The 288,358-nt window shown below is 43.3% G+C and overlaps 5 protein-coding genes and 2 long non-coding RNA genes across 9 annotated transcripts in view; 3 read left to right on the top strand and 4 right to left on the bottom strand.

The window, feature by feature from the left end:
• The first annotated feature begins 2,375 nt into the window (after window positions 1-2,375).
• Window positions 2,376-119,077, top strand: LOC138964091 (leukotriene A-4 hydrolase-like). Its single transcript, XM_070335979.1, has 15 exons — window positions 2,376-2,624; window positions 13,842-13,987; window positions 32,364-32,475; window positions 50,751-50,819; window positions 52,426-52,583; window positions 70,272-70,344; window positions 71,126-71,266; window positions 75,208-75,302; window positions 78,707-78,821; window positions 79,279-79,429; window positions 97,348-97,451; window positions 104,476-104,552; window positions 113,578-113,814; window positions 114,125-114,229; window positions 115,814-119,077. Exons 1-15 carry the CDS (start codon window positions 2,466-2,468, stop codon window positions 115,935-115,937), a joined length of 1,866 nt encoding a protein of 621 aa, XP_070192080.1. The 5' UTR covers window positions 2,376-2,465; the 3' UTR covers window positions 115,938-119,077.
• Window positions 42,401-44,413, bottom strand: LOC138964076 (uncharacterized). The gene is made up of 3 exons (XR_011455001.1): window positions 44,236-44,413; window positions 42,904-43,040; window positions 42,401-42,516 (listed from the first exon to the last, which is right to left on the bottom strand). It is a non-coding gene; the product is annotated as an uncharacterized lncRNA (long non-coding RNA).
• Window positions 119,078-124,201: 5,124 nt separating the features above from the next.
• On the top strand, window positions 124,202-144,580 carry LOC138964102 (uncharacterized). Its single transcript, XR_011455015.1, has 2 exons — window positions 124,202-125,407; window positions 141,939-144,580. It is a non-coding gene; the product is annotated as an uncharacterized lncRNA (long non-coding RNA).
• Window positions 129,106-156,902, bottom strand: LOC138964095 (uncharacterized protein C3orf18-like). 2 transcript variants are annotated; one of them, XM_070335985.1, is made up of 5 exons: window positions 156,305-156,902; window positions 155,166-155,191; window positions 144,749-144,875; window positions 134,266-134,326; window positions 129,106-133,689 (listed from the first exon to the last, which is right to left on the bottom strand). In XM_070335985.1, the coding sequence occupies exons 1-4, from the start codon at window positions 156,449-156,451 to the stop codon at window positions 134,294-134,296; spliced, it is 333 nt and encodes a 110-aa protein (XP_070192086.1). In that variant the 5' UTR covers window positions 156,452-156,902; the 3' UTR covers window positions 129,106-133,689; window positions 134,266-134,293. The 2 variants fall into 2 exon arrangements, with proteins under 2 accessions (XP_070192086.1, XP_070192085.1); XM_070335984.1 differs by lacking the exon at window positions 134,266-134,326.
• Window positions 156,748-233,987, top strand: LOC138964092 (protection of telomeres protein 1-like). Its single transcript, XM_070335980.1, has 13 exons — window positions 156,748-156,763; window positions 161,971-162,107; window positions 173,200-173,331; window positions 174,946-175,130; window positions 188,786-188,909; window positions 208,548-208,749; window positions 209,190-209,609; window positions 210,958-211,120; window positions 214,768-214,866; window positions 215,366-215,451; window positions 224,766-224,866; window positions 225,542-225,616; window positions 229,579-233,987. Exons 3-13 carry the CDS (start codon window positions 173,221-173,223, stop codon window positions 229,777-229,779), a joined length of 1,767 nt encoding a protein of 588 aa, XP_070192081.1. The 5' UTR covers window positions 156,748-156,763; window positions 161,971-162,107; window positions 173,200-173,220; the 3' UTR covers window positions 229,780-233,987.
• A 2,608-nt stretch (window positions 233,988-236,595) lies between these two features.
• On the bottom strand, window positions 236,596-257,787 carry LOC138964098 (universal stress protein Slr1101-like). The gene is made up of 4 exons (XM_070335987.1): window positions 257,487-257,787; window positions 250,585-250,680; window positions 245,196-245,302; window positions 236,596-244,117 (listed from the first exon to the last, which is right to left on the bottom strand). The coding sequence occupies exons 1-4, from the start codon at window positions 257,554-257,556 to the stop codon at window positions 243,887-243,889; spliced, it is 504 nt and encodes a 167-aa protein (XP_070192088.1). The 5' UTR covers window positions 257,557-257,787; the 3' UTR covers window positions 236,596-243,886.
• A 24,793-nt stretch (window positions 257,788-282,580) lies between these two features.
• Window positions 282,581-288,358, bottom strand: part of LOC138964074 (uncharacterized) — a 30,401-nt gene continuing 24,623 nt past the window's right edge. For both annotated transcript variants that reach the window (XM_070335963.1, XM_070335964.1), the window contains exon 5: window positions 282,581-285,089. In XM_070335963.1, coding sequence (XP_070192064.1) covers window positions 284,835-285,089 — 255 coding nt within the window. In that variant the 3' untranslated portion in view covers window positions 282,581-284,834. The remainder of the gene's footprint in view (window positions 285,090-288,358) is intronic.

Raw genomic sequence — 288,358 nt, 5'->3', positions numbered from 1 at the left:
GCCGGTTTTTGCTGAAAAATAACTCCGAGACAATTAGATTCAATGAATACAATGATACAAGTAACCGGCAAGTCATAAATCCAAGAAGGTGTGGGGACCGACACAAAATAGGCTGGTTGTGGGGTCCGTCACAGAGAAATTAGGTCGAAAGTGGGGTCCGACACAGAAAGTGGGGACCGACACAATGAATTATGGGAACCGTCACGCCTACGTCACAAAAGTGTGTGGGGACCGAACACAGCCAATTTCACTGACTACTTTTGTTGTTTTTATTATTACGGCTGTTTGGATGGCCCTACAATCTTGAAACTTGGGCTGTCTGCTACAGACATGTTGAACTTTTTGCTGGACCAACGACAGTTCCAAGCAGGCATTTTTTGGTAGGATATTTCTTGCCGATGCTACGAATTATGCAGTTTTGCAGTAAAGTGGAAGGCATTCTACCTAATAACGGCTAAAATATCAAAAACCTTCAATCCAACAGCACCTAGGCATGTAGTGTAAACACTCACAGATCTAACAAGACCATTCTCAGAGAGCAACATTGCGTAATACTACCATAAATGGATGTTTTGTCCGCGAATTTTGGCGTGTGGGAACCGAGTGGGAACCGAACACAAAGGGTCAGGGCACCGAACACAAAGCGTAGGGGAACCGTCACAGTGTCACCGGTGTGAAAATGAAATCTGGTCAGCGTCGCATCAAAGATGGTAAAATCTTGTACTAGCCAATGCATTGGAAACCGAAGCACGAAACTCTTCGACTCAGATAAAAAAAAATAGTCCGCTGGTCGAACACCGTTTAACACAAATTACACATGTAACCTGCTTGAAGCATTCCCCAAAAGGCATAACTATTTATGCTATTTTTAATGTTGTACTGCAAAACAAAAATCCCAACGCCGATTCCAAGGCAGGAACATATACCTCGACCAATCAGCACGAATATATATTCCCCCCTCTGCTTCTTTCTCTCTGTAAACGTGTTGGGCTAGTTATTTTTCGGTAACTTACCCAACAACCAAAATCACTTACCCAACAACGGGCCTGAATCCTCGATAGCTCACAGGTTGATGAGCTAGACTCGGAAGGAACTAGGCTACCGTTTAGCGATTGAAAAGTTCCGAACGCTCTAATGTACGAAATATACATCTCTAGACCAAACAATACACACATACTGCATTTAAACTAGCAACTAAAGGCTTGAACACATTAATCTCCATATAAAATCCATGAGTTTGGTTGTTTTCTAAATCCAAATCTAACGATCAGTGCAGAGAAACTCGATTTAGATCTCTTATGACATTCTGATAATCATCGCTCCACGGCTATCGCTAGTTGTCTCTCTGACCGGACACTAATTTCCTACGCGAATCTATCAAAACAAGAATACAGAGTTATCTCCCATATGTTGTTCGCGAGCAGTGTTCGCGAGACGAAAATGATTGCAGATTGGCCGACTTCGACAGTGATCTCCGTTCTGTTTTTCACAGTTATGATAAAGACATCGTTCTAAGGTCAAAACAAGTCGAAATTTTGGGACTGCTGCCGGAAGGAGACCGTAATATATGGTTGCATCACTGTCAACTGGTTACAGAAAAAATCGTCTGCTCCAGCGAGCGCCGAAACCAAACGGTTGATTATCACGTGACACTTTTGCCATAATACAGCCGCGAAAAATAGCTCGCTTGAAACTGTCTTACATATATCAATTCCTTTGTAATTTAAAAATTACACAACACCATGAAAAATCATTAGCGACGATCGCGAATCTGCTTATATCCATAACACATTACGAAAAGATCTAAATATGTAAAAAAAAAATCGATTTCCTCTCCAGACAAGGAAAACCAAGGCATCCTGCCAGGGATAGAATGAGACCTCGGAAGGGAAGTAACTCATTTTTGACCTGGGTTCAGGATGCTCTTATGAGTTCAAGCAAACTAGTCCCATTCGAAGAAAGAACATTTACCAAAACATGAACAGAACACACACTATCTGCCTTTACCGCCACAGCAGAATAACAACATAACTGTGTACTTGATTTTAGTCCAAAATAGGGAAACTGACAAGAAGTGGAATTTTTGGGTGAAATCTAAATTTCACCACCAGCTTTTCATCACATGCAAGAAACTGACATGCCGAGTGTTTTCGTCCTTAAATAATTTCACTTCTTTAATTTTTACCAGGAAACAACATTTCAGTCTTGAGTATTTATCGAGGGGGTAATGTGACACAGGGGCCAATCTCACATCGTTACACCGGGCCAAGGAGACAATGCTGTATCGTAGAATACTTTGACTTTATGACATTACAGTATCGTTCCTTTTTATCTCCAGTTTGTCCATATCTTAAAATGGTATAAATTATAATGCTGAAGAATTTCTGTGTTAGATTCAGTTCAACAAAGCTGGGAAGGACGGTGCGAGCGGTCGAGTACTTTCCTACTGCCTGCCTGGGTCAAACATGGCACTCAGCACCTGCGACCCGTGTTCATTTTCAAGACCGGATCTTTGCATTGTAACAAATATTGACCTCGATCTTGCAGTGGATTTTGAAAAGAACGTGATTGCAGGAACGGCACATCTGCATGTGGAAAAAAAGCGCGATGCCATCGAAGCTTTGGTAAATACGTTTGGGTGTCCCGAAATTGACATTTATTATTTTTTTTTTTCCAAATGTTCTTCACCCTGTGAAAATTTCGAGTCAAGCGGACTATTTTAGGTAATCTTGAACTTTAGCGTGTTAAATTCATAGCTCAGAATCCAGTGACATTCTTGACTTATTTTTCAATCAATCAATCAATAGGCCTATGTGACAGTCCATCACAAAATCAGTCTTAAAGTCGGAATTTGGATGATTTGAGTTAGTTATTATTTTGAAATTGTGAGTCTTTCCTGGATGTTTAAAAAATAAAAAATAAAGCTCTAGGTCAATAAATAACGATATTACGGCCATTTTTATGAAAGAAGTTGACCGGCGGCCATTTTGAGAAATCGGGCTTGAAAGTTTTGGAAAGCACCAGCTTTACATTTTCCTTAGCAACGGGGGTTGAAAATTAATCTAACCCTTCCACATTTTGCACAAGTGTACTTTGATCTTTCATGCATCCTTTAAATCCAAAACGAGGGGTTAAAAGAACAAGTATCACCATTTTTGAAGGCTTTGTTTACATCATACATGCGGAAGTCAATACGTCAGATTGATTTTTCATTGACTACGTCCTAACGACTTGTTAGGGGGCATTTCGTTGGCTACAGATTTGTAACAGAGCTTTTCATTGTCGGAGTGTATACGACTCATCGATCCTGTATACACTTGGAGTGCGTATAGCTTTTGCCTATATAATATATATATCTATCTATATATCTATCTATATATACGGCTTGTGTGTGTCTGTCTGTCTGTCTGTGTGTTCACGATTCACGACCAAAGTTCTCGATGGATCTGCTTCAAATTTGGTGGGCATATTCAGGTAGACGAAAATTTTGAACACGTGCGTGCTCTCAGCGCGCAGCGCTGAACCGATTTTGGTTTTTCTGTACATCCATTCCCAGTAACTCTTCCTTATCTTCTCCAGTGTTTTGCACGTTTATCTCCCTTCCTTCGTACGGTGCGCCGGCAAAGCCGTCGTACACCCTTTGCCGGGTCCCTGGCGAAGCCGGGTATTCGGCTCTACTTCTTCCCGGCGAAGCCGTACCCGGCGAAGCGGGTATTCATGTAGTATATATATATAGTTCGTGGGGATTATGTGATAGGAGCTGACTTCGGTGGTACGTGATGTGAACATCACCATTTAGATCAAGAGAGATAAATTTAAGGTTTACGCCCTCACGGCAAAGGCATTAGGGGCATGTTCCCGGGTTTAACCTCGACTTTAGAGACATTTGTATAAGTTGTTAGTGTTTTTGTTCATAACTTTACACTGTGACAAAGTTACATTTTGCAACCCAGCAGCCAAACAGTGCAGATCTTAGGTGGGTCGCCAACGAAGCGTTGCATCAGCAGCTCTGCACAGTGCATCTGCGCATCAGATTATGACATTGACGAGCTTCTTGGCCTGATTTTTTTCAGGCGTCATAATGCTTGAGAATAGAATCCATCCTATTTAATGCTTGATGCGATAAATCAACCAATCAGAACAGACGGGCGCAGTGGCCTAGTGGATAATACATCGGTCTCCTAATTGGAAGGTCGTCAGTTCATATCCCGGCCGCGGCCGCCTGATGGGTTAAGGCTGTGCAGTCCTGCTAGTGCCTTATCCCCCTTCGTGTGTACACGCAAGCACAAGACCAAGTGCGCACAGAAAAGATCCTGTAATCCGTTTCAGAGTTCGGAAGGTTACAGAAACACGAAAATACTCAGCATGCTTTCCCCGAAAGCGGCGTATGGCTGCCTGAATGGCGGGGTAAAAAGGGTCATACACGTAAAAACCCACTTGTGCAAAACGCATGAGTGAACGTGGGAGTTTCAACCCATGAACGAAGAAGAAGAAGAGAACCAATGAAAGCAATTGATTGGAAGGGACACAACCCGCTCTTTTGTCAAAGGAGGAAGGTGTGTGTCTTCGTGTCAACGCTGTTCAGACGGCCATTTCCAAATTAAATCCTTGCATTCATGATTCATGTGTTGTATGTGTGTGTTCATTCCACTCATAGCGCAATTGAGACAAAGGACAAATGACACATAGTGATAGTGATACACCCCCACTAATAACTGCTCTTATTAGCCTATGTATTAAATTGGGTTGACTTACAGCCTGAAAAGTATGTGTATAGAGAGACATTCACCTTTTACACGGGACTAGTGAATTTTAAAAGTAACTAGCTCCTTAAGCTAATGGACATTTTTAAACTTAAGCATCCCTGCTTACAGTTACACAGTTATTTGTCCACTACAAAGACCATTAGGTTGACTTGTGATTGTTTTGTCTGTGAGTATGATTATGCTTTCCATAAATTAACCTTTCTTGTTTTTACATTTAGTCAAGTAAAAAAAAAAGTAAATTTTAAGGGGCTTATTGTCCGTCAGGTCTTAATTGCCTATATTGGACATGAATTGGTTTATACGATTCGAGTTTTACGCCCTCACGGCTTTTTGATGTTTGCGTGTTTAGGTGGTATCAGCCATCTGCATTTATGGTAGAATGACCAAGATCTTTAACGTGCCATTGTGGTGACACGGGGGTGGGAGATGGATACCGTCTCTGGGTCTGCACATAAAGTTGACCCGTGTCCGTCCCGGCCCGGATTCGAACCAGCGACCTCTCGATCACAAGTCCAGTGCTCTACCACCTGAGCTACCTGGGCCCCCAAGTTTTGACTAAATGTTTTAACATAGAGGGGGAATTGAGATGAGGGTAGTGGTGTATGTGTGTGTGTGTGTGTGTGTGTGTGTAAAAAGTGATTCCGAGAAAACTACTGGACCGATCTTCATGAAACTTCACATGAGAGTTCCCGAGTATAATATCCACAGACGTTTTTTTTCTCATTTTTTTGATAAATGTCTTTGATGACGTCATATCCGGCTTTTTGTGAAAGTTGAGGCAGCACTGTCACGCTCTCATTTTTCAACCAAATCGGTTGAAATTTTGGTCAAGTAAACTTCCACAAAGCCCGGACTTTGGTATTGCATTTCAGCTTTGATGCTTAAATATTAATTGATGAGTTTGCTCATTAAAGTTGTCATTAAAATTGATTTTTAGCAAAACAGATTTAAAGGCGAAGTTCGGGAGGAATTTTTCTGCGAGTACGAAGATTTGATTAATGACCTCCAGACGCGCAACTGACACTCACACCCTCTATCCAACAAGTGTCTGGAACTGTTTAGATAAGCAGTACAGTAGTCCCTTCCATTTCCGGCCCTTTCGTGGGCGTGAACCTACCCTGAGCGGCCAGCTTTCCCATGACTAATGAGTTTTCCTTCTATAATTGACTCTTAATGGCCGTTAACCTGTCTGACGCGGTCAACGGTCACTGATTTTTGCCCTAAGGTGCCCCTCTTACTCGACAGGAGCGGCCACTTAACGGCCACTTGTCACTTTCGCGGGTGAGCGCCTGTGGTGTGTGTGTGTGTGTGTGTGTGTGTGTTGTGTGCACAGACGGCACAGCACGAGCAGACGACATGAATACTTACGCATGCGCAAACTGTAAATACAGACATGCGCATGCATGTACATTTACGGCAGTCACTTCCGGATCGATCACAGCTGATGTGAGTTTGAAACACTTGTTTATCTGACACTCAAATACATATATAATAATCCAAACAACACACATAGAAACATACGAAACAATAGCTTAGCCAGGACGATCGAGTTAAACACGCAAATAATTAAGATGTATAAACGAAAGCAAAACTAACAGAGACAATGAATCGGCGGCTCGTGGATGATCGCTTTCTTTTCTTCATGAAAACTTGATCGTGTTTTGGGGTTTTTTTTGGAGGAGGAGGGGGCCTGTAATGAACGGCCACCTGATATTTGCGGTCACCTTTGCAATGACTAATGGGTGACCGGATATGGCAGGTACTACTGTAGTATGGTGGTATCTCTGATTACTGGACCGAGAAAAAAGGGGAAGTCACTGTTTCCTTCACTTTTGTGTCTTCATGTGAAGGCCTGTAAATTAGCCTGTGGGCATAGGGAAGCTGGGTGTTGATAACTAATGATAACAGACTTGGAGGAATGAGTGGCTGTAGCACATAGCAGACATTCTTTCAAAACTGCCGCTTTAAGATTGCAGGGCTGGGATTTCTTCAGTCCTAGACTAGTCCCAGAGATAGGGAGGCCCATTGTCTCAAGGGTAAAAAGTGCATATCGAGGCATTTTTACAGTGCTGGAATTACCTTTAAAATTGAACAGCTGTCCTGTAAGTTATGTTGTGTTGTACAAAATATGAAGTTTGTACGATTGATACATTGTGAGTTATTAAACTTTAAAAGCGGGCAAGAATCCCATTTTTGACTCACATGTGAAGCAAAAGTGAGTCTATGTACTCACCCGAGTCGTCCGTCCGTCCGTCCGTCCGTCCGTCCGGAAAACTTTAACGTTGGATTTTCTTGGACACTATTAAGTCTATCAACACCTGATGTGGCCTGATGGTGTATGGTTACAAGATCTCAAAAAACATGTGCGGCAACTTGACCTCACTTCAAGTTCAAAGTCACAGGGGCCGTAATTGTTGTCTTAAAAACGACCATTTTTCACATTTTCGCATTTTCTCTGAAGTTTTTGAGATTTAATACCTCACCTATATATGATATATAGGCCAAAGTAAGCCCCATCTTTTGATACCAGTTTGGTTTACCTTGCTTCAAGGTCAAGGTCACAGGAGCTCTTCAAAGTTGGATTGTATACATATTTTGAAGTGACCTTGACCCTGAACTATGGAAGATAACTGTTTCAAACTTAAAAATGATGTGGGGCACATGTTATGCTTTCATCATGAGACACATTTGGTCACATATGGTCAAGGTCACTTTGACCCTTATGAAATGTGACCAAAATAAGGACCTTTCATTTTTGTCAAAGATCATTGAGAAAGTAGTTTTAAAGCAGCTGTTAGTGTATTTGAACACTCATGATCTGATCTCGCATTCTCAGTCAGCATACCGTCCTTCTCACTGTACTGAGACTGCCCTGCTCAAGGTGACCAACGACATTCTGTCTGCTCTGGATGGTGGTGATGTGTCTGTGCTCACCCTACTGGACCTCTCGGCAGCGTTTGACACAATAGATCATGTCACGCTGCTGAGCAGGCTCCAGACCCTGTATGGCATCTCTGGTCCAGCGCTGGCATGGTTTGAGTCCTACCTTACGGATAGAACTCAGGCTGTGCTTGTCGATGGCCAGAGATCAGCCCCAGCCCCCCTTGTTTTCGGTGTCCCTCAAGGCTCTGTACTTGGCCCCGTCCTCTTCATTATGTATACCAAACCCTTGTCTGCCCTCATTCAAAATCATTCCGTTTCAAACCAGTCTTTTGCTGATGATACCCAGTTGTATAAGCCTAGTTCCCCCGCTGAGACACATGCCGCCATCCAGACCATTCAGACCTGTATCTTAGATGTTAAGTCATGGATGGTAGAAAATAAGTTAAAACTAAATGATGATAAGACAGAGGCACTTCTGTGCATGAAAAAGTCCACTAAGTTCCCAAATTCTCAACCTTCGTCTGTCCAAGTAGGCAATACCGACATCTCTTTCTCTTCTTCAGCTAGAAACCTCGGCTTCACCATCTCCTCAGACATGACACTCAACAAGCACATCTCCAACATCTGTAGGTCCGCATACTTTGAACTCCGCAAGATCGCAACCATCCGCCATACTCTGTCCGTTCAAACTACAAACACTCTAGTCTGCTCTCTTGTTCTTTCTAAACTTGACTACTGTAACTCTCTTCTCTCTGGCTGTCCACTCTACCTCCTGCACAAACTACAGAAAGTTCAAAATTCTGCAGCACGCCTGATCCTCAAAGCACGAAAATATGATCATGTCACACCACTTCGCCGCACACTCCACTGGTTACCCATCCAAGCCCGCATTGAATACAAACTGTCCACTCTCTGCTTTCACTTCTTCTCTGCCTCTTCTCCTGCTTATTTCTCTGAACTTCTCACTGTATACACTCCTGCTAGACAACTCCGCTCCTCTTCTGATAGCCGCACCCTAGTCATCCCACACACAAAATCAAAAGCATATGGACAACGCACTTTTGCATTTTGCGCATCTACTCAATGGAACTCTCTCCCCTCTCACATTCGCCACTCTCAGTCAGTACAGTCATTCAAGCGAGCACTCAAAACTCACCTCTTCCAGAAACACAACTCCTAAAGTCGCAACATTTTGCCATCCTGTTCTGTAACGGTTCCATCTCTATTCAGCTTGTTATTTTTGTCTTTTGTTTTAAATTATTATAAATATAATTTTTCACTGCAGTAGTCCTTTAACTTTAACCCTTAGCTGTAAGCTAGATATGCACAGGTCATGTCGGTGCCACATAATGCTGACACACATGTTCCTGTGCATAGTTTATGGATAACGTGTAGTTGGGAAGTTAAGAGTAGAAATAATTAGTATTTAGTGTAGGAGGAGGGTTGGGGGTGGGTAGGGAGGGGGTGGGTATGGTTTACTTTGAGCAGGTCGGTTTCAGTTTTAATAAACAATTCTAGAGAATTGTGTATCTTATATTTGAGTCTTTCGTGTTTTAGACATTGATGCATTTAATAGTTTTAACGAGTTGCCTTTTGTTTTATCATTCTGGTGTTTATCTAGATGTGCTGTGTATCTTATAAGAAGTTCTTAAAAGTTCGAAGTTATTTTAGCATATAGGTTTTTTATGGTCTTAACAGTTAAACATGTATTACGTTATCATTAAGATTCATGCTTTGTTAGCACTAAGCAGTTGTTTTAATCAGTCTGGTTTTCTCTTGTTTTCATCTTATGAACATTCTAAATGTTAGACTAACTTATTGTCTTGTACAGAATAACAACTGTGTGAATGGTGCTATACTGAATGAAAGAGTGTGACATGAAGTTCTTGTACATCATTGTAAAGAGTGTGAATGACGTTTTAGTTTAGATGTCAAGCGCTTAGAGCAAGCCTTTTTAACGAAAGTTTTTGATTTAGCGCTATATAAATGTTCTTATTATTATTATTATTATAGTGAACCACTAAAAGTGACCATATCTCATGGTAGAAAGAGCCAATAAGCACCATATTGTACTTCCTATGTCTTGAATTAACAACTTTGTGTTGCATGACCTTGGATGACCTTGACCTTGGGTCAAGGTCACATGTATTTTGGTAGGAAAAATGTGTAAAGCAGTTCTTAGTGTATGATGTCATTGCTAGGTTTAGTTATTTGACCCTGAAGGTCAAGGTCATGTAAAGGTCAAGGTCAAGCATGTGAGTCGTATGGGCTTTGCCCTTCTTGTTTTTTAAACTAGGGAGTCTGTACAGACTGACAAATTGAAAAAAGTTAGAACAATTTGATTTTTTCTTATCATTTTATTAGGAGAAATGTTGTTATGAAAAAAATATCAAATTTGACCTGAAAAGTGCATTTAAGAAGTTTTTTCAGCTAACTGAAATATAACGCCATCCAGATGTATAACGCTAAATTCTCAAAAAGCGTACACACGAAATATCGTTGCTTTTCAAGTTAAAAATATGATGTGATATACTAAATTGAAGGTCTTTTTCGTACAAAGTCAACTATTTAATAGTTGAAGCAGTATTCTGAAACACAGATACACTCAATGTAAAATTGTATGTTTAAATTTTTTTTTTGAGAAAGTGATAAAATCAGAACTTTTACCACTTTAAGGGCTTGGTTTTTTTCCATTACCAAAGTTCAGGTTTGCAACAAGTGAATATTCTGCATCGGTCCAAAAGCAAAGTAGGAGGTATAAGTAAGAGGTGGGGTAGGGTACGGGGATATTGTAGTATGGAGAATGCAGAATGCTTTTTTCTACCCATGCAAGCAAAGTCGGAAAGCAAGCACACAAAATAACGAAGAATTTGAATCTACAAGAAGAATAGTTGAAATGACTGATGCAAAGCAGATTTATTCAGACATAGCTGTGCGACTATTGGAACTAAGTGTCACTGAATACAGACGAGATCACAAAGACGTCACGGTGGCACCGCGTATTCAGTTCGGCAGTTTTTGTGTCACACATAGGAAAGCAGCACCTCTTTTGCTTTTAGCGCGCTCTAAAAATCATTCATGACACGGATAATCTCACATTATTAGAGTTCTGAAGCGATTTTGCCTCACCTGTTTCCCTGTATGATGTAATCGGTGAGTATTCGTTCTGAACAGTATCTCTCTGTATGCATGGGTCCGTCTGTGAACAAAAACAACCTCAAGACCCACCTCGCCTCGTGTAAACAGTTCATCTCACCGTCTCAGACCTTGTCATGCTTTACCTGGGATAAAACCACCCCTCCACTTGGTCACATACCCAAAATAAACAGCATCGGTGCTGTCTGTGCACAGTGGTCATTTTTAAAGAATTATTTTCGTGTAAGGCACTGGTGCCTTATTCCAACATTAATTCATCAACATATTCAAACTCACCCCAGCAAGCAGTCAGGGTTTTGAATTTTGGTATGTGAGTTAGTGGATCAGGGATAGTCGTTTCCCGTGTAAACTGAAGAAACAGCACATAAGGAGCCAATTTGGGAACGTTTTCTGACGATCTGGACCTTAAAATGTTCAAGGGACATTCACTGTACTGTAATTAAGAAACACCTGCAATGAATTGCTAGAAAGTGTTCCGTAACTTTGCTAAATAATTATATAAACATTAAAGGCACAGTCAGCCTCCCGTAAACCATCACATGTGCAGACACTGTCACTGTCAGGCTTTTACACACAGTACAAACACCCCGGTTTCGTTTAAACACTCACCGCTTGAGAACATCCTAGAGCGAGCCATTTTCAAAGAATTCATTTTTGTGTGGCCAGTCGGATTGTCTGATCAGACAATCGGACGGCGCGATCTGGCGCTAGACCTAACTTTTAAAATCTAAATAATAAATTGACAGCTTGTTACACAAACATTCTTAAATCATAAAATAATTCTTTTTTCATCAAGACAAGATTAGTACAACTCGAAGTTTTGAAAGTTTAAAAAAAAAAGCCTGGAAGTGTGTCCCGCAAAACGTGTTTCTCGTAGCAGACGAATGTTCTGCATGTCGCCAGTTTCTTCGAACAGTCAACCGCCACTGCTCAGTTCGTGTGACTCACAGCCGTTTGTTGCGATTTAGATTCAGAGGTAGACAATAACGTGCTATTGCAGATACAGCCAGTCGCATTGAAATCACAAACTGACCACTAAATTGTGAGGAGAAAAAAAAGGAAAGTTAAGTGGATCACACGGGTTCACGATGGCTCAGGGGTTAGATAAACCACGAAAACAGGTGTGTGGTTTACGCGAGCTAAATCAGCCATTCAAACGAACTGTGTCATTTAATGCTATTAAATGTTATTGCAAGTGAACGTGTTCGATAAGGTTAGTACTGCTTTTTTCATGAGAAGATTTAAATAGTTCTGTAAACCATTTGAGACGGACTGGGGCTTTAATAAGCAAGCGGTTTTCATCTTCTACTATCCTGTGTCACGAGTCCAACATTAATTTACATTTTAGTCCTAATAGTACACATTCCCCAAAGCAGATTAAAGTAAACACTGTAATCTAGCTAAAGCACGCACATTCTGTGCCGTACCTTACTAAAGCGCATGTAAACAAACACCCTTTCCACTGGAGAGTTTACACGGTCTCAAATAACTACCACTCTATTTAGATCTAAAACAATAGATCCCCTAAGAAAACTAAAATGTGGTTGAGCGTCGTCAAATTTCAAGGTCAAAACAGGGTTATGATCATACACATTTAGCGTTAGAGTCGTATAAGGGGTCCAAAAGAAATGTGTGTGTGCTGTTTTTAGTTTTAAAGCCAGGAGAGGCTCAAATAGCACCTTGAATTGCAAAAATTCATGTTCAGCTGGTTAGTTACAAATACCTTCAAGTTTACAAGATTTTTTAATTGTGTGCAGCTCCAATTTTAAGTTTTTGTTTAAGCGAGGAGAGGCTTCTAAAACCCTTCTTGACATTTGTTTACCACTTGTTTTTGTAGACCCCCTAGCAAGAGTGATACAACCAAACATCTTCCAAGTATAGAGGTTTTTGATTTTGACAAACACCTTCAAGTATAGAGGTTTTTGATTTTGTGCATCCCCCCCCCCCCCCCCCCCTCAAAAAAAAAGAATTAAAAAAAATGTGTGTGTGCTGTTTTTAGTTTTAAAGCCAGGAGAGCCTCAAATAGCACCTCTTGAATTGCTAAAATTCATTTTCAGCTGGTTAGTTACAAATACCTTCAAGTTTACAAGATCTTTTAATTTTGTGCAGCTCCAATTTTAAGTTTTTGTTTAAGCGATGAGAGGCTTCTAAAACCCTTCTTGAAATTTGTTTACCACTTGTTTTTGTAGACCCCCTACAAGAGTGATACAACCAAACATCTTCAGGTATAGAGGTTTTGATCTTGGACATTCATCTCCCCCTCCCAATTTTTTTGTTTTGTTTGTTTGCTGTTTTCAGTTTTAAAGCCGGGAGAGGCTCATATAGCCCCTCTTTAATTGCTAAAATTCATTTTCAGCTGGTCAGTTACAAATACCTTCAAGTTTACAAGATTTATATATTATGCATCTCTAAAAAGCTTGTTTGTTTTAAGATTTAGAGTCAGGAGAGGCCACCTAAACCCTCCCTATAATGCTAAAATTCATTTTCGGCTGGGGGACACTGCCCCCCTAGACCCCCCAGCAAGGGCGCTGCCCCTGCACCCCGCCGGAGCCTTAGCAGCCCCTGGACCCCGGACTTCCAAAATGTTCAGTCCTGGCAACATTTTGGGCTCCCGTTCATGAGATTGATTGCATTGTATTCCTTGTCTTCTCCTGAATTCAAAAATATATAAATATGTCATGTTTACTCTAAAAATGGGATCAGAATGAAAGAAAATCGTTAAAAAAAAGTACTACGGACGCGTGCTTCGCAGCGGCGAGCATGATCCGTCTCGGTCTTCGGTATGGTTAGCCAAGACTATCTGAATGTAGTCTCGGCGATGATTGGTTTGTGGTGTTTATCTTGACTAAATGTTTTTATATCGCCTCATGCGACTTGTTTTATTCTTGATTTTGGATTGCTAGCACTAGCCGTCTCTCTGTTTCATATTTCATTTTTTATCTATTTGATACATTGCTTTTTACAAATTAAATTAATTAGCAGTACACTTAAAATTGTATCATGTATAACTGATGGCCCATGTCACACTTGTCCCAGGTTTTGGACACCAAAGATCTGAATATTGAAGCAGTCAGCGAGCAGGGCAGTGGACGAGTCCTGGAATTTAAACATCATGATGAGGGAAATATAAAGGCATTTGGATCAAAGCTGGAAATAACATTGCCGTCTGATGCAGGAAAAAGGTAATACATTGATTTGTGGTAGAAATCACCAACAGTTGTATCTGAAAACACCAATCCACTCCAGAGAAACTATATTTTTGTAACAAAAACAGTATTTAAAAATAAAATGAAAGATTTTCCCCTTAGAATGCGTATTGTTATATGAATACAGTGGTAATGGTGAAATGTACACTTTTACCTCTAAAGCTGTGGGCTCTCTTTGACTATAATCTGGGGCTTGCATGGTGTTCGAAAAGATAGGGTTGGGGATCCTGTACAGAATTGTGTACAGTGAAGGCGGCCATGCGCCAGTGAAAATTTTGCAGGGCTAGTAGAAACCATCCGGCTGACCAGTGAAAGTTCTGAAGTTTCAAAGCTGCTGCAGGTGCAGGAACTTCTGTTGCCTGCAAAGATGCCACCATTTTCTAATGAAAGGAGTTTGAGGCTCCTATCTCAGAAGCACTTCCGACTTTTTGTATTAGCACTGTGGCCTGGTTGTCTATAGTATCACTGCTATTTTATGTATGTCTGAAAGTCATTATTTTAGTGTGTGGTATGTACCGGGCTAGATAAATTTGTGGTGGGCTAGTGACTTACTTGCAGTTACTCGCCCGGCTGGCTAGTTATTTTTTTTAAAGATTTGTTCATCCCTTTGTAGAAAAGTAATAAGCCTATAGTGGATGAGTTAGTGAATTTCAGTTTTATTGCACATACTATACCATACCTTAAAATTGTCTAGCCCTGGGGGGTTAGGACGGTCGCACCCGAGTAATCGAAAAAAAAAAAAAAGTCTGTATTGCGCACGCAATCCGGAAATATTCAGGTTGTGCGCGCACATAAGATTAACTTTTTCCTTGGGTGCTGTGCACTGAGTTATAATATACACATAGGCTGATAGAGCAAAGAAGCTGCCGGTGTATTGACCGAAGGCACTTAATAATAATAATAACAAATAACTTTTCTATAGCGCAAGTCCCATCAGTTGGCTCCAGGCACTTTACAAAAAGTGCAGTTTTTGGGCCGAGCATAACGATCAATGCGCTTGGTCAGCTTTTCTTCACTGAGCCCTTTGGTGAACCCTTAATTTATGAGATACGCCATGGATTAGGATACAGCCTTTTCTCCCTCATCCAGGTCGCCTTTGATTTCCTTCAATAAATCTTCATCGCAATCAATTGACAGTGCATCATTGTAGAGTTCTTCGTCTGACGAGTTCGTCTCAGCGGTCAGTTCATTTGAGCGACTGCTCTGTGGTCCATTGGGGGATGTGTCTTTACGAACAATTGCAAGTTTGGCCTTTTTCAGAAGTTGCTTTCCTTTACCTGCATGATTTGTCTGCTCATCATGAGCCTGGACCTCTGGACTGGGTTGCACCCTGTCTTCTTTAGGTCCAACTTTTGCTGACTCAGCAGCGACTTTATTTCGGCAAACTGCCTTTCCCATTTTGCATCCAGTTGTTCGATTAGTGACTTTGACTTGTCATCATCGTTATCTCTCTGTTCTTCAGACACAATACTCCCCAACTCAGGGGGAGGGGGTAACGCCAGGTTTCCCCTAGATCACTCATGATCCTGCAGGCAATGCGGAAACTCGGCCCAACCCGTATCAGTGTGCAGCAGCAAGGACAATTATCTACAAATTTGTTATTGAACAAAAAAAGAGGATAAAACCGTTTGTACTCACCTGTGGATGCGGTACCGTCCAAGCACACACACAGATATATATATATATATATATCTTTGGCACAAGCACAATGACAATAATCACAAATGGAAAACGCATGAACACTCCGAGAACGATTTTGATGGTTACATGCGTCCATTAGCATCTGGTTCTTTTTTTTTTTTTTTTCAACTTTTTTTTATTCAACAACACTCATCAAACAATCATGGCAAACTGGCAGTGCACATATATGAAACAAGTACATGTAATACAAATGATTGCATTTCATGGCGGACAAAACATTACAGTTTTTAGAAACATCAGTACTCAAAAAGTTAATTTTAATTGCAAGGTTGCAGTAACAATTGCCCATACAAAACATGTTATTATGATTCATTACACAATTCCTAAGTATGATGCCCATTTTTGAATATACTGATCCTGTCTCATTGTTATTCGATGTACATTTTATCCACCTGATGTGCATATGCTAATTCTTGTAAATAAACAGGAAGTCTTGGTCTTGTGTTTGCAATCCTGCATTTATACACATAGAATTTTGCGATTAATAAAATATGGTCAAAGCCTGCATCTGTTTTAATATTATCATCATAGCCAAAAAGTACAATTGTAGAGTTAAGTTTAAGCCTTGAACAATTATGGCATTTGTCGCGCAAATAGTTCTCAAAGTCTACCCAAAAGGCCTGTGCGTGCTCGCAGTGCCATACATAATGATAAATTGTGTCTCTTTCGACTTTGCAAAAATTGCAAAGATTGCTCGCGAGCACGCCCATGTCCCTGAGGATTGAATTTGTCACAAGCACTCTGTAGTTAATCTTCATTTGAAACCACTTCAGCTTAACCTCTTGTATTTTCCTTGTTACAGAAAAAACTTTGGGCCATACAATATCTTTGTCTATTAAACGTTCCCAGCTTTTACATGCATTGGGCAAGACAGGATTCCCAATTAGTGTTTTATAAAACGTTTTTGCACCTTTTTGAGCCATAAGTATGGCTGTGTAAGCTTTGGATAGTGTAGCGCAAGCACAATCTTCCAGAATAATGTTTGTCTTGCGTAGAACAGATTTTACTGAACTAATACAGCCATAAAAATCTAGCATGGAAACATGAGCATCCACTTTTTCATTTATCTCTTGAAGAGACAAAAATTCCCCATTCTCATGTACAATATCTTTTACAAAATAGATACCATTATATGACCAGTCCTTAAAGTGGAAAGGTGATTGACCAACCTTGAATTTGTTATTATAAAATAATGGTTCCATCAAAAACTCTGCTGGAGTATCAATATCAGTCTTGTCATAAAATTCTGTTGTTGCTTTGAACACATCTTTCCAGAATGGATTAACATGTTGATTATTTTTTAACAACAATGTTGGACCATATTTTTCCAGTAAACATATTTCAGGGCAAGTAACTTGCAAAATTTGCTTCCATTTTGGGTTTTGACAGTCTGATAGTACTTTTTTCATCCAGATGAGTTTCAATGATTTGATGTATGTTTCTATATGAGGAACATTAATGCCTCCATTTTGAATTGTTTGAACTGCCACCGTTCTTTTGACCTTGTCGTTTTTATTATCCCAAACAAACTGGAAGCATTTTTTTTGTAATTGTTGTATAGAGCATGTATTGTTAGGTGGATTTGGTAGTAAAATCCATAAATATACAAGTTTTGATAGTATTAACGATTTGAGCACTGCAATCCGTCCTAGCGGGGTACTTGATCGTTTGGACCAGATACTAAACAGTTTTTTCACTTCGTTAAATTTCTCAGTAAAGTTTAACTCCGCCATCCCTCCCAAGTCATTCGTAAACCAGAGTCCGAGGATTTTAAATTGTGCTGGATTCCACGTCATCTTGTGATTTTGCAAATATTGTTTATCACTGTTCCTTGTTCGGCCTAACCAGACGTTACAGGTTTTTTCATAGTTAAGTTTCAATCCAGATAACTTTTCAAAGAAGTTAAGTTCATAAAATAAAGTTTCATATGACATTTCATCACCGTTGAAAAAAAGTGAGGTGTCATCGGCGAACTGACTAACTTTCTGTTCAGTTTCTGCAATCTGAATGCCTTCAATAGCTTTATTTTCTCTAATTCGACATGCAAGAAGTTCTGCACATAAAATAAACAGATAAGGTGAAATTGGATCCCCTTGTCGACATCCGCGTTCTATTGTAAAAAAGCCAGATGCCTTACCATTGACCACTACCGAAGACCTTATATTAGTATAAAATGCTTGTATCCATCGTTGTATATTTTCCCCAAAGTTAAAGCATTTCAATACGTTGTGCATGTAATCCCAATTAACTCAGTCGAAGGCCTTCTCAAAATCAATTGAGACTAACAATCCTGGTAAATTGTTTTCTTTCAAGTAGTCAATGATATCGTATAAAAGTCTTATATTGTCACCTATATATCTAACCGGCACGGTTGGCCTAGTGGTAAGGCGTCCGCCCCGTGATCGGGAGGTTGTGGGTTCGAACCCCGGCCGGGTCATACCTAAGACTTTAAAATTGGCAATCTAGTGGCTGCTCCGCCTGGCGTCTGGCATTATGGGGTTAGTGCCAGGACTGGTTGGTCCGGTGTCAGAATAATGTGACTGGGTGAGACATGAAGCCTGTGCTGCGACTTCTGTCTTGTGTGTGGCGCACGTTATATGTCAAAGCAGCACCGCCCTGATATGGCCCTTCGTGGTCGGCTGGGCGTTAAGCAAACAAACAAACAAACAAACAAACCTATATATCTCCCAGCCATAAAACCCGTTTGATCTTCATTAATTAGATTTGGTAGTACTTTTTTTAATACGGTTCGCTATGCAAGATGATCCAATCTTGTAAGAAACGTTAAGTAAGGAAATAGGACGCCAATTTTTCAAATACTCTCTAGGTTTGTCACCTTTTGGAAGACATACAATTACACCCTCTCGTTGAGAAATAGACATCTCTGTTTTGGAAAAGCCTTCGTTTAAAGATCTGACAACAAAGCTACCAATTTGTCTCCAAAAAAACTTATAAAATTCAACCATCATCCCATCCATACCCGGGCTTTTACCATTATTCATGCTTTTAAGAGAATGAGTTGCTTCTGCAAGTGTTATTTCTCCTTCTAAGACTACTGCTTCTTCTTCAGAAAGCTTAGGTAAAAACGGTGTATACGTGTCTAGGTCGACTGTTTCTATCTCCCTTTCTGAATACAAATTTTGGTAAAATTCTCTTGTTTCGTCTAGCATGTCATCAGTGTTTGACAACGTCTGACCATTTTTTGATATTATTTTGAACATTTGCTTACTAATATAATGTCTTTTTTCTAGGTTGCAAAAGTATTTCGTTACTTTTTCTCCTTCAGCCGCCCATCTTGCTTTGCTACGTAGTAATATTCCTTGTATTTTAGTTTTCCGTAAGTTTGTTAATGCATCCTTTTTTTCTTGCATTTTCCCGCAGTGGGGCACTGCGGTTATGAAATTAAAGGCTCCTCCTGTTTTTGGAACCGCAGGAGCTTTCTAGTTTGCTGTTAGGTAGATTTTTGGTTCCTCTTTCCTGTCATGCTCTCTTTTTCTTCATGAATTCTTTTCTTTTTTCTGCCTTCTTGCTCATTCACCTGTATTTTTTCCAAAAATCTCTTCTCTTGCCGCTTGTCTCGCGATTCATGTATAGTTTAATCTGTTAGTGTTCTGATGTAAGTCCAGCAGTAGATAGGTTAAGCCTATTTTAACATACTGGAAACTGGTAATCTTCCAGCAGGTATTAATTTAGTTTTACTAAAGCCTGCTGGGACACAAGTAATGGGTTAGTGCATTTGTAAACAGGAATCGCTTGACAAGTGGCCCCCTTCATCCCCCCCTTCCTCGTCCTGATATGGCTCTGCGTAGTCGGCTGGACGTTAAGCAACAAATAAACAAACAAACAAAATTTCTTGCATTTTCAATAAGTCGTCTTCAGATTTATTAACAATTTTTTCAAGAAACTGAATTTCATCTTCAAGTGTTTTTTTCTAAAAGTGCATCAGCCTTTTTTTTCTTGGCACTAAAATCTATTGTGGCTTTTCTAATTTCCATTAAAAGAGTATCTAAAAATAGCTGATCAGATATCGTTAAATGCAGATCATCAGTATCTATACTTTCAATGTTGTTCCTATCATAGACCAAGACAGAATATTGATCTTTGACTGCTTTGATGGTCTTATGAACTTCTTCCACATATTTTTTATCTTTTAAGAGAGATGAATTAAATTTCCAATAATTTTTATGGCTCGTTTCCTTTTTAAACTCTAATTGTAAAACTATTATTGAGTGATCACTTCTGTATCCTGGCAGGATGTCAGCATCTTTTATTGCAGAAAGCATGTTCTCAGATACCAAGAAAAAATCTAATCTACTCTGCTGAATTGGGTTACTACGTCTCCATGTAAATCTCAGCGTTTCCGGGTTAATTTCTCGCCAGACATCAACTAGTTCCAGTTCACCAGCCATTTCAATAACCGTTTCTTGCGCTTTTACATTATTATTTCTCTTGTAATTTTGGTAATCCAGCGCTGGATTCAAAACTAAATTCCAGTCTCCCCCTATAATTATGTTTGATATATGCAAGTCCTCAATTGTTTTTTGTAAATAAACATAAAAATCCGGATCATCGTTATTAGGTCCATAAATATTAGCTAACAAAATGTCTTTGTCCATAGTTTGAATGAAGACCAATAAAAAGTTTCCTTGGGTGTCTTTAATGACTTTCTTGACTTTAAAGTCAAAATTATTGTTAAATGAGATACAGACTCCACGAGACTGCGAGCTATGTGATGCAAAGTAGCACTCATAACCCCACTCTGCACGAATTTGCTTTTCAAGTTTAGTGTGGAAGTGGGTATCTTGTAAAAAATATATAGAAAACTGTTTCTGTCTAAGATACTGAAATACATCTCGCCTCTTCTGAAAGTTTCCCAGACCCTGGACATTTGCTGAGGCTATCTTAATATCAGACATGGCATTGAAGAATTACATTTGATAATGTGCAAAGCCGGTTAGCATCTGGTTCTTAGCGGCAATTGACGGCATTGGTCTGTGGTTCGCGCTCGCGATACTTGCGTGACTTCGTTGCGACTCAGTCATTGGGTGAATGATAATCAGACATTTGAGCCTTTTAATCCGTATAAATGTCAGATGTCTGACACCTAACGACATCCCTAACTAACCTGTGAGTCTGATATTCGTCGATTTGACCCAAGTTAAAGTGAATACCATGTGCACGCATAATAAAATTGAGAGATTTCCCACCATTTCTGGAGTGTGCAAACAATACGGGGTGTCATTAAATTACATATTCTTACTCCGAATCACATTAGCATTGAACCCACTTGAGATGCTTAGCACTGAAAACGCTGACCTGTCTAAGGGAAGCAACCCCATCACCAAAACGAAAGCGAAAGTAGCTTTGGTAATGAGCAGTCACACTGGGAGTTACCTCCCGTATTGGTGTGTACCACGTCACCTCCTATAACTCCACGTGTCTACCCTCATGCGATTTTTTCACCTCTGAGTGAATGGTCACTGAATTTTTCGCTCCTATGGTCTGCTCTTGTGTTTCTTGACACCTGCCGGCCATGTTACCTGTCTGTCTGCTCGTCACTACTACTGTTTGGTGAGCTCGTTCCTGTATTGTGTTCTCTTTCTCGCTTTTTGTTGCTGAACTTTCGTCCGTGTTCGGACTTGTTTGTCAGTGACTTGTTGCGTTGTCGCCATTGTTAGTGTTTTGAGTTAGCTTGCTAACTTCCATAAGAATGGTACTTAGCCGTGCGGGCCTCCTTTGGGTTCGGCAAGCATGGTTATTTTGTTGTTTCTCTAGAGAATTATTCTGTTTTACTGACGTTGCAGTCCTTTGACGTCTTGCGTGTTTCAGTAATTTTAGCCGTGTGTGTTTCGCCATTTGCATTGTTGTTTTTGGTAGGTAGCCGTTGCTTGTTTACTTTTGTAGTTTACAAGCTGGGTTAGTGGTTGTTCTTTGAACTTTGTAGTTACTGAAGTTTCTGTCCGTTGGACTTACGTTTTTTCAGTAAGTTGTGCGAATTTATCCGTATTTTTAGCTACCGATAGTTCGTCTGTTTGGATTCGTTTATCAGTTGCTATGTTTGGTTATAGCTTTTTGTTGCTAGGCGGACGTTTAAGGCTAGCTTATGCTTTAGTCCGCCGTCGCCTTTATTAGCTTGGGATGGTTGCGGTTTAGGCTGCAACTCTCTCCTTGTCCGTGCAGGTTTCTGCTTCTCGCACTTGTGCTTTTTGCAGTCTTTCACGTCCGTTGTTTTTTTGTGCTCCCTTCTTGTGGAAGGGGGCTTTGGTGTCCTCTCTCTTGTTATCTTTAGTTCCAGAGTTTGGAATTGGATGGGAGAGGAGATGCAGCGTTCCACGGCGGTCGGCAGTGTCATGCTTCCTTCCGTGGTGGGTGTTCGGTTGCTGGCTTCCTTGTTGGAGTCTCCAGCAGTTTGGCGTTTCCGGCCGCTGGCAGTGATGTCCGGGCTTTGGCTTCAGTGTCTTTGCCTTCCACTACCGCCTTGGATCAGCGTCCTTCCTCTTCGGCTTCTGCCTCCGCGGGGGGGCTTGGCTGGTAAGCAGAACTGGTCCGATAGCCCTCGTGAGGCGCCTGGACGTTCTCCCTCGGGAGACAGTTCTTTCGCACTGGGTCACGCCCGGTACCAGGCTGATCTTTCATTTCCGGCGTACCCTTTCGAGGACCTGGACTTGCTAGAACAGCAGCGGCAGTCGGTTTCGGCTGCTGCATTTCCGGCTTTCGCCGGAAGTGATGGTCCGTCCGCGCAGGCACGCTACGGCGGCTGCGGCAGGATGGAACATTCACTGACTTCCGGTCCTTCCGGATCGCGAAGTCAACCCTCGCAGCCTTCGCTTCCGCATTGCGCGGTTTCGTCGGCTGCGTTTCCGGCTTCGGCCGGAAGCAGAGGGTGCATCCACATTTCCGGCTTTCGCTGGAAGTGATGGTCCTCCTTCGCAGGCACGCTACGGCGGCTGCGTTCGGATGGAGCATTCACTGACTTCCGGTCCTTCCGGATCGCGAAGTCAGCCCTCGCAGCCTTCGCTTCCGCATTGCGCGGTTTCGTCGGCTGCGTTTCCGGCTTCGGCCGGAAGCATACTCCTGTTCTGCCACTTCCGATGACCCCACGAGGGCTCGGACTGCGGCGGAACAGTAGCGGTGGCCGTTTTCGGCCACTGCGTTTCCGGTTTCGACCGGAAGCATAGGTCCTCCCTCATGCGTTTGCTCTAGCAACGGCGACGGGATGGACCGGAAGCGGAGGCCGTTTACGGCCACTGCGTTTCCGGTTTTACCGGAAGCATAGGTCCTCCCGCATGCGTTCGCTCTGACTACGGTGACGGGATGGACCGGATGCGGCGGCCGGTTACGGCCACTGCGTTTCCGGTTTCGACCGAAACATAGGTCCTCCCTCATGCGTTCGCTCTGACAACGGTGACGGGATGGACCGGAAGCGGCGGCCGTTTTTCGACCACTGCGTTTCCGGTTTCGACCGGAAGCATAGGTCCTACCTCACGCGTTCGCGCTGTCAACGGTGATGGTATGGACCTGACGCGGCGGCTGTTTTCGGCCGCTGCGTTTCTGGTTTTGGTCGGAAGCATAGGTCCTCCCTCATGCGTTCTCTCTGCCAACGGTGATGGGATGGACTGCAGACTGGCCTCTGGGCTTTATGGCTTCCGGCCTCAGTCTATGCAGCCTTCGTTCCCGCTTTTTGTGGTTACGGCGGCTGCGTTTTTTTCGGTCCTCGCCGGAATAGGAGGTCCCCTTGCACACGTACGCGAAGGCGACGGTGACGGGATGGACCGCCGACTGGCCTCCTGGCTTTATGGCTTTCGGCCTCAGTCTATTCAGTCCTCGTTTCCGCATTCTGTGGTTTCAGTGGCTGCTTTTCTGGCTTTGGCTGGATACGCTGTCTCTTTTCATGGCTCTTTCAGCCAGAGAGAGAGCAACAGCGGTCGGCCTTGTTGCACTCTGTGCTTCAACCTGGGCAGTTTTTGCTTCACCCAGAGGGTGTTGTGACTTCCGCTCTTCCAGGCATGGTGGATGGATGATCGCTCAACTTACCCTTTTCCTCTATAGTCAAGGGATGAGTCAGGTGATTTCCAGAGACACGGTTTCCGGTTTCCGGTTATTGCATGTATCCTTCCGCCTCTGGGTTGTTGACTTCGGCCAGGTCCTTCACTAGCCCATTCTGAAGTTCAGTCTGGGTCAGAGAAGAGATATAGTCGGGATTTCCGCTTATGCTAAAGTTTTTACTTGAGCTTAGGTGGAGGTTTAATCCTGTTATTTTTTCTGAGGGTGCATCGGTTTCGGCGGCCTCCGTTTTTGGTTGCCCCGTCGACGATGGCTTATTTCCGTTCCGTGAAGGGTGATGACTTCTCCTTCCGGTTCGCACATTCTCCCTCAGGGGTTTTCCATCTCTATAGGTGCTGGCTAAGCTGGCGCATCTTCGAGGTGGCATTCCTTCTGTCCCTGCTCCACTTTTGGTTCCGTTGGGCCATTTTTGGGGCAGACACAACCTTGGGGGCGGCTGGGCGCTTGTCTTACCCTTTTCTTTTTGTCAAGGGAGGTGTCAAGACGATGTCCGAGTACACGGGTTTCCGGTTTTCCGGTTTTTTACCTGCATACTTTCGCCTCTGGGTTGGTTGACTTCAGAGGCACTGAACGGCCTTCGGGCTTTCTTCACTTGGCTTTTCCTTACTCTCACACCAGTCAGAGTATTAGTCAAAGTGATACTCTGGTACACGAGTTTCCGGTTTTTGGTTACCCCGTGCATCGTTTTTTATGCCACTGGACTGTGACTTTGGTCTTTGTCGTCTGCTTGTCCACTCCGACTGTGGGTCTGTGGCTGCCGAGCAGACTTATTTGGGATTTCCGTCAAAGCTCAGGTTACCCTGGAGGCTGTGGCGAAAGTTTCCCTTGTATTTCCGGAAGGGCATCAGCTGTTTTGGCACCCTCTTTGGGGGCCTTTACGGCCATGACAACTTCCGTTTTTTCGTGAAGAGGGAGTTTTCCTACTCTGGTTCGAAGATTCCTCTTCTGTGGCATACCACCTTTTACAGGTTTTGGGCTAATTCATCCCATGCATGAAGTGGTATTTCTTCCGTTTCTGTTCTTTTTCTTGTCCCTCAAGGCAAGTTACGGAACAGTCTCAGCTTTAGCTTGCTTGGGCTACACGGGCTTCTTCTGACACTCGTCCTTTGCTTCTCCGCGGTCGCCTTTACTGGTGACCCGGATTTTGCTTCCTCTACTGGTTTTTGACTCACATGCGAAGCAAAAGTGAGTCTATGTACTCACCCGAGTCGTCCGTCCGTCCGTCCGTCCGGACGTCCGTCCGTCCGGAAAACTTTAACGTTGGATATTTCTTGGACACTATTCAGTCTATCAGTACCAAATTTGGCAAGATGGTGTATGATGACAAGGCCCCAAAAAACATACATAGCATCTTGACTTTGCTTCAAGGTCAAGGTCGCAGGGGCCATAAATGTTGTCTAAAAAACAGCTATTTTTCACATTTTTCCCATTTTCTCTGAAGTTTTTGAGATTGAATACCTCACCTATATATGATATATAGGGCAAAGTAAGCCCCATCTTTTGATACCGGTTTGGTTTACCTTGCTTCAAGGTCAAGGTCACAGGAGCTCTTCAAAGTTGGATTGTATACATATTTTGAAGTGACCTTGACCCTGAACTATGGAAGATAACTGTTTCAAACTTAAAAATTATGTGGGGCACATGTTATGCTTTCATCATGAGACACATTTGGTCACATATGATCAAGGTCAAGGTCACTTTGACCCTTATGAAATGTGACCAAAATAAGGTAGTGAACCACTAAAAGTGACCATATCTCATGGTAGAAAGAGCCAATAAGCACCATTGTACTTCCTATGTCTTGAATTAACAGCTTTGTGTTGCATGACCTTGGATGACCTTGACCTTGGGTCAAGGTCACATGTATTTTGGTAGGGAAAATGTGTAAAGCAGTTCTTAGTGTATGATGTCATTGCTAGGTTTAGTTATTTGACCTTGACCCTGAAGGTCAAGGTCATGTAAAGGTGTAGGTCAAGCATGTGAGTCGTATGGGCTTTGCCCTTCTTGTTCAGTTATGAGAGACTCGGTTGTGTCTGTTTCAAGACGCATCCTTCTCTCTTAGGAGGAGATGGGACGTCAGTGTTAGATCTGGGTCTTTCGCTGAGTCGGGCTCTGTCTTTCTCTAGCAACAAGACTAGTTCTGATGTTTCGTCCAAACTTAAGTTTCGCTTGGGTTGGCCTCGGAGGTAACATACAGATTTTCTGAGGGGGCATTGTCTTCGGCAATATCAGTTTGAAGGATCATCCTTTGTGGCTGACCATCTCTCTGTTTTTGATTAGTCCTCTCCTCTTGGCAGAGGGCTAGCTAATGTTCCGAAACTTTTGGGTCGTTCCTTTACCGGTGTTCAGCGGGTAATTTGGAACAGCCACTGTGTTACGGGCGTCGTGGCTCTCAGCCTTAGTCTGTGCGTCGATCTTCAGCTTTTAGCTGCTTGACTTCGCTTTTCCGGTACCTGTGACTGCGGATCTTATGCTTTCTTCATCCTCATTCTAAAATGAGGAGAGTCAGATCGACTTCCGTTAGGTTGGGTTTCCTTTTAAGGTCACCTTTCTACCACAGGCAACATTGACTAAGGTGTTTTGCTTTTTGTCTGGCCTTCTGTCTCTCAGAGACGGACAGACATTTTCTGGTTGTTTCGTCCAAATTTCAGGTTTCTCTTGATTTGGCTACGAAGGTATCTTCCAGTTTTTTTCCGGAGAACTCTTTTTCTCGGGAATTTTCTTGACTGCTTGGCTTCACGGTTTTTCGTGTATGCTTACCAGTCTTGCTTTCAGTCTGAGGTTGGATTCTCTTTCAAATTTTCCTACGAGCAGACTGTATTGCGTACGCTATTGTTCTTGGAACTTCTGGTACGCTTACGCTCTTTGTGAGTTTTTGTCATCGAGTTGGACTCTGGTACCTTGTGCCCGGATGTCTCTCTCTTTCTCTTACGTAGTGATTGGTCGCTCTTCCTTTGAGCTGACTCTCTTTTTTCCACGCTTTTTGTTGACTTTTCCTTCCAAGAAGAAAAAGGGGGGGGGGGGGGGGGGGCAGATTGTCTTTCCCCTCTACTCGGCTCGGGTTCATTTAATCCAGAGTGCCTTTTTGCTTTTTCGTCCGTGGGATTGAACGAGGGTTTGGGCACAGATTACTAGCCTTCTGAGGTTTTTTCTTTGGCTAGTTTTGATTTAGAGACTCCTTGGCTGTCATTCAGCACGTTTCTCCGATCCCTTCCTGATTTGTTGGCAGCGGGCCAGTTCCTGGCTAAGGATTAGTGTGAGTTGGAATTTTTTCTTTCCACGGGGCCCTTCCTGCCTTGTTGGCATGGGGCCACTTCCTGGCAAGGTTTTTTAGAGTGAGTTAGATTTTTCTTTCCCACCGCCTTGTTGATGTTATCTGCTAATGTGATTCGGAGTAAGAATATGTAATTTAATGGAAAATTTCCTAAGTAAATTTTCATTTGATTAATATACTTACCCGAATCACATATTTTATGCCCTCCCGCCTGCCCCGCATATGGTTTTGATGTTTGTTTAAAAGCCGTATGAGGGTAGACACGTGGAGTTATAGGAGGTGACGTGTAACACACCAATACGGGAGGTAACTCCCAGTGTGACTGCTCATTACCAAAGCTACTTTCGCTTTCGTTTTGGTGATGGGGTTGCTTCCCTTAGACAGGTCAGCGTTTTCAGTGCTAAGCATCTCAAGTGGGTTCAATGCTAATGTGATTCGGGTAAGTATATTAATCAAATGAAAATTTACTTAGGAAATTTTCCATTTATGATTTTAGATTCTTCTTCTTCTTCTTCTTGCGTTCGCCGTCACACCATCAGTTTAGTCTGCGAGACGAATGACGTCGTGGCTTCCAGGTCTTGTCTGCTCCCATAGAGTTTGGTGCGGAGAGGGACTGATGCTGGCCACACTTTGTCTCTGATTGGTTTGAGTTGGGGGCATGTCATTAAGACATGTTCTGGAGTCTGGTCTTCCAGACCACAGGGACAGGTTGGTGATGGGGTCAGCTTCAGCTTCCTGAACATGTGGGCGTTGAGGCGACAGTGACCAGTTCGTAGTCGCATGATCACTACTTGCTGCCATCGTTCTAGGAGATGATATGCGTCTCTCGTGGATTGTGGTCGCATTGCTGCCTTCACGAGGGTTTTCTTTTCAGCGAAGCTGACTGGGTTGTCTGGTTGTTCCTCCCTGGCTCCGAGTTTGGCGAGCTCATCAGCTGTTTCATTGCCTGGAATTCCGCAGTGTGCTGGAACCCATTGCAGGACTACTCGTCGAGTCTTGGCAAGTTCCTGGAGTTTTTCCATCAGACGAGGAAGTTTGTTTCCTGCAAGGGCTTCCAAGGCAGACAGTGCATCAGAGAGGAAAACTTTAGTCAAGCAGTATGTCAGTCCTTTGTACTGGAAACTTGCATTCTCCCAGTAAGGTAATATATTGTACTACGTTGCAAGCCCCTGGAGCAAATTTTTTATTAGTGCTTTTGTGAACAAGAAACAATTGACAAGTGGCTCTATCCCATCTCCCCCCTTTCCCCGTCGCGATGTAACCTTCGTGGTTGAAAACGACGTTAAACACCAAATAAAGAAAGAAAGAGAGGAAAACAACTTGGGGGCATTCGCTTTCCGAGTCATGAATCATGGAGGCTGCTTGCATGATGGCCTGAACTTCTGCTGCATAGTTTGAGCAGTACTTTCCTGTTGGTATCCCTGCTGTAGAAGTGTGCCCCTCAGGAGATCTGACAAGTACACCTGCTCCTCCATTGGCCACGGCGTTTGTTGCTGAACCGTCTGTATACACGTGAATCCAGGCTTCTTCAGGGTACCGTTCAGCAATCACGGCGAGTGTTAGGGTGCGCCTGGCAGTGTCGTTCTGGGAATCTTATGAGGTAACGTAGGGGACTGTGGTGGAGATCTGAAGATTCTTGTAGTCTTCATTCCATGGCTGCGGCAGATCTGAGAAACTGATTGGTAGTGCTGATGGAGGTACAGAGGCTTGGTGCTCTCTGGCAAGTCTCTTGCTTTCATGTAAGAAGCTGCTGCGCTTGAGGCGGTTCTTTGTCAGGTTATCCATCCTCTTCTTCATCGGATGCGCAGGCAGGCACTTGAATTTCTCTGTCTGAACCATGACCTTGGCGTCTCTCCTTTGACTGAGGGGTTGAATGGCAGCAACTTCTTCCATGGTCTTTATTGGTGTGGATCTCATCGATCCAGTAATGATCCTGAGGGCTTGGTTTTGGACCCTGTCCAGTGTCTTTCTTTCTTTCTTTTGGTGTTTAACGTCGTTTTCAACCGTTCAAGGTTATATCGCGACGGAAGCGTCTGCTGGTGGGTCTTCGCTGCTGTAGACCAAGCTGTGGAGCCATACTCAAGATGGGGCCTGACTGCTCCCTGGTAGACTCGCTTGAGTATCTCTTCGTTTGCTCCCCAGCTGGTTCCGGCTATAGCTTCCGCATGATGGCAAGCTTGCGCCTGGCCTTTGCTTCAGCATTGTGGATGTGGGGTTTCCAGGTCTGTTTCTTGTCAAAAGTGACACCAAGATATGTTGCCGCGTCATCACTTCTCAAGGGTGTGTCACCAAGCTTGATGGTTCCAGTCTTTTATTTTGAGGATAGGGTGAAGAGTGTTGTGGAGGACTTTTCCTTGTTGATGGCAACACACCATTCATCTGCCCATGCCGCCAGCCGGTCAGCAGCCAGTTGCATCCTGTAAGTGGCAGTTGTGGCGTATTCCTCCTTGCACCACATCACCAAATCATCAGCATATAATGCAGCGTGGATACCTTTGGGAAGAATTTGTACAAGGTCGTTGATGAAGACCAAGAAGAGTGTAGGAGAGAGGACTCCTCCTTGTGGGACACCATGTCGCAGTAGTATTTTCTTGCCGACTCGACCGTTGACTGAGATTCTTGCTCTGCGGTTGTGAAGATAGGATCTGATCCATCGCAGCATGTTGCTTGCGATTCCACATCTCTGCAGTTTCACAAGGAGGCCATCAGTCCAGACCTTGTCAAAGGCTTTCTGTAGATCAATCCAGGTGGCGAAGAGGACCTTCTGTTCCTGGAATGCATCTTCTATTTCTTGGGAGAGATAGGTTGCCTGGTCTTCTGTGCTGTGAAACTGTCTGAAGCCGGCCTGTTCAGGAGCCAGGATGTTCTCAGTCTCTAGATACCAAAGCAGGCGCTGGTTGACCATCCTCTCTAGGGTCTTCACAGTGCAGCTGGTCAAGCTGATTGGTCTGTAACTAGCAGGCTTCTTCTTGTCCTTTCCTTTCTTAGGATAGGAATCATGATGGCCTCTCGCCAAACTTGTGCCAATTTGCCTGTGTCCCAGCTGAGATTGAAGACCTCCAGTAGTTTCAGGACAGCTGTGTTGCCTAGATGCTTCAGCATCTCGTTCGTGATCCCATCTGGCCGTGGGGATTTCCTGGTTTTTAGTTTCCTCAAGGCAATTTGTAGCTCATGAAGAGTGAAGGGTTGCTTCATGGGTTCCACATCTGTGAGGTGTTGTGGCCGCTCTCTCTGTTTTCTTCTTGCTTCTCTTTGTTGGACAGGACTGACAGGTACTTTGCTCTCGTCTGCATAGTTGTCAGCAAGACGGTTAGCTGCTCGTCTCCCTGTCAGCATCTCTCCGTTCTCTTCCAGTGTCACATTCTGGCTTCTGTTTTCCTCATCATTGAGCTGTCCTACGACTCTCCACAGCTTCGTTCCGTCTCTCTCAAGATTCAGCGCAGCGGTTTTTTCTCTCCAGCTTTTGCGTCTGGCCTGGATCTTTGCCTTGAGAAATTCAGCCTTTGTCTGCTGGAGCCGTAGGTGGTTCTCATCTGATGGGCTACTTTTTGCTGCCTGTCTGGCAGATTCCATCTCATCCTGCAGTTCTTGTAGCTGGTTGGTCCAGTATGGCTTGTACTCTTTGCGAGCACCTCGTGGGATAGACTCGTGGGCTGCTTGCAGGATGCAGGCGTTCAGGTCTCTGACAACGTTATTGATGTCTCTACCTTGGACATGGAGGTCCTTGGTAAGAGTGTTTGTTTGGTGTCTGAAAAGACTCCATTTAGCCTTCTTGTAGTTCCAGCGAGGGTGCACAGGGTAGTTCATGGTGTTCCTGTTGATGGAGAGGAACACTGGCCTGTGGTCACTTCCTCCTAACTGCTCTCCCACCTCCCTGGTGACGTCTCGGTGGACATCTTCGGTGCAGAGAGCAAGATCTGGAGTGGAGGTATTGCGCCATCGTCAGGAGTAGAAGGTTGGAGTATCATCTGGGGAGTTTATGAGGATGAGATAGTGTTCATCTTGCCAGTCTTCCACTTCTTCACCCCGGCGATCCATCTGACTGTAACCCCAACTCTGGGAGTGAGAGTTGAAATCACCTACTGCGAGAAAGCTCGAGTCTGGGACTTCGATGGTGGCAAGGGATAGTGGACGGTCGTTGGGGCAGTAAAAGTTCAGGATCTGCAACTCTGTGTCATTCAGTTTGGCCCAAATCATCTGGTACTCTGCTCCCTCCATGTGGACGGCTGTTTCGCAGGCTTGGATGTTGTTCCTAACTAGTGTCAGGACTCCGCCTTTGCGTCTGTCAGCTCTGTCCTGTCTGAAGCACTGGTAGCCTCTGACCTTGAAGGTTTTTCCCATCTGCAGGTGGGTTTCTTGAATGCAGCAGACGTTGATGCTCCTTTCATGCAAGATATGTTCTAGCTCTGTCTTCTTGTTCATGACTCCTTCTGCATTCCAATGCATCACCAGAAAAGGTTGACGCTTCTTGGATGTTGAAGTGGTTGTTGTGCTACCAGTCGCATTCCTCCTCCGTCCCCTGGCGCAGCAAGACGGACGAGAGGGACCTCCAGTAGCTGAGGTTGGACTCCTTTGAGGCTTGGAGCCCGGCGCTGCCTCACCCTGGAGGGACCTCAGTGGGCGAGTGCCATGAGTGTCGCTTCTATCTGATGGTGTCATGGTTGGCGTTGATGCGTGGTACCAGGGTTTATTAGAGTGCGCCGTGCAGCCCAGTACCTCCGTCTTCAGCACTCGAGGTCTCTGTCGGGGTTGCCTCACCCTTAGCTCATGGCCCGTACGTCTTACCCTGAGAGCACAGGGGGGAGGATTTGCCGGGAACCCGGAGCTAGGGTTTTAATGCGCCCATAATCGCATTAGATGAGTCCCGTCGAGGGGCGATGGAGCATTTCAAAGAGAGTAGCAGTGCCGCCTGCTACCCCACTCCACCCTGGTAGGAAACACCGCCAGTTTGGTCCGCGGCCGCAAGCGGCTGGTCTTCATATCTGAAGTCCGTTCCCCTATCCGCCACCCGGGGACGCGCTGGGTTGGGGGTGGTCGCCCCACTGAAAATCCCACACTGGGTTAAAGAAGTTCAGCCTGTCCCAGATGATTTTAGATCATTCAGGTGCAACCGTCCTTACCCCCTAGGGATAGGCAGTTGTAAGGTTTGGTAAGTGAGCTGATTAAAACTAGATTTCGGAAAAAATCGCACTTTTGCTTTGCTGGGCAATATTTCTGACTGTGATGTGGTACTGACAGGGTAGAATTGTTAAATAGACTACTGACAGTAATAACTTCATTTTTGTAATCATTTTGTGCACATGTTTATTACAGGCTGATAGTAAGCATCCAGTACATCACGAGTCCTACTTGTTCTGCCCTGCAATGGCTGTGCCCAGAGCAGACAGCAGGCAAACGTCAACCTTATCTTTTCAGTCAGTGCCAGGTAAGCTTGTGTTCTAATTCTCTGGAGTCCACTTTGCTTCATAATGCATGCATGACAATAATATTATGTTTACATCATTGTAATTCTGAGAGTGTGTCAGAAAAAAAGGCTGAGATGTTAAGTAACATTAAAATTAGGGCAGAATTTATTTTTAGCCACAATTTAGTTTTAGGTATAACAGGGAAAAAAGTTCTTGAACTGAATATTCAAAAAAAAAGAAGGAATTGTGCATTGGAAACAGGCAAAAACAAAATACATCTTTTTCCTCACTGCTGCAAATAAATGGACAGGAGGTAGAACAAGTTGAACATTTTAAATATTTTGGAACAGCATCTTACTTTCACGGAAAATGTTGATTATATTTGCAAGAAGGTAGATCAGTGCCTATATCTTTTGCGCAAGCTCAGAAGTTTTAATGTTAGCAAAGACATTTTAGAAAATGTGTACACATCTCTTGTGGAAAGTGTTTTAACCTTTAACCTGGTTTCTTACTGTGGCAATTTAACCGTTAAAAACAAAAGCAGATTAGCATGAGTCGTTGGCCTGGCAGGCAAAATCATCGGAAGGAATCAGGTACCTCTGTCAGGGATGTACACCAGCGCTCTGAAAAGGAAAGTTAAACAAATTCTGAGCGACGAATCCCATCCTCTTCAATCTAAGTTTGAAGCGCTGCCGTCAGCCCAGCGACTCAGGGTCGGAAGAATACTTTTAAAAACTCCTTTATTCCTACAGCAATATAACCATTTTAAATGCTGATAACAAATGTTAATCTTCCAATTCTACACTTGAGCTGTTCAGACTATGTGTGTGTTTGCGTTCGCTGTGTTTAAGAGCGTCAGTTACTGTGATATATATACATGTTGCTCATAACTTAAATGATTATGCAATAAGTTGATCTTAGTAATGTATTTCATAGCTGCCCACCTTCCCGAATTTTTAGGGAATCTCCCGATGTTTGAAATCCGTTACAAAATCCCGAAATTTGTTCGATTTTCTACAATAATTTGTGAAAGCAGCCTCTTTTTTGTGGACGAAACCGGTGAAAAGACGCTCTGGTTAACCGAGACCAGACAAGTCAATGTGCGCATGTACGAAAAATAAGTTGTGCTTCTTTCCAGTTTTGGCCTTCTAAAAATGCCGCCGAAAAAAAAAAATCAATAACCAAAGGCTAAAGTGAGGTTTTTACCGCAGTACAAGGCGAACTATGACTTTATCAACAAGTCAGACAAGGGGGGACACCACGCATTTTGTAAAGATTGTTGATGTGACTAGACCCCCACAGGAATTTCATAGTAATAAGGTTGGCAGCCATGGTATTTATGTTCGATTAAGCTTTTTTATTATCGTGTCTTTGTGTTATTAGATATGCGATGTGGTGCCAAACGAAAAATGTCCATGTTTGTGTAAAATGAAAATGGACATTAAAGTTTTCTCATCTTACACTGAGCCCAAAAAGTTAAGGATATTAAATTACACAAGTAATACCCGTGCTCCGCACGGGATTTTTTCTTCTTCATTATGTGGGCCGCATAGGTTGCAGCTCACATGAAGGGGGGGTTGGGAATCATCACGCAAACACCAGTTGTCCTTTCACAACTTTATTTCACCACCTAGAACCTAAATGATATAATATATACTATATAAGTACACACGTCATAAAACAATAACATACACAAATTATCAATTGCATTAGAGCATAATTATAAACATTAAAATGACAAGCAATGCTTGAAACAATGTTAACCGGAACAAAAGAAATATGAAGGTAGTAAGGTATCCTACATGTGTCAAAAAAGGAAAATATTAAGAAGTCAGCATTTCAGGGAAAAGTTTATGAACCGAGTCATAGTTATGAGTCCCTTGCTGCCATGGTTTAGGTTTAAGCACGCTCGACCAAAATTCACGTCCAAAATTACCAGGGGACAGAAATAGTTTGCGGTCGCATAAAGCATGTGACTGTGTACTTCCCTACCATCGCCGGACTTTATACCTAGCATGTTATGTGATGGGGACAAGGGTACAAGTCAAACCAACAATGCATTAGAATGATATTACAATTTCAGGGTCACCATGAGTACTTCATTTGGGGAAATTATGAGACTCATGAGCGGGTAATAAAAAACAATAACTGCATGAAAGGACGCAGCGAGTGCACAATAGTACAAGGCATAACCAATAACAGGAAAAAGAATAAAGCTCTCATTACATTGTTTCGTAAGAAACAGACAAAAAAGGTTAGAGTCCATTGGAGCTACCAAGGGCATATAACCATTGCATGGAAAGGGGAATAACTCATGGACGAATAACCAGAACGCAATAACTGCATGAACGGATGCAGTGATTACATAATATTACAGGACATAATCAATACAAGGTAGTAGAACAATTAAGCTCTCATTACATTATTACGTAGAAAACAGAAGAAAAATGTTAGAGTCCATTGGAGCTATCAAGGACATATAACCATTGCATGGAAAGGGGAATAACATGGACGAATAACCAAAACGCAATAACTGCATGAACGGATGCAGTGATTACATGGTAGTACAAGGCATACTTAATAAAAGAAAACAGGAACAAAAAACCTCATTACATTAGTACATAACCAAACAACAGCCAACAAAAATAGAGTCCATCAAATACAGAGTGTGCTAAACCTATCAAGGGCATATGTCATGTAACTATTTCATAAAAAGGGGAATAACTCATGGGCGACTAAGAAGAAAGCAATAAATGCCTGAATGGGGTTAGCGATCACACCATAGCCTGAAGCCTAATGGGGTTAGCGATCACACCATAGCCTGAAGCCTAATCAATAAAGGGGATAAAAAACAAAACTATCATCATCTATTGTCACTGTGCACTATTAAAATATTACACACAAAGCATACAAAAGCATTTGTCCATCAGGGCTACCCCGAGCATGGAACCAATAGAAGGGACAGGAGCCAAGCTGTCTTCATCAATTGTCAATGTGCAGTATTGAAATGTTACAGACAAAACCTAGTCCCTCAGAAATGTCAACAACATAGGAAGGGGAATAACTCAGTAAACACACACTGATGATAAAAAAATAACAATAACAACTGCAAAGCATGTACGCGCAAGGGTGGATAATTACTCCTAAATTACACCAATAACTGGATTCACAGTTGCACTGAACTAACATAATAAAACCATAATGGGTTAAAAGGGAAAATAATAATAATACACCCACAAAAAACCAACGCGCAACCTCTCACAGAAGGTGCATACCAACTAGGTACTCGAGCCTTACCACAATGAACGTGATCAACAATCAATAAGTTGGTCGCAGGGGAATTGAACTTATTCCCACGAAGGTGAACACTATCCACAGATAAAGGGGAGCAACTTATGCCTGTCTGGCCATCGGTGTTATCTCTTCACCTAACAAAAGGCTCAAGGTATGTTACTGAACGGGGCATGAAAGGTCATGTCTCAACACAGACAGGGGTCGGCTTGTGCTGAGGAAACAATTAGCGCTCAAACCCTGGGCTTCCCATTCAGTGTACAATCGGCACCACATGTGTGGAAGGCGGGACATAGCATATAAACAAAGCTGGCAATGTGGCACCGAGTGGGCAAAGAAAATACCACATTAACAGTTGCCTGGGCATTGAAAGGGGACTTTATACTCAATATTGCAACGCTCAAGTATATACCATATTCAAAACAACATAATTATAGTCACTAACTAATAAAATACATGTACACAAAAAATACAACGAACCTCGGAGAAAAGGGGATTTGGCCTTTGCTCATGTCATCACTGGCCGCTGTTACTCCCACGTATCCACCATCTGTGGTATAATTATAAGTTCTCATGAAAATCGGGTTCTAACCACCAAACGCCTATTCTTCATGGCCTACCACATTCTCCAACCGAAATTCAGCTTTCCAACCCAACATTATGAATGTACTGCTGGATCTCTTTTCTTTAATCATAATACCCTTCACTTTCATGGCATTCCTAGTCTAAACTCTTCTGCCTTCAATATCCTGTCTTCTCCACAACTTCAATCATTATCCGAACTGGCGCTGGTACATGTATGTAATGTACAGATCTCTCGCACATACCTTGTGCTCTGAAGTCAGCAAAATTCACTTAGTTTGGCTCCACTATTACCCCAACCAAAACAACGATTTCTTCGGCAAACTGACGAGGATTAGTACGTTCACATATGATTATATTTACAGTAATCCCGCCGACTGACGTACACAGTGTTGGGTCCTGGCTTCATCAGCCTTTATCCCATTATGACAACAAACAAAAAGAAGGTTTTTCGTCAGCAAACTGGTAATTCTTAGCACGTCCCATAATATACATTAGTAACGAAAATCAAAGCATCCAGTGTTCTAAATTTAACTTCATGGGCCTTTGTCCCGTTATGCCAACAGCCAAATGAAATAATAGCTTATTTATGTAACACGTGGTCTCTGCCAACCACGCGGTCCCTTTGCGTTAATTCCAACACAATTTACCTCACAGTCTCGACCTTAACTCCATTATTGTATCCTCACAAATCTTAACATCGTTATACGGCCCTTGTAAAAATACCCACCACATAGAAATATAAACTTGTCTTTCTTCCAGTAAAATCGCCGATCATTGCCTACACAAAAGTCTGGAAACAACATTATAAGATATGTAATTTATTGAAATGCATTATTGTTGGTAGAAAAATGCGTGTAGGAAATTACGTGTACACTGGATGCTTGCTAACTAAATTGCACACCCTGCCTTTTCAAATAAAGTACGAAACCGGTTTGTGCCTACCATGTGGTTCCTGGAGCTCAGCTGCACACACACGTCTTTCCTCTCCAAAGTCGTGGAACTAAAAGAACGCACGCTACCGAGTTTGGCGGGACTGCGCGGGCACTGACCACTAGTGGCCAATGGGCAGGCAGTGATTTCAAAGCTCGCTGCGTGTGTGGCAAACGGACCAACCGTGAACCAGGTCACTAACTGGGATGGGCGATCGGGGCGCAGCCCGAATTAACTATGGTACCAGCGTGGATGCTCTTTTAAAGGGGCACTCCTGGGGAAATATTTATAATTTTAAAAACAATAGTAACATAGATAAATTGCATTCCTTACAATGGCCGGCGGCCACAATTAATTACAGAGTTAATTATGAATAAGCAACAACAAAAACGTGTTCAATGTGCAATGGCACGCGTGTACAGAACAAAATGCCATACATTTATTGGGAGAGATAAAAAAGGGCACAGTGGTGGATTGGCCATGACTTGTGCAGTGACAACAGTAACATATTAAATTTAGAAGTAATTGCGACAAAGTTACCCCAAAAAAGCGCTAGCACACACAGAACAACAAAATGTGATAAAACATCAAACCTAAGAAAAGCAGCGTTCAATGTGCAATGAACTGCAAACCATTTACACAGCAGCAAACATGTGACGCTTTCTGAAATTTCGGTCAATGTAGCGATATTTTCTTTTTACCAGGCTCGGCGCTTGAATACACTTTCTTTGTTTTCTTGCGTAGCTGCTCGCCATTAGTAATGCAAGAATCTACAGCTTGGTGAAGGCAGACAGTTACGAAGGAAAGGCTAAATGCAGCAAAACAAAAAAAGTGGCTACATTGACCGAAATCTCAGAAAATATGACACATGGGAGTGAAACAAACACATAAACACAGCATTAAATGAGCAAATAGTGTGCACAGTACAAAAAAAAAGTTTTACACATCAGCAAATAGGAATGAAAAAGTAACCCAGTGGTAAATATACAGTGGGTTCTGTGAACAATAACAAATCATATAATTGGGAAAGAATAAAACAGCGTTAAATTGTGCCCTTTTCTGAGATTTCAGTCTATGTGGACAGTCTGAGAATTCAATCAATGTGACAAAATCATTTTGTCACGCTTCAACCAAGATGATGAATGCTAGTTAAAATGTGTAAAAGAATATATAACACCAATCATATAATTGGGAAAGAAATCTCGTCGCAGTACCCCGACAGCTCGAGTCACCCACAATGAAACATTTGTACGATTGACTGGACTTAAACAAATTAGCGGCTACATTGACATAAGTGAGGAACATAAATGTGCCAAAAAATGTGCCCAGAGAACAATAGTTGTACACATCACCATATATATGTCTTGAGACGGGGGGAAAAATAAGCACTAAATGGAACAAAACATGTGAGTGAAAAATAAAATGTTAACCCTTACACTGGTGCAATTCTGTAACACATGTTACATAGCCACTGGTGAATTAACAGAGAGAAAAATAACAAAAAACGGTCATATAGGTTTTCGCATCCATGGAAGGTAATCGGAACCGACCAAACAGACTGAGCCAGTAGCGCGACATATGTCGTGACAACCAGGTGACAGTATACGTAAAGTAGCGCGACATATGTCGCGACAACCAGCCTAAGGGTTAAAATGTGAAATTGGTTCTGCGTTCTGCGAACAACAAAATGTTTACACATGCATTGTGCACAGAGAACAAAAGTTTACAGATCACCATGCATATATGGCATTATGATGGTTAGGCCTGAAGAAATAAATTTGCTTTTGTTTAATATTTCTCTTGGGCTGCAAGCCAGCACAACATAATTAAAACATTTCATTTGCCAAATCAGCGCCACCAAAACTGATAAATAGGACTAAGCATAGACCTATATTAGATAGATAGGAAACTCCTTCACTGCGCCTGCGAGGATGGTCGCCTACCGCAGGAAAAGGTAACTGCGTATGCCACGAACTGTCCGCGGCGGTCCGCGGTAGTGTAATACCGTCCCTTGCAGAGCTCTTCTCTGCCGGAGATACAACTTAACCGATTCTGTTCGGCTTCCTGTTTACATTTTAGCGCTTGTTGTGGGATAAAGGATGTCGACAAAAGAGGATTTTCTGAAGTGGGACGACTTGCCACTGGAGTACATTTTTGGAGAATTTACGGAGGATGATGTGAAAGCGGTTCTGAACCTGAAAGTGACGAAATCGCAAGCGAAACGGTTCTTCCGTCTCCTGCAAGTGCAAAGCGTCAACGTTCGTCTGCTAAGAATTTGAAGTGTCCCGATTGCACCAACAGTTAATATAGTTATGCCTCTATCAGCGGTTTCAGAAGACATGTCACCAAGAAGCACAACAAGCCACATTTGAAAGGTAAGATTCCATATATATATATATATATCTGCGCGTGTGCGTGTGTGTTTCATAATTATTATCATAATAATATAGTCTAACTGAAACACCTACCCTAATAAAATAAAAATGTAATTTATTATAGTATTACATGGAATACCAACATACCAATCACAGTAAAACCGTGTTATCAGTGGACCTTGAAGCCCAACATATTAATGCATCTCCTGAAAGCAGTGAAGTAGGAATTTGTGAATGGGGATTTCTGTTATAGTAGACATCTGTTTGGGAACCTGCATACTTACAAAACATGTTCATTTTAGTTTTTACATGATGAGCAGTAAACATGAATTGTGCTGTGTATCCTGATGTTGAAATTTACCTGACTGCATTCATTAAGTTGTACGTTATCATTCTCTGTTTCAGCCAGTGAGCATTGAATTGACAACGGTGACGCCCAGTCTGAGTGATGCAGTTGCAGTTTTAGACGGACTGGTTGAGGGAGACTGCTGTGACACTGAGAGGAACACCCGCCTAAGCAATGCAACCTTCAGAGACCTGCTCATCAACGCTATTAAAAGGATTGAAGAGGATGCCTATATTAATATCTTCAGAGAAATCATCTCTTACTGCCATAGCGCCAAGTATCGTCTCAAGAGATGGCAATGTGGATGAGATGATGAAACATTTAAGACTTTATAAGCTTCACTCATGCGTCAATAATAAAGATGCAGGGTGCACAGATGTAAACAAGGTACCATGAACTTTTGAGTGATATTCCTTAGGTTCAGGACTGAAGGTATTCATGTTCAGTCACTTTATGCAGCATGTGCATCTGGTAGACATAGCTTGAATCAGTATTCAGATAGCTAGCATGTTTTGGACATATTTGGCAGTCCATACTGATCTCTTTCCTCAGTACTTTCAGTGTATGGGTACAGGTGAACTGATGTGTGGAGTGCAAGCATTTATATTTGGGAACTGAACTGGTTATGTTGTCCTGTCAAACTCTGTGAAAAGTCCAGAAGCAGAATAATGGTTTTCTTTTCCATTGTCATGTGCATTTTGTGGTACTGCAAATATTCTGATGCTTGTGTGAATTTTAAACTGTGCTCATATGCATAGTGACGTATACTTCATTCATTGTGACTGCATTCATCTGCCTGCTCTTTGGTTTTCTGCCCGTACGAAATGAACATATATGAACATATAAGAGACATATAAGAAACCTATAAGTTTCTTATAAGAAACATATAAGTTTCATATATGACAAGTAAAAAGCTATGTATGTCAGTTGTAGGAATAGGTTTCTTATAAGTCTCTTATATGAAAAAGACCCCAATTCATATAAGAATCATATATGAATCATATATGAGAACCTGCACTTCCAGAAACCTATAGTTCTCTTATATGTTTCTTATATGTTTCTTATATGAATCTTATATGACTCTTATATGAATCAGCACTTAGTTTCTGCATAGGAGATTTCAGGACTTAGAAAAAATTTTGGACAATGCTGAATTACTGGCAATACTGGCTTTCATATATGAACAGGAAGTGGATGGTTTGCCTTGAGCATTATCTCCCCCTGACTGAATGGCCATCTTTGTGACAGCAGCTCTGTGAATGTTTAGCAGAAAATCAGTGAAAGAGGAGGACTAAAATGCAAAGTTCTTACAGAAATAATTGGACTTGATGTATGAATATGTGAAGAGAATGTTTATATCATGCTGATGTTTGTGGGTGGCTGGCAGCCCAACCAACCCAACAACTTGACACTGACAGGTTTGTGTTTTTATTCAAAATCCAGAATTTCCCTCCATTATTTGTTACAGTTCTGGTTCTGCATCAGGTGATCAAATCATGTTTACCAGTACTACTTTGGTTCAAGCAACAAGAAACTGTGACAGCTGTGCATATTCAAGAAAATTATTTGTGGCTGTGTAACTTGTTTGTTGTTTCTTGTTCATAATTTCAAGTTTCAAAGTTATTGGATTTGAAGAGGACAATGCATGTCTTTTAATAACTCCTCTTCTTGTGACCAGTGATTTAGAGATCTGTTTGTTTTTGCCCTCAAAATAAACACAACTTCAGTAAAGATATGTATATATACTGAACCAAAAGGTAATTTGCAGTTGGATTCATTATAATTCAAAGTCAAGACAGTTAAATTGGGTTAAGCAGGTGTTATTTCCCTTGTAAACACAAATGTAGGTCAAGGTCGTGTGTCTAGTAAGAGACATATAAATATCATATTATGAGACATATAAGAATCCTATAAGGGAGATGTAGGTTTCATATAAGATTCTTATAAGTCTCATATATGAACATTTCATATAAGAGACCTATAGCTTTCTTATAAGAGAATATAAGATTCATATAAGAGACCTATATGAGCTCAGGTTATAGGTTCATATATGATTCATATAAGTTTCTTATAAGAATTTACCTCATTTGCATTTAAAATACCTATAAGCCACATATATGAAATTGTCATACAAGACTCTTATAAGAATCTTATATGAAATTGGGTCCAATTTCTTATAAGAACGTTTCGTACGGGTGTGTGTGAATAAATTAGTTTCCTGTCATACAGTGTTATCAAGTTTTGGTATGAAGGTGATGATGTGTGCTTTCTTTTCTATCACCTCTCCCTATTTTAGTGGGTTTTTTGTTTTGTTGCATACACAATAAATAAGAACAAAGCAAAGAATCAAAAATTTTCTGAGTAATTTTTATTAAACACAACACCTGTCATCAGTTAAACTAAGTTAATCTTTAAAATCTTCGGTTTCTGGTGAATCGCGATTAACAGTTAGCTCCGCACATATCGGCCCAGGGCAGTCCTCAATCAGAAAATCACCCCACTCCCAAGGTTCTGCTGGAGCACCCTCGTCAAGCCTGACAAATAAAAAGAAAATATAGTCATTTAATCTAACTTGATATTTCCAACAACAAGTACATAAGTAGCCTTGGAAATGTGTTTATAGAAAGACTAGTAGGTCCTTTCAAGGCAAAAACTGAAAAAGGCTCTGCCTTGTGAACATTTATTTGGCCCTGTTGTCATTGTGTTATGTTATTATACATGTATGGCTTTGCTTTTAACTCTGTCTCACAGTTGGGAACAGGAGAAATATGTAGTTAGTCCCTCCTTTTTGCATTTCCCTTCACAAATCATAAATCCAGGCTAGAGTACTTGACATACCTAAATTCGGTCATCCCTTCTACATTCAAAACTGCTGACAATATAGTGTATTATTTTAAATTAAAATTATGAAAAATACTTACTGGATCTGAGTACAAAACTGCAACAACTTGTCTTCCTCAGTCTTCATATTCTTTTCTTCAGCATTCTTTCTGCATGCTGCACCCTGTTTGGATCTCGATCCTTTCCGAGGCATTCCAACACGTTTCCTCCGCCCCATCTGGAAGATCATTAAAATAATGACAACATAAACATATTACAAATGCCCCTACATAAATAACCAATTAAATGTGTTTCTGATTCCTTGTTGCAACACTCTTTGCAAACAATAATTATTATTATAAGTATAAAATTAACAGCTCACCACTAACAAAATTTAAAAAAAATGTATATGCTTTGACTTTAAGGTAACTGTAAATCTGTTAAATTATCATTATTATATGAAATTAAAGTCAGATAAGCAGCAGTACAGATATGACACATGTGCAGATGAATTGTACAGGAAAAACCCTTTCTTTTCATATATGACATGACATATTTTATTATTTATTTGACTCTTTGATTGTCGGTAGAGTCATGCAGCAATAGCTCTTAGACTAGGACTGAAATTCTGTTATCATCTGCAAATATGTCCAAATATCCCAACTTTAATGCAATGATTTAATTAAAGTAAGAAAAAGAAAGGAATAATGGATGCACCTTGCTTTCAAAAACATAATCATTAACACCATTACATTTTTGACTCACATGCGAAGCAAAAGTGAGTCTATGTACTCACCCGAGTCGTCCGTCCGTCCGTCCGGACGTCCGGACGTCCGGACGTTTGAAGATATTGATTGCAAAAGTTTTGGAAATTAGCAAAAAAAGACGCATTTTCGAGGCTTCCCTGCTGAAAACATTTTAATTCTGAGACTTGAGCAGACTTTTTAGTATACATCGTGGACTTCATGTTTACAAAGCTCGCCGCCATGCATTACTATCATAAACAAATTACAACACACACAGGGCAGCTTTAAAATCAAATGCTTCTTTTTATGTATTTTTCCTGACACAAAATGCAACTTTTGCACATCGGACTTTGAAACTTTTCGGCCCTGTTGAATAATTTCACGGGACACCGTTTTCAGTTTTACTTTCAACAATAACAACTAGCGTAAATCAGTTAAAATTTCAAAATTAGTTTTATTACTTACAAAGTTAGTGAATGCTTGCCCCTCTGCCGATCTTTAAAAAATCCACAATGAATGATTTCATCATGAAAATGGAACCATCGCGTGAAAACGCCATTTTTTCTCAAAGCCGTGACCGGCGGCGTAACAGACTGCCAACTTTGATGCTAACTTACGTGGGTTTTCATGAGTTGAATGACAAAAAGAAAACAAAAACTTGGACTCCTGATAAATATAAACACTCACCTTGAACAAGAGATGTCGAATTCCAAGTGAAAACGCAGTAAACAGAAATAAACTGGACGGTAAATTCCCATGCGCAAAGTCTGTGACCTCTGGCACTAGTCAGCTGACGCGTCTCGCGCATCGCGGTAAGCACGCATTTCGCGTGAGGCGGGGGAGTTTCCTATCCCTCTAATATAGGTCCCTGGACTAAGCATGGAGTATTCACTGCAGGGGCTCTTTTTTGTTTGTCATGCTGTGTGCCACACGCGTTGCAATTGTCACCGTGTGTAGAGTTTAAGATGATGTGATTCCTATTCTTATAAAGACAAAGTCAATCTCCGTTACACCCCCGCAAAAATTTACATGATTGCCCATATGGTCTTTGTTGATGTTCTTTGTCTCGTGACTTTATCGATATGTCGCAAAATGATTCCACAAAATTCAAAACAGGGATCAGATTTTACCCGCAACTACTGACTCTGAAAAGGTTGTGAAAAAATGGGTTGAATGTGAATGTTTATTCCTGAGACAATGCTTGGAGAGCTTCTCCCGATGTGACTGCGTCATCTGAAGTGGACTGGGTTGCGTTTTGTGTTGCGTTTTGTGTTGCATCAAACATGTCTGTGGATTGTGTTGAATTTTGTGTTGCGTCAATCATGTCGTCATCCATGATTTGACTGAGCGTTAGGACGTCGACATTGTCGAGGTGGTTTGATGTGTTTGTAGGAGTGCTTGTTGCTGCAGGGTTGGTGCAGCGGTGGGTGTAGGTGAACGTAGTGCAGATGAAGATTAGCTGGCTATTGCTGCAGGGTTGTTTGGTGCAGCAGTGGGTGTAGATGAACGTAGTGCAGATGAAGATTAGCTGGCTATTGCTGCAGGGTTGTTTGGTGCAGCGGTGGGTGTAGATGAACGTAGTGCAGATGAAGATGAGCTGGCTATTGCTGCAGGGTTGTTTGGTGCAGCGGTGGGTGTAGATGAACGTAGTGCAGATGAAGATGAGCTGGTTATTGCTGCAGGGTTGTTTGGTGCAGCGGTGGGTGTAGATGAACGTAGTGCAGATGAAGATTAACTGGCTATTGCTGCAGGGTTGTTTGGTGCAGCAGTGGGTGTAGATGAACGTAGTGCAGATGAAGATTAGCTGGCTGTTGCTGCTGGGTTGTTTGGTGCAGCAGTGGGTGTAGATGAACGTAGTGCAGATGAAGATGAGCTGGCTATTGCCGCAGGGTTGTTTGGTGCAGCGGTGGGTGTAGATGAACGTAGTGCAGCTGAAGATGAGCTGGCCGACTGGAGGCGTTGATTTTCACGCCTAAGATTGGTTAGTTGTGTGAAGTCTTTGCTCGCTTTGGTTTTTGCATCTGACAATTGGTTGATGATGGTCTGGAAAGATTGCTTTTGTTTTTGTCAAAGTCGGGGTACTGCTTCACAGACCAAGTTGTGGTCACCGTCTTGAAGTGAGGTCGCAGTGAGTTGGTCGTTGGGACGCCATATCTGAAGAAAATGGAAAAAAAAATTACACCTTATACACAGGAGTATGCAACACTGAAAAATGATTTGTTTTGGCAGGAATGACGTTTGCATGATTACGTTTATATGAACAAAATTTTCTCTTTATACGTTTGCTCATTGGTGTAAAATTCCAGCCCCCCCCCCCCCCCCCCCCCCCCAAATGATCACACACACAGAGTGATGAAAGTGCGCATCTCTTCCCAGCCTTGCAGCGGTTTGAAAGTTGGAAGCATTAAAGGTATACGAACAAAAAGTATGACGTCTAAAATATATAATGATTCAAACGCATAGTATAACATAAGTAAATGACAACAGAAAATATATACATGGTTCAAACACACACACACACACACAATCGAGTGCACGCATCCATGCATATACACTCATGACAGTACACACACACACACAGACAAACACACACACACACAATAAATGTACGTCCAATGGAACGTGTGCGCGTGTGTGTGGATGCTGTTTTCAGGTAATAGAACTCCCCCACATGTATGGCCTATGCCATGGGTTAGAGAAGTAGAAAAAGCAAGATTCGTTCACCCCCCCCCCCCCACATGTAATGCATGGGTTAGAGAAGTAGAAAAAGCAAGATTCGTTCACCCCCTCCATGTATGGACTGGGAGAAAAAAAAATTTATATTTTGTTTTATTAGCAAAATCATAAAATACGTCTACATAACACAATTTTCCCTATGCTGTTTTCAGGTAATAGACCCTCCCCCCATGTATGGCCTAAGCAAGATTCTTTTAACCCCCCCCCCCCCCCCCCAGGGTTTGTACAGGTCATGGAAAACCTGGAAAGTCATGGAATTTGATTTTTAATTTTCCAGGCCTGGAAAGTCATGGAATTTCAATTCAAGCCATGGAAAGTTATGGAATTTAACAAAAATAAGAAAGAAAAAAAAAATTAACCTTTAGCACGCCAGCGGCGATTTTCGTCGCCCAGCCATTCACCCCCCTTTGCCAGCCAGCGGCGATTTGCGTCGCCAGCACAAGGCTTGTTCGTATGACCAACTTCTCGTTCGTATTTGCATACGAGAATAACGGTATTTTTAACGGCACTTGAGCCAAAACGAGGCTCACTTCCTTCCGTTATCTCGTCGTGTAGTCTGCGCTGCATTTGAGTCGGTTTCGTCGAAGTTTTCTGCTTTTGTTTTTGCATCGATAAAGTACTTTAGCGCTTCGACAACCAAGATGGAGGATGATGAGTTTGAAACTTTCTTTCGAGTTGTTTCTTGACAACAAAAAGTATGCGGAATTGGAACGAATTACCGAGGAAGATCTTCGCAATGAACTGTGTATCGCAGTGAAAAAAATGACAGTTCATCAAGTCACAGCACAGGCGGTGGTCACAGTGACGGTTACGAAACGGAATTTACGAAAGTGCAGATGGATACAAACAGTGGCTGGTCCAGTTTAGTGAAATGACAGGACCAGCAAACATTACCGATAATCTGACTGCGTAGCAAATGCTTGACTTGCTTGTCGAAGAGACACTGCGTAGAAACTGACTCAAATTCAGTGCAAAGCAAGCCAGTGTCAAAACTGGCAGTGACAAGACATAAAAAGTTTGCGTGTTCGGAAATGGCGACCTGTGGATCTAGTCATGGAAAATGTTATTGAGGCTCATGGAAAGTCATGGAAAAGTCATGGAATTTTGTTTCTAAAAACCAGTGGGGACCCTACCCCCCCCCCCCCCCAATCCCCAATGTATGGCCTCTAGGTTAGAAAAAATACCCGAAAGAAGGCAGACACATGCAATAGATTTCAGCAAGATTCCTTGAAATCCCCCCCTCATGTATGGCCTATGCCTGGGTTAGAAAATTAGAAAAGAAAAACAACGAAAGAATGCAGCGATGCATTAGCAAAAATCCTGCAGTTGAGCCGTGGCGTGGCAAGGCAAAATCAAATTGGCGGGGGAGAGAAACGTGGTGAATGGTGAAATAATGTTGCAAATTCTCTTTAGTATAAACCCTGTGGCAGAATCCAGTAAGGTTTTGGAACACTTTAAGAAAGTGGATTTACCTGTCGAGTGTATAGAGCTAGTTGTATATCCAGATATCCAGAGGACAAACTCTAAACATCTCTCTTTCTCCCTGTCTGTCTTCCAGTGATCTGGTTGTTGTCACCTACAACAACAACAACAAATGCTGTACATGCAAACGATGTTCCAAGACAAAAGTGTGTGTGAACTTAATCAAAATAACAAATTTCAGTTTGTTGAGCACCGCATCTCTTCCCAGTCTTGCAGCGTTTTGAAAGTTGGAAGCATTAAAGGTAAAAGCCATCGTAAAGATACGAAATGGAAATCTAAAACATCTAAAATATATAATGATTCAAACGCATATTGTAACTAAATGACAATAGAAAATATACATGGTCCAAACACCACACACACACACACAATCGAGTGCACACATCCATGCATATAAAGTCATGTACACACACACAAAAACACACACCCAATAAAGGTACGTCCAATGGCACGTGTGTGTGCTGTTTTCAGGTAATAGCACCGCCCTCCCTCCCCCTTCATGTATGGCCTATACCATGGGTCATAGATTTTTACGAAATGGAAATCTAAACCGTCTAAAATATATAATGATTCAAATGACAACCTATGCCTGGGTTAGAAAAGTAGAAAAATAACTATTTGCTCCATGCTGTTTTCAGGTAATACAACCCCCCCCCCACCCCCCCCCCCCCCCATTTGTATTGTATGGCCTAAGCAAGATTCTTCCTGCATCTGCATGGGTAACGCCGGCAGAATCCAAAACTTTGGCTACCAGTACCGCCCCCCCCCCCCCCCCCCCCCATGTATGGCAAGATTCCTTGAAATCCCCCCCCTCATGTATGGCCTATGCCTGGGTTAGTAAACAACAAAATAATGCAGCGTTTCTTTCTGCATCTGCATGGGTAACGCCGGCAGAATCCCAAACTTTGGCTTAGTACCGCACCCCCCCCCCCCCCATAATGTATGGCAAGATTCCTTGAAATCCCCCCCTCCCCCCCCTCCCCCCCCCCCCCCCCATGTATGGCCTATGCCTGGGTTAGAAAACAACCAAAGAATGCAGCGTTGAAAGAGCAAAAATCCTGCAGTTCAGCCGTGGCGTGTCAAAATGGCGGGGGAGACTGAGAAACGTGGCGAATAATGTTGCAAATTCTCTATCTCTATAGTATAACCCCTGTGGCAGAATACAGCAAGGTTAGGAACACTTTAAGAAATTTAAGGGATTTACCTGTAGAGCCAGTTGTAGGATCCACCAGTCGATCATAGATATCGAGTCGATGCAACACGCGGCAGATTTGACAGCTGCCCCGAGTGATGTCCCCGCTTTGGGTCTGACTAAAGACTGCGCGACCGCACGCGACCTTGCACTACCTTGCGGGGCCTCAAACTAAAGCACGTACGTGTAATATTTTTTATATATCCAGTATCTTCACAACATTATCATACTTTGTACCGAGTTTTAAGTCAGAGAAATAAAACACACGGCTAGGTTCGTCTGGGGTGCGGTCGCGTAGTGTTTAGTCAGACCGTTCGCTTTCGGCCAATGGGATAGCTGGGATATTTGGTCTGCTACGAAAATTTTCGCCGAAAAGCCTCCAAAAGCCATTTTGCTTTCGAACTCGTTAATCTAACCCGGCGCATCGTGTTCAGCGCGATCCGTTCCTACGGGAAAACCGAGGGACAGGGGCCAAATCGGCGGGGTTTGGTAGGAGATACGTCCACACGGCGAAAAAGCCCACGCGTATTATAATATAGATTCCTGAAAGGCATTTTTGAGCAGAAGAAAGACAGATCTTAAAATACACGTTAATTTCTGACCCAAAAACTGCTGTTTAACATCTGGGGTATACCACTGAAAAAATATCCTTAACCTTTTGGGCTCAGTGTATCTTATCTTAAAGGCTGACATAGTCCTATTTAATAATTTTAATTACTTCCAGGGCTTTTCCCATCGTTGCGGGGATGTATAAATTAAGCTTCCTGCAAAGTTTTAGGTTTGAAGTCCTTACCAATGACGAGAAATACTTAATTCTTTATAAAGTTTATTGCTATGTTTAGCAACAGTTCTCCAGGACTTGGGCTATTTTTAGACCGTCAACACAGACAGTACAGCTTCGTCACTCCCCGCGTGAAGGAAATCGCTCACCTTCCACGTGCAAAACGTAGTGATATCGACACGCCAGATTAGCGCGGTAGCGTATTGTGCTAAGCAGAAAAGCAATTTCCGGAAAACATCCACTTTCACTTTGAGACTGTTCTGTTTACATTCGACACTATCAACACCACTTTGCAATACTGAAATAATTTGTTCCGTGTTCAAAAGCTACAGCCAATCGTTATCATATCCCCTTAGGTACATTATTGGCACATGTAAACAATAGGAATTAGTTAATGAACGCTACGAAAAGGGCAGCCTTTAAACATGCACACATATATGTGCACACATACACACACATACCTGTAAACATGTATGTATGTCATAGATTATATTGACGGGTGCAGTGGCGTGGTGGTAAGACGTCGCCCTCCTAATCGGGAGGTCGTGAGTTCGAATCCCGGTCGACGCAAGCACAAGATCAAGTGCGCACGGAAAAAAACTGAATGCGCACGGAAAAGAACCTGTAATCCATGTCAGAGTTCGGTGGGTTACAAAAACACGAAAATACCCAGCATATTGCCTCCCCCGAAATCGGCGTATGCTGCCTGAATGGCGGGGTAAAAACGGTCATACACGTTAAAAATCCACTCGTGCTAAAAACATGAGTGAACGTGGGAGTCGAAGCCCATGAACGAAGAAGAAGATAGATTATATTTTAATATGACTAGATTCCAAATTTAGCTGGATGATATCAGAATTCTGATATTAATCATCTCAAATCAGAATTCCAATCTCAACTAGATGAAATGATAACTTTTGGTCATAATCACCGGTTCTGATTGTAATTTCAGTTTTATCCAAAGGTCACTCTATAGAATCAGAATTCAAATGTTATTTTATGTGATTTCAGGCAATTCATGCTCGCAGCTTATTCCCTTGCCAAGATACCCCCACTGTCAAGTTCACCTACACGGCAAAGGTATGTTATCCCCGAATACGCTAGTACTAGGGTCCAGCAGACTTTAATTGTCTGTCTGTGTGTGTGTGTGTCTCGACTTAACAGCTTATTGCTTGGAAACTACTGGGCGCAGTTCGTTCAAAAGTTGACACACTAACTTGATAATAGGTCCGATTGATCGTATTAAAACTTCATAATGTTACCTGGGACCTAAATGCGAAATAAACCACAAAAAAACGACTTGGCGGTGGGAGGAATTTGCGGAGCCACATCCAGCCAGGCAGTCTGATAAAACAGCCGAACGAGTCACACAGTGACGAGAAATATAGCGTCATAAAAAGATTACGTCACGGTCGAAAGTCTTTGACGTCAATTAATGCATCATCCCTGTAGTCTTTTTCTCTCGCGCGGTGTGTGTGTGTGTGTTCATTTTGTGCACATGTGTTAGTGTTACTGTTTGTGTGTGTGTGTGTGTGTGTGTGTGTGTGTGTGTGTGTGCGTGCGCGTGCATGAGTGTGTGTGTGTGTGTGTGTGTGTGTGTGTGTGTAAGAGAGAGAGAGAGAGAGAGAGAGCCGCCGAATGGTACCGTAAACCAAGAATAGTGACGTAATTACGTCACGGTCGAAAGTCTTTGACGTCAATGCCTCCCTGTAGTCTTTTTCTCTCGCGCGGTGTGTGTGTGTGTGTGTTCATTTTGTGCACATGTGTTAGTGTTACTGTTTGTGTGTGTGTGTGTGTGTGTGTGTGTGTGTGTGTGTGTGTTTGTGTGTGTGTGTGTGTGTGCGTGCATGAGTCTGTACTTGTGTGTGTGTGTGTGTGTGTGTGTGTGTGTGTGTGTGTAAGAGATAGAGAGTGAGGGAGAGAGAGTGTGTGTGTGTGTGTGTGTGTGTGTGTGTGTGTGTGTGTGTGTGTGTGTGTGAATGTCTGAAGAGTACTCGGGTCCAGCGCGAGCGTTTTTTATTGACCAGAGATGTTTATTTTAATGGCACAACAAGTTTGTGTAGGTTCTATTTGTTATGAAGGCATTTTATACAATAGATGGCTTGATGCAAAAAAGATATGCTCAACTAGCGACGGGAATGTCGGAAACATGCTCCCGTTCACGTGTGTTTGACACACACCCCTCGCTAGTGATTGGCCGTTCATCATTCAGACAAAAGGAACTAACTTTGCACATGAATTCAGTGACATGACTTTTGTCTGTAGAAGCTTTTGGCAATCATAAAACAGGCACAGGCAGTTTTGAGTTGAAAAAGTTTTAGTTTTTTTTTAATGAAAATGTCGGGGAAAAAAAGGATAAAAAGGTTACACACCTCCCCAGAGGCTCTGGAATACCTGAAAATCGACCCGCAGGAAAATATGCTATCTATCCAGGACTGCGAGGTGTGTAACCTATTTATTACAATTTTTGTGTTGTTATTTTCTCTTTTTTCCCCTCAATATTGAGTATGTGATTAGTAATGGTGGTGGGAAGGGCAGTGGGGTTGTAATTTAGTGAGTGTGGGAGTCGTACAAAGCATTTGCTTTTCTTGTTACATGTTCATTTCTACAGTAGCTTCTAAAGCAAAGGGGGGAATAAGAGTGCCTGATTAAGTTTTAATTATTTGACTGTTTTTTGTGTGCATAGGTGAAAGCTCCTCGCGAGATCACCATTCTTATGAGTGCTGTGCGACTTGGTGCAGTGGCGTGTGAAGGGGACTCTTCCAGCCGGGTGCATCAGTTTGAACAGAAGGTGCCCATTCCTAGCTACCTTCTAGCCATTGTTGGTGGCGACATTGAGAGCAGGTATACTCTCAACACTCTTTTTTCATTTAGTCAAGTTTTGACTAAATGTTTTAACATAGACGGGGAATCGAGACGAGGGTGGTAGTGTGTGTGTCTGTGTGTGTGTATAAGTGTAGAGTGCTTCAGAGAAAACTGCTGGACCGATCTTCATCAAACTTTACATGAGAATTCCTGAGAATGATATCCCCAGATGTTGTTCATTTCTTTTTTTATAAATGTCTTTGATGACGTCATATCCGGCTTTTTGTGAAAGTTGGGGCGGCACTGTCATTAAGGTCTTTTTTTTTTTTTTTTTAGATCAAATTGATTGAAATTTTGCTCAAGCAATCTTTGACAAAGCAGATTTTAGTAATCGATTAAAAAATGATTTTATCTTATTCTTTATCATTTTCTGATTCCAAAAACATCTGGATATGTTATGTTTGGATTAAAAACAAGCTCAGAAAGTTGACAAGAACATAGAAAAGTGCGCTTTCCTGTGAGCGCTTTGCGCTACTGCGCTATATTGGCTCGTCACTTTCTGCATGCTTTATTCGTGAAAGTGTTTTCTTGGCGCATAACCGCGGGGGACAAAGCTAACAAATTTTGGTGAAAAAAAAGGCAGTCTGCTAATTTCATTTTGTGAGTAACGTAGTAATTTTTTTCATGCGACTTGTTTTTACATTTAGTCAAGTTTTGACTTAATGTTTTAACATAGAAGGGGAATCAAGATGAGGGTGGTGGTGTATGTGTATATGTGTATTTGTATGTATAGAGCGATTCTGAGAAAACTACTGGACCGATCTTCATAAAACTTTACATGAGAGTTCCTGGGTATGATATTCCCAGACCTTTTTTTTAAAACTTTTTTTTTGATAAATGTCTTTGATGACGTCATATCCAGCTTTTAGTGAAAGTTGAGGCGCCCTCATTTTTCAACCAAATTGATTGAAATTTTGGTCAAGCAATCTTCGACAAAGTCCGGACTTATGGGATTGCATTTCAGCGCAAAAGCTTAAAAATTAGTAGATTAGTTTGCTCATTAAAGTTGTCATTAAAATCGAATTTTCAGTAACAGATTAAAAAATGATTACATTTTATTCCTCATCTGCTCCTGAATTCAAAAATATATAGATTTGTCATCATTTTCACGAGTTTTCATTCACAAACACCTGGTAAATAAATCTCATGTTCCCCATGCAATAACTCGAGGTGGTGAATGGGTTTGAGCTTTCATGTGAAACGTGGATTGTCAAAGTAAAAGCCAATCAGGCTGATTGTTTGATGTGTGCACCATCGTGGCTTTGGATTTGTGTTTCCGAGGACAACGATTGTAAGCATTCACTCTCAAAGACCCAATCAATGTTGATAATTACCGCAGCGACTCATGGTCAATTTGCAACTTATCTCTGTAATCGCAAAATCCACAACGAAAAGTCATAAACACTTAAAAGAAAAGAAATATGCTCAACACTTACTGAATTCACAGGTATGATCGCAGCTCTGTACATTTTCAGACTGGAAGAAAAGCGTCAACAAGCTACGTTTGACGTCACATACAAGTTTGACGTGTTATCTCGTGCTACTATGACGATGCTTTGTGGCCCGGAGTTGGATTCTAAAAATTCGTCTCCCTGTGGGTTATTGTGCATTTTGTTGCACAACCAAAATGATGACAAAAACGATGTTTGGTAGCTTGTTGTCAGACCAGCACTTTGTTGTTGGTCCTCGGGGAGCATATCGCCTTTTGTCTCATATTTATCAACCGCGGCCTTCGGCCTTGGTCGATAAAGATGAAACAAAAGACAATATGGTCCGCTTGGACCAACAAAAAAGCTGGTCTGTCAACAAGCCACCAAACATCTTATAATGTCATGTTTACTCTACAAATGTGCTCAGAATTAAAGAAAATAGGTTCAGTAAGGACTACGGTCGCATGCTTCGCGGAGACGAGCTTGACCCGTCTCGGTCTTTGGGTATGGTTAGCCGAGACTATCTAAATGTTATCTCGGTGATGACTATTTTGTTGGTGTTGATCTTTTAGTTTGATGCCGACTGACTAAATGTTTTTATATCGCTTCACGCGACTTGTTTTTATTACAATCAGTTATCAGTCTGGTTTTTTAAAAAAATCTTTTTTATTTGTTTCATAGTTGGGAAATGTTGTCCGGTTACTGTATTTTATGTAAATGTCCAATAGGCGACTTGCCCTATCGGCCAGCCACGCGATGTCACGCGAAAAATCTGCGTTAAATTACATATTCTTACTCCGAATCACATAAAAGCATTGACGCAGTCTTACATGCTTAAGGTCTGAAAAGGCTACCCGTCTTAAACAATTTTAAAGGGGAGCAACCCAACACAAAAAGTGTAAATACAGGTATGGTAATGACCATCTACCCGGGGAGTTACCTCCCGTCCGGGTTACGTGATGTCACTTCCCCTGTAAACACCACGTGTAACTCATACGACTATTCAGCCTACAGCAGAGAAGGTCGTCGAATTTTTGGCTCCGTGTGTGGCTGCGTGCTGGTGTTTGTAAGGACACCCACCGGCCGCCTAACCCGTCTTTACGGCTTGCCTTTACGTGTTTGGTGAGCTCTTTCCATTTTGGTCATTATTTTGACAAGAATGTTGTTGTAGTTGCTGACTTTTCGTCCGTTTTGCGGACTTGTAAATTTTTTCAGTAACGCATTTTGTGGCCCCCATGTTTGTTTATCAGCTTAGCTGACGGCGAACGTGGCACGGCCTATGTTTTGGTTAGGTAAACCTTATTTTACCTCTTTACTTGCCTTCTGCTTTGTTAGTTGGTAAGCGCTTCCTTTTTGACTCACATGCGTAGCAAAAGTGAGTCTATGTACTCACCCGAGTCGTCCGTCCGTCCGTCCGTCCGGACGTCCGTCCGTCCGTCCGTCCGGACGTCCGTCCGGAAAACTTTAACGTTGGATATTTCTTGGACACTATTCAGTCTATCAGTACCAAATTTGGCAAGATGGTGTATGATGACAAGGCCCCAAAAAACATACATAGCATCTTGACCTTGCTTCAAGGTCAAGGTCGCAGGGGCCATAAATGTTGCCTAAAAAACAGCTATTTTTCACATTTTTCCCATTTTCTCTGAAGTTTTTGAGATTGAATACCTCACCTATATATGATTTATAGGGCAAAGTAAGCCCCATCTTTTGATACCAGTTTGGTTTACCTTGCTTCAAGGTCAAGGTCACAGGAGCTCTTCAAAGTTGGATTGTATACATATTTTGAAGTGACCTTGACCCTGAACTATGGAAGATAACTGTTTCAAACTTAAAAATTATGTGGGGCACATGTTATGCTTTCATCATGAGACACATTTAGTCACATATGATCAAGGTCAAGGTCACTTTGACCCTTATGAAATGTGACCAAAATAAGGTAGTGAACCACTAAAAGTGACCATATCTCATGGTAGAAAGAGCCAATAAGCACCATTGTACTTCCTATGTCTTGAATTAACAGCTGTGTTGCATGACCTTGGATGACCTTGACCTTGGGTCAAGGTCACATGTATTTTGGTAGGTAAAATGTGTAAAGCATGTGAGTCGTATGGGCTTTGCCCTTCTTGTTTAGGCATTAGTTTGACAGGAAGTTCGTTGTAGTTGCTGAATTTTTCGTCCGTTTTGGACTTGTTAATTTCCAGTAACTCTTTGTTTCGCCGCCTGTTTTTTGTGTCAGCGCGACTGACTGTGATATAACATGGCTAGGTTTGTGTCATTGGTCTACCAGACCATTGGTATTTGTTGTTGTTTCGTACTAAGCATGTATAACCGCTTTGTCCGTTACTTATTCTGCCCCAAATGAATTTGGGGGGCAGTTTAGCACGTCTGTGACGTTTCTTTCTTCTTGCTTTCCCTCTCTTGGGCATCGGAGCGCGGCGCTCTGGTGTCTATACTGCTTAGCTCTCTTTTTCCAGAGTTTCGCAGTTTGGGAGGGAAGATTGCAGCTTCCCACGCCGTCTCCAGCGTTGTACTTCCGCCGGCTGCGGGTGACGGCCGCTCATTGGCTTCTTGGTTTGCCGTCGGCCACGGCTTTCCGGTCGCGGGCCTTCAGCTGCGTCTACTGCCTCCTTGGGGGGCATGGACGGTAAGTCGAACTGCTCCACTGGCTCTCGTGAAGCCACCGGACGCTCTCTTTTGAGCAACAGTTCTTGGTCGCAGGCTCACTACCTGCAAACTTCCTGCCCATCAGGATATGCTGCTCTTTCTAAGCCTGATCGTATAGCGAGTACGGCTATGACTGAGCAAGGGCGGCTTCCACTTGCGGGAGTCGCGTTTCCGGGTTTACCCGGAAGCGAAGGTCAATCTGGCACACCCACGAAGGTCCCTGCTGGTGTCGACTGTGGACTGGCCTTCGGGCCACCGGGCTTCCGGCCCCAGTCCTCGCAGCAGACGCTTCCGCTTTATGCGGCTTCGTCCGTTGCCTAATCTTCTGCTCTTTCAAAGCCTGTTTGCATTGCATGCACGGCTGTGAATAAGCAAGGGCGGCTTCCGTTTTCGGGAGTCGCGCTTCCGGGTTTTCCCGGAAACGAAGGTCCTCCATCCCGTGCACTCACAGAGGTCATGGCTGGGGTTGACCGTTGACTGGCCTTCGGGCGTTCTGGCCTCCGGCCTTAGTCATCGCAACAGGCGTTTCCGTTTATGCGGCTTCGTCCGTTGCCTTTCCGGCTCCGCCCGGAGTTGCCGTTCCTCCTCCTGCTGCTCCTATACGGATGTCAGTGAGTGAGGAACAGGATACGTCCTACGGACATCCGGACAGTCGTCCTTCCGGTTTACCGGGAGCATAGGTCCTCCTTTGCGATTACACTGTGTGTCTCTACTGGAGTTGACCGCGGACTAGCCTACGGGCGTTCGGTCTTCTGTCCTCAGTCCACGCAACCTTTGCTTCCGCATTGTGCGGTTTTGTCTGTTGCGTTTCCGGCTTTGTCCGGATGCATTGTTCTTCTTCCTAACACTGTTAGCGAAGTGAGGAACATCGGCTGGCCTATGGGCATGCAGGCTTTCAGCCTCGGCCGGGACGGTAGTCACTTCACTGGTTGGGTGTTGCGTCTACTGTCTATTCAATTCTGGTGGCTTTGGATGTTACCTCCTCTTTGTCTTACCCTCTTACGGGAGGGGTGAGACAGGACGGTTTCCGGTTGAACGGGTTTCCGGTTTTCCGGTTATCCTGTTCAGTAGTTTTCCACTGGCAACTGTGACTTAGGTCAGTGTCAGTTCTCTTGGCTATTCTGTTATACAGTCTTTAGCCAGCGACCAGACACGTTCTGTCGAATCTCTCGGCTTCTCTCGAGGCCTCGATGGAGGTTACTTCCAGATTTTTTATGGAGGGACATTGGCTTCCTCTTTGGTTGCATTCGGCGATGTCGGACTTCCGTTCCGCGAAGGAGGAGTTTTTCCTACTTCCGGTTTGATAGTCACCTTCAATGTGGGTACCACCTTTCGCAGGTTTTGGCTGGCCATCCCCTCCCGGAAGTGGTGTCCACGGGTTCCGGTTCTGCTACTCGGTCTTCACGGGTCAGTTCCGGAACACGCGCAGCCTCGGCTGGCTTCGGCTACACAGGCTTCGACTTTTGTTTCTTCCTGTCATAGGAAGTTCTCTTGGCTGAAGCTGGGTCGGATCTTGCTGGCGTCTTTGCTCTTCCGCGTACACCTTTAATGGGAACGCAGGAACTTAGAGGAATTTGGACGTCAGTTTTTGGAATTTGCCTCTTTTTCGGAGATGATCGTCAGAGCGCTCTCGCGCTCTTTCTTGGAGTCACTGAACCTTTCACGCTTAGTGTGTATCAGGACTCTGATGGCATCTCCACTCGTTCAGCCCGGCTAGGGCGAACGAAGAACAAAGAGGCTGTCCTCCCTTCACCTCTCTTTATAGTCGGGTGTAGGAAGGACTTGTTTCTCTCGCATGCTCAGGTCTCTGAGCAGGCTAGCAGAGACACTTGGGCTTTGCTCGGAGTAGAGGGATCTGCTTTTTGAACTTTGGTGTTTTTTACCAGAAAAGAAAAGTAGATCCAGTGGGATAGAGATCAGCGGATCTCTGACTTCTCTCTACAAGGGTTAAAGCAGAGCTAGCCTCCTCATGGGAAGCATGCTCAGGCCTCGGGACGTTTTCAGCCGGCGGCCAATAGGCAGTCTCTGTCTGATTCTCGATTTTCGAGAAATATACTGTTCAAAAAAAGAAACGCATAGCTTGTAATATTTGGTTAATTTAGTTATATGGCTACAAGGATATCCACCAAACTGCAGAAAATGTTTATCTGGTCGTCGACCTTTCGTCCATTGCCACAAGTGAGCTCTGCACGTGACGCATGCGTTATCAGTGGCTACAATGTCAAAATTGCTCATTTGGCATGACCACTCGTCATGCTTCAGTGTAATCTCGTGAAACTCGGGGAATATTGAGCTCTCACCATGTCTTCCAAAACCCATAAAAGCGGATTGTTCGCCACAAAGAAATCAGACGACAATTCAGCGACGAAAGATGGCCCGATTGAGCAGAGAAGACCGCCAAATTGCATTGGGTCGTTTACAAGCAGGCCAAAGTCAAAGTGCAATCGCCAGGCACTTCCACGTGTCCCAGAGCACCATCAGTAGACTGTGGGTCAGGTTTCAAGCCACTGGCTCCGTTGCTGACTTGCCACGAGCGGGAAGACCAAGGGCGACAACTGCTGCTCACGACCGCTTCATACGGCTCCGCCACCTCCGGAATCGTTTCCTGTCGGCCTCATCTTCTGTCCAGGCTCTCCCCGGGCCACACCGATTATCGGACCAGACCGTGCGGAACCGCCTGCATGAAGCTGGTTTGAGAGCTCGCAGACCTCACAGAGGAGCTGTCCTCACCCGCCGCCATCGCCAGAACCGAGTGCAGTGGGGCAACCAGCACCTTCGCTGGACCGTCCGGAATCACTGGAGACACGTGTGGTTCAGCGACGAGTCCTACTTCCTGCTCCAGCGACATGATGGTCGGAGGAGGGTCTACCGGAGAGTAAACGAACGTTACGCGCCCAACTGTGTGGATGAGGCACCCGTTCATGGTGGTGGAGGCGTCATGGTGTGGGGGGCGATCAATACCGCTGGAAGGAGCACCCTGGTGCACGTCCAAGGGCGCATAACTGCCCAGCGATACGTGGAGGAAATTCTGCGCCCACACGCCCTTCCTCTTCTGGCTGACCAGGATGCCATATTCCAGCAGGACAACGCTCGCCCGCACACAGCACGACTCACCACCCAGTTCCTCACCGACCACCATGTCCAGGTGCTTCCCTGGCCATCCATGTCGCCAGACATGAACCCGATAGAACACCTCTGGGATGAATTAGACAGACGTGTGCGCAGGCGAGAAGAAGCGCCGGCAAATCACCGCGATCTATTGCAGGCACTTCAGGAGGAGTGGGACACCATCCCACAGCAAGATATCCGGCATCTGATCCAGTCCATGCCCAGAATGTGCCGGGCAGTTGTTGCTGCTCAAGGCAGTCACACCCCCTACTGACTTGACAGCCTCGGCACCCAATCGTATTGATTGACTGATTGATTTGAAGATGCAAATGAACTGTGTGTGCATTCAACTGTGTCCATACCAAATTTCAAACAAATAATCTAAATATTGGATTTTCTGTTAATTTTTTCGAAAAATAAAACAAATTTGGCAAGTAGCAACTATGCGTTTCTTTTTTTGAACAGTATAGATCACTTTTGGGCAGGGAGAAGGGCAGCCCTAGCAGCAAGCCTCTCTCCCCAAGGAAGTGCCCCCGATCACACCCCCCCCCCCTCCGCCATCCACTTTGGTGATGGCGGGGCGGGTCTCCTCCTTGCAAATTTTCATTGGATGGTCTCTGTACACAGCCAATAGTTTGTGGGAGTGGTGAGGTCGGGGGACTCCCATTGATCTAATCAGTGCATAATTTGATTATGCGTCAGTCCGATCTTTTCACAGTGATCTAGGCCCATCAGCTCGAGCACTCGCTGAGGTCTCTTCTGGTCGGATCTAGCGCTGTCCTTCGGTTATACTGCTTCAGTCCTCAGTTAGTGTAACAGCAGTTCAGCCACGGGCTGCTGCAGTGGCACTTCCGGTTTTACCGGAGAGGTTGTTTCTTTCACAGACGCTTCATAGTACGTCTGAGTTTTGGAACAACGGCTGACCTTAGGGCATCCAGGTTTTTTAGCCTCGGCTGATGCAACAGCCATTCCACCTGTTGGCGGTGATGGTTGTTGTTTTCCCTGTTCTTGTGGCTTCGGACTTCGACTTTCTTTCCTTTATTCTCATCTTAGGCAGGAGATGAGATTGGGCGATCTCCGTTTGAGTGGGGTCTTCTGTTTTCAGGCTTCCCCGTTTTTCTCAGTTTGCCACAAGCTTCTGGACTTGGTCCTGGTTTGTCTTTCGCCGAGTCTGACTCTGTCTTTCTCTAGCGATCAGACGTGTTCTGGTGTTTCGTCCAAACTTAAGGTACGCTTGAGTTGGCCTCGGAAGTAACATTCAGATTTCCTGAGGGGGCATTGTCTTTGGCAATGCATGTTTGAGGAGTCATTCTTTGTGGCTTATCACCTCTCTCAGCTTTTTTGGCTACCCCTCTCCTTTTGGCAGAGCGTTAGCTAATTTTCCAGTTTTCTTTGCTGTGGGCTTATAGCCCAGCATGTTATGTGGCAGCCGAAACTCATGTTTCGTATATTTACCTGTGTACTCTGGGTACTTTGGTACATGGCTGTTCCACGGGTTTTATGGCTCTCGGCCTTAGCCTGTGCTATAGTCTTCTACCCTGTGTGGTTCGACTATGGCGTTTTCGGTTCCTGTTGCTTCGGATTTACTCTTCCTCTTTTCCCTCATCTTAGCATGAGGTGAATCAGGGCGTCTTCCGGGGGGTTGGGTTTCCTTTACAGTCACCCTTCTACCGCAGGCAACTATGGCTACGGCATTTGCCGTTGATCGCCGCGTCTGACTCTCAGTCTGTCAGAGGTAGACAGACACGGCTAGTTTCGGCCGGACTCAGGAGTTTCTCCTGATTTGGCTACGAAGTTTACTTGGGGTTTTTGGATTTTCCTTCATTTATACCTTCAAGCAGACTGATCTGTACACTCTGGCTTTTAGTCATTTTGTTTAGGGTCACCGGTCACTTCAGTTTTTGACCACAGTGATTTCTTCTCTTCTGAGGCTTACGCAATTCTGTAAGCCTCTGCTTCCTCGTATTGCCTCTCTCTCTGCTTTCGCATTGACTGTTAGGGGATTACGGGCGACCGTCTCTTTTTGAGATCTTCCTGTCGAGGTGGGCTCTGGTACCTGGTACTCAGGTGTCTCTCTCTCCCTCTTTTTTGGGTATTGGTCATTCTGCTTTGGAGCTGACCTTTATCTCTCAGTCCTTTTGGGCTTCACGCCATTCCTAAGTTTGATTACTTTGGCGTGATCGTCTCACGGTCGCCGCGAGGTTTGTCCTTCACCTCACTGATCGGACTACCTTACACTTAGATCGTTTTTCAGTGCATGGGTATTTCCTTCCATTCGAAAAGGGGGGGGGGGGGGGGCAGCTTGTCTTTCCCTCTACTTGGCTCGGCTTAATCCAAGGCTGGGTTCTCTTTCTGGGTCGTTTGGTCCAGGAGATTGGAAGAAGTGCTGGGCACACATTTTCTGGCTCTCTGAGGTTGTCTTTCGCAACTTTTGCCTGAGAGACATCACGACTGTCAATCAAGATGGTTCTCAGGTCCTTTTCTGCCTTTTGGCAGTGGGCCAGTTCCTGGCAAGGGTTAGAGTGAGTTAGTTTTTCTTTCTCACTGGGCCCTTTTCCTGACCTTTTGGCAGCAGGCCAGTGTTTTGGCAAGGTTTTTTAGAGTGAGTTGGATTTTTCTTTCCCACCGCCTTGTTGAAGCTATCTGCTTTTATGTGATTCGGAGTAAGAATATGTAATTTAATCGAAAATTTTTAAGTAAATTTTCATTTGATTAATATACTTACCCGAATCACATAGTGTATTCCCTCCCGCCAACCCCGCATATGATTTTTTAGTCTATTAAGTCGTATGAGTTACACGTGGTGTTTACAGGGGAAGTGACGTCACGTAACCCGGACGGGAGGTAACTCCCCGGGTAGATGGTCATTACCATACCTGTATTTACACTTTTTGTGTTGGGTTGCTCCCCTTTAAAATTGTTTAAGACGGGTAGCCTTTTCAGACCTTAAGCATGTAAGACTGCGTCAATGCTTTTATGTGATTCGGGTAAGTATATTAATCAAATGAAAATTTACTTAAAAATTTTCGATTATCTTGCGTGGCCTTGCGAGATCTGCTGTAATATGCGGGCATGTTTTAATAGCTCTGTGAGAGATTGCGTTTCAGTGCAGACACTTTGCCTTGAAAATGGTGAATTTGCACTGTGCAGCAGTGGGCTGTGGCAATAATAGCCACAAGAATAATCCTAAAGTTCGTTCAAAGTACCTAAGCATGGTCTGTACACATAGGAAAGGCGATCGATTTAAAAAAAAATTTTTTTACACAAGCCAGAGAACACCAGCGCTTGTGAAGCGATGGCTGTGGAATTCTCTTCGACGTCAAAATTACGTGCCATCCCGGTACTCCGTTGTCTGTTCAATAACTTTATCAGCTTCGGTTTCTTGTATCCTGAATTAAATTACATATCTTACCCAACTCACATATAGCAATTAACCCTGGTTCAGTGCTGGTAACGCTGTACGCGTCCCCTTGGTAACAACAGACCTGTTTACCCTTACGATTTTGGCGTAATTTATTACGATTTTCTGCAAAAAATACGCCATTCCGCTATCCCTGTCAAGACTACGATTTTCATTAAAAAAAAAAAAAAATTATTTTTTTTATTAATTCAAATGTTTGGCATTGTTTTTTTCAATGGTAAAATGGGGTGAAAAAGCACATGACTGACCAGAGATCATGTCTGTCTGATGAGACGGCTGGAGAGCCTTCTAGTGGTGAAGTCTCGCCCTCGCTCATGCGGCAAGCGCAAGTACAGTAGAGAAGCTCTTGACACACTGAAAAAGGCCTACAGCGAGCAAAAGAAAAATAATCAGTGATGCATGTGCTTTTGATGTGATCTTCTTTGAAATTATGATGACTACAAAAACTGACTGATGTGTTTTGTTTGTGAATGATGGATATAGGTGCATGATTGCGTTTCGCAGACACAGTTGTCATGTGCGTTGTAATTGGCGACAAATGCTGGATGATTACTATTTTTGTGCCAGGGTTACTATTTTTGGGGCTGAGCATTACTCCAAAACACTTATGGGGGTAAACAGGTCTGTAACAAGGAAGACGCCTCTAAAAAAGAGTGACCCGAGACCCATAAGGGTGTCTAGGCCAGCCTGGAAACGAGGCTGCCTTCCGTATGCGCGCGCATACGCCGCCATATGCAATCATTCTAAAACTCAGCGTCAGTGAGACTGGTCGCATTTGATGTACGCTCCGGCTGTTCAGCCGTTGTTACTTAGTCATTTTGACTTTGTTTCGCTCCTCTTGGTATCTTCTTGTCATCTGGACTTCACAACTATGTTGAGGTGAGGTCGTTTCTTGTATTTTTGTTGATTTTGGCAGCGTTTTCGGCCGCATTTTGGACTTACAAATTTTTTCATAAATTTTTCGTCAGTCGTTTTTTGTCATGGCCGACAATGCTAAGAAGAGGTCAGCTCCTTTACAGGTTCTGCTGTGCCCTCTTCGCCTATGAAAGATCCTAGAAATTCTAAACAATCCGGTCAAGCGTCCGTTTCTGTTGAAGATACTCTTGCTTAAAAATGTTTTGATGTGTTGGGGTTTTACCCGCAAAGCCGGTAGACAAGACGGCGTCCATTTTGTCTACTAAGCCGGTTGACAAGACCGCTCATGTTGATTAACCTGCTAAAGGGGAGTCTTCCCCTGTGGTGCCTGTTTTGGCATCCGCGGACGTTGCTGCGTTGTTGTTATCTCTTAGTTTGCAGGTTTCTACTTAAGCGGCCGAATTTTCATCGACGAGAGCGGAGCTTCGTTCTCTCCCTTCCGGGTGGCTGACGTCTCTTCCCTTGCCAAGGTTCGACCGTCTCCTTCCGCTACAGTCACGCGGGTGGATGTGCATGCCTCTCAGGATGAGGATGTCTTTCCGTTTTCCGCTTTTGAGGGTTCGCCTTCCGGCGTTCCGTCACGAACACAAGGTATGTCTGCTGAGTTAGTAACCGGGTTCTTCGGCCAAAGCTCGGCGCGCCTTCAGGAGCGAGTAGCCTAAGGCGCATTGCGGCCCGGCGAAAGTTCTTATCTCTCGGCTGACTCAACCCGCTTTGGCGGCCTTTCAGTGGGGAATAAGAGCCCTGTTGAGCGTATGGAAGTTCCGCTGCACTCTGCTCAGTCCGTTGACGGGGGCGAGTGTGTGCGGCTTCCGCTTCTGCCCTCTGGGCAAGAAGTAAACAGTAAAGTTGGTTCTCTGCTGGACTATGGTAGTCAGTACGGGAGTCAGCTTCCGGATTGCACAGAAGTGCAAGACGACTGTTTTGATGAAGGTGCTTCCGGTCAGATGGGAAGTACTGGATTCAGATTTCCGTTTCAAGTTGGCAAGTGCAGTGACGCTCGCAGCTGAAATGGTTTCAAGATACAACAGGATCTTCCGGTGCATTTCTATACATCCGGTTGGTTCTGTTGTTTACCAATCCACGGTCGGTTCCGCTTTTGCGGCTGTGTCTTCCGATTACAGGATGGTATAGCCTTCTGCCGTTAACACTGTGGTGTTGGCAGTCGGCGCTCATCAGCCTTCGGCTTCCGGTTTCGCTTTTGCGTTTCCTCTGCTGTTTCACAGGCTGCATCCATTTCCTCTTCCAGTTTTTAGCTGGCATGAGGCAGGTGGATGGAGGATCCGTTCACGGAGTTCCGGTTTTTGGGCATTTTTCCAATCCTTTCCCGGTTTTTGGCAAGTGTGGCCTTATCGGGATTGGTTTCTGGTCTCATCCTTTCAATGGTCGTTAGGATGCTACTGAACAGGATGATGAGGATTTGGAGAACGAAGCTTCTGAGGCAGATGGGGATGCCTCTTTTCGACTTTCAGCGAAGCTGGCATCTTTGTTTTTACTGACAGCAGAGGTTACTACACGCTTTTTCCCTGTAGGGTTAGCAGTAGCTTCGTCATCTGCCGTTTCTCCTCCATCTTTTTTGGGTGTTTATCCCAAACGATGTTTTTGCCCCACTTCTGCCTTTGTTGGCATCTCATGGGGAAGCTCCTACTTCAGCTTTGCCGTTGTTTGCGTCATTTTTTTAGCTGATTTGAGCCTTCTAAGGAAAATCTTTGAATGTTATGTTCTTAGATCCTCCGTAGGGGTCGTGAACTTGCGGAGGGTTTCACAGTTGAATCTCTTTTGTCACCACTCTTTGTGGGCAACGCTCAGCTAAGCACCTGAGGCGGTGTTGTCTTAGCTTGCGTAATCTGTGCAAGTAGCGTGTCACTCGTTGAGCGCTATCCGTAGGCTTCGGTTAACTCCAAGCCTAAGAACTTAGTTTTTCTTTTGTTCTTTATACGGAACCGCCCCCGGGTACCCCGGATTTGGCGAACATCCATCTGGATGTTAATAGCAAGGAGAAACTGTCTGTCTGTAAGAACAAGGATCTCCTGGCTGTGGTAGATTGTGTCCGCACTTCTTTACGAATATCGCCTTTGATCAAGACTTGCATTTGTTCTCTCTCTTGTGCGGTTACGTCCTATCTGGATATCTTTGTGTTCCGACAGGACGCAGATACAAAGGATGTAGTTTTGCTGTTCGCCTGTCTCTTCCTTAAAGTATTGTTCTTTTGTTGAGACTTTTATTTTTTTCTTTGCTTGAAGGTTCTCTTTGTGAGTCCGCTTCTATGCACGAGGATTCTTCTCTTACAAAGAAAAGCTCTCTGCAAAAGGAAAGCGCTCGGCAGGCCTTGACTTGTTTTTCAAAGAAAAAGCTTCAGGCTCGCCTTTCTTGACTTTAGCTTTTGTCTCCATACTATCGCTTTCGCGGCATGGCTCTGTGCCAAAGACCCACCGCTCTTCCCCTGGGGCAGGTTGCGGTGGGTGTTACTGGGCACACAAAAGCACGCTTTCTCTCACTCTTCCGGTAGTTATGTCAACTGGAAGGTAGTGCTTGGCATCACGTTTCTTTTCGCCTTGTGTTCGCCACAATGGCTAGTGGGGATTAGGCCTTTCTTGTTTTGGAGGGAGTCTCTGGTGCCTCCCTTTTGGGTCTCTTACAGGGATCGTTTGGTTGTTACTCCCGCATTTTGATTCACAAAATAGATCGGAAGTGGCTACTGTTTGTTGATTTCAGAGCTTCAGGGTTCTGTTTTATTTTCTAAGTCAAACGATTGTTTGGCCGTTTTTGATCTCTTTGAGGAGATTGTGTAAGTGGCCCTTTATAGAAGTCCTTTACTTCAGGTGATGCTAGGAGTGCAGGGCTGGAACACATTGGATGTTCAAGGCAGCTCAGCTTTGATATGGCCCTTTGTGGTCGGCTGGGTGTTAAGCAATCGAACAAAGGGCTGGAACATGTGTTGTTTCAAGCAGACAACACCACAGTGGTTCTTTTCTCAACAAGAAAAGGGGGTCTCTCACTACCTATCGCTTCTGCATGGAGCATGAGAGTTTCTTTTGTGGTTTTCCATCACTGGATCTTTTTAGCAGTGAAGTACCTTCATGGGAGGCTCAAGGACTTAGCGGATTCTCTAAGTCTGTTGGTCAAGAATGTCCACTCGGAGTGGACTCTATCTCACCACGCGCTTCTGCTTATTCGGGTGAATGGGAGAAGCCGCTGATAGAAGTTTTTGCCTTTTGGTACTATCGCCTTTTGCTTATGTTCGGCTCCTTGTTTCCGGATCCCAAAGCATGGAAGGTCAATACACTTGACTTTACTTTGAGCGGCCTGCCGGTCTCTCAGTATGGGCCCGTTCTTCTTCTTCGTTCGTGGGCTGAAACTCCCACGTATTTACGTGTATGACCGTTTTTACCCCGCCATTTAGGCAGCCATACGCCGCTTTCGGAGGAAGCATGCTGGGTATTTTCGTGTTTCTATAACCCACCGAACTCTGACATGGATTACAGGATCTTTTCCGTGCGCACTTGGTCTTGTGCTTGCGTGTACACACGAAGGGGGATAAGCCACTAGCAGGTCTGCACATAAGTTGACCTGGGAGATCGGAAAAATCTCCACACTTAACCCACCAGGCGGCCGCGGCCGGGATTCGAACCCTCGACCTTCCGATTAAGAGGCCGACGTCTTACCACCACGCCACAGCGCCCGTCGTGGGCCCGTTCAATCTTGGTTGCCAGACCTCGTAAGGCTGGCAAGAGGGCACCGTTTTTTCTCACACTTGAATCACGTGGGTGTCTACTGTAAGGGTATTTTTGAGATGCTCAGGGGCTTCTGCCTCAACTCTGGACTTAGCTCAGAGTTCTTATAGGGGTTTAGTGTCTTCGTTTACTTGTCACGTTGACTGGCTTGGAACAAATGGCGTATTTGTTAACGGAAAGAACTCCTCTTCTCTTTGTTCAATGCAGGTGGCGAACCACCTATTCTGGCTTTCTGAATTTTCTCCCACGTTTTTGTGTTTAGACGTTATGTGGTATCAGTTACACTGAAACAGCTCAGTGCAAATTTTCTCGTGGTGGCTTTATAACCAGCACGTTTAAGAGGGCCTACATTAGGCTGACTGATAGCTAATCTCCAGTCTTTTCTTGGGCTTTGCTCCTAGTTTTGGAGCTATTGAGATTGGATTCTTTGTCTCTTTACAAAACTAGCCTTGCTGATCATTATGGAAAGCGGCCATGCTTACTCTAGTAGCTTCTATGAGAAGTTGGAGTAAGTGTATTTTCTGGCTAGGTTTGCTATAGACAGCTTTTTGGAGAAAGACTGATCTTTGGCATTTAGGTTTCTTTGACAAATTCTGGCGTATAAGCAGGAACTGGAGAAACCAGTTTCGATTCACAGTTCTAACCTTTTAGCAATATTCTGGCTCCTCTAGAGCCATTATTTAGCCAATTGAACATTTCGAGTTTCGAAGTTTTTTCTGACTCGCACGGATCTTTTTAGATTATTGAATCTAAGGGCTCTTGTTTTTATCTTTCAACTCCGTCGCGTTTTAACCTTGAACGGTTAGAAACGACGTTAAACACCGGTTAAAGAAAGAAGAATATCTATCAACTTTGGTAGAGGTAATGACTTGTTGAAGTCAACCTTAGCTAGATGGACTGCCACATTGTTTAGGCATGCCTTCAAGTGGTGGCAGGAAAAAAAAGGGGGGGGGGCAGTTAGTCCTCTCCCTTCGGGCAGCACGGACTCAACTTTCCTCTCTTGAGCAAGTTTATTGCTTTTGGATATCCTGATGTTCATTTTTGTCTTGTTAGAGCCCTCAGCAGTTTTCTGTTTCGGACTCTGCATACTTGATCGGAAACTCAGAAACTTCTTTTTATCTCATTCAACATGGTGCGGTTTAAAGATATATCGAAAGTCGCGTTAGCCGAGTGGGTCTCCGCCATAGTTAGACAAGCTTATGTCTGGTGGCAGAGTCAGGCAGGGGATGTCAGGGCAGTCTTGCCCTTTACTACAGCCAGGCCTCATGAGGCAAGAGATTGGGCTTCCACTCTAGCTGTTCTTCTATTTGGTCTCCTGGCACATGTTTTTGAGTCGGCTTACTGGCTTTCTTAAAATGTTTTTCATTGATGTCTATCTCAGAGATGTCTATGCATTGAGACAGGATGCGTTTCTGCGTTATCTGCTCTGGTAGAGGCAGGACAGATTCTCAATTCCTAATTGGGTTAAGTGCTCACCAACCTTTAGTAGCAATCTGCTTTATGTGAGTTGGGTAAGATATGTAATTTAATCAAAAATTTTAGTAATAAATTTTCATTTGATTAATATACTTACCCAACTCACATCGTTTAATCCCTCCCGCCTCCCCGCTGTGGGGTTGTATATGTCTAAAAAAGAAGTGAGTTGGGCTTCGTTTTAGAATGATTGCATATGGCGGCGTATGCGCGCGCATACGGAAGGCAGCCTCGTTTCCAGGCTGGCCTAGACACCCTTACGGGTCTCGGGTCACTCTTTTTTAGAGGCGTCTTCCTTGTTACCAAGGGGACGCGTACAGCGTTACCAGCACTGAACCAGGGTTAATTGCTATGTATTAATCAAATGAAAATTTATTACTAAAATTTTTGATTTTGTATTTTTCATTCTTTGATGTAATATTGCAACTTTGGTACTTGCAATCGCACGAAAATTTGGCTGTTCGGTAGCCATTGTTTAGATCAGTGACTCGCCGTATTGAAGGAACGATAACTCTTGAGAGCAAAACATTAAGACCGCACGGAAGTTAACCTTCCTTATCTTTCGCACAGAAGAGCTATTCAAGCGGGGTATTGTGCAAGTTGGCTATTGGAGAACAACAAAATACCTAGTAAACCCAAGAGGCACTGTGACATTCTCACCATATTGACCAGTTGATGGAGAATTCTTTGTGTGGCTAGGGTGCTATACCTCCACGAAGCAAGCGGAGACTGTGGCATTGCCCTCTTTTTACATTCATTTTGATCAACTATGGAACCAGATTACATGCTGTCGTTGGAATAATTTACCATTTTATTGAAACGTGCAGTTTCATTGTGATGTACATGTCAGAAAAATCTACTCTAAAGTTTTGCTACAAAGACAAAATCACTCAAAGCTTGTTTTTTCTTGTATTTACAGAGACATTGGTCCTCGATCCAAAGTCTGGTCAGAGAAAGAGCTGGTTGAGCAAGCAGCTTTCGAATTTGCTGAGGTAGGTAATTTAACAGAAATATTGTGTGCACCAGTAAATAAAGGCCAGGGTCTGGCTGTACCCCTGGGGTGTTAAATCAATGAGAGAATCAGCCTGCTAACAGTTAGAAGCAGGTAAATAGACAACAGCTTTTAGGCAGATTAATTGCTGTGTGTGTTGCTGGTGCTCATGTTAAGTTGAAGGTACCAACCTTGAAGGTAGAATGGCGAGTAGTAAGTTTGATAAGCAATGTCTTTGGGCTATAGATATAGATGTAGGCTGTTAACTCCGTCCCCAGAACATGACAAGTGATGCACATAGTCTGAATAATCGAGAAATGGTGTCAGAGAAAATGTTTCATATGCAGAATATGACGTGATTTGGCGTTAGGAGTCGGAAAAAATGCTGAAACTTCTTTCCAATTGCCAAAAATGTAACCATAATTTCAGCATACGTGCCAAAAAAAAATTTCAGTGGAGAAAAGGTGACGTCAAGGACTGCCTTAAAACTGAAACAATTGCTGAAACTTTCGTGACCATTTCAGTACAAATTTGCAGAATAAGATAAATCCTAGTAATATCACTGATATGGTTTTAGAATAAGTTAACAAATATGAAATAGATATGAATAAAGTTGTAAATAAGAACTGCATGGTCTGTTTAAACTTTTTCCCCTAAAACCTTAGGTGCAAATTGGATTTTTGATGTGAAAGGCTCAGTGACGCATTTGTAGTCCCTAACCTAAAGCTGATTTGACTTGCTAAAATTGCTAAAAGTTAGATGATGCTTTTTTTTTTTGACAGACAGAAAAGATGCTGCGGACAGCTGAGAATTTGCTGGGACCCTATGTGTGGGGGCAGTATGACCTGCTGATCCTGCCACCTTCATTTCCTTATGGAGGAATGGAAAACCCTTGTCTCACCTTTGTCACACCTACAATACTGGTAGAATACATTATTCCTTGCACACATGCACAGGCTTACCCACTAAAGGTTAATTCCACTATATCGCGTTCCACTACATCGCGAATTTGGCTATATCGCAATGACATGCTAGGACCCCGGGACCCTCCTTTTCCAATTTTTTTTTTAACTCGTTGGGCTGTCGGGGTTACTACAAGAACAAGAACGTTTATTGTCTTGGAATTTTGCAGCACGGCTCAAACGTGCTGAAATCCTTTCTGTGTACAACATCAATTCGGTACATAAATGGCTGAAGTACAACCACAGTTTTTCATTTCTATTTCAGGTCATTACTTTATTTTGCTTTGCACGAACTCCAACTTTATACGCACACAAAGTTACAGAAATGTCATGAAAGCAATCCGCCCATCGACCCAAAACGGAAAGTTGTGGTGACGTCATGACATTTTGCGATGTTCGTCAGCAAAGCTCGTGCAAACGTTTTCTGTCTAGCTAAAATGGCCGACAAACATGGTTTCAAATTCTGGAACTTTAATTTGTTTTCCCCCCACCCGTGACCGCGGTATGCGATATGTAACCACGCATTCGTTTGAATCAAATTCTCCTCAGAATCTCATCAGTGAAGTTTGAAGGTGAGTAGTGTAATGTCCTAAAATACTCAACTCTGTTGACAGTCTGCAGTACAGTTATGACCCTTAAAGTTGAAGGAATGAGTCAAGTTTCATCTCGAAAATTGGTTTCGACACACTGCTGCATTTTTTTTACGTCTGCGAAGGGTTATAAGGTCGGTACCTTGTGTTTGGGTCACTGTTCTTTGTTTTTAACCCAATCTTTACTGGGTATCGAATGACTATGAGTAGTAACTAGTATCGACATCGATGTGTATGCTTTCGTTCGACCTCTGTGTGTTTATTTTACAATCTTAACATACGAGTCGTTTCGGGTCTGGATTAAACAAGCAAACAAAACCTATATGTGTGTAATTAATTTAATAGAAATAGGATCACTTCGCGGGCAGCATCAAGCCAAACACCAATGTCATTCTGGATCATTAACGGACCTGGACATGGACGTAACAAACCATAACTCTATATTACGACCCCTTCATATAATGACAGAATTTTGGTTACATTTTTAAAGTCGTTAGACATAGGTACCACTGTATTATAAATAATTTACTATTCATTTGCAAATTCTTTCTGTTGATCATCAGTTAGTGTGTGCATGCGTGGGTGTGTCAATGTACGCATGCTTGTGTTTTGTGGCTTCAGTAGATCTAGAAAACTCGGTCATTGACCTGTGTTCAAAAGATAGAACACCTGGTCTGCGAAGAAAACATCCATGTTTTACCTTTGTCACAAGGCTGGGTTGGATTTAATCTCACCGCTTATTGAGGACAACATACTTTTCCTCTTTGTACATGTACTTAGTGCGTGCGTAAGTAAAACTGACTTCTTTAGTACAGAGAACAAAATGGAAGCATTATTACAGTCTTGGTCCTACTCCTAGGCACACACACACACACACACACACACACACACACACACACACACACACACACACACACACACACGCTCACACACTCACACACTCACTCACACACACATCTTGCATCATAGTTCATGTTGACAAGGTTGTTACAAACAGAAACGACACATCTGTACACTTTGGAGTCACACAGTATCACACACACACACACACACACACACACACACACACACACACACACACACACACACACACCTCACACACCTCTCAAAGAGAGTAATTTCTTGTTCAGGGGGTAAATCCAGGACATACAGTATTCAAATGAAAAAAAAGAAGAAAAAAGCGAAATGCGTCGCTCAACGCCGAAAACCAGAATTTTACGGTTACTCTGCTCTAGTCCAAAGTCTTGCTCCTATCCTCTATAATCCGCTACCAGGTCCATGTTTTTCAATGCAAAAGCAGTCACTCTAGCTTGCCGAATTCCGGCATGTGTGTCGACCAAATTTGAGCATTTTTTTTAGATTGAAGTGTGGAAATGTCTCATCTTCGGCGACTTGACAGTACAGGATGTCCTCCGCCACCTTGACTGTGACAAGCCTGAAGATGACGAAGAATCGGATTACATTGTGCCGAATTAGCCAGAAAGTGACAATGGTGATGATAGTCAACAACTAAGCACTGGAAAAATAAACACCACAAAAACAAACAAACAACAAAACAACCAAGCACTGGCACTGGTCGCGGTCATGTTCGCGATCATGGTGGGGCACACTGTGGTGGTGTTGTTTGTTTACGATATAACCCTTTTCAAGATGCACGCTAAGTTGTTAGCACAGCAACCACTGATTAATTTGAAGGTTTATAAAGAACTATTTCTGTGGCCTACTTTTGCAACATTTTAAATGCATTGCTTGAAAAAAAAGAAAGTAATGGCATTTTCAAATTGACTATTTGTGTTTTCATTGCATGGCTGAGGCAACTGTTGGCCAGAGAAAACAGCTGTTCTGAGGCAATGTAGTCCAAATAGGGTTAAAGGGTCTGTGATATTATTACACCCCCGGTATAGGGGTGTGTATAGGATTCGGTCGATGTGTTTGTTTGTTTGTTTGTGTTCGCATATAGATCTCAAGAATGAACGGACCGATCGTCACCAAACTTGGTGAACAGGTTCTATACATTCCTGAGACGGTCCTTACAAAAATTGGGACCAGTCAAACACACGGTTAGGGAGTTATTGGTGGATTAAGATTCTACAAGGACTTATAGAGGGACATATTAATGGTCAAAGGGAAATAACCTTCTCAGTTGGTGGCAGTGAGAATGGTAAGGACGGGGGTGTTTTTCCTACCTCGGAGGAATTTCTTGTTTAGACAAAATTTTAAAGGTACTGAACTTGTCAAATCCACGGGGCTTTTAGTCATACCTCAGGCAGCTGTCAGTTAGAAGAACTACCAAGTTTCATTGACTTGCACCCAAAGAGTCAAGAACTGCGATTTTTTTACGAATTAATTTCGTACTCGGACCCGGCTGGTCTTGGCCTATTTTTGGATCTAAATTTAGATCAGGTAGATCACCACATCATGCACAAAAAGACACGTCACTGGCAAACTATGTCAGACGTCATCATGAGTTTGTGTAAAACAAAATGGAGGCCGGAATCACTCAGTTGAATCAAACTCCGACCAAACACCACGTAATAACTAGGTTAATTTATGCACTCGCGTGAACAAGAAACTGTCGAGCTTCACAGATGAGATGTCGTCGTTGGGTAGTTTTGGGTTTGTTTTACTACCAGGCATGGGAATTGTCCGCCGAAAGGCAAATTTCCGCCGAATTTATTTTTTGTTCCGCCGAAAAAGCAAAAGTGTCCGCCGAAAAAATAAATGGGGGAGGCAAAAATGGTTCCAAAAACTGAATTTAATGGCAAACTTGAAGTTTACATGACACCAAATTGCACCAACTGGGTTCTTTGGAGAGAAAAAAATCCGGGGGGACATGCCCCCGAACTCCCCTAGCAGGGCTAGGCGCTTCGCGCCGTCGACTTTGCCATTACTTACAAATTTTCAGCCTTTTTTACTTTTTTCAATTCCCATGCCTGTTACTACCATAGGAGGATTTTTGAACTGTAAATGCACTCAGCTGCAACAAAAACGAAAAAACGAAGGCTGTGAGCTGCACTGTGCCTTTAAGATTGTACTGGTCAAAAATAAACTTTTTTAAAATTTCTGTGTGAAGATGCAAGTCGCATGGAATTTCTAGGTATAAGAGTTTTGTTTTATTTTAATTTTATTTTTAAAGTGGGTGTTTATTTGTAATAGACAATGTTTAGAAATAACTAATTCATCTATTGCCATAAAATATTGAGAAGCTGATAGATGTCTGGTGAAGTGGTATCAATTAAAAATAAAAAACCAGACTTTTTAAAATGGAAACCAGGTATGTATTGTACATCTGATTTTGTTTTCTGTGTCAAGGCAGGGGATCGATCTCTTGCTGATGTTGTGGCCCATGAGATTTCCCACAGCTGGACTGGAAACCTTGTCACGAATTCTACATTTCAGGACTTCTGGTATGTTTACAGAGTTTTCTGTATTTCTGTTATGTTGTGATCACAGAGTTGATGTTAACTCTTCACGTCCTGTACACATTTCTCTATTGCTAAGCCTCAGTCCCGTAAGGATTTGATAAAAATGACCAGAAACTGGGTATCTTTGTGTTTTAACCTCTTCTGAACTATTTTATGAATAGATTGCATTCACATTTCACAGTTCAATTGGGAAAAGCTTACTCTATGTGCCTGTACCAGTTTATTCCGTTTTTGTTGTTAATTATGCTGCATAATTTTGCATCGCGTCCGTCTCGTCCGTGTCACTTGACGAAAATTTTACCGGCGGGAAAAGTCCGACAAGTTACCAGTATTATTACTGAAGAAACACTCGAAGCTTACATTTCAATGTCACGTGATTGTCTGCTCCAAGTCCCAGCACTTGTTCTGCCACTAATTCGTTGATAATATCCCGAAAATTGGTCTTTACTGAGTGAATCGGCATCACCAGAGATGGTCGCAAAATCTCCGTGAAAAAAACCTCGATAAAAATCTGTTGCAAACTACCAAAACGTTCACCAAACGAACCAACCGCAGAGCAGCCATGTGCTTGTTTACAAAGGAAGTGACCTAAATGTGGTTTTCAAGCACAGAAGAGCGCTTCCGTCCTGTGAGGTCATTCCTAAGTATAGAAACAAAGTCGTGCGGTATCATGTGGTACAGGACTACGGCGGATGTGCGAAATCGTGTGGTACAGGATATGAAGAGTTAAGCACATTTACAAAATAAGCGAATGAGTTAACAAGAGATTTGATTGTACATTTTATTATTGGCTTTAAGGGTAGTGCATTAACACATTGAACAAAATACAGTCGAACCCACCTAAAACGAACACGCTAGTTACGAATTTTGACTTATAACGTATTAGTTTTAAGTTCCCAACTGAATACCTCTTTCTTCATGCTTAAAAAAAATGCTTGAAACGAATTCTTTGTAACGAATTTATGCTTATTACGAGCACTTTTTGGATTCCCAAGCATGCATAATGTCTGTAATTTACTCACGCTTATGACGAAATCTTTAAACTCGTCTCGAGATCGACATATCATGGGAATTTGAGAAGTTTGAATGTGTCAAAGTCTTCCCTTACGTCGACTGCTTGAACCATCGCTCAACCGATCACTGAATAAAGTTAAACTGATTACACTGTTCGATTAGCGATTACCGGTACTTTATTAGCTCTCTACTCAAGACTCGGCGCTTTTCTCTCTCTTTCGCGAATCTTTGTTTGTCAACAAGTCGTCGTGACAAGATAGCGTACAGAAAAACACCAGATGTATTAGGATCTTGCGCGTCTCGCGATAGTTGGAGGAGCGAGAGCCGCCATGTTGTGTTTTCGTCTGCTCGAAATGTGCGCAAAAGTCGTAAATCATCCCAAAAAAGCTTATTCCGGGCGGGACTACATGTGTGTGTTGGTTACAAATTGTGTGTGTGATATTTTTCTTCAAACTTTTTCACTTTTCTTCTTTGTTTCACTTGTTTATTCTCGGAGCCGATTTCGCCAAATACCGTACTTTCGTTTGCCTGGTTGTTTTGATTGATTGACACGATCTGATTATATTAAAAAAAAAAAATCAATCAATTCTCTTAATGCGAATTTCGGTTAAGACGAACTTATTTCCCGATCCCCAGTGATTCGTCTTAAGCGAGTTCGACTGTACACAATGATTCTGGCCTTGTTTATGGACATCGGGCTTGTTATCCTGGGTAAAAGATCAAGATTTGACATCTTTGATATCTGAGACGGATGGTGCCAGGAGACTGCCAAGGTCATTGTAGCAGAAGCATGTATACCACTATAGAGGGGATGTTATCAGGGTTCGTACAGGTCATGGAAAACCTGGAAAGTCATGGAATTTGATTTTTAATTTTCCAGGCCTGGAAAGTCATGGAATTTCAATTCAAGCCATGGAAAGTCATGGAATTTAACAAAACATATCGCTAGGTTTCATTTGTTTTTGATGAATGTATGACCTTTCATGAAGTAGTTTTGTTTTTATATTTAGTCAAGTTTTGACTAAATATTTTAACATCGAGGGGGAATCGAAACGAGGGTCGTGGTGTATGTGCGTGTGTCTGTGTGTCTGTGTGTCTGTGTGTGTGTGTGTGTGTGTGTGTAGAGCGATTCAGACTAAACTACTGGACCGATCTTTATGAAATTTGACATGAGAGTTCCTGGGTATGAAATCCCCATACGTTTTTTTCATTTTTTTGATAAATGTCTTTGATGACGTCATATCCGGCTTTTCGTGAAAGTTGAGGCGGCACTGTCACGCCCTCATTTTTCAACCAAATTGGTTGAAATTTTGGTCAAGTAATCTTCGACGAAGCCCGGGGTTCGGTATTGCATTTCAGCTTGGTGGCTTAAAAATTAATTAATGACTTTGGTCATTAAAAATCTGAAAATTGTAAAAAAAAATAAAAATTTATAAAACGATCCAAATTTACGTTTATCTTATTTTCCATCATTTGCTGATTCCAAAAACATATAAATATGTTATATTTGGATTAAAAACAAGCTCTGAAAATTAAATATATAAAAATTATTATCAAAATTAAATTGTCCAAATCAATTTAAAAACACTTTCATCTTATTCCTTGTCGGTTCCTGATTCCAAAAACATATAGATATGATATGTTTGGATTAAAAACACGCTCAGAAAGTTAAAACAAAGAGAGGTACAGAAAAGCGTGCTATCCTTCTTAGCGCAACTACTACCCCGCTCTTCTTGTCAATTTCACTGCCTTTGCCATGAGCGGTGGACTGACGATGCTACGAGTATACGCTCTTGCTGAAAAATGGCAGCTACTTGACTAAATATTGTATTTTCGCCTTACGCGACTTGTTGTTTACTTTTGCCAGTTCGTTTTTGGAACTTTGCAAAGCAGTGTCGTGTCGTCTGTTTAGGTCTGGAGAAACACCAATGAAAAGAGCCGAAGAATTCCCGAGCGTTTCTATTGGGTTTGCTTTTGATTATCCATGTATAACCTGCTTCCTGCAACTATGGTAACCGGGGATTTATTGCCTGGGAAACATGAGATTTATTTCCCAGGTGCTTGTGAATGAAAACTCGTGAAAATGATGACAATGGTTTTTGTTACCCAGCTGGTTATGAATGAAAACTAATGAAAATGATGACATTATTCTTTAGTCATACACAAGGTGCAACCAGTCAATAGGGTTCAGGGATCAAAGTTGAGGGGAAAAAGTCACGGCTCACAAGATCGAGAGAGGAGAAGGATGGTCATGTAATATGTGTGTGTGTGCTGCTTCATACCCTAGATCATAATGTGGGTGGTTTGATATGGCTGAGTTTCTAATGAGTTTCAGAAGCTTCAAAATAAAAAGTGATGCAATTTTGTTTCAGGCTTAATGAAGGCCATACAGTGTTTGCTGAGCGCAAGATCACGTCTCGAATGCATGGAGGAGAGCCTCTAAGACAGTTCCTCGCAAATGAAGGGTGGAAAACACTGCAAGAGACTGTGAGTGGCACACAGTGTCATCTGCATGGCGCTTACAATATCAGCATAGATGTATGGGGCTTAAATGCCTGAGACTGGAATTCTGTCAGTTTGATGAAGGTTGATGCTGGAAGAAATTGAAGGAAGAGAAAGTTTGAACTTCAACAAAACAAGCGTAATGTATTAACACTGGGTGAAGGGGGGGGGGGGGGGGGACTTGTACTGTTGGCCTGAGAAAGGTGTGAGAGAGATGATGGGATATGACACTTGATTTCAATGTAGCATAATTGCTTTGGTATGTTTGTATCAGAGTTGAGCCAGTTGAACTGACGCAGGAACAGAACAGGATTTTTTTGCATGTTGCTTAAGCAGGACGGTTCTGTTCTTATGTTAATGTTTTTTTGGTTATGCTTGTTGCTTTTGATGCTATGGTGAATGGATATGTGGAGGTATGTAGGGCTTTCTGTGGTGTGTGCAGGTTGCCACATTGACCAAGGCCAAGGAGAGCGCTTACACCAAGCTGATCCCTGACCTCACAGGAGTGGATCCAGACGATGCCTTCTCCTCTGTGCCGTATGAAAAGGGATTTGCTCTCCTTTGCTACCTGGAGCAAATTCTTGGTGGTTCAGGTTAGCTTTTTACATTTAGTCAAGTTTTGACTAAATGTTTTAACATAGAGGGGGAATCGAGACGAGGGTTGTGGTGTATGTGTGCGGGTGTGTGTGTGTGTGTGTGTCTGTCTGTCTGTCTGTGCGTGTGTGTGTGTAGAGCGATTCATACTAAACTACTGGACCGATCTTTATGAAATTTGACATGAGAGTTCCTGGGAATGATATTCCCGGACATTTTTTTTCATTTTTTCGATAAATACCTTTGATGACGTCATATCCGGCTTTTTGTAAAAGTTGAGGCGGCACTGTCACACCCTCATTTTTCAATCAAATTGATTGAAATTTTGGCAAAGCAATCTTCGACGAAGGCCGGGGTTTGGTATTGCATTTCAGCTTGGTGGCTTAAAAACTAATGAGTGAGTTTGGTCATTAAAAATCGGAAACTTGTAATTAAAATTATTTTTTTTATTAAACGATCCAAAAACAATTTCATCTTATTCTTCGTCATTTTCTGATTCCAAAAACATATAAATATGTTATATTTGGATTAAAAACAAGCTCTGAAAATTAAAAATATAAAAATTATGATCAAAATTAAATTTCCGAAATCGATTTAAAAACAATTTCGTCTTATTCCTTGTCGGTTCCTGATTCCAAAAACATATAGATATGATATGTTTATATTAAAAACACGCTCAGAAAGTTAAAACGAAGAGAGGTACAGAAAAGCGTGCTATGCAGCACAGCGAAACCCCAACAGCGCTGAACAGGCTCGTCAGTTTCACTCCGTGCTCAGTTTCATTGAGGTTTCGCCCAGATTTTCTGGCAAAAAATCAGGCTCCAGAACAAGCATCTCCGCTGGTTCATATCAAACCTCTAACCAAGATCCTGGCTCCCGGAGATCCAGATTTGGTCAATTGTCCGGTCCGAGCCCTTGACATCTACCTTGCCCGTTCGCAGCCGCGTAGATCAGAATCTCAAAAGCTTTTATTCATCTCCCTTAACACGGTGAGACAAAAAGACATTTCTAAGACGACTCTGGCTCGGTGGGTGTCGACTCTCATTAGACAAGCTTACGAGTGGAGCCGTTTGGACAAGGGGGGGACGCAGCCTGTCTTTTCCCTTGACTCTGCCCGAGTCCACGAAACCAGGGCTTGGGCCTCCTCCTTGGCCGTTTTAAGGTCGAGGAGGCTGGATGAGGTGTTGTGCACAGCTTACTGGGGCTCCAACGATGTCTTCATCAATTATTACCTCAGAGACATCGCGGCTGTCCATCAGGACGGTTCTAGAGCCCTTCCTGCCTTAGTTTAAGAGTGAGTTAGATTTTTCTTTCCCACCGCCTTGTTGAAGCTATCTGCTTTATGTGATTCGGAGTAAGAATATGTAATTTAATCGAAAATTTCAATAGTAAATTTCCATTTGATTAATATACTTACCCGAATCACATAGTTTATGCCCTCCCACCAACCCCGCTTATGGTTTTTTAGTTTTCTTTAAAGCCGTATGATCTTGACCACGTGTGGAGGAGCGGTAGTGACGTTGTACACACCAATGGGAGGTAACTCCCCTGGTCTGTGGTCATTACCAAGGCTCCCTTTACACTTTTTGTGGTGGGGTTGCTTCCCTTTTAAATTGTTTAAGACGGGTAGCCTTTTCAGACCTAAGCATCTCAGACTATGTCAATGCTTTATGTGATTCGGGTAAGTATATTAATCAAATGAAAATTTACTATTGAAATTTTCGATGTTTTTGGCAAGGTACTGACCTGTCCTTTCCCATTTTGTCCTGCTTTGAAGTACAGTGGAACCCCTCTCTAGCGACCTTGAAAATGTTGACAAAAATCGGTCCTTATGGAGGGGGGTCCTTACAGAGGGAGGGGGCGGGGTCAGGGGGCCACAAAGAAAGTCACCTCAGATTTTCTTAAAAAAGGAAAACAGAGAAGTTTGAGTTGCTGACGACCGTTTCCTTAAGCAAACTGCTTCGATTTCATGTTTGACATTGTCGATGGTGTCCACCAGTTCTTGTGCATGTTTCAATGCAAAAGGAGTTAGTTTCTGAGCAAGCATTCTTTACAGCAGTCCCTGCAATGTATGGCCCCCGGCGTGAGCGGCCACCTGACATGTACGGACACATTTGCTCGGCACAGAGTGTTTTCCTTCTATATATGCCCCCTGCCCCCCTTAAACGGACACCTGCAAAACGTGGACACGGACACTAATTTTTGGTCCCAACAGCAGGTCACGGACAGACATCGTCAAATTTTCACCACACCAAAATCGATAACAGAGCAGTCCGGCTCTTGGTACAAAGGTCAAAGCAGCAAAGACGTGATGACAGTCTCTGTTAACTTGGGTGCACGTGTACCCATCAGGAGGGGGTTAATTTGGGTCAGGAGTGGAGTACACGCACTTTCTTGCTTTCAAATGCGAAGATGCCAACATGAAACTGCACTATGCTCTTTATTCTTGTCTGTTGGACGTAAGCAACAGAAGCCACAGTCGATGAAGGCCCTCCGAGAAAGAGAGTGAAAAGTCGGCCACCGTTCTCAGCATCGTGTATCTGTGTGTAACCTCTTTCATTGACAAGATACTCTTGTTTCCCCGCAGCCTTGACCAGTGAGTCGGTTACCTAATCTGTGAACCCTTCAGTTGTGTTGCTTTGTCAAAAGTTAGACAGTCAACTAGTTTTGCTCTGAGTGAACAGTGCAGCTGGCCTCAATTAGCCGGTGACACCTCTCTGGCCACAGCACCAAACAGTACATGGCTGGGGGGAGGGAGAGAGAGGGGAGGGGGGGGGTGGGGGTAGCTGGCTAAACTCGGTGGGGTGTCCGGTGTCACTGCATGTCAGCAGGAAGAGCATTGGAGAGAAATAGAGAGGTGTACTCTTCCAAACAATTTCCAAGGATCAGTTGTCAAGGCTTAGGGTAGTCAGTGAGGGAGAGTGAGAGCGGTGTTGTGTACAGTGTATTAAATTACATATCTTTACCCAACTCACAAATAGCAATTAACTCTAGTTCAGTGCTGGTAACGCTGTACGCGTCCCCTTGGTAACAAGGGAGACCACTCTAAAAAAGAAAGTGATCAATCCCATAATGCCAGACTATTGCTAGTCCGACTTCCGTATGCGTGCGCATACGCCGCCATATTATCATTCTAAAACTCAGCGTCAACAAGACTGGTCGCTTATCAAGTACGCTCCGGCTGTTTTCAGCCTTGTTTCTTAGTCTACTGACTTTGGCTTCGCCCCTTGGTCTGCCGCTGAGCTTTATCTACACCTTTGCTGTTTGGGTGAGACCTTTCCTGTTTTATGAAAACTTTGGCGACATTTTTTGTCGCGCTTTTGCGAATTTGTATGAAATTTTCTTGTAGAAATTTTTCGTAAGTTCGTTATGTCAGGGCGGAGAACGTCAAGATTAAACCTAGTTTGAGACAGACTACTGCTGCAGCGTCTCCTACTAAGAAAGCTTTCTCGGTTAGAAAGAGTAAGAGTGTCGGATAAACCGCCATTTCACTTTCAGAACCGGGAACAGACATATGTTTGGATGTTTTGGCCGACAAGCCGTCGGCCGCCATTTTGTCCGCTAAAAGGGACAAGGTCACGCGCGGGACAAAGATGTTTGTGTTGATTAAGATGTTGTTGTGTCGGGGGCATCTGGTGGTTCAGGTGTTTTGCCCTCCGACATTGCTTTGTTGTTACGGACGATTAGTTCGCAGGTTTCGACTTTGGCTGCGGATTTGACGGCAACTTAAGCAGAACTTCGTTCACTTCCGTCTGGCGTCTTCAATGTTACGTCTTTGGGGAGAATCCGGTCTTTGCCTTTGGCTTCCATTTCCGGTTCCACCTCTGCTTCTGCAACCGTTTCCGCTTTGGGTTCAACTTCCGTTGTTCAAGCGGAAGTGCACGCTTCGCAGCATGGCGACGGTCGTCTTGTGTCCCTTCTGCATGAGCGGGGGCTCACTAAAGGTATGTCTTCTCCACAAGTTGCCAGGTTCTCTGGTGACAGTGGGGTGCGATCACAGGAGCGAGTAAGCCACGTGTGTGGTGAAAGCTCTCCTGTCATCTCTGGCCATTTGCATTGTGCTCGGTCAGCGGTGGCAGGGAGCCCTGTGAATCGTAAGAATTCTGCATATACCTCTGATTCAGTGTCGGGTATGCCGGTTCTACTTCCGCCCTGGGGGCAGGAAGTTGGGTGTGTCTCAGAGGACCGCTGCAAGCCTGCAAGTCTCTCAGGTGCGCATCTACCTGACTATGGTGGAAGTTGGTGATTCTGGGATTGACCGCGAACGGCGGCTTTCCGGGGGTCACCTTCCACGGTGGACGACACCCAGCTTACTTGCCGTTCAAGTTGTCCAGCGCAGTGACGTGGGCAGCGGAAAACGGCATTTAGGTATTGTGGAAGTTGGTGATTCTAGGATCGACCGCGAACGGCTTGGCCGGGAACGTCTTTCCTGATTGCGATTGCGAGCATGAAGGAAAGGATAACGAGGGTACTTCCATATGAGGGTGCGTTCATGGGGATGGACGACACCCAGCTTAACTTGCCGTTCAAGTGGTGCAGCGCAGTGACGTGGGCGGCGGAAAACGGCATTTAAGTTTTGACCGGAAGGGGTGGTTGAGAGCTAGGTGTTACTTACTCCACCTCTATCTGGTTCCGACTTCCGGAAGTTCGGAGGAACAGGATGTTCGCTTCAGCTTCCGGGAATCGTTGTCCATTGCCCTGGAGTTGGCAAATGGCCGCGTGTAGCCGGGTTCTCCGGTGAAAGTGGTGTACGTTCGCAGGAGGAATGTAGCACGCATTTTCGTGGCTGGGCAACGTAAGCTTCCGCCCTGGGGGCAGGAAGTTGTTGGGCTGGATGATTCTTGGGTTGACCATACGAGTCTCTCTGGGGGTCACCTTTCTAACTTGGATATTGACAGGAAGGGGTGGCTGAGAAAATTTTTCTTTACTTCGTCCACCTCTTTCTTCGTTCGACGACTTCCGGAGTTCGGAGGAACGGAAAGTTCACTTCCGCTGCCGGGAATCGTCGTTCTTTGCCCTGAAGATGGCAAATGTCTTGAAGTTTGACTTCCTCTTCCTCCCGGGGGGCAGGAAGTGAGCAGTAGGGCTGGTTCTTTGTTGGACAATTAAGTCAAACAGGGAGTCAGCTTCCGGATAGCACGGTTGTGCTTGACGGCTGTTCAGATGAAGGTGCTTCCGCTTGACTGAAAAGCACTGAATTCAGGTTCCGTTTCATGTTAGCAAGTGCAGTGGCGCTCGCAGCTGAAATGGTTCGAGGTATAACGGGATCGTCCGGTGTGTTTATATGCAACCGGTTGGTTCTGAGGTTTACTAATCCACGGCCGGTTTCGCTTCCGCTTTTGCGGCTGTGTCTTCCGGTACAGGATGGGATAGCCTTCTACCGTTAACACTGTGGTGTTGGTAGTCGGCACTTTTTAGCCTTTGGCTTCCGGTTCCGTTACTGCGGTTCCTTAGCTGTTTTACAGGCTGTATCCACTTCCTCTTCCAGTTTTCCGGCTGGAAGGAGACAGGTGGATGGAGTATCTGGTCATGGAGTTCCGGTGTTTGAACATTTTCAAAACTTTTCCGATTTTTGGCAAGTATTGCCTTATCGGGATTGGTGACTGGTTCTCATCATTTCGATGATTGTTATGATGCTATTGATCAAGGGGAGGCTCATACTTCAGCTGTGTCGCTGTTCGCGGCATTTTGTAGTTGATTTGAGCCTTCTGAGGAGAATCTTTGAGTGTTAAGTTGTTAGATCCTCTGGCCCGTCGTGATATAACCTTGAGTGGTTGAAAACGACGTTAAACACCAAATAAAGAAAGAAAGAAAGAAAGATCCTCTGGCGGGGTCTTTTTGTACTTGTGGAAGTTTTCACAAGCGAGTTTTCTTTGTCTCCACTACCTTTGTGGACAACGTTCGACTTATACCTGCGGCGGTGTTGCTTTAGTTTGTGTCTTACGCTCAAGTAGCGTGTCACTCGCGGAGCGCTTTCTGTAGGCTTCGGTTAACTCCAAGCTTAAGAACTTAGGTTCTACGGAACCGCCCTTGGGTTTGGCAAACATCCATCTGGATTTTGATAGCTAGGAGAAACTGTCTGTAAGATCAAGATCTCCTAGCTCGGGTAGATTGTGGTTTCGGTTCTTTGTGATCGGCACTTTCGAACAAAACTTGCTTTTATTCTCTCGCCTGGGCGGTTATGTTCTAACTGGATATCTTTGTGGTCCGACAGGACGCAGATACAAAGGATGTAACTTTGCCGGTTTTTTACCTGAGAGTAAGCCTCTGCCTTTAAAGTATTGTTCTTTTGGCTAGACTTTAATCTCTCTCTTGTTTGAAAGGTCTCTTTTTGAGGCCGCTTCTAGGCACGCGGGCTTTTATCTATCGAAGAGACGCTCACGGTAAAAGGAAAGCGCAAGGCAGGCCTTGGCTGTTGTTTGTTTCCAAACGAAAAGCTTCAGGCTAGCTGTTATCTACTTTAGCTTTTGGCTCTATACCCTCGTTTTCACAGGGTCTTCTTCATAGATCGTTTTGGCGATCGGTTGGTCACACAGTACGGGTCGTTGCAATCTTGGTTCCAGACCTCTTAAGGCTGGCAAGAAGGCGTTTTTGCTTTCTCACATTCGAATTATACGGATGTCTACTGTAAGGGTATCCTTGAGATACTTAGGGGCTTCCCCCTCAACTCTGGATTTGATTCAGGGTCTTTATAGGGGTTTTGGCGTTTTTGTTCACTTGTCACTTAGACTGGCTTGGTACAAAGCGCTTACTTCTTACGGAAAGAACTCCTCTTCTTTCCGTTTAATGCAGGTGGCGTTCCACCTATTCTGGGTTTCCGTTTTTTCTTCCATGTCTTACTTTTGAGACTTTCTGTAATTTCTGTCACATTGTTACGGCTTGGTGCAGTGTTGCTTTAGCCCGTTTCAAGACAAGCCTGGCGGATCTACATGGAAAACGGCCAAGCTTACTCTTGTAGCTTCTGTGAGAAGTGGGAATAAGTGTACTTTCTGGCTATTTTGAATATAGACAGCTTTTTCAAGAAAGACTGATCTATGACTTTTGGGTTTCTTCGTAATTTTTCAGGCAGTTTATGCGGAAAACGGGGAAAACTAGCTTCCAATTGCATTTTCAATTTATGAAGCAATATTTTGGCTCCTTTAGAGTCAGGTTTAGTCATTTGAATATTGCGAGTTTCGAATATTTTTCTGACTTTCACTGATCTTATTAGATCATTGAATTAAAGGGCAGATATTTTGAGATTCCGGCTTAGCTAAAGATATTTCAACCGAAAAAGATGGTTCTATATCTCTCAAATTCAGGCCAGAATTTTTAGCTAAAAATCAGAAACCGGGCCAAATTTCACCTGTCATTAACATTCCTGCCTTGAGCAACATTCTTGCTCCTGGAGACCCCGACATCGTTAACTGTCCAGTTAGAACTCTCAGCAGTTACTTGTCTCGAACGCAGTTCATTCGTTCAGAAAGTCAAAAATTGCTTTTCATTTCGCTCAATACAGCAAGGTGCAAAACATGGCGAAAGTGACTTTAACCAAGTGGGTCTCCACATTGATCAGACAAGCGTATGCCTGGTGGCATACTCAGTCCGGAGAGGTTAGGGCGGTTCTTCCCCTGACTTCGGCAAGAACTCATGAGGCAAGGGCATGGGCCTCCTCTGTGGCAGTGCTCCGATCAGGCCGTATGGCTGTTGTATTGGAGGCGGCCTATTGGTAATTAGAGGATGTCTTCCTGAGTTATTATCTCAGAGACATCTCCTCCTTGAGACGGGACGGCAGTTTTGCGCTACCTGCTATGGTAGCCGCAGGACAAGTCCTTCTTCTTTGATTTTCGGTCTGTACCCGCCACCTATAGTAGCAATCTGCTATTTGTGAGTTGGGTAAAGATATGTAATTTAATCCAAAATTTTATAAATAAATTTTCATATACCGTACTTTTCGGACTATAAGGCGCTGCCGTGTATAGGGCGCACCCCCTACTTTTTAAAAAAAAATGAAAAAAGCCTAGAATAAGGCGATGCCATGGATAAGGCGATGGTGTCGTGCATAAGGCGATGGGATGAAAGAAAAAAATGAAGAAAAACATCGTACATAGAAAAAAAAACCAACAACATCAATGATCAAACATGGCGACCGCTCAAAATCGGCAGGAAGCATCAGTCACCTCTGGCCAGCGTGCACCTTTTCCGCGGAAAGACTTGCGTGACTTTTTACATCCCAACAGCTGACCTCTCTGTTTACGCCATTTGCGAACCATGGATTCATTCAGGCCTAGTTCGAACGCTGCCTTTCGGTTGCTCTCCAGTCGTATCGCAAGATCGATGGCTTTAATCTTGAAGGCAGCATCGTATGAAGCTCTCTTCGTTTTCGGCATCTTGACAGTGACAAAGTCGAAGTGCAAGTTGAAGCGGTACCCAGTTGAAGTGTCAAGAGACCGACTGTCGACTGTCGTGTTTCAACGCAACTAGTGTTCAGGTAATTTTTTCGGCGATCAACATTGCTTGAATTGTGTTCACTTAAATGGTTGTTAGTTGCTCATTGATTTCAAGTTCACAGTGCTCGTGAAACCTATTTTATCCGAGAATAAGGCGACGTCGTGTATAAGGCGACCCCACGATTTTAAGTAAAAAAAAAAAAAAAAAGTATCGCCTTATAGTCCGAAAAGTACGGTAATTAATATACTTACCCAACTCACAACGTTTATTCCCTCCCGCCTCCCCGCTGTGGTTGGTACTGGGGTCTAAAAAAGAGTGAGTTGGGCTTCGTTTTGGAATGATAATATGGCGGCGTATGCGCACGCATACGGAAGTCGGACTAGCAATAGTCTGGCATTATGGGATTGATCACTTTCTTTTTTAGAGTGGTCTCCCTTGTTACCAAGGGGACGCGTACAGCGTTACCAGCACTGAACTAGAGTTAATTGCTATTTGTGAGTTGGGTAAGTATATTAATTAAATGAAAATTTATTTATAAAATTTTAGATTTCCGACTGAAGAGTGAAAAGTCACTGCCACAAGATCGGCATGCAGTCAATAAAGCCAGACAAGAAGAATGATTATGACATGCGGCTCTATCTGCTGGTTTTTTATTCAAACTGGTTTTTTAACGCTTATTCTCACAAAGCATCTGCACACCTGCCTCTGTGTTGTGTTTGTGTGGCTGCTTTTGTATGATTTCAGTGCATGGTGAGTGCGTTCACTGCCTTGTCACCACTTTCCCACCTTTTCAAAATGTTTTCTTTGTCTTGGATAATTCTTTGAATTTGCGATTTTCCAACATCAAGACTTTTTGCAATCGCGATGGCAGTTTCTTCCTTTTTGTGTCTGTTCACAACATTCACTCGATTTTCGAGAGTTAAATATTTTATTTTCTTTGTCGACGCCATGTCGATCTCCACTGCTCTTCTGTCCAAAGACTGTCTATTCTGACTAAATTGAACGGTGTATGTTGGTCACGTGAGTTTGTTTTCTCGATGATTGGTTTGTGATGTTTACTCAGCCCACCCAACCAATCACACCTCTCAGCGGTTTAGTGCCTTTGCTTATGCGAGACGGTTATAACTGGTTATAACCGGTTTGTCAGTGATGCGTTACGCTGACTGAGAGTCTTGGCTTTGTCTCACAAAGTCGTTACACAAGCTGTTAGGTCGGTCCTTAGACGTTAGAGCGGGGTGGTCGCTACACTGGTTTGTTTGTTTGTTTGTTTGCTTAACGCCCAGCCGACCACGAAGGGCCATATCAGGGCGGTGCTGCTTTGACATATAACGTGCGCCACACACAAGACAGAAGTCGCAGCACAGGCTTCATGTCTCACCCAGTCACATTATTCTGACACCGGACCAACCAGTCCTAGCACTAACCCCATAATGCCAGATGCCAGGCGGAGCAGCCACTAGATTGCCAATTTTAAAGTCTTAGGTATGACCCGGCCGGGGTTCGAACCCACGACCTCCCGATCACGGGGCGGACGCCTTACCACTAGGCCAACCGTGCCGGTCGCTACACTGGTGACAACTATATAAGGAAACACATCGGTAAAAAAAAAAAAATAATAAAAAGGGTCGTTGTGGCGGGGTAGTCGTTAGAGAGGGGGGTCTTTGTGAGGGGTTCCACTGTAGCTTATTTTCAACCAGTCTGTGGCAAATTGCCCTTGCATAATGGATGATTGTTTGAAATAACTCCTTTGGGTTTGTTGGTGTTGTGAAAGAGTTACCTTTTCTTGCAAAAGCTCTGACAAACAAAGGATTGACCAATCACTAGCGAGTGGTCTGTCAAAAACACGTGGACCGGAGCACGTGTTTCCAACAGACCTCTCGCTAGTTGGTCCATCCTTTGTTTGTTAGAGCTTTTGTAAGAAAAGGTCCCTCTCCCACAACCCATACAAACCCGACTGAGTCGCAGTCAATGTAGAAATTGAATCCATTGGTAGTGATGACAACAAAATAGGTTGATTAAAATCAACATGGCCGAAGCAGTGTTTTCATAAAAGAAGCGGTATTGTACGGACACATGTTGTATTTGGGTTACATGTGTTGCAGAGTATTTGAAAATATGTAGGTATAAAAACATGCGAAGAACCGTGATAAGTCCGTGTTGTGAATACAGTGGAGTCCTGAGCTATAACGAACCTGGGTATAACGAAATCCCTCTTTTAACAAACTGCCATTGATTTCCCGGTAGACAGCCTTCTATTTCTTACTTGTTACTTTCCGGCTACATCGAACCTTTTGAACTCATTTGCATAACGAACCCCTCTTTTAACAAACACGTTTTCATCGCCCCAGAGCCGTTTTGTCTCAAAAAGTCACAAGGCTACAACGAACTGATGTCAATAATTGTCTCCAAAGACAAAAATACACAAAAATACACAAACACAAGTGCACATCGCGTGATGAGCGAACTCTGAACAAACTAACAGCGGGAGGTGCACGGAACAGATCGAACCAAAACCGAAAGTTGTGGTGACGTCATGACATTTTGCGATGTACGTCAGCGAAGCTCGTGCACATGTGGTCTGTCTTGCTAAAAACAATGGCTGACGAACATGGTTTCGAAATCTGGAACTGTTTTCTCCGATCCGTGACCGAGTGACGCGATATAGAACCACGCGTTCGTTTGAATCAATACTCTCCTCAGGCAGTGAAGTCTCCTAAATTGCTCAACACTGTGGACAGTCCGGAGTGCAGTTATGTCCCGTGAATGAGCGAGTCAAAGTTTTATCGTGAAATCTGACGCTTTTCATGCACCACCCGCTGTTAGTTTGCCTCTCTCTATGGATTATATTATGAAGCTGTTGAAAACATGCAGAGATTGTACTCTCCAAGGAAAGATCGATGGGACGATCATTTGAAGGTGATTGGGAAAACTTGTCTTGAGGCCATTTAGGGTTGAAAACTCTACAGCGAATTACTGATATAACGAACTAAAATGTATCTCCCTTGAGATTCGTTGTACCCGGACTCAACTGTATAGTCAAGTGGATAAATTGACTAAGTATCACACTAGTTTTGCTGCTATTGTGTTGGGTTTGTTTTGGCGGGAATTTTGTTAATTCTTTTATTATCTGTATTGTCATTATATGTTAACTTCATACAAAATAGAACCCACATGCAAAATACATTACCCCCCGCGGGTTAGGGGGAAGAATTTACCCGATGCTCCCCAGCATGTCGTAAGAGGCGACTAACGGATTCTGTTTTTCTTTTTACCCTTGTTAAGTGTTTCTTGTATAGAATATAGTCAATGTTTGTAAAGATTTTAGTCAAGCAGTATGTAAGAAATGTTAAGTCCTTTGTACTGGAAACTTGCATTCTCCCAGTAAGGTAATATATTGTACTACGTTGCAAGCCCCTGGAGCAATTTTTTGATTTGTGCTTTTGTGAACAAGAAACAATTAACAAGTGGCTCTATCCCATCTCCCCCCCTTTCCCCGTCGCGATATAACCTTCGTGGTTGAAAACGACGTTAAACACCAAATAAAGAAAAGAAAAGAAAGAAAGCAAAATACATTAGTTCCAAGGCAGTGGCAGACTGCTAGCGAGTCAGGTTTTAGCAGCGTAAAAATCCACTGATTGCTAGCGAGTCAGGTTTTAGCAGCGTAAAAATCCACTGAAATTTGTCTTCTGTCCCTTCTGTTAAGATGGCTTTTTCCGCCATGAGCCAACACGGATATTAGCCAGGAAGGGAAAAACTACATATTTTGTATTTCGGCAACAGCGCGATCACTGATGAATGACTGACTTTTTAGCAAGAGGTGTCAAAGGTTCTGTCGAAGCAGAAACATGCATGATACGGGTTGAACTCGATGCGAAGCAGAATTTTTTTTCTTCTTTTTTTTCTTCTTTTTTTTCTTCTCTTTTTTTTTTTCTTTTTTTTTCGACCTCAGTTGCATGCAGGCTGCTTCAACCCTTCCTTGTTTTCTTCTCTCTTTTTTCTTTCCTTTTTGAGTCACTTGAGAAAAAGTGACTCTATGTAATCGGTCAGTGTTAGTCTGTCCGGCCGGCCGTCCGGCCGGCCGTCCGTAGACACCACCTTAACGTTGGACTTTTCTCGGAAACTATCAAAGCGATCAGGCTCATATTTTGTTTAGTCGTGACCTCCAATGACCTCTACACTTTAACGATGGTTTCGTTGACCTTTGACCTTTTTCAAGGTCACAGGTCAGCGTCAAAGGAAAAATTAGACATTTTATATCTTTGACAAAGTTCATCGGATGTGATTGAAACTTTGTAGGATTATTCTTTACATCAAAGTATTTACATCTGTAGCCTTTTACGAACGTTATCAGAAAAACAAGGGAGATAACTAGCCTTTTCTGTTCGGCAACACACAACTTAATGTTGGGCTTTTCTCGGAAACTATAAAAGTGACCGGGCTCAAATTTTATGTGAACGTGACTCATTGTGTTGTGAATAGCAATTTCTTCCTGTCCATCTGATGCCTCATATAATATTCAGAACTGCGAAAGTGACTCGATCGAGCGTTTGCTCTTCTTGTTTTTTGTTTTTGTTTGTTTTGTTTTTGTTTTATTTTTATTTTTTTCTTGTAAATAGGCGGTGAGCATCCTTCTTCATTGGTCTTTTTTCTTCTTTTTAACTCCAACATAGAGGTATATTACACTCATGAGACATGGACATTTTCTCTTTACAATGGAAATATTCCTTCTATTTACAAATCAAATTTTCTAATTAATATTTGAAACTCAAAAATTACAAACACTGATCCCCAACAAGTTGTCTTTCTAAAAATACTAACACACATTTTCCCAATTAATATTACGTGATTTACAAAATTTCTCATCTTTTTACAACAACTTGTGTCTTGATAACCAAATATTATATCCTGCATCTTAAACTTAACCCTTAATCCAGCCTTTTCCTCTATCCAGTTTTCTATCTTCGTCCAAAACAACTTTACCGGTATGCACTCATAAAAAAAAATGTTCAACAAAATCAAATTCTCCCTGACTTGCATTTTACATAATAAAATATTTGTTGGATATATGTTATGTAAAATTTTCCATTGCAATTCTCTTAACCTCACTTCTTTGGAAACAGGCAAGGGTCCAAATTTCCTTATCTACTTGTACACCAAACTTCCTCAACCAAAAATTATATACACAAGGTTTTTCTACAGCAGTATCTACACTTTTCTTTTCTATCACTTTTCGTATTTGGCTTATTTTTATCATATACAGGCTACCATCAAACAATTGCTTATCCATCTGGAAGCCAATGCATAGCCCCTCCATAGGAGCCTAAATTGATGACGTCACTGCAATAAAGTCTGTGGACTCCATAAAGTCTCTTATTTCTAATGCATGGACCGCGCATAGAGCCTTATGTCGGCCATAAAGTTATAGCAGGCCCCTCCTTCCAATAAGAGTTATGGAACCCGCTATTGGAGCGTTTAAAATGGCGGCTCCTTTCATGCCGATTCAGGATAAGAAGAAATTTGAGAAGCAACCGGATCTTTCTTGACCGCCTACATACACTGAATCGTTACGACGATGTGGAACTGTACAGAAAATTCCGCTTTCGTCGGCAGGACATTCTTGCAATCACGGATGAACTGTAAGAGCAACTCGAACTGCCGAATCGAAAGGGTGCATTGCCGCCGGTTCTGCGGGTTATCTTGACTTTGGGTCAGTTTTTACGCGTGCGGATCTTTTCAAGATGTGTGTGGCGAACTGATCGCGGTACATAAGTAATAATGATAATAATAATAATAATACGGGAATGTATAACATCAAACACAGCATGCAGAACCAGCAAGAGAGTGACTTATACCTTTATGGCGAGGGTACCGGAATGGATATAGTTTCCAGCAAGTTTTATCAGGAGACGGGCTTTCCAAACTGTCTGCGGCAAATGGTGTACAACTGACCCGCCGCGAAGCATCACAAAGCTTGACGCATGCGCAGAGACACAGGATGACGGGGAATCCCTTCCACTATCTACGTGTTAAAAATAGAGCCGCTCTTAGCTATGGCAGGCACTATTTCAACTCATGCATGCGGACCGCTGAGTTCCATAGTGCATTTCATAGCTATGCGCTCTACAGCGCTATGAAATCCTAAAAGTATGGAGGGGCTATACATTCGGCCCCTGGACAATAATATGTTTATTTTCAATCCAATTAATCCATACTTTGGGTAATGCGTTTATTAATGCCCAATAATCCAATAAAATATTTGCATTATTCTTTCCAATTTGTATATATACCTCTGCTGCTGACTTCAATCTCTTTTCTTCCACTATAAACAAATCACTTACTCTTTCAATCCCAGCATTTTTCCAATAAAAATAAAACAACATTTTCCCTTTATACCGAATCAAATCATTACTCCACAAAATCTGTTTATAAAAATTGTTTACATCAATCTTATCATGTTCCATCCTAAGCTTGTAACTCAAATGTGTCCACACTACCCTCTGCCAAAATGGGCTTCCAATCATTGTCAAATTCAATTCCTTACTCGGTTTAACATTCAAATCAAAACAACCATACCCTGAAACAACATGTCCCAGAAACCATAGTGGTAGAAACGTCCAGTTTTCTCCCTTCTTTTCATACAAACGTCCAACCCATTGTAAATAAAAAGACTCTTGCATACTGTGCACATTTAACATTTTCAACCCACCTTCACTTATTTCTTTCTCCATTACTTTTCTTTTCACTTTTTCAAATGCTTTTTTATTCGAACACTTTCTCTGCCAAATAAACTTATAAAACAATCTATTTAACTCTGTCAAAACCCGATCTGGCAATCCAATCGTCTGCATCACAAATACTAACTGTGAAATAAAAAACCATTTGATTATTACAATTTTACCGTGAATCCTTAAATCTCGTCGACTCCATATCTTAATCAACTTCTTAATCTTCTGAACTCTTAATACCCAATTCTGTTCAACATTTATTGCTCTATCATTATTTACGAAATATATACCTAAAATCTTAATCTTCTCTGCATGTGCACTCAAAGGGCAACTTTTGCTGACCACAATGCTGTCCAATTTTCATTATTTTGGTTTTATTAACATTCAGGGTCAGTCCTGAAAACTTTGCAAACTTTATTATTATATCTTTAACTTTAAAAACATCACCACTGTTCTGTAAAAATATTGTTGTATCATCTGCTAACTGTTTAATTTTTAGGGCACTCTCCTCGCCCACCTTTGATGGTAATTCAACACCCGTTATATCACTTATTCCTAATTTTAATGGCAAGTATTTCCACTGCCTATATAAAGGCCAGGGGTGAAAATGGACAACCTTGTCTTATACCACACTTCAAGGGAAACGGTTCTCAAATCCACCCTCCGTGATTAATACTACTAAAAGTGTCTGTCATTAAAAGCTTAACCCATTTTTGAAAATCTTCACCAAAACCATATGATCTAAATGCTTCTATCATAAATTCCTTATAAATGGAATCAAACGCTTTACGATAGTCAAGGGCCAATATAAACCCAGACTTATTCGTTCGATTTCGATGCGAAGCAGACTTATGTTTTGCCTTAACTATAACAAATTGTTGTGTTTCTGTTCTTGTTTTTTTTCCATGTTCATTTCAGTGTGTACTGAATTTTGTCAACTAATGTTGGTCACGCCTTGGTTCGCGGACGCGGAACTGCAGTGACCCGTGACTCACTAGCTTTTTTGTTGCAATCTCAGTTCGATCATCAAAATGCATTTAAATAAAGTAGAATTCTAAATAGAGCAAAAATAAACGAGAGGCGAGTTCAGAAGAAAAAGAAAGAAGTTAAACTGATTATAAAAAAAAAAGAAATCATTGGCCGGGCTCGAACCGACGTCCTCATGATCTGCAGGGCTCTAATCGTCCGACTCACGATCTGCAGCGCTAATCGCTATCATCTGAGCTAACACACACAGATGCAAGCAAATGGATATTTCTTGGGTGATATCGGTGACTGCCGGTTCCCGAGCCTGACCAAACCTGTAACGGACAGAAATACGGCTGTCTGTTATCTGCCATTTCACTATATATATATATATATATATATATATATTAGCGAAAGAAAGAGCTCAAGACCTCGCGAGAGGAAAAAATAAAGCCACACTGATAGTGTTCTTTTTATGACAAAATGTATCAATGTCGAATAACTTTATTCTGCATATTGTTTGATTACACATTCTAACACAAACGCAAAATAGTTATATATTAGTAGAGTCCAGAAACAGTCAAACTATATGGTGGTGAGTCATAATAAATCCATCCATAAGTGTCAACATTCTAACACAAACGCAAAATAGTTATATATTAGTAGAGTCCAGAAACAGTCAAACTATATGGTGGTGAGTCATAATAAATCCATCCATAAGTGTCGTCTGCTGGCATTCTGAATCCACAGACACCAAATACATGCTCAGGAAAATTCTGGTTTTCAATCTACAGCTCATTTAACTTTTTAACACTTTACGTCCACTGTTCTCCAGTATGAACAAGGACGTGTACATATTTCAAAACAGCACTGTGAAAAAACTATTAGAGTTAGATCAATTCTTTTTTTTGTCAAAGTCTGAAGTTTCATATCATTTCAAAAAGTAAAAAACCGGCACGGTTGGCCTAGTGGTAAGGCGTCCGCCCCGTGATCGGGAGGTCGTGGGTTCGAACCCCGGCCGGGTCATACCTAAGACTTTAACATTGGCAATCTAGTGGCTGCTCCGCCTGGCATCTGGCATTATGGGGTTAGTGCTAGGACTGGTTGGTCCGGTGTCAGAATAATGTGACTGGGTGAGACATGAAGCCTGTGGTGCGACCTCTGTCTTGTGTGTGGCGCACGTTAAATGTCAAAGCAGCACCGCCCTGATATGGCTCTTCGTGGTCGGCTGGGCGTTAAGCAAAACAAACAAACAAACAAAAAGTAAAAAAGTAAAAATTTTCCCATTTAGCCTGGTTTTCCCATGCAGGCTCACAAATATCTCTGATGACATCATGTCCGGCTTGAAATTTTGGTCAAGCAATCTTCGACGAAGTCCGAACTATGGGATTGATATTCAGCTCGGCAGCGTAAAAATTATTTAATAAGTTAGGTAATGAGGTAATAAGTTAGCTCATTAAAGTTGTCATTAAAATCGAATTTGTACTAACAGATTTAAAAATGATTGCATTGAATTCCTCAATTTCTCCTGAATCCAAACATATACACATATGATATGTTTACTCTAAAAATATGCTCAGAATTACAAAAAATAGGTTACGTATAAGTACTGCGTTCGCATGCTACGCAGAGACGAGCGTGACCCGTCTGGGTCTTTTGGTGTGGTTAGTCGAGACTATCTTAATATAGTCTCGTAGTCTCGGCGATGACTGATTTTTGGTGTAATCTGTTACTTTGATGCTAACAGCTTGACTAAATGTTTTTAAATCGCTTCACGCGACTTGTTTTTGTTACAGCGGTGTATGAGCCATTCCTGAGAGCCTACATTGAGCACTTCAAGTACCAGTCCATAACTTCGCAGCAGTGGAAAGACTTCCTTTTCTCCTATTTTTGTAGTGAGGTAAAGTAAGAGATAAAATTAGATGAATTATGAGAGATCCTTTTTCTGAAAAAAAGAGAAAGGATTTTGTGCACTGTAAAGTCTCTGTGACCGGCACTGAGCGTGATCTATGTGAGATCTTTGATGCATGTGAGATGGTTTGATACATTTGATCAGAAGTGGCCCTAGATATAAAGTTTATTGCATTGCAGGCAGTGCATGCTGTGTTGAAGTCTATCACCTAGTAATACATTTTTCTGGCAATACAATGTCTGCTATGTTGTAGCAACTGTGGAGCTAGTTGTGCACAGGAAGTTAAACATGTTGTCAGACACTGCTTCTGAACTGATGTGAACATCTGTTGGCCATCACCTACCACAAGATTTGTCCACTTGATGGCTTTCATCAATAGTGCAAGTCGCCTGTAATTATCTCACTTTATTTCTTCCAAAGGCTGCACTGTAACCATTCAAGCAGTTTCCTCTCAAATCGGTTCAATTCTTCTCGGACAGCCATAGAGAGTGTGACTGGTCTGTTTGGCACTGGTTGTCGCACACGGAAGGTCCTCTGAGTCACAGTATACTTGATAACAGTCAGAAGATTATGAGAGATCCTGTTTCTCTTGTTGAGTACATATCTCATGAGTGAGATAAATGAGATGAGAACCTATCTCGTAAGTGAGGCAAGTTGAATACCTATCTCATGAGTGAGACCCTTGCACATTTTTGGCATGGCAGATATCTGGATGGGATATGCTGTGTTACACAACATATGTAGTTTGAAGGCATCTTCTTGCCAGAGATCATGCCGAAAACACATTCAGATAAATTCCTGCCAATTTTCTCATAATTATTTGTCTGTTCACCATTTTTTTTGTCTGATGTACTTGTGAATGTCTGTTTTTGTCAAAAGTTAAATGTTCTAAATACATGCCTTGTCTTTTGTCTGAGGGTATATTTTCTTTATTAACTCTTACCAGTTCGGGGGTTTTAGGGCATATTTTACTGTGCTGTTGGTGCCTACTTGCCGAGTGGCTATCTGGGGTCATATTCTAAATGAAATATAGAAAGTTATATATCAAATGAAAGGAAAATGAATAAGCTTCTCATATTTGCAAAGAGAATTGTGCTATCTTTAAAGGTAAAAAAGGTTATGGGGGTGACAACATGATTTTTGTTGAAATTTGTACGCCCATTTTTTGGAACACGTGACAAACACAAAGAAGAAATTTTTTTTGTGTTCAGTTTATTTTAGATATGGTTAACTTAGTCTGTTTTGGCATTCATTTTACATAACATAGCAAAGTTTTATTGAGTTTTGCGGATAAACAAAAAAGTTATTGTCACCTGAATACCCCCACCCAAATTTCAAAGTTGGACGTTTCATGACATACGCATGCCTAAGGCCAACAAAAAAACTTGTTCTGTTTACGGTATCCTGACCGACCCTATTTTTTCGTGCGACCCTAGACTTTTTTTTGGCATTTGGGGAAAAGAAAAAAAAAAGAAAAAATCTGTTTTTTTGGCAAAATAACTTAAAAATATGGTTTTTGGGGAAAAAAAAAAAAAAAAAAGTCTTCGTTTTTTGGCAAAATAACTTAAAAATATGTTTTTTGGGGGAAAAAAAAGAAAGAAAAAAAGTCCCGACCTACCGACCCTATTTTTTGGGCCTATGTTACCGTTAACAGACTTTTTTTTTGTGTGCGTAATAATGCATTCCTATAACTAACTTATAACAAAAACCCAGCTTGTTTCTGTCATAAAGTATGTCTAACATATATAGGTTACACACTCCGAGTTCTGATTATCTTGCATATTTTCCCCGAGGGTCGATTTTCAGGTATTACCGAGCCTTTGGCGAGGTAATACCTGAAAATCGACCTGAGGGAAAATATGCAAGATATTCAAGACGAGGTGTGTAAGCTATTTATCCCATTACTCCGGCGTTTTCATTAAAAACACTTACTTTTTCCACTAAAACCTGCCCGTGCCTGTTTTCAGCTTGCCAAAAGCCTCCGCAGTCGAAATTTATGTCAATGAATTCATGCGCAAAGCTAGTTCCCATTTGTCAGCATAATGGACGGCGTCATTCGACTTGTATGTGGACATTCAGTTATTCATATTGCTTATAAAAAGGTCTGCTATCTGCTTTTACATTTTGAAAGTCATTTTAAAATATCCCTGTGTATATTTGACATCGGCTTTCGTTATACTCAATTCGGCATACCGGGTTTATATTTTTACCAGAAGTGCGCACGATAATGGCAGCGCAACAAATTCAGTTCGGGCCGTGCTGGTTTGATCGTTGACCCAAGTCAGTTCGCATGCAGTGTTACTGTTTGTCAGTCGGGGATAGAAATGTTGGCTGTCATCGCGCTGTTCTGTTTCGGTTTTCACACGTGGATCACTTACATATTCAGTCGCCGGGTTTAGGTGAGCTAAAGCTTCAATACTTCGCCTGTTGTAGACGTTAAGCAATAAAGCTTGGAAGTTGTATGTCGGCACTGAGAGTCGGTCGCGGTACACTCGCTTTCTACTTTGTCCTGGTCTTGAGTTTGAACACTTAAGGTTGGCAACATCTAACACCTCACATCCTCTTCTCTTCCCCATACAGTGGAGTCCGGGTACAACGAATCTCAAGGGAGATACATTTTAGTTCGTTATATCAGTAATTCGCTGGAGAGTTTTCAACCCTAAATGGCCTTAACCTTTTAACTACCAAGTTTATTGTTGTGTAGACTCCCTCAGCTCCCAAGTTATTTTGAGCAGAGACGGTCAAAAACGGGTATGCGTGTTTAAATTATTATTACTCAGTTTCTCTTTGTCAGATTGATAAAAAAAATTGGTATGTTATTGGATAGGGATCAAACTTCAAAGAGTATGTGTTCTTCTTCTTGGTGGTATGTATGTCGCAGTGTTATCATGATTTATCTACCTGTTGACCTGTCAATAAAGTTGAAAAATTACGCTTACTTGTTGCTCCGGTATATCATCCGTTTCGCTGTCACTTGTTGATATTCATTGAACAATCAAAGTAGGTCAGATCAGCAGTGTTCACAGAAATGCTGATGTCGAAGCCAGAATCTTCTAATTGATGTCTATTTTCGTGGAGATAATCCAGCATAGTCATGAAATCAGGATCACTGTCATGTCGGCACCAAGCGCCCAACAAATTTGGTGAAAAAAGATCGATTGTAACTCTCACAGAGATCGAAAGCACATGGGGAAAAAACAAGGCGGAAGTGAGACAATCCCACAATGCATTTGCAACCGTCTTATTACTACTGCTCGCGCACAACAACCGCAAACAACCGAAACAGACGCTACACCGGCGAGGGGCGGTATCGGGCGGTATGGGAATGGCGGCAATGGCGGAAGACGGGCGGTATCGGGCGGTATGGTAGTTAAAAGGTTAAGACAAGTTTTCCCACTCACCTTCAAATGATCGTCCCATCGATCTTTCCTTGGAGAGTACAATCTCTGCATGTTTTCAACAGCTTCATAATATAATCCATGGAGGCATAGTTCAAATGTTCACTTTACTGTCACAATTTTAGAAGTAAAATTTAAAAAGTCGTGTAAAAGCATGTACATATGTACATTCTGATCAATCTCCGATTTCATGGTGTCCACCAGTTCTGGTGCATGTACTACCCTGGCCAAGTTTCCTCTCAAGACATCAAAGAGACCGCCCCATAGGTTTAACTCCCCATAGGTTAAACTCGGTCACTGACCCGGGAGTGACCCGGGTGCAGGAAGTGTTTCCTCTCTCATAAAGGGGAACCACCTCAGCTAAAACTGGGTCAATGACCCCTGGGAAGAAGGTCACAGTGTCTATAAACAAGGCCACCCAGCTATCACAATGGACCTGCCTTTGATCTCGCCTCACACCCACATCGCAGATCGTTGTAGCCTTGTGACTTTTTAGAGCACAGTCATAGCTTAGCAGCTGATTGGAATAGTGAAAACACAGCGGCGGTGGCTGTTCCGTTCACCTCTTGCTGTTTGTTCAGAGTTCGCTCATCACGCGATGTGCACTTGTGTTTGTGTATTTTTGTCTTTGGAGACAGTTATTGACATCAGTTCGTTGTAGCCTTGTGACTTTTAGAGACAAAACGACTCTGGGGCGATGAAAACGTGTTTGTTATAAGAGGGGTTCGTTATGCAAATGAGTTCAAAAGGTTCGTTGTAGCCGGAAAGTAACAAGTAAGAAATAGAAGGCTGTCTGCCGGGAAATCAATGGCAGTTCGTTAAAAGCGGGATTTCGTTATACCCAGGTTCGTTATAGCTGGACTCCCCTGTATATCTTAACTGTATCTCCAACTTCTTTTCGTCTTCTTCTTCTTTTCATTTTGATGCCACTCCCTCATTTGTCGCTGAACCCCGCAGTTTACTCGACTCTGATTCACACAAGCCCGTCTAGCAGACGACAGTTCGAACAGTCTTGAACAGCACGGTTGCAAGCAGATTCAGCTATCAATCGAAGCAATACACTTAAATCCAAAGCAAATAACCAAATGAGAAAACCTAACGTTTGATTTGACTTCATGGTGACTCTTCTGATAATGTTTTTGGCGTTGGAATGGATCTGAACGGGTTCCCAGCTACGACAACTTTTCCAGAGTTATGCACCGCAGGCATGCCTTTGACAATCGATGTCAGTTTCAGATTGAGTTTTCGAACTACCAGGTGACTGGGGTGTTTTGATTGCTCTCTCTCTCTCTCTCTCTCTCTCTCTCTCTCTCTCTCTCTCTCTCTCTCTCTCTCTCTCTCTCTCTCTCTCTCTCTCTCTCTCTCTCTCTCTCTCTCTCTCTCTCTCACGGTTCTGTGTAGATGGGTGTCTGTGTAAAAATTAGGGAGTATCGTCCCTTGATCCCACTCACGATACTCGTTGAACATGCCTTTGACCATGCAGTCGCTTCAGCCAGCGAAATATCTCGACTCCGCTCTTTAAATCCATGCAGAATGTGCGTATCGTATGAAGTATTCTTTATCCCCGAGTACGCTAGTACAAGGGTCCAGCAGACTTTAATTGTGTGTCTGTCTGTCTGTCTATGTGTCTCGACTTAACAGCTTATTGCTGGGAAACTACTGGGCGCAGTTCATTCAAAAGTTGATACACTAACTTGATAATAGGTCCGATTGATCGTATTAAAACTTCATAATGTTACCTGGGACCTAAATGCGAAATAAATCACAAAAACGACTCTTAACGGCGGGCAGAATTCGCGGTGGGATAGAACTGCGGTTCGGCTCATAGAACGGTGCAAGGTCTCGGCCAACCAAGACTATGGCATACTCGTAGCAATGCCGCCGAATGGTACCGTAAACCAAGAATAGTGACGTAATTACGTCACGGTCGAAAGTCTTTGACGTCAATGCCTCCCTGTAGTCTTTTTCTCTCGCGCGGTGTGTGTGTGTGTGTGTTCATTTTGTGCACATGTGTTAGTGTTACTGTTTGTGTGTGTGTGTGTTTGTGTGTGTGTGTGTGTGTGTGTGTGTGTGTGTGTGTGTGTGTGTGTGTGTGTGTGTGTGTGTGTGTGCGTGCATGAGTCTGTACTCGTGTGTGTGTGTGTGTGTGTGTGTGTGTGTGTGTGTGTAAGAAAGAGAGAGGGAGGGAGTGAGGGAGAGAGAGTGTGTGTGTGTGTGTGTGTGTGTGTGTGTGTGTGTGTGTGTGTGTGAATGTCTGAAGAGTACTCGGGTCCAGCGCGAGCGTTTTTTATTTTCTCAATATTGACACATGTAGGCCTGTACCTATACGTGATATTGACTTTGACACCATAAAGTATTTCAGTCGTATATTGAAAAAAGTAGTCCATCTGTAAACTCTGAATATGCAGATGACCTCTATAAATTATTCAATTGTACTCTGAAATCAAAGACAATGACCAATGACAGTTGAGATCGAAACTCGGTTGTGATGGGTAATCCATATGGTTGCGATGGATAATTCAGAATAATCACCTCCTCAGCTAACAGAGACAAAGAGGCAGGTCATGGGATAAATGAGTTTATTCACTGTCCGACCCATCCAATGTAAAATAACCAATTTTTTTCTCGATAATTAGATAATTGGTCAGTGGAAAACTACAGGGGGCGGGGCATCGTAAGCTTGCTTACGATGGGTAAGGGAGCGAACTGGTAAGAGTTAAAGACAGGACATTTATGGTGGTGACTTCAGCGGGAAAGAAAGAGGTATTCCCTTGCACATTTTCATTCCGAAACATGTTACACCTGCCCATATCAGGCAGTTGGCAGCGTTTTGCCTTTGATTCAAGTTGAGTACCTAGCTCCTGAGTGAGACATTTGCACATTTTAGGCATCGTAGATTTCTAGATGGTATACGCTGTGTTATAATGATGTCACACAATCGGACGCCTCGTTTTGGCGCTAGAACTAACTTTTAAAATCTAAATAAGAAATTGACAACTAATGTTACACAAACATTCTTAAATCATAAAAGAATTCTTTTTTCATCAAGACAAGATCAGTACAATTCGAAATTTTGAAAGTTTGAAAAAAGGGAGCCCGGAAGCTGGTCACGCAAGGTCGTGTTTCCGAAGCAGACAAATTTTCTGCATAGCGCTTAATGTCTTTGAAGCCAATCGCCGCCGATAAGTTCGTGTGACTCGCAGTCGTTTGTTGCATTTTAGATTCAGAGGTACACAATAACGTGCTATTGCAGATACAGCGAGTCGCATTAAAATCACGAACTGACGACTGAATTGTAAAAAAAAGAAAAGTGGATCACACAGGTTCATGTTGGCTCAGGGGTAAAACCACGAAATCTGGTGTGTGGTTTACGCAAGCTAAATAGCTATTCAAATGAACTGATGCTATTAAATGCTGTTGTAAGTGTGTTCCATAAGGTTAGAACTGCTTTTTTCGTGAGAAGATTTAAATCGTTGTGTAAACCATTTGAGGCAGACTGGGCCTTTAAGCGCCATAGATCTGTGCAGACCCTTCCACTTGAACACACAGCAAATGTATCCCATGTAGAGCCTGGACAGATCTGTGGTGCTTTACAGTGTGCATTGTCTTTCCAGGAGGACCAGCGCAAGTTGCAAGCAGTGGATTGGAACACTTGGTTTTTTGCTGAAGGAATGCCTAACGTTCAGCCACAGTTAGTAAAACTCTTAATTTTTGTCCCATCTTTTTGCTCGCCTATTTTGTTTTTGTGGGGTAGGGGAAAAATCATGACAGAAATGCAAGGTATTCAATTTGCACTGTCCTGGTTTCCCTTCACAGGAATGTGCTTATCTCCTTAGATTGTGCAGTTCGGCTTATCATCTTTAACAATAAAACCTTTGTAAAATGAAATTAAATAATATATTCTTACGTCAACTCACATATAATTATAGCAATTAACTTCAGCTTGGTGCTCAGACATTGAAGTACTGACCCTGGTAACAGGGGGAGATAACTCTCAAACAAAAACAAAGTCTTGTTGTCAAGGTAATGGTAGTTACCTCCCCTTACCGGAAGCCCGCACATGCGCGGGATAGACTACCGGTATATTCATTTCCCCTTCTTCAACACGTGTGAACAAGACGTGCTGAGTACTACTGTTAGGCTTTTTCAGCCTATATGGTCTCCTGTAGAGGAAGGCCATTGACCCTACGGTTCTCTTGTGGCTTTCTTGCTACCTGTTGGTGAGATTGTTCCCGTTTCTATCTATTTTTCATTTTATTTTAGCTGTGCCAGTTGTGAAATTTTTCTCTCCGTTATTCACGGGGTTTGTTTACATTTCATAATGGCGGATAAGAGCAGAAGCGCTGCCAAGCAGGTATCTGTTGTTAGTTCTCTGCCGGGCAGTTCAGCTAAGTTCAGGCCAAGTCTAAGGCTAAATCTCATGCAAAGGTTAAGGTTTCTTCACCTTGCGCGGCTTTGCCGTGGGGATACTTCGTTTTTCAAACTTTTTCTCTGACTTGGAAAATACCGTACACGGATGTGTACAGAATCCCCTGGCGCTATCTGATTCCCTCCGATGTTTCATTACCATCGGTGGTGAACGTTTTTAATCCAGAAAATAGCAGGCCGTGCGAGTCGAGATTGACTCCACGCATGTTTTGTCTCCCGTACTTTCTCCTGTCCCTGAGTTGCAGGAGAACCAGAACGTATCTCGGTAGAGATTTTGTTTTCTCTGTTTTCTTCCTTCAAGGAACTGATGAGGGACATGCTTGCTTTCGAGCGGGTTGTGGCTTGCTACCACGGCCTCCTTGCCTCCCGGCATTGGTGACGCTTCGTCGCTCTCCAGACTTAGGCCGTCTTCTACCATCACGCCCGCCGACGTTGGTACTTTTCAGTCAGGTACGTCGACTTGCTCTCCCGGTTTTTCGGGAAGGTACGGTCAACTAGCACCGCCTACGCTTGACGCCTCGGCGTTTGTGGGCGGTGTTCACGGGATCTCTCTGCTTTGCGGTGTTACAGCACTCGCTCAGTATGGGTTTTCTCGAAATCCTGTTGGCACTGGTTCCGCTCCAGCGGTTCCGGACCGTCAGCAGGTGGCTTCTTCTCCTAGCCTTGCGTTCTACGCGAATCCTGGCAGGGGAAGAGGTGATGGTTGTCAGCTTGCCCCCGGTTCTGCTTCGGCGGTTCCGTCCTTCGGGGGACAGGCAGCAATGGATACTTCGCGCGACTCTGTCGTGGCTGTTGAAGTTGTTGACAAGCTTCGTTCTTCCAATTCCGGTTCCACTTCGGCGGGGCAGGATGTGCGAAGAATGCCTACAGCAACTTCCGGACTCAACCTTACGGGGTTCATGGCGGTTGCTGTAGAGGGTACCCTGTCCTTCACTTCCGGCTCCGCTACGTGTGTTCCGGCTGGTGAAGGGCTGTACGCCGCAGCTTCCGCTCATAGCGCTTCGGCGTTTCGGTCGCTGTTGTACGGGGGTATCTGTTGGCTACCACTGGTTCCGCTTCGGCGGTTCCGGGCTACGGTAGCATAGCACCGCCTACGCTTGACGCTTTGGCGTTTGTGGGCGGTGTTCACGGCATCTTTTGTCTTTGCGGTGTTACAGCACTCGCTCAGGATGGGTTTTCTCGTAATCCTGTTGCCGGGATGGTACGGCAACTATAGTCCTGTACTTGTTTAAAAGTCCTGTGTACATTTCGGAGTTGAGAGAATTTCTCACTTGATTTGAGTCAAGGGGTACCCAGACATGAAAAATCACGGAGTTGATCGGGCACCACCCTGGTACATTTTGCGTAATGGCCGAATCCAAGATGGCCGCCATCGGCCGCATTGAAAATCCTAACTTTTGTGTTTTTGACAATATTTTCACTTGCAATACCTCTAATCCAAATGATTTTGATGTGTTGAGTTCATTTCTGGTATTATTTTGTTCATTTGGGGTCATCTTGGCCGAATCCAATATGGCCGCCACCGTCCGCAGTGAAAATCCTAACTTTTGTGTTTTTGACAATATATACACTTGTGACATATCTAATCCATCTGATTTTGGTGTGCTGAGTTCATTTCTGGTATTATTGTGTGAATTTGGGGTCATCTTGACCTTCCAATGTCAAGGTAATTTTCTTATACCGACAGTCTTGAACGTAACCAGGCGATATTCTGGCAGTAACAACTGGGCTCCTATACACAATGTTATTAGTTCTGACATGCATTTTCACAGTATGATTCACTGTTAAAGGTATAAGTCATTCTGATCTTGAATTCACAAGTAAACACCCTTTTTACCTATTCAACTAAAACTGTCTTTGCTGCTTTTTCACTTTGTTTCTGTTTTGTGTGGTCAATGACACATTCCAACACGAACAGAAAAGTTATCCAGTATGCAACATACATTCTCAATGTAACTGCAAGTGTCTCTTTCCCTCACTGATTGGAACATGGAGAATTATCTGCTTTTCCATGGCAGAATGTGACGCAGGAAACTCCAGCAGAACAGCACCCACACCGTTGTGTGTCACACTTGCCTGCACATTTGCATATTGTGAGCAAAGTGGGTGGCAGGGGCTTCATGCATTTAGATGGCAACAGGGTGCCAAAATGTTGCTCCCACCCATGTTCTAGTGGTTCTAGGTTGTCCTCACGTTGTTGACTGGTCGCCCCAAGCAGATGGCATGCTTTGTACACCAGAAAGGCTGCTCTGCGGATGTGGCCTCTGATGACATTGCTTGTGGGTGGGAGAGAGAGTCGATTCCAGCTTTGGCACTGCTGTAGTACTCCACTCTGAGCTGGTGGAACGTTTCCGCTGTTGTTTTTGATCTTACACCCACCCAGACACGTACAAGGTACTTTTCTGCCAGAGCTTCATCTTGCTCTGACAAGCTGTCTGTCTCTCCAAAGTTCATCAGATACCGTACAGGGTCAGTGGCTATAGCAGCGTGCTTCGTTCCAACCTTACTCATACAGTCATCTCCAGTCAGTATGTGTGCTTTGATCACACACTTGGCCAGCGGTGCTCCAAGCTTAGAAACTGCTTGTAGGTGCAGTGGAAGCATACGCCGCTTCTCACCTGTACTGTACTGCTGCCAGATTTCCTTCAACCCCAGCGCTTGGAACTGAGGGGTGTAGTGAAGCAGTAGAGCGAACGTGTCCGTGTCGTTGGAACATACTACAACTCTCTTGCACTGTTTGACACAAACGGCTCACTCCACATGTACCACCAGTCTGGCGTCTGCCTCTTCAATCCAGCTGTGCAGGTCCGAGATTTCTTCACCGCCAGTTGCTTTGGCTGGAAGCACCTCATCAGAGACGACAGAGCTGGCGAGGATGACAGGATTTCCTTCAGCTCGATTGCTCACCATATCTCGAACCAGCAGCTGAAGATTCCGTTTGTTCTTCTCGGATGCCCAAAACTTATCAAGCTGCCGAGGGATGGGTGTGTTTGCGTTCATGCCAATAATGTCAATAGGCGTCACATTAGTTCGCCTCATGCGCTCTCCTTCTTTCAGGGAAAATTCAATGTATGAATCTAGCACCAGGTGAATGTAGTCCGACTCATGGCAGAGGCTTGTGGCTGATGTGATGACTGCAGTGACTACATCCCCGAGGGTAGAAAATTCTGCTAGCGGCATCTGTCGCATCTTTGACATGAAGTCCACCACAACATGAGTGGGAAGAAGAGACGTCAGATTCCATTGAGTGAGGTCCAGTTGAGATTCAATTTCAACAACAAGTGTTGACTTGTTGGCGTGAGCGGGAAGATCACCATCAAACAGTGGAGTCACTGGCAGCAGATCGTGATCAAGTATCTGCTTGATGTCCATGCCACGCTCCTTTGCAATGTCCATGCTTCTCTGTGCCTCCGCAACGTCCTTGGATGAGAGATCCTTCTTTTCTTTGAGAATGGTTGCTGTTGTTTTCTGTGGCTGTTCGTTGAACTGGGGCAGCTTCCTCTTTGATATGGTTGCACTCATTTTCTTGGTCTTCTCGACCAGCACCTCCTGCCTGTATGACTGATAGACCCGCTCGCCATTCTCGAGACACTTGAGAAGACGCTCAGCCACTTGTCGGTCAACAGCCAGCTTGGTCAACAGGTGATGCAGTGGCACGGGTTCTTGAACCACCACCGAGTAAGGATTCTGTCGCTCAATCACAAAGTCTAGCAGCTTCTCAACATTCTGATTGAATTTGACACGGCGAGTAGAGCTTAGAGCATGCCGAAGATGGCATTCTGTGTGAGCTGGTTGAGGAGATTGGTTATACACCCAATCTCGTGGAACAAGAGTTCAAATTCTGCCACAGAACCGGCATTTCGTGTAGCTCCCACTACATAGTGACCTCCAGGTCCCTTGGACACTCGCTGGATGGTCTGCTCAACCTTCATGTCGCCTCCTACAGCACAGAACCTGGACGATCCTGAACAACCCACTGGCCCATAGAGAATCGCCGATAGAGCTCAGGATGGGTGAACTCTAGCACCTTGATTTGCTCAAGATACCACGAGCCGTAACGCCGATAATTGATTCAGTCCAATTCTGCAAAGATCGGCATAGAGTCCTCAACACTAGCTGCATGTAGATCCCAATTTCCTTCTCTGTCGGAGGCAACAGTGTTTTTGATGACGGCGACCATCCGCAGCCAAACACCAAAGAATTGGCAGAGCTCAGACTTGGCCTCACACTCCTTCTCAAACTCCACAAAGTCCCGATACAACTTCTCAACTTGTCCACTCAGGGTCTCGAACTCCTCAGGACAACGCATGTTTGCAGCAAGTGAAGTTTGCAGAGCCTTCACCTGCTCTAGCTCTGGATATGCAGTTTCTTCTTTGTGTTGCCAGAACATCTGCCACTGGAGCGACCGAATCAGGTCCTCCACAATCAGCATTCCAGTGAGAGCTCGGACATAATGGCTGCCATTCAAGGCCGACTCGATCACTCCACGTCCAAACACGCCACATTCAACCAGCGCGTCAAATTACCTTGACATTGGAAGGTCAAGATGACCCCAAATTCACACAATAATACCAGAAATGAACTCAGCACACCAAAATCAGATGGATTAGATATGTCACAAGTGTATATATTGTCAAAAACACAAAAGTTAGGATTTTCACTGCGGACGGTGGCGGCCATATTGGATTCGGCCAAGATGACCCCAAATGAACAAAATAATACCAGAAATGAACTCAACACATCAAAATCATTTGGATTAGAGGTATTGCAAGTGAAAATATTGTCAAAAACACAAAAGTTAGGATTTTCAATGCGGCCGATGGCGGCCATCTTGGATTCGGCCATTACGCAAAATGTACCAGGGTGGTGCCCGATCAACTCCGTGATTTTTCATGTCTGGGTACCCCTTGACTCAAATCAAGTGAGAAATTCTCTCAACTCCGAAATGTACACTGGACTTATAGCAAAGTACTGGACTACTAGCACTGCCTACGCTTGACGCCTCGGCGTTTGTGGGCGGTGTTCACGAGATCTTTCGAATCTGCGGTGTACGGCACTCGCTGGGGACGATTTTTCTTGAAATCCTATTGGCACTGGTTCCGCTCCGGCGGTTCTGGACGGTCAGTGGGTGGCTCCTTCTCCTAGTCTTGCGTTCTATGTGAATCCTGACAGGAGAAGCGGTCGACGCGTGTCAGCTTGCCCCCGGTTCTGCTTTGGCAGTTCCGTCCTTCGGGGGACAGGCAGCAATGGATACTTTGCGCGACTCTGTCGTGGCTGTTGAAGTTGTAGGCAGTCTTCGATCTTCTGATTCCTGTTCAGCTTCGGTGGTGCAGGATGTACGAAGAATTACTACAGCAACTTCCGGCTTCAACCTTATGAGGTTCCGGGGATTGCTGTAAACGGTACCCCGTCCTTCACTTCCGGTTCCGCTACGGTTGTTCCGGCTGGTGAAGGGCAGTACGCCGCAGCTTCCGCTCACAGCGCTTCGGCGTTTTTGGTCGTTGTTGCACGGGGGTATCCGTTGGCTACCACTGGTTCCGCTTCGGTGGTTCCGGTCTACTACAGCAACTTCCGGCTTCAACCTTACGGGGTTTCTGGGGGTTGCTGTAAACCGTACCCCGTCCTTCACTTCAGGTTCCGCTACGGTTGTTCCGGCTGGTGAAGGGCAGTACGCCGCAGCTTCCGCTCACAGCGCTTCGGCGTTTTTGGTCGCTGTTGCACGGGGGTATCCGTTGGCTACCACTGGTTCCGCTTCGGTGGTTCCGGTCTACTACAGCAACTTCCGGCTTCAACCTTACGGGGTTTCTGGGGGTTGCTGTAAACCGTACCCCGTCCTTCACTTCAGGTTCCGCTACGGTTGTTCCGGCTGGTGAAGGGCAGTACGCCGCAGCTTCCGCTCACAGCGCTTCGGCGTTTTCGGTCGCTGTTGCAAGGGGGTATCCATTGCCTACCACTGGTTCCGCTTCAGCGGTTCCGGGCTACGGTAGCACCTCTTCCTTGCTGGCTCCGCACAGTGCTTCGGCACGCGGCGTCGGTACTAGGGGACCGTCATTTCCGGCTTCGGCCGATGACCATTCCGGGATTTGGACTTCCGGCTCTATGCCGGATAACTATACCTTCGACGCTAACGAAGGTGTAGAAGATGATGAGGAAGTGGACGACTCTTCGGAGATTGATTCACAACTTCGCATCCCGAGCAAACTTTACGCTACGCTAGACTTAGCCGCTGAGGTGACCTCGAGGTATTTTGCGGAAGGTGTGACGGCTAGTTCCAAATCTACGGCGCCACCTCCTTCCGAAGCTGCCTGCATGCAACTGAGATCCCAAAAAAAGAAGAAAAAAAAGTTCAACATAATCATTTATTCTTCTCCTAACATTCAGGCCAACAAAGTCATTTGTCATTGGCACTCATTCGATTCCAAGACAATCATCACAGGTTTGAACCGACCCTTTCGTTTAACCATTCAAAAAACAACAGCAATAACGCTGTTAGTACTTCAGCGCGCTCAACGTTCACCTTTTTGAACTCTCGATGAGATTTGTTTCTCTGGTGGCAAGCTTACCGTTCACAAACGCATGCGTACTAGTTAGGATTCCCCCAATTTTCGCGACCTTGACCGAATACTCTCGAAGTCACCACTCCGGCGTTTCTGAGGCCAGAAATGGATTCTATAAATGCTCATTACTGAATGAAAATCGAAAATTTCAAAAATAAATTTTCATTTAATTAATATACTTACTCAACTATTAATTAAATGAAAATTTATTTTTGAAATTTTCGATTAAATAACATATTCTTACGTCAACTCACATATAGCAGATTGCTACTTAAGGTGGCGGGAAACTCACGTTAATTTCTAGTAAGTCTCTGGCCTGCGGCAGCCATTGCTGGTAAGCAACTGCTACCAACCTGGCGGGTACTGGAGATGACCCGCAGGTAGTAGTTCAAGAATACGTCGTCAGACGTCCAGTAAGCGGCTCTGAGAACGTCAGAAATCCTGCCGGATCGAAGAACCGCCAAAGAAGCGGAACCCTTTATAACGCTAGCGATGACGCCTCCTAAAGAAATGGAGCACCAAGATGTTTGAGTGTTACTGAAATCGCAGAACGTCGGACTCTCAGAGTCGACGCGTAACGGCCCTGGGAGGATAACCACGCAAGGTGATTAGCCACTTCCATAGAACAGGGAGAGACGGGATTTACCCCGTTAACCCCACACCACTGGGTCCAAGATGACCAGTGAGAAGAATACACAGAAGCTAGCTGTAGAGCTCCTGTGCGCCTTCTGGACAAGATCGAGCGTGAGATCTGAAGCTCCAGAGAAATCGTCCATTCCGAGTGGAGGACCTGTGATGACCGGCTGAGAGAGTCGGCTAGAACATTCAAACGACCGGGCAGATATTTTGCGGAGATCGCAATCTTGTGGTGAAAACTCCAAGAAAGAATCTCGCAAGCCCTGGTGGACAGCCAGGACAGGGTTAGAGATCGCGACCTCCCTGCTTTTTCAGATACGCTGCAGCCGTAGTGTTGTCCGTGTGAACTAACACATGTTTGCCCTGAAGAGAGGAGACGAAGTTGAGAAAACCCAGAAAAACCGATTCTAGCTCGAGAAGGTTGATGTAAGACAACTTTTGAGTCGGAGTCCAAAGACCCGAAGTCGTGCGTCCGTCAAGATGGGCGCCCCAACCCAATTGAGACGCGTCCGAAAAAAGATGCATCTCCGGAGGAGGGAGAGAAATGGGGAAGCCCTGAGTCAACCAGTGCGTGTCCAACCATTGTCGAGTGGTCTCCCAAAACCAGCCGAGAAGTGGGACTGAAACATTCCACCCCTGAGAGGCCGTATCCCATGCTGAGTTCAGAGAAGCCTGGAAAGGGCGCTTGTGAACTCTGCCCAGAGGGATTAGAGTGGACGTGGATTCCATCTGGGTCCGTATGCATGAGGAGGAAGTCAGCAACACTGGAAGGTCAGGCCTCTTTCGGAAGTGGGAGTTCAACTTTCCAACTGTTCACTATGCAAAGTTTTAGGCCATGTTATTTGAAGTGGTAGGACATGTGTAAAGCAACACAACCAATATTTGTTTAAGTAAAATCGGGTATGGCGCATGTAGTCAATATTTTCATACTTACAGAACTCCGTAAAATCAAACCACTGCATCAATCAACTTAATATTTTTGGAAAAGTTAATTCATCAGACAAAACTTGCTGTATTTGCATGTTTGTCAATCTAAGTAAAGGGGTCGTTAGGGGAGGTTCCTCTTATTTTTGTTTTTGGCTTGTGTTTGTGCAGGTTTGATAGTAGCCTGGCCAAGCCCTGCCAGGATCTGGCTTCACAGTGGTTGACGGCAGCTGACACAGACCTGTCCTCCTTCACAGCCACTGATCTTCAACAGTTCTCTGCCCTTCAGAAGCGAGAGTTTATTGCTCTTTTGCTGCAGGCAGAGACTGTGGTAACAGTTGCCAAGCTGCAGACTATGGACACGCTTTATCAGCTCAGTGCAATCAGGAACTCAGAGATTTGCTTCAGGTTTGTCAATAAAAAGGTAGAGGTTTTCAAGTGTACATTGTAGTGTTTGTTTGAATCAATTATAGCCATTTGTCATCTGGCCTCAAATAGACCAGTCATTAACCATTTCACAAAACAGTTGAGTTAGACCATCTCTGTAACTGGTCTTTTACTGTAAATGTACTTGGGAAATATTATGACATGAATAATCTCTGAAATAAGATCCTTTTGAAATCATTAACTTTACTGTGTAAGTTCAATTACAATTAAGTTATGAGGAAAATTATTACTACCTTGATTTATGGAAAGAGTCTTGCCTGTGATTTTGCAGATGGTTGCGCTTAGGTGTGAAAAGTAGATGGAAAGACATCATTCCCAGGGCTCTGGAGTTTGTCACAGAACAAGGACGGATGAAGTTTGTTCGTCCTATCTACAGGTCAGGATGCACTTGAAGACATACTATATATTTGACACCTTTTTTGGAAAATGTTATGGCAAATTTGACCTTAGAAGTCCAAGGGACAACTGGACGGTCTCTAAGCAAAGAGTTACTTAAAAATGCTCCCATAATTATGTGCTAATTAATTGAATGAACGTGAATAGGGAAACAACTTCTGTCGGCAAATTCTTCGGCACTAAAGTCCCAATTGTGTCCGTCATATTTGTCCAGGGCTGTCAGTTACTCTTGCGTCTAGCCGTCAAAACCCACAGAAAGTTAGGTTATTAAATCCGCAATCTAGCAAATGCAAGAAAGTTTCACTGCTGTCAGGGGCAAAAATGTATGACGATGCAAAACCAAGCAGAGACTGCATGGAGAATTTACAGTCTGCTAAGATAACCCAAATACAGTGGTTGGCACATCGGGCTGGGGGCCGGGAGGTTGTGGGTTCCAATCCCATCAGAGTCATGTGGGTTTTTCGAGCTACGGCTGGCTCCTACCCAGAGTGGAAGTGCATTGGTTCCTATGGGAAGGCTGGGATCACTCAGCCAAGTGTCATTCACTTCAGGTTCTGTGTACCTGACCAACACTGCAGGTGCAGCAGTTCTAGGGCCTGGTTGATGCCAGGATATATTATGAAAGTAAGTGTAGAGTGCTGCCCTGTCACGTAGTCTCAAACCAAATTCGAAATCCATAGCATCATCATTATAATCATCCTCATTTCATTAATCATCCAAAATTATAAATTGTCCTAGCTCTTGTGGCCCTTCATGCCCGGAGCTCTCATAGTGACCTTGGTCTCTGTGTTCCTGTTCCTTCCTTCCCTGAAAAGTAGTTCTGCTGTCAGTCTTCAACGTGTGACGTCCATTCTGGGGGGTCGACGGAGGGACGTAGTTGCGGTCTGCTCTCTGGAGGGGACGCTCACTCAGACTTTACAGTCAATGTCATTAGTAGGGGGCATAGTAGCTAGTGGACTGTGTCCGTTGGCTCGGGACAGAACCACTACTGAACACCGTCGAAGTGACTCGGCAGCAGTGCAGTGTCATCTTCAAAGGGTAGCCCACCGCAGCGACCCGACATCCCTCCCAGGAGCGTCTGTAAAATTGGTAAGTCTGGCAGCGGAACGAAATTCAGATGTGGATGGAGCAGTGGATACTGGGACGGGGCGGTGAAGAAGAAGAAAAAAGAGGGAAAAAAGATAACCCAAAAACTGTGTTTAAACTTTGATGAAGTAAAGGCCCTTATATTTAATTTAAGGTCTTCCTTGCATGTGTGTGATGACATCATGCCAAACACCAAACCGATCTGTGCAGCTCTTGGATCGATTTGAGACAGTTTTGTTGTTGTTGCGGGTATGCCTTTAAGAATGTGATTAATCTAAAGCCTAGTGTGACATCTGGCTTAGCTATAGGTTGACATGCTATTAAAAATGTGTCTGGTGGAAACCTTTTGTAACCTGGGCAGAGCTTGAACAAGTCATATTGTTTTCACCTCAACCCCAACCTAAGAAGAGGAAGAATTCCTCATAAATCTCTAATGGACCCCTCAGATCTGTTGATGTTGGTAAGATTGTTGTTGCAGGGACCTGTACCAGTGGGAAGAAGCACGTGAGGCAGCCATTGAAAACTTCAAGAAACACTGTGTGGAGATGCACAGCACCACAGCTAAAGAGGTGGCCAAGGACCTTCACCTTGCAGCACATTGACACACACAGCCCACAAGCAGTGCAGCCAGCCAGTCACAGCTCAAACAAGTTTGACCTCACAGTATAGCCACACCACTTACAAAAACCACAATATCGTTTCTGTAACTTACTGTGTTTCTTTTTTTGTCATTTTAAAATCTGGTAAATAGTTCCATAAGCCTTGGGAAACCATTCTTCAAGAGACGGATTACCCAGATATCTAGATTAGCCAGATAGTTGATAAGGACAGTTACTATCTTCTAAAGCTTTATATGATATATTTATATTCAGAACTTGTAGACTTAATTTTGATAGTGTTGTTTTCCTCAGAACCTGAGCTTTTGATACTGTGCTTATTCAATATTGTGCGAAATGCATTGAATCACTTGAAAAAGGCCTCTCTGCATAATCTAATTAGCTATCTGATTATACTTTCTGTTATCTCTGATAAGGAAGGAGAATCTAAAGATTTGATTACCAGAAAGCTTTTGTAATGAAAAATTATTAGGTGGCAGCAGTTAGTAACTTGGGACCTAACTGAATAAAACTAATGAAGTAATTGTCATGTACATGGCAAAATTATTCCAAGCAAGTTTGGTACATGTATAAGCCATGAGCTAGCTGATGTCTTCCTTCACACACATACGGATACAAATAGGATGGGGGAGGTTGGTATGGAAATACACTTGATAAAATAGGTACAGTTACGTAGAGGTTACATGCCGAGTCTCAGTGATTATAAAAAATAATGGTCGAAGTTTGCGGATCATGAAAAATGCGAGCTTCAGCGAGCTTTTTCATGACCGCGAACTGAGACCATTATTTTTGATAATCACTGAGACGAGGTATGTAACCTCTTTATTCCTCCTTTCTTCAGTTATTCAAAGAAAAGAGGAGTTTTTGTACGAAAGTTTGATCGAATCATATTCACCCAACCAGTCGACCTGCGCAGGCGATCGATTAATGCGCGGTTGTATAGTTCCGTGCAAATGATTCAATTCTGTTAACACTTCTTGTCAGTTTCCATGTTTTGAACTAAAATCAAGTACACAGTTATGTTGTCATTCTGCTGTGGCGGTAAAGGCTGATAGTGTGTGTTCTGTTCATGTTTTGGTATCGCTCAGGAAATGTTCTTTCCTCGAATGTGACTAGCAGACGAAGTTTTACACCCGTGTTCCAACGTTAAAAACTGTATGAAGTTCAGTTTTCTGGGGCAAAATAGTGTATGAAACCGCTGCATGTTCTTTAGGTTGATTAAATGTTTGCAATTGATTGCGTGTGATCTGTTTATAAAATGAAATATTGTTGAAAACTGACCGTCGGATTGCAGTCTTGTCGATGCAGCCGAAATCTGGAAGGGGAACTACTCGTGTCGCTAGACTGTGACGTATGAGAGTTACTTTTCCTTGGAATCTTGCTAGTGATAAACGATTGTGCACGGCCGCAGATCTGAATTCACAAAACAACCAAACTCATGGATTTTATATTCAGATTCATGTGTTCAAGCCTGTAGTTGCTGGTTTAAATGCGGTATGGTCGTATTGTTTGCTCCAGAAATGTATATTTTGTACATTAGAGTGTTCTGAACTTTTGAGTTGCAAAAAGTAGATCCACAATGTGTACAGTCTCTACCCATGAGCTATCGAGGATTCAGGCCCGTTGTAGGGTAAGTGATTTTGGTTGTTGGGTAAGTTACCAAAAAATAACTAGCCCTACAAGTTTACAGAGAGAAAGAAGCAGAGGGGGGAATAATTCCTGTGCAACCCCTCACAGTTTACTGCAGGTTTACTTGAGTCTGTCCCTTACAGTATATGTCAAGCATTACATAATTATTTTCCCTCTCATGTTTCTGTTTTGCTTTTCCTTTTTGTTTTGTGTTGCTTTTTCTATGTTTGTCCTGAAAAAGCCTTCAAAGGCACACATTCTTGAGGGGTGAGTAAGGATCGCTTATGTTTTTCAATCAATCAATAGGACGCTTATATCGCGCATATTCCGTGGGTACAGTTCTAGGCGCTCTGCAATGATGCCGTGTGAGATGAAATTTTATATGGCCAGTAGATTGCAGCCATTTCGGCGCATATTTACCTTTCACGGCCTATTATTCCAAGTCACACGGGTATAGGTAGACAATTATTAACTGTGCCTAAGCAATTTTGCCAGGAAAGACCCTTTTGTCAATCGTGGGATCTTTAACGTGCACACCCCAATGTAGTGTACACGGGGGGTGTTCGGACACCGAAGAGAGTCTGCACACAAAGTTGACTCAGAGAAATAAATTTCCGCCGAACGTGGGTTTGAACTCACGCTGACAGCGGCCAACTGAATACAAATCCAGCGCGCTACCAACTGAGCTATGTCCCCGCCCCCGTTTTTAACATATAAAGAGGGTTTTTTTCATCAAGGAAATTCTGTAAACTTAGCTACCAGAAATAAACATAATGAGCGCAGGTGCCAATCATTCTGGAGTATTATTATTCAGCCAGTCTAATTGCGCTTGCTGCGCTTGCTCTGTTGGCTTCGGTGGCTACTTATAGTTTCAGCGGTGTCATCAAGTGCATAATTACTGCGTTAAAGCAAGCAGGCAGAAATGCAAACAAACAATCTGTGTATCCGTTGTGTAATGTGTGTACTTTCTCTCTTTTTCTCATTGTTTCAGTCTCTAAGGTTTAAATTGATTGACAGTATGCTCAATTACAATTTAAGGCGTCTCGTTTTGATTCACAGGCAGCAAAAATAATGTGATCATATGGCAAAATGTTGATGTTTTTAAAAATAACTTGTTATGAATTATGTGTGTGTGTGTGTAAGCTGATCATGGCCTAGCAGTTTGCTTCAATTGATATAATCACTCTGTGGTACTAGCCAGTGTACTGCAGTAGTCAAGTTGGAAAATCACTAATGATCTGTTTGCAGGCCTGAAATTAAAATCACAGAAAATAAGGTTGAGAAAAAGATAGAGAGAGTTGATTTGGAAATATAAAACAAATAGAGCTGCAGAAAACAGAAAAAGGGCAAGAATTTATATACAATTTTGCATGAACTGATTTGGTTTCAATGAATAGGATGGATTGTATATGTATTGAGGCATCATCCTGTGAAAATTCTTTTCTTGTCTAGGAAAAATATGTGTGCTAGTTTAATAAATGGATTACATAAAATAACATCAATCTTGTCTTTGGGAGTGTGTGTAGTTTGCTTGCATATATTTGTTATGCTTGTGTGATTTGTCCCTTTACGTCCCTGGGCCAATTAAGGGCAGGGCACTTCCTGGTTTTCTTTGCTACCCCCTCAGTCTGTCCATCTATCTGGTTCTTTGTTGACAACTAGGAGGAGCTTTTAGAATCACATTGGCATGGACGACTGGCAAATCTCACAATTAAATCGATGGGAGGTTCGTCGTCACATTGAATAAATCTTAACATGTTCACTTAGAATGTGACACCACTTCCACAGGGCTATTTTGGGCTACTTGAACAGAAAAGATCACACGTGCAAAAATGAAGAAAACATGCGCAGACACGAAAAGAGCGTTCAGAATATACAGACAACACACACACAAAATCACATACCCTAACTTCTTCATTATAATTTATTTGTGCTTTCTTCCTTTGCTTTCCACTAAAATGCATTATATTGATATCAAAAACAAAGATATGGAAACACAAAGCACTGGTGTTTATGCAGTTGACTGCCAACTGAAAGTAGACATAGTCAAGCTAAGGAAAGGTCACTCTCGCGGAAAATCGGTACAGACTAACGGGGAGACAAAATAACATGCTTTCACCTTGTGCAGTCAGGCAGTTCGAACGTGTCTTTTGTGTTGTTTTTGGTGTTAACAACTAACCTACGATTAAAGAACATCGGCCTCGAGGTGCACCGCAATTTTGAAGAATTCGTAGCCTTTTTTTGTTGAATATCTTTTCTTAAAAAAATACTCATGATCATCAAGACTAGAAAAATGGTGTGCCCCCTGCTGAAAATATGATTTCTTGGTGGTTCTATCATTAATCTCACCGTTCTGATCACTTACATTAGCACCAGAGTGTGCGAAAGACTCCAAAATGCAGATGAAACACATCAACCTCGCTACTTCGCAGCCATTTTGAACGATCTCAGTCACCAACTATTTTTCTATCAAATGCCTACGTAAACTCATGCCGTCAAAGATGTTCGAGGTTTTTTTTGCAACAATGTTCATCAAGTGGATTTAAAAACAATTAAACCACTGTAATCCAGAAAATGTCTTTATTCGCTGAATAAAAATAGGTTCTTTCATACGTTAGATCGGGAAAGCCATATCTAGCATCATACAGAATTTTCGTGGTGCACTACCTGTGTTTAAAAAATAAAATACACAGCAGCCGTAATTTCTCTTTATTTGAATGAATTTCAACTTCACAAAGATTGTTTTAGAGTGCCGATTTAAAAAAATCAATGCATGAAGAATTTGAAAAAACAGTTGGTTATACCTACATAGACGGGGAATCGAGACGAGGGTGGTGGTGGTGGTGTGTGTGTGTGTGATCCAGGCAAGGTGGACTTTGTGCAGTTGTTGGCATTTGTGTTTTTTGTCCAAGTCAGTTGCCCTTGTTACGCTTGCACTACTGTGATTTTCATAACTAAAACAACCTGAACAACTACAAATTCAGAACAAGGTTAAGAAGGTAATAACCTCTGAATGGCGACACCCTCCTTTTTCCGACGACCTTCTTCCAAGCAAGGATCAACAATTACTTTTAACCTTGTTACCAGTGAGTGTCAAAGTACTTTATTATCCAACACACGCACGCCCCCCCCAATGGAATTGCAAAAAGTTTTGGAGGGGGTAAAACCCAGATTCAGTCAATAATTAAAGACTAAGAGTCTATCCGCAACAGGAGAGAAAGCTGTGACAGAAACCATTCAAAAAGAAGTTGCCTTCTCTGTGACGAAGTTCTATCCTCAAATTCCCATTAAATCAAACGCAACACAGAAGAACATGGCAATTAAATTTATTCCACGACTAGAATAAATTTACATACATAAGAATATGAAACTCTCTCATTCTGTCCGCATTCACTCGACAACACAAGACGTTCACTCACACAGTCGAACATAATCACATGTAAATAACAACATAAAATGACATTTCTAAAGTTAAATATAAATTGTTCACGCCCGCAGGCACTGTCCAACCCGTAAGCTCACTCGGAAGTGGAAGCAGTGCGTGCGCGCGACTACATCCGGTTAGGCTTGTAGTATTATCAACTGTGCCACCACCCAGCCTCTCCTGACTGTTATCTCTCAGACCTCTTCCCACGGTCTGGTATCATCAATTAGAATAAGAGTACATTGTGCACCCTAAGCTTCTTCCAGCACAGTATCCTTATGCTAATGAGTTTCACTCTGTGCTCAGCTCTGTTACTGTATGCTGCTTATATCTTATGCTCTATACTTTTATGAATAAACTTAGTGATAGACATTCGTCTGATGTTATACTGATGTGGCTGAGAGTGTGACCCTACAATAGCCTCCGAATATAAACACATAACACCATACTATTACAAGGCTGTCATCTGCTATGCTATGTGGCACGAACCTCTGCATTACGAAAGATTTAAAAGCTGAGTCATAAAAACCCATCCTTTTAACGACCAATTTCTCTGGACATTTTCAAGGTCGTTAGTGGCAGGTTTTACTGTATCTTTTTATTAAAATTGACATCTGTGCACGTGTCCATTTGCAAAATGCAATTTAAAAGTCCATGATTAATGTTTACAAGTAAGAACGTTTTTATAATAATACATTCCTCCCTGTGTAAACAATCATGTACACCTCAGATATGCTCAGGGTGAAACATCTACTATAATCTATTATCCAGTTGGAAACATACCAAAAATCAACAGTGTAACTGCTTCCAGTGCAGATTAGGAATGTTTGACTAAATAATTTTGAAAATTGAGATATGTGTCACTAACAAAATTAATTCAGCATAGCCCACTCTGCAGTGAAAAACGTGAGTTTTTGGTATGTGTCGTATGCTCTTATTACATGTAAAACCAGTATGAGTTATTTCTAATATGCTGACTGTTAGCAAATTCTTCTTCTTCTGCGTTCGTGGGCTGAAACTCCCATGTACACTCGTGTTTTTTGCACGAGTGGAATTTTACGTGTATGACCGTTTTTTTACCCCGCCATTTAGGCAGCCATACGCCGTTTTCGGAGGAAGCATGCTGGGTATTTTCGTGTTTCTATAACCCACCGAACTCTGACATGGATTACAGGATCTTTTCCGTGCGCACTTGGTCTTGTGCTTGCGTGTACACACGGAGGTGTTCGGACACCGAGGAGAGTCTGCACACAAAGTTGACTCTGAGAAATAAATCTCTCGCCGAACGTGGGGACGAACTCACGCTGACAGCGGCCAACTGGATACAAATCCAGCGCGCTACCGACTGAGCTACATCCCCGCCCCACTGTTAGCAAATGATAAGACATGTTGAGAAAATGGATTATCAGCCATGAGCCGGAGGCAAATGCTGATATCATTTGTGAGATATGTCTGTTATCATTTGCTAACAGTCTGCATAAATGATTAAAAATAACAGTTTTATTACCATCTATTTTGACAAAAAATAAATTCAAAGCGACCCCGCGAATTAGACGGAACAGCGGCAATGGGAACTGGATCGGTGGGTCAGCCAATCAGTCACTCACCTGACATGATGAATATTCACAGGTCAAATGTGTTCACACAACAATCTCACAAAATAAACCATGTTAAACATGCGTTTCAGTTGCTTTGATATCTCTTGTCCATCTGAGAGTGACAGATTTCGAAAACAACGCAAGAGAGAAAGGAAATGACGTAAATTAAGTGACGCAATTTCACTTGAATCGTCAGAACTTGGAAAAGGACATTTGGAAGTAAGTGGATCTGCATTGCAAACTTTATCTAACAAGTGTTGACCTTAACGGGGTCAAGAAGCCGCCCTTGGTAATATGGGGGTGGGACACGGAGACAGACAGACAGAGGGAGGGAGATTTATTTTTTTAAATGAATAAATTATTTTAAAACATTTCTTTTAGAGTAAAGAAATAAATTTTAGAAAGAATTAATTTAAAAAAAATTAAATGAATAAATTAATAAATAATTTTAAAAAAATTTGACCGAGCTCTTTACATGTGGTGACATGGTAGACAAACAAACACCTGAAACCCGGACAAACAGGCAGAGCAAATCCAGTAAGCACCCTTTACAAGGCGGCTTAATAATCCAACGCATGTTCGCATGCTGTCAGTGATAGAGCGAGACCCAAAGGGAAGTAACTCATTACCGCCTCTTTCCAAAGTAAATGACGTACACACTTTTGCGTCACTTAACCTTCACAGTACCAATGATATTACTCATGAACGGCCCATACTTTCTAAAGAAATATTCAACATAAAAAGTATCCTTCTACACAACCCACGCCATCCAAATAGAAATAAACAAAGTAAAATGCCTTCTTTAATTCAAAAGTGGGTCGTCCACAACTCACCACATATAGACTGTGTAGTTCAAATGACGTCACTATTAATTTGTTTATTTACGGAATAATTCTTCAAAAATCGGTCGTTATGAAGGATCTATGGTGTTTGAGATTTACATGAAGTCTCGATCAAAAATCCATGTCCCACCCCATATTACCAAGGGCGGGCTTCTTGACCCCGTTAGGGTCAACACTTGTTTTTGTCCGGAGTTCTAATCCAACGCATGCTGACTCGAAGGGAAGTAACTCGGTTCTGGGTGCGGGAATTCCCGCAAACCTGTGGGTCTGTCAGTGGGTTTCGTCCCCTGGCTCAGTTTGTTAAAGCCTTAAAAGCCAATATCTTTCGTTTGACTACCGTTAGGAATGTAATTTTTTGCTACACCCTGTCTAACCCTATTCCTAACAATTTCACGAAATTTGAGCTTAATTGACCCAGAGATACAAGTCTTACCCGACAAACACCGACCGACCGCCCGCCTCAAACAAACAAACAAACAAACAAACAAACAAACAGACAGAGCAAATCCAGTAAGCCCCATTATACTAATGGCGGCTTAAAAATACAGGTGGGTGCCTTGCCGTTCTGTAAAGCGCCCACCAACAAAACTGGCTTTTCTGTATTTTTAGATAAAGAGTGTAGTGTCTGACAGCATTTGAAGTGTCATTCTGTAGAATAAGTCACGCTGATATTGTTAGTTCCAATGCTCATTTATTATATTATTATTATTATTTACTTTGTCTTGTTAATGTTTAGCGTGATAAACAAAAAGGGTCCCTGCCTGAACGTTATAACATTTAGAGGGTCACCTACATTAATCGTCATAAAAAACTTTACACATGCGTTTGAGGGCAGATCTTTCTGATGAGGCCGTTTATCGTAAAACCAATTATACGACTGGAAAGGCCATTTATTGCCCTCACTTATTCAGAAAACAGATTGAGTTTACATGACGTAGTGTCGATACAGTGGAACCTACAACACACACACCCCCCAAAATCAAATTCGCAAAATCAAGGTTCCCGCGATAAAATCGACAACAAATCAGAACAACTATATCGAACCATGTTTAGCATGTCATTAGACAGAACAATCACATCTGCACCCAAAACAGTCAGTTTTGTTCATATATCTTGTCTACCATGGACGCTATGGCATGCTGAGCGGTGTAGGTGTCAATCCTCTCAGAAGGTATAAAAGGCAGTTTTGGAAGCCGTTTTAGCGGGTAATGAGACAAAAAATGGTACGTTTGAGTAACTCGCCAACGCATTGTGTGCCTGCCGGCATAGCAACCCGCTTTACCCCCCTCTCTCTCTCATCCCCAACCTCCACTCTCTCTCTCCTTGGATCGTAGGCCTTTGCAAAAGTAGGCCTATAGAATCGAAACCTAGAACTTGCTGCTCGACGACACTGCATGTGGTGGCCACACGTGCTTTGCGTGGATCTTGAGATTCTTATGTTGGTTCGCTGCACCGAGATTTATAATGGAGAGACTCGAAGGGAGGTATGGAAATAGTAAAAACCTAAAATTTAGATCAGCGCATATTATGACCATTAATTAATTGTTTATTTTTAGTAGAAACGGCACCCTTTTTATAACTTCTGGTAGAGAAGTTGTGACCTCTAGATTTTGTTTTTTGACATTACGCAAACTTACGTTTTACTAAAAATAGCCGCTTCCCTTCAAGGCCGCTCTCGGTGTCACGCTCTTTCCAAATCGTCTATTTTTTGTGAGTGAACTCTGTCACGTGAAGAATTCTGAGTCTCTGCATCTAACGAACTTAGAATTCAGTTGGTGTGTCGAGCTGGTAGGCGAAGGGTCGTCCCTTGAAGTTGAATTGTCTGAAGAAGAACCCACTGAAGAATTCGCCGAGAGTAGCAAGAACTTAGAACACACCGAAGATGAAGAAGAAGAATCTCCAGAAGTTATGAAGACTCAGAAGTTATCTCTGTAAACCCGAAGTCTCACAGGCCAGGAATAGGTAAACTTTTACTTTTTATGTTTAGTTTAGCCTTGCAGCCTAGAAATAAAATCCAGTTTTATTAGGCTAGTCTCGAATTGACAGAAAATAGGCTAGAATTTAGTGGTAGAACAGTGTCAAATTGTGGTCAGCATCTTTAGGAATGATGAAAACAAAGGTGTTGAATTTTCTATTGTTTTTGTGCCTTGTAGCGCATAAGTTATGATTTGACTTGTTTTTCAACTAAGTTTGGCACAAGAATGCTTGGCTTCTCTCAAAGTATAAAACCTTGGAATTGGCATAAGAAAAGTTCTGAATTCTCAATTGACCTTTTGAACTTAAAACCCTTTTGAGTCAAGTTTCTTTATAGAAACATTTTTTTTGTTTGTTTTCTTTGTGATAAATTGTTATTCCTTTTTTGTGCTTGTTTTTCTGCCTTTTTATGAACTAATTTTAATTGCCAGTTTTAAAGTTTTATAAAAAGGATAAAGACAATCTTGCTGACCGCAATGAGAACCCTTTTTTTTGGTATCCTTTTGTGATTTGATATGAAATGTGACTGAACAGCCTGAATTTATTGCGCTTTTATCGCGCTTTTTGAAATGAATTCTTGAAATATCATCCTGTCGGCAAATGCGATCATTGGGGTAAAATATAATTTGATTTATTTATTGTTCTTGATATTGATATTGGAACGGATGACTGCTATGTCATTGTAATTTCAGACCATGATTTATTTTTGAATTAAATTGAACACACAGTGAAAATTATACAGTTTGGTAGCATTTTGTTGTGTTTGCTTTGTGGAGTGATCAACTGAACATGTCGACGGTTTGGTGGATTACTTCACCCTTTATTGTAGAACAATTACATGATTTTCACTTGAAACTGGACATTGAATATTTTTTCACCCAAATTGGTTGATTTATCTGAACTTTGAAACGCAATTTTGTTTTCTGAAATTTACCCTTTGATTGCTGCTGCTGACAGTGTTGATTGTTTTTTGTGTCAATGACTTTGTATGAATGATGTTTTTTGCCATGATAATAAATTTGGTCGAAACAGTTTTCGACAGGTTCAACAACCAATTAAAACCTCGTTTGCGGAACCAAACCTGTTGGACAAGCCTTCATTTGTGTGACATCGGGCTGAATGGGTGTGAATCCACTGCAACACTGCATTCCCCACACCCTAATAAATGCTTCAGCACCCCAAGCATCTACGCATTGCCTTCAAACTTTCGGAGATTTGTGCTAACACATGTCGTAAACTACACACGAAATCTTAAGTCATTTGAGATATTAGTTCTGTTGTTATGCGACATACCAGAAAGAGTTTTAAAAATAAAGATGTACCCTGTCCGATTGAAAAAAAAAAATGAAAAAAATTAGCATGCATTTAGAAAAATGAAAGCTTCAATTTACCCTTAAATCTAATACAGTTTTAACAATGGCTGTTCTCAGTGCACTTGTTTAAACGCACACAAAAATTCTTGGAAAATGAATTTTCAAGACCCATTGGTCAGTTAAGCGTGTCGGCAGTGAGCTTTGCTAGGCCTAGGCCGACATATGCGCTCAGCGCTCTGAATGAGTCAACTTCTTAAAAACTACTTTCGCGTTGAAATCCTCATACCACCCATGTCTGATAAGATATGTACGTGAAATTTGAGTATGTGGCGCATCTGTCATTGTTCTTGAAGATTTCAACAAATTAAATTCTTTCGATGAGTCAGCAAAAACCTACCGTCAATTTAAGAACTTTTTCTGACATGACAAATAACAGCAGACCTAATGTCTCAAATGACTTGAAATTCCGTATTTACTTTACGACACGTGTTAGCACAAATCTCCGAAAGTTTGAAGGCAATGCGTTGGCGAGTTACTCAAATGTATCATTTTTTGTCTCATTACCCACTAAAACGGCTTCCAAAACTGCCCTTTATGCCTTCTGAGAGGATTGACACCTACACCGCTCAGCATGCCGTAGCGTCCTTGGTAGACAAGATATGTGAACAAAACTGACTGATTTGGATGCAGATTTGATTGTTCTGTCTAAGGACATGCTAATGTTTCGTTTTAGCAGTTCTGATTTGTTGTCAATTTTAACGCGGGAACCTTGATTTTGCGAATTTGATTTTGGGGGTGTCTGTGTTGTAGGTTCCACTGTATCGACACTGCGTCATGTAAACTCAATCTGTTTTCTGAATAAGTTAGGGGAATAAACGGCCTTTCCAGTCATATAATAATTTATTGGTGTTACGATAAACGGCCTCATCGGAAAGATCTGCCCTCAAACGCATGTGTAAAGTTTTTTATGACGATTAGTATATAAGTCCTGATTGGTCCAAAAGCCATATGATGCCCTGGAATGGTAATAAAAGCAGATATCGGATGGTATTAATGATTGTTTGCATGAGAAGGAAGATACCTTGAAGTATTTCAAATGTTTTATACATTTTGCAGATATCAGGTCGTGAGCACAAGTGAACAGCCTTATAACCGAGAATATCAAAGTTAAAGAATAGATCAACAACTGAGTGTTTCAAATTAATATTTTAGGCAAAGAGAATTTGGATGATTTAATCATAAACGGCTTTCAAGACATTAAACGACAGGTCTGCAGAATGTTTTTGAAACAGTTTCTTCCAAGAATAAAAACACAAGAAAGGTATATTATTGGAACGTTATATTTAAAACAAAAACACAAACGTTTGTGATCTTAACATTTTGTTTTGTTATAAATATAACTTTTACATAACATGCCTTTCTTGGTTTTTTTTATTCTGAATTTTGGAATGTTGGCAGTCTATTTGTGTTTTGATTTCATTTTTTTTCAAGAACTTTACAAATCATATACATCTGTAAATTCAAAAGCTAGTACATGTATGCTCTTCCTTTATTTTATACCTTTCACTCTTTTAATGTTTGGACTGTGTGTCTAAATTTGTGAAGAAAAGTGTTTTTGTTTTAGCTGGGTGGAGTATATCAAGCGGTGCATTTTGATTGAGTGGGACCACAGTAATATTCAAACATTCTCTTTTGAAAATATTATACTGGAAGAGAAAACAAGTCGCGTAAGGCGAAAATACAACATTTAGTCAAGTAGCTGTCGAACTCACAGAATGAAACTGAACGCAATGCAACGCAGCAAGACCGTATACTCGTAGCATCGTCAGTCCACCGCGCACGGCAAAGGCAGTGAAATTGACAAGAAGAGCGGGGTAGTACTTGCGCTGAGAAGGATAGCACGCTTTTCTATACCTCTCTTCGTTTTAACTTTCTGAGCGTGTTTTTAATCGAAACATATCATATCTATATGTTTTTGGAATCAGGAACCGACAAGGAATAAGATGAAGGTGTTTTTAAATTGATTTGGACAACTTAATTTTGATAATAATTTTTATATTTTTAATTTTCAGAGCTTGTTTTTAATCCAAATATAACATATTTATATGTTTTTGGAATCAGAAAATGATAAAGAATAAGATGTACGTAAATTTGGATCGTTTTATAAAAAAATTTTTTTTTTACAATTTTCAGATTTTTAATGACCAAACTCACTCATTAGTTTTTAAGCCATCAAGCTGAAATGCAATACCAAACCCCGGCCTTCGTCGAAGATTACTTGACCAAAATTTCAACCAATTTGGTTGAAAAATGAGAGCGTGGCAGTGCCGCCTCAACTTTCACGAAAAGCCGGATATGACGTCATCAAAGACATTTATTTGTTTGTTTGTTTATTTGTTGCTTAACGTCCAGCCGACTACGCAGAGCCATATCAGGACGAGGAAGGGGGGGATGAAGGGGGCCACTTGTCAAGCGATTCCTGTTTACAAATGCACTAACCCATTACTTGTGTCCCAGCAGGCTTTAGTAAAACTAAATTAATACCTACTGGAAGATTACCAGTTTCCAGTATGTTAAAATAGGCTTAACCTATCTACTGCTGGACTTACATCAGAACACTAACAGATTAAACTATACATGAATCGCGAGACAAGCGGCAAGAGAAGAGATTTTTGGAAAAAAATACAGGTGAATGAGCAAGAAGGCAGAAAAAAGAAAAGAATTCATGAAGAAAAAGAGAGCATGACAGGAAAGAGGAACCAAAAATCTACCTAACAGCAAACTAGAAAGCTCCTGCGGTTCCAAAAACAGGAGGGGCTTTTAATTTCATAACCGCAGTGCCCCACTGCGGGAAAGACATTTATTGAAAAAATGAAAAAAACGTATGGGGATTTCATACCCAGGAACTCTCATGTCAAATTTCATAAAGATCGGTCCAGTAGTTTAGTCTGAATCGCTCTACACACACACACAGACAGACACACACACACACACACACACACACACACACACGCACATACACCACGACCCTCGTCTCGATTCCCCCCTCTACGTTACCTCTGACAAAAACTTGACTAAATGTAAAAACAGTTCAAACCAACTGGTATAATATATAGCGAATCAGAATATAATTGAGACATTTTATTTTGATATAGTACGTATTGCACGAAAATGAATCAACATGACAAAATGTGGCGAACAAATCCAGTCTGAACTGACAAAAGTAAACGGGAACATTTGAGGATGTAAATCTGCCAATAGACAGTAAAACAAAACTGTTATAAATTGTTAAGCCGTAAATGCTTGAACATAAAATTCAACCCAAAAGTTAAAACAAATGCACAAACTCACATCAAATATCCGTTGCACATGACTGGACACAAGAAAAGGAATTCTTTCTTTACTTGGTGTTTAACGTCGTTTTCAACCGTTCAAGGTTATATCGCGACGGGGAAAGGGGGGGAGGGGGCGGATGGGATAGAGCCACTTGTTAATTGTTTCTTGTTCACAAAAGCACCAATCAAAAAATTGCTCCAGGGGCTTGCAACGTAGTACAATATATGACCTTACTGGGAGAATGCAAGTTTCCAGTACAAAGGACCCAACATTTCCTACACACTGCTTGACTAAAATCTTTACAAACATTGACTATATTCTATACAAGAAACACTTAACAAAGGTAAAAGGAGAAACAGAATCCGTTAGTCGCCTCTTACGACATCTGGGGAGCATCGGGTAAATTCTTCCCCCTAACCCGCGGGGGGTAAAAAAAGGAATGCCATGGGGAGGAATATAACTAGATCAAGTCCAGGTGAAATTCTCACAGTTGTTACATTAATACACTTCCTTGTAGGCTCAAATACTAAAGAGTAAAGTACAGTAAACCTCAGAAATCTGAGAAAAGTGATGTCACAAGGTGGACAATCTCTCAAAGTGTGAAGAGACTTAAATTGTACCAAAATGTTCACTTTGACAGTTGTTGAAGGTGACATTGCATTAATGCCAGCAAGTGAAGGGAAGCAGTCCCCCATGCTTTCATCATGTGCCCTATCCAGGGAGTTTGCCCTATCCAGGGAGTTTACCCCGTCAAGGACTTCACAGTAGTGGACAATGACATGATGAATAATCATGCAAAAATCGTTTCATCTAACAACTATAATGGGCTAACAATCTCACCACAGGTGAGTAATAAAGCTGAAGTTCAAATATAAACACTATTAAGCACACCTGAGCTATTGTTTCCCAGACTGACAAAGAGCCAGTTTGGCTGACCTTTCCATGGCGGCCCAAGAAGAAAGGACCTATAGTCAAACCTGTCTACAACGACCACCAAAGGAAACGACTAAAAGTGCTTCTTTTACTTACATAGATAGGTTGTTATGAAAAGTTGACTTGTATCTGAAAAAAAGTCATGTCGGGACCCTTTTGGATGCCTGTAGTCGTAATGGGCAGGCAGTTGTTATGAGGGGTGCATGGTCACCAAGGCAGGTTCGACTGTAGTTTAAGAGAACTGTTGGAGCACAACTTTGTGAACAGTACCATGATGTAAATCACAGCCACTGCTGACAACAAGCACAGCATAGATGCTATAGGTGATAATCTGTACAACAAAGTCAAGACAGATGACACTTCCTAATGCTTGATTGACAACTTTTTATGAGTTAATTTTAGCCTTGCTGTTCGTGTTCTGTATCCTGTTCTTTAAAACAAATTTTTTGTCAAGCTGATTCAGCGCATTTTGGACACTACGTATCTCTAAAGTGCAATTAAATACTCCAGCTGTTATGAGATTCCATCTTCAACATATGTTCAGTAATTAAAGCCCCACTCCACCTCACAGGAGGTTTACAGAATGATGACATCATTCACCAAAACAGTTATAGTAACCTTGCGAAATACAATCGCAATAACATTGAATGACAGATCACTTGAATGGCTCTTTTGCACGCGTAAAACCACACACCAGTTGTATTGTTTTCGGTACCCTATTTTCCCCGTCATCAAATGAAAGCTGCATCTTACACGCACCAGTCAACTCAGTCACCCACCTCGCTTGACATACATCAGGGCTCCCTACTTTCAAAACTTTAAACTGTACTGACTTTGTCTTGATGATAAAATAATTCTTTCGTGTTACATGTATAACCATGTTTGTCTCACAATCAGTCAATTTTTTATTTAAGTTTCAAAAGTTAAGTCAAGCACCATAACCAAGTGTCCGGTCAGCACCTAAATGTCTACTCGAAATTAATTCTTTGAAAAATACCCACTCTCAATGGAGTGTTCTCTAGCGGTAAGTGTTTATAACCTTCACCGAGCTTCCTGGGTTGTGGACAACACAAAGCCTCACAAAAGTGTCTGTATCTCTAAAACTTTTGGGAGGTTTTGATTGACACTTTATGTAATCCTTGAACACCATAAAACCTTCCCATCGACCAATTTTTGAGTCACTTGAGAAAAAGTGACTATGTAATCGGTCAGTGTTAGTCTGTCCGGCCGGCCGTCCGGCCGGCCGTCCGTAGACACCACCTTAACGTTGGACTTTTCTCGGAAACTATCAAAGCGATCGGGCTCATATTTTGTTTAGTCGTGACCTCCAATGACCTCTACACTTTAACGATGGTTTCGTTGACCTTTGACCTTTTTCAAGGTCACAGGTCAGCGTCAAAGGAAAAATTAGACATTTTATATCTTTGACAAAGTTCATCGGATGTGATTGAAACTTTGTAGGATTATTCTTTACATCAAAGTATTTACATCTGTAGCCTTTTACGAACGTTATCAGAAAAACAAGGGAGATAACTAGCCTTTTCTGTTCGGCAACACACAACTTAACGTTGGGCTTTTCTCGGAAACTATAAAAGTGACCGGGCTCAAATTTTATGTGAACGTGACTCATTGTGTTGTGAATAGCAATTTCTTCCTGTCCATCTGATGCCTCATATAATATTCAGAACTGCGAAAGTGACTCGATCGAGCGTTTGCTCTTCTTGTTAAAGGATTATCTTTGTAAACAAACAAATAAACAATGACACTGTTTGAACTACACAGTCCAGATGGCATTTTACGGTGTTTATCCCTATTCGGATAGCGTGGGTCGTGTACAACCATTACTCTGCAAAGAGTTCATCTCTATTCGAATGGCGTGGGTCATGTACGACCCATACTTTTTACGTTGAATCCTTCTTTAGAAAGCATGGGTTGTACACAACCAACATCATCCAGACTGTGTAGTCCAAAGCGTGATACGGTGAAGGTTAAACAAAAGGATGTTTGTACAGTATGTAAAAGCCTGGCAGTGTCTGTGGCCAGAAACTGATGGTTTACGGGATGCAGACATTCCTGCTGACATTCACCTCAAAGAGTTATTCCACCTGTTCAATTTTTTTTTTTATCAATACTGTACATGTAATTGAACATTGACAATCAGATTTTACAACAAGGTTTTATAAGCAAACCAAGACGATGCTCAGCCTTGACCAGAAGAATGCAGACATACATCAATATTAACATACATATAGTTTTCATTCTTTTTACAGTGTGAGAAAAAAAGCAGATGAGAGTATGCTCAGATGGTGTAAAGCTATATTTGTTCCTGCTTGGATTGTTTACTTTTGGTCATTGTTATCACATGTTTCTTCACATTGTTGTTTTTTCCCCACATGAAACAGGCTGTTGTGACCTTGTAACTCCATGCAACGCTTTTTACCAAATGATCCAAGAAGGGCTGTCGTAACCTTGTTACTCCGTGGAATGCTTTGTATCACATGAAAAGTTCTGTTGTGACCTGGTAACTCCATGGAATGTCTTTTTTTCCACATGAAAAATGCTGTCATGACCTTGTTACCCCATGGAATTGTTTGTATCACATGAAAAGTGCTGTGATGACTTTAATTGTTACTCCATTGAATGGTAACCTGTCGACTTCAGCAATGGTGAATCTGGTGGGCTAGAATCCTGCACACAAAAAGAAAGCATGTTTGAGAGATGATTTTTTTTTACAAGGCATTCAACATGATTTCCACATCTAGTCTGCAGAGCTATAGGTGACAAGTCAGGTTATAGAAATGTGAAGGCTAGCTTTCTATACTTTGTGAAATTAACTGGCAGGCAATTTATCAGTATACCTCCCGACGGACGCAGTGGCGTGGTGGTAAGACGTCGGCCTCCTAATCGGGAGGTCGTAAGTTCGAATCCCGGTCACTGCCGCCTGGTGGGTTAAGAGTGGAGTTTACTTTATTTGGTGTTTAGATTTTTCTGATCTCCCAGGTCAACTTATGTAAAGACCTGCTAGTGACTTAACCCCCTTCGTGTGTACACGCTAGCACAAGGCCAAGTGCGCACGGCAAATATCCTGTAATCCATGTCGGAGTTCGGTGGGTTATGGAAACACGAAAATACCCAGCATGCCTATTCAACGAAAGCGGAGTGAAGCTGACTATGCTCTCAGAGTATGGTTTGGGGAACCCAAATGGGGAAACGAGCTCACACGTAACCAGAAAATTCTGGAACGCTGAAGAAGAAGAAGTATACCTCCCATATGCGGCCATGGCTTTCCAGATTATCCCGTCAACACTGTCATGGCTAACAAGACCTAGACAAACAAAGCACAGAGATGACCATTTTCTCAGGTGAAGTTGTACGTTATTTTTCAAGGATATGCTGTTGAGAATGTGACAGTGTGACGCAGTATTCCCCCTTGTCACAGGCAGTTGGTCTGCATTGACGAAGTTGTCTCCCTGCCAAAGCATGAGCTATTTATAGTAGCTCAACGTTTTTGGTACGTCGGAAGACAGCACACCCATGAGATGTAGAGTAGCAGCTTAGTTTGTGATGGGGTGTGGCTGCTGTTGTCACCTTGTATGCTCTTGTGAACCCTTGTGTACCCATAGCAGTTTTTATAGAGCTATTGATTCAGATCTAAAATCTCAATCCTGTTTGATTGACTTTGCCTCCGATTCTTGTGCTTCGGGCACTCTGATACATTTGGCACTAGTGAGCAGGGATGGAACTCAACATGGTATGATCAGGAATGGCATCATGGCCACTGGTACATTTCTGTGCTGTTCCCACCCAAATGAACCTGGGAGGGACTTAAACATCGCTGGGCGGGTCCATGGTTCCGAACTTTGAGGACAAAGTTCATTCAAATGGGCCGGGGGAGAGTTTGACAGGGTGACGCAGTAGTCCCCCTTATCACAGACAGTTGCTATGCATTGACGGAGTTGTCTCCCTGCGGAAGTGTGAGCTATTTATAGCAGCTCGCTTGTTTTTGGTATGTCGGAAGACAACACAGAAGTGGAGTAGCTATTTGTGTTAGGGTTTGGCTGCTGTTGTCACCTTGTATGCTCTTGTGAACCCTTGTGTACCCATAGCAGTTTTTATAGAGCTATTGATTTAGATCTAAAATCTCAATCCTGTTGCACAATTCTTCAGTCGGCTTTGCTTCCAAAGGTGATTCTTGTGCTTCAGGCACTCGGTTACAAGAACATGTTTATATTTTTTTCTCCAAAGGAAAAGTCACATCAAATTTGCACTCGGTGTACTTCTGTGCCTTTGCCAGACTGCGCCTTTGACTACACACGGGCGTGGGTCTGTGAAGACCCATGATTCTCAAAGAAGCAAAAACGTGAATACCCCTTCACCGATGGTGTGTGTCCACTTGGACCCATCACTCTTAAAGAAGGAAAACTTATGTGTACCCCTTCGCAGACGCTTGGACCCACATCTTTTGTACAGTGACAAGTACCTGAAATGACCTGCCGCCTTTCTTTTTTTGTACCCAGTTTAACAGCATTTTTGGTGCCTAAAGCATTTTGAAAATTGTTAATGAGATATTGGCATTTAAAGATCCTTTTTATGGTGCGCCAAATTTATATTACTATTGTTAACTGTTATATAGGGTTTTGAAACTATCGTTAACTGTTATAATGTGATATAGAGTTTCAAAACTATCGTTATTTGTTATATATATCGGGTAAATTCTTCCCCCTAACCCCTGCGGGGTTAGGGGGAAGAATTTACCCGATGCTCCCCAGCATGTCGTAAGAGGCGACTAACGGATTCTGTTTCTCCTTTCACCCTTGTTAAGTGTTTCTTGTATAGAATATAGTCAATTTTTGTAAAGATTTTAGTCAAGCAGTATGTAAGAAATGTTAAGTCCTTTGTACTGGAAACTTGCATTCTCCCAGTAAGGCCTCTGCATTGTACTACGTTGCGAGCCCCTGGAGCAAATTTTTGATTAGTGCTTTTGTGAACAAGAAACAATTGACAAGTGGCTCTATCCCATCTCCCCCTTGCCCCGTCGCGATATAACCTTCTGGTTGAAAACGACGTTAAACACCGAATAAAGAAAAGAAACTATCGTGCGCATTATTGCTAAAACTATGTATAACAGATAACGAGGGTTTTGCAAAACGGTGGCATGGTGCGCGCAAGTGATATTACTATCATTAACTGTTATATAGAGTTTGTAAAAATAGCGTAGGCGTAGTCAGCTGTTTTGATGACGTTTTCCGGCAAAATGGCTGCTGAACGTTTCGTTCGAGCGAATATGCCCGGTGTGTCGACAGTAATCGATGCCGCAAAGCAATTACTGAGGGCAACAAATGCCAGACATGTAACTAAAATACTACAACATTTAGTAGATCATATTCAACTCACCGTCGTCTGATAAGTCCATCATTTCGCTGCTTCGTTTACCGCTTCGTTTACCGCTTAGTTTAGAATCAAGTAATCAAATCTTTGTTTACCGCGAAGATTCTGTAGGCCTACCGTCTACAAACCGCACACGTGGAAAACGGTACTGCCGAAAGTACAAATGATATGATAAAAAACGCTCGCGCTGGACCCGAGTACTCTTCAGACTGGCTCGCTCCCCCAGTATGAAAGTTTTTGTCTTGTGCACGTTTAAGACCAAGTGATTGCTCTGTGTGAATTACAGGCATTCCCTTTGCTATATAACTACATTGCATGCGAGCCGAGGATGTGCGTGGTGACTGGCCTTTCTCTTTTATTTGATCACAGTGAAAAATATACTGCCGACCCTCTTCATAACTGCAGGTGAACTGGTGGCCCACAAAGTTCTTTTACTGTCCTGGCTCGCGGATTCTTGCATTTATCACGCCCCAGGTAGTTTTACCAAATTCTTTAATGTAAAGTGAAGGTAAAAGACTGAAACATATGTAAACAAAGGAAACCATAAGAAAAAATACAAATTAATATGAAAAGAATCAAAACACAAAATCGCGACCTCTAAACCACCGCAGTCGTGACCGAGCAACCAACGCTTGGTAGAAAATGGGGTACACAAAAAATCAAATTATTCAAACACACAACGCGCAAATCATCTCGCATGCGATACGCATGCTTTTTACGACGCTATATTTCTCGTCACTGTGTGACGCGTTCGGCTGTTCTATCAGCTCAATGGCTGGCTGTTGCTCCGTCTGAATTCGTCCCACCGCCAAGTTGTTTTTGTGGTTTATTTCGCATTTAGGTCCCAGGTAACATTATGAAGTTTTAATACGATCAATCGGACCTATTATCAAGTTAGTGTATCAACTTTTGAACGAACTGCGCCCAGTAGTTTCCCAGCAATAAGCTGTTAAGTCGAGACAGACACACACACACACACACACACACACACGATTAAAGTCTGTTGAGCCCAAGTACTAGCGTACTCGGGGATAAAGTTAATGTTAAACAAACTCAACAATAATTTGAGAAGATGACAACAGAAGAACGGTCAAACATTTCCTCATGTTCTAGTTACATTTGGTCAAGTTTTGACTAAATGTTTTAACATAGAGGGAGGAATCGAGACGAGGGTCGTGGTGTATGTATGTGTGTGTGTGTGTGTGTGTGTGTGTGTGTGTGTGTGTGTGTGTGTGTGTAGAGCGATTCAGAGTAAACTACTGGACCGATCTGTATCAAATTTTTCATGAGAGTTCCTGGGTATAATATCCCCAGCCTTTTTTTTCATTTTTTTCGATAAATGTCTTTGATGACGTCATATACGGCATTTTGTAAAAGTTGAGGCGGCACTGTCACACCCTCATTTTTCAATAAAATTGATTGAAATTTTGGCAAAGCAATCTTCGACGAAGGCCGGACTTTGGTATTGCATTTTAGCTTGGAGGCTTAAAAATTAATTAATGACTTTGGTCAGTAAAAATCTGAAAATTGTAATTAAAATTATTTTTTTATAAAACGATCCAAAATTACGTTTATCGTATTCTTCATCATTTTCTGATTCCAAAAACATATAATTATGTTATATTCAGATTAAAAACAAGCTCTAAAAATTAAAAATATAAAAATTATGATTAAATTAAACTTCCGAAATCGATTTAAAAACACTTTCATCTTATTCCTTGTCGGTTCCTGATTCCAAAAACATATACAGTCGAGACCGGATGTAAGAAAGTCGTCGGGACCCACTTTTTGTCTTTCATACATCCGGTCTTTACTAAATCCGGTTAACCGGATGTATGAAAATATTGTGGATTGACTTTCATACATCCGGCCACGCGTCTGTTACTTGATAAAAGTAGGGTTTTTTTCATATCATTTTTGTATTTATTTGTTTTTTTTATGTTTAAATGTTTTGATGCATATCCTTGTTAGAAGAAAAGGTTTGTGAATAACAAGTGGAAAAGTACATGTACTTACGTACACTGACACAGTCAGGACAACCGATAGAAAGAGCAACTGTTTGTGTAAGGAACTGTTCTGCTTTGCATAAGACCGTGCACTCTCCGCCCCCCCCCCCCCCCCCCCCCCCCCGTCCCTCTGTGTGTGTGTGTGTGTGCGCGTACGTGCGTGCGCTCGCGGCGCGCACGTGTGTGTGTTTGTGTGTGGCTCAACTGTATTGTGTGTGTTCCCTCCACAACCCTTTTGCGCTTTTGACAATGTTTTTGGTCGTGGAAGCTTTGTAATGACCGTTGGCGTAGCAAATAACATTTTCTGAGTTCTCTCTCTCTCTCTCTCTCTCTCTCTCTCTCTCTCTCTCTCTCTCTTTCTCTCTTTCTCTCTCTCTCTCTCTCTCTCTCTCTCTCACGCGCGCGCACTGAATACAAACAAGTCGCGTAAGGCGAAAATACAATATTTAGTCAAGTAGCTGTCGAACTCACAGAACACGTGGAATTGACAAGAAGAGCGGGGTATTCGTTGCGGTGAGAAGGATAGCACGCTTTTCTGTACCTCTCTTTGTTTTAACTTTCTGAGCGTGTTTTTAATCCAAACATATCATATGTATATATTTTTGGAATCAGGAACCGACAAGGAATAAGATGAAAGTGTTTTTAAATTGATTTCGAAAAAAAAAATTTGATAATAATTTTTATATATTTAATTTTCAGAGCTTGTTTTTAATCCGAATATAACATATTTATATGTTTTTGGAATCAGCAAATGATGGAGAATAAGATAAACGTAAATTTGGATCGTTTTATAAATTTTTATTTTTTTTTACAATTTTCCGATTTTTAATGACCAAAGTCATTAATTAATTTTTAAGCCACCAAGCTGAAATGCAATACCGAACCCCGGGCTTCGTTGAAGAGTACTTGACCAAAATTTCAACCAATTTGGGTGAAAAATGAGGGCGTGACAGTGCCGCCTCAACTTTCACGAAAAGCCGGATATGACGTCATCAAAGACATTTATCAAAAAAATGAAAAAAACGTTCGGGGATTTCATACCCAGGAACTCTCATGTCAAATTTCATAAAGATCGGTCCAGTAGTTTAGTCTGAATCGCTCTACACACACACACACACACACGCACGCACACACATACGCACATACACCACGACCCTCGTTTCGATTCCCCCTCGATGTTAAAATATTTAGTCAAAACTTGACTAAATATAAAAAGTGAGTTAAACTTAAAACCAGTTTAACGGATTAAAACAACAACAACAACATAGAAAACAAGTCGTGTAATGCGAAATTACTACATTTAGTCAAGCTGTGGAACTCACAGAATGAAACTGAACGTAGTCCGCCGCTAGTGCAAAAGGCAGTGAAAGTGACGAACCTGGTTGGCGCGGCAGCGGTTGCGCTGTGCTTCATAGCACGCTTTACTGTACCTCTCTTCGTTTTAACTTTCTGAGCGTGTTTTTGATCCAAACATATCATATCTATATGTTTTTGGAATCAGGAACCAACAAGGAATAAGATGAAATAGTTTTTAAATCGATTTCGGAAATTTAATTTTGATCATAATTTTTATATTTTTAATTTTCAGAGATTGTTTTTAATCCAAATATAACATATGTATATGTTTTTGGAATCAGAAAATGACGAAGAATAAGATGAAATTGTTTTTGGATCGTTTGATAAAAAAATAATTTTAATTACAAGTTTCCGATTTTTAATGACCAAACTCACTCATTAGTTTTTAAGCCACCAAGCTGAAATGCAATACCAAACCCCGGCCTTCGTCGAAGATTGCTTTGCCAAAATTTCAATCAATTTAATTGAAAAATGAGGGTGTGACAGTGCCGTCTCAACTTTTACAAAAAGCCGGATATGACGTCATCAAAGGTATTTATCGAAAAAAAGAAAAAAACGTCCGGGGATATCATACCCAGGAACTCTCATGTCAAATTTCATAAAGATCGGCCTAGTAGTTTAGTCTGAATCGCTCTACACACACACACAGACACACAGACACACATACACCACGACCCTCGTCTCGATTCCCCCCCTCTATGTTAAAACATTTAGTCAAAACTTGACTAAATGTAAAAACTGAGTCACACCCACGACCAATGCCTCTGGTTCTAATTGTACAAAAAAATGCCTTCCTGGGCTATTATGGCTCTTCAGTCATGACAAATTTATAACAGGCTAAAATGACTGAATAGACAAACAAAACAGATTATTAATGGAGTTAAACATAAAATCAGTTTAATGGATAAAATCAACAACAACAACAAGAACATAAAAACAACAACAAGAACATAAAAACAACATAAAATACAACAAAATAAAATACAACAACATAAAATACAACAACATAAACAGGTAACAACTGATTCGCATCCATGACCAATGTCTCTGGTTATAAATGTAACACAAATGCCTTCTGGGATTTTATGGGTCTTGGTGACGAATTTGTAACAGGTTAAAAAAAAATGATTGAATGGAGAAACAAATTAAACAGAACAACTCGTTGACAGCAATAGAATCTGGATAAAAATCAGTTGGTGGGGAAGTTTTCAGGGCATCCTCATTTGGTAACCTGGGTCTACTTTCGTTTTCTTACAACCGGTCTTGCAACAACGCATTTGTGCTGCTCGGGACCAGAGATTTGCTTTTATACAACCGGACTTTTATACATCCGATTTTCATACAACCGGAAAATTCTAAGTAATAACAAAGAGTAGCTTCTGCCGGGACCCTGCCTACCCCTTTCATACATCCAGACTTTCATACATCCGGTGTTTTATACATCCGGTCTATACTGTAGATATGATATGTTTGGATTAAAAACACGCTCAGAAAGTTAAAAAGAATAGAGATATAGAAAAGCGGGCTATCCTCCTCAGCGCAACCGCTACCGCGCTTTTCTGGATTGTTAATTTCACTGCCTTTGCCACGAGCAGTGGACAGACGATGCTACGAGTGTACGGTCTTGCGGAAAAAATCCAATGCGTTCAGTTTCATTCTGTGAGTTCGACTGAGCTTGACTAAATGTTGTATTTTCGCCTTACGCGACTTGTTTTTTAAATTGTGTTTCTAGTTGAAATGTACATTTCGTAGCAAAACAACAGTTTCGCAATGGCATTTCAGGGTTGGGAACGATACCGACGCGCTTTTGATAAAACTTTTGATAAAACTATCGTTAGCTGTTATATAGTCAGTTTCAAAAACTCTATTTAACAGCTAACGACAGTTTCAAAACTCTATATATATAACAGTTAACAATAGTTTCAAAACTCAATATAACAGTTAACAATAGTTTCAAAACCCTATATAATAGTTAACGATTGTAATATTAATTTGGTGCACCATATCCTTTTGGGTCCATATGAACCCACGACATCCGGCGCAGGTTAATTGCTAATGAATTGGATTGCCTTGTATAAAAAAGGTTTGGGGAAGATGTTATTGTTCAGAGACACATATCAGCCGGTGCACGTTGATAGTGTAGCCGTGTGGAGATTTCACGGCCAATGTCTTGTTACTCTGTTTCAGTCCCCATCCCAGTTAAGTCCCTTGACCCATGTATGCAACATGGTGGTCGATGTGGCTCCAAGACCTCAGTGGCAGGTGTTTCCCCCTCACAGGCTTCCTATCTTCACTAGCCGCATCACTGCTCACTTCAACCTGGGGGCACTTGGAGGCAAGGGAGCAGAGTGGCTGATCCAGTCCCTCGCTGGGGCTGCCAGTAAAGAGATCAACCTGCATCCCCCTTAGGCGACCGCCACTGCTGACCTGGTCCTGGCCATCTTGCAGGACACTTTTGGTGACAAGACCAGCATTTCCGCTCTACTGTCATCTTTCTACAATATCTGCCAGAGCCAAGAGGAGGGTATTCTTTCACATGCCCACAATTTGCATTAGGGTGATGGCTGAGGGCGTTTTTGTTTGTTGTTAACTAGTACCCTTTTTGGCATATTTGACGGCTGACTACTATAATGTGACAGGGGGAACTCATGTCACCAATTATAGAGTAAAGTTATTGTTATTGTTCAGTTAGTCTTCGTTGTCGATCAGTTTGTGTTTGGTGTCTATTCATTATCTGTAAACTAAAAGTACTGGTGTGCACAAGCCGTGTTCGGTGATCATCACCAGAGTGAATTCTGGAATTGGAATCGTGATGAACGGTACATGAAAGCCTTGAAAAGATTCCTGGATTTGCATTTACTCACTCACAGTGACCGGACTTTTATTCAAGGAACTTTCAGGATTGGCCGACCTCGTTGTGATTTAATATTAGTCCATCAAACATTCAAGTGAGCAGTGTATTCCCGGATTTGACGTTGTGTAGTGCTATTCCTGTGTAATTCATCATGTTCTGCTGAGGTGTGCATTATCGGACAGTGAGTCGAGTGACGTAAGTAACGGTTGTAACGGCATCGTTTTGTTTGTTATTTATGTATTTTCATGTTTTATTTATGTTGAAATGCGTTCATTTTGACATTGTTATACATGTTGATTTTTAACCACGATTGATATTTTGTTCATAGCTTGCAGTGTATGTTTTATGATGCTTTGATACGTGGTATGAGTTGTTTACATTTGTGGTTGAGGATTTGGCATAGGCAGACAGTATTAAGACTAGTCTGATGGGAATGCCAATGTAGGTGGATGCAGCGAGTCAGTACTAGTTAAACCTTCCCATAAGGTCTGGTATAATGATTTTTCGCAAGGTGCATCGTGGGTTGTATTTTTTTTTTTTTTCATTCCTGCAAATGTAACGGTGGTTGATTTAGCCTTGTAACCTATCAGTAGGGCTTGGTTTTTGATCGGTTGTAATGTAAGGTTTCAAAGTATTGTGCCATGTACATTGTAGAATATGGAAGAGAGAATTATGTCAGGTGGATATTAGCTGTCTGTTATCAGTGTATTGTGTTGTGGTTTACACCCAACAAATCATGTGTATCTAACTTTGTTCAGCTTCCTTTTGGTGACAATGTGTTTGAGAGTGAATACTTGAGTGATGTATGATGACTTTGAGGATTTTAGGATGTTGTAAGAGTGGCTGGGTATACTTGATTCACTGTGTTATACTTTGATGCTTATGTTTTGTCAAGAGCGCTAAGTACATATCTTAGTTGACATCATATGTCAGCATAGTGTCTGCTTGTTTTTCATGAAGAGTACCGGGAAGGTGTTGCTATGGCAATTTGTAGGTATCTTGTTGCATAGTATTGGGTACCAGTTCTCTCATGTCGGTTTCTGTTTTGTTTATGCCATTTCTTTAGCATCTTGATTTTGTGGAATGATTCTAAGCATTGAGAGAGTTCATGTATTTGCACATTGTTACTGAATTGTGAGTGAAATGAGTGAGTTGTTCTTTGTTCTGATTTTAGCTTGCCGTGTTTTGGTAGCATTGATATGCATTTCCCTTATCTCTGTTCGTGGTCGTGACACGAGGACGTGTCACATACAAAAGTAGGGGGAACGTGTGACAGGGTGAACTCATGTCACCAATTATAGAGTAAAGTTATTGTCATTGTCCAGTTAGTCTTTGTTGTTGATCAGTTTGTGTTTGGTGTCTATGCATTATCTGTAAACTAAAAGTACTGGTGTGCACAAGCCTTGTCCAGCTGCAAGCTGAGGGAAGCAATTTTCTAAATCCCTTAGAACTTGAAGTGGACAGGCCACCTGTGTCTGAGGCAGGCAACCCTGTCTGCATGGGTAGTATTATGCAATCTGACACCGGACTGCCTCTGCACCCCTGAGGTTTGGGGAAATGTAAAGTGGGTGTGATTTCCTTTGATAGTGAGAGATCAAAGAAGCGTGTCAGCTGTGGTTGGAAGGTTTTACTCCCTAACCCCCCTCCCCCCCCCTTCTTCTTGTCTTTAACCAATGGAATGGCTTATCATCTTAGAATCTTGTGTTACTGTTGGTTACTACGTCCTACGAGTTGATTGGATGTCTGTTACCCAAGCTAAAGTTGAATTATATGTGTACATGTTAGAGTGTGGAAGAGAACTTTGAGAGACACAGAAGAGAGAGGACGTGTGTTGTTGAGAGATCCACTAACTGACAAGATGTAGTCAACTTTGTATTGTGGCTTGTATATAGCCACCGGCTTCGGTCAGGTTGGCGAAGAGGAGGAGGGTCAAGATCGAGAGACACAGAAATAAAGTTTGCCATGCCAGTACGTATTCTGCTGTTGTCACAATGTCATCTGTTGTGTCCGTGAGTGAGAGTCCAGATAGAGTCCATAACACATCAAGAAACAAAACATCAGGTTTTCCGAACCTTACACAACAATATACTATGATACCAGGTAATATCAATAAAAGATTGGAAAAAAAAGAAAAGGAACTGACATTAACTCGCAGCCTGACTTGCTGCTGTCGTCGCTCTTCTTCCAAGAGGTCAGCCTCCCAGTCACCCCCGCTATCTGTGGCGTCAAAGTTGTACAATGGCATCAAGTGGTGTCGTAGCCGCTCCAGTCTGCATAAGAACATGCACAGTAAATTCAACACACGCACACTAAACTCAACACACACACACACACTAAACTCAACACACACACACTAAACTCAACACACACTAAACTCAACACACACACACACACACTAAACTCAACACACACTAAACTCAACACACACTAAACTCAACACACACACTAAACACACACGCACTAAACACACACACACTAAACACACACACACTAAATACACACATACTATACTTAACACACACACACACTATACAGTGGAACCCCCCTTTTAAGACCTCAAAAAATCTGAAAAAATCAGGTCTTAAAAAGGAGGGAGTCTTAAAATGGGGGTAATTTTACAGAGGATATGAACAGAAGGTCTGAGAAAACAGGGTCTTAAAAGATAGGAAGTCTGAAATTGAGGGGTCTTAAAAGGGGGGTCCACTGTACTCAGCAACACACTGCTGGCCTGTAGCACACCAAACAAAAGTTTGTGCAGTGATACCACCACAGGTGAGTCGGGTGCTGTAAGGGTGATACTTAGTATGCAAATCTGGTCAATTTACAGTGAGACTGATCGAGAGATCCTATAAATACCATAAGGTAAACAGTATAAAATTAGGGTGGTATGCATGTGTTCCTGTGCAAACTGATGTGATTATACACTTACAACCAGGATGGACATAGGCCACTTTACAAGACTTCCCCCCTTTTATGACCCTGCTTTCACAAATGTTCTGTTCATATATAGCCTGTATAAATTTACCTCCATTTTATTGACTCACTCGGACTCCCTTTTATAACTATTTAAGACCTGATTTGTGAAGGTCTCAAAAGGGAAGTTCCCCTGTAAATGTAGCAGTTTCCAACAGTACAGATGTTCCTTTCATATGGATTGAACCAGCCAACCATCATTTACTTCACAAAGTGTTTGAGCTTGGACAGAAAAGTCTATATGGTGGCAAATACAACATGTGACTGACCTATGTGTGACAGGTTGAACCGTCACATACCCTTCGTGTCAAAGTCCGTGTTGCTGAGTATTCCCATCCTACCAAATCAATTCCAGACTGTTCTTTTTTTATATATGTCTTTAGGAATCGAAAATTTTAAGAATAAATTTTGATTTGATTAATATACTTACCCAACTCACATAGCAATTTACCTCAAATCTAATTAGTGCTAAGACGCTGAACTACGCTTCACCCCAGTGGGGGGGAAGAAACCCTGGCACGGGTCAAGGTTACCTTCCCTTACGCGCACTGTGCATGACCGGTACCGCGGCCATATTAAATCATTCCCAAACGAAGCGTGTTTTTTTTTTTTAGGGAATTTAAATAGTGGGGCAGGTGGGCGGGAATTTATGATGTGAGTTGGGTAAGTATATTAATCAAATCAAAATTTATTCTTAAAATTTTCGATTAAATTAAATATCTTATCCCAACTCACATATAGCAGATTGCTAATAAAGGTGGTGGGATACTCACTCTATGATCTGGGCAAGATTTGCCCTGCTGCTACCACTGCTGGTGGAGCTCTGGTACCGTCCTGTCGCGTACTTGAGACGTCGCGCGCCAGGTAGTAATTGATGAACACGTCATCAGATCTCCAGTATGCCGATTCTAGGACTTCTGCCAATCTTCCTTATTTCAGAACAGCCAAAGATGAGGGCCCCAAAGGGGGGGTATCATCACGATCACGGGAAGGGAAATTTTAGCTTTCACGATCACAGTTACCTTGATTTTTGTTTTCACGATCACGAACACCAGTGGCAAATCACGGTCACGGTAAAAGTTGCATGTACAGAAAGCACGTGTCAAAGTAAACACAACCACACAGTAATTCGCTCCTCTGGATCTATTGTTTATTCAACACAAAGTGAGAACTGTTGCACTTTTTTATTATTATTTTTTGAATTCTCTTTCATACACACATAGAAATACATATCATGATTTGTAATCAGTAACAAGAATGTTGTTTTCATTGTTTTCTCTCTCTCTCTCTCTCTCTCTCTCTCTCTCTCTCTCTCTCTCTCTCTCTCTCTCTCTCTCTCTCTCTCTCTCTCTCTCTCCACTCATACACATTCAACTCCCACACCCTCACTCATGAATATTATACTTGCACAATTTCACATTTCCAGAGCTAAATCTTGTAAACCCATTTTCTCAAAAACTATTGGGTGGATTGAAATTAAAATACATGTATGTGTGATGGGTTCTTTATTTTCAACTTTGCCATACAATTTGAGGTACACCATCGCCTGGTTTCATGGCCTTGAAAAACAAACAGGAATGCTACAGGCCAAAAATGGTTTTACCTGAAAGAAGCGCGCAGTGCCAGTGGCGAAGCCACAAGCCTGAGCCTGCAAAGCAGGCGAGCCAACTAGGGGGGTCCGGGGGCATGCCCCCCCGGATTTTTGTTCAAAAAACGATCAAAATCTGTGCAATCTGGTGCATTCTGGTCATCATTTTCAGGGCTGTAATAGTGTTGTGATCTTGTTAAAAATCCCATTTTAGCCTCCCCCCACCACCATTCAACACACCTCCAAACTGGTGAAAACAACACTACTGTGCGCTGGCTTCATTGAGACCGGTCGCGTTGCGCGATATTCACACGGATCGTTTTTGCGGAAATTTTTCAATTTCACCGGAATAAATTTGACTTTACCGGATTTTGAAAACGGCTTTATCGGATTTCCGGCAATTACCGGAAAAGTAGCATGCCTGACAAAATCCCCAACGAACATGACTTTGATCGTCTTTGACATGAGGATCAAGTGACCCAAACTGGCACGTCTCCCCGCCATTGTTTCTGAATTTAACCCATTGTTGATATTAAAGTTTACAGGCGCTAAAATAAATCCAAGCTTAATGCAAAGAAGCGACAATTAGAATCTATGCCAAGCGTGTCCACGTTGCTGAGATGAAAAACACATTTCTAGTTTCGGTTTTGGCTACACGCAGACTCGATCTCGAGCCAGTCGAGGTCACACTGAGCGAGTGACAGCCGGACGTGGCAATGTCGACAATGTCAATGATCTCACTCAAACTCAAAGATCTTGAACAAATTTCAAGATCTTTGCCTACATTGAGAACAGTCATAGAGCAACATAGATCAACATACCTTGATATTTCGTCTTCGGAAAGACCGACCCGTAGCCTGACCTTTCCACCAAGGAAGGCATTCTCGCCGCCTGCTTTGGTCTGGCTTGAATCCACAAAATATATTAGAAGTTCGATGACAGTACCGCGGCACGCCATTTTTGATCTTCGAATTCGAATTTGACTGAATGCACTCAAAACTTTTGCACGAAGCCCTTCCATTGGATGAAGTTTGGCAGATTTTGCAATTTGCCTTCTGATTGGATCTCTTTTTTTTTGTGATTGGTTCTCTTAACTGTCAAAATCATATTTCTGAATGTGTTGTTGCTTCCCTTCAATCGGGATTGGCTCCTTGACGAATAGAGGATCATAGAGTGATACAGCTGTGAAAAATGTACGTTGAAAATAAAATGCTTTGCAATAATGCCCATCACGATCACAAAAACAAATGACGATCACGATCACGAGACTTGATTTTTTTGTCATCACGGATCACGGGCAAAGTCCCATCACGATCACAGAAATGGAAATTTCGGCAATCACGGTCACAGAAAGGTCAAAAAAACGCCAATCACGATCACGATTTTAAACCCTTTGGGGCCCTCAAAGATGAGGCCCAGGTTCTTGCGTCGTACTGTGTTCTTGCCGACGTGAGAGGGAGAACTGAATGTTCCACTCCCCCCACCCCCTTTCTTTTTGCCACCACTCATACGCTTGTTTAATCAGCGTTGATATCCATGTAGCCAGGATGACCCTTGTTAAGTCTTTGCTCCGGGCTGTGTTTAACGAGATGAAGAGTAATTATTGTTCTTCTGATCTGATTGGAGCTGTGCGTGACAGATAGCTTCTGAGCGCCCTAACAGTTTGTGATATCCGGGTCTCCTGGGGCTAAGATTTTAGTGAGCGGCGGAATTTTGATCACGGGAGAGGTTTGCTCTGGCTTTTGATTTTTTTGTTGCTAGGAAATCCGGCCTAAAACGCAAAGTAATGGAACCGTCGTTCTCGAACAAGGTGTCTTTTGGTAGGCCTGAGAGTGCATGAATTTTGCTGCTTCTCGATCTTGCGGTGGCTAGAAGCAGTAGCAGGAGAGTCTTACGGGTCAGATTGTGCAAGCTTGCCAGGTGCAATGGCTCGAACGTTTGTGATCTCAGAAACTCTAAGATAAGGAAAAGATCCCATGCTGGGACTGGGGTTCTATTTCTGGCAAAACCTATTGTGGCGCCTCTTAAGACGCTTGCTATAACCCCACTAAGGTTAATTGTGTGGCCCAGTTGCCTTAGTGTTGATGAAATCGCTGATCTCCTGATTTTGAGAGATGAGGGAGAGCGGCCCTGCGAGGTTAGCCATGCTAGATGATTGGCTACTTGCATCGAGCGTGGTGCAGTTGCGTTTACTCTATTCTCCTTACACCACTTCGGCACTTGACCCAGGCTGTCCAGTGTGAGGAGTACACGGAGCTAGTAGACTCCCTGTGTGCCTTCTGAACTAAGTCTAGTGTCATGTTCGACGCGCCTGAGCGGCGTAGAGATCTCCTCACAGTCTCCACCCGTGAAGGTGCAGGGACTGCGGGTACTGGTGGTGGACGCCTGTGCGTGGCTGAAGAAGCTCTCCCTCCTCTAGGTTTAGAGGTATGGGAGGTCCTACTGCCAGGCGTAGCAAGTCAGGAAACCAATGCTGTCTCGTCCACATGGGGGCTACTAGGATGAGGGATGGGCGTTCCATCTCTGCCTTCCTAGATCTCAGGACCTTGCTGAGAAGCTGGAAAGGTGGGAAGGCATAGGCTGTGAGAGGCCTGACCAGTCCACCTCCAGAGGATTCATTGCCCATGCTTTCGGATCCGGAAATGGGGAAACGAACACTGGAAGTCTCAGTGAGAATCTTGTTGCGAACAGGTCGACCAGAGGCTTGTCGACCTGTTCCCATTGGCGTTGAAGCGCCTGGTGAGTGATTGTCCACTCCGTGTGGAGGACGCTCCATGATCTGCTGAGTGCGTCTGCCAGGACGTTGAACTTTCCTGGCAGGAACTTTGCTGATAGAGTTATGCGGTGCAGATGACACCAGGTCAGAATTTGGCACGCTCTGGCTGACAAAGTGGGAGAGCGTGAACCGCCCTGCCTGTTTATGTTGTCTGTGTGCAGACAAACATGTTTGCCTGATACTACAGTCAGGAAGCTCTGAAGACCGTGAGCTACTGCCTCTAGCTCGAGCATGTTTATGTGAGACTGGGCTTGTGCTAAAGTCCACTTGCTCGAGGCTGTGTGCTGATCCATATGAGCGCCCCAGCCTGACAGGGAAGCATCTGTGAACAGCTGCTCCTCCGGAGGTGGAGGAGCGATGGGGACACCCTGGTAGATCCAGGGATGTAGCCACTGCTCTGTGGTCAGTTGTATCCAGTTTTGTATGTGAACTGAGACCTGCCAGCCTTAGGAGGCTGAGTCCCATGCCGATCTGAGTGCTGCTTGAAAGGGCCTTTTGTGCACCCTCCCCAGGGAGACAAGTGTGGCCATAGACTCCATCTGTCCTAGGGCCCTGACTAGTGCCTGTTGTTGAGATCTCAGAGATTTTGAAGCTTGTCCACTCTCCTTTGCGAGGGGCGGACTGACCATGTTACTGTATTGAAAGTCATACCCAGATATATGTGAAAGTCTGGGAATTAGGGACCGACTCTGACTTGGCTTGGTTTATGCAAAAACCTAACTCTTTTGTTTCGCGGAGTGCGATCTGGGTGTGTGTAGCGCAAAGCGCTTGATCCTGATGGAGGATAAGCCAGTCGTCTAGATAGGCCCTGAGTCGAATCCCTTGCTTCCTGACTTAATGAGTACATTTGGTGTGTGACCATTGTGAACACCCATGGGGCTAGAGAGAGACCGAAGGGAAGAGCCCTGAACTGAAAAATGTTCTCTCCCATCTGAATCTCAGCCACTTCCGGTCTGATGGGTGGATGAGTATGTGGAAGTAGGTGTCTGTCAGGTCGATAGACGTGACCCAGTCGCCTGGCCTGAGAGCCTCCCTGACAGATGCCGGCGTTTCCATCCTGAACTTTATTACTCGCAGGTAATTGTTCAGTGGGGAAAGGTCTAGAACTGTGCGCCAGCCCCCGGAAGCTTTCGTGACTACAAAAATCCTCCCGTAGAAGCCCGGGAAGCTGTGGTCTAGGACCTCTTCGACCGCTTCTTTCTGTAAAAGGGCGATGACCTCCTGGTTTGATTGGGTATCTGAACGCGGGTGGAGTCCTGGAGAGAGGAGCTTTTTCCTCTTCCCAGGGCAGCCTGAACCCCGAACGAACTACCCCACAATCCACTGACTGTCTACGTTCTGTATCCAGTAGGTAAGGGCCCGAGAAGGGTAGAGGCTGTGGGGACTAGCTGTTCGGGGGTGTATCATTGGGGGTTGGGCTTGCGCCCAGACCCCCTAGCGTTGCCAAAAGACGGCTTCCTCTTGGGGTACAGGGCACCTCTGCCCCGACCTCTCGAAGAAGAACTCGTCTGCTGAGTGGTCCGACCTCTGTTACCCGAAGGTGTAGAGTGTTTAGGAGGGCCGTAGCTCTTGTTCTGTGGCTTCGCGAAGTTGTGTTGGGCTAGCCTAGCAATAGCCATGTCCTTAGCCTCTTGTGTCTGCTTATAAAGCGCGTCAAGAGCAGCTTGCCCTAGAATGCGAGAACCTGAGTGCGCATAGAGGCGTGATGCTACAGACATCTGTTCGGCTGAGACCTTAGCCAAAGTAGCCAAAAGAGTGGGGACGTCTGTCTCGCTAGCGTCGTCTCTGAACTTGAACGGATCGAGGGAAACGGCGATGGAGCGGGAAAGAGCTCTGAGCAGGTATCTGAGAAAGAAGCCAACTCTAGAGAGAATCTACCCGTTTCCTCTAAGGCTAAGAGGGAGCCCTCTGTGTAAGCAGCCGGCTTGTCCTTGTGGTAACCGTCCTCTCTGAGGGATGCTAGTTCTGGTGTGACCGGAAGCGTAGACCGTGGCAGAGCATAAGTCTCAAGCAGGTTTTGCGGTTGAGAATTCAGAATAAACCTCTTAAAGGCTGGCTATGCTCTATGAGAAGAGAGCTGGTCTGTGGCAAGCCAAGGCTTGGCAGCGTCTGGTGCCTGACCGTGGGCTGTAGAACCTGGGTGCGTCGAACTTTCACTCCCGAGCCGCCTCAGCGGGGAAGGTACTCGTTCCCGTCTATGTGATTGCACAGTATCTTGTATCTGGCTACTAGAGCCTGGAAGGAAGTTGACTTGTGGCAGTTGACTTCCATCATGAGAGGAAGCCCAATCTTCCGAGTGAAAATCGGGGGAAATGACCGTTGCTGAAGGCTGCGTCCTAATCCGCGAAAAGGAGTGAACATCTTCCACACCGGAAGGAAGTGCACGTAATTCTGCACGTGTAGCCGGTAGATCCGCTGTCAAAACCTGCTGTTGAGCGAACATATTATGCATCTGAGAGCTAAGCGAAGCAAACAACGAAGAAAGTCTTCCTTATCACTATGATTGCTAACCTTGTCATCCTTAATGGGTGTAGGTTTAGTCTTCATGTCTTTCAGAACGGGCATGTCCGGGCTGGTAGGGTTTGTGATTTCTACCGAAAACGAAGTCTGAGAAGGTGGATCAAACACCTTACCCAGCAAACATTGCACCCTCGTTATAACGACTGTGCCAGAATGTGGCTGCACCTTGTTTAGATTTACGTGCATTCTGAAGAGCTTTCCTGACTGGCGACTCAGAAGCTATCTGCTTTGCGCTAGGCTTTTTCTTGTCGCTGTGAGCCATTGCTGAGCTAAGTCTGAACGTTAACACGTGTAACGAGACAAAACTGAGCGTTTTCAAGTGAAAAATCCAGTAAAAAAGATTAGAAATGATCTCACCCCTCAGCATAAGAAGCAGAGACCGTCCGTAGGTACACCGGGGTGATGGTTGCCTAAAAGGCAGAAGGCTAAGAAAGCCTTAGCGTAGCTGGTAGAAAAAACACGTCTGCGTGACTCGACGCTGAGTTGTGAAATGATTCAATATGGTCACGGTACCGGTCATGTGCAGTGCGCGTAAGGGAAAGTAACCTTGACCCGTGCCTGACCTCTCACCCGGTCAAGGCCGTTGTTTTTTTCAGGGTTTCTTTCCCCCACTGGGGTGAAGCGTAGTTCATCGTCTTAGCACTTAGACTGAGGTAAATTGCTATATATATGTGAGTTGGGATAAGATATGTAATTTAATTGGATTTTGTTTGGGTGTATACGTGATCATATACAGGGGAAGAAAGTTACCTTTGGACTAGAAAGTGTCACTATGTTTACAGAGAGACTGCTTTTCCGTGAAGGTAACCTCACAAAATTACCTTTACCATATCGCATGCAGGTCACATATATATATACTAGATGATTACCCGCTTCGCCGGGTACCAGCTTCGCCGGGAAGAAGTAGAGCCGAATACCAGGCTGCGCAAAGCCGGGTGTACGCCGGCTTTGCCGGCGCACGAAGGAAAGGAGATAAACGCGCAAAACACTGGAGACCTTCTAAAAATAGTAATGTGCAGTGACCTTCTAAAAATAGTAACATAGTAACGGGAATATGGATTGACGCCACACGGAGGAAGGGAGATAATCGCGGCTGAAAACACTGGAGAAGATAAGGAAGAGTTACTGGTAGTGGATCCCGACAAAAAAAACCAAAATCGGTTCAGCGCGCACAGCGCTGCGCGTTGAGAGCACGTGTTGAAATATCTCATCGATGAGGTTGTGTCCGGGGTGTAGGTGAATACGGTGTCCAAATTTGAAAAAGATCCACCGAGAACTTTGGCCGTGCATCGCGAACAGACAGACAGACACTAGTCGTATAGACTAGAGGAATACCCGGCTTTGCCGGGGTGAATCGCGAGACAGAGACAGACAGCGTGGCGGTTCACCACAATCACCTTTGAAGGCGAAGTCCTGTCAAACGGGATTGAGAATTTTAGAGCTTATTTCTTAGCCCTATATTATCTGTTGTGGCTTCTCAAATGCCAGAACATACAGAGAGACAAAAGCCGCTAGACCCCATCACAAACAGAACTCTTAAATCCACAGAGGTTGCCCACACACACACACAAACACACACACACACAGAGAAGCCGTATATATGTATATCTATATCTATAAATATATAGAGATAGGTGACAGTGTATTTTTCGCGTGGCTATAAATTGATTCGACCTTTTCACTTTGACAGTAAGAACAACTTACGGGTGCAAGGGAAGCGTTCTGGACAGCGCAGTGACATTCTAAAAATAGTAACGTAGAAACGGGAATATGGATTGAAGCCACACGAAGGAAGGGAGATAAACGCAAAACACTGGAGAAGATAAGGAAGAGTTACACAATCACCTTTGAAGGCGAAGTCCTGTCAAACGGGATTGAGAATTTTAGAGCTTATTTCTTAGCCCTATATTATCTGTTGTGGCTTCTCAAATGCCAGAACATACAGACAGACAAAAGCCGCTAGACCCCATCACAAACAGAACTCTATAATCCACAGGTGTTGCTTACACACACACACAAACACACACAGAGAAGCCGTATATATATCTATATCTATAAATATATAGAGATAGGTGACAGTGTATTTTTCGCGTGGCTATAAATTGATTCGACCTTTTCACTTTGACAGTAAGAACAACTTACGGGTGCAAGGGAAGCGTTCTGGACAGCGCAGTGACATTCTAAAAATAGTAACGTAGAAACGGGAATATGGATTGAAGCCACACGAAGGATGGGAGATAAACGCAAAACACTGGAGAAGATAAGGAAGAGTTACTGGGAATGGTGAAATGAACAGAAAAACCAAAATCGGTTCAGCGCTGCGCGCTGAGAGCACGTGTTGAAATATCTCATCGATGATATTGTGTCCGGGGTGTAGCTGAATACGGTGTCCAAATTTGAAAAAGATCCACCGAGAACTTTGGCGTTGTGATGTGGTCTAGCGGCTTTGGTGTGTCGGTATGGGGGCCCGGGTAGCTGAGGTGGAACCAAAATCGGTTCAGCGCTGCGCGCTGAAAGCACGTGTTGAAATATCGACCAGGTTGTGTCCTGTCCCGGGTGTACCTGAATATGCCCACCAAATTTGAAGCAGATCCATTGAGAACTTTGGCCGTGCATCGCGCACACACACACACACACACACAGACAGACAGACAGACAGACACAAGTCGTATGTATATAGATATATAAAAAAAAATGACATACCTGCTTCGCTTCAGCATGAAGACAATCTGAAATTTTAGTAAAAAAACGAATGTTGTGTCAATCTTGGCATGTTAATAGCTGGAGAGACGATGAGTCGTTTACAACTTACAGAGCCCCAAGACTCGAGAACCGGCGAGTCAGTTACAGAGCCCCCAGGCTCCAGAACACGCACTCTTGACAATTAAGCTCTCAAATTAAGTTCCTTTTTTTCGAAAACCAACCCGTCATTCATAGATATTTAAAAAAAAAAGTTAAATGCAAAGAAATGTGGTCTTCCTTTTTTACTGAAAGACTTGCATCTCAGCAATAGCATATTATCATGAGCGACTGACCCAAATGACTCTGTGAGAGATGCGATTCGCTGGATCAGGTGTCAGCTCAGTTAAAACAAGTTATGTTTTGTCACAACCGGAAAAAAGACTTTTTTTCCTCACGCCAATGATTTATGTACTGCAGTTTGATTATAAATGCTGCTTCATGCCATAATTGGGACTCCACGCTGCTTGGTTTCAGGACGCATTCAGTGATGACTGACATACTTGGAATGGAATCAGTGAATCGTGAGCTGGTGATCTTTTATCTTTCATGAACCACTCAAACGCTTTTTGAATGAAGAAGAAGAATTACAAAATTTACATAAATCATTGGCGTGGGGACAAAACGTTTCTCTGCTGTAAATAAAAGGAAAAAAGGTTTAGTAGGAGAAAAAGAATGATGAAAGATTTGAAGAAAAAGAAAGAAAAAAATCGCGATAGCATGAGAACTATTTCAAGAGCAACTGGCAAATTAACTGCGGGTTCATGAGCCTGGGCTCTCCATAATCGACTTGTTAGTTCCCGAGCGGCCACTCCGTGGTGGGTTTTTTCAGTTGAAGCACACACACTGACAAATGACATAAAAAATAATATAAATGTCTCATTTTTTCTGTTTAAGCACCTATTGTATTAGTATTACTGATACAGACAGAAACAAACACACACACACCACACAGTCTAAAAAGTATAGGCCCTAATGAATATCTTCCATTAGTCTATAAGATATCCATGAGATTTAACTTGGATAAACGTACTCTTTGTGTTTTAACTTCAAGACAAGCTTAAGTGTGCCTGCTATGTTCAACAGCCAGCTAGGATACTCACCGCTGCAATCACCAAGCCCACAAATAGAATTGAACCCAACGGTACCAAAATGTAAACAAGCACATTGCTGCCTCCTCTCTCAATGGCAATTCTTTTTTCTGTTTCATTGGCAGGAGACAATGTATACGGTACATTATGTCCTGCCATTGCATAGTGTTCATAAGAATTGTTGAATATAGTATGCTAGAAGTGTTTTGTGGCAGCGATCATTTCACTAATTACTATTACAGCCATTCCAGTCTTTGAGCAGCAGACAGCTTTTATCCTCAAACCGATCAATCTGCATGCAGTATAAGCTTATATAGAGCGAGTTTTAGCGTCAACTAAGGTGACTCGAGTCGAACCGGAGGTCGCAAAAACTCGGTCCGGTACGACTGGAGTGACGTCACCGGTTAACCAACTTTCAACCTTGCTTCCTGCGTAGGGTCTCTCCAGTTCCAAGATGGCTGCCAAGGCGAGGTGAGAAACTTCTGCAAATATTTTTTGACAAAGTTACGGATTGTGAGAAGACATTTGTTGTAAATCACTTAGCCTTTCAAAAATTAAGGATACTGGGTTGGATACTGTCTTGGTTTTAATGCATTTTATTTTAGCAGTGATGTTTATTTTGGGAAGAAATGAGGTCAACAGGAGTTTGGGTGCGATTTCGGCTCAAATGTACTTTAGCGCCCTGAACTTTTACCCGGCTGTTTTGCGCTCGATTTTCACGCTCACTTCTTCATTGACGTTCGAATCGATAGTTCGATGTTTTGGCATTACATTCACATCAACAATAAAACAGTACTGCTTGTTCATCATCGTCGTCCATCAACTCTCCACAACAGTAAATCCGTAACGCGCTTGTCGCCATCTTGTTGCAAGGGACGCGACTGGACACAACCCAACAGCGTTTCCGCGAAGAAAAAACCCAGACATGCGCAGTGACCCTACCATAGCTCAACCCTGTTCCTCGCGAAAACTCGCTCAACAATATTCGTTCCTAAACGCGCCGCGCGTCAACAATCTGGATGATCCGAGACGCGCCTCCGATCCACCTTCTATGTCTAAATACTCGGTACTCCAGACACAAAGAACATTGAGTGATGCGATGCTCCGTTCATTTTTCTTATTTCTAGATGACACTGTAAAACAAAAATCGATAAAGGGAGAACGAAAAAAGTATGTGTCCTCTAGCTCTCTAGTCCTTGCATTGTCCAGTCCTCAAGTTGCACACAAGGGAAGCTACTGTTTGCAATTTCCAAGTTGCGAATTGTTTGCCTGTGCAGGAAATATCTCTGCGCGTATTGAAATATGAATACTAAATATAGAAAGTATTATAAATATTCTCGTATTGCGGTTGTAAAAAGCGGAGAACCAGGGATTCACAATGTTTTCGGAGTTGTCAAGTTTACAAAAGTGCCATCTAAAACGCAAGGAACAGGTATTAATATCTTCTAATTTAAAAAGCTGGTTTCTGTCTGTCTGTCTGTGTGTTTCTATGATGACGATAGGCTCCGAAATGGCTGCACCGACTGAGACGGGAATTGCAGAGTATTATGTTCTTCGCCAATCGAGTCGGGTCTCGAGTCGTGTCATGACTCATAGCTAGGGTACTTTTGGAAAAGCAAATTTGTTGAAAGGATTCTTTAAAAACGGCAGAAAACAGTAGATATTATATCCTATGAGCCATCGCCGACCCTGCCAATCTTGGCTGTCGAAACTTTGTTTCATCGCTTCAACATTTCTTCCACATGTTTTTCATGTTCATCTTCTCTCTCTCTCTCTCTCTCTCTCTCTCTCTCTCTCTCTCTCTCTCTCTCTCTTGATTTGATTTGATTTGATTTGATCTCTCTGAGTCTCTCTATCTCTGCGGGCTAAGTTGTGATATTTGAATGCGCGCAGTGCGTGTGAACATATATATATATGGGTGTGTATGTGCGTGTGTGCGCCCGCGGGAGAGAAAGATTGTGTGTATGTGCTTAAGTGCCTGTATACGTGTGTGTGCACATGTGTGTGTGTGCTCTCTCTCTCTCTCTCTCTCTCTCTCTCTCTCTCTCTCTCTCTCTCTCCCTCTCTCTCCCTCTCTCTCTCCGACTTTCTTCTTCTGTGTGTTTGTAGGTGCGGGCATATAAGTCGCGTACAGACATAAAAAACGGGTACAGCTTTATATCTTGGGTGGGGACATAAATTGATAATCTTACTTTTGTATTGATTTTACCTAGATGTACATGTCTTTGTGGTATACCATGGTAAACGATGTGAATGACAGTATACTTACAGTTACACAAGTATTGGAAAGAAGTGATTGTGTCTATTAAGGGGGTTAATTGGTCCAGTTACGGTAACCCAGATATCTTTTCAAATTAACAAAAAATTTCGCATTTGACCGAATGACCTGACGGGAACTGACGAGTTGGTTACACTTACAGAGCCCCTAGGCTCGGTAACTGGCATGCCAGTTGCCAGTGGGTCTTGAAGCAGAATCTCCTCTTTTTACATTTAGTCAAGTTTTGACTGAATGTTTTAAACAAAGTGATGATGTCTATATATAATATATATATATGTAAGTCTTACATTAAACAAGAAAACTGTCTCTCATCACCACAAGAGGTTAAGGTTGAGGGTTGTATTTATGTGACCACACACCAGGAATACCTTAAAAATAAACGTCTGAGCGCTGAGTTACTCAAAATGAAAATGCCTGTGTTTTGAGTGGGAATCCCAGACTGTAATTCTCATTGTGACGCCTTCTTGCGCTAGTCCTCATCATCCGCAACCGACACTGAAAGCGCTGACATTCACGCACAAAACGTAGCGGCCAGCATTTGCTTGAAACCAGTAGGACTATGGTATTGCATTTCAGTGTGGAAGCTTTGGTCATTAGAAATCTAAAAATGTTAATTTTCCCGCAGTGGGGCACTGCAGTTATGAAATTAAAGGCCCCTCCTGTTTTTGGAACCGCAGGAGCTTTCTAGTTTGCTGTTAGGTAGATTTTTGGTTCCTCTTTCCTGTCATGCTCTCTTTTTCTTCATGAATTCTTTTCTTTTTTCTGCCTTCTTGCTCATTCACCTGTATTTTTTCCAAAAATCTCTTCTCTTGCCGCTTGTCTCGCGATTCATGTATAGTTTAATCTGTTAGTGTTCTGATGTAAGTCCAGCAGTAGATAGGTTAAGCCTATTTTAACATACTGGAAACTGGTAATCTTCCAGTAGGTATTAATTTAGTTTTACTAAAGCCTGCTGGGACACAAGTAATGGGTTAGTGCATTTGTAAACAGGAATCGCTTGACAAGTGGCCCCCTTCATCCCCCCTTCCTCGTCCTGATATGGCTCTGCGTAGTCGGCTGGACGTTAAGCAACAAATAAACAAACAAACAAATGTTAATTTAACAATCCCTCCAAAAATGACTTCATATAATTCTGTATTATTTTAAGATTCCCAAAACATAGATATGTTATGTTTGGATTAAAAACAACCTCAAAAAGTCCAAAAGAATACAGAAAAGCGCGCTTTCCTATTAAGTGTTGAATTCTACTGCGCTATACTGGCTTCAACAAGTTCAAGCAAATGCTGGCCGCTACGTTTTGCGTGTGAATGTCAGCGCTTTCAGTGTTGGTCACGGATGATCTTTTTGTGTGTGTGTGTGAAATGCAGTGCGTTCAGTATCATTCCGGGAATTTCACAGCTTGACTAAATGTATTAATTTTGCTTCACGCGACTTGTTTTTTTTGGCCTTCTTTGGAAGACAGTAGTATTAAGTGGGTTGAACTTGCAGTCTGGACTATGGGGGTTCGAGCTGAGCTGACAATGACAGTATTTATTGTGTTTGTTTGTTTTTTAATCTTTCAGAGCTCTGTCTTTTTGTCCTACTTAAAGAAGTTAAACCCTTTTTAGAAAAAAAAAATCTTCTTCTTCATCCCAAAGCTATTGTGTGGTTTATGACAGATTCAAGATCGCCATAAGAAAGCAAACAAGTTACTGATTAACCCCCCCCACCCCCAATTTATTTTTATTTTTAAAAACCTGCTTTTTCTGATTCTCTGTCCCCTTTTCCCTCCCAACTCTAGAACTTTGTTTTGACCCTTTAAAAAATCTTTTTATTAAAAGTACCAAATTTGATTTTGCAGACTTTGCTGAAAAGTTACTCTTCTCCGTCATCCAAGGGACACAGTTTGCGTAATTTCTGGCAAATAAAAGGCCTCATACGCCTGTGTAAATGAAAACAAACTTCAATCAATAAAAAAAAATGAATCGACCATCCGACCCTGAGTTTTTGACTTTGTCATCGGAAAGAAACGTTTTACTTTACTTTTTGAGGGGGGGGGGCTAAAGTGATTTTATTCCAAGTCAGTCATCACTGTCCGCAAAACAAGCAGCGTGGAATCACCAGTCCTGAAGCATGATGCAGCATTTATCCAGAAACTGCAGTTCCAAAACAATCATTAATGTGGGAACAACAGGGTTTAACCTGGAAGAAAAAGACAATGGGACATTTGTCCCCCTCAATCAAATTCTGATGGGACATTACATTGTCGAAGGCAAAAAGCGCAGGTTAGGCGTTCTGAAAATGCTTTTGTCGAAAGATGCAAAATAGTTCTATTTGGTGCCATATGATGATATGCGAATGTACCAGTATATCAGGTTAGTGTGTGTGTGTGCGTGCGTGAGAGAGAGAGAGAAAATAGAAGCAAGTTGTTCGACACTTTCGACGCTTTTGACGCCATCTCCTGTTGTTTCAATGCGAACATCACCTGAGGTTGATGGACGAGGTAGTAGAAAGAATATCTTTCCTTGACCGGGAAGTAACTTGACTTTTTTCTTTGGAGGCATTGCTTTTTTACGTGGGTCTGTGTTTCGAGCGATATCGCTTGTGTTGACAGTTTCCTCAACGCGCAAGCACAGATTGGTCCCGCACAGATAGTTCGTAGAATTGGTTGAATACTAATGAGTTACATTTTAAAAGCCAATCACAGCGCGTTTCACAAACTTGCAAGTTGCTCGGCTTGGCGCGCGTTTTTGCTTAGGTCTTTCCGAACACTGTACTCCTGTGAAAAGTGTGCATGGGGTGGCGCAGTGGTATGTAATCTCAGTGCGCCCTTTGACGCACTGAAGGGAATTCCAATGGGACGTTTTGAGATGTTATGTGCCAATGGCGCAAGGCGCACTAGTAAATGAAACCCTGGAACAAAGAAATGTTTTTTTGGTTACATAACTGCTTTTTGCATCAAACTGACACCTTGCCCAGCATACCACATTCTTGTTGAAATCCTGACAGTAGATTTTTACAGGGCTTCCCACCTGTAGGGTCCCGGGACCCCCAATTGTAATTTTCTGAGCGGAACTTTAGAGGGTTCCTTTGCCAGGAGAACTTTGGCAATTTTTGAAACCTTCACAAAAGCATCATGGATATATCGGTTAGATGCGCTCCTTGAATTTGCATCGATTTAGAATTGTCAGAAAATTCTCTCATCTTCAAAATACATCCAAGTGTAGGTTCTTGTCGATTCTGTATGGAAACAAGTAGACGATTACATCAGTACCGACGGTACGCATGATTACGCAAATTCCAGACTTTCTAGTACATGTTTTCGGCTTCTAGTGCTTGTATATGACGCAGTGACAGACAGTTTGGGGAGCCTTGTGGTTACTGCAGGGTATATCAATTATCATGGTACACTATTTTACAGACTTCAGCCAGGTGATCAGCATCACTGATGAGTCCCTGGCAGAGACTGACAGGCTAGTCATCAATCTGTTCTACAAGACCACTGACCAGTTCCCCCCTGTTGCCGTAGGGGATGTTATTCGCTTCCACAGGCTTCAGGTAAACAAAACTTTAAAAAACACCTGTTTTCTTTAAACATGATGTCATCATTTTGGTTGTGCAACAAAATGCACAATAACCCACAAGGAGACGAATTTTTAGAATCCAATTCCGGGCCGCAAAGCAGCGTCACAGTATTTCGAGATAACACATCAAACTTGTCTGTGGCGTAGCTTCTTGACGCTTTTCTTCCAGTCTGAAAATGTACAGAGCTGCGATCATATGTGTGAGTTCAGTAAGTGTTGAGCATATTTTATTTAAAAAAAAGTTTTATGACTTTTTGTTGCGAGATAAGTTACAAATTGACCATGAGTCGCCGCGGTAATTATCAACATTGATTGGGTCTTTGAGAGTGAATGCTTACAATCATTGTCCTCGGAAACCATATTCAAAGCCTCGATGGATCCACACGTCAAATAATCAGCCTGATTGGCTTTTACTTTGACAATCCACGTTTCACCTCAAAACCAAAAGCTCAAACCCATTCATCACCGCGATTTATTGCATGGGGAACATGACTTTTATTCCCCGGCTGGTTATGAATAAAAACTGTGAAAATGATGACAAAGGCAATTATCTTATGAGCGTGACGACATGCATCTGCTAAGATCTTGGACACCTTCATCGTTTATAGAGCCTATTGCACCGCAGAAGAGCTAGAAATACTCGCAAGATGCATGAAACAGCCTGTCCACAGGACTCTTGTAGTCGATGTACCGATAAGAGCGTGAATACGGAAAAGAGCACGCCTGTGACTTAGCACTCAGATTTAGGCATGTCTGTTGCCTGAAAATGTTGCCAGTCCAGGTCGGACGAACTGGGTTTTTAAAGATTACTAGTTTGACTTCTGTTTTAGTTGAGAGAGCCGGCACAACGAGTGCACACACTCACACACCAAATGTTTGTCCTGTTGATCAAGAGAGAAATAGAACAGCAAATGGAAGGACACAGATAACAGTGGACGATTACGTTCCCAGAATATGACGAAAATATTTAAAAACAATCTCCTCAAAAGTTTCAACGATGAAGTATGGAAAGTTTAGTGAGTTCAAATGTTCACCCACTCCGGGGGGCTTCTTCAGGGGGATATATGGAGGATGATTAGATGGTACAGGAAAGTGAGTGGTGTGACGTATTACATGTACAATATTATTTATACATAATACATACACTCTTCAAAAAAAGTTAAGGATCGGTTGAAAAAACGGATCTAATTATAAAAAATTGCCAAAAAATTAAACATTGACATAATAATTAAAAGATTCATGACTGTTTGAATTAACAAATGAACAATGAGTCTTGACCTAGAATTTTGTTTGGCAGGCAGAGTTATTTCCCTTTGTGGGACTTCTCAAAAGCTTCTGCATTTTGGAAGAAAAAGGGTGTTTTTTATAGCCCTATGAAATTTGCGGAACGCATGCCAGGGCAAAAGGTTGTGATGCACGTGCTACAACAGGGTCCTGGCTATGAACATCGCTCACCAGCTTGTGTTTAAAGGTTGACACGCTGACACAATTATGCACAGTAGTAACATGCCCCCACGAAGAAAACTGAGCGATTTGGATAGAGGAAGGGCAATAGGATGGCTACAAGACGGTGTTGCTGCCAGGCAAGTGGCCCAGAGGCTTGCAGTGGCTCCCTCTGTCATCATCAGACTAAAACAGAGATTCCACGCAACTGGAAGAGTGCAGGAGCGACAACGTTCTGGTCGGCCCAGAGTCACCACACAAAGACAGGATCGCTTCATTCAGAGGCAGGCCATGCAACAAAGAATGGCTATGGCAAACAACATTAGGCAACGCCTACAAGCTACCACCAACACTGTTGTTAGTGGTCAGACGATCCGAAACCGCTTACACAACTTTGGCTTGCGTGCAAGGCGTCCAGTCCGAGGAACAACCCTGACTGCTAATCACCGAGCAGCTCGCCGAGCCTGGTGCACTCAACATGTGAGGTGGCAACGTCAGCAGTGGGCTCAGGTGTTGTTTACAGATGAGTCCCGCTTTTGCTGATGGTCGCATCCGAGTGTGGAGGCGTCGCGGAGAGCGCTTCGCAGAAGGCGCTGTTCTGGAACGACAGCGTTTTGGCGGAGGCTCTGTGATGGTCTGGGGAGGGATCAGCACACGTCTAAGGACACCTCTGTACCATGTAGTGGGCAACTTGACCGGTGTCCGCTACCAGAATGAGATCCTGCAACCCCTGGTCGTTCCAGCCCTCCAAGTGATCGGCCCTCGTGCGATTCTTCAGGATGACAACGCACCTCCCCATCGCTCTGCAGCTGTAAACACCTTCATCCAGCAGGCCAGGGTCAACAGGATGCTGTGGCCAGCCAACAGCCCGGACCTGAACCCCATAGAACACATGTGGGACAAGCTTTGTCGTCGGGTACAGCAACATCACCCTCCTCCTGCCAATCCGGGTCAACTGCTGCAATGGCTCCAGCAGGAGTGGAATGGAGTTTCCAGAGCATTCATATGCAACCTGATCCACTCCATGCGCCAACGATGTGTTGAATGCCTGGCACACAACGGAGGGCACACGCGTTATTGATACTGATTCACATTGTTGTGAATTCCATTTTCGAGGGTTGTCACGTTTGACACACTCTAGCTAAATTGTCGCTGCCGCGTTCGATCTTTGCTTTGTTTGTCATTACTCCTTGGTTGTTCAATTATATAATTTTAAAAAAATGAAAGAATTCGGTCTTGTCTGTTTTGTGTGGCGTGCTTGTAAAAAAGTGATCCTTAACTTTTTTTGAAGAGTGTACATGTGTGTTTTGTTTTTGTATTCAGACTTCCATGTTTTTTGTTCTTGTTGCTTTTGGTTTCAAAGTGTTCTTTTGTTTCTCAATTTAGGTTATTTCTAGGTATATGTGTGTTTTAATTTTATGATACAGTACTCTGGAGTATATAATCATATGGGCAACTCCCAAAAGGTGCCCAAGACGGCAAGAGGACACTGAATTTTCATTTTGGGTTTCTCAATATGTCTTGTATTTTTGTTATGTTAAATGATTGAACTGTTTAAATTTTTCATTTGAAAGACTGCAGGTTGTCGACATAATGAGAAATTAGTGTTTGATGTGTTGCTTGTAAAACTGTTTCTCGTGACGCACAACATTTTCAGTGCTAGAATTTAGTTCATTTAAATTAAAAACCAAGATTAGATTACATATTCTTACTCCGAATCACATATAGCATTGACACAGTCTGAGATGCTAGGTTCTGAAAACGCTTACCCGTCTAACATTTTTAAAGGGAAGCAACCCCATCACCAAAAAAGGCTAAAAATAGCCCTGGTAATGAGCAGGTACTCTGTGATTTACCTCCCATTGGTATGAGCTACGTCACTACCTCTATCACCACGTGGCTACAATCATACAACTTTTCAGCTTCTTGAGGGAAGGTTGTCTGAATTTTGCGCTCCCGTGGCTGACTCTGGTGTTGGTTGACACCTGCCGGCCACGTTACCTGTCTTTCCAGCTTGCTGGCTCCTGTAGTTGGTGAGCTCGTTCCTTTTGTCGTTTGTTTGACTGGAATTTTTTGCTTGTTGTTTCTGAAGTTCTGTCCATTTTGGACTTGTGTTTTTCAGTAGCTGTTTTGTCTTGTCGCCATTTTTGTTGTTGTCAACTTGGCTGACGTAGATAGAAGTTTTATTAAGCTGTTGCTTGCCAGCTTTTGTGGTTGGCGAGCTTGGTTTATTTCGTCGTTTGTCGACGAGAACTGTTGTTTATTTGCTGAATTTTCTGTCCGTTCGGATTTGTGTATTTCAGTATTTTTGTGTTGTCGCCATTTTTGTTGTTGGTCAGCTCGTCTGACTTAGATTAAAGTGGTGTTGAGCCATTGCTTGCCGGCTTTTGCGGTTGGCGAGCTTGGTTATTTCGTCGTTGTTGATGGTAACTGTTGATTAGTGCTTATTTTTCTGTCCTTTTGGACTTGCGTGTTCAGTAATTTTTTGCGTTGGACGCCATTTTGTTTGTCAGTCAGCATGGCTGACTCGGATAAGAGGCGGGGAAAAGCCGACGTTAAGGGCAAGATTAAGCCTAAGTCGTCTTCCTCTTCTTCCAAACCACCTGTTATTGTTGTTGTTTCGGATGAGGCTCGCAATACTCTGTTAACGGTGCCTATTTCTGCTCCTAGCACTAGTGCTTGTTCGCAGCCGGACACTTTTTGTTTCTGCCTCTCCCTCTCTGTCGGCATCGGAGCATGGTGCTCTGGTGTCTTCTCTGCTGAAATCCTTAGTTCCAGAGATTCGGAGCATGGTTAAGGAGGAGTTGCAGCGTTCCACGCCGTCCAGCAGCGTCGCGCTTCCGCCGGCCGTGGGGGATGTCCGGTCTTTGGCTTCCGTGACCGCATCTTTGGATTCCGGTTCCAGGGAGCTGTTTCCGGTCTTGTCGGTTTCTGCCTCCGCGGGGGGCACTACCGGTAAGTTGAACTGGTCCAACAGCAATCGTAATGCTACCGGACGCTCCCTTTTGGGAGACAGTTCTTTGGGGCAAGGTCACTACTTGCATTCTCCTGTTCTGTCTTCACCGATGATCCCCTCCGAGGGCTCGGTTGTAGCAGAGCAGTAGCGGCAGCTGTTTCCGGCTGCTGCGTTTCCGGTTCCCACCGGAAGCATAGGTCCTCCACCACATGTACGCTCCGACGTCTGTGCTGGGGTTGACCGAAGACTGGCCTCCGGGCTTTATGGCTTCCGGCCTCAGTCTACGCAGCCCTCGTTTCCGCATTGTGCGGCTTCGGCGGTTGTATTTCCGTCTTCGGACGGATACGCTGTCCCTCTTCCTGGCAATTCCGGACGGATGCCAGAGAGGGAGCAACAGCGTCCGGCTTTCGTGCACTCTGTGCCTCAGCCGGGGCAGTCGTTGCTTCACCCGTCGGGTGTGGTGACTTCTGCCCATACAGTTCCGGTGGCTTCGGATGGTCACTCGACTTACCCTTTTTCTCATGTCAGTCAAGGGGTAAGTCAGGATGATTTCAGGGTTCACGGGTTTCCGGTTTCCGGTTATTCCGTACATCCTTCCGCTACTGGGGACTGTGTACTTCGGTTGACTATTCCGACGTTCAGTCGGTTGTCAGTGAAGAGACATGGTCGGGATTTCCGTCAAGGCTCAAGTCTGTACTTGAAGCTGCGGCGGAGGTGACTTCCCGTTACTTTCCTGAGGGTGCATCAGCTTTGTTGGCTTCCGGTTCGGTTGCTCCTTTAGCGATGTCCGACTTTCGTTCCGTGAAGAAGGAGGATTCCTGCTTCCGGTTCAAAGAGTCTCCCTCAGGTCTTACCATCTACCTCAGTCTACGCAGCCCTCGTTTCCGCATTGTGCGGCTTCGTCGGTTGCATTTCCGGCTTCGTCCGGATACACTGTTCCTCTTCCTTGTCTTTCCGTACAGATGTCGGTGAGGGAGGATCAGCGGCCGGCCTTCGGGCGTTCAGATTCTCCTCGGCCGGGGCAGTCGTCACTTCACCCTTCGGGTGGGGTGGCTTCCGTCCATTCAGTTCCATCGGCGTCGGACGTTCACTCGGCTTTTTCTTACTCTCACACCAGTCAGGGTATAAGTCAAGATGATGTCCTGGTACGCGGGTTTCCGGTTATCCCGTGCATCGTTTCCGCCACTGGTGACTGTGACTTCGGTCCTTGTCTTTCGCTCGTCCACTCTGACGTTCAGTCTGTGGCTGGCGAACAGACATATTCGGGATTTCCGTCAAAGCTCAGGTTGCTCTTGAAGCTGCGGCGGAAGTTTTTCCCTTTATTTTCCGGAAGGTGCATCAGCTGTTTTGGCTTCCTCTTTGGTTGCCTCTTCTACGATGTCGGACTTCCGTTCCGCGAAGGAGGAGGATTCCTGCTTCCGGTTCGAAGAGTCCCCTTCTGTGGCATACCACCTTTAGCAGGTTTTGGCGAAGCCATCTCATGCCTGAAGTGGTATTCCTTCGGTTCCTGTTCCTCTTCTTGTTCCTCAAGGCAAGTTGAGGAACAGGCTCAGCAGCCTTAGCTGGCTACGGCTACATAGGCTTCTGCTTGCATTCGTCCTTTGCTCTCCCGCGGTCACCTTTACTGGTTATGCAGGAATTGCTTCCTCTGCTGGTAAAACAGATTATGAGAGACTCGGTTGTGTCAGTACCAGAACACATCCTTGTCTCTTCAGAGGAGATAGGACGTCAGTTTTTTGACTCACATGCGAAGCAAAAGTGAATCTATGTACTCACCCGAGTCGTCCGTCCGTCCGTCCGTCCGTCCGTCCGTCCGTCCGGAAAACTTTAACGTTGGATATTTCTTGGACACTATTAAGTCTATCAACACCTGATGTGGCCTGATGGTGTATGGTTACAAGATCTCAAAAAACATGTGCGGCAACTTGACCTCACTTCAAGTTCAAGGTCACAGGGGCCGTAATTGTTGTCTTAAAAACGACCATTTTTCACATTTTCGCATTTTTTTCTGAAGTTATCGAGAATGGCAACCTTAGCTATGTATGCTATACAGGGCAATGTAAGCCCTATCTTTGGACACCAGTTTGGTTGACCTTGCTTCAAGGTCAAGGTCGCAAGGGTCCTTTAAAGTTGGATTGTATACATATTTTGAAGTGACCTTGACCCTGAACTATGGAAGATAACTGTTTCAAACTTAAAAATTATGTGGGGCACATGTTATGCTTTCATCATGAGACACATTTGGTCACATATGATCAAGGTCAAGGTCACTTTGACCCTTATGAAATGTGACCAAAATAAGGTAGTGAACCACTAAAAGTGACCATATCTCATGGTAGAAAGAGCCAATAAGCACCATTGTACTTCCTATGTCTTGAATTAACAGCTTTGTGTTGCATGACCTTGGATGTATTTTGGTAGGAAAAATGTGTAAAGCAGTTCTTAGTGTATGATGTCATTGCTAGGTTTAGTTATTTGACCTTGACCCTGAAGGTCAAGGTCATGTAAAGGTCAAGGTCAAGCATGTGAGTCGTATGGGCTTTGCCCTTCTTGTTGGAACTTGCATCTCTTTGGAGACGATCATCAGAATTTTTTTCGGCCTATGACCGATTAGCTTGTTCTGTTCACATTCAGTGTAGATCAGTTTGCTGATGACGTCTTCACTCTTCGTTCAGCCTTGGCAAATGGGGTGAACGAAGAGCAGATGCTACTATCCTCTCTTCACTATGCTCATGCGGTTTGGTGTCGGAGGGTTTTGTTCTCGCACTAGCAGTTCTCGGATCAGGACGAGGAATTCCTTGAGAGCTTCTCCGGTGGTAGAGGGATCTCCTTTTGATCATTTGGCGCTTGACGCTGGTCAATAGGAGATCCAGTCGAACAGAGGACATCAGTTCTCCGACTTCTCTCTACAAGGGTTGAAACAGAGCAAGCCTACTCTATAGAAGCAGGCCCAGTCCTCTGCTCAACCCAGACTGGCAGCCTAAGGGCAAGCTCGTCTTGGTTTTCGTGGTTCGAGAAAAGATCTGCTTCGGGAAGGGGGAGGGACTTGGCTGATGGCAAGCCCCACCTTCAATGAAGTGCTCTCGATCTCACCCCACCTTCCGCCCTTTACTTTAGTGATGGCGGGAGGTCCCCTCCTGGGCACTTTCGCATTGGATGGTCTCTATACGCAGCCAATGAATTGTGGGACTGTGAGGTCGGGCGACTTCGATCAATCTGACGGGTGCATATTTTTTATTTTTATGCATTAGTTTGAGTTTAACACAGCGAACTAGGTCCACCAGCTCGAGCAGCCGCTGAGGTCTCTTCTGGTCGGGTCTAGGGCTGGCCTTTGGGTATACTGGCTTCAGGCCTCAGTCAGTGTAACAGTTGTTTCAGCCACGGTCTGCTGCTTCTGTTGCACTTCCGGTATCCGGAGAGGATGTTTCTTTTACCGACGTCTTAGTTACGTCAAGGTTTTCTTAGAAGCAACGACTGACCTATGTGGTCTTTGTTTGTCTTTCGCCGAGTCCGACTCTGTCTTTCTCTAGCGATCAGACACCCCCCGCGGGTTAGGGGGAAGAATTTACCCGATGCTCCCCAGCATGTCGTAAGAGGCGACTAACGGATTCTGTTTCTCCTTTTACCCTTGTTAAGTGTTTCTTGTATAGAATATAGTCAATGTTTGTAAAGATTTTAGTCAAGCAGTATGTAAGAAATGTTAAGTCCTTTGTACTGGAAACTTGCATTCTCCCAGTAAGGTACTACGTTGCAAGCCCCTGGAGCAATTTTTTTATTAGTGCTTTTTTGAACAAGAAACAATTAACAAGTGGCTCTATCCCATCTCCCCCCTTTCCCCGTCGCGATATAACCTTCGTGGTTGAAAACGACGTTAAACACCAAATAAAGAAAGAAAGAAAGAAAGCGATCAGACTTGTTCTGGTGTTTCGTCCAAACTTAAGTTGCACTTGAGTTGGCCTCGGAGGTTACATGCAGATTTTCTGAGGGGGCATTGTCTTTTGGCAATGAAGGTTTGAGGAGTCACCCTTTGTGGCTGACCATCTCTCTCAGTTTTGGTTAGCCTCTCCTTCTGGCAGAGGTCTAGCTAATGTTCCGGTTTCTTTGCTGTGGGCTCATAGCCCAGCATCTTTTTGGGCAGCTGAAACGTTTGTTTCTTGCCTTTACCTGCGTACAGTGGAGTCTGACAAAGGGAATAAGAGTATGCATACAGCTGTATATTTTGTTACAGGCATTAATTGAAACCAGGCATTACATGTAATGCCTGAAATGTTCAGGCATTATGCGTAATGCCTGTGACCACTAGGCATTACACGTAATGCCTAAAAATACCAGGCATAATGCCTGAAACAGGCATTAAGTGAAACCAGGCATTAGTGTAATGCCTGAAATGTTCAGGCCTGTGACCACTAGGCATTACACGTAATGCCTAAACGTATATAATGCCTGAAACCTCTCTGCAATTGTCGTTGGTGAGGTTTCTGCTGATGTTTGTTGGTGGTTTGTGGGTGGTTTGTTGGTGGTTGGTCGTGGTTGGTTGGTGGGTGGTGGTTTGTTGTTGGTTGTTGATTTGTTGTTGATGTTGTCGTTGTTATTGTGTGCATTCATTGTGATATGTTTTACTTGTGCAACACCATGTACTTGTGTAACACCATGCACTCGTCCCCACACATACACTACTCTAGTAATTTATGATTTATTTATTTCATGTATGGAAAAGTAAAATACATCAACATTACAATAATAATGGTTGATGTAAATAAATATAGTCATATTAAGAGGTATTGTCATAAACTCTCTCTCTCTCTCTCTCTCTCTCTCTCTCTCTCTCTCTCTCTTTGCCTTTAAAAGAAAGATTTAAATCAAATAAAGGCGTGCTCCTTCACAAAATCCTTTCCGGCCATGCACCGAGTGCTTTCATTACAAAATTTAAAGCCAAACCAAGCCGAAAATTTAACGTCCCCATTCCGCGGATAGATCTCTTTAAATCAAGTTTAGCTTATTCTGGCAGCGTTTTGTGGAATTCTCTCCCGGAATCAGTTCGAGTCCCAACAAGTCTCAATACTTTCAAAAATCACATCTCATTACATTTAATGTCAAATTACGAAAAGTCACAGTGATGGAAGACTTCGTTCTGATTATTTTCATATTGATCATATCTGTCCATAAAGCATCAGTGTTTCATAACGCAAGAATGTATGTATAGGTCCAGATTGAATTCATCTTGCTAAAACAACAACATGTCAATGTACTCGAGCGCTACATTCAAACTACTAAAGATCGTGAACAACTTACGTCGAATAATTATAACAAATCTTCCTTGTGAGAAAAAAACCCCGTTTACACAGTGTTTCTCAAGCGAACATTAATAATAATTTGATATCGTAGCTTTCAACAGCCCCGGTATGTGAGATAACACAACGCAATTTTCTTATTAGCTGTTTTTGTTCCAGCAAGAACGATACTGTCAGTGTACTAAGCCTTTTTTGTTACCTCCCTTTGACATAATTATGTGTCAATTACTCTATCAGAGACAGCATTGGAGATAACCCGGTTTCAGTTTTGTATCACGATAGACGTATAAGAGCTGAATACTAACACTCAAATCTGTTTTTGACAAACACCACACAGCACAATTACTTTCCCAAGAGATGATACTCATGACGTGACTTTGTCGTTTTCTGGAAGGCAACTTTTACTTCTTCGATTGTTCTGAAGTACACAGCTTTCGGGAGCAACTTTCTGCCGTCCTTTTCATAATGTTCAAACAAACGTCGAGTAAACAATTGTTCTTTTTCATTATCCTCCATGGTGACGAATAAGCAACTGGTGAAAACTCAACTGGAAATATTGGACCTCGGCTTTCCATTGTGACATGCACTCACACTTACGTGAAATTCAAACTGTGGTGAACACTATGTCAGAAATACATTATTTTGCATTGCGAACCATCACTCATAATCGCAAAATAAAATGTGCATTCATTTCAAAGCTCACTTGATTGAATGTCAGTTACTATATTCACACCATGACATTTTGTCAACACTTTGTCCTTAAAAAATGTTCTCACCGTCATCCAAGAGGTAATGGATAACTGTTCAGTGCAATAGGCTTTTATGTTGTGAGTATTGCCTGAATTGCTTCAGGCAAGAAGCGTAATTTTGAGAGTCAAATTTCAGGCATTACGTGTAATGCCTGGTATTTTTAGGCATTACGTGTAATGCCTAATGCCCCTGAACACTTCAGGCATTACGCGTACGCCTGGTTTCACTTAATGCCTGTAACATATATATCCAAATGATATAAGCTAGTACATATATAACACACATAAAATTAAAGAGAATCATGTTAAATGGGAGAGAGGTGTGTGTATGAGATTAAGTGTTGAACAAATATTACATGGAAGAAGTATGTTCAAATTATTTCAAATGAATGCTGTGTCAGTTGTTAGTGTTGCTTCAAACAAGTTTATTTTCCAGAAGTGCCATTTTGAATAAATGTCTTAGAAGTTAGAACAAGAATCAGACATTCAAAACGTCATACTACTTCCAAACAAGTTTTTAACTGGCATTGCTAACAAGTTGACTAGAGGGAAAGAAAGAAGGTAATGCTTTATTGACATTGTTATGAGGATGGTGACAGTACAAAGGTTATTGGTTGGTTGCTGCAGGTGGATCAGGTGTATGGTGAAATGAAGGGTCGGCCCAGTGCAGGCTTTTCCTGGCTGTGTGTCAATGAGGACGTGGATCAGCCTGCCGCCTCCTCATCTTCCTTCCTTTACACTCAGCAACACAAGGACAGGGTAATTTCTCTTCATTTGTAATACTTTCAACAACTGTCGCTGAAGTAACTACAGCACACAGGCATGCAAATATTTGACAAAAGACAGGAAACTAGGAGGCCCGAAATAGGTAGGGTAAGGTCATTTAATTTCATATAGTCATGTGAGGTTAATCCTTCATGGAAATTCAGGCTACTTTCTTCTTGGGGAAAGCAAGCTGCCATTCATTTACAGTTTGTTGTAGGGGCTGAGGTCGCTGACATTTCCTGAGATTTCGAGTATGTCTGTGGTCTTCGTTCCATTGTTAAGAAACTTTTTTGCTGAAAATCAAGCTGTTTGTTGCATACGATAGGACAGTAATTGGTTTGTCTGATGGTTTAATTATTTTAAAGAAATGTGAGAGCAGTATGATTCAGGCAGTGTCAAGTGTCATATACACATTGTCTAATAATTATTGAGAATTCTGCCTTTGATTTCAAACAAGTGGTTTTTGTTCATAACATACACAAGTCACGGCATAGTAAACTTGGCCTAAAAATTATTGCAACAAATTTCAAACCAAAATTAAAGCATCAATTCCCATGTCATTTCATTAAAACTTTATGCCAGTTAAAGCCGTTCACTTAACCTTCAGGATCATCTTTTGGATTGAATATTCCTTTCACAGGGATCACGTGACCGCCACTCAAGTAACGGTACCCTAAAAATCGATCAAGCAAAAACGGAAGGGCCGAATAAAAAATCGACAAAAATTCACAATAGGTAAAACTTTGCAACTTTGACATACGAGAAGAAAGTCAAACCATTTATCTACCCTGAACAGATTGTTTTGTTGTGCTACTTTGCGTATTTCGTGTGCTATGCTATTCCTACTGATGCAGGTGTTGATCGCAAGAGCTGTCAAAATGTGGACTTTTTGCGTCCATTATATGCACTTTAGCAATGACTTGTTGCAATAATTTTTTTGCCAAATTTATATATCAGTGTAAAGCTTATTGATTGCTCTATCTGAAAAGCATGTTAGATTTGTGAATTATCTCCCTTAGGTCGCACCAGACAACAGTTATTGCCCTTTTTTGTGTTTTTTTGACACTTTCAAATAGAGCAATTTTAAAATAAAAGGTAGCAATTACAGCCTATGACATCCTTCTCCGCATACGTTTTGAGCCGATTTTGTAAAAACACGCGCGCATGATTCAAACAAGAAAGATGTGACCCAGATTTTTGACAAAAAATGGCCACGGGTGACTGTACTTAGCGTTGCGCCCTGACAAAACCAGGAAATTAGGTCGATTGCCAGTGGATTGAGTATTTTAAGCAAGTATGCAAGATAAAAATCTCAACTGAAATTAAAAGATGAAAGCAGAAGAAAATTTCACTTATTCCGCAAATTTACTGAAAGTTGTCACATACAAGAATGCCTTTTTGCTTGTCCACTGTACTCTTCAGAACCATTAATAGTGCAATAATATGGTTTTAAAAGAAAGTTCACGATGGTTTTCCGTGATATTGTCAGCAGTTCCACCAACAATGCCCAAGTAGGGGGTGGGCGTTTATTGATACTGGGCATATACAAGGTAGTTTACGGTATATGTAGTACTCACTAGTAGTAGTGTTTTGTTGGGGTTGTCCAAGGTGATGGAGCTGGTGAGCTGGTCCAAAGAGCAGAAGTGGATTGAAACTGGTTCAGCCACAACCTGCCTGTGCCACCTGGTGGCAGGCCAGTTCTGTGACCTGGTGTGTCAGGTGGTGGGCACCGTGGTAGAGGAGGATGGTGTCTGCTTTGTGGCGCGAGTCTGGGATGGCAGCAGATGCCAGCAGTGAGTACGCATCTCCCTGTTCAACAGTCCTTTCCTGGCATTTAGCTGGAGACTGGTACAATTGCACCAGTCAGTCTCCAGGTTCAACCACAAGGCTTTAGCGTTGCTATTTTATGATAAAACTTTGCATCAGGTGTTTCATACTCATTGTAAACATGCTTCAAGATTTTGTGCTTGTCTCTGTGCCATTCTGGCAACAGATGTATAGGTCTGGTTTAAGTTTTCACTTTCAAGGTCTTTGAATGTTGTGTTGTAGAAAGGCATTAGGCAGCACATTTAGAAAAAGAGCTCCATAGAAATCGTTGCTATGCACTAAATAACCATTCATCCAAAATCTCCTAGGCAAGGGCAATAACAGCGGATGGTTTCATTGCATCCGAACATGTCGTGAATTAAATTACATATTCTTACTCCAATTCTCATAAATGCATTGATTTCAATCTCACATGCTAGATGTCGAAAAACTACTCAAATTACCTGCCCTTGCAAGGGTGGTAACCAAGCTAAAAACAGACGCCATAGCCGTTGCTATGCCCTGTCCCACCTGGTTACCCATAACCCACCGCGCACCACGTGAGCGCCGGCATCCGGAATAATCATTCTCGATTTTCGACGACACACGTCAGACGTGCGGAATTCGTCTGCTCACTTGGCTTTCCCTAGCCCTTGTCTTTGTGACTTTATGGGCTTGGGGGGGCCTTTACCTGTTCGCCTTTCTTTTGGTGAGACCTGCCCTTTTTATTGAATTGCTGCTTGTTTAAAGCCGCTTCAGAAATTTACTTTTCTGGTGGACTTCGATTTCGGCCTTTTTCAAGATGGCCGATAGCAAGCAGTAACTTAGGGCTAGGCAGGAAGTGAATAAGGCTGTTAGCCCTTTTTTTTTTTTTAGAAACCTGTGCGGGTCGTCGTCCCTTCGAGTAGTACTGCTTTTGTAGTAGCTGTTCGTGCGGATAAGGTTTCGTTTTTTCTTCCCAGCCCTCCTCTCCTCTTAAGGAGAACCAGTCAGTGTCTTCCACTTTCGGGGGACTTAACGATGAAATATGTGTTTATTTCTCAGCTGTTTCAGGCACGATCGGCCCGCCCACTGTGGCAGCGTACTCCTTGGCAGCTTCGCATCGTTGTCTGGTGCAAATGGCCAGTTCGGTTCAGCCCTTTTTTGCCTCTGGTGGCTCTGGGTTGTTCGCGAGCACCCTCTCCTTTCGGGAGGGGGGGCCTGCTCCCACCTGCCTCTGACCACTCTGATTACCTCCGGTATTTCTCAGTGTGTTGGGGGATGGGGGGGGGGGGTGTTCCTGCTTCGCACCGTGGTCTGGTGCAAATGGCCAGTTTGGTTCAACCCTTTCTGCCTCTGGTAGTACTGGGTTGTTCACGAGCACTCTCTCCGTTGGGAGAGGGGTCCTGCCCGCTCTCCTTGCTTTTAGCACAGCTGAGTTGGGCATGCAGCCCCCTTACCGTTTGGAAGGGGGAGTGGGGGGCTGGGCTGGTTACCACTCTGCCTCAATGGGGGCAGGGGGCTGTGTCAGTGGCCCACCCTTTCCCGCCCTCAGGGCAGGATCGGGTGGGTTGGACTGTGTTCTCAGTTTATGCCTCTATTGTCGTTGCCTGGCAACCGCCCCCCCCCCTCCCCCCCCCCCTCGGGGTGGGTGGGCGGTGGGGCTACTGGACGTCAGCAGGGGGACGGGTGGGGGTCGGCCGTTTTTGGTTGCGTCTCTCACCCCGTCTCTCCCCCCTCCAGGGGTTTACCGCTGCGACGAGCCACCCTCCTCCCCATCTGGGGCGTGGCGTGGCTCAAGCCATTCAGCACAGTGGGGGTGCCACGTACGGCCTTTCCAGGCTACGTTACATACTCCTCCTCTGCCCCATTTGGGGCAGGTGGCTGTGTTAGCTGCCCGCGCACTCGTTGTCGCGCACAGCGGTCGGGGAACAATGAGCTTGGCTCTCCTTTGTTCTCGGCAGGGTATCTTGCACAGCGGTCGGGGAACAATGAGCTTTGCTCTGCTTTGTTCTCTGCAGGGTGCTGTGCCGGCTGCCTACCCCTCTACCCCCTTGGGGTAGGTGAGCGGTGGCTGTGGAAGGCGGAGACAGAACATGCTCTTACTCTCCAGTCTCCCATTCTTTGTGTTCTGACACAATGGTTTGTAGGGACTCGGACTACAGTATCGCCTTGCCAGTGGTCATTGTCCTCAGCCAGCATTCGTCCCCCCCCCCCCCCCCTCCTCAGGTCAGCAGGTGGACGAGTGGGGAACGGCCGTTTACGGTTGCATCCCTCATTCAGTCTTTCCCCCCTCCAGGGGTTACTGCTGTGACGAACCACCCTCGGGGAGCGGCGTGGCTCAAACCAGGCAGATTGGTTTTCAGCACTGGGACGCTTCTCTCGCACAGCGGGTTTCGCGTTGCCAGTGGTCATTGTCTTCAGCCAGCATCCGTCACCCCCCCCCCTCCTCGGGGTGGGTGAGCGGTGGAGCTACAGGACTTCAGCAGGTGGACGAGTGGGGAACGGCCGTTTACGGTTGCGTCCCTCATTCAGTCTTTCCCCCCTCCAGGGGTTACTGCTGGGACGAACCACCCCCCTCCCCACTCGGGGAGCGGCGTGGCTCAAACCAGGCAGACTGGTTCTCGGCACTGGGATGCTTCTCTCGCACAGCGGGTGGGGTACTGCTGGCCGGGCTTGGCTTTGTCTCGTACCCCCACTCTCCCTCCTTCTCGGCAGGGCGCTGTGCCAACTACCAACCCCTCTCCCCCCTCACGTCAGGTGGGCGGTTTGGGTTGGCAGGCAGAGACTGATCACGCTTTTCACTCTCACTCTCACTCTCACTCTTGGCGGTGTTATCAGCAGGAGTTTTAGTGCGCTGCCTCCCCTGTCTCCCCTCCTTTTGTGTTTTGACACAACGGCTGGTCGGGATTCGGACTGCTTGGTTGAGGAGGGAGAGTGTGTAGCGCTGCCTACTGCTCGTAGGCTTGCTATGTAAAAAGCGGCTGCTGTGGCAGCTTACTTTTTCCCGGATGGGGTGGCGGATTCAGAGCATGGTGTCTCTCTTCCTCCCTCTTCCGCGGATGACTTTGGGTTTACGCAGGCTTACTCGCAATCGTTTCGATTTGCCGAGTCTCCGGTGATTGCCTACCACATGTCGCAGCTCTTGGCTTGACCCGCACCTCAGGGTAGTGGTCTTCAGCCTACACCTTTCCCGCTGCTTCATGCGCATGGTCCTGCTCCTCCTTCTGCTAGCCAGTGGCTGGCTTCTGGGTTTCAGGCTGTTTCGTTCTCACTTTTAGTGTGGAAGAAGATAGGTTGGAGTGTCAAGTCTCAGGATCTGATCCAGACATTTTCATTGCCAAGGGCTAGTTTTTCCGCTCCGCCGGAACTAGTCTCCTGTCTTCACAAATAGACCACAGGGAACGTGGGGTTTTGTGATGTTACTCCTCCCTCTCCTCTCTGGAGGAGGTGGGACGGCATGGTCTAGAGTTATCTGCTTTTGCTGAGACTCTCCTCTGTGCTCTCATACGAGCCATCTTATCCTCCCTGGACTCTTTTTGGTTTAGGGAGGATGCCTCGGATAGGGCCGTAGCCATGCTGCTGGCAGCTCTGGCTAGGGTCATCACCGAGCAGATGAGTTCGTCAGTGATGTTCTATGCCCACACTGTCTTAACCAGGTGTGATCTTCTTTTACAAGGGGTTTGATTTCACACCAGTTACAGGAAGCAAGGGTCAGGCTTTTTTTTGGGTTTTGTTAAAACCTACTCAGAAGCCTCAGTCTTGCCCTTCCTTCATGGACAAGTAGCTTTGATACGCTCCCGGTCACAAAGTGGGTGTTTCGTTCAGTGTCTCCTCCCTCTCCGGAGGAGGTGGGACGGCATGGTCTAGAGGTATTAGCTTTGGCTGAGATTTTCCTCTGTGATCTCACACGAGCCTTCCTTATGCGTTCCTGCAGACAGGAAGTGGCTCCGTTTCCGGAGAGTTATTCGTCTCTGGACGACCTCGGGGACTGGTTGATCTTTTATCAGAGTCAATCAGCTTTCCAGCTGCACTTTCAGATGGTGTTGATCCAGGCTTTTCCCTAGCTTTGTTCCCCACCGGACTTAGACCGCTTCATGGATGCGTCTCTGTCTGGATGGGAGCCTACATTGGCAATTACAGTTTTGAGGCTGTGGATGTAGACTCAACTCCTTGGGCATCTCAATTGCCTGGAGTTAGGAGCAGTAGCTCTGTCTTCTAGCCTTTCTTTTTGGCTATATACAGGCATGTCCGGTTGCATACGGACAATACTTCTGTTGCTTCCTATGTGAACTAGCAGGGAGGAGCAAGTTCTCACTCCCTGTCAGACAGAGTTTACGGGATTCTGATTTGGTTTCTTTCACACTAAATCAATTTCTCAGGGGAATATCTCTCCGGCCGGCTCTATAATCTGGCCGACTCGCTCCGCAGGACCTCTCAGGGCTTGCACACGGGTTGGGTCATCTGCATACAGCCCGTCGCGATATAACCTTGAATGGTTGAAAACGACGTTAAACACCAAATAAAGAAAGAAATCTGCATACAGGGCTGGAGGTTGTGCTGTTTGTGTTACAGATCGTGGGTTTTGACTCGATCTGGTCTTGGTGCATGAAGCACATAGGTCCTCCACTTTCTCTGTGTATGCCCCTCATTGGCCTCCTTGGCCAATTGGCGTATAGAGCGGGGATGCAACTCCTTAGCGCCCCTCTCTCAATCCAGGTGGTTAATCACCTCTGTTTCTTTTTGGCTCTGGGCAGCTTGGCCTCTTCTTGGAGGTTCCGGCGTCTCGGCTATCTCAGCTACTTAGGAACAAATAAGTTCATGGCGCTTTTGTGGGCATGATCAAAGGACCTTGTTTTAAGAGGTTTAGAGGCGTCCCCTTGTTTAACGCGTAGGACTTTGTTCTTCTTACTCTGGGCCTCAGCCCCGAAGGGCAGTGAGGCACATGCGTTGTTGGGGTTTACCGGAGGATGTAGCCTTGGAGCTTATAGTTCCGTTTTTTTCACGGGGTTTTCGGCCAGATTTCCTTGATTCAGAAACCTGGTCAATCTCCTCTGGTGTTTAATTCCCTCCTCTCGGGAGGATTCTCGCTGCGGGCGTTTTGGATTTTCTAACTGTCTGGTTAGAGTTTTAAAATCCTTTTTTGTTTTGCGTTGTCAATTGGAACTAATCCCGCAGTGGGGCACTGCGGTTATGAAATTAAAGGCCCCTCCTGTTTTTGGAACCGCAGGAGCTTTCTAGTTTGCTGTTAGGTAGATTTTTGGTTCCTCTTTCCTGTCATGCTCTCTTTTTCTTCATGAATTCTTTTCTTTTTTCTGCCTTCTTGCTCATTCACCTGTATTTTTTCCAAAAATCTCTTCTCTTGCCGCTTGTCTCGCGATTCATGTATAGTTTAATCTGTTAGTGTTCTGATGTAAGTCCAGCAGTAGATAGGTTAAGCCTATTTTAACATACTGAAAACTGGTAATCTTCCAGTAGGTATTAATTTAGTTTTACTAAAGCCTGCTGGGACACAAGTAATGGGTTAGTGCATTTGTAAACAGGAATCGCTTGACAAGTGGCCCCCTTCATCCCCCCCTTCCTCGTCCTGATATGGCTCTGCGTAGTCGGCTGGACGTTAAGCAACAAATAAACAAACAAACAAACAAACAAATTGGAACTAAGAGCCAAAAGCTTATGTTCTTGTCTCTTTACACTTTAGGTGTAAGAGGCTTCTCTTAATTGACTCTCACAAGAGGTGTTGCTACTTTCATAGGACAGTCCTATGAGTGGTGGCTTATTGAACACAAAGGGGGGGGGGGCGTTTCAGTCCTCCCTCTGTTCCTTTACAGGTGTTCAGGAGTCCAGAGCCTGGTGTTCTTCTCTCGCTGGTGGTGTTCTTCTCGCCTATGCGAAGTTTTGCCAACAGCTCTTTGGAGGTCTGATGACGTGTTCATTAATTTTTTACCTCCTGGACATCTCCTGCTCTTAACTTGATGGGGCCATTGCCTTGCCCTCGTTAGTTTCTGCAGGACAGGTTCTCTCAGGTTCTCTCAGGGACATAAGTAAGTTCCCTCCGCCTTTAGGAGCAATCTGCATTTATGAGAATTGGAGTAAGAATATGTAATTTAATGGAAAATTTCAATAGTAAATTTTCATTTGATTAATATACTTACCCAATTCTCATAGTTAAATACCCTCCCATCCATTCCCGCTACTTAATTTCCTAAGGGTTTTTGAGAAGTCTCGAATGATTATTCTGGATGCCGGCGCTCACATGGTGCGCAGTGGGTTATGGGTAACCAGGTGGGACAGGGCACAGCAACGGCTATGGCGTCTGTTTTTAGCTTGGTTACCACCCTTGCAAGGGCAGGTAATTTGAGTAGTTTTTCGACATCTAGCATGTGAGATTGAAATCAATGCATTTATGAGAATTGGGTAAGTATATTAATCAAATGAAAATTTACTTTTGAAATTTTCCATTAAATTACATATTCTTACTCAACTCACATATATAGCAATAACTTCGTTTGGTTGCTAAGACATTGAAGCACTCTTACATGGTAACATGGGGAGATAACTCTAAAACAAAAACCATATGCCATATAAGGCATGGTCCGTGGTGGTTATCTCCCCTACCGGTGCCCTGCGCATGCGCAGGATGTATACCGGTGATACTCATTCCTTTTTCTTCAACGCACGGAGCAAGACGTGCTGTCGTACTCTGGCTTTGATTTAAAGCTATTGGTCTTCACGGCGGTGACTGACCATCGAATCTTGGTAACGCTGTTGTTGTCTCATCTCTACTTCAAGTATTGGGTGAGAGCTTTCATTTTTATTACCGAGACGCGTTTGATTTAACTTTTGGAGCGTGTTGCAACTTGTGTTTTGGTTCAGTTTTGTCATACAAAATGGCGGACAAACCTTAAGATAAGGAGAGAGAGAAAACTCGGAGTTCGACCAGACAGGCTTGCTCTCCCAGTTCTCAGTCAGGCAATGCGACCGAATCTAAAGTTAAGGTGGCTACTACCACTGCGTCTCGTACTCAGAAAATTTTCACTGAGCAATAACGTTTCTGTTTACGTTTTCAACCCGGCGAATGATGAATTGTGTTCGGTTTCGATTGACAAACCTACCTCGTCTGTTGCGGCTTCTTCCAAGAAAGTTCAAGCGCCTAGCGCTGTTTTAGCTTTGACTAAAGCCGATTTGCTGGCGATCTTATCGTCTTTTAAGACAGAGGTGCATGTTTTGATCTCGTCGGAAAGGGCATAGCCTCGCGTGCTGCTCTGCCTCTTCCTTCGGGTGTTGTAAATGTTCATTCGCTTGCGCGGGTTCGCTCCGAACCGACTGCGACGGTCACGTCCGCTGGCGTGGTCGCAGGTCCAACGACGGTGTTGGAAGTGTCAGACTCATCTTTCGACAAGTTCTTGTCTGAGTCTAGGACATCAGCACCTTCGGGTGTTCTTGGCGAAGTACGCAAACCTTTGACGTCGGTTTCCGTTTCGGCGGAATTGCACACCGACCGTAAGGTTTTTTCCACACACCAACCTGGCTCCGTTTCGGTCCTGGGCATGGGGTGTGAAGGGCATGTGTCTGCTGGTTCCGCTTCCTCCATTTCGGTCGGGGCGGTTTCTGGTAGACAGACTACGGGTCTTCCGGTTCCAATTTATTGGGGCTGGTTGACGCTCATGCTATACAGTCCTCTGCTGGTTCCGCTTCCTCCGTTTCGGTCGGGGCGGTTTCCGGTGGTAGGAGGGGTTTGCCTTCTGCTGGTAGCACTTCGCTGTCGGCAGGAGGCATTCATCAGCCTGTGGCTTCCGGTTCCGCTTTTGCGGCTTCCGCTGGCGTTTCTGAGGCTACATCCGCTTCCTTTCCCAGCCTTACAGCTGGCATTGGGCAGACGGATGGTGGTCCCCTCCACGGAGTTCCGGTTTCCAGAAAAAAAATTTTCACAACCACTTCCGGTTTCGGCTCAAGTTGCCTCATCGGATTTCGGTTCTGCTGGACATCCTTCAGATGATCGTTATGATGCTTCTGTTGGGGATGAGCAGGATATGGAAGAAGAAGCGTCAGATGCAGATGAGGAAGCTCCTCGCCGACTTCCGGCGAAGCTACATCATTTGTTGGCTTTGACAGCGGAGGTTACTGCACACTACTTCTCGGAAGGGGTGTCTGCGGCAACCACTTCAGCTGCTCCTCCTCCATCAGCTTTTGCTGATTTCGCTTCTTCTCAGGAACGGGCTGAGAACTTCAAGTTTTTAGAGTCACCTGCTGTGGCTTATCAGCTTGCGAAAGTTTATCAGAGCGATGTTCCTCTTCCGCTGTTATCGGCTCATGGGGACGCTCCTGCAGAGGCTCAGCCCTGGCTTGCTGCTCCTGGTCGTGTGGCTCATCATTCTGCGACCACCAACCGGAAGCTTCGTCTCGCTAGCACTGGCAGACCTTTGATTTCTTCCTTTGCCTTGCCATTAGGCAAGATGGCTTCGGCGGCTGTCGCTTCCGGTAGCAGGATGGTTTTGCCTTCCGCCGTTAACACTTTGGTGTTGGCAGTCGGCAATCATCAGTCTTTGGCTTCCGGTTCCGCTTTTGCGGCTTCCTCTGCCTTTCCACGGGCTGCATCCGCTTCCTCTCCCAGCTTTGTGGCTGGCACAAGGCAGGTGGATGGTACATCCGTTCGCGGAGTTCTGGCTTCCGGAAATTTGTTTTCCCCAACCTTTTCCGGTTTCGGCAGATGTTGCCTTGCCGGGATTGGTTTCCGGTTCTCATCCTTTCAACGATCGTTGGGATACTACTGAACAGGAAGCTGCCATCGTTTTGGCACTAGCAGCAGAGGTTAATACGCACTGTTTCCCTGAGGGGTTAGCAGTAGCATAGTCATCTGCCGTTACTTCACCATCAGCTTTGGCTGATTTTGCTCCTTCTCAGGAACAATCTGCGAACTTTAAGTTTTTTAGAGTCTTCTTTGGTGGGTTTTTTTCAACTTATGAAAGTTTTCTCAAACGATCTTTTGCCCCACCTCTGCCTTTGCCGGCATCATATGGGGAGGCTCCTGCTTCAGGTTTGCTGTGGCTTGCGTCACATTCAGCTGGTTTGAACCTTATTTCAGGAAATTTTCGAACTTTAAGTTCTTAGATCCTCCCTCGGGGGCATTTGAAATTTTGGAAGTTTTACCAAATGTTTCTCCTTTGTGGACAACGAGGCGGTGTCGCTTTCGCTTGCGTCACCCGCGCAAGTAACGCATCACGCGCTGAGCGCTATCCGTAGGCCTCGGTTACACCAAGCCTAAGAACTTTGTTGGTTTTTTCCTTCTTACAACGGAAACCGCTCCCGGTTGCACCGGACTTGACGATCATACATCCTAATGTTTATAGCAAGGAGAAACTGTCTGTTTGTAAGAACAATTATCTCCTGGCTGTAGAAGATTGTGGCCGCGCTTCTTTCTATTATCGTCTTTGATCAAGACTTTGATTCGTTCTTTCCCTTGTGCGGTTGCGTACTCACGGGATGCCTTTGTGTTCTGTCGGGACACATATATAAAGGATTTAGCTTTGCTGTTCACCTGGGAAAAGGCCTCGGCCGACAGTATTGTTTTGTCGGTGAGACTTAAATCTCTTTCGAATCCTCTTCTTTGCACGCGGACTCTTCTCTAACAAAGAGAAGCTCACAGCAAAGAAAAGCCCTCGGCCTGTCTTATCAAAGAAAAGCGCTAGGCTGGCCTTTCTCAGCTTGGCTTTTATCTTCCCTGCATGGCGCTTTGCCAAATACCCACCGCTTTATCCCCTCGGGGCGTCTTAGCGGTCGGGTTCAGTGGACAAACAATAGCACGTTTTCATTCATACTTTTGACAGTTATGTCAACTGGAGTCTTAGTGCTTGGCTTCACTCTTCTTTCTGCCTTTGTGTTTTACCACAGCGGCTGGAGGGGGATTAGGACTACCACTTTATTGAGGTCCTTTCTTGGGTCACTTACAAAGATCGTGCCGATGTTTACTTCCACCTTTGGATACACAAAATAGATCGTAAGTGGCTACATTTTATTTCGATTCTAAGCAATCAAACAAAGAGCTGGATCATGTTAGTGTCTTTTCTCGTCTGGTTCACAGACACAACCAATCATTGGATTCTCACACCTTTGCTCAGGCAAGGCGTTCCCATTGATTCTCTCTCCACCAGCGAAGCAGTTCTTCTGTCTCTTGTGGAATTCTTTCCCCTTGTCAGGCGAGAACATGTGTTGTTTCAATCAGACAACACCACAGTGGCCTTTTTTCTCAATAAGCAAGGGGGGGCATCTCGCTCCTTATCGTTGCCACATCGAGCATGCGAGATTTTGATGTGGTGTTACCACCACGAGATCTTATTAGCAGTGAAGTACCTTTCTGAGAGGCTCTATGACTTGGCAGACTCTCTAAGTCAGTCGGACAAGTATGTCCACACGGATTGGACTCTATCTCACTACGCGCTTCTACTCCTTCTGGTGAATTTGGAGAAGCCGCTGATAGAAGTTTTTTGGCCTCTCGGTACTATCACCTTCTGCTAAATGTTCGTCTCCCCGTTCCCGGATAATACTCTCGATTTTACTTTGAGCGGCCTGTCGGTCGCACATTATGGGCCCATTCTTCTTGGTTGCCAGCCCTTAAGGCTCTTAAGGCTGGCAAGAGGGCGCCGTTTTTTACACTCGAGCCACACGGGTGTCTACTGTACGGGAATCATTGAGACGCTCAGGGGCTTCTGCCTCAACTCTGGATTTGGTCTAGAGATCCCATAAGGGTTCAGCTTCTTAGTTTTCATGTCACATTGACTGGCTTGGAACAAATGGCGTAATATTAACGGAAAGAACTCCACTTCTCTCCGTTCATTGCAGGTGGCGAACCACCTATTCTGGCTTTCCGAATTTTCTCCCACGTCTCTGTTTTAAGACGTTACGCGATATCAGTTGCACTGAAACAGCTAGGTCGCAAAATTTTTTCACTTGGGCCCTTTATAGCTAGCGTGACTAAGGGAGCCTCCCTTTGGTTGGCTGAAAACAAATCTCCAGTCCCGACTTGGGATTTGCTCCTAGTTTTGGAGCTTTTGAGATCGGATTGTTTAATCCTTGACAAAATTAGCCTTACTAATCTAAACACGGGAAGCGGTCATACTTACTCTGGTAGCTTCTGAGAGAAGTGGGAGTAGGTGCATTTTTTATCTGGTTTTGCTATAGACATCTCTTTGTAGTGTGAGGGAATAGCCTTACAGCCCACGTAAAAATGTTCAGTGTGCGTGCGCGTGTTTGAGTGACTTCATTGGTACGCATGCACTTGACGCCATCTTTTATGTGACGTAATTTACGACGCACGATGCTAGCCTTTAGAACAGCTTATTAGCACTGACGCTTCAAGCAGACGTGACTTTATCGCAGACGACCAGCTGCTAATCTGTTAGTATCGATGTGCGGGAGTTGTTTGATAAAATGATAAGTTTCTTTAGGATAATAGTCGCTTACGGACGTGGTTGTTTAACGACGGTTAGCGGAAAATAGAGTAGTATAAATTGAAGAAGAACCGGATTATTTGCCGGAAGTTAGTGATTCAGGGTCAGAGTTCACTGTAGCGCATGATTATGCGAAATAGTCCAAAGATTTGAGGTCTATATAATGTTTTGAATTTCGAGGGTGCCAAACTCTTTGTTAATCGGGAGTCACCTAACCTTAACTTTACACTCTTTGTTAATCGGGAGTCAGTAATTGTAACCAGACTTTTTGTTAATCGGAAGTCTTAATTATAACCAAATTCTTTGTTAACCGGGAAAAGTAAACCTTAGCCGACTTCTTCGTTAATCGGAAGCCGGCCTTCATTTCTAACCGTAAGGATTTATTGCTTAGATCTGTTGTTAATCATTCTTTGTGAACTAGGAACCTTGCAGTCTACACTAAATAGCTCCTTGTCAATCGGGAGTTCTGTTATAACGCTTGTATAAATTCCTTGCCAATCGGGAATCTGATAGTATCTCATGCACTAAATAGCTCCTTGTCAATCGGGAGTTTTGTTATAACGTTTGTATAAATTCCTTGCCAATCGGGAATCTGATAGTGATAGTATCTCATGCACTAAATAGCTCCTTGTTAATCGGGAGTTCTGTTATAAAGACTTTAAGTCTGAATAAGTTCCTTGTCAATCGGGAACCTGATAATCACCCCCCTTGTTTAAACGACAGTCAGCGACAGTACTGAGACACGACAGAAATAGTTGTGAAGTGACGAGGGAAGAAAGAAAACGAGTCTGCGTGAAAGTGACGATGTTTTGATTTCATGCACTTGTAGAATAAAAATGATGTTTTAAACTGTACAACCACGGTGTGGGCTACATTCGTTGGCAAGAGAGAGGCCGTTGGCCGTATGAGAGTTGAAAACTAGAGTCTACTGCATCGGGGATAAGAGAGGGAAACGGGAAATATTCTTACACTCAAAACAAAACACAACGCGAGGTCAAACAACATCACGAGTAAATAAGAAACATCCTGCACAATCCCCTGGCAGCCCCCGGTTTCAATCAAATCTGCCACAGTAGAAAGACTGATCTATAGCGCTTAGGTTTAATTCAAATTTCTGGCAAATAATCAGAAACCTGAGGAACCAGCTCCGATATTACAATTCAATCCTCTTTGCAATATTTTGGCTCTGTTAGAGCCATATTAGCCTATTGAACATTTCGAGTTTTAAATATATTTCTAACTCGCACTGATCCGTTTAGATCATCAGAACAAAGGCTTTTGTTTATTTCCATCAACTCTTGTAGAGACAATGACTTAGTGAAGTCAACCTTAGCTAGATGGTCTGCCACATTGATTAGGCATGCCTACAGTGGTGGCAAGAAAAGGGGGGGAGGGGGCAGTCAGTCCTCCCTCTTCAGGCAGCACAGACTCAAGAAGTCAGAGTGTGGGCCTCTTCTTTACCTGTTCTCAAGTCTGAGAGACTTACATAAGTCATAAATGCAGCTCATTGAACGTGCAAGAACGTAGTCATGAGTTTCTGTCTGCGGGATATTTTAAGTACCCGCTATTATAGTACACATCTACTAGACATCAAAAGATGCCTTTTAATATGTTTATCTACGGGTCGTATCTGGTGCCCGGCAGTTCAGTACTTTCGGCCAGATACTTACAAGATGTTAACTGTGAGTAAATTTACCCACCACCTAGATTAGCAATCTGCTATATATGTGAGTTGAGTAAGAATATGTAATTTAATATAAAATTTCAAAAATAAATTTTGATTTAATTAATATACTTACCAACTCACATATCGAATTCCCTCCCAGCCTGCCCCGCAAATTGTATGAAGGGGTATATGTTTCAGAACGGAATGAGTATCACCGGTATACATCCTGCGCATGCGTAGGGCACCGGTAGGGGAGATAACCACCACGGACCATGCCTTATATGGCATATGGTTTTTGTTTTAGAGTTATCTCCCCATGTTACCATGTAAGAGTGCTTCAATGTCTTAGCAACCAAACGAAGTTATTGCTATATATATGTGAGTTGGTAAGTATATTAATTAAATCAAAATTTATTTTTGAAATTTTATAATATATATCACTGCCAGACCCCGAACTACTGTGATATAGTGAAAGTCTGTGAAACACATCATATTCTTCAGTTCTCCTGTTTGATACACGAACATGCCTTTGTGTTGCATTTTATATCAGCCCTGTGGTGTGTACTGAGAGAGAACTGGACAAGGTGGACTACAGACTGGAAGACACAGCCGCTGACCTTGCTGTGGACATCTGGATCTATGACAACCACTTCCACCACTATCAGTCCACACAGGTCAGTCAGCCCTCTGATCGATGTCGATGATGACTGCACAGAACAGGTAAAACTAGCCTGCAGATGTCTATCTAATGAGACAGGTCACTTTTCTTTCCAGTGGAGAGGGCACGGTATGTAGTACAGTGGTACCTTCAGTGTGAGGCCCCTCTGATGAGAGGTCACCTCCCTTGTTGTCTTTCTGTCTATTTAGGAGGCTATTCTATTGGTAACATTTTCAAGTGCTGTTGTTTTTACATTTAATCAAGTTTTAAATAGACTGGGAATCAAGACGAGGGTGGTGGTATATATATATATGTGCATGTAGAGAAAACCGATCTTCATGAAACTACGTGAGTTGTTCTTTGCTACTGGTCACAAGTGGGGGTCAGCTCACATGGACGCATTTTTTCAATACAGTCTAGGTGAGAAACTGGTCACAAAGCACCCAGTACATGCCAGAGAGATAGGAGAATCGGCACAATCAAAGAAAATATCAAAATCATTCGATAGATATGGAAATATTAAGATTTACTGTGAAAATACTAGCAAAAATGGCGTACAAAAATGGGAACGCACACTTGGTGCGTCTTTGAAGACTTACCTCCCGTTCTGTGTTGTTGATAATAGTCGTGTTTGTGCTGTTTTTGTTGAAATAGTATCTAATAAAACTGATGCAGTTCTTGAAATGTTGCAAATTATTGTTGTCTTTGTGAAATGCGAGAGTGTTCTGAGGCGTAATCTGCATACGGCTGATGTCCCACATAGGGTACCCCACTTCCATCAGCGTATCACTCCAAATGAGCTTCATAGCAGAAAAGCAGATACACTACCAAAACACTGCATAACAGATCTACAAGTCTGAGCCAGAATCATTGAAATTTACTTTCTGTATAAAATATTGCAATCAAATTTGTTCACGCCGTCACACAAATAACGCAGGTTACCCTCGCCTTCGATTCAAAGTAACTCCAATCTGACTGAATTACCATCGAAACGCAGATGACGAACTGATTCACCACACATTTGTGGTGTTTTACACACAAATTTCAACTGTGTTGTTTCGCGATAAATAGCCATAAACAAACAAATGTGGCGCCGTCACGTCGCCTCGGAAGGAATAACGCAGGTGACCAAGACTTGTTTCCGATACCTGTCTGATTAAAATCATCGTTTTTTTCACGAATGACGGCTCTTTGGCAGATCTGGTGAGTTGGAAACTGTCTATGAATGTTTCATTTAATGTCAAATGCGTACATTCTTGTCGATATTGTTACCTTTGGGCTCATAAATTAAGTCAATCGTCGTGTTGTCCGAAAGTGACTTTTGTCAGCATAGAACTTACTGTGCTTTGATCATTGCCTGAGAAGAATCTTCCGATGACACTAGTTCATTTCACTACGCGACTGCAGATCTGCAAGGAAACTTATGGCAGGGGAAATAAGCTTAACTGAAGACGAATAAGCGGAGTAACTGTTCTTCAACGGATTGCTCTCACTGATCTAAATATTTAGATCTTGTCGTCTGCTAGTCTGCTAGTAAGTAGTCTTCGGTCGTGTGAAAGTCACATCTATTTCGACTGTGTGCATCGATCCGTGTAGTGAAATGTTGATCTTTGATGATTTGGCAACATAACTTCGCTAAATGTGCTTCGAGTGTATCTCCCCGTTAACCGCATTTGAAAACGTCTTACCATGTTTCGACAGCCCAGACGGGGAGGATCCTCGATAGCTCACAGGGTATATAATGTTTTCCGCCGTTTTTTGAAGAATCCTTTCAAATTTGCTATTCCAAAAGTACCCTATGACACGACTCGAGTGGCAAAGAACATTCTCTGCAATTCCTGTCTCAGTCCGTGCAGCCGTTTCGGGTCCTATCGTCATCATACAAACATACACACAGACACACAAGAACCATCTTTAAAAGTTAGATTATGCAGGAACCATGTGAACCAGTGATTTTTTCTTATGTACAACAGATACTACAGTATTTCTGCTTTATGAAAAGCAATATTTCAAAAACAAAACTAGAGATTTGAATTTTGACCACTTTTCCCCCTTTCTGTCACCAGTACTGAAGAACAACTCACATACAAATTCTATTTGATCAGACAGGTCAAATGTTGTTTTTACATTTCATCAAGGTTTGATTATATGTTTTAACATAGACTGGGAATCAAGACGAGGGTGGTGGTGTATGTGGGTAGAGCGATTCTGAGAAAACTACAGGATTGATCTTTATGAAACTTTACATACAAATTCTTCTAAATGATATTCCCAGTTAATTTTTCCTTTTAAAAAAAAATGTCTTTGATGACGTCATATCCAACTTTTAGTGAAAATTGAGGCGGCACTGTCACGCCCTCATTTTTCAATCAAATTGATTGAAATTTTGGTCAAGCAATCTTCAATGAAGCCTTCTATGATTGCATTTCAGCGTGGAAGCTTTAAAAATAATTCATGAGTTTAGTCCTTAAAAATCTCAAAATTCTGATTAAATTTCCTGAATTCTTCTTCTTCTTCTTCTTCTTCTTCTTCGTTCATGGGCTGACACTCCCACGTTCACTCATGTTTTTGCATGAGTGGGTTTTTACGTGTATGACCGTTTTTAACCCACCATTAAATTACATATCTTACCCAACTCACATATAGCAATTAACCCTGGTTCAGTGCTGGTAACGCTGTACGCGTCCCCTTGGTAACAAGGGAGACCACTCTAAAAAAGAGTGACCAATACCCATAATGCCAGACTAATACAGAGTCTGACTTCCGTATGCGCACGCATACGCCGCCATTTGCATCATTTCCAAAAACTCAGCGCTCAGTCGAGCTGGTCGCATATTCTGTACGCTCTGGCTGTTTTCAGCCTTTGGGACTTAGTCTCTTGGACTTTGTTTCGTCCTCTTGGTTTACTCTTCGTCTGGGCTTCACAACTTTGTTGAGGTGAGGTCGTTCCTTTTGTTTTCCTGAATTTTGGCCGCATTTTCGACTTGCAAATATTTTGTGAATTTTTTTTTTCGTGAGTCGTTTTTTGTTGTCATGGCCGACAATGCTAAGAAGAGGTCAATTCCTAAACAGGTAGCTGCTGTGCCCTCTCTGCCAAAGAAAGTTTCTAGGAAAGCTAAGCTAACCGGCCAAGCGGTCGTGTCTGTGATGGAACCTCTTTCTAAGAAATGCGTGGATGTTTTGGTGGACTTACCCGCCACTTCCATTTTGTCTGCTAAGTCTGTGGACAAGACCTCTCATGTTGATAATCCTGTTAAAGGTGATGCTTCCCCTGTGGTGCCCGGTTTGGCGGCTGCAGACGTAGCTGCGTTGCTTTTGTCTCTCAGTTCACAGGTTTCTTCGTTGGCGACAGAGATTTCGTCCACGAGGGCGGAGCTTCGCGCTTTGCCTTCCGGTGTTGCGGATGTGTCGTCGTTAGCCAAGGTTCGTCGTACTCCCTCGGCTACGGTCACGCGGGCAGAGGTACATGCTTCGCAGGATGATGGGGACTTCCTCTTTCCGCTTTCGAGTGGTTCGTCTTCCGGTGTTCCTTTGCATTCTGAAGGTATGTCTGCCACGTTAGTAACCGGGTTCTCCGGCCAAAACGTGGCGCGTCGTCAGGAGAAAGTAGCCTCTAGCCTAATCCGCAGGTGTGAAAGTTCCTATCTCTTGGCTGGCCCCCACCGCATCTTGAACACAAGGCCAGTACTGTAACTGCCCTTGATACGGATCGATCCAAGGGGGGGCAATCTCAGTCATCTCAAAGAGGGAAATCCAAACGCTATCCGCCTTGTTCGATTTTATGGGCTTGGACGATAGAGAAAAATAAGAAAAGCAAACACTGGAGTATACCTGGACGAAATTGCTATCAAGAACGCAGAATTGATTTTTTCTGAGGTTTTTTTTTTGCCGTAAGCGCCATGTTTATCGGAGCAGGAAACTCTTCCAGAGTGAGGCCCCTTTGTTGATGCATGTCAACATCAGATGTGCGAGACGCGATAAACATGGCGCTTACGGCAAAAAAAAAACCTCAGAAAAAATCAATTCTGCGTTCTTGATAGCAATTTCGTCCAGGTATACTCCAGTGTTTGCTTTTCTTATTTTTCTCTATCGTCCAAGCCCATAAAATCGAACAAGGCGGATAGCGTTTGGATTTCCCTCTTTGAGATGACTGAGATTGCCCCCCCTTGGATCGATCCGTATCAAGGGCAGTTACAGTACTGGCCTTGTGTTCAAGATGGCCCCCACCGTTCTGTCGGTAGGTCAGTGGAGGATAGGAGCCCTGTCGAGCGAACGGAAGGTCTGGTGCACTCAGCCCTGTCTCCAGACGGCGGTGAGAGTGTACAGCTTCCGCTTCCGCCCTGGGGGCAGGAAGTTGACAGTAAGGTTAGCTCCTTATTCGACTGTGACAGTCAATATGGGGGTCAACTTCCGGGTTGCACGGAAGTGCACGATGGCTGTCCTGATGAAGGTACTTCCGTACAGGAACAAGGTACTGAATTCAATTTGCCGCAAAGGCTGTCAAGTGCTGTTGCTTTTGCAGCTGGAACGGCTTCGAAGTATTTCGAGGAAGGGGTGGTTGAGTGTAGAACTCAGTTTGTACCACCACCTTCAGCTCTGGGAGATTTCCGGACTACCAAGGATACGAGATGTTCGTTCCGGTTCCGGGAGTCTCCTTCCGTGGCTTTCGAAATGGCGAAAGTTTTCACGAAGTTGTCTTCTCAGGCTTCTGCCGTTCCGCTGTTGTCACAGCGCGGTGAGGCTCCGGAGTCGGCTTTGCCGTGGCTGGCTCAAGCAGGGCAGCAAGTTGCTTGTCCTGCGGCTTTGCGTAACTTCAAAATTGTTGGTCAGCCGGTCAATTTGGTTGAGGCTTTCGCACTGCCCAAGTCAGTTCTTCCGGTTACACCGGAACTGGCCTCTTTGAGAGAGGATGGATATAGTAAGGACAGGTCTGTCCCCTATACGGAAGCTTCTCTGTTGGCCTTGGAAGAAACAGGAAGGTCTCTTTTGGAGTTGTCATCCGTCTCGGAGTCGCTCCAAAGATCTTTGTCGAGGTCAATCGCGTCTTCGCTGGACCCTTTTGAGTTTCGTTACGATGCTTCTTCGGAGGACGTGACTATTCTCTTGGCTACTTTAGCCAAAGTTTCGCAGGAACAGATGAGTCTTTCTGCCAAACTGTATACCCACGCAGTACACTTGCGCAGATCTGCTTTCCTGGCTTGTTCTCGGATCAGGGACAAAGTCACGATTGACAATCTGAGGGTCTCTCCGTTCTCGGAGGGCTCTCTTTTGGGTAGTTCGTCTCTAGACGCTCTGCAGAAAGAGACTCAGGACGCAAGGGACTTGGCCATTGCGCGTATCGCGCATCAAGGCTTGCCGAAAGTGCAGAACAGTCCTCAGTCTCAGAGCAAGACGCAGTCTTCTTTCTCTGGAAGGGGCAAAGCTCAGAACCAAAACACTTCTTCTCGAGGTAGGGGGCGTGGTGCTCCTCATCAGAAGAGGGGTTCTTTTGGTGGTTCTAGGGGGTCGGGGCGTAAGCCTCACCCCCAATGATGGCTTCCCGAACCTGCAATCCCGGTAGCCCCCACCTTTGTGGTGGTGGGCGGCCCCTCCAGGGCACTCGCTTCCTGGGCACGCTTGGTGTCCAGCGAGTGGATTTTAGGGATAGTGAGTTCGGGCTTCCGGCTTCTCTGGGCAGAGGGAAAGGCTCCTCTGACCAGGATATCTCCGCCTTTTCGGTTTCCGAGAGACCAGGAGGCCAAGTCAGCCGTGCAGGAGGAAGTGTCTTCCCTCCTTTTGAAGGGTGCGATCGAGGAGATTCACGACCAAGGGTCTCTGGGCTTCTACGGCAGACTTTTTGTGGTCCCCAAAGCTTCGGGAGCTTGGAGACTGGTTCTCGATCTTTCAACCTTGAACATTTTTTTCCGAGTTGTGAAATTCACGATGGAGACTCCTGCTTCGGTGAGAGAGGCTCTACGGCCAGGAGACTGGGCCACTTCGGTCGACCTGACGGATGCCTATTTTCACGTGCTCATGCACACAGCGGACAGGAAATGGCTGCGTTTCCGCTGGGGAGAGAAAAATTTTCAGTTTCGGGCGCTTCCGTTCGGTCTCTCTCTCTCCCCCTGGATATTCACGATGGTTGTTCGTCAACTCTGTGCACTTGTGAGACAGGAGGGTGTGCGTTTGAGAGCGTATTTTGACGACTGGCTGATTTTACATCAGGACCAGGTCCTTTGCAGGACGCACACTCAGAGGGTTCTAAGTCTGGCAAGTCAACTCGACTTCACAGTCAATCTAGTGAAGTCAGAGTTGGAACCGTCTCAACGTTTCACGTATCTGGGGATGGATTTCAATACCCTCGATTGGTCAGTCCGTCCTTCTCAAAGGAGGGTGGACAAGTTGCAGACGTTGGTACGCTCTCTTTACGGAAAGAATCTGTCCACGGCTCAGGAGTTGTCCTCTCTGTTAGGCCAGATGGAGTCCATGGCTCCCCTTGTTCCTTTGGGCAGGGTTCACAAAAGGCCGTTTCAGGCAGCTTTGCAAGCTCATTGGGATCAGTCAACTCAGGACTGGAATGTCCAGATCGAGTTGGAAGATTGGTTCATCCGTACCACGCGTGTGTGGCTTCTTCCCTGGGTTTCTCAGGGAGTTCCCATTGCTCTCCCGTTACCTGGGAGCAATCTGTTCACGGACGCCTCCCGGACAGGTTGGGGAGCGCATCTGAAGGAACAGACAGCGTCGGGTGTGTGGGATGTCAGTCAGGCCTCTTGGCACATAAATGCGCTGGAACTGGAGGCTGTGGCTCTGGGCCTTCGGTCTTTTCTGCCTCTTTTGGTAAACAGCCATGTCAAGGTACACACAGACAACATGACTGTGGCGGCTTACATAAACCGCCAGGGAGGCACGCGCTCTCAGGTGCTGTCAGACAGCGCTTGCCGTTTGCTGGTTTGGTGCAACGAGCACAACATTCTCCTGTCAGCAAAGTATCTAAAGGGCACTCTCAATGTCTTGGCCGATGCCCTCAGCAAGGGGGACAAGATCCTTCACTCGGAGTGGACTCTGTCCCACCAGGCTCTGGATCGCCTTTGGGCGCAGGTGAACAAGCCATTCATTGATCTGTTTGCGACAAGATTCTCTTCCAGGCTTCCTCTCTTCGTGTCGCTGTTCCCGGATCCTCAAGCTTGGGGAGTGAACGCTCTAGACATGGATTGGACGAATCTGGTGGCCTATGCTTTTCCTCCCTTTTGCCTTCTGGGCAAGGTGGTAAGAAAGGCAGACGTGGAAAGGCCAGCGTTGGTTCTAGTTGCTCCGCTTTGGCCAAGCCAGCATTGGTATCCCGATCTGCTGCGGCTGGCGGTTCGTCCTCCCATTCCTCTCGGGGTACGAAGGGGCGAGCTGTTACAGCCCAGGTCGGGCATACCGCACGAGAATCCACAAGCACTGAAGCTTCACGGATGGATTCTGTCAGAGTCTCTCTGCTCCGTGCGGGTGCCTCAGCCTCAACTTTGAAGTTGGTTCAGCATGCGCATAGGGATTCGACCAAGTCGGTGTATTCCTTGGGCGAAATGGTGTTCGGAGAATGGTGTTGATCCTCTATCTCCTAGGTCGATGCAGGTGGCCAATCATTTGGCCTGGTTGGCGGATCAAGGTGGTTCGCCTTCGTCTTTACGGGTTAGGAGATTTGCTATCGCCTCTACTCTCAGACAGTTGGGGCACAAAATGAACTTAAGTGGTGTTATTGCGAGTGTGATTAAGGGTGCTTCCCTTGACACAGCTCGTTCCAAGGTACAGCTCCCGGCTTGGGATCTGTTTTTAGTGTTGCGTTTCCTGGCTTCGGATGACTTTGAGCCTCTCCGGTCAGCCAGTTTGGCTAATCTTACGAGGAAAACTCTTTTTCTCGTTTTACTCGCTACTGCTAGGCGCGGTAGTGAAGTCCATGCTTTATCGGGTCTTGCTAAGGATATATCATTAGAGAAGGATGGCTCTTTTTCTCTAAAGTTTCGTCCGGACTTTCTAGCTAAAAATCAAAAGCCGGGTCAGTCATCTCCTGTTATACATATTCCCCCCTTGAGCAATGTTCTTGCTCCTGGAGATCCCGATCTTTTTAACTGTCCTGTGAGAGCCCTCAGCAGCTACCTGTCTAGGACTTCGTCGATTCGTTCTGAAGCTCAGAAGTTGCTTTTTATCTCCCTCAACACTGTGAGAGGGAAAGACATCTCGAGGGTTACCTTGACCAAATGGGTGTCTACTACCATTAGGCAGGCTTACGTCTGGTGGCAGAGCCAGTCAGGCGATATCAGGGCGGTTTTGCCGCTTACGTCAGCCAGGACTCATGAAGCTAGAGCCTGGTCGTCATCCTTGGCAGTTCTTCGCTCAGGGAGCCTCTCAGAGGTGCTTGCGGCGGCTTACTGGCGGTCAGAAGACATCTTCATCAATTTCTACTTGAGAGATGTTGCCGCAAGTCGTCAGGATGGCAGTTCTGCTTTGCCTTCTCTGGTGGCGGCAGGGCAGGTTCTGCGTTTTTGAGATGGTGAGTACCCTCCTCCTATAGTAGCAATCTGCTATATGTGAGTTGGGTAAGATATGTAATTTAATGAAAAATTTTAGTAATAAATTTTCATTTGATTAATATACTTACCCAACTCACATCGTTTATTCCCTCCCGCCTCCCCGCTGTGGGGGTATGGAGTTCTAAAAAAGAAGTGAGTTGGGCTTCGTTCGGAATGATGCAAATGGCGGCGTATGCGTGCGCATACGGAAGTCTGGCATTATGGGTATTGGTCACTCTTTTTTAGAGTGGTCTCCCTTGTTACCAAGGGGACGCGTACAGCGTTACCAGCACTGAACCAGGGTTAATTGCTATATGTGAGTTGGGCAAGTATATTAATCAAATGAAAATTTATTACTAAAATTTTTGATTCAGGCAGCATACGCCGATTTCGGGGGAAGCATGCTGGGTATTTTCGTGTTTCTATAACTCACCGAACTCGGACATGGGTCTTGTGCTTGCGTGTACACATGAAGGGGGTAAGGCACTAGCAGGTCTGCACATAAGTTGACCTGGGAGATCGGAAAAATCTCCACCCTTAACCCACCAGGCGGCCGCGGACGGAATTTGAACTCATGACCTTTTGATTAAGAGATCTTACCACCATGCCACTGCGCCCGTCTTCCTGAATTCAAAAATATATGTCTCGTTTACTCTGAAAATGTACTCACAATTAAAGAAAGTAGGTTAATTAGGCATTACATCCTCATGCTTCGCAGAGACAAGCTGGACCCATCTTAGTCTTTAGGTTTAGAGAAACCTTAGTACATGTAGTCTCTAGTGTTGATCTTTTAGTTTCAGGCCGACAAATTCACTAAATATTTTTATATTGCTTCACGCAACTTGTTTTATGACTTATCCAAGACCGGAAAATACTTTCACGCCGTAAAGCCAAAGAGAAATTAAATTACATATCTTATCCCAACTCACATATATAGCAATTTACTTCAGTTTAGTGCTAGAACGCTGTAACTACGCATCACCTTGGTAACAAGGTAGATAACTCTAAAAAAAAAAAAGAGCGACCCTGACCTATAAACAGGACAAAAGCCAGACCGAGGCTGACTTCCTACTTGTGCCGCCATATTGAATTCATTACAACTTCCAGCGAGCGTGCTTGCGGACGTTTTTTGACTACGCTCAGGCTTTTCAGCCTTTCGTCTGGTCTATGCCTTAGACAGACTTCACCTTGGTTCTCTCTTCTTCGTCCTTCTACTCTCAGACTGTGTTGGGGTGAGCCCTTTACAAACTTTTGACATGATTATCGTTTTGACACAGTTGTTTTTTGTTTATTTATTTTTGTACACTTTTGTCCATAATGTCGGACAGTGGCAAAAAGAAGAGTTCTAAGCAGGTTTCTGCCGAGCTGTCTCCAGTTAAGAAACCCTCTCGGAAGGCTAAAAGTTCTTCCAGTCAGGCAATAGTTAAGGTGTTAGACCCTTCATCTAGAAATTCGTTTGATGTCACTATCGATTTGCCAAAGTCACCCTCCATGCCGGCTCTGCCTTCAGAGATTGTTCCGTTTACGGCTAGCTCTAGCTCAGCTAGCCATAAGCATGATGTTTTTGCGTTACTCCTCTCTTTGAGTGCGCAAATTAACTCTCTTTCAGCAGAGCTTTCTTCCACGAGGGCGGAGTTCTTTTCTTTGCCGGCTGGAGTTGGCGATGCTCGTTCCTTGGCTAAGGTGCGTGTACCTCCCTCGGCCACTGTGACTTCAGCCGATGTCCACGCCGCCCAAGATGCTGGTGACGGAGGTTTTCCTCGGCTTACTCAGGCCTCTTCTTACGGTCGTTCAGATCGTATTCAAGGTATTTATTCTTCATTAGTAACCGGGTTCTCCGGCCAAAGTGAAGTGCGACATTTGGAGAAAGTAGCTCCACCCGAATGCCGGGCGGCGAGTGAAAAGTTCTGATCCCCTGGCCACTTCGTTCCGCAAGCGCGGGCGGGTGGTGCAGGGTAGAGACCCAAATGCGTGTTTGGTCTCTGACCAAACAGGGGACTCGCTACCGTCAGCAGCCTCAGTATGCGGGGTCGGATTGGCACGGCGTTCCCCGCTTCCGCCCTGGGGGCAGGAAGCAGTCCTTAGGAAAGCATCACTTGGGTCTGGAATCCCTCGGGTGTCTTCCCTTCCGGTTTACGCTTCACCTGGCTACGACAGTCAGTGTGGTAGCGTACTTCCGGTATGCACGGACGTGCAGGACTACAGTTAGGATTTTGGTGCTTCCGTTCAAGAAGAAGACGACACCAACTTCCGCTTACCATACAAGCTCCCCAATGCGGGTGGCTTCCGGTTAACGCTTCACCACACTATAGCAGTCAGTGTGGTAGCGGAATTCCGGCATGCACGGATGTGCAGGACTACGGTTTGGATTACGGTGCTTCCGCTCAGGAAGAAGCCACCAATTTCCGACTACCATCCAAGCTTACCCATGCTTTAGCATCGGCAGCGGAGGTAGTTTCGCCGTATTTTGAGGAAGGGGTGGTTGCTTCGGCAAGCTTGTCCGTACCACCACCTTCAGCTTTGGTTGACTTCCGCTCAGCTCGGGAAGAAACGCGTTCCTTTCGATCTGCGAATCTCCCTCTGTTGCCTCCTTTATGGCCAAGTTTCTGTGCAAAACCGGCTGCAAGTCAACGCACCTATTGACACAGTGCCGCTTTTGGCAGCACACAGTACGGCTCCGGACTCGGTCAAACCGTGGCTTGCACATGTGAAGCATCCCACTCCTCTCTCTCAGGGTGCCTGCCAGAAGTTCACTTCAACAGCCACTTTTACAACCTCATCGACACTTGTATGGTGTTTCTTGAGTTAGTTAATAAACTGTTGCATTGGTCTCTTTTTCTTGCACTCATGACATATAGCTCTGAAGTCTCACGTGACTGTGAATGACTAATCGCTAGACGATTAATAATTAGTAAATTTAACGAGACTTACCTGGAAGTTGAGGTTAAATTTGAATTATTTAGAGTCTAGGGATGGAATGAGCAGTTACGTGCCCACCCATCATCTTGGCTCTAGATGTTTCTATTAACCCACCCAGGTATGATTTTGTTCTCTCTAGGTCATTCGTGTCTAAATACTGCTCATTCAATCCCTAGACTCTAAATAATTCAAATTTAACCTCAACTTCCTGGTAAGTCTCGTTAAATTTACTAATTAATGGATAAGCTAGACAAGCACACACAGGGTTTCAAGACCCTCTGGCTTAGGCAGCTTTGAGTGTATGTACGTCCACTTATGGTGAAGTTGCATACCTCTTCATTTCCGCCTTCTCGGATGAAGCTGCTATAGTGTGCCACCAATTTTTGCCTAAGCGGCGGAAAACAGGTCAAGCTATTAAAGCAAACACAGCTTTTCCGGTTTACGGAATCGCTGGCATTCTCATAAGAGTTATAAGCTCTGGTTTTCCATCAGCTCTCCAGAACATGGCCAACTAACTGGTGCACATTCTGACTCAAAAACCTTTAGGTTTACCGAGCCACTGTCCTGAACCTCTCAGACGGAACATTTCCGGCGAAGCCTACCCCTTACGGTAGCGGCATTCTGTCAGCGACTATCGCCGGGCAACACGAAGGACTCGCATAAATTCCATAGTTTCAGCGATTCACTTTAAGCGGTTACGGAAAGAACTAAGGACACCATCATGTGGCGACCCTTATGTTTGGCACAGAAGCTTTTAGCATTGGGGATCTTTTCCACATACGCAAGAGATAGTAAACATTTATGATTTTGGCAATAATAGATAGAAACACATACCTTGTGGTTCAGTGATTCAACTTCGGCATTACGCCCCTCAGGGTCCTTTTCTCCCGCGAGTTAACTCTTAATGTCCTATACCGCGCCGTTCCGCTTGTCGCTGGCGATCCTGATCCGCTTGAAACCGCGCGCGTACCTGTAGCTAAGGCTAAAGGGGAATAACCCGGAAATACAGCTCTTCACGAAGAAAACCGCGAGTGGTGCTCGTTTGTCAACAACCGCTGACAGTTGGTGATTTTTGTCTCAGTTTTTTTTTTACCCTTTCTATTTTTCCTGACCGATTTTAGTTGAGTTTTTTGCGAGAGAATGTTTGGATCAAAATGGCTGACTTGGATTGTTCATCTTCATCATCTTCATCATCTTTTCATGGATTCGATCGCGCTGACATTCGGAACTTCGGCAACCCTGCTGATGTGTTAGGCCTAGCAGATTCAGGTCAAAGTGACATTTCTGTGTCAAGTGTGCACACTGCCGATTTATCTGACTTTTCATCCGGAATTTCGGACATTCCATTGAGTAGCAGCGACGATGACATTGACATCTGTGAACCCTTCAGTTGTGTTGCTTTGTCAAAAGTTAGACACAGTCAACTAGTTTTGCTCTGAGTGAACAGTGCAGCTGGCCTCAATTAGCCGGTGACACCTCTCTGGCCACAGCACCAAACAGTACATGGCTGGGGAGAGAGAGAGAGAGAGGGGGGGGGGGGGTGGGGGGTAGCTGGCTAAACTCAGTGGGGTGTCCGGTGTCACTGAAGTCAGCAGGAAGAGCATTGGAGAGAAATAGAGAGGTGTACTCTTCCAAACAATTTCCAAAGATCAGTTGTAGGGCTTAGGGTAGTCAGTGAGGGAGAGTGAGAGCGGTTTGTGAACAGTCCGACTGAAGAGTGAAAAGTCACTGCCACAAGATCGGCATGCAGTCAATAAAGCCAGACAAGAAGAATGATTATGACATGCGGCTCCATCTGCTGGTTTTTTTTTTATTCAAACTGGTTTTCAACGCTTATTCTCACAAAGCATCTGCACACCTGCCTCTGCCTCTGTGCTGTGTTTGTGTGGCTGCTTTCGTATGATGTCAGTGCATGGTGAGTGCGTTCACTGCCTTGTCACCACTTCCCCACCTTTTTCAGAGTGTTTTCTTGGAGTTGGATAATTCTCCTTACTCCTCGCCCCCTCCTTACTCCTCGCCCCCTCCTAACTTCAGTTCATACTTTATTGCGTGCCGACTGACCAGTCGGTGTGGCGTCCGTGTAGAGAAGAAGGGAATAAGGTTACACAATGCGCTAGTGTGAGACGCCAAGTTTCGTGTTTCGAGTTGCTGTAGTAAATATAGAGTAAACTTTGTCTTTGGGACTGACTTTCTGTTGTGTGCTATCCGTCTTTCGACTTACGTAAGAGAAATCCCATTTTGAGCTCAGGGTACTTTGTACACATAGATAAAGAGGGATAATTCCGGACCAGAATTTTTTTGTGTGCTAAGCGAATTTTTGACTTAACCGTTTGTGAGTTAGCTGGATTTGCCTGTAGCTTTGAAGGTGATGCTGATCAATGAGTGATTGTGTACATTGCGAGAGAAAGTCAATGCGAACTGTCTCACTTGAGGATATTTTTTCTCAGAAACTGTTCTCAAAAAGTTCTCCCCCATGTTTACATAAACACTGTTGTGGTTGTGTGTGTGTGTGTGTTGGTGTTTTTTTTATTTTTTATTTTTTTAATGTGACAGTTGATATTTGAAATGCTGATTTATTTTCTTATCTTTATTTTATTTCCCTTTTGTAACTGGACAAGTTGGCGGAACAAAAAAAAAACCAACTAAATAAACGTTGAGTTAAAATGTTAAACTGGTGTGGGCTACCCCGTCCTTATGTGCATTGTCCAAAGTTCTCACTCGTCTCACTCTGGTGTTGTAAAAATTCTCTCTTGTCTAACTATCTTTTGCATGAAATTTTATCTTTGTTCGTCTTCACTTTTCTAAATGTTGTGTGTAATAAACAGATTGCAAAGGAAGTTGCAACTGGCAAGCACAACAAAAACCTGGAGAATTCGCAAACTTTGGAGCATTTTCGTAATCAACATCTGACGCCCGCTTGCGCCTAAAATCCTGACAAAATTTTAAAAGCAAATAACAAAGCGTCCATGTGAAAAGGCTTACAATATATGTGACAGTTGAAAGAAGTCAGTAGAAGTGCAGGTTTACATAAACACTGTTGTGTGTGTGTGTGTGTGTGTGTGTGTGGTTGTTTTTTTTTTATGAATGTGACAGTTGATATTTGACAGTTGATATTTGACAGTTAAAACAAGTCAGTAGAAGTGCAGGTTTACACATAAACACTGTTGTGTGTGTGTGTGTGTGTGTTTTTTGTTGTTGTTTTTTTTTGTTTTTGTTTGAATGTGACAGTTGATATGTGACAGTTGAAACAAGTGAAAAAAAAAGTGCATAAACACTGTCGTGTGTGTGTGTGTGTGGTTTTTTAATTTTTTTTAAAAAAATTTTTTTAATTTTTTTTTATGAATGTGACAGTTGATATTTGACAGTTGATATTTGACAGTTAAAACAAGTCAGTAGAAGTGCAGGTTTACACATAAACACTGTTGTGTGTGTGTGTGTGTGTGTGTTTTTTTTTTTTTTTTTTTTTTTTTGAATGTGACAGTTGATATGTGACAGTTGAAACAAGTGGGGAAAAAAAAGTGCATAAACACTGTCGTGTGTGTGCGTGTGTGTGTTTTTTTTTTTTTTTTTTTTTTTTTTTTTTTTTAGGGTGACAGTTGACATGTGACAGTTGATATGTGACAGTTGAAACAAGTGAGTAAAAGTGCAGGTTTACATAAACAATGGAATGTTCTGTTTGTTTGTCATGAATACAAAGAATGAAACACCTGGGTCCGGTAATATGTAGCTAGTCATCGGTCGGCTGACCGTGAAACTGACGGTGGGTCGACGTTGAACCGCAAAAGTCAGTAATATGAGCGCGAACAACTGCCGGTCCAACTGAAAACAGTCGCCCGACTGCGGTTGGGCTTACAGGCACCTTTTTCGGTCGATCGACCGCAGTGTCTCTACTTGTTTTAACTTTCTGAGCGTGTTTTTAATCCAAACATATCATATCTATATGTTTTTAGAATCAGGAACCGACAAGGAATAAGATGAAAGTGTTTTTAAATTGATTCCGATAATTTAATTTTGATAATAATTTTTTTATATTTAATTTTCAGAGCTTGTTTTTAATTCAAATATAACATATTTATATGTTTTTGGAATCAGCAAATGATGGAGAATAAGATGAACGTAAATTTGGATCGTTTTCTAAAAACAATATTTTTTTTACATTTTTCAGATTTTTAATGATCAAATTTTCTCACCCTGTCCTTTACCACCCAAAAAAAAAATAAAAAATTTGAGTTTGGAAAAAAAAAGTTTAGGGTCGGCGCCGAAATTTAGATACCGGTACCGCCAAAACAGGACCGATGTTTACATCGGAAGTTGTAATGTTCTAAAAATACCACTGAGCGGCTGACTGTCTAGTCAGCCGACTGTCAGTGCTACCGCGCTGCACATATTACCCGTCAAAACACGGCCGGTCAGCAGACTGCAGTCAACTAACTTGACAGTCAGTCGACTGTGGTTGCTCGACCGTCCAAAATACGCTGTTCATATTACCGGCCCCAGGGTTTGGTTTTGATTCTATTTTTAAACTGTCACCTGTAATTAATACACTTAACGGCTTTTTACAACTAAGGTTAATCTTCAAAAATGTCTAAACTTCCAATTAACATAATCAGCATTCATATTTGAACATCTAAAAAAAAATTGGATTAAAACCATTCACAAACAAAAAAGAAATGATTTATTTACTGAACCACCTCTGTTTCACACAATTTAGTCAGAAAATAACAGGATCAGGGAAGAGAAAGCTTCAAAGTCTTATAGGACACTTAGAGTTAACAAGCTACACTCTTATTGTAGTCTTCACAGCGGCGGCCCCTAGATTTTTTTCATAATGTTGCAATGTGCTAGGAGGTCTCCTATATTGCAGAATAGTACGCAGTTGTACGCCCTGTCAAAATCTCAAGCCTTCTCGGCTAAGCCATTGAAGTGACGTCACACTCGTCACAGTATGGTATAGGCTTCCGGCTCTACCGCGCCTACCCCTCTTTTCCTCTGGATTAAGCTCAAAGAAGGCTGAATCACGGCACTCCAGTTTCAGGGATTCAGCTTCGGATACATACTCAGATCTCTCTGCACGCTTTTCTAGCGACAATATAGGCTGAGTCAATTCCGCACAAAGGCAGAAAGAGGGTACATTACTTACCTTTACCCTCTGCGGGTATCCAACTTCAGGTTTCCAGCACTTGAATTACCAGTTATCGAAACCATGGCAAAATAGAGGCCTTCTCTATCCCTAAGCCAGTTATCTTACCTTGAAGATATCTTCTCAATGTTTCAGAACTAACTCCACGTAATGCCACTAGCCATACAGTCATCGGGAAACTGAAAACTCATAAGACGCTCACGCACCCCTCCCTCGGGACGGGGATCGATAGGAGCATGGTCTGAGAGGACTGGGTGGCCGAGTGGTAACGCACTTGCGCTCGGAAGCGAGAGGTTGCGAGTTCGACCCTGGGTCAGGGCGTTAGCAATTTTCTCCCCCCTTTCCTAACCTAGGTGGTGGGTTCAAGTGCTAGTCTTTCGGATGAGACGAAAAACCGAGGTCCCTTCGTGTACACTACATTGGGGTGTGCACGTTAAAGATCCCACGATTGACAAAAGGGTCTTTCCTGGCAAAATTGTATGGGCATAGATAAAAATGTCCACCAAAATACCCGTGTGACTTGGAATAATAGGCCGTGAAAAGTAGGATATGCGCCGAAATGGCTGCGATCTGCTGGCCGATGTGAATGCGTGATGCATTGTGTAAAAAAATTCCATCTCACACGGCATAAATAAATCCCTGCGCCTTGAATATGTGCGGGATATAAATTGCATAAAATAAAAAATTAAAATAAAAAAATAAATCCCTGCGCTTAGAACTGTACCCACGGAATACGCCCGATATAAGCCTCATATTGATTGAGAGCGGATCAGGTTTCTGATACCCGCATGTGCCTTTCCCAATTGCGGGCTGGATTGACACGGAACTAGCAGGCAATCAGGTTTTCAATACTCCGGACTTTTCACCCCTGCTTTTGCAACAGGGAAAGTATACCCGCCTCTTTGCAGCCACGGCATAGACTTTCTCGTTTTTACAGCAAAAGGCTGCAACACAGTCTCGTTCCAGCCACCGAGGTTAAGCAGCATCGGTCCCGGTTACTACCGGGATGGGTGACCGTTTTGAACACGGGCCTGTCAGGCAATCTTTTTAACCTTCCAGCTGCGGCCTTACGGCTTCAGCTATTGTACTGTCGTTTACTCAAACACAACTTCAGCAGTACTTCGCTCCCGCGAGGGCTACATGTCCGGTTAACAGGAGTTCGCCCTCTTTATTTCAAGCCACCGCATAGGGACATGGGTGTTCTCACTGATACCACTCCCTCCTACCCCGCTACTAGGATTGACTCTAAAAAGAAGATGGGGTTTTTCTCCGCTTCAGTGGTAATGAATTCAATATGGCGGCACAAGTAGGAAGTCAGCCTCGGTCTGGCTTTTGTCCTGTTTATAGGTCAGGGTCGCTGTTTTTTTAGAGTTATCTACCTTGTTACCAAGGTGATGCGTAGTTACAGCGTTCTAGCACTAACCTGAAGTAAATTGCTATATATGTGAGTTGGGTAAGTATATTAATCAAATGAAAATTTATTACTGAAATTTTCGATTGCAGCACGTTGTCTTTAGCTGCGCGTATCAATTGCTTGCAAATGTGTAAACCGGGCTTTAAAAAAGGCAACGCAGTAGAAGTTCCAGGGACACGCACGCTGTTATGTGTTTGTAATAGCGGCAAAAGCTTTTGTTTCAATTGGCCGACAGGGGAAATGGCGACTTGTTGCGATAGTTTACTGTGCAGTCGATGAGAAGGAGATAGGCCCAGTAGGAGAATACTTAGTTGCCTCAAAAAGTCAGTTTTGTGGGGAATATTTTTTTTTGATAACATTTAACCTGCCTTTCTGGGATTACTTTCTTGTTTAGCGTTAGTTCACCTCACTATTCTTTTTTGTCTTCTGCTAGCTCTTTTGGACTCTGCATTTCACTCTCTCTCTCTCTCCAACCTTTACAAGAACTACCTGCAGGTATTTTTAAAAATAGATTTCATTGTACGCCATATGTTCTCCTGAATCAAAAAATATATAGATTTGTCATGTTTACTCTGAAATTGTGCTCAGAATTAAAGAACATAGGTGTATGCATTTTGGGTACTACATCCGGAGTTCCGCTGAGACGAGCACAGTCCGTCTTGGTCATTGGGTTTGGTCTTAATTGTAGTCTCGGTGATGACTGGCTTTCAGTTTCAGGCTGACAGATTGACTAAATAATGGAAGGGCACTGGTTCTGAGCGACGCTTAGTTCTCGAGATAGGTGTGACAAGATGACGTCATTTATACTTTCGTCATCGGAGATCTTTCGTATTTCAATCAGTGTCATTTCTCAGTTCTGTGTTCTGCGGCCGTTTTGACTGACTTGACAAGTTGAGAAAACCAATGACACTTCATTTTTGCGAAGCAACTGAATATGAAAAGAAAAGAAAGCGTGGAGAAGTATGTTTGGGTCCCGCAAGACTTTATGACTAACGATTTCTCCCTTGGGTGTAAATGAAAATGTCTGCTTTTCGTCTGCTTTGAAGGTAGGGAGATTTTACAGCGCACACGGTAAATTTCAAGTCGTATTGAACAAGAATTTTGTTATTCTTCTTTCTTCGAAGTACCATAGATTTGTTCTTGGCCATATTTTTGACCTGTGCATCGTTATATTATGGGAAAAACACGTTTGAACGCAAATTCGCTAAGTAATTTTGATCATTTGCTCCGGAACTGCAACGTCGATTTGCCAAAACAAAAAATTCTGGCTGAATATGCGGGAACATGCTGGTAGTGTCATATTTTTTAAATGGGTGTGGAAGAACTGCTCATAATTAACATAGCACTCCGGCCCTGTTCTTTTTTTCGTCACACCCAAAACCGTTATTTGTTTTGGGCGGCGCAGCATTAAAATGATTTGATATTGCTTCATGCGACTTGTTTTTACTTGTTGAGTTAGGTTTCACAGTTGCAACACACAAACACAAATCTTTGGATGTAATCTTTTTGTTGTGCTCCAAATGATTGGTTAAGTTTAAAAAAAAACTGTTACGGTTTCAACAAGCATGAAGTTGCATTACCCTGAAGCACAAAGAATGATATTAGATGTTAGCAGCATGTTGATAATAGGGGTGGCGTTGTGATGTGCAGCCTGGCCAGTTCATCAAGCTGTGCAACCTGCATGCGGCAGTGCACAAAGGAGAGCAGAGCAAGACAAGCAGCTCAGCGGCCTTGCCAACACTGGAGCTGACTCTGCACAGAGGCACATCGTACGGCAGGGGACTGGTCCTTCTCAACACCCAGTCACCGCACATCAAGGATGTCAAACGCAAAATGGACAGCTGCATTTCTTGTCAGTGCTTGTACAATGGAACTCTTTTAAGACCTACAAATCTGAGAAATTCTAGTCTTTAAATGAAGGAAGTCTTAAAATGAGGGTAAATTTGCAGAGGTTATGAAATCTGAAAAAAACAGTCTTAAAAGGGAGGAAGTCTTAAAACAGGGGGAGGGGTGTACTACTGTATCATATGATATACAATTCTCTGGTTAGGCTTGGTGCTGTGGTTTGTATCTGTTTTTAGACCCTGTGCAGTGTTCACGTACCTGTTGATTTCACCCCTGATTTGTGCAAGCTGAGAAACAGCTGCAGTGGCTATTGATCCAGAAATAAAGACAGGAAGCATTCAAGAAGAGTGTGTCACTACACTAAGTAGGAGGCAGCTTATGCTACTGTTTGTCTGAGGGTAGGTATTGATATCAGGCCAACTGACAGCCGCTATGTTTTCTTGACAGCGGGCAGCAAGACCCAGGGCAGGCCAGCAGAGCGGCAGAGTGAGAGCAGCCAAGCGTCTTCAGTGGGAGGGGCTGGTGTAGATGATGGACAGCGTGCCCTGACTCCTGTCTTGGCCGCAGGCTGTAGTGTCAATACAGGTGAAGCAGGATGCAGTCACTGGGATTGCGGTAAACCTGTCCACAGAAGCAGGGAGAGGGAGAGGACTGCTGTGGTAGTGTCATCCAGTTCCCAAGACACTGCAGTCCTGGAACATGTAAACGTTGAGAGAGAGGAGGAGCTAGGAGAGGGGGAGGGGTTCAACAGCGGAAATCCAGCCAGTGAGCATGGCCACGCACCGGTCGGTGGTGTAAGGACGGCAGGCAAGGACCAGCCCTCACCGCACAGCTCCGCAGAGACCTGTATGCTGCAGACTGCCTCAAGTAGGACCACTTTACATCTGCTTTATTGACTTCTTCCCAAAGTAACCTCCACAGGCCTATATTGGCTCTTGCAAACACTGCTCACACAGGTTTCTTTAGCAGGGATACCTGGCTTGGCTGCTGACACCGAAGGAGTCTTTTCTGCTCAAAATGTTTTTCTTCAAAGTTGAAGACATTCTGTCCACAACACCCTTTTGAAAACGCTTTCTGAATTTGGTGTTAGAAAGTCCAAGGTGTGCTTGCTGTGTCACAAGATATACGCACCTGCACATTTTTAATTGGAGAAAATGAATCAGAATGTGAATAGTGGAATCAGTCTGACCCTTGAGCGTGAAAGCCTTTCTCATAGTATTTTCCATGTTGTCTGCTTTTGCCCACCTCATCTTAATTGTGTCTGGGCGTTTAGTTCAAGAAAACTTATCAAACACAGAAATTGGTAAAGACTAACAACTCGGTTTGAAATAAGTACCGTAAACTACCTTGTATACGCCCAGTATCAAGTAAACGCCCACCCCCTACTTTGGGCCGAAAGCTTTGCATAGGGCATACTACCTAGTAAACGCCCACCCCCACTTCTTGATTAATAATGTCATGAACAAAAATGTGGAACATTTGTTTTTAGTGTTTGTAAACTTCCGCATGCAGTACAGAGTATTCATCCGAGTGTATAATGCCAAGATGCTGTTATAAAGGCATACCTTTTATTGATACTCTCACCGCAGTGCAGCTTAGTTATAAAAGAGAGTTGAAGTTCTCAAAGCTCTTCTGAATTTAAAAAGACCGGTTTTTGATCATGATATTTGTTCTCAAGAGATTGTCCCTCGAGTTTGATGGCTTAAATCAGTGCAACTGCAGATCTAGATTAATCTTTTCCAGTTAGCATTATCTTTTGAAGTTATAAACTTGTTAACATTACAATCAAGCAACAAGTTTTCCTTGGTGGTTTGCTTGCCGAGTTCCTTGTGTGTATGTGTGTGTGTGTGTGTGTGTGAGAAAGGGAGAGAGAGAGAGAGTGGGGGGGGGGGGGGGGGGGACGTGTTGTGCAATAACGCATTCTTTGAACATTTCCATGCCAAGTGACCAAAATGTCGTTATTCTAGCAAAGAGTATAGTACCTAGTAAACGCCCATCACTAACTTTTGGGCAAAATTGGTGCGGGGGGGGGGGGGGGGGGGGGGGGGGGCATGGCATGGCATGGCATATACAAGGTAGTTTACGGTAAATACTCCTCAACATTGTTTGCTTGAAAAAGAAAATTTGTTGTGAAATAGTCTTTCAGTTTTAATGAAAGTTGTTTGAAGTTTGCAGATCCGTTTCTTATTACTTTTTAATGTGTTGTACTCTCCAGTAATCAGCGGGCATCAGCATATCAGCCACTCCTCCTTGTCTGATGTGCTGACCAGTAAAGTACCCAGCAAGTTCCGTGTGCTGGCCCATCTGGTGGAATTCTATCCCGACACGGTGGACCCTTCACACTTCCTACGCCAACTTTGCCCCGCCTGTTTTCTGCTGTAAGTCCTGGCATGCTGTCAGTTTCTCCCTTTTACTCCTCACCTCTCTTCTCCTATTTCTTTGCGGTTTATTTATATGAGCTACACTGACTACAGTTCATGGGGACTGCAGTGAAGATTTGTATTAGAAACATAACATAAATAGTGTTCATGTTGCACATGATGTTGTTCCTCTTTTACAGGTTCATTAACAGACTGACTTTCCTGTTTTGTCAGTGCATGGAAATAACTCATGGTTTTTTGAGTCACTTGAGAAAAAGTGACTCTATGTAATCGGTCAGTGTTAGTCTGTCCGGCCGGCCGTCCGGCCGGCCGTCCGTAGACACCACCTTAACGTTGGACTTTTCTCGGAAACTATCAAAGCGATCGGGCTCATATTTTGTTTAGTCGTGACCTCCAATGACCTCTACACTTTAACGATGGTTTCGTTGACCTTTGACCTTTTTCAAGGTCACAGGTCAGCGTCAAAGGAAAAATTAGACATTTTATATCTTTGACAAAGTTCATCGGATGTGATTGAAACTTTGTAGGATTATTCTTTACATCAAAGTATTTACATCTGTAGCCTTTTACGAACGTTATCAGAAAAACAAGGGAGATAACTAGCCTTTTCTGTTCGGCAACACACAACTTAACGTTGGGCTTTTCTCGGAAACTATAAAAGTGACCGGGCTCAAATTTTATGTGAACGTGACTCATTGTGTTGTGAATAGCAATTTCTTCCTGTCCATCTGATGCCTCATATAATATTCAGAACTGCGAAAGTGACTCGATCGAGCGTTTGCTCTTCTTGTATAGCGCTGGAAGAGTTGCACCATTCAAAGCAATGATGCAAAACAATTTCACTGAATACAGTCGAACCCACTTATAAGAAAATCGCTTATAAGAAACATCGCTTACAAGAAAGGACTTTTTATTTCCCTGCCAAATGCCTTCTTTCTTCCACTTAAAATTCTCCGGATAAGAAAAACTCCTTTATAAGAAGACACGGTTATAAGAAAGGAGTTTTTATCTCCCTTGACACAATTTCTTCGGATATAAGAAAGAAACTCAATTTCGATTTACAGTTTTTGCAATGTTCGCACCGGATGTGATCCAGACTGACTGGAAGGGCTAGACAGGCACCTGAATGGAAATTTGTTGTGTTCAAATTTCACCTTTGTGTGTTGTTAAATCAATGTGGAGAATAATTGCAACACTTGAACTTTAAGAAAGTGTTCAATCAATCAATATGAGGCTTATATCGCGCGTATTTCGTGGGTACAGTTCTAACCGCAGGGACTTATGTTTATTTTTTTATTTTTTTTATGCAATTTATATCGCGCACATATTCAAGGCGCAGGGATTTATTTATGCCGTGTGAGATGGAATTTTTTTTACACAATACATCACGCATTCACATCGGCCAGCAGATCGCAGCCATTTCGGCGCATATCCTATTATTCCAAGTCACACGGGTATTTTGGTGGACATTTTTATCTATGCCTATACAATTTTGCCAGGAAAGACCCTTTTGTCAATCGTGGGATCTTTAACGTGCACACCCCAATGTAGTGTACACGAAGGGACCTCGGTTTTTCGTCTCATCCGAAAGACTAGCACTTGAACCCACCACCTAGGTTAGGAAAGGGGGGAGAAAATTGCTAACGCCCTGACCCAGGGTCGAACTCGCAACCTCTCGCTTCCGAGCGCAAGTGCGTTACCACTCGGCCACCCAGTCCTCGTGTTCCCTTCAAGTGCCTGTTAATTTTTGCATCCTCAGACGCAATGTGCAATTATTTGTTATCCATGCTGTTGAAGGTCAACCAGCAAAGAAAAAGAGACCCACTCTGCCTCACAGTGTGTGTGTGTAAGTGTGTGTGTGTTGAAGGGGTGGGGGTGTCGGTAAAGAGGGAGGTGCTTTGCTGGCTGGTTTGAGTACGTGTCGGTGAGTGTGTGCGAGCATGCATTTATGCTCGGGGGGGGGGGGGGGGGGGGGGGGAGGGAGGAAGGGGGGAAGGTGCTTCGCTTGGCTGCTTATGCATACACGAAAATATATTCCAAACTACTTGCCTTCCCAATACGTGCATATTCGGGTTTGTGAGATCATCTCTGTGCGTGCATGATTATTTGTTTTACGTGAGCAACTCAGCCTCCTTTTCGATTTTTAAGTTGTTGTTTTTTCTCAATCTCTCGATTCACGACTTGCAGGACCGCATGGCCCAGCATAATTGACAGACCCAAGATAAAGGCCATACGGTTTGTGGGGGTATTTGTGGGGGGAACCAGAACTTCCGGTTAGAAACACTTGGGAAAAAACATGTGGAACTTTACACATGGCTTGCTTTTGTAAGACTGCTCAGCACACAGAACCCATGTACACCGTAACCCAGCTGCAGCCACTCACTTTGCAACAGTATTTCCTCAGTGAAACGTCCTCGCATATAATTCTCACATGCTAAAACGCGTGGGAAACATGTTTCACCATTTCTGATTATTTTTCCCGCAGAGACAGTTCAGATTGGAAAAAAAACCGAGAAGCGATTACGTCCCTTTGTTTAAAATACATGACGTAATGGTACATTTGAAGCTACCGCGACGACACTTTTCTTAATTCTTGTCCAAAAGTGTTTTTTTCACATGTTTTCTAACAGGAGATTTGAGGCCTCACACGCACATGAGAAAGCCGATACTAATAATGGAGGCCACCATGTACTATGTCCCAAACCCTACTCCAAGTTGGGAATAACACATTAAAATACACATATTAATTCACTCGCACATACTTATCCCAATGACATAAAATTACAAACATAAACATTCATTATCACATGCACCTGCTTGCGGGCATATAGTGCATTGCATTTCCAAAAATATGATATTTGTTTTTCCTCGCATAAGAAAAAAATATTTCTTATATCCGGAGTCTCCTGATAAAAAAAACCACTTGGATATAAGAAAGCAAAAATATTTTCCCCTGGACTTTTTTATAAGCGGGTTCCACTGTAGCTGAGCCGTGCAATATATGTGCCATATTGAAAAAAATTTAGCCAAGATTTGCATTTTGTGGAATTTTCACTGGATACTGTTCTTTTGAAAATGTGCAAATCGCAGCTCACTATTCACCACTGCAGTAATGGCATCTCTGCAGTAGCAGTGGTCACGTACATGTGTTTTGCCAACTGACCTATGTACAGACAATCTATTTATAGCGTAATTGGCAAAACACATCCATGGCTCAACTAATCACATTTGTTTTGCCTCATTGCTTTAACCCCTTAAAACTCTTCAACAGCCAATTAAAGGGAAAAAACAGCTACATTGTGTTTCCAAATATCTATTGTGGTTGTGCATATTCATTTAATGTCATGACATGACGAAATCAAAAAGTATTTGACATCAAGCTCCCTTATTAGACCTCCAAGAATCTGAGAAAATCTGGTCTTAAAAAGGAGGGAGTCTTAAAATGGGGGTAAGTTTACAGAGGTTATAAAGAGAAAATGTGAGAAAACAGGGTCTTAAAAGGGAGGGAGTGTTAAATTGGGGTCTTGTAAGGAGGGTTCCACTGTATTGCCAGTGAGTGCTGTTTTCAAGAGTTTGACCTTATAATCATTTAGGTGCTTATTGTGTGTGTTTTTAGTATGATTATTTTTTCTACACAATTTCAGGAAAAGTGTCTCGCTGGGCTTGACATGCGATGGTGAAATGGAGAGTGACATTCCATCATTGAAACAGACTGACCTGTCCCTCCCGTACACCAGTACCAGGTTTGATTTCATGCTTCATATTATTGCTGGTATTTGATTCATTTTATTATAGCTCACCTTTTCCTCCTCAAACACAAGGAAAGGGGGATGGTATTATTGCATCGAGTTGACCTTTATGTCTGTTTTGACATCTGTGCATTCTTTTTCATGTCCACAAACTTCATTCTGAGTGATAGTGGAAAGTTTTGAGTGAAAGTCCACCAAATGGAATGTTCAGCCATGGTTGACCACTCAAGACTGAAAAGATCAACTGAGCTCTCTGGGACCAAGTGAAAGATAAGATCAAGGAGATCACACCCCCAGAAGTTAAGACTGCACTTTCTCAGATTTTCTTATCATAACCTACACCCATTTAGTAAGAGCCCCTCCTATAAATATAATATTTCGACTTTGTTGAGGTCTTAAAAAGGTTTTTTCAACTGTACTTGTACCTACAGAAACCTGTGCCTCTTTATCTGGCATTGTTACTTGTAGCATCTACCGTGTGTTGGTGTTTCAGAAAGCTGGCTGGGCTGTGTGGTGGCAAGTTTGCTGACTGGGATGCTGATACAGAGAACACCACACTGTGCCCTAGGTGCCTCAAGGGTCAGTGGCTATTGTACTCTCATTATAACACTGACCTGGGAACCCATACGATTTTGCCGTATTTTGTACTAATGATTGTCTAGAATACAATCAGTACGGTCAGTGGAAAAAAAATACGACGAGAAAAATTCCTAGACTACTTTTCTTCACAAGCGCATCCCGAAGCCGATCCAGTATTTTGACACATGATTACAGTTTTTGTCAGTAAACTCTTATCACTAGGTATAACTGTCAGTCACTCTTATCACTAGGTATAACAGTCAGTCACTCTTATCACTAGGTATAACTGTCAGTTACTCTTATCACTAGGTATAACTGTCAGTCACTCTTATCACTAGGTATAACAGTCAGTCACTCTTATCACTAGGTATAACTGTCAGTTACTCTTATCACTAGGTATAACTGTCAGTCACTCTTATCACTAGGTATAACTGTCAGTCACTCTTATCACTAGGTATAACTGTCAGTCACTCTTATCACTAGGTATACCTGTCAGTCACTCTTATCACTAGGTGTACACGTCAGTCACTCTTATCACTAGGTATACCTGTCAGTCACTCTTATCACTAGGTATACCTGTCAGTCACTCTTATCACTAGGTATACACGTCAGTCACTCTTATCACTAGGTATACACGTCAGTCACTCTTAACACTAGGTATACCTGTCAGTCACTCTTATCACTAGGTATACACGTCGGTCACTCTTATCACTAGGTATACCTGTCAGTCACTTATCACTAGGTATACCTGTCAGTCACTCTTATCACTAGGTATACACGTCAGTCACTCTTATCACTAGGTATACACGTCAGTCACTCTTATCACTAGGTATAACTGTCAGTCACTCTTATCACTAGGTATACCTGTCAGTCACTCTTATCACTAGGTATAACTGTCAGTCACTCTTATCACTAGGTATAACTGTCAGTCACTCTTATCACTAGGTATACCTGTCAGTCACTCTTATCACTAGGTATACCTGTCAGTCACTCTTATCACTAGGTATAACTGTCAGTCACTCTTATCACTAGGTATAACTGTCAGTCACTCTTATCACTAGGTATACCTGTCAGTCACTCTTATCACTAGGTATACCTGTCAGTCACTCTTATCACTAGGTATACCTGTCAGTCACTCTTATCACTTGTCAATCTACACACCTAAAGACATCTAAACAGAGACAATCTGATTTGGTTTACTCTGATTATTTCAACTTTCTGCACTTTGAGTAGATCACCCTATTCCTCGTCCTTCGCGAACACTCCTAAGACATGTTCAAGAGGTCAAACCCCACCACCTAAAGCCATCTAAACTGAGTCAATCTACTTGAAAAGGTATTTGTTTATAAACACTGGATCGCAGCCGACGAGAACACTGGATCGCAGCCAAGGGGAACACTGAATCGCAACCGACGAATTTCTGATTGTATACATCAATTTATGAATTGCGTTCCAACCAATTAACTTCAAAAGCTAAAACTCGGTGTAAATATGAATGAATAATAGATGATTGAACTGCCGTTCATAAAAGTACTTTTCGTTGTTGATGTTTTTCCTAATTACGTTTTAAACTGACAATATGCACTGAATGCGCAAATTTAAAAAAAAAACTAACCCAGAACGCGCGGAGGACTCCCAAAGTAAAAAAATGGGTAGAGGTAAGTTAAAAGGAATACCTACACTTTGCCTCAAACAATTATTTTGGGAAAATAAGGACTGTGAATGACGCTAGATGTGATTTTGGGGAGAAATTCATTTTGTTTTGGGGCTCTCACTGGTTCGCAGCCGGGACACTGGATTTTGCCAAGTGCAGCCGGGTCTACGGCGTGATAAAGAAGTTCCATGGACAGGGTACACTTGCATCTTCTGCAGCACTAACTGTAACTGGAGATTTCAGTCAGACTTTCGCCGTTGCGGACAAAAATGCATAGAAGGACACACTATGCATTAAATCACATATTCTTACTCCAACTCACATATATAGCATTAACTTCCGTTTGATGCTTAGACATTGAAGTACAGACCCTGGTAACAGGGGGAGGTAACTCCCAAAACAAAACCTTGAAGTCAAGGCCCTCACCGGCAGCCCGCGCATGCGCGGTACATACCGCCGGTATAGTCATTCCCTACTTCAACACGCTTGTTCAGACGTGTTCGTACTTCTTCTAGGCTTTTCAGCCTTTGGCCTCCTGTGAGGAAGGCCATTGACCCTAGGTGAGATCTTTCTTGTTTACAACTTTTGTTTATTGTAACTGTTCACTGGTGAAAATGTCTCTCTCCGTTTTCACGGAGTTCGTTTTGTTTTCACAATGGCGGACAAGAGCAGTTGCTCACTCAGACAAGTTCTGTCCTTTCTCCGCCAAGCAGTTCGTACTGTTGTTTAAGCTTAAGTCTAGTGACTTATCTGTAACAGATTCTTCTTGTTCATAGCTTGTGCCGCCATTTGCATTTTGGTAAATTGTGTTGTAAACTTGGTGTCTCCGTCTTCACGGAGTTGTGGTTTTCAACATGGCGGACAAGAGCTGTAGCGCTGCCAGGCAGGTGACATTCGTTTTCCTGCTGAGCAGTTCGTCTTTCTTTTTATGCTTAAGCCGAAGTGAATTATCTGTAAGAGATCTTCTTTTTAGCTAGGCTAAGAAATCACACTCTAATTAAGGATTCTCTTGCTTTTTAACTGGTCGGGAAGTTTTTCGACCAGGTTAGCATAGAATCGTTACGGGTCGTTTTCGACCCTTTATTGTGTTATCGCCTACTTTGTCTCCTGTTCAGAAGGTCAAAGAAGTCTTGGCGTCTCTTTCCTTGGTTTCGAGCTTCAAGAACAGATGCAGGAGATGTTGACCTTTGAAGAGGGGTGGCTTGTTCCGCCTTTGCGGCGTTTCCACCCGGAGTCGGCGACTCTGCCTCGATGTCGAGGATTCGGCCGTCAGCTACCGTGACCTCTGCTGATTGACTTTCCCTCAACCGTCGGGTTCTGCCAACGTGGTACGTGTTTTGGGAAGTTCGCTGCTTACCGCACCCTCAGAAAGTGTAGTTCGCCTCGACGGTTACCCTACCTGTCTCGTTGGGCTTGGTGTGACCGGCTCTTCGTGTATAGGATCGTCTGCCTTGGCATCCGCTCACGCGGGTGCATCGGCAAAGGGGTTTCCGGCCACGTCTGGTTCGCCTTCGGGCGTTCCGGTTAATAGTGGCACTTTCCGTTCGCTGTCATCAACTTCCGGCGGCAACCCTGTCGGGTTTCCGGTTGTTGGTGGCAACGACAATCCGTTCCTCACTTCCGCTTCCGCTTGTTCGGTTCGGATGGTGGGGGACTTAACGTGTCGGCTTCCGGGCATAGCACTTCAGTGTTTCCGGTTGTTCACACATCGGGATTGCCGGCTACCTCCGGTCCCGCTTCTCCGGTTCCGGGGTATGGTAGCATCCATTCCTTACCGGTTCCTCACAGTGCGGCTGCACGAGGTTCCGGTACTGGGGGACCATCATTTCTGGTGTGACGTTTTCATCTTTCGCCGTGTTGGTATTTCGATTCTCGGCCTCGTTGATCTAGTATAAACTCTACACTGAACAAAAAAACACACTTCGATAGTACTGATGAGCGACCTTGTGTAAGTTACATTCATGGGGCCAAATTTGTCCGACCAATTTTTTGAGTCACTTGAGAAAAAGTGACTCTATGTAATCGGTCAGTGTTAGTCTGTCCGGCCGGACAAATTTTATGTGAACGTGACTCATTGTGTTGTGAATAGCAATTTCTTCCTGTCCATCTGATGCCTCATATAATATTCAGAACTGCGAAAGTGACTCGATCGAGCGTTTGCTCTTCTTGTTTTTTATTTAACTTGAAATTTGATTCATCCTCGATTTTGGGGGGTAAAATCTATTAAATTTCACCACCAATTTTTGACTCACATGCGAAGCAAAAGTGAGTCTATGTACTCACCCGAGTCGTCCGTCCGTCCGTCCGGACGTCCGTCCGGAAAACTTTAACGTTGGATATTTCTTGGACACTATTCAGTCTATCAGTACCAAATTTGGCAAGATGGTGTATGATGACAAGGCCCCAAAAAACATACATAGCATCTTGACCTTGCTTCAAGGTCAAGGCCGCAGGGGCCATAAATGTTGCCTAAAAAACAGCTATTTTTCACATTTTTCCAATTTTCTCTGAAGTTTTTGAGATTCAATACCTCACCTATATATGATATATAGGGCAAAGTAAGCCCCATCTTTTGATACCAGTTTGGTTTACCTTGCTTCAAGGTCAAGGTCACAGGAGCTCTTCAAAGTTGGATTGTATACATATTTTGAAGTGACCTTGACCCTGAACTATGGAAGATAACTGTTTCAAACTTAAAAATTATGTGGGGCACATGTTATGCTTTCATCATGAGACACATTTGGTCACATATGATCAAGGTCAAGGTCACTTTGACCCTTATGAAATGTGACCAAAATAAGGTAGTGAACCACTAAAAGTGACCATATCTCATGGTAGAAAGAGCCAATAAGCACCATTGTACTTCCTATGTCTTGAATTAACAGCTTTGTGTTGCATGACCTTGGATGACCTTGACCTTGGGTCAAGGTCACATGTATTTTGGTAGGAAAAATGTGTAAAGCATGTGAGTCGTATGGGCTTTGCCCTTCTTGTCTTCACATGCAAGAAACTGACATGCTTTTCGTCCATAAATAATTTCACTTCTTAATTTTACCAGGAAACAACATTTCAGTCTTGAGTATATATCGAGGGGGAAATATGTACACAGGCAAAAGATGAAATCGTGACACCGGCGCGGGTCAATGATGGTTCCGGGAATGTTCAGTCTATGCCGGCCGACTTTGTCGTTGATGGTGTGGATGACGACGAAGATCGGGACGACTCTTCAGAGGTCGAGTCTACCTTTCAAGTCGAGGAGAGACTTCTTCGGCCATTGGTTTTGGCCGCTGAAGTTACTTCTAGATATTTTGCAGAAGGGGTGACAGCTACTTCTCATCTTGCAGCTCCACCACCTTCCACATTTGGCACAATGGGGTGCCGGCTACCTCCGGTTCCGCTTCGTCGGTTTCGGGTTGTGGTAGCGTTCATTCTTTACCGGTTCCGCACAGTGTGGCTGCGGGGGACAATCATTTCCGGCTTCGGCCAATGATGGTTCCGGGAATGATGACTCTTTGCCAGTAGACTTCCGATGTCAACCCTTCGGGTTTCAGGTCGTTGGTGGCATCGGTACCCTGTCTCTCACTTCCAATTTCGCTTCGGCTGTTCCGGCGAGTGAAGGATCGTACGCATTAGCATCAGCTCGCAACACCGTGGTGGTGCTTTCAGCCATTCTGTTCATGTCACACCAGGCTTCGGCCATCGTGATTTCCGCACTTTCGGTTGCTGACGTACAACCAGAATCGCGGCTTCCTTGTACTATCTCCATCTGCTTATGCATGGACTGGAGAGGATAACTTGTGGTCAGTTGGACTTTTCGATTTCCGTTTCGTCGATCACACCGACCATCTCTTTTTATCAGGAAACAATTTTTTTCGTTTCCTGCTGCTACTCAGGATTACTACGAATCTGATCAGCATTCTACTTAGGTTAGAAAGCAGATGACAGACTCTCAAATTCAAGTAGCAAGAAGGTCATTCACGACAGCTGTCGGCCTTTGGGTTCACACCTTCTTTTTGTCCTCTCAAGGAGTTCGTTCGGACTTTCTTTTAACTTTTTCTGTCTTGGCAAGAAGTATTTAAAGTCAGTTTGAGGGCAACAGGACTGGCGGTTTACGGCACTCTTGTCTAACATACTCGGCGGGTAACGACGGTCCAGTTCATAGCCATGATCATTCATTGTTTTTTGCTGTCACAACCCATGAGGATTATGAGTCCTTGTCTTTGTTAGACTTGGACTCTTAACGCAGAAAGCAGTACTGCGTCATACGCTCGGTCATGCTTGGGTAGACATTCAAAGCAGGTCATGCACCAGCAGTAGCCTACTTTTGGCTTACCGATTGGATCAGGCTGGGTTCACAGCCTCGGTTCATAGGAGGGTGAGTGTCCCTTATAGTTTAAGGAACTTCAGGAACGCTTATGCTCTATCATGAGCTTTTTTCCCACCGATGAGGACTTTGATATCTTTTACTCAGGTATCACTCGTTTATCGGGAGGAGATCGGTCACGCCTTTCTAGAGCTAACGTCTATCTCCTAGGCCTTTTGGGAAGCCTTCCCGAGGTTTCACATACTTTGGCATTATGTTTTAACGGTCACCTAGAGAGTTCGTCCTAATCAGTTCTGAGTGGACAGCCTTAGGCACTGATCGTTCCATGTTCGGCACTACAGCAAGCGCCCACTATGACGCTTGCTTCCATCCTTGATCGATTAAATTTCATAGCTACTTGCTAGCGAAAATTAAGTTAAGACCTTTTCCGCTTTCGTTTAAGCCGCATTGGTTTGTTGATGAGCAAATCTCAGTTAATCTTTTGATGAGAGGTTGCATACTCGCCGAAACTGCAAATTATTTCCTTTGTTTTCAGCTTTAAGACGTTTCTTTTGACTTCTTTGTAAGGAGTCTAGAAAATGCCAGATGTTTTTTCGACATTTTGTCATGCCTCTATCCATTGAACAAGGGACAAGGTTCTTGCCTCTGGTTCATTACGAACAATTAGCGTCTACCTCATGGGACTATGGTGCTGTGGTTTCTCAAGCCATAATCTTTTAGTGCTTCACTCCTCGGAGGATGTTACACTTTTGGTCATTTGGAACTCTTTTTGTTCTATTCAAGTGGGAGACGCACAGGTTCGTTTTTCATTACTCGTTCGCCTCGGAAGACATGTCTTGTTGTCTTCTGAACTTTCACAGCTCTCTTTTGAGTTAGGACTGTCTCCCTGGTCTAGCTGATTGCAAGAGATTGTTCACTCTTTTTGTCAGCCACGATCAAGACAAGTCAGTGAGGTTGGCGCTCTTTACGGTTATCCGGAAGACGTAACTTACGAATCTTAATCAATCAATCAATCAATATGAGGCTTATATCGCGCGTATTCCGTGGGTACAGTTCTAAGCGCAGGGATTTTTTTAAATTTTATTTTAATTTTTATTTTATGCAATTTATATCGCGCACATATCAAGGCGCAGGGATTTATTTATGCCGTGTGAGATGGAATTTTTTACACAGTACATCACGCATTCACATCGGCCAGGTTTATTCACTCAGGTCTCAACCAGACTTTATGTGAAAATAATAATAATAATAATAAATGAGCATTTATATAGCGCAACATCATAACTTTACAATTATGCTCTTTGCGCTTTGGGTTATTTATCTAAGTTGACCTTATCTGGTGTTTTTTTTACCATCATTAGCAATCCATGAGTGGTTACAACCAAAAAGGGGGGGGGGCAGTCAGCCCTTCCTCCGGCACCTGCAATAGTGCACGATTCTAGAATTTGGGCATCGGCTTTAGCATTCCCCAGTTCAGGAGGATGTTAGGATGTTCTACGAACTATTGTTTGTTGATGGCAGACGATGTTTCATCAGTTTTGAGAAACGTCGTCAGAACTAGACAAGACATTCCCCTTGCTACGCCCGGCGTGGAAAGGGCCCTGTCCTCAATTCATTTGTCATTAGAACAGCTTGGGATTTCTTTCCTCTTTTTAGAGTTCTTTTGGTTAAGAGCCATAGAATTATTGAGAGATGCAAGCCTTCCTTTTTTGTTATAAAGAAGGTTCTCATACTCTTTTTTTTTTATTGGTGCTCACTTCCCCGTGAAGGGGCAGCGAATTACATGCTTTTTCGGGTCTCGCGCAAGATATTGAGTATTTTGAACATACTCGTCTTGCATGGCTCCTTTTAAACGGATAGAAGCAAATTATTTGCAAAACAGCGCTGACTAGATGGGCTTCCACACTCATTGAACAAGCTTATGAGTGTGGCAGTCAAATGGGGGGGGGGGGGGGGGGGGGGGGGGAGCGGGAGCGATCAGTCCTTCCTCTGCGTTCTCCTAGAACTCATGGGGTCAGAGCTTGGGCCGCTTATTTGGCGGTTCTGCGACCAGGCAGAATCTCGAACGGCTTCAGAGTGGTGTTTTGGACGTTTTTAAAACGTCTTTCTTAAACTACTTTCTGCGGGTTTCTCTAGTACCCGCCGGGATGGTAGTAGTTGCTTACCAGTCATGGTTGAAGCAGGCCGGATTCTTACCAGAAATAAGTGAGTTTCCCGCCACCTTATGTAGCAATCTGCTATATATGTGAGTTGGAGTAAGAATATGTGATTTAATCGAAAATTTCAAAAATAAATTTTCATTTAATTAATATACTTACCCAAGTCACATAGTAAATTCCCTCCCAACCTACCCCGCAATCGCAATCGTTATTAATGGTTGAAGGTGGTGTTTCATTGGGAATGACTATACCGGCGGTATGTACCGCGCATGCGCGGGCTGCCGGTGAGGGGAGGTAACTACCAGGGCCTTGACTTCAAGGTTTTGTTTTGTTTTGGGAGTTACCTCCCCCTGTTACCAGGGTCTGTACTTCAATGTCTAAGCATCAAACGGAAGTTAATGCTATATATGTGAGTTGGGTAAGTATATTAATTGAATGAAAATTTATTGTTGAAATTTTCGATTTCCCACTGTCAAAGTCCCTCCTATAAGAATGCTGTGTGTCTGCCACCGATCTGGTTGCAAGTAAGCATCAGCCATTGTGGATTCCTGACTAACAGTACAGTGATCAGTTGCATCCAAACTAGTATCCTCTTGGGGGAAAATGTAAGTTTTACGCCCTCACGGCAAAGCCATTAGGGGCATGTTACACGGGATGTAGACAGCTGGCTGCCGGTTGCTAGAGGAGACCTGAAATGGGCTAGGGACCGGGTTGGGTCGTCTTGGGTCAGTGCTGAAATGGTATCCTCTTCATTTCAAAGTCTCATTTATACCTCGCCACAAGCACATGATCTTACAAGCCCCCAACCACCAGTCGACGCGCAGTGATACATATGCCCTTTGATCGTTTCTACAAATAGACTAAAAATAGAATATCCCGGACTAAAAATAGAATACAGGATTGTGGGACACAACTCTAAACCCAAATGAATGAATTAGAATGAATAAAATACAAGAATAACGAGTTCAGAAAATAAAAAAGTTTGAAAATGAAAAAAAAAAGGTAAACAAATTCTTGCCATTTACGCGAGTCGAATAACATCTATGAAACCTACATATGTACATTTCGTAGAAAAAAGGTGAACTCTTTCCCAGAAAGTGCCACATCATAACAAAGGTAGTTATTGTCAAGCGCTTTGCTGATGTGATGTTTAATTTTCGTGTTTTGTCCTTCCCAGATGGAAAGTGCGTGTCACTTGAAGTGATCTATATGCTGAGACTTGTGCTGCGGGATTCCAGTGGTCGCCATATGGCCGCTAATGTCTGGAGAGATCAGGCGGTCAGTTCTCTGCATTTTCTGTGGGGGTTTTTAAGTTTAGAAAATTTGATTCGGACATTTTTTACAAATTTCAAACATTGTATTGAGCATAAAACTGTCCAGCCTCAAAGTCAAAAGAAGAAGAAATTCACAATAGTAAAAACAGTGAAATGTGCTCCAATAGTGTATACAGTCATTGGATAGTCCATGACTGTCATGGTTTACTAGTACAGAATTTTGTAATGCTGTCCATTAAAGACCTCAGTGCTCAGGAACCCAGAGGGAGAAGACCTTATTGATGCACTTGACAAGAAAATAACCTTATGTGAGTGGTAAAGTGTGTTACTTCTACTTTTGTAGAGGAAAGTGGTTACATAAACTTAGCAAAAACATTGCACCCATTTACGTACACCAACAAAAACATTCAATCTTGTTCCATTTTATTTAAACTTTCTAAGCCATGGAAGGCACTCAACTTATTGGCACTCTTCGGATCAAAGATTTCTTTTACAGGGGTCAAGTGACCGCCGCCCAATTAAGGGTACCCTCAACCTCCGCCTGATAAAAAGTAAGGAACCAAATGATCAAAATTGGCAAATTTAACATAATTATGAGGAAAAAGTCAAACCTATTATCTATCCAGAACAGGTTTATTTGATTTGTTACCTTGCATATTTCTTGTGTTATGTGATGCAGGTGCAGGGGCTCTCATCCACGTCGGACATCGGACATACACGGATATTTTGTCCAAATGTCCTATACATTTTTCATGTAAGAGGACATATTATGTCCTATTGTTTTTGTCACAAAGTGGTCATTGTCCGATTAAGCTTTCATTTGATCCGGACATTGTCAGTACTTTCCAATTTACAGTAGTTGGATTTGCTATTTTATCGATATTTTGCAAAGCGATGTGTCTCTCCAAGCAGACAAAACTTGTGCTTTTTATAGAGAAGAGCTTCCAAGGGTCGCAACTCTGAATACTCCAAGCCGGTTGACAAGTTGCCTCCCTTTGCGGTTTTTTCCCGAAAAAGCAACATGCCGCCAAAACGAAAATTGGTGCCAGAAAAAGGCCAGAAGCGTTTGTACTTCAAATCTCTGCCCTCATCAGCGGGTAGTACCACTGAAACTTGTGGAAAGGTTGTGGAAATGTGGGCATCCAGAAAGCGCATGCTCTTCAGCAAGAGAAAGGAACAATCACAGTGAATTGTCGTCATTATAGCTCAGAGACAGAACAACAAATTTTTTATTACTTTGATTGGTTCTGTTACCTTTTTGCCAAGATTTTTTTAAAATTTGTGACAAGAAACTAGTCAAGTTTAAAGTAAAAAAAAACAAGAAAGGTAATTTGTTGGAACGTTTGTTATTGACAAAACAAGACGTTACAATCTCAAAGAATTGTCTGTGCACTTAAAAGACCGTTGGGTCGACATATTTGTGATAGTAACGTATTATTTTGTCAATAACAAACGTTCCAACAAATTACCTTTGGAACGTTGGGCAGTCGCTTTGTTTTTGGATTTAGTCAAGTTTAAATTTACTTTTTGTTGCGAACAAAAAATCCTATTGATTTATTTTTGTTCAGGACAAATGTCTAATCACTTTTGCATTGTCCAGGACATTTGCTGAAACTCCCACGTTCACTCATGTTTTTGCACAAGTGGATTTTTATGTGTATGACCGTTTTTACCCCGCCATTCAGGCAGCCATACGCTGATTCCGGGGGAGGCATGCTGGGTATTTTCATGTTTCTATAACCCACCGAACTATGACATGGATTACAGGATCTTTTTCGTGCGCACTTGGTCTTGTGCTTGCGTGTACACACAAAGGGGGATAAGGCACTAGCAGGTCTGCACATAAGTTGACCTGGGAGATAGAAAAAATGTCCACCCTTAACCCACCAGGCGGCCGCGGCTTCAACTCACGACCTTCCGATTAGGAGGCCGATGTCTTATCCACTAGGCCACTTGCCCAGAAAATGTTTTAAAACCTGTCACATGTTTGTGGACTTGCAATCTCCCTCCATCATTTTAAACCTCCTACATGTACCAGAGACATAGATTGTATGTCTGCTACCAAATGAGTCTCAACATACATGTTGACAATATACAGCGAGCTTTAATCTACCCCTAATCTAATAAGAGAAACAACTGCACGGCCTGTACTGAACAAGTATCTGTAATACAAGAAATAGGCAAGATAGCAAAACAAAACTATCTGTTCTGGATAGACAATGTATTTATATGTTAAAATTCCCTATTCTCAATTTTTCAAATGTTGCATTATGTTTTTGTCAGGCGGATGTACTTTTATTTGACTAGTGTACACACCCATGCTTTGTAAAAGTACCCATGCTTCGTACTCTTATTCAGGCGGCAGTCACGTGACCCCTGTAACAGGAAGCGTTGATCCAAAAAGTGTGCCAGATAGCCAAATTGAGGGCCTTTAATGACATGGAAAGTCTAAATGAAATAACACGGGAATGAATGATTTAGTTGGGGTTATCACATGGGTGCAATATTGTCTTTGCAAAGTTCATTTGGGAAAGGTCAGGAAAAATGGGAAGTGTAAAGTGTTTAAAACTTCGAGTCACAGCTGAACTTCAGGGAAATGTATGCACACCTGCCCGTTGCTTCAATATTTTTAAGCCGCCTTTATGTAATAAAGTGGGTTATAGGTTTAACTCTGTCTGTTTGTTTGTTTCTCTGTTTGTTTCTCTGTCTACGAATTAGACTTTTATCCCTGGTACTCTTGGGTCAATTGAGCTCAAATTTGGTGAATAGCTTGGAATTGTGAGGCATAGGGTGTAGGGCATTAGGTTCCTAACGGTAGTCAAACGAAAGATATTAGCTTTACACGCCTTTACGCCCCCAGCCAGAGGAAAGAAACCAAATTAAAGGTTTCACATGAGGATGCGCGTCTCAACCTAACACTCGATGTCGAAGAAATGTGCTAGTGAGACCTGGGACCTTTATTCACGAAGCATGGGTGCTTTTACAAAGAATAGGTGTGCACACTAGTCAGATAAAATATTTTTTAATTCGTTTCAGTTGTTTTCAAAGACGTTTTCAATTTGAGGTGAACGTGTATGTCAACGCGAACGTCTGGGTTTTGAAACATCTTAACTATTAGTGTGGGGCGAACAAGAATTTCCGAAAATGCGTTTGCCACAAATTATGTCTTGCTCGAACAAACACTCATGCAAAACTCATCGTTTTCAAAACAAAATTTGATGAATAGTATACAACAATGTCTATAATATGGCTTTATAAACCAAGATCTTGTTTTAATGCTAAAAGATTATTTGGAATAACATTTATTTATGTCATATGTACAATCTGTAACCAATGAGTTTATTTTATAACACGTTCAATGACCAATGTTTTGGTGTCTCCACAAGGGGCAGAAGCTGGGAACTAACAATTTTTAGAGATTAAATCCACCTGTCTGGCTAGCGATTGGTTTTCTGCAGCATTTCTCTCTCTCCCTCTCTCTCCCTCTCTCTCCCTCTCTCTCTCTCTCTCTCCCCCCTCTTTGTCGGTGACTACTCTCTCTCTCTCTCTCTCTCTCTCTCTCTCTCTCTCTCTCTCAGTATGGTTTGAAACAGTTTTGTGTGACTTAAGGTCGCGGATTAGAATCCGGCCCGGGTTGGACACGTTTGTGCAGACCCAGAGACGGTATCCATGTCCCACCCCATGTCACCACGCTCTCTCTCTCTCAGTCTATGTGTCTGTCTCTCTCCCTCTCTGTTTTTTGCACTCCATTATCTGGGCACAAGCGGATTTTCTTCACACATCGTCTGCTACCGTTGATTATTTTTTTTATCTTCCCCTCTCTGTTGTTGACTACTCTCTCTCTCTCTCTCTCTCTCAATCAATCAATCAATAGGACGCTTATATCGCGCATATTCCGTGGGTACAGTTCTAGGCGCTCTGCAATGATGCCGTATGAGATGAAATTTTATACGGCCAGTAGATTGCAGCCATTTCGGCGCATATTTACCTTTCACGGCCTATTATTCCAAGTCACACGGGTATAGGTAGACAATTATTAACTGTGCCTAAGCAATTTTGCCAGGAAAGACCCTTTTGTCAATCGTGGGATCTTTAACGTGCACACCCCAATGTAGTGTACACGGGGGGTGTTCGGACACCGAAGAGAGTCTGCACACAAAGTTGACTCTGAGAAATAAATTTCCGCCGAACGTGGGTTTGAACTCACGCTGACAGCGGCCAACTGAATACAAATCCAGTGCGCTACCAACTGAGCTATGTCCCCGCTCAGTATGGGTTGAAACAGTTTTTTGTGACTTAAGGTCGCGGATTAGAATGTGGCCCGGGTTGGACACCGGTCAACTGTTTGAGCAGACCGAGAGACGGTATCCATGTACCACCCCTGTGTTACCACGGCCACGGGGCGGCTTTCTTGACTCCGTTAAGGTCAATGCTTGTTTATAGTGACAACCCTGAATGTTCAGACAAAGTTTACATTGCCATTCTACTTTTTCTGACTGGTTTTCTTTGTGCCCCTTACAGAAATCTGCATCCATTTGTTATTACATTTCGTCAAGTTTTGACCAAATGTTTTCAGATAGACTGAGAATCAAGACGAGGTGATGGATCAGACAGATCAATTGACTAATTTTTTTTATATCAATTTACGCAACTTATTTGTTATAATACTTATATTACTCCGGTTTGATTCAACGGCTCCTTTTTCTTGCATGGCAGGTGACTTTTTTCCGGGGCGTTGAACCAGAAGCAGTGTTAAAAGACAAGGGAGTACTACAGGAGTTGGTGTCCACACTGCGCAGCCTGCGTGTACCCCAGGACCCACAGAAACCGTTCCCACCCCGACTGGATTGCTGTCTTTTCTCATACTCTGCAACTGGTGAACCTGCCTTCCACATGTTTGACACTATACTGGTGTGATGCAGACCGTTGTGCTTTTGTCCAATGGCTTGCTTGGTGTATTAAAGTGATATTTTCTGCCTGTATAGGTGCTTCTTTTGGACAACTTATGTTTGTGCAGATGTAAACTGTCCGAAATGCTGCACAATGTGAGCATAGTCCCAAAGTGCACCGATATCTGATAGAAATAGGACTGAAGTGTCTTATTCCCAGCTTTTTTCTTAAAGATAGCAGGGTATTAGTCAGTGCTTGTGACAATGATAGGATTGCACTAAAGACTGATGCAAAAGTTGAGAATATTCACTTTTTACAAATCATTTCTCATACACATTTTCATTAATTTTATTTTCATCACTTTTATCAATGATTATCTGTTCTAAATAACAAAACAGAAACTCTGTAGAATAACTAGTTTTACTGGAGAAATGATGGTAAAAAGAGAATGTTCCTCATGTGTACTCAAGATGCATGCTGTGCTCTTTCTAATTAGTAAATTAGTAAATCAAATGTTCATATTTCACAGCATTATAGTTGATACTTGAGCCAAACCAAGGCAGACAATCAACGAATGTCCTTGTTCCATGTGAAACCTTCATAGAATGGGTATGTGACTACAGCAGACTTCCACTAACTCGCGGTCTTTGGGGTCCAAAGATTTTTGATCGCGATATATCCGATTCGCGATGCAGTTTGGGGTCCAATTAAAGGGAAGAAACAGCGTTCTCTTCTGAGTCAGAGAAAAACGCGGTTATTTCCCTTGATGGTCACAAAAAGCCTGTGAGCGTCACGTTGGCGTGTGTGCGTTTGCCGTGTGAGTGCATGTGTGGGTGCGTGCATGTGTGTATGTGCATGCGTGTGTGTGTGTGCGCGTGCGCACGCACGCCTGGCATGTGGTTGTGCTACAATGTTCATGTGTACGTGTTACTGCGTTTCTCGCAAGTGTGACGCTTCTGTTGGCAACTAAGTTCTCAAAAGATTAACTGCGATGACACGTTTTCTTTTATCAGCAGATGACGATTTCTTTTCTTTTTTCTCCGACTCATACGTCGTCACAAACTTACTAGTTAATCAGACACAGACGTACACTGTACGCGTATAGCGACTCACTGCATGCCTGACTAGATTGCAGAAGACTGAAGCGCAGTTTAAACACATCATGGCCAATCCGGCCTCTCCCATCATGCAACAGAAAAAGGGGGCGGGGCTTAGCAAAAATAGCACAACGCGTGGCACGCGATGTAAACACGAACAGGCCAGATGGAAGGAGAAAGTGTGTAATGTCCTACCTTACTATGCCAAGACTTGGGCGTAAATAAGATCAATTTCCTCTCTCTCACCGCTAAACTGAATTTTACCATCTGGCTTTCTGTCTGTGCGAGCAGCATTTCTTCTTTTCACAGCTTCTTCAGAGTTTTTCACATATTTTCGTTTCTGAACATTTGTGATATCTTGCATATTGATTGCGTATCTTGTTTATATTTACAATACAATTGAACTTTCACACAGCTAGAGAACCTTTGTGTCAAAGAAATCAGTCACACAGAGAAAAACAGAATAACAATGTCAAGGCTGTAGATGTCAGGCTAGTCAAACGGACAAAATGAAACTTAGTCTTCACTCTTGGTTGCTGTAACTCAGTCACCGCTTATGGTACTTTCGCTGATATTGCAGAAAAACAACACAGAATCAGCCAAAACCGCGAACAATAAACAAGTTTAGTACGTCACAACGTCAATGAACAGAATTCTCGAGTCAATTTTTGCATCAGACTCTGATTAAGTGAGTGGGGCAAGCGTCAAACACCACTAAAATGAGGAGGGAAATCTTGGCGCATTTTTTTGGCGGAATACTTGAACAAACCAATCATTTTCAAACTGACCAAGGACAAAAACAGGCTTGTGAACCGAATGGTGAGGGGGGAGGGTACCTCGAAATGTGTGGGTGATGCAGTCTTAGTATAGTAGCTCCACCGACCACTGTCCCCTCCCCCCTCTCGTTCGTTCCCCCTTTCAACCCCCTACCACCTTGGAATAAACTGCAGAAGACCATTTGCATATCCTGGATTCTTCCATTTGTGTTGCCAGGGGCGACCCAAGATCCGAGTCCCGTTGTTTCCCATGTCCACTTAGAACAAACCGAGTTTAGATTTCCCCTTCCTGTTTTCAAAGTAAACTTGGCCATCCTGTGAGGCACTGTCAGGGACAGTAATTATAGTTAGCGGGACCATGTAGACGAAGTCAACGGTGATGATCTGCGTAGTGTATACGCATACTTTGGGACAAGGTCTGTTATTCCACCCAGCGAGAGCCTCTAACACAATCCAGGGTTCGTACAGAGTCCTTGAACCCTGGAAAACTCCTTGAAAATTGGAAAACCTTTTCCAGGCCTTGAAAAGTGCTTGAAAATAGAGTTTTGTTAAATAGTCATTGAAAAGTACTTGATTTTTCCAAATTGTTGCCTATACATTTCGTCAGCAGCTTGTCTTATTTAAAAAAAAATGCAACACCCTTTTTTTTCGTCAAATACAGTACACACATTTTGGGAGAATAAAAGATCGAGTGAAAACGAAAGCAGACGAACTAAACTATTACTAGTTACCCGTAGTTGCTTCCCTTCCTGGAAGTTGGCAAGGGAAACAACTACGGAATGACTAATAGTTTGCAGACTTGAAAAACTGAAGGTAAGCTTGGTGCTTTGCATTAATTTGGGGAAAATCATGTCCTTGAAAAGCATTTATTTGGTCCTGGAAATGTCCTTGAAAACTCATTGAATTGTGTCAGCTCTGCCCTGCAGGAACCCTGACAATCAGTGTTGTCGACAGATGCAGGCGGGAAGACCTCAGTGTTTCACATTCCAACATCCGACGGTGATAGTAACTTAGTAAGGGCTAGGCTGCGGTCTGTAAGCTGTATTGCACTGACATCTCTTTCTGTCTATGGAAATAAATGGCGAAATTTGATTTAACACTTCTCAACATTAACAGTGACCAGGAGAACGCAATAAGGAGACTATTTACTGAGAATCAGTGGCCATTTGAAATTCGAAGGTGTGTAATAAAAGATTCGACTTGTGTACCAAGAGGTGCTGGGCCATCATCATGTGACCTCGATACAGAGGCTGTCTCTCGTGTGTGTAGTACCGTTAGGGTGCAGACGTGTGTATCTGATCCTGGAGGCGATGGTGAAACCGGAGACACAGGTCCTAGTGCAGGGCTCTCCTCTGGGGTAGGCCAGTGTGCCTTTTGTTTTTGCAGCCCTTGTGTGACAAATCATCGCCAGAGGTGGCTAGGTACAGGCCAATACACCCCTTCGGAGTTTCAAGTGCGCATGCGCAGCTAGTCACATTTTTGGCGGCAGGGGGCGCTCCGTTGTACCAAACACTCTGCAGTGTACCGTACACAAAGAGCAGTGACTGCAGCATCCATACTTTTAAATTCAACTTTAAATGCGCATGTGGTGAGCTGGAAGAATGATGTAAGAGATCAGTTTTGATTATGATAGGAATGGCTGCAGCTTCTGTGTCAGGCTTTCCTTCACTGCAGATTTCTATCAAATATGTATTTATATATCTGAATGAACAGTTGTTAATCTTCTCTGCTTAATTTAGTTTAAATGTGTATTTTTATCATAAATTCAACGTTTCTCATCTTGTGATGGTATAGAGAAAGCAGATTAAAAAAAGTTTTTGATACCTTGATTTGTTTGCTTCTTAAAAAGCTCATAGGCCTACCTTGTGGTTCATAAAAGAAAAATCTACAACACAGTAAAAATGTGTGCCCCAAAACAAACCAATCTGCACTTATAATTATATGTTTTAATTAAGCTCAATTCGCTTTCTTCACTTGTTATATTTTCTCCCTTGAAAATTAAGCTAAATGCACTTTTCCATATACATGTTTAAGTTGTCATTGTTTCATTTTAAGCTCAATTCACATTCTTTACTAGTTTTATTTTCTCACAGGAAAAATCAGACAATGTTTTTAAGTTCATGTAAGTTGTTGCCGACAAGCCTGCCAAAGGTGAAACATGAATATTACTTTTTTCAAATATAATATGTCTGAATGAAAAGTTGTTAATTTTTGCTTAATTTAGTGAAAATGTGTATTAACATACATTGTTTTCTTTCTCGTCTTGACCAGTTGTAAGTTTAGAGGAAGCAGATTTACAATATTGTGTTTTTGATTACTTTTGTGTTTGTCACTTTGTACAAAATAAATATTGGAGCCTTGACATTTGTCATAAGATTGTTATAAATGTGATGATACAGTGAAACCTGATTGTGCCAATTAATTTTTGTTGAAGGCGTTTTGACTAAATGAAGGCAATGAGGTTATTGTAATTATTGGTTATATTTCAATTCCACTGTACGACCTTTTTTCTTATGGTCATTCAAGTGTTTCAAAAATCTGGGCGTATTTATGCACTTAAATATGTGTGCCCTGAAACTAAAACATGATCAAACGAATCGAGGTACGTTAATTCGCTGCTTGAGCAAATTACGTACATTGATTCGTTTGCTTCTTAAAATGCTCACGGCCTCCCTTCTGGTTCATAAAAGAATCAATAACTCATAAGTTGTTTTAATTTTGAAGCTGCGGCACTTTCCACAGTCTCACCGAGTCGAGATCCATTCCGCTTAAATCATGAAACTATCGTGGGACAAAAACCACAGAAATATCAAAGAGATAAGAGCTTACGAGGGAAAACTTGAACGCAATCGGCAATGTACCTCTTCTGAAGACCTCGTGTTTGGTACAATTTGCAATCACAGCATGCAATGCGCAGATTTTCTCGCGACGCGAGATTTGCTCTCGCCCGTGACAGGAATTCCGGCGTTAGAAAAGTACTCTACACAAGTATTGGTCCATGCTAGACCGACGCGGTGCTTGGAATTGTGCATTGTACTTGGCGAAAAAGACGTCTCGCTTACACCAACACAGGTAAACATTAACCGAGAAATGATGCCCGACTGTGTGCTCAAACTAGTGAGAGAGCTTTATCCCAACCCCACAGGAATACTTTATCAAGGCCACAACTGGTGGTAAAGGTTAGTTGCATTTCTTTCTTCATATCCGATGTAACAAATACACATGCACCCGAGACAGCATGCTCTGGAACCAAATTGCCGCATGCCACGTGTTTTGCTATTTTTGGAACGCATGGTGTAAATCTGTGACGTCGGAGTGTTCACTCCGCCCTTTTCTTTGAACAAGATCCCCATTGAAATGTTTGTTTACAAATATCTTCTTTATTATGGAGAATTAACCTTATCTAAGCGCATAGGGCGGTAAATGTGTGAAAACCAGCTGTGTGAACAAAAAATCTGACGTAACTCATGCTTAACCGAGATATTAAAGAAAATGTAGGAACAGTATTTGTCCGTTGCCTGCAAGAGGTTTGAAATGATTTGCCAACGCAGAAGGTCAGGCTCCTTATATACTACTTGATTGGCGCCTGTGGCCACCCGGACCGTCGAGCAGAGATCGCAATTAGCTGGACACTTAACCTCTATAGGCACGTGGCCCTCGTGAAAGGTTTGTTTTTCTTTTGTTCGCAGGTCTCGATCAACCCGTAATGTACACAACCTGAAAACACACACACACGTAGAACACTATTTGGAGAGACTGAGGGAGAGAAAGAGAGAGAATGATAAGATGAAATGACAATTTACTGCATGATGAAAGGCCATCGGACCCAGAGAGAGATAGCGTGGTTATGATAGAAAATTTTGTCATTATTTGGTCTTTACGTGACTAATTATTTTTTTTATTATTTTTTTTTTAAAGGTCTGTCCTGGGTTTTTTCGGGGTCCAAGAGGTCTCCGCGATATAGCCAAAATCGCGATTTAGTGGAAGTCTGCTGTATTTAAAATAAAAAAAAACTTGTTGAGGATATACAGTACAAAAAAAGCATTGCCCGATAAAGGCTTTGTGAAGTCAAATTGTATGAATCTAGGCTTTTCTCATAGCTTAGGTTGGGATCTAACCAAAACTTTTGGTCTTCATGTGTAGCACAGGGAGAAGATTGAAAAAAAAAATGCACGTGGAATTTTGTGGTAGCTGTGTGAAATAATTTGGCGTGGAAATTTACAAAGACAGGAACTCCAACCGCAGACATATTTTAACCCTGTATTCTTTGATTAGTGCAGTAAAACCTCCCACTAACGACCTTAAAAATGTCCAGAAAAATCGGTCGTATTGGGAGTTTGGGAGGTATAATTTTTTTCACATGGGTGGCAACTGTTGAGCAGTTCAGTCTTGAAAGTTGCCTTGTTATCCTATTTTTGTTACCATTTGTTGTGCATATGGATAAGCATGATGTACGTGCAAACACCAGCGGACAGACAGACATAACACACACACACACATGCGCGCGCGGTCTCATAGGTAAAACTCGGTGATTGACCCCGGGCAAGAATGTCAGTGTATGTAACCTGGGACAGATTGGTAGGTCGGTCGTCGTTCTTTGGAGCTTAGTTACAGTGTGAAAAGCATCTGTGCCGAGAAATTCGGTCGGCAAAAGGAGGGGGTCGTTCTTGGGAGAGGTCGTTACCGGAGGTTCATTTGTAGTATCGGAAAGGCATCAATTAAAAAGAATATTTGACCAAAGTATGACATTTTAAACAGATTGAGACAGTCATTGTTCTCCAAGGCCACACTTGCTAGCTGTCTTGATCTGTGTAAAATGTCATATTTTGTAAAAATGTAAATAACATTTATGTATGAATCAATTTTAGTTAAAATTCTTGTTACATATGTATTTGTAAACATTACATGCACACAAACATGCACTCGAATATGAGTTTTACATTAGTTTTAGTTGGCCCAAAGAAGGAAAATTGAATCTTCAATCAATGCTTTAATTTTCAATTCAGAATAAGTTAATTAAGAGTTTTAATACAGCTGGGTAAAAAATGCTAGCGACATGATGAAATATACAACTCAATGTCTCCAGGATCACAACCTGTGTCACACTAACAATGGTAACACATGTACATCAACTATATAAAATACTGTTTCCTCCGACTACAGTCACTATTGTGTCTTGTGATACACATCCTCTCCTTTATACTGCCTAATTAATCAACACCACCATTAACCTTTAGGCTGGTTGTCTACTGTCACCTGGTTGTCGCGCTACCGGCTCAGTCTGGTCGGTTCCGATTACCTCCCATGGATGCGAAAACCTATGTGACCGTTTTTCTTTATTTTTCTCTCTGTTAATTCACCAGTGGCTATGTAACATGTGTTTCAGAATTGCATCAGTGTAAGGGTTAAAGAGGTAAAGGAGAGTTTGGTTCTTGTGCTGTTTTGTTGTGAAAAGATTGTAGATGGGTAAAACAGTGTGGAATGTTCTTGTATGTGTTTAAGTTGGTCAATTTATGACTTTCCGGGGATACGAGTTTGAAAAGATAGGGCTGAAAATCATGTACAGAATTCTGTACAGCAAACACTACCCAAAACCCTACCTATACCGCGTGTATGACCTTGAGAGCTTCAGTCAACGCTTGAATTTTGCAGTGATAACATCCGGTTTGCTCTCTCAAGACTGATCATATTTTATCTTCAAGAGAGATCAAGTGGAAAAAATAAACGCCCCGGCGAAGATTCGAATTCTCAACCTCGAGATTTCATGTCTGATGTCCTAACCACTAGGCTACTGCGCCAATTGAGGAAAAAAAGGAAAAACATTGATATGAATTCATTTTATGTTATTCTTGAAGCAGCACTGTTCAGAAGTGATTTCATGTATAACTATTTCTTTGATGTCTGTTTTCAACTGCTCAGAGCTTTGGAGAGATTCAATTACTGTTCTTCTCATTTTTCTTGCATGTTGTAAATAGAGATATCGCAGCTAATTCCTTCTCTATTTATTTGGTGTTTTACGTCATTTTCAACCACGAAGGTTATATCGCGACGGGGAAAGGGGGGAGATGGGATAGAGCCACTTGTCAATTGTTTCTTGTTCACAAAAGCACTAATCAAAAATTTGCTCCAGGGGCTTGCAACGTAGTACAATGTATTACCTTACTGGGAGAATGCAAGTTTCCAGTACAAAGGACTTAACATTTCTTACATACTGCTTGACTAAAATCTTTACAAAAATTGACTATATTCTATACAAGAAACACTTAACAAGGGTAAAAAGAGAAACAGAATCCGTTAGTCGCCTCTTACGACATGCTGGGGAGCATCGGGTAAATTCTTCCCCCTAACCCGCGGGGGGTATCGCAGCTAATGCATGGCACGGTGTAAACATGTACTGCGATTCCGTGAAACATGTTTGCAAATACAGTAAAACCTGTGAGCAAAGGACGCTCTTGGGGAGCCTTGCCACTGTCCTTAGTAGCAAGGTGTCCTTTCTTATGAATATGAATGCACCAACATTTTTTTGGAGAAAAAAAACCCCAACAGCCAAATGAATTACATGATTGTTTATTAGTGGTACATGTAGTTTTATTGTATGTATGTGTGCATGTTTATATATAAATGCATGTTTAGTTCTTTCATTTTCTTTCATTACATGTAATAACAAGAAGAGCAAACGCTCGATCGAGTCACTTTCGCAGTTCTGAATATTATATGAGGCATCAGATGGACAGGAAGAAATTGCTATTCACAACACAATGAGTCACGTTCAGATAAAATTTGAGCCCGGTCACTTTTATAGTTTCCGAGAAAAGCCCAACGTTAAGTTGTGTGTTGCCGAACAGAAAAGGCTAGTTATCTCCCTTGTTTTTCTGATAACGTTCGTAAAAGGCTACAGATGTAAATACTTTGATGTAAAGAATAATCCTACAAAGTTTCAATCACATCCGATGAACTTTGTCAAAGATATAAAATGTCTAATTTTTCCTTTGACGCTGACCTGTGACCTTGAAAAAGGTCAAAGGTCAACGAAACCATCGTTAAAGTGTAGAGGTCATTGGAGGTCACGACTAAACAAAATATGAGCCCGATCGCTTTGATAGTTTCCGAGAAAAGTCCAACGTTAAGGTGGTGTCTACGGACGGCCGGCCGGACAGACTAACACTGACCGATTACAGTCACTTTTTCTCAAGTGACTCAAAAATGAAAACCAAAACTTGATGTTCAGAAAAACAATTGTTAATAAAAATTCCAAACTGTGCATTAGTCATACAGAAAGTGACAAAGAGAAAAAGTTCAAGGATAGTCTGCAACATGTATGTACAAAACCACAATCAGTAAGTTTATCACTGGGGTTTGCGGAAAAAGTCAGAGAGAGAGAGAGAGAGAACGAGCGAGTGAGAGAGAGAGAGGTGCAATCGGTTTCTTACGACCTGAAGCAAAGGGAAGATTCTTTGATCGAGCTGTTGAAAACCACTCGAAGAGTTCTTTGTTCAACTCATCATAGGTTGTTTTTCTTCTCTTAACACATTTTGCCAATTTGTGTTCGATCAGCTTTTTTTTCACAGCAGAAACGAAGACTGCATAGACTGAGGTTGGAAGCCATAAAGCCCGAAGGCCAGTCTGCGATCCCTCCATACACCGCCGCTACAGCGTACGTGTGGAGGTGGACCTATGCTTCCGGCCGAAACCGGAACCGTTTATCCCGGCCGAAACCGGGAACGGCCGCCGCTGCCAGTCAACAAAGTCCGAACCTGCAACAGGCGTTCTTGTCAACTGGCCGCAAGCCACCCGAAAACGCAGCCGCCGAAACCGCCACAGCGGAAACAAAGACTGCAAAGACTGAGGCTGGAAGCCATAATGCCCGGAGGCCAGTCTGCGGTCCCTCCATACACCGCAGCTTCAGCGTACGTGTGTAGGTGGACCTATGCTTCCGGCCGAAACCGGAAACGCAGCCGCCGAAACCGCAACAGCGGAAACGAAGACTGCATAGACTGAGGCCGGAAGCCATAAAGCCCGAAGGCCAGTCTGCGGTCCCACCCACCACCGCAGTCAGAACGACCAAGTTAAGGAGGAACCGTGTTCCCGGACGAACCGGAGAACGCAGCCGCCGAAACCGCCAAAGCGGAAACGAAGACTGCATAGACTGAGGCCAGAAGCCATAAAGCCAGCCTATGGTCCTCCCCCACCCCCGCAGTCGGAACGACCGAGGAACGGAGGAACCATGTTTCCGGCCGAAAGCGGAAACGCAGCCGCCGAAACCACCAAAGCGGAAACGAAAGCTGCATAGACTGAGGCCGGAAGCCATAAAGCCCGAAGGCCAGCCTATAGTTTATTCTGGCTGAAACCGGAAACGGCCGCCGCCGCCAGCCAACGAATTCCGGTCCCGAAACAGGCGGAAAATGTCAACTGGCCGCAAGCCACCGCTGCTGGTCAACGACCCCAAGCCTCGAAAGGAGGTGTCGGCCGACCAGCAGAGTGCAGGTAGTGAAGCTGCAAAGAACTGTTTCCCGGCAGGGAGTGTCCAGTCGCCTCACCAGGGCCGTCGGACCAGTTCGACTTACTTGAGAGTCCACCTGAGGAGGCGGAGACCGCTGAAGCAGGAACCTGAATTCCGGAAACCGGAAGGCACGACCAGCGAAGCAAGTGACAACACATCCCCCACCGCAGGCGGAAATGCGGCGCTGCCGGAAACAACCGGGCGCTGCATCACCTTGTACACCAAAAGCGGATCTCTGAAACGAGGGACAGTAAAACAGAGAACACAAACGCCCCCTGCTCCAAAGCCAAAGCCCAGGAGGAGACAATAGTAACGCTAGAACACACAGAGCTAGCACTACTACCAAGAATAACGGCCTACGACCGAAACTCCCACTATTCTTTCCGTTTATCAGAGTCAGCCATGCTAACTAAACAAACAAACGAAACACAAACAAAGATTACTGACAAACGCAAGTCCGAACGGACAGAAAGCTCAGTAACACACAATGTTCAAAGAACAACAAAATACCAACACCTGCAAACTACTAGAGTAAGCAGACAAAGGCAAACACGCCAAAATATCAAAGTCACAACAATGACCAAAATGCAAATGGCGACCACGCTGAACGTCGCTGATAAACAAGTCCCAAAGGACAAAAAAACCAGCAACAAACCAGCGAACAAGTTAATAAACAACAAATAAGAACGAGCTCACCCAAAGGAGCCCGCACGGGAGAAGACGAGTAACGTGGCCGGCAGGTGAGCGAACTCACACAAGGTAGCCACAGAGCGCAAAAATTCACAACCTCTCTCTACGGCTGCTGAAAGAAGTATGAGTTGGTGTGGTAGGAAGTGACGTAATTTCCACTAGATGGGAGGTAACTCCCGGAGTTCCGGCCCGTTACCATGGCTACGTTTGCCTTTTTGGTGATGGGGTTGCTTCCCTTTAATTGGTTAGACGGGTAAGCGTTTTCAGTACCTAGCATCTCAGACTGTGTCAAATGCTATATGTGATTGGGAGTAAGCATATGTAATTTAATCAAAAATTTGAGGAGACGAAGACAAAGGATGAGACCAAGATGCATCACAGTACAAAAAGTAGAAACCCGAAATGCACAAAGCAAATTGTTTTTGTTTGTGAGTTCACGGCATTGACCAATGAGCGTGCACCATACAAAAATCAACTTCTTTCAAGTGCTGTCATTGGCTTACAAAATAAGCTTCTCGCGCGTTCACATCGCCAGCGAGATTGTATTTGCAGAACCAAGATGGCGGACCAGGGTCTGCTAGCTCTCTGCTTCAAGGGTTTGTCCGTTGTTGACAAGTAACGAACCCAATCGGGACCCAAAAAGGGTGTCCGCGTCCGCGCCTTCGAGGTGTTTTTGAGTGTAAAATACATCCGTCCTCACTTGAATTGTCACCCCCCGCGGGTTAGGGGGTTATTGGTTGGGACGAGAAAGAATTTACCCAATGCTCCCCAGCATGTCGTAAGAGGCGACTAACGGATTCTGTTTCTCCTTTTACCCTTGTTAAGTGTTTCTTGTATAGAATATAGTCTATTTTTGTAAAGATTTTAGTCAAGCAGTATGAAAGAAATGTTAAGTCCTTTGTACTGGAAACTTGCATTCTCCCAGTAAGGTAATATATTGTACTACGTTGCAAGCCCCTGGAGCAAATTTTTGATTAGTGCTTTTGTGAACAAGAAACAATTGACAAGCCATCTCCCCCCTTCCCCCGTCGCGATATAACCTTCGTGGTTGAAAACGACGTTAAACACCAAATAAAGAAAGAAAGAACTTGAATTGTCCGTTATGCTAAGGTGTCCGCCGAAATAAGGGTCCGCTAGATGCAGGTTTTACTGTAAAGGCAAATTTGAACGGCAATTTTTACATTTTTGCAACGCATAAGCGTAGAATGATATAAAATGATTATTTTTTTCTATGTTCGACAACACTGGTGGAGTGGCCTAGCGGTTATGACATCAGCCCCGACATTTCGAGGTCTTGAGTTCGAATCCCTGCCAAGTCGTTTTATTTTTCTGCTCGATCCTTCTTGACAAGTATGCTCAGCTCTGAGAGAGCAAACCGGATGTTACCACTGCAAAATTAAGCGTTGACTGAAGCTCTCGAGGTCGTACACGCCATATAGGTGGGGTTTTGGGTAGCGTTTGCCGTACAGAATTCTGTACATGATTTCAGCCCTATCTTTTCCAACTCGTAGCCCCGGATAGTCATAAATAGACCACAGCTTTAAATGTTCCAAAAATCACAAATTCTAACTTGTCTCACAAAAAGGAACTTATTAGGTATATTAAGACAAGGAGATATATATAACTTTGACACACCTCACCACTAATGAGCAAACTTAACATCTGGATACTGATGGTACAAAAAGAAAAATGAGGAGGTCAGAGGATGTGTGTACTCTGAACTTTGTCACCCACAGTGTGCAGTTTGAGCTGGTCACTTTATTCAATTTGTGCATGCAAACACGGAATTCCTTGCTAATTAAAATAATTAACATGTAAATGCACATAAATATAAAACCTGAGCTGTGAAGCTTTCAACAAATTTGGTCCGACTAAGGAGACTACATCATTACGCCAAAAAAAGAAGAATCAACTGCGGTACAAATGCAATACGTAAGCTGAATGCACAAATTATCACCATCTATTTGGAAATATTGCCCAAAAAATTGCAGAAGCTGGGGAAAAAAAGTCATGAAAATTTGTCACAGAATACCATTAATACGTACAAAAACTAAAAACTGAATTCTACACCAGGAACTGCAGTCAAGACAAACTACATGTACAAAGTGTCCGACTCCATGTCATGTGACAAAAAACACTTAAAACTGGTTTTCATTACTTCCTGTAAGATTCAGAAAATCAGCTTCCATAACTATTCCATGTGAATGACAATATACAGTAACTGTCCAAACTATCAGGAATAAGAGTTACACAGAGGGGGAACAATTACATGAAGAAATTACATGGAGACTCCTGACTACCATACATGATACTTCATTAGCAGGAATCATATGGCACAAACACATTTATTACACAGTTAACACTCATCACTGAAACAACTATGTATTCGCCTATGCTCCATTCTTCTGAACTGTCCCAGTTGCCTGTGTATTTTGAACTCAGAGGTAAACAATTGCTCTGATAATAAATGCATTTGTTCAAGTTGGTGCACATGATGATAAATGTAGAGGACACCCTGAAAGCTGTGCCATGCTGAAAACCTGACGTTGGCCAATAATCTTACCATCATAAGGCACAAAAAAGATAGAGGCTCTAGGGGCAACATGCTACATAAGGTGTTGCAGAAAATTTTTTCATAGTTGTCATAACCAGGATACAGGTCGATCTCTGAGGTTCATCAACTCTCACTAAGAACGGACATATCCTATTTGGTTAATTGCTCGCCTCGAATCAAAATAGCTAGGTAAGCACCTGCAGGAGAGGGATTGAGGGAGAGCAAAAAATAGAACTGGAAGTGTCATGTTGGGTTAGCAATTTCAGCCCATTCACCTGGAAGTTCCTGCTTGAAAATACCCAGACATTCTAACACTTATGTAGGATTTGACAAGACGTATAAAACTTGAAACTTGCAAGATGTATAATGGATTACACAAGAAAATCATGGAGTGCATGGGACTCAAAAGTGGTGAAAGAATGCTTGAAAATGTGCAATTCCTGCATATAAATTCATACTGCAACCATACTCATATGAACCTTGGACTGCAAATCAGAATGGTAACAAAATCGGTGTTCTACTCTGCTTTCTCTTGTTGGCCGTGGAGGTGGAAGTGCTTGGGGTGCTTGACTACCAGCACAGGACAGTGGCAGTGATGGACAATGTAGTCGCTGACAGAGCCCATCAGCGTTCGCCGCACAGCACCAACACCGCGTGACCCAACCACCACCACGTTGGCGTGTTCGCACTCTTTGAGGATTCCTTCCCCTGGCCGAGCTGCCGCCACGCTCTTCACCTTGCCGCCCAGCTGCACAACCAACATTTTTTCTGTTAGCCTGTGGCTCCTCCACACTAAACACACACAACACTTTCTCTGTTAGCCTGTGGCTCCTCCATACCAAAGACACACAACACTTTCCCTGCCAACCTGGCTCCTCCACACCAAGCACACACAACACTTTCCCTGTCAACCTGGCTCCTCCACACCAAGCACACACAACACTTTCCCTGTCAACCTGGCTCCTCCATACCAAGCACACACGACAACACTTTAAATGTTAACCTGGCCAAGCACACACAACACTTTCCCTGTCAACCTAACTCCTCCACACACAACACTTTCCCTGTCAACCTGGCTTCTCCACACCAAGCACACACAACACTTTCCCTGTCAACCTGGCTTCTCCACACCAAGCACACACAACCCTTTCCCTGTCAACCTGGCTTCTCCACACCAAGCACACACAACCCTTTCCCTGTCAACCTGGCTTCTCCATACCAAGCACACACAACCCTTTCCCTGTCAACCTGGCTTCTCCACACCAAGCACACACAACCCTTTCCCTGTCAACCTGGCTTCTCCACACCAAGCACACACAACCCTTTCCCTGTCAACCTGGCTTCTCCACACCAAGCACACACAACACTTTCCCTGTCAACCTGGCTTCTCCACACCAAGCACACACAACCCTTTCCCTGTCAACCTGGCTTCTCCACACCAAGCACACACAACACTTTCCTGTCAACTTTCAACATCAACCTTGCTCCCCGACACCAAGCACACACAACACAATTTCAACGTAGCCAGGCTCCCCCATATCAAGCACACACGACACTTTCCCTGTCAACGGGGTTTCCCGATGCCAAGGACACACAACACTTTCAAGGTCAGCCTGGCTCCCCCATTCCAAGCTATAACCTATTCATTAAAGATGCCTTCCTTCCTGTGCACAGTGAGTTGTGTTTTCTTGTTTGTGCTGAATTAAATATTTGCAGATCAACACAGGCATCAGTGCATACATTCTGCTAAACATTCTCATTTTCAGTCTGCACAGTGACTTAAATAAATGTGTCCAACCATGTTAACAATGGCCGCAAAAACTTACCCCAAGTGATTTGAGCTTTTCAGCAAACTTCTCCAGGTCCTTCTGAATACGCTTCTGTTCGTCTTTGAGCATGGCCTCCAGCACTTCCCGGTCAAACACGTACACCGCTGCAAACAGGAGAAACACATGGCATTCAATATCATCTTGCTCATTTTAAAGTGTCACATTAACAATCACCCTCAGTGATGTGTGCAATATGTCAAAGTAACATCATGATAAAATAAGACTATGGTAACCACCATTCAGTGCTGGTGAAATATAAAACAAGTCATATAAAGTGTGTCAAGGGAAAATTTGGTGGTACGGTACACTGGTAGTGATACCTTATTACGATTACAGTACCTATGAGCGATCGTGAAATCATAGCTTCAGTTTTCTATTTTGAGAAGTCTCGAAAGCCTCAGTGAAATGGTCTGGCGGAAGAGCCAACTGACCTATTTGCAGAGGTATAATTAGAGACGGACTGTAGTGCTGTTAGTTATTAGTTAGGTTTTATTTTAATGCCTGCGGCGAAGACAGAGGAACAGCTGACGTGAACTTGTGTCAGCGAACAGAAAGGAGTGCTTCAGCTTTGTTCGGACTTGACCAGCTTCCAGGACTTGGTGTGTTATTCCGAGGACATGTGAGTGCCGAAGACATGCGTTATGAACAGGGGTTCCAAGGTTTCTGATGGAAGTATAGTGTGTGTAGTGCCGGACTGTGTTCTTCTTCAGCTTCGGTTCGGTAAGGAGGTATTTTGTTATGTGATATGATATATGATAGATGATTTGAATCAATAGCGAAATGTTTGAATTGTTCTTTTGTTTTCTGCTGTGTATCTTTTTCGAGTGTGTGTTGTCACCATCCTGTGTGCTTTTGTGCAATAGTGTGTGACAGAATGTGTAAAAATGTGTGTTTGAGTGTGTGAATGTAAAAACAAGAAGGGCAAAGCCCATACGACTCACATGCTTGACCTTGACCTTTACATGACCTTGACCTTCAGCTAAACCTAGCAATGACATCATACACTAAGAACTGCTTTACACATTTTTCCTACCAAAATACATGTGACCTTGACCCAAGGTCAAGGTCATCCAAGGTCATGCAACACAAAGCTGTTAATTCAAGACATAGGAAGTACAATGGTGCTTATTGGCTCTTTCTACCATGAGATATGGTCACTTTTAGTGGTTCACTACCTTATTTTGGTCACATTTCATAAGGGTCAAAGTGACCTTGATCATATGTGACCAAATGTGTCTCATGATGAAAGCATAACATGTGCCCCACATAATTTTTAAGTTTGAAACAGTTATCTTCCATAGTTCAGGGTCAAGGTCACTTCAAAATATGTATACAATCCAACTTTGAAGAGCTCCTGTGACCTTGACCTTGAAGCAAGGTAAACCAAACTGGTATCAAAAGATGGGGCTTACTTTGCCCTATATATCATGTATAGGTGAGGTATTAAATCTCAAAAACTTCAGAGAAAATGGGAAAAATGTGAAAAATAGCTGTTTTTTCAGACATTTATGGCCCCTGCGACCTTGACCTTGAAGCAAGGTCAAGATGCTATGTATGTTTTTTGGGGCCTTGTCATCATACACCATCTTGCCAAATTTGGTACTGATAGACTGAATAGTGTCCAAGAAATATCAACGTTAAAGTTTTCAGGACAGCCGGACGGCCGGACGGGGGGGACGGACGGACGGACGACTCGGGTGAGTACACAGACTCACTTTTGCTTCGCATGTGAGTCAAAAAACATGCATGTATAAGCCAATACCGGACCACTTAGTCAGTCAACATCAAAATTCCATGACAAAGTGATATCAAAACATTCAATCTGGCAGCCTAAAAGATTGAAACTGAACAACCTGGAACATATCACAAAGAATAATGTCATGGGCTGGCCGAAACCTTTTGACCGAGACAACGCTAAGTGGTCTTGGAAAAGAAACCACCAGTGAATAAAATTTGCATAAAACGAATTTGTCTTACCTTTGAGCACATAATGCAAGCACAACACATGTATCTATATTTAGATTCAGAAAATAATCTTCTATACATATAAATAAAAGAGAGTGTCTGTCTGTGTGTGTGTGTGTGTCTGTGGTCGCCATACCTCTGAGATGGCAAGAGGCAGGAACAAGATAGTGTGCACGTACACTCCCTAGGTGCCGCAGATGTGCACCTGGGTTTTAGTTTCTTGATTCATTGTTTCCTTTTTCAGATTATGGACCTCCCATTTACTGAATACAGCCTATATGGTGCAAGACCAGTTCAGTGCCTACTGTTCACCTGTAGCAAGCACATCATGCCAGTGATATTAGAGACTCGCTATTGCTCCTATGAGGGAAAAAAATGAAGAATGAAAAATTAACTGGACAGTTCCGGAAATTTCTAGAAGGTTAGGGAGATAACTCTTTTTTGTCTGTGGTCGCCATACCTCTGAGATGGCAAGAGGCAGGAACAAGATAGTGTGCACGTACACTCCCTAGGTGCCGCAGATGTGCACCTGGGTTTTAGTTTCTTGATTCATTGTTTCCTTTTTCAGATTATGGACCTCCCATTTATTGAATACAGCCTATATGGTGCAAGACCAGTTCAGTGCCTACTGTTCACCTGTAGCAAGCACATCATGCCAGTGATATTAGAGACTTGCTATTGCTCCTATGAGGGGAAGAAATGAAGAATGAACAAGAGGCGAAGCCTTCAAGGCTCACGTAAGAAATCAACAAACAGTACTTAACATAACACAAACTCACTCACTCCGTAACACACACACACACACACACACACACACACACACACACACACACACACAGTAAGCATAGGTGAAACTGTGCAAGAAAGCGAGACCCTGGATCTGCCAAGTAGTCTCGGCCCGCTCACAATAACAATGACCGAGACTTTCAGTAATTCCTTTGCGTGACGTCTAACCCTCTTACGTCATAATGTGACGTCTTCAAATAGTTTCTATCACACACGTCAAACACTTTTGACCGAGACTGACGTAATCCATAGACTCGGAAATGTTAAAGTTTCTATCACACACACACACACACACGCACGCACAGACAGACAAAGTTTATCATCGCATAGGCTACACTTACGTGAGCCAAAAATTAACTGGACAGTTCCGGAAATTTCTAGAAGGTAAGGGAGATAACTCTTTTTTGTCTGTGGTCGCCATACCTCTGAGATGGCAAGAGGCAGGAACAAGATAGTGTGCACGTACACTCCCTAGGTGCCGCAGATGTGCACCTGGGTTTTAGTTTCTTGATTCATTGTTTCCTTTCTCAGATTATGGACCTCCCATTTATTGAATACAGCCTATAAGGTGCAAGACCAGTTCAGTGCCTACTGTTCACCTGTAGCAAGCACATCATGCCAGTGATATTAGAGACTCGCTATAATTGCTCCTATGAGGGGAAGAAATGAAGAATGAAAAATTAACTGGACAGTTCCGGAAATTTCTAGAAGGTAAGGGAGATAACTTTTTTTGTCTGTGGTCGCCATACCTCTGAGATGGCAAGAGGCAGGAACAAGATAGTGTGCACGTACACTCCCTAGGTGCCGCAGATGTGCACCTGGGTTTTAGTTTCTTGATTCATTGTTTCCTTTCTCAGATTATGGACCTCCCATTTATTGAATACAGCCTATATGGTGCAAGACCAGTTCAGTGCCTACTGTTCACCTGTAGCAAGCACATCATGCCAGTGATATTAGAGACTCGCTATTGCTCCTATGAGGGGAAGAAATGAAGAATGAAAAATTAACTGGACAGTTCCGGAAATTTCTAGAAGGTAAGGGAGATAACTCTTTTTTTGTATCCAAACAAAGGAGGTAAAGCTAATCATAATGGGATAGCGAGCGTCTTAAATTGCAACAGGGCTCCGCTTACTCCCGGGCGAAGAGAAAGAGAGTGTCTGTGTGTGTGTGTGTGTCTGTCTGTCTGTGGTCGCCATACCTCTGAGATGGCAAGAGGCAGGAACAAGATAGTGTGCACGTACACTCCCTAGGTGCCGCAGATGTGCACCTGGGTTTTAGTTTCTTGATTCATTGTTTCCTTTCTCAGATTATGGACCTCCCATTTATCGAATACAGCCTATATGGTGCAAGACCAGTTCAGTGCCTACTGTTCACCTGTAGCAAGCACATCATGCCAGTGATATTAGAGACTCGCTATTGCTCCTATGAGGGGAAGAAATGAAGAAAGAAAAATTAACTGGACAGTTCCGGAAATTTCTAGAAGGTAAGGGAGATAACTCTTTTTTTGTATCCAAACAAAGGAGGTAAAGCTAATGATAATGGGATAGCGAGCGTCTTAAATTGCTACAGGGCTCCGCTTACTCCCGGGCGAAGCCGGGCTTAACTGCTAGTAAAGAATATAGTGCAATCACTTCTGAATTTATTTCAATTTCAAGCAGTTTTAATTAACCAAGTACATGTAGTTGATTAATTTTCAAGCTTCCAAGCTGAAATTCAATCTGGACCAAGTCACTGATTGTTGAACAAAAAAACTTGATAGCAAAATGCAGTTGTAACAGTGTGACCTCAACTTTTTATTACCTATGGATGTAAAATCATCAAAAACCTTTTTTGTGGAAAAATGAGAACTAAAGTGTGAGGATATCTGGAAGAGCACTTTAAGACATTGTTTAAACTTGGAATAACTGAACATTTATACACTTATCTAAAGGTATCCTTTGTATATAATGCCATAACTGGTCTGGGTGGCCGAGTGGTAAACGCACTTGCCTCGGAAGCGAGAGGTTGCGAGTTCGACCCTGGGTCAGGGCGTAAGCAATTTTCTCCCCCCTTTCCTAACCTAGGTGGTGGGTTCAAGTGCTAGTCTTTCGGATGAGACGAAAAACCGAGGTCCCTTTGTGTACACTACACTGGGGTGTGCACGTTAAAGATCCCACGATTGACAAAAGGGTCTTTCCTGGCAAAATTGTATAGGCATAGATAAAAATGTCCACCAAATACCCGTATGACTTGGAATAAAGGCCGTGAAAGGTGAATGCTCGCCCTAATAGGCTTGAGGTTTGCTGGCCGATGTGAATGCGTGATATAATGTGTAAAAAATTCCATCTCACACGGCAGAAATTAATATGTAAAGCGCTTAGAAAACATCAAGCGCTATATATATCTCCCCATACAATAACTAAGCTGTGTATCTCTGGGAGCGGTTCGTGATAGACTTTGTGTGTGTGTGTTTGTTTGCGGGTTAAAAACCTTTGTCCGGGGCTGAAAGGGACAAGAGAGCCTTTTGACTGCTTCTGACTTCCCACAAAAAGGACTAATGTTTGTTCTCATGTGACTGTAATGCCTGTTGACAGGATGAAAAGCCTGTCAAGATGAGGTGTAGCCACACTGTGAGCAGGTGAGAGGAGACACTCACAGTTAGCCCAGCGAGTGGAGTGCAGCATGTCGTTCAGCTCCGGCACGTGCACCAGCGTCACATGGTTCCCAGGCTTGTGCATGTTCTTCACGTACCCTGTAACACAACCACATGCAACACGCCTTCATAATATATCATACACATCTACTCTCTGTTCCTAGGCTTGTGAATGTTCTTTAGGTACCCTGTAAAACCATCACATGCAACACACACCTTCATAATATATCATAAACATCTACTCTCTGTTCCTAGGCTTGTGCATGTTCTTTAGGTACCCTGTAAAACCACCACATGCAACACATGCCTTCATCATACACATCTACTCTCTTTTCCCACGCGTGTGCATGTTCTTTAGGTACCCTGTAATAGTGTAAAACCATCACATGCAACACACGCCTTCATATATATATATCAAACACATCTACTCTCTGTTCCTAGGCTTGTGCATGTTCTTTAGGTACCCTGTAAAAGTAAAACCACCACATGCAACACACACCTTCATAAATATATATCAAACACATTTACTCTCTGTTCCTAGGCTTGTGCATGTTCTTTAGGTAACACCACCACATGCAACACACACCCTTCATATACAGGGTGGGCCATAAAAAGTGTCCACATTTAATTTGTTAATATTTTTCCTGTAAAGTGATATTTTCTTTTCTGTTTCAGATAGAATTTGAGACAAGCATCTTAGAATTCTTTTAAAGCCTGAATGGATCGCATTCCAGTACAGGAAAGGACCAAAATCGTTGAATTTTACTTTGCTACCAATTCTGTGGTTCTCGCCCAGCGCGCTTTTCGGAGAGAGTTCCCTGGCACACACTGTCCATGCCTTTGCCAATTGCGCACCACACTGTTACTTTTTCGCGGCTCAGTGGTGGCTGGATGTGTTCATGGGGCTGATTAGGTGCCCAAAATCTCATGTTTTGTTTGTTGACATGTCCACTCAAATGAAAATGGGCTTCATCGCTGAAGAAAATGAGGTCGAGAACTCCTGGGTTGTTTTCAATTCTTTCAGAAATGCTTTGACTGAATACTAACCCTTCTCTTTTGTTTGCATCAGTTTGTTGTTGGAGAATTTGTATCTTGTACGGAAACAATCCTAAGTCTTTGTGTATGATCCTTCGTACAGATGTCCTCGAGATACCGACTTCCTGTGACAGCCGCCTTGTTGATTTTCGTGGGGATTCCTGCAAACGGTCCCTTACTGCTTCAATGTTAGGTGGACTTCTAGCAGAACATGGTCGACCACTATGTCCTTTATTGTTATCTGCGAGACTACCAGTGTTCCTGAATTTATCCACGAGGCGCTTCACAGTTCTCGCACATGGACAGTGTGTGCCAGGGAACTCTCTCCGAAAAGCGCGCTGGGCGAGAACCACAGAATTGGTAGCAAAGTAAAGTTCAACGATTTTGGTCCTTTCCTGTACTGGAATGCGATCCATTCAGGCTTTAAAAGAATTCTAAGATGCTTGTCTCAAATTCTATCTGAAACAGAAAAGAAAATATCACTTTACAGGAAAAATATTAACAAATTAAATGTGGACACTTTTTATGGCCCACCCTGTATACTGTATCATACACATCTACTCTCTGTTCCTAAACTTGTGCATGTTCTTTAGGTACCCTGTAAAAGTAAAACCACCACATGCAACACACACCTTCATATACAGTCGAGACCGGATGTAAGAAAGTCGTCGGGACCCACTTTTTGTCTTTCATACATCCGGTCTTTACTAAATCCGGTTAACCGGATGTATGAAAATATTGTGGATTGACTTTCATACATCCGGCCACGCGTCTGTTACTTGATAAAAGTAGGGTTTTTTCATATCATTTTTGTATTTATTTGTTTTTTTATGTTTAAATATTTTGATACATATCCTTGTTAGAAGAAAAGGGTTGTGAATAACAAGTGGAAAAGTACATGTACTTACATACACTGACACAGTCAGGACAACCGATAGAAAGAGCAACTGTTTGTGTACGGAACTGTTCTGCTTTGCATAAGGCCGTGCAAAGCAGAACAGTTCCTTACACAAACAGTTGCAACAACAACAACATAAAAAAAAACACTGAGTCACACCCACGACCAATGCCCCTGGTTCTAATTGTACAAAACAATGCCTTCCTGGGCTATTATGGCTCTTCAGTCATGACAAATTAAAACAGGCTAAAATGACTGAATAGACAAACAAAACAGATTATTAATGGAGTTAAACATAAAATCAGTTTAATGGATAAAATCAACAACAACAACAACAAGAACATAAAAACAACAAGAACATAAAAACAACAACATAAAATACAACAAAATAAAATACAACAACATAAAAAAACAAGTCGCGTAAGGCGAAAATACAACATTTAGTCAAGTAGCTGTCGAACTCACAGAATGAAACTGAACGCAATGCAACGCAGCAAGACCGTATACTCGTAACATCGTCAGTCCACCGCTCACGGCAAAGGCAGTGAAATTGACAAGAAGAGCGGGGGAGTAGTTGCGCTGAGAAGGATAGCACGCTCTTCTGTACCTCTCTTCTTTTTAACTTTCTGAGCGTGTTTTTAATCCAAACATATTATATCTATATGTTTTTGGAATCAGGAGCCGACAAGGAATAAGATGAAAGTGTTTTTAAATTGATTTCGAAAATTTAATTTTGATAATAATTTTTATATATTTAATTTTCAGAGCTTGTTTTTAATCCAAATATAACATATTTATATGTTTTTGGAATCAGCAAATGATGGAGAATAAGATGAACGTAAATTTGGATCGTTTTATAAAATAAAATATTTTTTTTACAATTTTCAGATTTTTAATGACCAAAGTCATTAATTAATTTTTAAGCCACCAAGCTGAAATGCAATACCGAAGTCCGGGCTTCGTCGAAGATTACTTGACCAAAATTTCAACCAATTTGGTTGAAAAATGAGGGCGTGACAGTGCCGCCTCAACTTTCACGAAAAGCCGGATATGACGTCATCAAAGACATTTATCAAAAAAATGGGGAAAAAAATGGGGATTTCATACCCAGGAACTCTCATGTCAAATTTCATAAAGATCGGTCCAGTAGTTTAGTCTGAATCGCTCTACACACACACACAGACAGACAGACACACACACACACGCACGCACATACACCACGACCCTCGTCTCGATTCCCCCCTCTACGTTAAAACATTTAGTCAAAACTTGACTAAATGTAAAAACATAAAAAGATAACAACTGATTCACATCCATGACCAATGTCTCTGGTTATAAATGTAACAAAAATGCCTTCTGGGCTTTTATGGGTCTTCGTGACGAATTTGTAACAGGTTAAAAACAAGTCGCGTAAAGGCGAAAATACAACATTTAGTCAAGTAGCTGTCGAACTCACAGAATGAAACTGAACGCAATGCAATTTTTCAGCAAGACCGTATGTACTCGTAGCATCGTCAGTCCACCGCTCATGCTCATGGCAAAGGCAGTGAAATTGACAAGAAGAGCGGTTTAGTAGTTGCGCTAAGAAGGATAGCACGCTTTTCTGTACCTCTCTTCGTTTTAACTTTCTGAGCGTGTTTTTAATCCAAACATATCATATCTATATGTTTTTGGAATCAGGAACCGACAAGGAATAAGATGAAAGTGTTTTTAAATTGATTTCGAAAATCTAATTTTGATAATAATGTTTATATTTTTAATTTTCAGAGCTTGTTTTTAATCCAAATATAACATATTTATATGTTTTTGGAATCAGAAAATGATGGAGAATAAGATAAACGTAAATTTGGATCGTTTTATAATTTATTTATTTTTTTTTTACAATTTTCAGATTTTTAATGACCAAAGTCATTAATTAATTTTTAAGCCACCACGCTGAAATTCAATACCGAAGTCCGGGCTTTGTCGAAGACTACTTGACCAAAATTTCAACCAATTTGGTTGAAAAATGAGAGCGTGACAGTGCCGCCTCAACTTTCACGAAAAGCCGGATATGACGTCATCAAAGACATTTATCGAAAAAAAGAAAAAAACGTTCGGGGATATCAATCCCAGGAACTCTCATGTAAAATTTCATAAAGATCGGTCCAGTAGTTTGGTCTGAATCGCTCTACACGCACGCACGAACGCACACACACACATACACACACACACACATACACCACGACCCTCGTTTCGATTCCCCCTCTATGTTAAAACATTTAGTCAAAACTTGACTAAATGTAAAAATGATTGAATGGAGAAACAAATTAAACAAAACAACTCGTTGACAGCTATAGAATCTGGATAAAAAATCAGTTGGTGGGGAAGTTTTCAGGGCATCCTCATTTACTGATTTAGACTACCTTTGTGGACACCACCCGCTCAAAATGGCCACAGAGATTTCGGAGGTAAATGTTCTCCTCGGACCTGTCTACCCCATTTATCGGGAAAAGGGGTGAAGGGAAATTACTCTTACCACACTTTGGTGACTTGGGTCTACTTTCGTTTTCTTACAACCGGTCTTGCAACAACGCATTTGTGCTGCTCGGGACCAGAGATTTGCTTTCATACAACCGGACTTTTATACATCCGATTTTCATACAACCGGAAAATTCTAAGTAATAACAAAGAGTAGCTTCTGCCGGGACCCTGCCTACCCCTTTCATACATCCAGACTTTCATACATCCAGTGTTTTATACATCCGGTCTATACTGTATATCAAACACATCTACTCTCTGTTCCTAGGCTTGTGTATGTTCTTTAGGTAACACCACCACATGCAACACACACCCTTCATATATACTGTATCATACACATCTACTCTCTGTTCCTAGGCTTGTGCATGTTCTATAGGCCAACAAAAAAAAGTTGTATGTTTCTGGTCACCCGACCCTACCAAGTTTTTTCCCGCTGACCCTAGACTTTTTTTTTATTGCATTTGTAAAAAAAAAGCAAGAAAAAAAAGCGCGTCAAAACGAAAGTAACAGACAACACAAGGGGGATAACCCCGTATCCCTTTTGTCTCATGTGTTTTGTAATGTGTTGTCTTTTTGTGTGTATAGTAAGTCCAGTCTCTTTGCGTCACTGTATAGTTATTTTCTACCCTGACCAAAAAATAAAAAATAAAAAATAAATTCCCTACCTACCTACCCTATTTTTTGTAGCCATGTTACCAGAAACATACAACTTTATTTTTTGGGCCTTAGGTACCCTGTAAAACCACCACATGCATCACACACCCTTTATTTACACCAACCTCGCTACTTTGGAGCTATTTTTAGCATTCTCAATCACTAACTATTTTTCGATCAAATGCTTACGTAAAACCATAACGTCAAAAGATGTTCGAATTTGTGTTTGCAATAATGTTCATCAAATGATTTACAAACAACGAAACCACTGTAATTGGGAAAATGTCTTAATTCACTGAATAACAATGGGTTCTTTCATACGTTAAATCCGGAAAGTCATATCTAGCATCATACAGAATTGTTCATGAACCTAAAAATACACTAAAATCTTTAAAAAAAACTATAGTCTGTTTCAATGACTTGCAGCAATTTTCAACATTATAAATCGAGATAACTTGACACATTGAAAGAAATTTGGTGCACTAAACAGTTTTCCTGATCACGAATCATTGTGTGAAACTTTCTTTAAAACTTTCTTTCATGAAGTGTAGTATTGTTCTAGAAAAAGGCGTGTCCCCTGTTTTGAGCGAACACTGTTTTCGTGGTGCACTACCTCTCTTTTTAAAAAAATGCAAAAATATACACAGCGGCCATAATTCCTCTTTATTTGAATGAATGTCAACTTCAAAAAGATTGTTTTAGAATGCAGATTTAAACAAATCAATGCATGAAGAATTTGAAAAAACAGTTTGTTATACCAACATCTATATCAATATACGGCTTGTGTGTGTCTGTCTGTCTGTCTGTGTCTGTTCGCCATGCACGGCCAAAGTTCTCGATGGATCTGCTTCAAATTTGGTGGGCATATTCAGGTACACCCCGGACACAATCTGGTCAATGAACATTTTCAACACGTGCTCTCAGCGCGCAGCGCTAAACCGATTTTGGTTTTTCTGTACATCCATTCCCAGTAACTCTTCCTTATCTTCTCCAGTGTTTTGCGCGTTTATCTCCCTTCCTTCGTACGGTGCGCCGGCAAAGCCGGCGTACACCTGGCAAAGCCGGGTCCCCGGCGAAGCCGGGTATTCGGCTCTACTTCTTCCCGGCGAAGCCGGGTACCCCGCGAAGCGGGTATTCATCTAGTTATTATATATACCTGTACAACTTGATTCATCACCATGCTGATGTTGGCTACCTATCACTAAGAAGAAGAAGAACTTGTGGTACTGTTGAACTTTAGCCTTGTTCATTCATAGTTCAGAATACACTGGAATTTGTTAGCTTCGTATGTTGCAGAACCTGCTCTTGTAAACATAACAAGTCATTTTAACCTTAACTTTGAAGTTATTGATTGAACTGAACAGATGCCTTTCATTTACATGGCTTTTAGAAGAAAAACATCGGCACAGGCCACAGTCATTTTTTTAGAAGGATGGGAGACAACTCCGTCAATATCGGAGCTCAATCGGTCTGTTTTTTACAAGCAATATTCTTTGGACTTGAATCAAAAATAAGTCAATAATGCCACAGGATTGTGAGCTATGAATTTACAACGCTAAAGTTCAACATTACCCAACTTGTTTGAAATCGGAGGCAACTTTCTCACACACTCTAAACATGCACACAAGCTTTTAGTTTGCGTATGCGCACTTGTCCGGTTCTTGGAAGTTTCGTCTTCCAGGGAAGAGGCAAAACGCATAGAGTGTTTTCGTACTTACTATCCAGAAATGTAATATCAATTATCTTGCCTGACTTGTCAGTCCGCAGAATGACACGCCGTTATACCCCGTGTACTCACATTCTAGAGCGTACTCTGAGTGTTCACTCCCATCGTAAGCGATAACAACGTTCGTTCCCTCGCCAGCCATCTCGCACTGCTCTCCTGCTGTTGCTCTTCCAAAATAACCGACTTTCACACAAACCAGAACTAGTCTAGTGCCGCGATGAGTTTTGTTTACTGAGAGTGATCTGTCAAACTGTCGGATTGTAGAAGTAGCGTTTTTCACACCCAAACAATACTTTGTTGCAAACGCAAAAAGTGTGCCTGTAAGCTTTGCAGAGGACGTGTGATCAGCATCCCACAAGCCTTTGCGGTGACCTCGATTGGCATTTCAATAGTTTCAGCATTTTGAACTCCGACATTTATTCAGTGGTTTGGCCCAGTTTTCGTCAACGTGTGATTTAATGTTATATGACCCCTCCAACTTTGAGCAATTTGTTTTTATTTAATTTTTTTCACTGAAGGAGTTAACTAGGGTAGGACTGAGAGGAGTGTGTGAGTCAGTGTGTGTCACTGTGACGGTGAACTGATAAACGTACATTATTAATAGGGGAAGCTAGGGCTCCTAATAACACACAAAAAAGAAATTACCACATAATATGCAGGTTTTCAATTCATATTTTTGCAAAGTATCTGCACAAGCATGTGTGCCTCTGTGAGTATGTTTGTGGCTGCTTTCATGGGGTGCCTGTATCCTCAGGAATTTGAGTATTTCTTTTATCTCTCCGTTTCTGACACCGTTGATTTAACGTCAATTTTACAGGACAGTTTTTTTCCTTTCAGTTATATGTTGTAGTTTGACCTTATTGTTTTAGGACAAGTAGAGCTCGTTCACCAGTAGCAAAGACTCACTCACTCCGTCAGTGTGCCTGAGTGTGTGCGATGGGGGGGGGGGGGGGGGGGGGCTCTCCACGGTCACCGGCCACTGCAATGTACGGACAGGTTTGCACTGGCCCAAGTGTGTCCGTTCATGAGAGGGACTGCTGTAACAGCAAAACTAGTGTGAAACATAAGTAATCAATTTATCCACTTGACCTATCACTCTTCTTTGCATGTTTTTATGCCTACGGATTTTCAAATACTCTGCAACACATGTAACCCAAATTCAACATGTGCCCGTACAATACCGCTTCTCAGTTATATGAAAACATTGCTTCGGCCAGGGACCTATATTTAGATAGGTCTATGTGTAGATGCTTGGGATGCTGAAGCATTTACAGTCGAAAACTATTCCTGGCCTGTGAGACTTCGGGTTTACAGAGATAACTTCTGAGTCTTCATAACTTCTGGAGATTCTTCTTCTTCATCTTCGGTGTGTTCTTCTAAGTTCTTGCTACTCTCGGCGAATTCCTCAGTGGGTTCTTCTTCAGACAATTCAACTTCAAGGGACGACCCTTCGCCTACCAGCTCGACACACCAACTGAATTCTAAGTTCGTTAGATGCAGAGACTCAGAATTCTTCACGTGACAGAGTTCACTCACAAAAAAATAGACCGATTTGGAAAGAGCGTGACACCGAGGGTGGCCTTGAAGGGGAGCGGCTATTTTTAGTAAAACGTAAGTTTGCGTAATGTCAAAAAACAAAGTCTAGAGGTCACAACTTCTCTACCAGAGGTTATAAAAAGGGTGCCGTTTCTACTAAAAATAAACAATTAATTAATGGTCAAGATATGCGCTGATCTAGATTTTAGGTTTTTACTATTTCCATACCACTCTCACTAACACCTCCCTCCGAATCTTTCCATTATAAATCTCGGTGCAGCGAACCAACATAAGAATCTCAAGATCCACGCAAAGCACGTGTGGCCACCACATGCAGTGTCGTCGAGCAGCAAGTTCTAGGTTTCGATTCTATAGGCCTACTTTTGCAAAGGCCTACGATCCAAGGAGAGAGAGAGTGGAGGTTGGGGATGAGAGAGAGAGGGGGGTAAAGCGGGTTGCTATGCCGGCAGGCACACTCCCTCCTATAAAACAAAAAAGGGTTTGTTTTATACACACAAAAAAAACTTCGAACAGAACGGTCCAAAACCCTAACTTCTACTTATGAAAAAATCAACCAGGATGGAAAACTAAGGGGAGCATACTTGGCAAGATCTTAGTAGTCAGAGTTTCGAACGGAAAAGTAACACAAATTCACACATAAAGATATGAAAACATACAAACACAATACAAATGAGGTTAGTAACGTGGAATACAAATGGATATATCCGAACAACACTTTCGCTCTCATTTTCATACGCAAGAAAGAGGAAATCATGTCCAAATCCAATACAAAGTCTTTATTCAACCAAGTTGAATCCAAATTATGTACAAACGTCACTTGCAGTGACCCAAAAAGTGTCTACCAAAGAACTGCTTAGGGAAGCCAGAACTTTCAGGTATCTCCGAAAGACGTCTCAACCACAGATCCGATCGAAGGAGTCGAACTGTGCTTGTCTTCAATTTTGCTAAAGATCTGATCGAAGGAGTCAGAAATTCAAGCACCAAGTACGCTAAAGATCTGATCGGAGAAATCAGAACTTCAGACACGTCACTTGCAGTGTTCCAAAAAGTGTACCAAAGAACTGCTTGAGGAAGCCAGAACTTTCAGGTATCTCCGAAAAACTATCTTAACCACAGGTCCGATCGAAGGAGTCGAACTGTAGTTGTCTTCAATTTTGCTAAAGATCTGATCGACGGAGTCAGATCCTTCATAAGTTAAATTCACGCCTATTGTTCTTCAACTGGGAGAAACATCACCAGTTTGTGTATGGGACGCTCCTTTGCTCTGTCTTTGTCCTCTCTCCTCTGCCAGGAGTTTTCTCGCTTTCGTTTTGAACTCGAGGGTATGCAACATGGAATGGTGATCCTCCCCGCACTCCCTGCACTTGAATCCTCTGGGGCACTTGCTCGCCAAGTGTCGTCCCATACATCGGAAACAGAGTCGCAAAAGGATCACCTTCCTAATCCTTTCCTCTGGAGAGAGTTTTTCGAACACACTGCAATGATTCATCCAGTGATCTTGTGACTTGCAGCACAGGCAGTGCTTTGACGGAGTTCCCTCTGCTCTAGGGTTGTTAACAGTGGGGGCTGCCTGGGTAGCCAACGTCTTCATAGACCGGTCCAGCTCTTCTATCTTCTCCATGACCGCTTCCAGCCCCACAGCATCCTGACAGGCACTGGTCGTTAGGGATGTCTTTGAAACGTTGCCTTTGGGCGTTGGGTTTGTAGCTTTGCTTCCTGGCGCAGTCCTGGCGGCACTATAAACTGGGTCATTCTCTACCTCGCTCCTGGCTTTCACAAAATCAGCGAATTCCTGAAAGGGGGGGTAGTTGTCATGTTCTGCTTTGTACTTGCTGACTCTCACTTTCCAAGCCTTACTATGACTCTCAGGCAATCTGTCGCTCAGGGTCTTGACTTGCCGAGGCTCATTGAGCGAGCCTAGATACTTGGAGTGAAGAGCCACTACAGCCGTCTGAGTCAGCATGTCGGAGAAGTTCCTGAGCGCCACGGGGTCTCTCTCTTTGATATTCGGCCATTCATTTAGCTCGTCGAGGTAGTGCTGAGAGAGGGCGTACTTATCACCATAACGCTTGTCCATTTCCTCCAAGATCTTTGCGCTCGACGCCGCCGTGTCATCTTGGAAGTAGGCTTTCACAGACTGTCTGACTGCTTCCGAGGTAAACTGTTGTAGGTAGGTAAGTTTTTCAGCCTCTGTTACATCTTGGTCTATCAGATGCGTAATCGATCTTCTCCAGGACACGTACTCCATGGGCTTGCCTGTGAAGATCAGTGGTACCAGAGGTGGCGTCCTGGACATCCTAAGGGTCCGGTTTAGCATTGACAGGAATGTTTCTGTTGGCAGAGGAGGAATATCTGTTGATGCGGAAAAATCCAAAGACCTCATGGAATGAGACGTAGGCATGGAGGGTTTGAAGTAGGCTGGTCTGAGCTCTTCCTGAGGCGTTCTCTCTTGGTTTGGAGCATGGGTCTTTGGCTGTCCATGTGGGATCTCACTCTCGATCGCAGTTTCAGGGCGATCATCAATCGCCGAGGGGGAGAATCTGCGGCGTTCACGGCTAACAGGGTTGGGTTGTGTCTCTCCCTCTGTTCCATTTCTTGGATCTTCTGCAAGTGACGTGTCTGAAGTTCTGATTTCTCCGATCAGATCTTTAGCGTACTTGGTGCCTGAATTTCTGACTCCTTCGATCAGATCTTTAGCAAAATTGAAGACAAGCACAGTTCGACTCCTTCGATCGGATCTGTGGTTGAGACGTCTTTCGGAGATACCTGAAAGTTCTGGCTTCCCTAAGCAGTTCTTTGGTAGACACTTTTTGGGTCACTGCAAGTGACGTTTGTACATAATTTGGATTCAACTTGGTTGAATAAAGACTTTGTATTGGATTTGGACATGATTTCCTCTTTCTTGCGTATGAAAATGAGAGCGAAAGTGTTGTTCGGATATATCCATTTGTATTCCACGTTACTAACCTCATTTGTATTGTGTTTGTATGTTTTCATATCTTTATGTGTGAATTTGTGTTACTTTTCCGTTCGAAACTCTGACTACTAAGATCTTGCCAAGTATGCTCCCCTTAGTTTTCCATCCTGGTTGATTTTTTCATAAGTAGAAGTTAGGGTTTTGGACCGTTCTGTTCGAAGTTTTTTTTGTGTGTATAAAACAAACCCTTTTTTGTTTTATAGGAGGGAGTGTGCCTGCCGGCATAGCAACCCGCTTTACCCCCCTCTCTCTCTCATCCCCAACCTCCACTCTCTCTCTCCTTGGATCGTAGGCCTTTGCAAAAGTAGGCCTATAGAATCGAAACCTAGAACTTGCTGCTCGACGCAAAGCACGTGTGGCTGAAGCATTTACAGTCGAAAACTATTCCTGGCCTGTGAGACTTCGGGTTTACAGAGATAACTTCTGAGTCTTCATAACTTCTGGAGATTCTTCTTCTTCATCTTCGGTGTGTTCTTCTAAGTTCTTGCTACTCTCGGCGAATTCCTCAGTGGGTTCTTCTTCAGACAATTCAACTTCAAGGGACGACCCTTCGCCTACCAGCTCGACACACCAACTGAATTCTAAGTTCGTTAGATGCAGAGACTCAGAATTCTTCACGTGACAGAGTTCACTCACAAAAAAATAGACCGATTTGGAAAGAGCGTGACACCGAGGGTGGCCTTGAAGGGGAGCGGCTATTTTTAGTAAAACGTAAGTTTGCGTAATGTCAAAAAACAAAGTCTAGAGGTCACAACTTCTCTACCAGAGGTTATAAAAAGGGTGCCGTTTCTACTAAAAATAAACAATTAATTAATGGTCAAGATATGCGCTGATCTAGATTTTAGGTTTTTACTATTTCCATACCACTCTCACTAACACCTCCCTCCGAATCTTTCCATTATAAATCTCGGTGCAGCGAACCAACATAAGAATCTCAAGATCCACGCAAAGCACGTGTGGCCACCACATGCAGTGTCGTCGAGCAGCAAGTTCTAGGTTTCGATTCTATAGGCCTACTTTTGCAAAGGCCTACGATCCAAGGAGAGAGAGAGTGGAGGTTGGGGATGAGAGAGAGAGGGGGGTAAAGCGGGTTGCTATGCCGGCAGGCACACTATGCTTCGGCCATGTTGATTTTAATCAACCAATTTTCTTGTCATAACTGTGAAGAACAGAACGAAGACCACTGTCGAAGTCGGCCAATCTGCAATCCTTTTCGTCTCGCGAACACTGCTCGTGAACAACATATGGGAGATCACTCTGTATTCTGGTTTTGATAGATTCGCGTAGGACTGTCGCGTCCGGTCAGAGAGACATTGACTGGCGATAGCCGTGGACGGTGAGGATTATCAGAATGAGAGGGACGGGTAAACTGTGAAATGGGCGGTTCTGGTGAGGTTATTCCCCTTCTTTTTTTCGGCTGGTGACAGGCGGAACCTCGCGGCAAGATTACACGAGAAAGGAAAACAAGTCGCGTAAGGCGAAATTACTACATTTAGTCAAGCTGTGGAACTCACAGAAAGAAACTGAACGTAGTCCGCCGCTAGTGCAAAAGGCAGTGAAAGTGACGAGCCTGTTTGGCGCGGTAGCGGTTGCGCTGTGCTTCATAGCACGCTTTACTGTACCTCTCTTCGTTTTAACTTTCTGAGCGTGTTTTTAATCCAAACATATCATATCTATATGTTTTTGGAATGAGGAACCGACAAGGAATAAGATGAAATAGTTTTTAAAACGATTTCGGAAATTTATTTTTAATCATAATTTTTATATTTTTAATTTTCAGAGCTTGTTTTTAATCCGAATATAACATATTTATATGTTTTTGGAATCAGAACATGATGAAGAATAAAATAAAAGTAATTTTGGATCGTTTTATAAAAAATAATTTTAATTACAATTTTCAGATTTTTAATGACCAAAGTCATTAATTAATTTGTAAGCCTCCATGCTGAAATGCAATACCGAAGTCCGGCCTTCGTCGAAGATTGCTTGGCCAACATTTCAATAAATTTGATTGAAAATTGAGGGTGTGACAGTGCCGCCTCAACTTTTACAAAAAGCCGGATATGACGTCATAAAATACATTTATCGAAAAAATGAAAAAAATGTCTGGGGATATCATACCCAGGAACTCTCATGTAAAATTTCATAAAGATCGGTCCAGTAGTTTACTCTGAATCGCTCTACACACACACACACACACATACACACATACACCCCGACCCTCGTCTCGATTCCCCCTCTATGTTAAAACATTTAGTCAAAACTTGACTAAAGGTAAAAACGTGCATTGGTCCCAAATAGCATGTCGCTTTCTATGTCTGGTAACAGTTCGTGTGTAAGTTGTGCATTTTATACGGTAAAAAGACAATGGTAACAGGCAGAACCTCGCGGCAAGATCACAGGAATTGTCTCGCGTTATCACCCCAGAAGCGTTCATTAAGAAGTCTTTATGAAGACCTAATCAATATGCCTTCTCGAAAAATACTTCATTTGGTGATGGCAATGGTCCGCTTAAAGGCACAGTAAGCCTCCCGTAAACCATCACAGAGCTCCCCGAGCGTCTACATACGGTACAAGCATACTTCCACTTAAACGCTCACCGAACGGGAACATCCTGGCTGCTTTCTGTCGAGCGTGAGAAATTTTCAAAGAATTTATTTTCGTGGACTTGGCCCTTTACAACAATGGCGCCTCGTTTTGGTGCTGGACGGCTGTTATGAATATCCCGGAAATCACGCCCGGACAGTAAGCCTCCCGTAAACCATCACAGATACTGTCAGGCTTTTACACACAGTACAAACACCCTTCCATTTGAACGCTCACCAAACGGGAACATCCTAGGTGCCCTACGTAAAGAGCGAGCAATTTTTAAAGAATTAATTTTGCAGATTGTCTCGAACACTTTTTGGACCCATCCTGAACTCAGGTCAAACATGAGTTACTTCCCTTAAACTGGCGATAGCGGTGGATCGATGATTATCAGAATGTTTTTGGACCGTGGTGCGTTTTTGCGCTAGACCTAACTTTTAAAATCTAAATAATAAATTGACAGCTTGTTACACAAACATTCTTTAATCATAAAATAATTCTTTTTTCATCAAGACAAGATCAGTGCAATTCGAAGTTGTGAAAGTTTGAAAAAAGAAAAGCCCGGAAGCAGGGTCACGCAAGGGTCGTAGCAGTCGACGGTTTACTGCGGCATATCGCCGTTCCTCTAAACAGTCCAAAGCCATCGCTAGAGTTCTTGTGAACCACAGCCGTTTGTTTCGTGCATAAAAACGTGCTATTGTAGATAAGCTCACATCAAGTCGCATTCAAATGACTAACTGACGACTACATTGTGAAAAAGGGAAACTGGATCACACGGGTTCACGATGGCTCAGGGGTAAGATAAACCACGCAAAAATAAATTCTTTGAAAATTGTTCGCTCTTTACGGAGGGCACCTAGGATGTTCTCTATAGGTGAGTGTTTAAATGAAAGGGTGTTTGTACTGTGTGTAAAAGCCTGACCGTATCTGTGATGGTTTACGGGAGGCTTACTGTGGCTTTAACAAAAATCGATTTATCGAAAAAATACAAGCCTCTGAACTAAAGTGTTGAAAACGGATACAAAAAAAAAAGTACCAAGGTACCTCAAATAAGCTACAGCTGTGTTTAAATATGGCCAGTTTTAAATCTGTGCACTGAAATTGACTACTGCTGGGTTTAACACTTCCTTTAAAGTGCAGTTTGGATAGCCCTTTGTCAGTGTGAAGGCCCAGTCAGAGCCCAGTTACTACCGCGAGCGACACACAACTCAACTCTTTAATCAACAAGCAAGATGGCGCACTGCGGAATGTGATAATCATGAAGTGATTGTGCGGGGTCAGGGCTGGTCACATCCACACTGCGTGATTATACGTGCGTGTCACTGTCAGCTTCTCTGCCACCACGTCGTGAGTTCTCACTTGTGGCAGTCAGTGTCGGTGCGTGCGTGCATAACAACAATAGCTATACTATATGGAATGAAACACGCTGTGTTTGGAGTAACCTATTTTGACTTTGCCAGTAAATAGTGGTTATGTATACTACGCGGCATAAAAAACACCTAGGCAGATGCGTATGAGTGCAGAACTTTGTGATGAGGCCGTTTATTGTAAAACCAGTTACATGAATGGAAAGGTCATCCATGTCCCTACAATATTAAACAAACAGATTGACTTTACATAAGGTACTGTCTATACAGTGGAACTTGTGACACAACCCCCCCCCCCCCCCCCCAAAACAACAAAAAACAAAAAACAAAAATCTAATTCGCAAAAGCAAGGTTCCCGCGTTAAAATCGACAACAAATCAGAAAAGATAAAATGCAACGAGTTTTGAATGTCATTGGAAAGAACAATCAATATTGTATCCTAATCATTGTTCCCCTATGTTTTCTAACAATGACGTTATGTATTCTTAGCGGATTTATTCAGTTATTCTGCAGAAAAACAGAAATGCTGGAGAAAAACTGTTTGTTTCTGCAGCATTTCTGCATAATGTCATCTTTCGCGAGAGCAACGTTTTTTTCTGCAGTAAAATTGAAATCAAGAATACTTGCCCACTACACAATGGCCTCAGGAGCCAGATCTGGGCGGAGGCGACCACGGTGCGGCAAGGGAAGCTCTATGGCAGTCTGGATGACCTACAGCGCACGGCAACATTCGCGCAGAGAACCGGCGTTTCCATCTAAGTGATCGACAAGAAGAAGAAGAAGAAGAAATCAAGGATGCTGCAGTAAAACGGTGATGTTGTTTTACTGGAGAAAAACTGTTTACACTTTTTCTTCAGCATTTTGGCATTATTCAGTTATTCTGCAGAAAAACATAAATGCTGGAGAAAAACTGTCTTTTCTGAAGCATTTCTGCATAATGTCATCTTTCGCCGAAGCAACGGGTTTTTCTGGAGCAAAACATGTTACTGCAGTAAAATTGAAATCAAGAATGCTGCAGTAAAACGGTGCTGTTGTTTTACTGCAGAAAACCTGTTTACACTTTTTCTGCAGCATTTTGTACTGGCTCATTATAATGTTGGAGCACGTGAGCCCCCCTCTGTCGAGAGATGGACTCATCCAGAATTACCAATAGTTGTGCGTGACACGAATGTATTTTGTCTGTCTGACTTCCTTTCCGCCGGAAGTTCAAAGTTTCAAACTAAACAATGGCACCTGTCAGCAACATTGTCACATTTTCCCAGACGAACGCAGTAGTCCACTTCGTGTTCGATTTGCTTCAGAAATTGTTCACGTTCGGCCGCCATTGTGAAGTTGAATATAATGCCCTTATGCTACACGCCTTCTGATTGGTACACTGCGGAGCAAACTATTATACTATCCCAGGGGGCGACGAATACAAACGCTACTTTACAAGGTCGTTCGTTTTTCTCCAGAAAAACTGTCACAGACTATTCTGAAGAAAAAGTTAATCGCAATAATGCTGCAGAAAACCAAGCCAAACATTATGCTTCAGAAAAACTACTCGCGGCAGTAAAAAACGTTGCTTCGGCGAAAGATGACATTATGCAGAAATGCTGCAGAAAAGACAGTTTTTCTCCAGCATTTCGGTTTTTCTCCAGAATAACTGAATAATGTCATAATCCGCCAAGAGCCAGTACAAAATGCTGCAGAAAAAAATGTAAACAGGTTTTCTGCAGTAAAACAACAGCACCGTTTTACTGCAGCATTCTTGATTTCAATTTTACTGCAGTAAAATGTTTTGCTGCAGAAAAAAAACGCTGCTTCGGCGAAAGATGACATTATGCAGAAATGCTGCAGAAAAGAACGGTTTTTCTCCAGCATTTGTCTTTTCTGCAGAATAACTGAATAAAGTCATAATCCGCTAAGCCATAAAAGGTGGTTTTTGAAGCCGTTTTTGCGGGTAATGAGACAAAAAACGATACATTTCAGTAACCACTCAACGCATTGCCCTAAAACTTTCGGTGGTTTGTGCTAACACAATTCTTTAAATACACACGGAATCTTTATTCATTTGAGACATCAGTTATGCTGTTATGGGACATTCCTGAAAGAGTTTTAAAAATAAAGATGAATCCTATCAGAGTGAACAGAAAAAAAAGAAACTTTGCAGGCATAAAGAAAAATGAAAGCTTCAAATTACGTTTTAATTGCATACATATTGAACACCAGCGCACTGGTTTAAGCGCGAACAAAAGTTCCTGAAAAATGCTCTGTCAAGAGCCATGCTCAATCAAGCGTGTCAGCAGTGATCATAGGCGTAGGCTGTCATTTGCTGTTCGCGTATGAAAGTGCCTACTTATTAAAGACACAGTAAGCCTCCCGTAAACCATCACAGATACTGTCAGGCATTAACACACAGTACAAACACCCTTTCATTTAAACACTCACCGCTTGAGAATATCCTAGGTAAAGAGCGAGCAATTTTCAAAGAATTTATTTTTGCGTGGTTTATCTTACCCCTGAGCCATCGTGAACCCGTGTGATCCAGTTTCCTTTTTTTTTCTCACAACTTGATTTAGTCGTCAGTTTGTGATTTCAATGCGACTCGCTGTAAGCTTATCTGCAATAGCACGTTATTGTGTACCTCTGAATCTAAAACGCAACAAACGGCTGCGAGTCACACGAACTAGGGCGGGGACGATGACCGTTCAAAGGAACTGGCGCAATGCAGAACCGTCGTCTGCTACGAGAAAGACGTTTTGCGTGACACGTTTCCGGGCTTTTATTTTTTTCAAACTTTCAAAACTTCGAATTGTACTGATCTTGTCTTGATGAAAAAAGAATTCTTTTATGATTTAAGAATGTTTGTGTAACAAGCTGTCAATTTATTATTTAGATTTTAAAAGTTAGGTCGAGCGCCAAAACGAGGCGTCCGATTGTGATACTGAACAATCCGGCTGGCCACGCAAAAAATAATTCTTTGAAAATTGCTTGCTCTTTACGTTGGACACCTAGGATGTTCTCAAGCGGTGAGTGTTTAAACAAAAGGGTGCTTGTACTGTGTGTAAAAGCCTGACAGTATCTGTGATGGTTTACGGGAGGCTTACTGTGCCTTTAAAGATTACTCTCGCGTTGAAATCCTCATATGTCTTATTAAAGCCCCAGTATGTCTCAAATGGTTTACAAAACGATTTAAATCTTCTAATGAAAAAAGCAGTTCTAACCTTGCACAATTGCAATAGCATTTAATAGCATTAAATGAAACAGTTCGTTTGAATTGCTATTTAGCTCGCGTAAACCACACACCAGATGTCGTGGTTTTTCTTAACCCTGAGCCATCGTGAACCCGTGTGATCCACTTTCCTTTTTTCACAATTTAGTCGTCAGTTTGAGATTTCAATGCGGCTGGCTGTATCTGCAATATCACGTTATTGTGTACCTCTGATTCTAAAATGCAACAAACGGCTGCGAGTCACACGAACTTGTCGGCGGCGGCTGGCTTCAAAGAAAGCAAGCGCTATGCAAAAAAAAAATCGTCTGCTTTGAGACACGACTTTTTGTGACCCTGCTTCCGGGCTATCTTTTTTAAAATTTTCAAAACTTCGAATTGTACTGATCTTGTCTTGATGAAAAAAGAAATCTTTTATGATTTAAGAATGTTTGTGTTAGAAGCTGTCAATTTATTATTTAGATTTTAAAAGTTAGTTCTAGCGCCAAAACGAGGCTCCTGATTGTAGATCAGACGGTCCACAAAAATAAATTCTTTGAAAATTTCTCACTCTCGACGGAAAGCAGCCAGGATGTTCCCTTTCGGTGAGCGTTCAAATGGAAGGGTGTTTGTACTGTGTGTAAAAGCCTGACAGTATCTGTGATGGTTTACGGGAGGCTTACTGTGCCTTTAAGGATGAACATGAACACGCCGTATAAACGGTTGCGTCGACTGAAAGCCGCGGGATCGGTTGCATAGACTAAAAGCCGCGGGATCAGGACACGCGAGGTGAGTTTCTCCACAAAATTACAAATCTCTTCTCTTAATTAGTAGATTATCACATAACTTTTGTTTACACTTTGAACTTAGGTGTTGTAGCATCACATCATAAACTACTGGACCGATCTTTATGAAATTTGACATGAGAGTTCCTGGGTATGATATCCCCGGATGTTTTTTCATTTTTTCGATAAATGTCTTTGATGACGTCATATCCGGCTTTTTGTAAAAGTTGAGGCGGCACTGTCACACCCTCATTTTTCAATCAAATTGATTGAAATTTTGGCCAAGCAATCTTCGACAAAGGCCGGACTTCGGTATTGCATTTCAGCTTGGTGGCTTAAAAATTAATTAATGACTTTGGTCATTAAAAATCTGAAAATTGTAAAAAAAAAATTTTTTATAAAACGATCCAAATTTACGTTCATCTTATTCTTCATCATTTTCTGATTCCAAAGACATATAAATATGTTATATTTGGATTAAAAACAAGCTCTGAAAATTAAAAAAAATTAAAATTATGATCAAAATTAAATTTTCGAAATCAATTTAAAAACACTTTCATCTTATTCCTTGTCGGTTCCTGATTCCAAAAACATATAGATATGATATGTTTGGATTAAAAACACGCTCAGAAAGTTAAAACGAAGAGAGGTACAGTAAAGCGTGCTATATGAAGCACAGCGCAACCGCTACCGCGCCAAACAGGCTTGTCACTTTCACTGCCTTTTGCACTAGCGGCGGACTACGTTCAATTTCATTCTGTGAGTTCCACAGCTTGACTAAAATGTAGTAATTTCGCCTTACGCGGCTTGTTTTTAAATTACAAAGGAATTGATTTGTAAGACAGTTTCAAGGGAACTATTTTTTCGCGGCTGTATTTACTGTGCAAACAGCTCTAAATATGGCAAAAGTGTTACGTGATAATCAACCGTTTGGTTTCGGCGTTCGCTGAAGCAGACGATTTTTTCTGTAGTGATGCAACCATATATTACGGTCTCCTTCCGGCAGCAGTCCCAAAATTTCGACTTGTTTTGACCTTAGAACGATGTCTTTATCATAACTGTGAAGAACAGAACGGAGATCACTGTCGAAGTCGGCCAATCTGCAATTATTTTCGTCTCGCGAACACGGCTCGCAAACAACATATGGGAGATAACTTGTTTTGATAGATTCGCGCAGGAGTTTCGCGTCCGGTCAGAGAGATATACTGGCAATAGCCGTTGAGCGATGTAATCAGAATGGGCAATGCGTTGAACGGTTAATGAAATGTCCCGTTTTTTTGGTCTCATTACCCGCTAAAACGGCTTCAAGAACCGCTTATTAATGGCTTCTGAGTGGAATGACACCTACAACGTTCAGCATGCCATAATGTCATTGTTAGACAACATAGGAGAACAAAACTGACTCAGTTTGGGATACAAATTTGATTGTTCATTCCAATGAAATGCAAAACTTGTTGCATTTTAGCTTTTCTGATTTTGTTGTGGATTTTAACGCGGGAACTTTGCTTTTGCGACTTTGATTTTGGGGGGTGCCTGTGCTTTAGGTTCCACTGTATAGACAGTACCTTACGTAAAATCAATCTGTTTGCTGAATATGGTGGGAGAATGGAAGTTCATTCCAGTCATATAACTTGTTTTACAATAAACATCACAAAGATTTGCACTTAAACATATCTGCCTAGTTGTTGTGTGTTATGTCGGGTAGTATAGCAAAGGAGAGAAGTGCAGCTTGCGTGTGCGTTTGAGTGTATATCGGTGTTCTCTTTCCCATCCGGAAATAAGAAATATATATCTGAACTAAGAAATTATTTCTTTATTTTTGAACCATTCAAGAGGTAATACTCATAAATAAACTGAGAAAAATAAATGCCATGAGATTTTCAGGCATGTTTCCTGATTTTGAAGATTTCTAACTGTTATCTGTGAGTATATGTATGAGCATAGTGAAACAGGAAGTTTACAATTTTACTGAAATTTTCAGGGATTTTGTAAGTTTCCTGGTTTTGAGAATTTACTGCAACATACATAAAAAGAGAGCATGAAGTGGACCGGAGATGCATTGCAGGGAGAAGGATGAAACCCAAGCCAGTCTATACCTTTGCTGGCCTGTGCCACCACAGCAGAGAGACATTGAGGCCCCACGAGAAAGACAGCGTTAAACTTATATACTCTCCTTCCAGAAAGAATGGAGGACATGCTTGAGATCCATGCAGGCGAAGAGCACCGCCCTGTCCACGGCCTGTCTCAGCACGTCCGCGTAAGGCCTGGCGCTCACCTATGTAACTTCAGCAGGACAGACGACGCAATGCACATTATCCCAGCCCACTACACGTTGCGTGAAAGGAAAACAGGCCAAGTACTCGTCATAATTCCAATCGCAGCATCTATATATATATACGACTAGTGTCTGTGTGTCTGTGTGTCTGTCTGTCTGTGCGCGATGCACGGCCAAAGTTCTCGATGGATCTGCTTCAAATTTGGTTGGCTTATTCAGAGAGACCCCGGACACAATCTCATCGATGAGATATTTCAACACGTGCTCTCAGCGCGCAGCGCTGTGCGCGCTAACCGACTTTTTTTGTTTTCTGTTTGTTTTGTCGGGATCCACTACCAGTAACTCTTCCTTATCTTCTCCAGTGTTTTCAGCCGCGATTATCTCCCTTCCTCCGTGTGGCGTCAATCCATATTCCCGTTACTACGTTACTATTTTTAGAAGGTCACTGCACGTTACTATTTTTAGAAGGTCTCCAGTGTTTTGCGCGTTTATCTCCTTTCCTTCGTGCGCCGGCGAAGCCGGCGTACACCCGGCAGAGCCGGGTCTCAGGCGCAGCCTGGTATTCGGCTCTACTTCTTCCCGGCGAAGCTGGTACCCGGCGAAGCGGGTAATCATCTAGTAAATAATATGCAGTGCGTCGTCTGTGCCGCTGAAACTGCGCAGGTATATTCTGCCCTTAAAGCTGCACAGTTACACAACACATATACGTCTCAAGTTACCACTGCGCCACTGTCGGCAGCCAGCAGTGCTTAGGTCCCGCGCTCACCTATCATGCCTATGTAACTTCAGCAGGACAGCACGCGTACTGCAGAGTATAGAGGTAATGTTATATGTTATATGAAGTCTTATATCGCGCGCGTATCTCCAGACTCGGACTCAAGGCGCAGGGATCTATTTATGCCGTGTGAGATGGAATTTTTTACACAATACATCACGCATTCACATCGACCAGCAGATCGCAGCCATTTCGGCGCATATCCTACTTTTCACGGCCTATTATTCCAAGTCACATGGGTATTTTGGTGGACATTTTTTATCTATGCCTATAGAATTTTGCCAGGAAAGACCCTTTTGTCAATCGTGGGATCTTTAACGTGCACACCCCAATGTAGTGTACACGAAGGGACCTCGGTTTTTCGTCTCATCCCGGAAAGACTAGCACTTGAACCCACCACCTAGGTTAGGAAAGGGGGGAGAAAATTGCTAACACCCTGACCCAGGGTCGAACTCGCAACCTCTCGCTTCCGAGCGCAAGTGCGATACCACTCGGCCACCCAGTCCTTATGATGCGCCACCCAGTCCTGTAATGATGCGCGCGTGCTACGTGTGCCTGAGTTCTCACACACAGCGTCAATGCCGCGGGTGTCATTGATATCGCAGCGAGAAAAAACAGTGAGCTTAAATTCCGAGTTGGCATTACAATTTGCAAATTCTCTCCCTTAAAAGTGCGCTATACAAACACTTTTAATTAATGTTTTTATTTTTAATGAAGTTAAACCAAGTATTTTGACATAATTCGGATTTGTTTTCGTTTAAAAAGTGATTGCAATTGATGTAGAAGGTACATTGTACTATTAGCATTTTTGGTGGTGGCATTTTTTGGGCCACCCTGTACGTAGACAGGTCCGGCAGTTTTTCCACTCTGTTTACTGTACGCCGCTCAAGAGTCTGTATAATTATCAAAACGGGATATCTTCTTCTTCTTCGTCGTTCGCTGTCTGTCATGTGAGCGTAGATGCGTTGTGCTGCCGTTACGCGCCTGACAAGTCAGGCCCAGCACATCCGACTTCAGCTTGTTTTTATATCAGAGTGTTCGCTCTCCTAGATTGATTGCTTTACCGGGCTGCCGAGTTCAATCTACCCGTTTTCTGGATGGCCGTCGCATCTTCCGCATCCATGCTGACGCCCTGAGCTGTCCAGTCTGCTGTTGTATTCGCCTTCGGTGCCAGGTTGTGGGCATATCTGTCCTGTTGCCACCTCTGCCGGATGTGTTCCCCTAGCAAGTTGGATGTGACATGGGGGTGACATGGGGGTTTCAGCTAATGGGTCCAACCCCCCAGGTTTGTCTTCAGAGTTTTCCTTCTCCTAGGAATGCTGCCTACCTTGGCTAACGAGTCGTTCCTACCCAGCGCTTGTGGAAGCAGCAGTAACATGGGGTATCCTCGTCCGCCCAGCCAGCCGTTGGGAGCAAGCTCCTCGTCCGCCTGTCTGACCGTTGGGATGGGTGACTAGACGTCCTCTTCCGCCTTCGCTGCCGTTGGGAGTTCACTCTCGTCTTCCGCCAGTTCCGCCGTTGGGATGTCTAGTCTTGGTATTTCACCCATACCTGGGGATTTGTTTCATGGGCACCAGGGCGTATCCACACACGGGTGGGCCTGCGTACCGCACGTACGGAGAAAATCTCCTCCGCGCCCTTGCATTTTAGCCTGGGAGCATAGGGCTCCCAGTTTCCACCCAACGCCACGTGGAGGCAATGCATAGGACTTGTTGGTGAGAGGCTAACCGGCAGAAGAGACCTACGCGGATGGCTGCTCTCTTTTCGACCGGTGCTGCATGCAGCTTTGGCTAGCCAGCGATGAAGGCTGAAAGCGGATGCGACACTTAAGCACATGTATGTCAACGCCAACACGCTTGAGACGCATCACACAACCATTTGGGCTGGGTAAAACGGGATATCAAGTCGGCTACCATTCTGGGCCCGTATGCTTATGGGGGAAGTTCGCAACAACTCCCGAAGTTTTGAATGACATCGGAAGTACTTGCCTCACTTTCGTATGCATGGGCTGGAAAAAGGGTTTACTTCGAAGCAAAGCGAGGAAGTAACTCAGGGTAGTTTGCGACTACTTCTAAAGTTTTGAGCGACATCGGAAGTACATCCTTACTTTCGCATGCATGGGACGAAAAAAGAGTTTACTTTGGAAGCTAACGAGGAAGTAAATGAGGGTAAATGTACTTCAGCCAGACCCAGTAGTAAACACGCTACTTCCACAGTTTCTCAGTGCAAAAAGGCAGGGCTTTTCTTCAGTTTTTCATATCAAACCGAGCTGACGCAAATGAAAGTCCCAAAGAGAGAAAATAGAAGGAAAAGTCGTATCTTGTGCATGCATTTCGTGCAAATTTCCCTGAATACAAACCTGAGTTGCCAGCTTTGACTTTTGTTTGTTCTGGGTCATTGGCCACCACTCTTTCATTCCCGCTTATACGAGGGGGTTACTGTGTTTCTATGAAAATGGGCGTCGTTGTGTGCATGTGTGAGTGTGTGTGTGTGTGTCGGTTTGTGTGCGTGTGTGTGTGTGTGTGTGGGTTTGAGTGTAAGTTTCTGCTGTTGGTTTTGTCATTGCTTTATGTGTGTGTGTGTGTGTGTGTGTGTGTGTGTGTGTGTGTGTGTGTGTGTGTGTGTGTGTGTGTGTGTGTGTGTTCGAGTGTTGAAGTGTAAGTTTCTATTTTTTGGGTCATTGCTTTATCTGTGTGTGTGTGTGTGTGTGTGTGTGTGTGTGTGTGTGTGTGTGTGTGTGTGTATGTATTTGTGCGAGTGCCTGCCTGCCTGTGTGTGCATGCGTGCGGGTATAATTGTGCGTCTGTTCCTTCATACGTTTGTTTGCATGTGCGCGCGCGTGTGTGTGTGTGTGTGTGTGTGTGTGTGTGTTCGATGTTATGTGTGTGTTCGACGGTGTGTGTGTGTTCGACGGTGTGCACGGTGTGTGTGTGTGTGTGTGTGTGTGTGTGTGTGTGTGTGTGTGTGTGTTCGACGTTATGTGTGTGTTCGACAGTGTGTGTGTGTGTGTGTGTGTGTGTGTGCGTGCGTGCGTGTGTGTGTTTGTGTGTGTGTGTGTGTGTGTGTGTGTGTGTGTGTGTGTGTTCGACGGTGTGTGTGTGTGTGTGTACACCCCCCCATCCCCCCTTACCACACACTATTATGAGCTGAGTATTTGTGCCTCGATATTTTATTGATGTTCTTACGTTTTATGTTGTTTATTATGATTCACCACACCCGAGTTTCTCGTAATTGAGATAATACAGTGTTCTATGTCTATGTCTATGTCTAACACACATGCACACACGCGCGTAGGCTAAACAAATCTAATCTTGACTTTCAACTTTATATAAACATACATCCTGTTCACAATTAACGAGGACAAACAAAATGTACAAATACCAAAGTACAACAATTTATCTTTTGTAAAAATTCGGACACACATTTTCCCAATTAATATGAAAGTCACTGAACTTGTCTTCTTTTCACTACACCTTATATCTTGATTCTCCAAACACTGATTGATTTCTGCCTTTTCAAGTTTACCAGTAACCCAAACGTTCGCACTAGCCAACCTATTTTGTCCAAAACAGTTTTACCGATACACAATCATTAAAAAAAAGAAGAGGTTTAATCGCTACCACATAAACAAACAATGTTTTATTCTCCCCAACATTCTGGTGAACAAAATCATTATCATAGACAGTCATTCAATTTCAAGACAATCATCACAGCTTTGAACCGACCCTTTCGTTCAACCAGGCAGAAGCAACAACTATAGTAAAAGCTACAGCGCGATCAACGTTCGCCCATTTACGAACTCGCGATGAGATTTGTTTCCTCTGGTCACCAAGCCTACCGTTTACAAACGCATGCGCACTAATTGGGATTCCCCCAATTTCCTCGACCTTGACCTCAGAACTCTCGAAGCCACTACTTCGGCTTTCAATTTAGCTCTTGCATACCGAGTAGCTGGCAACTTTGCTTCCGAAGTTCCCACTTTCAATGTTAATTTGCAGGGTCTCTCACTTGACATCATTATGTGCTATAAGTTGTTGCTTCTGCCTGGTTGAACGAAAGGGTCGGTTCAAAGCTGTGATGATTGTCTTGAAATTGAATGACTGTCTATGATAATGATTTTGTTCACCAGAATGTTGGGGAGAATAAAACATTGTTTGTTTATGTGGTAGCGATTAAACCTCTTCTTTTTTTTAATGATTGTGTATCGGTAAAACTGTTTTGGACAAAATAGGTTGGCTAGTGCGAACGTTTGGGTTACTGGTAAACTTGAAAAGGCAGAAATCAATCAGTGTTTGGAGAATCAAGATATAAGGTGTAGTGAAAAGAAGACAAGTTCAGTGACTTTCATATTAATTGGCTTGGAGGAAAGCGTTTCCGACTATGGCCAAAGGGATCCGGGTTCGATTCCCGGCATGGGCGGTCTATTTTTTTAATTTTTTAATTTTTTTTTTTAATAAATTCTTGTTTACTATTGTTTATACTGGGGGAGCGAGCCAGTCTGAAGAGTACTCGGGTCCAGCGCGAGCGTTTTTGAGTCACTTGAGAAAAAGTGACTCTATGTAATCGGTCAGTGTTAGTCTGTCCGGCCGGCCGTCCGTAGACACCACCTTAACGTTGGACTTTTCTCGGAAACTATCAAAGCGATCGGGCTCATATTTTGTTTAGTCGTGACCTCCAATGACCTCTACACTTTAACGATGGTTTCGTTGACCTTTGACCTTTTTCAAGGTCACAGGTCAGCGTCAAAGGAAAAATTAGACATTTTATATCTTTGACAAAGTTCATCGGATGTGATTGAAACTTTGTAGGATTATTCTTTACATCAAAGTATTTACATCTGTAGCCTTTTACGAACGTTATCAGAAAAACAAGGGAGATAACTAGCCTTTTCTGTTCGGCAACACACAACTTAACGTTGGGCTTTTCTCGGAAACTATAAAAGTGACCGGGCTCAAATTTTATGTGAACGTGACTCATTGTGTTGTGAATAGCAATTTCTTCCTGTCCATCTGATGCCTCATATAATATTCAGAACTGCGAAAGTGACTCGATCGAGCGTTTGCTCTTCTTGTTTATTGTTGGCTGTGTCTGCGTGCATTTTCATTTTATTGGTTTGGGTTAGTTGTTGATTGTGTTAGCTAACAACCCTAAGGATCTAATCACGACTATAAAACTTTGAAACACTGAAACCTTGATTATGTGTGGTCGTATGTATTCAACAGGATAGAAAAGAGAGTGTTTGTGTGCCGTGATTGTTGCCCACTCCTTTGATTCCCCTCCTGCGAAGTTTACATGTGATCTCGTGCACAAACTATGCACTCATATATGTATACCCATCCTTATTATTTACTTTCCATAATGTTCATTATCAATCAGTGGTTGCTCGTTTTGTTTTGTTTTGTTTTGAACAGTTTCTTTTCATATACCTTGCATATGTTTACTTCGCAAGTTCTTTTTTTTTAACAATTTTATGTTACATTTTTAACTGCGAGTGTCAAATCAACCTTCATTGTCGATTTCATCCAGGCTTTCTCACACTCACAGAATGACAGAAAGTGGCATTTGTTTTGGTGGCCACCCTGTATAATGCATGGGAAGTAAGGTCCCGTATGTCGTTTGTAACTTTTGTTTTCTACCATGTTGTAGAGTTGCGACATTCTTCAAAGTACGTATAAATGAATTTTAGAGAACGATCGAACTGAAGACGAATTCCTTTGCTTCTAAAGGTTCCCCGTCTGTACAATCGCAGCATCATTGTAAACTATCAGGAAAAGGCGAAGGGTAAGCAACGGCGGAATTGTATGTTCTGTTTCAAGGAACTGGAAGCTTGGGTTGGATTATTGCGCCAAAGAGAGACAGATCATACCGCAGTAACAAACGTTTTAGTCATATTGAATTGAGCAATTTTAACTTGATTAGGTATGCGTTCCTTATCACCAAAAAACTCCACCAAAACAACACAGATTGACTTTCGGCAATTAGATCGTCTGCTATTCGTAGTAGTTCCATGCATGGTAAATCTGGATACAGTTTCTAATACGTGTACCGGTGATGTACATGTCTTGCCTACACGCACTAGGAACTGAACCTATGTAATTACTAAGTTAAAACGGACTTTAAAATGTATATTAAGGGGTACGTTTACTCTATTGTCTAAAAAAAATAAAAATCGATTTTCCTCAGTCATTCCAGGTAGGATTAATATTACAAACACACTTTTGTGCATTCACATACTAGCACCGGCATCAATTAGCAACTACTCTCATGACATGTACATTACAAATGCTCCTCGGTTCCTCAAACAGCTTCCTACAAACATTCTGCCTGTCTATGTCTCTTACAATCCTTTTTACCATGAAGATACAATGTACATGTACTACCTTTTGCCAATCAGTTATTGCACACAAAACACACACACACACACTCACACACTCACACACACACACACACACACACACACACACACACACACACACACATATATATATATATACAGCCGCACTCGCCTAAACGAAACATGCTTTAAGCAAAAAACTCGGATATCTGAAACCAAGACCAATTCCCCGCTAGACCCCCCTCTTTGTAAGACTATTTCTAATTCGGATAAGCCAAACTCTGTCAAAAAATAGCTAACTCAAACACGGACATCTCAAACGTGATTTTGACAGATAAGCCAAACTCTAAACACTGTCGGAGAGACTTTTTTTTGTGTGTGCTTGAAAAACACGTCAGGAAGATAAACATATTTCGTCACGGCTATAATTATCCTACGGAAACGAACACGTCACCTGTTTTTGAGTATGCGGGGAAACTGATGACGTGTACCACATTGACCAAGAAATACACGTGTCACGTGATGCGACGTTGACATCCTTGCGGCTGCCAGCATGTTCCAAACAACTGTTGCAGTGTTCAAAAACGAGTGGCTCTCATACAAACCTCTTTTTCCAATCGAAGGAAGAGATCTTTGTAAAGAGCAAATCTACCTGAGTAATGTGCTCATTGTGAGCGAGTGGTGAAGATCAAACCACAATAAACATGCAGCGAAACAAAACATTTGCCTACAATCTATGTTTACGGAGATTTGATCTTGATTTATGACCACAGAGACAAATGGTCTAATTTTGTTTCTTTTCTTTCTTTAATGGAGAGGGCTTCATTAAGCATTACATTTATTATGATTTACTTGGAATCCTTTCAACAAAAGCGTAGTTGCTTGTGGAATCTTTGGTTTTGTTTATGAGATGTCACTGTTTTCACCATTTATTTTTACAGTTGGCTTTGAGGTATTAATAAAGCTCCACTGAAGAAAGCACTTGTAACTTGTCACTGTTTTGATCTTATTCATTTAAACACGCACACACACACACACACACACACACACACACACACACACACACACACACACGCACACACACACACACACCACGCACAGAGAAAGAGAGAGAGAGAGAGAGAGAGAGAGAGAGAGAGAGAGAGAGAGAGAGAGAAACATTCCAAGTGATTTTACACCTTATCCTGAAAAAAACTCGCTTAAGCCGAACTGCAGGGTAATTTCTCGGGAAAGGTTTGGCTTATCCGAATTCGGATATGCACAAACTCGGATAAGCGAAACTATTTTTCCTTCCCCGGGCGAGTTCGGCTTAAGCGTGTTTGACTGTATAAATATATACACTCTTTAAAAAAGTTAAGGATCGGTTAAAAAAACGGATCTAATTATACAAAATTGGCGTCCAGTCCGAGCTCGGAACAACCCTGACTGCTAATCACCGAGCAACTCGCCGAGCCTGGTGCACTCAACATGTGAGGTGGCAACGTCAGCAGTGGGCTCAGGTGTTGTTTACAGATGAGTCCCGCTTTTGCTTGGAACCATCAGGTCGCATCAGAGTGTGGAGGCGTCGCGGAGAGCGCTTCGCAGAAGGCGCTGTTCTGGAACGACAGCGTTTTGGCGGAGGCTCTGTGATGGTCTGGGGAGGGATCAGCACACGTCTAAGGACACCTCTGTACCATGTAGTTGGCAACTTGACCGGTGTCCGCTACCAGAATGAGATCCTGCAACCCCTGGTCGTTCCAGGCCTCCAAGCGATCGGCCCTCGTGCGATTCTTCAGGATGACAACCCACCTCCCCATCGCTCTGCAGCTGTAAACACCTTCATCCAGCAGGCCAGGGTCAACAGGATGCTGTGGCCAGCCAACAGCCCGGACCTGAACCCCATAGAGCACATGCGGGACGAGCTTTGTCGTCGGGTACAGCAACATCACCCTCCTCCTGCCAATCTGGGTCAACTGCTGCAATGGCTCCAGCAGCAGTGGAATGGAGTTCCCAGAGCATTCATATGCAACCTGATTCACTCCATGCGCCAACGATGTGTTGAATGCCTGGCACACAACGGAGGGCACACGCGTTATTGACACTGATTCACATTGTTGTGAATTCCATTTTCGAGGGTTGTCACGTTTGACACACTCTAGCTAAATTGTCGCTGCCGCGTTCGATCTTTGCTTTGTTAGTTCAATTATATAATTTTTAAAAAATGAAAGAATTCGGTCTTGTCTGTTTTGTGTGGCGTGCTTGTAAAAAAGTGATCCTTAACTTTTTTTGAAGAGTGTACATTTGGATTTTGCCTGACTGATTAGTTTAACAGTATCATATTTGAACTGTGGTTGACGGTATAGCGAGATGTGTTTCGGCCGACCGACAGTGTGTTGAGCGGTCCCAGTTGCTTCGTGTGTGTTTAGTTCTGAATCGAGGAGAGATACTGTAAGTAGACATTGTTTATGTTGTATTTTGCTTGTCTATGATGTGTTCTGATCGTATCAATGATGCTATAGTATGTATGTTTGTAGCTATTTGGTCCCAGTGACGTCTTAGCGTCAGTTTCGTTGTTTTGCCCGTAAGACCCAGTTTTCCCGCGCTAGCCTAGTTCTTTGTTTCGTAATAGCGTGTTCTTTGTTGTGTGCGCGTCACATGCTGTGTGACGTCACAGCTCCCCCTGTTGTAACTGGTTGTGAAGTTATCGGCCCTTGTCAGTATGTCACGCTCTGATGGTTGTAGACCGTAAGGCGTGACGCGTATTTTCAGCTAGCCATTGTGTAGGGAGTAAGGCCTGTCACCCTCTACCCCAACCCCCCTCCCTACCCCCCCCCCACCTCTCCTTTGTTAGTTCATGTACTGCTGAATGTTTGTTATGGTTATGATGATTTGTTATACAGAATGCGTTAACACTTTGTTATGTTATGTTCTTATGTTGTTTTCTTTTTTTTTGCATGTGTCAACAGACACTGCCTTCTGATATGATCCTTCTGGGTTACTTCTGGTGTACGTAAATAAAAGTCACGTTATCGCGACCTCTTGGCGTCTCATTTACGCTTCCTGGCCTATTCCCCTTCCACGTCACCCTATCACACAAATGCTGTGTAGTGTGGCACTGTGACTATCTGGAGTTAAACTGCAAAAGAGGAAATTAGCCAGCCACCAAAGCTAACTGGATGTCCGCTGGAAACTGTCCTGTGCAGTACTAGGCTGTTACGGGGCATGTGAATAATTGGCACGTTGGGCTATGTCACAGATGTTGGACTGATGTGGTGCATCATTCCGTCACACCCACACACACACACACACACACACACACACACACTACACACACACAATTACAGTAGTTAAAAACTTTATTGAAAGTATACAAATCAGGAACATTTTCTGGTGAAAGCCAGAAGTATCGGACACGCAGACTAGTGATGCAGCTCCGTACAAGATCAAGTAAGTTGAAGGCAAACAGTGCACTTACAACTCTACACTTGCCCATGTTGTGCGAGATGAGAACATATTTGGATTAAGAGAAGGGATGAGAAAAATGAGCTTGTCAACGTGGGTCTTTTTTCTCTGCTTAATAGTGTTAAGTCTATTTTTTTTTATCATAAAACAGTGTTTACATCTGAATAACTTACATAAGAACAACAGTTTACTCAGTCGCAGGAAGACCGAGGGGGGGGGGGGGGGGGGTGAGGGGTCGGTCCTCTGAGTTCTGCAATAGAAGCGCACGTTGCCGGGCGCGTGGTGACGATTGACAGGCCAATAGAAGCGGCACGTGCCGGGCGCGTGGTGACGATTGACAGGCCAATGACGTCGTCAAGATGCCACATCCTACTTCCCCTCACCAACCTTTACACAATGTCTGCATCGCGGGTCTCACTCTGCTGTGTTTGTATATTTGTCCATTGTGGTTACGACTGTGTGGATACAATCTGATTCTAGCCAAGTCTTCCCGCGTACACCATCGCGTTCATGCACTTAGATCTGCACCCAGGCTTTTACATGGGATTAGAGCATCATTCGGCATCTCAGACACATACTGACAATCTACAGCCTAGCTGCTTTCTGTGTATAGTGGGGATTTGTTGCTGAATTATTTTTTCCTAAATGGCATCTGTCAATCTTTGAATTTGATTCAGCTAAAAATTCCCATTCTGTAGTCAGGCTGTATATTTTTGCTGTGTCTGAAAAACGATGGAATCTTTTTCTGGATTATTGTATGGCTGGGGAGAATTAGAATGCTGATTCTATCAACACAATTTTTGGATATAACTATCTGAAATTAGAAGCAACGGTATATGACCAAGGAGGTCGGAAATCTAATCTCAGTCTGTTTGGATCACAATTCTGATTTCATCCAGCTAGATTCCAGTCTCAGCCATTATGAAAACAACAACAACGACAAAACCCAACTTGACAGCATAAGAAAGTACACGTTTGACATGTTTTGTGTCACAGACGTAAAATCAACAGGACTACATGGCGCACAGGAGGTCGCCGTGATTTGACGATGGTAGGAACGGCATGGGAATGGCGTCAGTCAGCTGGTTTTGATGGCTTTTGTTTGTTTGCTTGTTTCTTTTTGTTACATTTTGTCAAGTTTTTAGGTTTTGACTAAATGTTTTAACATAGAGGGGAAATCGAGACGAGGGTCGTGGTGTATGTGTGTGTGTGTGTGTGTGTGTGTGTGTGTGTCTGTGCGTGTATGTGTGTGTAGAGCGATTCAGACTAAACTACTGGACCGATCTTTATGAAATTTTACATGAGAGTTCCTGGGTATGAAATCCCCAGACATTTTTTTCATTTTTTCGATAAATGTCTTTTATGACGTCATATCCGGCTTTTTGTAAAAGTTGAGGCGGCACTGTCACACCTTCATTTTTCAATCAAATTGATTGAAATTTTGGCCAAGCAATCTTCGACGAAGGCCGGACTTCGGTATGGCATTTCAGCATGGAGGCTTAAAAATTAATTAATGACTTTGGTCGTTAAAAATCTGAAAATTGTAATTAAAATTATTTTTTTATAAAACGATCCAAAATTACTTTTATTTAATTCTTCATCATGTTCTGATTCCAAATACATATAAATATGTTATAATCGGATTAAAAACAAGCTCTGAAAATTAAAAATATAAAAATTATGATTAAAATTAAATTTCCGAAATCGTTTTAAAAACAATTTCATCTTATTCCTTGTCGGTTCCTGATTCCAAAAACATATAGATATGATATGTTTGGATTAAAAACACGCTCAGAAAGTTAAAACGAAGAGAGGTACAGTAAAGCGTGCAATGCAGCACAGCGCAACCGCTACCGCGCTGAACAGGCTCGTCACTTTCACTGCCTTTTGCACTAGCGGCGGACTACGGTCATTGTGAAAAAATGCAGTGCGTTCAGTTTCATTCTGTGAGTTCCACAGCTTGACTAAATGTAGTAATTTCGCCTTACGCGACTTGTTTTCATTGAATGTGTCTCTAAGTCTAGAGTGTATGCGTGCAGTTAGAGCGGTGTACAAGCGAGTAGTCTGTGCAGGCAGGACGCGACGACACAGCTGGCGCAATGCCTGTGTGTGGCGAGGGAGGGGTGCAGTCTAGGAGGTGGCGGCGTGGCTGTGCGTCTTGCTGGTGCGCTTGCCACCGTGGGCGTTGGCCGGGTTCCTGCACACCAGGACGGGGACGTGCGCGTGGTGCACGACGTAGTCACTGACGCTGCCCATGAAGGTCCTCCGCAGCGTGCCCTTGCCCCGGCTGCCCATCACGATGAACTCCGCCTCCTCCTCCTCCTGCACGCGCACCAGCGCGTGACCCACGTGCTTCGTGGCCACCGCTCGCACCTTGCCGTGCGCCTGCACACAGTACACCACGATGCTAGATCACGACGCTGGTCATTAGTGAAACTGACCCCTAAACACACCTACATCGAGGTCTATACTTCCCGTCATAAAAAAACAGGCAGATACGTTTAAGTGTGGATCTTTATGATGAGACCATTTATTCTAAAAAACAGTTATATGAATGGAAACGCCAATCATTCCTACCATATTCAGCCAACAGATTGATTTCAAATAAGGTAGTTACTGTTCAGTGGAACCTAGCATACAGAAACCCCCGAAATCAAATTCACAAAATCAAGTTTCCCGCAATCAAAAAATCAAAACAGCTCTCGCAAATTGTAGGGCAACAAACCCCTGGCCAAAACACACACACACGCGCGCGCGCACGCGCGCACCAACGAACCAAACGGCACGGGTTATTAAAGCTCAACTATGATTGATCCCCCAAGACACACACACAGAGCACAACCCATATTCCCCCTATCATCCTCAACCCCTATGCACAGAGCACAATTCATCCCCCCCCTTCAAGCACAACTCACCCCCACACTCACACATTTCATCCCCCCGCCACACACAGAGAGTGCAACTGATACACCTACCCTACCACCACAATCACATACAACTCACCCCATCACCCCTTGCACACATCACCCCCACCAACATACAGCACAACTCGCCCCTCCCCACGCCACATACACACTAAGAGCAATACTCACAACCGTTAACCCCATCCACCACCACACACAGCACAACTCATCCCCCTCACACATACAGCACAACTCATCCCCCTCACACATACAGCACAAATCCCCCATCCCCCTTCCACATACACAGCACAACTCACCCATCCCCCTCCCACACACACAGCACAACTCACCCCCCCTCACACACAGCTCAACTAACCCCCCTCCCACACACAGCACAACTCACCTCACACACACAGCTCAACTCATCCACCTCACACACAGCTCAACTCACCCACCTCACACACACAGCTCAACTCACCCATCCCCTTCACACAGCACAACTCACCCACCCCCACCCCCCACACCCAGCACGACTCACCCATCCCCTTCACACACACAGCACAACTCATCCCCTCACACACACAGCTCAACTCATCCACCTCACACACACAGCACATCTCATCCACCTCACACACACAGCTCAACTCATCCACCTCACACACACAGCTCAACTCACCCACCTCTCACACACAGCTCAACTCACCCACCTCACACACTCAACTCATCCACCTCACACACACAGCTCAACTCACCCACCTCACACACACAGCTCAACTCACCCATCCCCTTCACACAGCACAACTCACCCACCCCCTTCACACACACAGCACAACTCATCCCCTCACACACACAGCTCAACTCATCCACCTCACACACACAGCACAACTCATCCCCTCACACACACAGCTCAACTCATCCCCCTCACACATACACGGCTCAACTCATCCCCCTCACACACACAACACAACTCATCCCCTCACACACACAGCACAACTCATCCCCCTCACACATACACGGCTCAACTCATCCCCCTCACACATACAGCACAACTCATCCCCCTCACACATACACGGCTCAACTCATCCCCCTCACACATACACGGCTCAACTCATACCCCTCACACATACAGCACAACTCATCCCCCTCACACACACAGCACAACTCATCCCCCTCACACACACAGCTCAACTCATCCCCCTCACACACACAACACAACTCATCCCCCTCACACATACACGGCTCAACTCATCCCCCTCACACATACAGCTCAACTCATCCCCCTCACACACACAGCACAACTCATCCCCCTCACACATACAGCACAACTCATCCCCCCACACACACAGCACAACTCATCCCCCTCACACACACACAGCTCAACTCATCCCCCTCACACATACACGGCTCAACTCATCCCCCTCACACACACACACAGAACAACCCATCCCCTCACACACACAGCTCAACTCATCCCCCTCACACACACACAGCTCAACTCATCCACCTCACACACACAGCACAACTCATCCCCCTCACACACACAGAACAACCCATCCCCCATACACATACAGCACAACTCATCCCCTCACTCACACATCACAACTCATCCCCCTCACACATACAGCACAACTCATCCCCCTCACACATACACGGCTCAACTCATCCCCCTCTCACACACACACAGCACAACTCATCCCCATCACACATACAGCACAACTCATCCCCCTCACACATACAGCACAACTCACCCCCCTCACACATACACAGCTCAACTCATCCACCTCACACACACGGCTCAACTCATCCCCCTCACACACAGCACAACTCATCCCCCTCACACACACAACACAACTCATCCCCTCACACACACAGCACAACTCATCCCCCTCGCACATACAGCACAACTCATCCACCTCACACACACAGCTCAACTCATCCACCTTAAACACACAGCTCAACTCACACACCTCACACACACAGCTCAACTCATCCACCTCACACACACAGCTCAACTCACCCACCTCTCACACACAGCACAACTCATCCCCTCACACACACTGTACAACTCTTCCCCCTCACACACACACACAACACAACTCATCCCCCTCACACACAGCACAACCCATCCCCCTCACACACACAGCACAACTTATCCCCCTCACACATTCAGCTCAACTCATCCCCTCACACACAGAGCACAACTCATCCCCTCACACACACAGCACAACTCTTCCCCCTCACCCAAACACAGCACAACTCATCCCCCTCACACACAGCACAACCCATCCCCCTCACACACACAGCACAACCCATCCCCCTCACACACACAGCACAACTCATCCCCCTCACACACACAGCACAACTCATCCCCTCACACACACAGCACAACTCATCCCCCTCACACACACACAGCACAACTCATCCCCTCACACACACACAGCACAACCCATCCCCCTCACACACACAGCACACCTCATCCCCCTCACACACACACAGCACAACTCATCCCCCTCACACACAGCACAACCCATCCCCCTCACACACACAGCACAACTCATCCCCCTCACACACAGCACAACCCATCCACCTCACACACAGCACAACTCATCCCCCTCACACACAGCACAACCCATCCCCCTCACACACAGCACAACTCAACCCCCTCACACACAGCACAACTCATCCCCCTCACACACAGCACAACCCATCCCCCTCACACACAGCACAACTCATCCCCCTCACACACAGCAC

The sequence above is a fragment of the Littorina saxatilis genome, linkage group LG4 (assembly GCF_037325665.1).
Source record: "Littorina saxatilis isolate snail1 linkage group LG4, US_GU_Lsax_2.0, whole genome shotgun sequence".
In the NCBI taxonomy this organism is placed as follows: domain Eukaryota; kingdom Metazoa; phylum Mollusca; class Gastropoda; order Littorinimorpha; family Littorinidae; genus Littorina; species Littorina saxatilis.
The sequence above is the reverse complement of the archived record's forward strand: the minus strand, read 5'-3'. Positions and strand labels throughout refer to the sequence as shown.

Excerpts from the sequence above, each read along its gene's own strand:
- LOC138964091 (XM_070335979.1), top strand. The coding sequence starts at position 2,466 with ATGGCACTCAGCACCTGCGACCCGTGTTCATTTTCAAGACCGGATCTT. Across the intron at positions 52,584-70,271 it reads GGTGGCGACATTGAGAGCAG|AGACATTGGTCCTCGATCCA; the intron begins GTATACTCTCAA and ends TTGTATTTACAG. Across the intron at positions 75,303-78,706 it reads TCTACATTTCAGGACTTCTG|GCTTAATGAAGGCCATACAG; the intron begins GTATGTTTACAG and ends ATTTTGTTTCAG.
- LOC138964098 (XM_070335987.1), bottom strand. The coding sequence starts at position 257,556 with ATGGCTGGCGAGGGAACGAACGTTGTTATCGCTTACGATGGGAGTGAA. Across the intron at positions 250,681-257,486 it reads CTCAGAGTACGCTCTAGAAT|GGTACGTGAAGAACATGCAC; the intron begins GTGAGTACACGG and ends GTTGTGTTACAG. Across the intron at positions 244,118-245,195 it reads AAAAGCTCAAATCACTTGGG|CTGGGCGGCAAGGTGAAGAG; the intron begins GTAAGTTTTTGC and ends TTGGTTGTGCAG.
- LOC138964092 (XM_070335980.1), top strand. The coding sequence starts at position 173,221 with ATGAAGGGTCGGCCCAGTGCAGGCTTTTCCTGGCTGTGTGTCAATGAG. Across the intron at positions 188,910-208,547 it reads ACCACTATCAGTCCACACAG|CCTGGCCAGTTCATCAAGCT; the intron begins GTCAGTCAGCCC and ends TGTGATGTGCAG. Across the intron at positions 224,867-225,541 it reads ATGTCTGGAGAGATCAGGCG|GTGCAGGGGCTCTCATCCAC; the intron begins GTCAGTTCTCTG and ends TATGTGATGCAG.
- LOC138964095 (XM_070335984.1), bottom strand. The coding sequence starts at position 156,451 with ATGGCAGGACATAATGTACCGTATACATTGTCTCCTGCCAATGAAACA. Across the intron at positions 144,876-155,165 it reads TTCATGCTGAAGCGAAGCAG|ACTGGAGCGGCTACGACACC; the intron begins GTATGTCATTTT and ends GTTCTTATGCAG. Across the intron at positions 133,690-144,748 it reads AAGTCAGGCTGCGAGTTAAT|GATTCTAGCCCACCAGATTC; the intron begins GTCAGTTCCTTT and ends TTTTGTGTGCAG.